Here is a 286,721-nt window from a genome sequence, read left to right on the forward strand (position 1 = left end):
ACGCGTTTTCTTTCTATGGTTTGACTTGTAGAAGCCTCGGCTCTAGTTTTGCGTCTACATGTCTGGGACGGATTTCATCCGAGGCGGTAACGGGAGCCTCCTCTTCTCCCTGCCCAACATCTGCGTGTAAGTTGACTAATGTGGAGTTGCGTTGGGAGCAAATACACAGAAACATTCCTCTTGGCTCGGAGCAACTGGACCCCCCTTGAGCTAAACAAAATAAATACTTTCCAATGAGATTTTCTTTTTTTTTTTTTTTTTTAACAGACCAACAAAGAAGCAATGTCCAGTTTTTATAGTTTACGACATACTTGTTAATGTTATCGTCATTACGCTACCTGTTAAAGGATTGTTTCAGGGCGAGGAGGTCAGAAAGACTCGGTGCTCGCCACGGCGTGTATTTCCAAATCCGTTTTCATGCCATTCCTAAGTGGACGTAGATAAACTTCCTTCTCTCCAGGAAGGGAGTTGGCGTTTGTTGACAATCGGAAGAAATGAAATCTGATAGAGAAATGGGCACATGAGGATGAAACGGGCGATGTTAGAGGAGCGGAAGACATTAGGTCGATGTTTATGTTTGACCCGTGCGTGCGTGCGTGTGCGTGTGTGTGTGTGTGCGTGCGTGCGTGTGTGTGTGTGTGAGAGAGAGAGAGAGAACTGAAAGTATAGACAAATCGCCCTTTAACAGGAACCAGACTTGCTGGATTACCCACAAAAAAGACCTCCTAGCAAGCTTTATCCAGCGATGGATTATTTATTGGCTGTTCGTGTTCAACTGATTTTCAATTTCTCTTTTTTCTTTTACTCCCATAATTGACTTCAGCTCGGCGTTCCTGCCGGACTGATTCTAAACGCGTCTTTTCTTTGCGGCACAGATCAGCGGTAACTTCTCATCAGCACATCTGTCTCACGTGGAGCTGAAGAACATGGGCCAGCAGGGCGAGAGCGGCCGCTACCCGGTCCACTTCCACATGTGTGGGGATGTGGACCAGAGGGGAGGCTACTGGGAGCCCACGTACGTGGACGGACTCGCCATCCACCATTCCTTCTCCCGCTGCCTCACCATCCACGCCACCGACGGCCTGCTGGTTAGTGGCGTTTGTGTGATGAGTGAGACGCCAGTAACGGCGTGCTTCCTCTATTTCTCTTCCTCTTTTGCTCAGTCTCTTTAAACCGTTGTCTCGTATCTTTTTTTTCCAATAAAGTAATTTGTCTGAAAGTCTCTTTGGACCGAGTTATAACTGGATCATTAGCCTTTGGACAGAGGCTTTTATTTATTTGTTAACTGAAATCATAACCCAGCAGTATCTTCATTCAATTGATCTTCTTAATCTGCTCCAGCGCGCCTTTGTTTGTGTCTTTTAGTCCTCTTGACGTCAAACGGCGACTGTTCCATTTGTCCCCGAGGCCGCCGTCTCGACTGTCCCGCGCTTTGGAAGACATCGTTTCACTCTGCTCTCGTTTTTCTCGTTTCCTTCTGTCACAATGTGATTATTGTTGACTTAATTTTCTACTTAGCTTCAGATGGGTTTGATTTAAAAACAAAAACAGTCTTAGTAGGAGATTCTTTCAGGAATTTCAAGCTTTAAGGAGGGGGGGGGGGGGGGCACGTCTAACGGTCGGATGATGATTCCAAGATGGACTCGCGACTATTTATCCTCGGTTCTCTTGCTTACTGGGATTCTTTTTGCTTTTAAACGCCTTTAAGTCCATCAGATGAGAAGTTCTTCCCGTTTTTGAGGCAGAATGTCGTCTTCTCAATGTGACCCAGGTGAAGAACACCGTAGGCTACGACACCTTGGGCCATTGCTTCTTCCTGGAGGACGGGATTGAGCGGCGGAACACGTTCTACCATAACCTCGGCCTGCTGACCCGACCCGGGACGCTGCTGCCCACCGACCGCAACGAGAGCCTCTGCACGGCCATCAAGGACAAGGTCAACGAGGGCTACACGCCTTCGCCCAGCACGGAGTGCAAGTAAGAACGGAGGGAACCGTCTCTGAACAGCCGTGGTAACAATTCACAACAGTTAAAAACAGGATTTTATGTCGTTGTCACATCCAATCCTGGAGCGGTTCTAGTCCTGAGCCACGACTGTCGACACATCAAGGCCCCTTTTTGATTTATGACACTTAAGACAAAGCTGCTATTTATTTAAGAATGCTTTTTAAAAATGATTCGCTGACACCATGAAGAAGCTTCCCAAACCCTGTGAGCTCTGAATTAGCCAATGTCTTGATTTTGAAGCAACTTCATATTCAGCCGGGGGGGGGGGGTACGGAGCGCGGAGCAACTACCTTTTATCATTAAAAATTAATTTGGTTCTTGGAGCTTCTTTTAAGTCCCCAAGTTGTCCCTGAAGTCTCTCAGCGGCAGGAAGCCCGGCGGGACGGTTCGGACGGTTCGGACGTGTCCTGACGGAAGCCAGAGGATCCGTGTCCGCGTGAAAGAGATACTGTCGTTGGTACCGGAGACCAGCAGAGATACCGGCAGGAAGGTTTTATCTGAGGAATAACACTCGCTGCTCTACACGGAATGTTTTTAAATCCAGAACAAGAAACAAGAAAAGTCCCACTTTGAGAGAAGCAGCAAGGCCTGTTTCCTCTGTGTGTGTGTGTGTGTGTGTGTGTGTGTGTGTGTGTGTGTGTGTGTGTGTGTGTGTGTGTGTGGCAGAGCGCTCCCTGTCCAGGGTTTATGCTGGAGAGGTGGATTATTAAGGGAGTTGGGTGAGATCACATCCCTCTCTGATCTCTGTCTTCTCCATGTTGCTGTTGTTGGTCTTTGTTAAGTCCAGGTAGTGCCTTTCATTTTTTCCCCTGTCTTCTAACGTCTTCGTGTACCCGTGTCCGTCTCTTCCAGGGCAGTTTCAACATTCTGGATCGCCAACCCCAACAACAATCTCATCGGCAACGCAGCCGCTGGTTCTCAGGTAATCAAAGCGGCGTTGCGTAAGGAAGCGTCCTCGCCTGACGCGTCTCGCGGAGCTCTGTCCCGATTGTGGCGGAAGACATATGCAGGTTGTCTCTTTACGTCTGTGGAAACGTCAACGTCAATGGGTTTGGTTTATTCTTTCCATGGGGTCTCGACTTCCTGCCGAGCTCCGTCTGTCTCTTCAACCCCCCCCCGATGGATGGAGACGCGTCCGGATAACAAAACTGCTGTTGTTGAACAACCCAGCGTCCTGCGAAGATGATTTGTCTCACCTCGTGTCTCTGCTGCTCCCTCCAGGATGCTGGCATCTGGTTTGTGTTCCACAGCTCGTCCACTGGAGACTCGCATGGCCTGGTACCAGAGACCAAAGCGGAGCTCACCCCACTCGGGATCTTTTACAACAACCGCGTGCACTCCAACTTTAAGGTTTGCTTATTGAGCCTTTTTCTTTTTTTATTGTAATGTCGTCTGAAGTCTGCTTCGTCTGTTTCTTATCCTCTTCGCTCTTCTTTCTGGCGCTTGCCAAGTGCTCTGTGATCCATTTTGACATCTCGTCCTTTGTGGCGCTAAGCGCTAACGACTAATGACAAGGACGCTAGCAGAAGATCCATCATCCATGCAGGACGAGGGAGGCTGTGTTGTGATGGCGGGCCCAACGCTCCGAGCCTAATCTAATAATAGTTCTTGTAGCGTTTCGACTTTCTATCCCATGCAGAGCGATATGTAATAACTCCGGCGTGGGGCTCGTAGGCTGTAACGCGATCTGAGCACACTTCTGAGAAACATGATACCTGCAGGTGTGTGTGAGGCCCAGAAACAAGAGAAACACAACATTCATGTTGTGTGAAAAACGATGACACATAATTCTCTGCATACTCGCTTGGTCCTTGCCAAAAAAAGAGGCATGAACACACACGCGCGCGCGCGCGCACACACACACACACACACACACGGCCGGCTCCACAATAGCGCTCTGTCGCGCAATGGCAGAAATCGTGCAGGTGAACTGTGGGCTCTTTGTTCGGACCGACCGCAGCGGCCTCTCTTACAGAGGAAGGAGCCCAGAGGTTCGAGACTATAAATCGCTTATACCGAGGTATAGACCCTGTACACACACACACACACACCCTGTACACACACACACACTACATGTTCATACGTCGTAAATTAATACACAGGGATTCTTTTCAACGCTCTTCCCGCCGTCTCCAGCGCAGCGCTGACTTGAAATTTTAATCTCACTCTGGAAACGACCCGTAGTTCTAACTTTGACTGTTTAAAAAAACGGCATCTTCTGAATCCGACTCGTCTCTGCAGGCGGGGCTGTTCATCGACAAAGGCGTGAAGACCACCAACGCCAGCGCCGCAGACCCCCGGGAATACCTGTGTCTCGATAACAGCGCCAGGTCTGTATAAACGTGTGTCCTCAGTTGAACGATTCTACACAAAGTGTCCGCTAGACGCCGGTCTGCAGCGACACGATGCAAATATTAAGGTATTGGTTGCTTTTCAAATGTATTTTTGATTTGCCACTGTCAGTAAAACGCTCCTGTGAATGAAGTTATTTATACCGGTAGTTGTATCTAGAAGGATAAAACCATGGAGCCGGGGATGGATGGACGGCCTTGTCCCTCTGCTGCCGCGTTTCAGTGGAAAAGCTGTCGGGTTTGTGTTGACAGAGAAAACAAGGTTTCAGAGATAGTTTCCTCTCCGGAGCTCCTTACCCAAACACTGAGACTGGTAGCCAAGGTGTGTGTGTGTGTGTGTGTGTGTGTGTGTGTGTGTGTGTGTGTGTGTGTGTGTAGTACTACTCTTAAAAGAGAGAAAAGGGTATCTGTGTTATCCAGAGAATCAGTCCTTTGTTTTCCTTTGACCACGTGAATATTTTACCTCGACCGAAGCGTCTTTCCTCGTAACCCTTAAATCCCCTTAAATGAACGACGTCACGCTGGTGCAGCGGGGAGGAAACGGTGAAAACCTGCAGGGAGATCATCGATCATCGCTCAGAACGGAAAGTCTGGAGTATGATGCTGGAAATGTGTGTGCGTTTTCCCAGATTCCGACCGCACCAGAATGCCGATCCGAGCCGCCCTCGAGTGGCGGCGGTCATCGACACCCTCATCTCCTTCAAGAACAACGACTTAGGGGCGTGGATAAGGGGCGGCGACATCGTCATCCAGAGCTCTGGGTGAGACGCTTTCCGTGTCTTCTGATGGTTGTGGGGAGGGGGGGGGGAATAAGGCCGTCATTAAGAAGGGAATGTGTTGCTGACATCTGCGCTGCCAGTGGGATGAAATCCCACCCCTCCCTGCGATGACATCATTCGCTGTTTGCGCCGTCGTTTAAATCATTTCACCCGGTGTTACGGTCAAACCCCGGATGGGATTCCGGTTGTTTTTCCAAAAGATACGAATTTATGAATAATTATCCTCATGAAGTACCAGAAATGATTTCGTCCATTAACTGCTGGCGCCGCTTCGTTTGACCACTTCTGTTCCTTTTTGAGGTTTTTGGCGAGATCTAACACGTGTCTCCTTTGAACAGCTTTGCAGACAATGGAGTGGGATTATCCTTCGCCAGGTGCGTGCGCATCTCCTCCGCTCTGCCAAGAGGCCTTCGGGATTAAGAACCGATCCAAAAGCAGCTTCTGTGCAGTCACAAGGAGTTCTTGAATTGTTCGGTCCTTTTTGAGCTTTGGGTTTGTCCGTCCAACCGTCCCGTCTCGTGAGACTCGTGTCGGCGGTGAATTTATTAGAATTAAAACATAAGATTTTGTCCAAGTTTGAGAATTCTACTCTGATTTTGAGAGAGTACGGTTACGACAGATGCGTCCGCCGCTGTTTCCAGGGAGAATTCAGAGCGATTGCAGATCAACACAGATAACTGAATTGAGTATTAGATTAAAAACTACAAATTGAGTTGGCTAAAAAACAACAACATGTAAACCTAATTTACATGGTTTATCCACCAAAGTAAAAATCTAGTTTAAAGAATGAAGTATATAGAAGGCGTTTTTAGTTTTCTTTCATGTTCAATATGTTTTTGTCAATGTTTCTTGTTCTCTTGGGGGGGGGGGGGGGGGGGGGGACAACCTTTCCCATCATTTTATGAAGATGAAAATATGCTGTCTTGTCCTCCAGCGATGGCAGCTACCCCAAAGACGAAGGCTCCAGCCAGGAGGTCACCCAGTCCCTGTTTGTGGGGGAAAGCCGAAACCGAGGGACCAACGCGGGACAGAATAAGTACTGGGGCCCGGGAGGGGCCGACGCCAGGATGAGGACGCTGCCTAGAAACAGGTGATGCTGAGGAAACGGCGGGTGGGGCGGCTACACAGATGTTTTTTACAGCTATCTGACCGCTGTGTGACATCTGGCTGGTCGGACTGTCGTTGTTGTCGTGGTTACTACCCCGCCAGAGCTTTTTGTTTTTGCCGAGCTGTACAGTAAATGAACGGATACCGGGTTCAGGAATGCCAATTCAAACTTTGCACGTGTGACGCCTGCTCCTCATCTCCCTCTCCAATCGTAGGACGTTCCCAATCAGAGGCTTCCAGATTTACGACGGCCCGGTGCGGCTTACTCGGAGCACATTTCGTGGATTCATCCCCACGCCGGAGCGCTACACCAGCGCGGTGGGATTCAGCCTGAAGAACACTTGGCAGCTCAACCCCCGGAACGACCTGTCCAAGCTCAGCTTTCAGCCCACTGTGAGTGAGCGTGTCGATCTGCCGGAGACGTCACGCCGTCGCTCCGCTCCGCTCCCTCCACAGCAGCTTATCTAACAGACGAGGACAACGCTGGAACCCGTCGACGCCGCAGAGCAGTGAAATAACCCAAGTCTGCTCAGAAATGGCTAAATCACTGGCGCCCTCTTCTGGTAGTGCATTGCAGTGCACGTTTGTAAATTTACTCGTCTTGCTACATTTCCGTATCCCGCCACAAAACTGTAGACGGACCAATAGGAGCAGGTCTGTTTGAAAAAAATGCTGTGATCTTTTGCACTGCTTTTAGACGACATCAAAAGAAATTGACTCCCTTGTGCATTGCTAATAAGCTTATTTGAAATGGTGCAATATGACTGGACCTTAATGCACGTAATACTCTCAGGTGGGCCTGCGCACATTCTTCGGTCGCCCTGGTCAGTGGTTCGAAGATAACGACCTCGATGGTGACAAAAACTCCATCTTCCATGACGTGGACGGGTCGGTGACGGGCTACACCGACACCTATATCGGCCGATCGGACAATTTCCTGATCCAACATCCCGGCTGTGTGAACATGTCCCAATGGAACGGCGTGATCTGCAGCGGTCGCTACTCTCAGGTACGTCTGGGGTTTTGGCACGCCTTGTTCTTGGGCGCACCTTCTTTTCCTAACTGCTATATGCATTCCTCTTCCTCTCCCTCAGGTGTATGTCCAGACCCAGGGAGCGTCCAGCCTCAGTTTGTCCATCAGCAGAGACGACTATCCTCACGCGTCTCTGGTACTTAGAGGGATAAACAGCCAGGGGGCGCTGTCGCAGCAGTACCAGCCCATCCTGATGATGAGCAAGAGCTACACGCTGCACTGGAGCGGCCCGGCGCCCCGAGAGGTCGTCCTGTCCCTCATCAACTTCGACCAGTGAGTGGGAGGCGTTTGAGGCATGTGTGGGACGACGCTCGATAGTAATTTACTGTTTTTATTCAATTCCAAGCTAAATTTCTCCCTCTTAGGGAGGACTGGGTGCTGGTAGGACTCTGTTACCCATCAGACACCACGTTTCAGATAATGGCTGACATCAATGACCGGCAAAGCAACACTTTTGATGACCTCACGGACTACGGCACCGCCTCCTCTCTGTCAGAGCTGGAGACGAAGCCGCTGGAAAGGAAGTACTACTTTGACCGCGCCGTCGGGTGAGACAACGGCGTCTAAATTTCCTTCTATGGTTGAGGTTTTTTCCCCCAGAGATTCCCTGTTTTCTGGATGCTTATTGAACTTTCTATTTGCCCCAGCTTGTTGTGGCTCTACCTTCGGGCGCGACATGGCCGGGACGGTCACAGCTACTGCTCAGTAAGAGGCTGTGAAAGAGTGAAGGTCGTGGCCACCACGGCCTCCAAACAGACCTGTGACTGCTCCGCCGAGGCCTACCCCAAGTACTCCAGGACGCCCTCTGCTGCGGTGCCGATGCCACCTCTCAACACCCGGCCGTGCAAAAGCTGCGGCGCCCATCAGGTTTGCGTTGCTATCTTTAACACGGTCTCTTAAGACGCCCCCCCCGCCGCTGACAGACGTGCTTCCGTCTCAGCTTGTGTTTTCCAGCGAGCCGTGGACCTCCTACCTCCAGACTCAAATCAAGTCTCTCTGCAGCCGAGAGCAGCAGAGAGGAGATAACGGCTCCTTTATCACTGTGAGCACGAGTCCAAAGACACCGTCTTACCTGCATAACCTTGATGTGGTTTTCATGAACTTCCTGTCACCTGCTAGGTGAACGAGGAGACCATGTCCTTCTTTCAGCCTGGGTACTTCCTGGTCTCGGTGGACGCCTGCTCTGGCAAAGTCATTAAGACGATTGCATTTGCCAAGATGGACGCCAAGATGGAGCAGTACTTAAAAACTGGAATACCAAAGAGGTGAGCCAGGCAGAGGTGAAGCTCTTAGGAGCATGTCCGTTTTGTGTCTGTGAAGATCAGTCCCTGCTTCCTCACGCGGTCCCGTGCAGGAGGTGTTCTTCACCACTAGGGATGGATTGCATATGCTTTATGATCAAACTCGCAGCGGAGTCGTGCACATTCTTCAAGTGCAGGCCCGTTTATTTGGCAGGTCGATAGTGCTGATGGCGACACGAGGTCGGCCCGAAGGCCTGGTTGACGTTGCGCCACATCTTGTCCCCTTCGGCGTGGCAAAAGCTGCCGACCTGCAGAGTAAAGGTCGGTGACGCGCTTTGAAAGTATCACACACACACACACGCGTGAGACGGTTCTCTCCCGTTCTCACGCCTTACCGCTGCCTCCCGCTTGCAGAGAGTCTGGCGCTTTGGGGCTTCCACGGCGGTTCTCCGCCACCTCCGTGGGTGTCGCTACAAGGCGGGCAGGGGAACGAGTTCCTGGGGCTGCAGGAGCGGTACCTGCCCCTGAGCCTGGAGGCTTACGGATGCTCTCCGCCTGCGCCTCATACGAGAAAAGACCTGCAGCTGCTCAAGAAGGCCACCGGCCAACAATGAACAATGTCGAACAGCTTAACATATCGGAACACTGTCGCACACAGATCCAAACACACACACACACACACACACACACGCAAGCAGCTGATGAATGTGAACTGCTGAACCTTTAATTTATTAACAATGGCAAAGATGTTTACCAGTTTCAGTTGGAGAAATTGTATTTTATTTTGATGGGGGTGAGTATTTGAATGTTTTTTTGCTCGTGTGTGTGTGCGTGTGCGTGTGTGTGTGTGTGTGTGTGTGTGTGTGTGTGTGAGTATGCCTCGGGGCTGTTGAGTCAATGCACTTTCCTTTTTTAAAGACACAACTCTCCTTATCAGCCAAAGCCATCAAAACGGCGCTCTATAAACTCGACCAGCATTTACCCACCAGTCCTGATATTTATATGACGTAGAAAAAACAAAACCCCATCAGAACAGAACGGATCAGATTTATGTCTGAAACCAGAACACGAGGAATTAGACACGCGCAGGCAAGGAGGAAATTACAGAAATAAATGGCATTGTCCCTGAAATGAAATAAGATTGATTAGATGAGCTTGATTAAAAATGAAAACGCATGCCAGTGCATTTGAGAATCAAACGGGATTATTGAGCCGGACTTTGACCTGCAGTGTAAAGACACAGCCGTCGGCTGTTAAGATTGGCTGATGGGAAACAGCCACAGGAGGTTGGATTCATGTCATATTTATGGTACCTCGCAGTAAAATTAATCTGAATTTTCCACATACAGGCGTGATATTAAATATATTACCATGTAGGTCCATTGCTCTCTTCTCAATGGAGGTCAGTAACGACTGATTGATTGACTGGAAAACCTCTGATCGTCGTGCAGCTTTACACCTGAAGACTTAAAAGCACCTTTCTTTTTATGGATTCCTACATGGACTTACTGGATCTTTATTCCATATTTGTATTTATCTCTTTGCAGTGATGATGGTGTCTCAAGTGCTGGTCACATGTGCACCAACACTTTTATACATTATAACATCTTGCTTTTCCTTTTTTTTTTTACTCAAGCAAATAGCAACTTGTCTACGGATTCATGTAGCGGCTGTAAGGTAAAAGGCTTTATGTTGAGAAAAAGGGTGTTTGGATGTGAGCGGGGCTCCCCCACTGAGCAACGACAAATGCCTGTCTGTGTGTGTGTGTGTGTGTGTGTGTGTTTGACTTTATGACTTACCATGTGAGATTGAGAGATCCTCTGGAGGACAATTTTCTTGTTGCCTTTTAACCACTTCGCTGTAAAAAACAAAACAAAATAAGCCAAGAGAACAAGAGAAATGTGATTCTATCCCCTGCTTTATGTTTGACCGACGCTTTGAAAATGCACAGCCAGAGAGTTCTTAATGTTTTATTGAGAAGTTCGATATTACAACTTGGAGGTGTACGGATAAAGGAACGTTTCAACCCGGCTGTCAAAAATAGTGCTGTGTTTTTATTAATTGAAAAAAAGAATTCTGATTTATTTCAAGGAAACGTTGTATTTGTTGTAGAATCGTCAATTAAATAAAGATTTTGCATTGTCGTGAAGTCTTATTTCTTTTCCCATTTGCTGAAGAGAAGTGTGAGTGAAGAGGAGAGTTTCCTGTTACATTCTGCTTTGCATTTATTCCACCACTAGGGAGCACCCTAGTATTTTTAAATGAGACGCACTTTAACGGAGACGCTGAAAATAGGACCAAGTGACTGGAAGTAAAATAATTAAAAAATGGTCGGTTTTGAATTGTAAGTCGTTTTGTAGAATGCTGGAATAATTATAAAATAGTTTTCCAGCTATCGCAGCTTTGAGTTTCATCATTGTTGCCAAAACGATGTTGTTTGTTGTTTGTTGTGTGTTGTTTTTAGACACCAGACTGAGCAGCACTCCTAATCTCATTGAGTAGCTACTATGCCATGACAATAAAGCCTTTCTGTTCTAAAACAGAGGGGCGTGGCCAGTGTAGCATCAAAGAGTTTGAGTGCTAGAAATCAATGTTTCTATCAAACTGACATTAGACTGAATTGTTCTTCTGCGTGTGCTAAAATGTGAAGCTCATTGACAGTGAAGAAATGTCCTTGTGTCCCGCCTCGTGTCCCGAGTAGCATCTTCATCTGACCATAAAGAATAGGAGCAGCAGCTCCCGCAGAAACCCCCGGGACGTCTAAAGGGGGGGGAAGCTTCAAAAGGGGACTTAAAATGTTTATCACATCGTGCAACAGATGTTTCACAAGCTTATTTTAATTCTTTGATGATGGTGTTTCTGTTGGAGGGCTGGACTGAGCGTTCTTTACTGCAGAGTTTTAATTATGTAAGGCGTGCTGAACAGTGCAAATACAATTAGAGAAATGTCAAGGCTAAAAATATGATCACACGTACGCGTGTGTGCTTGAGTGTGGGTAGCTGCCTTCAGCAAAGTATATATATATATAATGTTTAATAATTTATGAGTTGGGTATATTTGCACAAACGCTGTTTGCTTTTCATCTAGTGTTTAGTGTTTCGTGTTTTTAATAGTTTTTAACGTGGCCCAGCTGCATCCTGCATTTTATGCCTGTCCAGGCTTCCTTCTTAAAATCGAGCTGAACACCTTGAATGTGATGGAAGTCTTGTAGATGAAAGACTTTTAGCTCAGATTTGATGAATTAGGACTCCAAAATAGATCAAAACTAAAGTATTATAAATTGACTCTTCAGGAACAACGTGTAAAGGCAAGGTTTATCTGCGGCTAACTAAAAAGCTAACTTTAACTTGCTTGACCTTCTCCGTCTGACCCGTGTTGTTTGCGACAGGGGGCGCTACAGGACCTTCACCTCTGCTGGGACCCGGGCCTCCGTTTTCTTTTCTTTTTTTTTGCACTTGGAACACTAAAACGTCTACTTATACAACTATTTAATGGGATCTTGCTCTGGTCACATTTTGTTTTTTTAAATGAGCACTTAAGACCAACAGAACAGGACAGGAAAACAGAATAGCTTCCGGTCTGAATCAGATTAGAGGGTTACTGGTGGGCATGAAAACATTTGCATATAAATGAAGAGCGAGTGCAGAGCAGCAAATGCTCACTAGCTGAGTCCCACCCAGGAGCTTTTTAAGACTCCACTGTTCAGTTTGTTCAAGGTAAGTTCATCTGGATTCCCCAACTCACTCACCACCTTGTGTTCTCTTTTTTTTATCTCGCTGTTCTATCAGTTCGGCGGTTCCAGCTGATTCCCCGCTGACTCTCGGTGACGGTGGTCCTGAATAATTAAACGATTCTAGACAGCAATGTAGGGGGTCCGTTTCCATGACAACCCCTCTCCCAGTGTCCTCGCTGCCCCTCGGCGTTAATGTAAGTCCCCCGTCTGCTTAATGTCGTACAGCGACAGCAGCAAATTGGTTCACAAAGACAACCGCTTTGGGTCAATGGGAGCCTTTTGGCGATGCCGCGCGGTTGGAACGTGGCCGCGATCGAATCTCGGCAGGGAGTGAAATCGCCACAAACAGCTTCACGATGTCCTATCGAGTCGGCGGGGAGGTGGGTGTGATCGCTTTAAGGTCACCCAGGGAGCAGTTTAATGATAACCCTAATCTTTTCTGACAGTAAGTTGGCACATCAATGCTTCTGAGAGTGATACAAACACACACACAGACACACGCACACACACACACACACACCACTAGGCATATAGTCAATTACCTTTATACATCAAATGGCCCCTCGGCTCATTAGACAGTAAATTAACCTTATCTTGCTGTCGATGAAGAACTATTGGTGTGACGCTTATACCCTCGTCCCAGTCAGAGCTTTCACACAGAAATATGCCACGTATTTTCCACGCGGCAGGACCACCGGCTAATCAGGCCCCGGGAACCTCAATAAAAAAAGGATTACGATGCAACATTTCATCGCCTGTGTGCTTATTCCTTGTTTTAATCATCCTCCCCCAATAATATATGTGGCTACATGTCGCGTTTCAGGTCTCTAAAGGACTGCGAGATGTTGAAATGCTAGAGCCCAGCGTGGGATCTTTTGAAGGCCGACTTCCAAATTTGGCAAGTCTCACATGGCGGAACAGAACAAGTGTTTTCCACATTGACGTGGCGCTGGTTTTGTTGAGACACGACGAGAGCTCGGGGAGGCTGCGAGACTCACATGGTGTCACGACTGAGGACTTAGACTCATTCGAGTTTGGCCGTCATGCCAAGGATGAGAGGAATTATGATCATGATGGTAGAAATCTCTCCTGTTCTTGCCAGCCCTGAACTCTAACTAAAGTCATTCATGCTGCGAAACCCGTTGCCCGTGGCGATAAAGCAAGTCGAGGCATTAGACGAGAATCGCCGTTCCTCGGAACAGCGGCGCCAGATTTCAGTCTGCTCTGCTGCGAATCCTTTCGCCTGCTCTGAGCCGTCACCGATGCATCTGTCCCCCCCCCCTCCAGGTAATTTATTCTTCCATTTCAGATCGCTGGAGCTTTAATCATCCTGATCATCATGCTCCTCTCCGGCCTCCTCTTCATCGTCCGGCTCCTTTCCCACCATTATCATACCTGCCCAATAAGGAGCATTCATAATGACAAGTTTGCAGAAGAGAACTATACCCACCCCCTCGCTAACGCACCCCCTCCCTCACTCAGGTTACTGATTGCTAATTGCTCGGCTGTAATGTGAAGCCATTTTCCAAGATGCTACGTCTCACTTGATTGCTTTACCTTGGGTCTAACGCGCTTTTTGTAGGCCCCTCTGATTTGAATGTTCGGTTTCTTTCAGTGTGTGCAGCTCGTGTTTCTGCGAGTGCTTAAGCAGCAGGTGTGTGCAGCTTCGGGATGGAGCGGCAAGGACTTGAATGGCAGCCTAATCAGCAGCAGTTTGTGTACCTGATGTGACAGACGGAAATTGGATGAACCCCCCTTTGCAGATTCAGCTCTGAATTGGCAGCGACAGGTCATGACAGGAGAGGGGAGGAAGATGAGGAGGAGGAGGAGGATTGTGATGATGGATGGCAAACAGCAGGAAAACAAAAGAGAAGGTTTTTAGAAACACAATGAAAAAGAGTGAATTAAAATAAGCACAGTGGATATTTTTAGTGATAGCGGCGAGCCGGACGCGACGTCACGTCATGCTCGTGTTTCCAGACAACGGAGAAGCTTCTCGGGGCCCTAAATTGATCAGCAGCTTGACAGAGGCCCCTCGCCGTCGTCCCACAAGACATCTCGTCCCCTTTGTTGCCGTGGCATCCGAGTGATCTCATCACTAATTCATCGCGGAGCGCCAAACTAAATCGACACTCGTTAGCCTCCCGCTGTTTGCTTTTCTTTATTTGCTGTCATTAACAGTCGGCCCTTCAAACTGTGCAGTGTTTGTGGGAAAGGGGGGGGGTTAGGGGATTTGGGGTGGGCACCATACCAGCCTCACCGAGCAACCTGCCCCAGGGTGATGCTCAAAGGGTCTGGATCACTGGGGGTAACACACACACACACACACACACACGCCCACCCTGCAGCCCCCGGGAGTCACTGCGGCTCAGGTGCTTCTGCTGATGGAGTTCCATCTGCCGGGTTCTAATCAGGCCCGGCGAGGAGCCGGATCTGTGGGAACACGTCTTCCCTGCTCCTCAAGCTCTGTCGAAGCGCCGGAGGTCGGCGGCTCGCGCCAGGAAACGAGGCCGATCGGCCAGTGAGGAAGAGCGGAGAGGACGCGTGGAGAAAAAAGGGAAAGGGACGTCGTCACTTCATCACCTCTGAGAAGTGATTAATCGTCACGGCTGCCAGATGAGAGATCATCATCATCATCATCATCATCATCATCATCGCCAATGAGAATGTTGCTTCTCCCGTCAATTCAAGGACTCCAGCAAGATGATTGTGGGACGTCGAGATGCTCACCTTTGAGCTGGACTCCAATTCATGCTTGAACACCCCCCTCACACACACGCACACACACACACACACACACACACACACACACACACAGAGGGACGTCTTGCCCACCTGTGGCTTCTGACTCCGGGAGTCAGCCCATCTTCTCTCCTCGCTCCATCCAATCGTCTGGCTGTCTGATCTGCTCCATCATCTCAACCTGAAACCGACCCAGTTCCGCCACCGTCCTGTTTGAATTCCTTTCAAGAGGAAAGAAGGACTTTTTGCTCAGAGGAGGACACCTGAAGTTCTGGACACGAGTGAAGAGGAAAGCGATTCCCAAAGGAGACGCTGGGACGTTCAGTTTGGTGAGCTGATTTTCCAATTTGGGCTAAAACAAAGGTGATAAAATTCTCACGCAGAGAAAGTTTGATGAAATAATACTGTTTCCTAAGAAACAGTAATTGGCACATGGATATCGTGATCTGGGAGGGAACAGAAGTGTTATCCTGCCGATCACGGCTGGAATGGAGAGTTGAACTTCGGATGCGGATCCACACTCAGAAGCGTTCGGCTACCGTTGCGCTAAGCGAGCGAAGGTCCCCTCCCCACATTCCTTCTTTCCCTCCATCTGTTGGCCGTAGGACTCTGGAGCAGCCATATGCTCTCAATGCATAAATCATCTACAATAGCCTGCTCCCTGTTGGCCTGATAAAACATGGATAGAGAGCAGCTCTCCCAAACAAGCCTTTAAGGGATTCTCTGTCCCCTAAACAGTGATCGGCTTTTCATTTTCATCTTCCTCGAGGACAGTCGGCTTTCGTTTGGACCCTGAAAGCAGATTTTCCATCCCGTGTGGTGTTTAGTTTCCTTCCTCCTCACCTTTGAAGCCACGCTGTTAATCAAGGGCCAATCATTCAAGTCTCCCTTTCATTTTTCTTTCTTTTTTTAATGATGCAAGAAGTAGCTGAAGATTTCAGTTCTTCTCATCCAGAGATGTTTTTTACCAATCATCATCATCACTCAGTGACTAGTGATCCGTCTCCATGCGGGTTCATTGCTCATCTTTGTGGATCCGATCCAGATGATTTCTCCCTCGTTAGTCTATATGTGCGACTCGAATTGAAATACAACCAGTAGAGAGTCATTAAAACACACACACACACACACACACTCAGAAAAATTACAAGATGCATCATTTCAGCAGCATATTGATGATTTTCTGGCTGGCATTTAAACTGTTGTCAAACAGCTTGGGAGTTGTGTAGGAGTTTCAGCAGCAGCATCGACTGTTTCAGTGACAATTCTCAGCAGGAGGGCTGCGTTGGCTTTTTGGCTCGTCTGCTGCCAGGCCGTGACAGATAGCTGAGCCCCGTAGATGAATTACAGAGAACTCAAGCCAGGCTGAGAGAGGAAAGTTTCTCATCTTTTCATGTGCAAGTTTACAGTTTATATTAATTTTTTTCTGTTGCGGTACTTACTGCAGCTGCAGCGTTTTACGCTGTTGATTTCTCACACTGTGGTTCAGAAATGCTAATTAAATATGTACCTGATGCACAAAGCAAGCACAGTTAGGAGGAATTCTGGCCAACAGAAAACACAAATACTGTCTGCGGATGGGGACTGTGAATTATTGATGGCATCATCCTACTTAAAAATGCATCCCCAACCTTTCTGTCGCGCAGAGAGGAAGCAGTAATTAGTGTTAGGATGGGAGAGGAGACATGGGCTAATTATAAATGGGGTAAACATCACAGCGGTTCAGGATTCATTTTAAGTTCATTGGTCCAGCAGATTGGGTAGAAATTTTGAATTTGTAAAAAATCTGAAAGTTTTTATCCTATGAGGGAGAGTGAATGAGAATAAGAGCTGATGAGATTCGACTGTTCCTGTATACATCAATCTGCTCATTTGTGTAGGCTGGATGGATGGATGGATGGATGGATGGATGATCAAGGGCTTAGTCTCACTCTTTGAGCATTGAGTCACGTTTTTTGGGTAAAAATAGACTTAAATCCATATTCTGCAGTTTGCTTCCTGATGCCATCTCTCTCGGTCTCTTGGTAACTGGCTCAATTCGGAGGTTGGAATACTTTCATATCACCTAAACACACACACACACACACATACACACATACACACAGATCATATGAGGCAATATGAGAAAAAAGTGTTGAGGATGAGAATTTCAGTCCTGCTCGGGTGATGCTACGGCCTGAATGATTACAGGAAGACGCCAGATCAGTGTGAACGACCCAACGAGACCAGCCTTACACAGGGTGCATGTTTTCAGCAGATTGCATCATGCTTACAGTACGGAGCTGCTCTGTAGAAGAAGCATGTGACAATTGCTCTGGCAGAATGTCCTATCTGGGTCAGAAAATGGCAAATTAAAAATATTCCATTCCGATTCATGATGATATGTCTGGAATTTGACGTCTGCAGAATGTCAAAATGTGATGAATCTATAGATTTGAATTGCTATCGATCAGCTTTCTAATGTGTTCATTTACGTTGACATCACATATTTTCTCCTTCATCTCTCTCTCTCTCTGTTTTTTTTCCTTCAGAGGAAAAATGACGAGGAAATCTCACGCTAGAAGAGCGCTGACCCCACTGTGCACGGAAATCAAGGTAGGAAGCACGCTTCTCCTTCAGACTTTCAACGTAATGCAACGGATCACAGAGTGAGTGAAGATGAATATATTTAGATAGGTATTCTAAAGGATGTATGGAGATCATTGTTTATACATCTACATTTTCTAGATAAAGATCAATCAATTCCAATATTTCAAGGGTATAAAAGTCTAACTTTTAGAGTGTGTATAAAAATAAACCTGAGCTGAATATTTTGTTTGTGTGTTTAAATATTTGTATTTTAATTTACAGAAACACCAACAGAATCTCATATAATGCTGTTTTCTCCGGGCAGGTAAAATAAAAAGTGCATCACTTTGGGAAAGAGATGCACTTTCATAAAGATCAAAACATAATTTGCAATTAACAAGGGGTGAAAACATTGCATCTGTGTGGAGTGCAGAATCCGACTGAGCAATTTTCTCAAGTACTTTGTTATTCCTGTCGTTAACCGGGGCTCATTTCGCAAGGGCATGCTTCGTTTTTCTTTTTCGTTCTTTCTGTAACTTGTTAGAGTTGGAATTTGACACCAACACAATCCCGGACAAAAAATATTCAACTCAACCGACCCCGCCAATTAAAAAGCTGTAAAAAAAGAAAGTTACTCGCTTCATGAAATGAATATATTTTAATGAGAGTTGCAAATGTATCATTTTTTTAATTGGGCTGTTTGTGTCTTAAATCAGCTAAAACTGATTGTGTGACAATTCGATCAAAGGCCATCAATAACATTTGTCAGCAATCAGTGAGTGATCATGTGTATATTGGTTATGTATTTCTTATAGATGACGTGTGCTTTCTGCGGGTCAATCATTGCGCGTCTCCACCAGGTGTGGTGGAACGTGCATGCGTCTCCTCCGGGGATGTACTGATGTGAAAGTGTACACGAGCGTGCGTGATGGAGTGCTGATGATGCCACAAGTTTTCAGGTTAGAAACCATGGCAACAGGTGGATCTTTGATATTAGAGAAAAAGGGGTGCGGCTGAAGAAAGGAGTCTGTCACAGGAGTTTAAAATGGTTCCTCTCCTGAAAACATCCTAGCCCCCCTTTTCTGTTCCGGCGGTCGTGGTTGTTATTCCCTTTTAATATTTTTGTACAGTTTGGAGAATTTATTTTTGGAGTTTGGAGAATTTATTTTTTATTTTTATTTTTTATTTTTTATTTTTACCTTGAACTACTCTAAAGTAAAAAAATTTAAGCCTTCAATATCAAATCGACCCGGGCCGGATCTAGATCATACTCTGGTTCATGATCCAGGTCTGGGAGCCCAGCGCTGTGGTGCAGGCAAGTGATTAGTGATTAGTGACCGCGCTGCACACCTGGGTATTAATTAGGGGCGTGGCTGTGATAAACCAAATGTTTGTCCAAAATCAAACAGCCTCTGAAGCCCCTGAAGAAAAGCAGTCGTCTTCCGGCGTGAGACCGTCATGGATATCTTTCTGGTGCTGGTGGAAAATCAAACGAGAACATACGAGTGCGCGTGTGTGTTCTGACACGCGGCTCAAACCCCTCAGGTGCATCTTGAAGCGTGTCTTAATTTGGCGACCCCTAGCGGCCATTAGAGAAAGGACAGCATGAGAACTCATTTGGGCCTAAATACTGTCAGGTAAGATAATAAATATTTAAAGTAACTCTCTTGTACAGTCTAGTCATTTTAAACAAGTTGTTTATGACATTTATTTCCATGTTCATCATGAAGCTAGCAGTCAAGTGTTCCTTCCTTTGCTTAAAACTTTGAGCAAATAAGCTAAAATGTTCGCTTATTGCTAACATCACTTGCTGCATTTTGACATTAAATTGCATATTTCTTTTACTGTATTATGAAATTTACATTTAGATTCTAATTTTATAATTTTCACTATTGCATTCTATTTAAATCGGCAGGCAATATTGGATATCAGACAAAGGCTCTGTTGGGTCAGATCAATAGATTCTATCTAATTGCTTACTTGTAATGCAGACTACATGTACTTAGGATAGTCTGCAGTATTGTAAAGGACACAAGTCCTGCAGATAATTTTCATCTAAAATTATCTATTAAAATAATCTACCGAAGCCTGAAAGTTCTAATGTAGTAAATATGATTTCACAGAGCACAGCGGGTCATCTTTGAATGACCGAGAATACTTTTTCTAACTAACGCTTTGTAGTTTAAATTAAAAGCCTTTCTGATCAAATGTATTATAATTGCCAATTCTTCTAAGAATGATTAAAAACAGTAATGAAGGTTAACTTTGAAGTTCCCATGGTGATGTTCGGAAATTGTGTTTGAGTTCCTATTCTTGTGCCTCGCCTGCTCCCTTCCTCTAATCCTCAGGGGAATATGTGGCTTGCTTTTTTTCCACTTTACCTGTCTATGCCATGCGCGCGCACACACACACACACACACATATATAATTACACCCCTGTGTGTAGTTGTGTCAGTGTTTTGTTGAACGGTTGCCGGGAGCGATGACAATCTCCTTGTTGTTCATCCTTCATCCTTCCATCTTTCTCTCTGTATATATTTCAATTTATCTTGTCTTTTTTTCTTGACATTTTACATTTAGAAGCCTTTTGGTGTTGTAATAGAGAAACATGCCCCCCCCATCTGCCGCCTCCTTTCCAGCTCCTCCATATGAAATGCCTCTTAGCGCAGTTGAAGACTTTGAAGTTGAGAGCGAAAAAGGAGAAGATGACTGCAGAGAAGATTCAAACTGCCGGTTTTATTAAGCATCGTCTCTTGTTCTTCAATTGCAACAGACAGCCTGAGACTCTACTTTGCTTAACTCCCGAACCGTGAACCATGTGCATCAAAGACGAAGACGAGAGAGCCGAAGGAGAGGAGAGAGACTCGTGCCCTGCACAGAAAAGGAGGAGGGGGTCAAATTGGGAAATCTCAGGGTGCAAAGAGAGAGAGGGAGGAGATGGAGGTTTGAGGAGTGTTGACGGTGAGAGAGTGGCTTCCAGAACAGGGTGCCTGTCTCAGCCTCTCAGTCATCTTAAAGCAGCTCTGCTCGATGCTCAACAGGAGCCCGGCTCTCCAGAGACCTGCTTGTCTCCTCCTCCTTTCATTCTCCTCTCTCTGTCATGTGCTCCTTTTTCATGTCATTTCTCTGCCCAGTTTGTGAGCTCCTTGTCATTATTTCATCTCTGCCTTGAAGCCCCTTTTACCCGAATCTGAACACCGTACCCTCCAACACCCTCCTCCTCCTCCTCCTCTCCACCTTCCTCCCTCTCTTTCCATAGCCTTGTTTCCCTATCGCTCTCTCTCTCTCTTGCCTTCTCTGCAGAGGGAAAGCAACATCGGCGGCCGAGCCACAGTAACGGCACATGCAACAGGGTGCAGACTGCACCTTCTCTTTTGCCCTTCTCCTCCTCTTTCGCTCATCCTTCCAGGAGGAAGGCTACAGGGAACAAAAGAAGAACACAAAAGTACAGCCGCCCAGGTGAAGAGCTGCTGTCCTCTTCCTTTGATCGAGAGATCAGAAGGGGGGGGGAACTTAAGGCAACAGGGAGAGAGGGGTCTGGAATTTTCACGCTTTGGAAGTGAAAAGGGAGACTTGAAGAAAGAGAAGGCTGAACCGAACAGGCTAGTTCAGGAGGCATCAGGTGAAGTTGAGCAACCAGTGAAGATGCCACCTGTGGCACCAGTTTGATTCAAGAACAGTTGTCTCGACCCAGCTCCGGCGCCGTCCTCGCTTCCCACGCCTGTTTGACCAAATCTTCAACCACAATGGCGTCCAAGAAGAAGTGGGCCGAGCGGAGGGAGTTACGAAAGGACCGGACCTTCTCCTGCCGGGATGACTCGTCTGTTGCGTCCGGGACATCTGGGCCGGGGCGTCCCACCACCAGGGGGCGTTTCTCAGAGTCGTGGAAGAGACTCAGCTCCAGAGGGGGGTCCACCAAGAGGGGGGCACTCAACTCTCAGCAGCCAACGGTAAGACTAGGACATGCACAGCCCCCCTCGACACATTCCTCCAATGATTATCCAATGACTATTCAGTGCTGGGAGGGTAAATGGGATGAGAGAAGCTGCTGCAGATAGCACCTCACCTCAGAGGGAGTTCAGCAGTGGAGGGATTGGGAGGTGAATAGGGAGGGGAGGGGGGGGGGGGGGTTCTCTAATGTAATTATATCCGGGTTAAACGTTATGCATTTAAAGCTGCTCGACCAAATTCTGAAAAACATTCTGGTCTCGGCGATGCTCGTCACTGACTGGAGTCTTTTCTTAATTAGTCGTGATGATGGTGTCTGTGTCTAATAAATATGTTGACCTAAGGGCCAGTCTGTCAAACCCATTATTTCTACAGTATTTACTGGACATAACAGCAAAGACTTTACTTTAGACGCTGCCGAGGAGAAAGGCGTCCCACTTGCAAGTTTGCCATCTTTTCAAAGGTAGCTGGCTACGCTACAATCCCGTCCTTAATGAACGGTGCTTTGATGTCTCAGTAACAATGTTATAGAGGTTTGGCAGCCGGCTGAAGTTCCTGCCTTCTCCTGCCTTCACTGAATTCATAAAACATGCAATCGCCTAAATTAAAGGAGGCACATTTGTTTGTTTCTGCCAGCTGGTTTCAAGCGAGTGGAAACAATGAAATGCGCTTTAAGATGAAGATGAAGACGATGGCTCAAGAAAACTTGCATCCAATATCAAGAAATATTGGCTTCTCGCGGATGATTAAAAATGAAATTACCTGCTGGCAAGGACTGATTGAAGCACATAATGAAATATCAATACGCCAAATGACGACCGGAGGATATGAATGACTGTCTTATTCCTCCAGGCAGGCCTTTATGTGTAACACACCATCGGGAACGGAAGAGAAACACTTCACCGGAAAAACACGTGAATGATAAATATTTCTTTTATTTCAAGCTTTACTGTCAAAAACATTTGAAGGTTTTCTATTGTGAAAGATGTTGTGATTGTGATGATTTTGGCAGCTGACAGCGCACGCACACACACACACACTGCTGCTCTGTTGTCATTTAGTTCTATTTCCATCTTTTTTTTGCCTGCTTCCTGCACCTGCTTCAAGGCGCCCAGGTGACTGCGGCGCTCCAGGAGTGGTGTATATCGTTTTTATCCGGGGCAGCATCTGTCAGGTTTAGTGTGAGAAACGTCTCCAAAAAATCATCCAGGCGATGATGATTTTATTTTTGAAGTGGAGCTCGTGGATCTGGGCTCCTAGCTACTCTATTTTTGAAATGTGGAACGTCACTGATGTTTGTGGATCGAGGTCAGAATAACTGAAGCTGTCTCCTAGCCGCCGCTCATGGAGCCAATCTGAGAGGTGATATTTGGCAGTCAAATCTGAGCTGGGAGACAGAGATATGCTCGGTTGTGGTTTTCCATTTGTATCCCAGTAACCATTACTGTTTTGTATCACACACATATTCTGGTACCAAACTCTTTACTGCAAAAGTGTTTTTTTAAAAGCAAAGTATACCTCAAATTTACTTGTGTGTGTGTGTGTGTGTGTGTGTGTGTGTGTGTGTGTGTGTGTGTGTTCCAGCAAGGTTTCATTTGTGTCTTTGTGCACAAAGAGTAGCTGAGCTTTGTCTTTTGGGATTTGTGTTGCTTAGCTATGACCTGCAGAGCGATTCTACCACACCTCCGCTGCTACCCTCGAATCTCAAATTAGACACGTTGGATCATTAGTCGTCTATAAAGGCCGCGAGTGTTTCTGAGCATGTGTTCGAGAGAGAACGATCACTTCTATGTCTGCTTCGGCAGAAAAAGTTAGAGATGGAAATTGGAAGAGAATATGAATGAAAGATGGAGAATTACTCCATGAGCTGCTATGAGAATCTAATACTGGCCTATAATGCCGAATGGGAGGAAGATGAGGGTGGATTAAAGGCCAAGACGGATATGCAGGGTGAGGGGGAAGAACATTAAGATGATAGAGCTCCGTGGATTTACGTCGCTCTCTTTAAATCCTCTGTGGAAGTTTAAATCTAACCGTAGGTGTGCGTTTCCTTTTTGCGTAAATTCCCCAAACTAATTTAAAGCAAAACAGTTAATAAAATAAGACAAAGAAATGTGTGCCCTGCGAGTCAAATTGTAAATTGGACTTTGTCTTGAAGCAGCTTTTATAAACGCCTTGGAGAGTGAGTTATTCCTGTTAGAAGCTGTGCACGTACGTACGTGGGATAATACACATAATTATGGCATAGATGCACATTTTGACTTCGTGTGCTTAATTTTCAGGGTCAATATAATCCATTATTACCGTTCAGATGAAGAGGAGCCTCTCGGGGTGTCGGGGTCATATTAGCGATGGGGCTAAACGTTTTTAGCAGCAAATGTAAAACACTCTTATTTACCAAATATGTTGAAATATTAAAGTTAACTTTGCATTTAAACTATTAGCTGAGGTTGTTTCTATTGATTATGCTTCATCAAATGGAAATCAACACATTCCTAGGCGTTGCAAGGATGTCCTGTTGCGACAGTGATTGTTCTTCCTCTTCCCTCCTTCTCTTCCTCTTCCTCCTCAAACCAACCAGTTCGAGCAGATGGCCGGCCGCCCACCTAGAACTCGGGTCTGCACCGAGGTTTCCGCGTTCGCCTATGAGGGAATATTGGATCTGTGCAAATTAAAGAGCTCGATGTAGACGTGCTCCATTTGGAAAAGGAGATGAGTTTGTGGTGACTTTGCAGCGGACTCAGCTGGTCTTACGCCGCAATGCTGGGCGACTGTTGTCAAAGCTATCTGCTTCTAGAAGCAGGAAGTTAAAATGTTGCTTTCATCTAATTTGGGCAAATTTAAGTTTGAAAAGTTCTGGCAGCTTCATTTTTATTGCTCGTTTGAAGTTTGTTTGAAAGTGAACAATTTGAAGCCCCGCTGTTTATGTGCTTGAAAATCCTCACGTTGGGAATTCATAAAAATATCAACTACAATAAAATATTCTCGACAAATAAATGCCTGCAGAATTGTTTTCATATCCCACTTTCTTTTTTTTGACAGTATGGCTGTCAAATAGGTTCTAATTAATGTCCCGAAAAAGTCTTGGATGTATTTGTAACCTGCAGAAACCCTTTTTGTTTGAGTGTAATCCAAAAAAACTGGAAGAACTTTTAATCTCATTCTGGCCGGTATGTCTGGACATTTTACTGATATTTATTTCCAGTATTAGAAATCTACATCTGCTATCTGGTATTTTACATTTGCTTGCCTCCTCGTCTTTGCATACATGGGAGAGTTTATGAAAATGATAATCAGTGTGTGATACCGCCTTGCCTCTCGCTTTGTTTCGTCCATCCTTCTTTATTACCATGCAAATGCCCTGCAGTTCTTTAAGCCATCTGTGAATCAGAGTCCTTCTGCTCTGCGTCCAGAGAAATCTCCCGTCTCTTTTACATCAAAATGTTTTTCACGTTTAAACTGCTGCGCAGTGTGGTCTGGTCTGATGTGCTTTTTTAGTGGACGAGGATGCCATGAAGAGTCTCCCTAGGACAATATGGCAGTTTTAGATCAGATGGTGATGCAAGAGGCTTGCACTTCACACCATCATCCTGACGCTTTTGGCTGTAATGAGCCTCATTTCGTGTCAAAGTGGGCCCACAATAGTCTGGAGAACAGATTTCACCCGCTGTGATCACCCAGAGCATGACTTGAAAAGCCCTTACGATACATGTCCCTCTCCTTTGGCTGCCCTGATTGGAAAATGACCGGTCTTAACTATGCCATGTAAAGAAAAAGAAGTCAAAGACTATATATTAAAAGTAAAACATCATTATCTGTCACTGGTCAACGCTGTTCTTTGTTAAAAAACAGCTGTCAAAAGCGATGATGCTGACCCTAAAAGCGCACGCTGTAATCGCCATTATCAATAACCTATCAAATACATGTTATTTCTTACACCTTTATTACCGAACAGCATTTTAAATATTCTGCGGCACATTAGGCCTCTTTAGGATCTGTTCATAACAGCAGTTTTCAAGTTGTCTGAAAAAAGCCTGTTCATCCGGCAGTTCAAAACATTTTTAAAAACGGCAGCAGGCGGAGTGTCGAGGCGGCAGCCAGTCGGCCTAAGGTGTTGAACAGTTTCTGTCAAAATAGTTTCAACAGACAGACATCTTCAAGCCGACTCTGTGGAGCCTTATTTGTCATAACCGTTTTACCCCGAGATAGAGTTGATCGAAAGGATAGCCTCTGTGCAAAAAAGATGCAATCATCACACGGCTCGGCGCAGAGGGAACCTTCAACAATACTAAATAAGGTGCGAACATTATTGCATTTTATTCTTGATGATGATGCTCATTTTCAGAGTTTACATCTCTTTTATAGAAGCTATACATCTCGCTTACACAGCTCAGTACTTTTGAAAATAAATGTGAAACAAGCTGTTTGTACACAGTTCGAATTCACACACTTGTATAACAAGGATATTAAGTCCAATTAGCTTTCACTGCAAGACGAAAGTTCTAGTGTGGTTCCGTTCCAAAAGTAATTCAAGTCGTTCTTTTTGTATATGCTGCACCCAAGGGAAAGAAAACCGAAAATGTGTGAAAGCTCGTATCAGATGCTCATTATAACGGACCCGAGCGTGATATTACTTCATGAAGCGGAGTTCAGAAACAAGTATTTCCTTGGTTCCCATGGAAACAAAGCACGGTTCAGAGATTTGTGTCATCTGTAAGAAGGGATGATTGTGAGACAAAAGATCAGTGGCGTGCAACCTCAACAGGGGTTTCTGTCTAAATCTGCCTCTGTCTCTTTTGTTGCTTAGTAGCGCGATCAAGCGCGACAACTTTTCAACCCATTAAGTTACACAAAAAACCCTTAAGAACATTCCTCATCCTGTTGAGTGCCCGGAAACAATTTCACACACCGTTTGATCAGGACAGCGACACATTTCCAAAATTCAGGGATTCATGTTTATTTGTGTGCTCGCTGAAACATGGTGGAGCTTAAATGCGAGGCGGCTGCCGCCTGAGAGATAGCGGTGACGCAGCGTGAGCGGAGTGGGATGAGCACATCTCGCTGGTTCCTGCCTGTCGACAAGTTGGCCATTCATTCCGTTGAGGTAGTGTCATACTGGTTTGTTGTTTCACGCTGACTGCCTTTACACCTGATCCATTTGTATGCTGGTCGAGTGTTATGATAATCTCGCAGTGGGCGTGTCTCCATTAACCTGTGCTTGTGTGCAAATTTATTAAACAGTCGAACCGGGAATGGACGATAACAAATGAACATGAATCACTTGATTAAATACTATTTAATAGGCTTAGATTTTTCCAGTGTGATTTTTAAGTTTAAGTCTCATGGAAATTTGAACCAGGAGCAAACTGGAGTTTACCAAAGGAGAACACGCATCAGATGGATGCGTGTATTATGCACTTTAGAGTAATAGGTATTAAGTGTCTGCACTTGAAATAGAGCTACTGCCATTTCTTCAAGAGCTACGCTTGGCCAGAGACTTATTTTACATGTAATCTGATTTGGGTAGTATTTTTCAATAATGATGCCGAACCCTTATTCCCCTTCATTACGTGACGTTTATTAATGTCATCCAGTCTCCATTATCATTTGCCTGCATAAATTGAAGTAACTGTGACAAAGAGCCGGCTCATGCTCTGTATTCACTGTAGACGGTGCGCGCACATGAATAATGCTAATTAAATGCAAGTGAGACGATGGAAAATAGGAGAAATATTTAAACACTTTCCCACCAAGCATCTACTTCACATTACTTGACGTGTTTTTCTTTTTTTTGCCCAACCAAAATACATACAGCTGGTAACATTTCAGCTGCAGCTGCGCTTGCACCCAGTTTAATGTCTCTCACCTGCTCCAGCAGCAAAATTGAAACGTTTTGCCCACCTAATGGTGCTGAGTTCTCCAGGATGTGTCAGGCAACATGACAGAAGGGTTCCTTTGCACAGACTGCATGGTACGAGGATGAGAAACAGGCCTGCAGGGCTGAGGGCTCCTGTTAAGCGACTCCTTAGGGGAGGTTAAGTCGCTCTCTTGTCGTGTTACATCTTCTCTGCGCCGCTTCTATTATTTTTTGCTGCTGTGCTCATTTGGGACTTCGAGTGACTCCACTGTGAACTCAAAGAATATGACAGGCCAGTGAGGGCACAGCTATGATTCAAACATAAACATGAAGTTGTGTTCGAATCTCTTCTTTATTTGATAGGGGAGACTAACGATAGCTATCATTTTCCCGATATATGTGGGTGGGGTGGATAGCCGTTCCAAGGGAGTGTTGAAACGGCGTGTAAAGAAGGATTGACTGTACAGATGGTCGGGTAATGGCGTTTGCTCGAAGCCTAAAACAATATTATTGTCTCAGCAAAACTTTGTGTTGTTACTGTTCACTTTATTTTTATTAACTAATGTGTGTTTATCATTTTCTGGGGCCGCTAGCGCTCTCATTGTGTTGAATTTAAATCCTCGGTCAGCAGCTAATGATGGTCAATTCACGCTGTGCATTTAAAAAAACAACTCTTTTTAATAACCTTTTGGAGGACTTCATTGGAGAAGTGGCTTTAAAATATTATTAAATTGCAGACTCCCAGGGGTAGCATTAAAAACTCACTATTTTGTTATTGCCTGCCGTTAATCTGTTCATTTGGTTGCCCCTTGTTCTGCTCTGAATTCAGTTTGCCTTCAGGACCATTGAGTTTGCATCTCGTGATGCTGAACTTTTTGATGAGCATCTGTTGATGTGAACATCGTCGATCATTTAGTGGCAAAGCAAAAACATCACAGAACTGCCTTCAGAGCATTTTGGTTTTGAATGAAATCACTCGGATGAGGAGATTTCTCAAATTAGCAATGACAAAGTACCATTCGGAAACATTAATATCACGCAGACATGGGGAGAACATACAAAATCCACACAGAGAGCGTTCAAACCCGGTCCCTTCTTGCTGTGCGGGGACAGCGCTAACAACTACGCCACATACCGCCCTAATATCACAAACCTAACAAAATTATTATGACATTAATTACTTGATAGTTATTTGTGAGTCCAATATTTCGCATGGTAGCGCTTTGACTGTGAACTAGACACATGATGGGCTAACCACTGTGAAATGTTTTCCTGCTGCATACTAGGGAAGGTCAGGCTACATTTTGACCTGCTATTATACTTGAATCTTGTTTTGAGCAAAAATAAATAAATATATATGTTCATTTCATAAGAGGCATCCATAATAGAAGGTCCTGAGTGTGGGAGGATAGAACTCGCATCTTCTTTGTAAATCAGACTTTCGTAATATACCTCATACTAATTAAGGAGAAATTAAGTACCAGTGGGAAAGGAAGTGGAAAGATGACAGAGCCATCTGGAGAATGGGGAGTGGGTGGAAGACAGAAAGGGACAGATGTTTGGAACATGTGAACACATCAATCCCCTCACCGCCCTGAAACCAGAGCACCAAATATAACAGGGAATACCTGCAAGAACACAGCATGTGAGACATTACAGGCAGCCAATCCCATCAAACCTGCGAGTAGATGCCTAGCAATTAGTGGAATAGCCACAGCAGCCATTCAGGTTCAATTTACGACTCGAGTACAGCATAAGATAAGAATGCACCTGAATGCAACACAAGATGACAGTGCTGCTCTTCCATTGCGTATGTGAACCTTACAAGTTGATGCATTTTCCTGGACTTTCCTGGAGTACATGTGTGACCGGTGGACTTCTGCGTTGTGTAATTTCGTGCAGCGTGTGATGCAGGAAGGAGCCACGGCAGACAGCGGGAACTTTTGGAGGCACTCTCCATTTAATCTGGTTGACATATAAAATAAAACATCAATATGCGTCGCTAGCATACGATCCAGCCCAAACTAAAGGGGGAGAAGACATGCAACAGTTAGCATCTCCCCACACTTACTTCACACATACGAGTTATTAGGGACGACTGACCTCTTCCGCGATCACATACGAAAAGGGAAGAGGCAGCGGGAGAACTCAGTATTTATAACAGACACACAGACACACGAAGAAGAAATAAAACCATAGAAGAAGTAGTTGGAGGACCTGAAGTCTGCACGCATATGACACACCAGGTATAATAGAAACATGACACACAGACAATTTTGTGTAATTATAAACACTTATTAATGAACCGGTTACACATGCCAACTAGCCACAGGCATTAACTGGTTTGCAAATCCTTAGAGCAGACATTTCACTTCTGTGGTAATCGAGAACTACCGAAGATGCTCACTGGTTTTATTATTTACTTCTTGCTTGCTACCGTTTGTATTGTTGCATCTGTTGGTCCTGTTCACTTGCATCATGCTGCATTGGGTTTTTTAACCTTTATTTAACCAGGAAAAAGTCCGTTTGGCATTTAAACTTCTCATAAGAGCATCTTAGCCAAGACAGGCAGCAGAACCAAGTACGGGTTAGCATTTATCAACAACATTGCGCATCAAACGGGATCTACATGAGTCCTGCAAGACCTTTACGGTTCCGCTTGCTCATATTTCATTCAGATGCGTTGCTCAAAGTGAGTCCACTTCTCTGGTTGAGGCCATTCTGCAACTGACTCCAAATATCAGGAGCAGCATATCAATACGCTGTATAAGGAGTCTCAGGATGCAAAGTAAGAATACGTCCCTGGGCAATAAAGATAATATTTTCTTATTCAGTTTTTGACTGATGGCCTGTAAATACAAGTCTGACCGCTGCTGCGAGTGCCGGGTACCTAATTTGTCTTGAAAATCACTTAAGGCAGTTCTTATTGTGAAAAATGTTGCCACTTTTCCCTGGAAACCATCATCTCTGAGCGCCCCGTATTGAACTACTACACATGTAGGCTGCTCTAGAACTGTAAATGCAGTGGCACGTTTGATTTTCACTCCGGCAGAGGGGGAAAAACAATCCATTGCTAAGCCCTGGTATAGTAATTGTTCTCTCTCAGCCATGCCACACAGTTGACTTTCATTTCTCTCTCAGTGGGGCTGAGTCATGACAGCACCTTAGGCTGCCATGCTGCTAAATCCTCAGCATTTTAATCTGCTTTACCCACATTTCACTGGCAGATTGGTTGTACAAATAAGCCGGATATTTGATTGTAGTGATGATCGGAGTGTGTGTGTGTGTGTGTGGCGGGGGGGGGGGTGAACAACAGTTACTTTGAATCTGCCAGAAGTAGCATGTTGAGTTTTCTTAAGCATTGAAAGTGTTAGATAGGGGGAGCGCACATGAAGGAGACAAAGCATCTTCTGGGAGGATTAACGAGCTTATTTGTGTGTGTGTGTGTGTGTGTGTGTTGCGTGACACATAGATGGCGAGCACGTGTGTGAGGGTTGAGTGGGCACGGTGGTTTTCGTACATCTAAGGGTGTTAAGTCTTACAAATGAAAGTAGAACATTCTCTTTCTCTCTTTCACACTAAACCACTTGTTCCTTGCCGAAGCATAACTAAGGAGCTCGTTTCGCGAGATTCCTTTTCAGAGAGACGGCGTGGGCATGAACCTTTCCTGCTAGTGGGATAGAAAGTGCAAAATGGTTTGATGAGGGCAGATGGTGGACTTTTGTTCCTGTGACTCCTCAAGTTGCCTTTGCTGAGGCGACGACTGTAGCTGACCCGGCAGACATTTATCTGTGCGTGTGTGTGTGTGGAGAGGCGTTTTCAGACCTTGAACGCATCATCGCAGCCGCTTGACGCCAATCTGCTCTTGTTAGAAAGCCTGCCAAGTTCCACGGAACTATTAGCAAGTTTGCCGACACTGTCTGGTTAAATTTCAGAAAATAGCAAAAAACAAAAGATCTGACAGATTTCCTAAAATGAAATGCTACATCCTCTCTTCCTCTTCTTTTTTTTGTGTCTTAAAAATGCCATGTGGGAAAAAAACGCACAAATTGCTGTCAGAAAATATTTGATCCAGCCTCATCAGAATTCTAGATTTAATTGGGCTTTTGTGTATCAGCTCTTCGTCTGTTTCATCTCACCAATCTGCAGATCCATTCAACCCTCCCCCTGGTGATTAATGAAAGGGTAAGGCATTATGACAGCTCTGTAATCCTTTTTCTTTGCAAGGCTTTTGGATCATTTGCTGAAATGAGCTCTAAGAGACCACTGTCAGGGGCTAATGAATTAAATTCGGAGTCTCTCTTTCCATTACATCAGGCTGACTGAAGCGCGCTAGTGTTCTTAAGTTAGCCTTGTCGACACTTTGTGCTCCTTGCCCTCCAGGCCAGTGCACTAAGTCTAAGTGGCAGGAATGTCGAGGTGAAATAACATGCTTGTTCACATTTCTGTGCCAAAGTGAAATCCTGTGTGAAATCCTCTCCACCTGGAGTGAAGGATTAAAAACTAGCGTTTCACTGGATTATTTTGTATTGCCTGCCAACAAACAGTGAAACTTCAACATATAAAGACTTACAAGTCACAAGTCTCTAACAACTAAAATTAGAAAAGCACTTAGAGAGCGCTGACCTCCTCCAAGCAGCTCATTCCCCTCATAATTGCTGGCATCCTTTCTGATCACTGCGGTTTTTTTAAAAACAGCATCTCTCTGAATCCCTTTGTCTAATTTATCCTCATTCAGACAGCGGAGGAGGCGACAGAAACATTTCAGGGATGCGCCGTCATGCCTCGGCTGAAACGGCTTCCATTGAGGAGTTCACATTAGAATGCAGCTTGTTTTATTGGGGAAAAAAAGTAGAAGTCATGTTTTTGCAGAGCCCCCATTCCCTTCAGAAAGGCCTGTAGCTTTCAGTGATTTGACTTCTGGAACGAGGCTTTACTCATCTCTCCCGGTCACAAACTATAACTCAGATATTTTCTTCCTGTTTGTTTTTGCGCTGAACTTTTTTTTAACCTCTGTTACAGATACATTTATGTCCAATACTTCCACTTTATGTTTAAAACAAGTTCCACTTGCACTTACAGGAGAGCACTATTCCAGGTGAGGCAGCGTGTGTCCACTGGGGAATTCTGTGGGGAGTCTTGGTATTTTTAGCCTGCCAAAATTAGCAGTATTTTCCGAGTTGATGTCTCCCGCAGTTTAGAATCACTGCAATAGGGTGCTTTGTGTTTTTATGTATGTAAATCTAATCTACTCTCATTAATGTAAATTTAAGCATCTTTTAATATGGATCTATTGATCTGAAATGCCTCTTTGAATGCTGGCTTTGAAGCTCTCTTGTCTGAAGACATGAGCTCTGAGCTTTGAGACGAAGCATATCCTCCTCTGTGTTTCCCGGCACATTGGTGTGGCAGTAATGATTGCCATAAAAGCCATTACCAGGGGCCCTGGGGCCACTGGGCTGTGGGTCTAGCTTTATTACACCCACCAGCAAGATTGTTTTTACGCTATATGTTGCTAGGGTAACATAAATGTCCTCAACGAATGGTGCACAATTTGTCGGGGGGGGGGGGGGGGGGGGGGGGGGGGTTGCAATTTGTGCTGCAGTGTATTGTGTGTTTGTGCAGGCGCATCAGGTTTTGTGCATTTTTGTGCCACCTTCTCAACAGAAGCTCAAAGGCGACCCCTTCGTTAAACAGCCTGCTTTGCCTGACTGGTTTCCGACCGCTCAGCTGGTTCCTGCATAGCCTGGAAACACTCTTATGTACACACTACGGCCAAACGCACCGTAACCGTAAGCTCTCAGGCCAAAACTCACCTGAACCGGACTGAACCGAACATTGCGTTCTTCGACGGAACTCGATTAACTGAAAATCACGGCTCGTGATTGTCTTACAGAGGCTGATATTGGCCTGTCTTGGATTAGATAAATAAATTGGGATTTTTCTTCAGGTGAAAGTGTGATGAATAAAATTATAGTGTCCTTTACCCAAATCGTGAGGAATGAGACTTTAGGTTCAGGACTGTAGTCTACTCTCCTCTGGGTAAAATGAGTGGTTGTTCATTATAGTGGCTTCTGACACTGAGCCGCGGCTGCATTGCTCTGTTGACTCTGAAGATTAGATCTGTAAGCACTAAAGCTAATCTGGCATTTATAGATTTCTGTGTTTGTGTGTTTACTCTTTCCCCACATTGAGCAGTCTCCTGATGGGATCTTTGGGGGTTAGGTTTTACCACATGGGTGTAGCACTGATCTCCTGCCTTTAGAGAGACGCACTGCATTACATCTTATGCCATCTTTGCAGATGGATCAATCCCAATTCTCAAACTTTAATAGTTTGTTCCATAAAAGTAACTTCCATTCCATCTTTTGCTGATGTCAGCTCATTTCCCATCAAAAGAATTTCAAACAAATGAGATGAAACAAACAAAACAAAGAAATAATTGAACTATTGCAAAAATGACGTCTTTAGCATTCTATCAAAATTAGCTTTGGTTATTCTGCATCATTTCTAAATGTCAGCTTTGCATCGTGTGTAGGTAAAATAGTTTTATGATGCAGCTGGCAAAGTTATTCCAGCAGAATCCTGGAGCAGCAAGACAAATCCCCGCCATGGGATTCAGATTCTGGTGGTGGCGGCGGCTAATGACTCTGCTGACAGTAAATCTGACCATGTGTGAGAGGTGAGAATGAGGAATAATCTGTGGCCTGCGACGAGCCTCATTTTATTTTTGTTTTTTTTTCTTCATGCCAAAAATATAATCTCAACTGGCAACATTTTCTCCACCACATGTCTCGCAGTATAATCTCTCGAGTGCAGGCGATTTAAATTTCTTCGCCAATCTCATTTTCCCCCTGAGGCACATCACTGAGTTATATCTATAAGTCTCTACGCCCAACCAAGTCCAGAAACTTCCATCACCTGCCTTTATGAGTTAAATATCCAGTCCTGTAGATGTGACGGCGCCGAAAACTAAGTGTCTACTTATTATTTGCAATGCTGGATTGTGCTAATTCTAACTTTTAGTGTTCTCCAGCCGGACAAAAAACTGCATTAATCAGCTTTAAATTTGGAGACTATAGTTTTGGGTGGAACCCAGACACAGCGAAGTGAATTTCTATGATTGGTTACAACCTTATTGCTTCCTTCCGAGGTTTGATGATGACAGATTTTACTGTATATCTAATTAAATACTGGGGAAATGATCTAAAACTAGCCCGGGGGAGACTGACTGAAGCATATTTAGATGTGGTTTTGAAGCGCCCGGTGTATGCATCACTGCCAAAATCCTTCTTTTGCGCTCCTCCGTGTCGAGATGTGATCCTTCAATGATCCGTAATCGCTTGGGAACTGTCTGTGATCGCCACTGGGTATTAAGTTCGACTTAGTTTTTAAAATATGAATACATTTACATGTAATCTAAAATGCTTTGGAAGACAGTTAAAGCAGCCAAACACAAATAAAACACAATCCCTTTCTGCGCTTCATTTACTTTGGGAGATTTACTTCAGCTGTTTTAATGCGCCCAACACAATGCAGAAGAACAATGCGTTTGCTGGCACCCGCCAATGATGTCTTTTCTGTTCTTTGTTTCGCTATAATTCTGTCCCCAGTTGACTCCCCCCCCCCCCCCCCGCCATCTTTGCCTTCATCCCAGTCATCATCAGTCTGGTGCATCTCACAGCGTCTGCAGGGTTTTACTCTCGCCATGGTTCGTAGTCACACGCCTCTGCTTCTCTGGAGAGAAAATGGAAATGCAAAACTCCTCCCTAGATGTACTTCTTCAGAAACATTTTTAGAATTTTAACAGCAGATCTTTTAGACACGGACCATTTCCTTTTTAGTTTAGTAATTTAACTGTAAGGTGATGTTCAAATAAACACACACAAATGATGTCTCCAGGCTTAATTTGCCATTTTCTTTAGACTCCTACCTTTTCATTTATTCGGTAAACCATTTGTGTGTGCGTGTGGTGGTGGTGGGGGGGGCACGGAGATGTTTTGTTCTATACATGGAACATTTTTAATTTAAACAACATCATAGACTGGAACTTTGATTATACTGTACCTCCTTAGAAACTAAATAGATGCGATACAGGCCTCAAGTGTTTGAACACTGATGCTGCAAATTAGTCATTTTTATGAGAACATCAGTACCGCATGATTTAATTAGACATTTGTGAAGATAAGTTTACAGAATACCAGCATAATAATTATGCTGTTGCAGCGCTGTCGGAGGGCAATTTGCTGTGAGGTCTGCTCTGAGTTTCTTCCTCATTAAATGATCATAGAGAGTTTTTCCTTTTAAGAGCAGTTTGTCAGTTCAAATCACGGAACAATTTGCATTCAGTTCTGGTAGTTCAAAGATGCTTTTAAGCTTCCATTGGACAGACAGACAGACAGACAGACAGACGGGTACACTGTGAACAACCATGCACTTTGTTGTAACTGTCTAATCCCTTGTAAACAGAGTTTTGACCTTCACACATCTGAAATAGCTGCACTACTAAAAACGATTAGTTTGCTCCCTCTTGGTGTGTCAGTATGGAGCAGGACGTCCGAAGGGACGGCGTCACCTTTCTCTTGAGCGAGCAGACTGAGGAGAGGCCCTTGTTCCATCACTTCTGATGTGTTACGCATCTGTATCATGGTTTTTGTTGTAGTATAATTATAAATAATGCACTCTAGTTTGGCTTTGGCTGGGATGCAGCATCGTCCCTCTGTCTGCAGTTACCGGGACTTTTGATTGGATTAACGACGGGAATAAAATAAATAAATCAGAATCAATACCCTATGATCTAAATCTGTAACTAAGAACTTAAAGTTATCAAAAGATTTAGTAAAATCTGGACTGCTAGCAACTGAAGTGCAAGTAAATCTCTGTCGCCTTGAGATATTTGTGGTTTTGCTACTTTCTATTGCGGGGAATGCCAAATGCCACATAAATAATTTCTGCTGCAGAGAAAAGAGGATTGACTCTTGCTGTTCCTTTGTAAGAGCGGCTCACAGCTTGAAATGTTAAACTCAAAGGTTGAATTCATCGAGAGAGGATGGCCCGCCGCAGTATCACATCTTAGTTTTCTATTTTTGTTGCCGTGTCTCCCCCAAAAGTATTGTGTAACTGACGATAAAAAAAAAGAAAGAATACATTTTAACAAACTTTTACTACTCACACCTCATGTACTACTGATGTATATATTATTATTTTTCATTTATTACAGATATCGTTTCCTATGTATTACATTTTGTTACATTGTGTCATTCTCAGATGTTAAAATTAACCCCTGAGGGGAACCTGTTTGCTATCATAACCATGCTTTGTACAAATTTGTGGGGGGGGGGGGGACACCATCCCATGTAGACTCTTGTTAAAAGAAGAAGCAACCTATTTACTAGAAATAGAGCAATTAATGCATGCTTGCAGGTATTTTTTAGAGACGTGCTGTTCCCATCCTGCTGTGTGCATGCGTTCCCAGCACAGCATTGATAGAACACAGAAGCTAATATGGCAACACGTTAGCAGACTTCTTTCAGACTTTCACTTTGCATCACAATGGCTGCACAGTTGCTTAATATCCATTGAAAATGTACAGCCCCGATGTATGACAGAAGGCATTAATTGAATATTTTAATAAGAGATTTTTCGCTATGTTTTAGAAGGTATGGCACCTCTTGATGATGATAAATGAGGCCAGTGGCTCAGATAAATTGAATCTGGAAGGTGAATACAGTTTTGTCTCGAGGCTGAAGGCTCTAAATAGTAAAAGTAAAGCTTAACTGCTCAGAAATAACATTATATTAAGCAGCGATTGCTTCAGTACCTGTCAGGATGTATCCCGAGGGTCGTCATATTTAATTAGCACCATCCTCTGATCCTGCTACCTCCTAGTTTAACTGATAATGCTGCTGTTTGTCAACACTTGTTTACGCCCGCCAATGAAAAAGGTGAACTGGATTTTTAGAGATGTGAAGACAGATATGACAACTTGTGGGAAAAGTTCAAATAAGTTTATAATAGTAAAGGCTGAAGTATGAAACTGCCTCAGTGTATAGTCAGTTACCAGTAAAGAATGAATGATGTAAAAGGCCGAGGCAAAACATATTTTAAGAGTGTGTTTGTGTGTGTGTTTGTGTGTGTGTGTGTGTGTGTGTGTGTGTTTGTGTGTGTTTGTGTGGCTCCATCCCGCAGGTTTATAATCATTGCCTCTCTCCAGATGGAAGAATGTTCCCGACTCAGCGGAGGTCTTCCTGCTTCCTTAGGGCAAGAAACTTAGGGGGTAGTTGTGTGTGTGTGTTCATACGGAGGGAGCTGTTGAGCTGTCACTTATTGAGAATCCTCAGGGGATGAACATCACACAGGGACGAGGTAGAGGAAGCAAAATTAGGTAGACTTTCGGTGTCATCAATCCACAAGTGACGGCTTTGTTTTCATACCTTCAGTCACATCTTTGATGGGAGTAACTCCATCAGGTGGGTGGATGCAGTTTACAGCAGCACCTCAGACGAGGCACGGAGGAACCCTTCTACTGCGAGGAGTGGATGAGTTATAGAAGTGGCTGCTGTTCCAGGAGAAAGTGCCGTTCCAGATAGTATAAATGTCATTAATGTCAAACTCTACATTAACTGTGCCAGAGCTTTCTAACGGGAATTTAATGGTTGCCTTTCTGACACGCGACAGTTGCAGTTCAATCAAAACTTCCTGAGAAACGATATTGCGCCTCGGGGTCTGTAAATTATTCCGGAAACATTTTCCAGGCAGTCGTTTGTAAATCCTGGCAAGAGGAAGCATAATCGGACTTTCAAGCCGCTTCAGCAGCACCGTTCTGTTTCTATTTTCACTGTTTCACAGTTTGTCATTTGTCCATTCGGCCGATATCTATGAAACGTTATCCTCTGCGGCGCCGCGAGGGGCTGGAGCCAATCCATTAAATGTCTTTATATGCATTGTTGATGGTTTGGAGGAATGGAGTCTTGGGGGGGAAATGTCAGAAATGTCCCTGTTTTGTCTCAGCTGGCTGGAAGACCTGCAAATAATTGTCATATAACACATTGTTGGTGTTGAAGAGCGACGGCCACTGCATCTGACAGTCTGACATTTAACTTAAATGACATTTTCAGGAACATGCACATGCTCCCGATGACGTCATATCCTGTTTGGATACTCATTTTGAGCTCATGTTAGTGGACACCTGCTTAGTGTATCCCATGAAATGTGCCGGACGGGGACACTTTTATATAAAAAAATCTGAATGATGTCCAGTGCTTCATCCTTGCCGAAAGGACATGGCCGTTCTTTTATTTTGTACAATACAAACAAGTCTTTGTATTGATTTGGACACAATGACCTGGTTTGCTAGCTAGACTGTTTTTGCGTGTACTGTACTGTCACACTTCACGCCTCTGTGGTTTTCGTCCATTTCTCATACGACACAATTGTCAGTGATAAGCCGTGGCTAATTAGCTACTAGCTTCAATTCACACTGATGTTTAGCAAAGTAACGTCCTGGAAGCGGCACCCGTTCGCGTCTATGAGGTGAAAAAGGGGGAGATTTTATCTGTTAAATATTCTGTGGTTCGTTAATTGTTTTTGTTGTTAAAGCGTGGTTAAATTAAAGGGAGTGTTTGGGCCTGGTTTATTATAACAGTAACGTTCCCTCGGTCTGTCTTTCACCCAGGCAGGTAATTCTTTTCCGACATTCATCCCTTTCATGATCCTGCGAGAGCAGAGCAGCTCAGGAACTCTGCCTTCGCTTTGAATGACAGGTGGGAATGAGCTTCGCAGCGCAGATGTCGCAGCGTCCATCTTCAGCAGAGGAGTGTCTGAGAATAACCACTCAGTTTGATTACACTGTGATGACAAATAAATGTGCTCCAACACTCGCCCAGTCTTGCAGTAGATTATGAAATGCAGATTTCTCTTGTGGGCCATTTGCACATTCTTAGGTTTTCCAGGCACCAAGTGACTTGCTGGAACAAAAATCATGAGCGTAGAAAAGTGTCTGTTCAAATTAACGGGAGTGTACGTTTGCCATTTGCCTTAATCTCAATTTTAATAAATTATCACCCATTTTCCCACTTCATCCAAGTAAAAAAAAACAAAAAAAGAGGTGTTTTATGTCTTGTTTTGCCTCCACCATCTGAAACATGCTCCAAGCCTTGGAGCATTTTAGTGATTCAGAGTAAATTGTGTCCTTCATCCGCCAAGTTAAGCTCCCGTGGGAAGAGAGAAATTGCTGCGAGACTCAAATCTCATCTTGTCTGGTCTTGTTCTCTGCCACTGCTTTAATACCATTTAATGTTGTGCTAATTAGTACATTAGAATAGCCAAAGAAGAGTGAGAGGAGAGAAAGCAGAGACGTTCTGTCCTCTGCGGGCATGTTGAACTTCTGCCCCCTGGTGGTATAAACTTGCATTTTGTTTTTGTCTTTCGGCAGGAAGACAATACAGATGTGACTTTATCTTCCTGCTGTCCTGATGCCTGAAGGATCTTCCTCATCTTTCTCTATATGAGCAGCCATTCATTAATAGTGATTCAGAAGTGTTCCTACAGCATTATGCAGGGTTCAGGTTTGAATGATGGGCCCTCGGCTGGCAATGTGCATTAGAAGGATGCCATCTAGGGTCGGGATGCGGAATGTGCAGAAATGGATCGCCGGAGGTGGAGAAGTGTGAAACGAGCGAGTCACGAGGGGGGAGATGACTGACTCCCACCTCCTCCTCCCTCAGACACACCTCATATTTGCATCAAACTGACATTTCAGCAGAGGTCTTGGAGTATCTCTGGTGGTCAATGTGTTGGATATTCTTAATGTCATGTCCCCTGACGCTCAGGCTAAAACCCTTTCTTACTGTGCGGTGGTGAGTTCAGAGGGCAGTTGGTATATTTACCAGATATACTGTCCATGCTGTCATTGATGAAGTGCGTGCCATGAAGGTACAGTTGTAATCCCATTTCACCATATTCTATTGCTTTGCAGCATATCTTGCTTTAGATTTAATTTAAAAGCGGAAAAGGTTCAGTTTATTATTTATGACTCTCCTTTAAGTTTGAGCTTTATTTCTCCTCTTTCTAATAGCTCTAGTGTAAGACTTTGCACCTTTGGTGCTCTAATGAGCTTTCCATCCATCTGCACAGATGTAATGCCTTGCTACGATGATGCAAGAGCTGCACAGACATAATCGGGTAATGTGATGCTTAATGCAGCAACATTTATAATAAAAAAAATAATTCAGTGACAGTGTGTCTAATAAGAGGCATCATGAGCTGCCGTCATCACCCGTGAATCTTTTTTAATCTCTACACCAGAGAATCATATCCTCACTGATCGCTCCAAGGCCAGTCCTCACATGCTAAATATATAAAACAAAAAAAAACAGTTGTCGATTTGTGTTGTTCTTTTTATTCTGACAGGCATTTGGTCATTTGACTACTTTGAATCCGTGATTCGCTGCAGACAGACTGTCTGAACGGCCATAAATAGAAATAAAGGCAAGCCAAATTCAGAACACCAACAAAGATGAAGCCGGAATAGCTGGGCTACTTTACCTTTTGTTGTCTCAATGCGTCATAATTGAGCATTCAAGTCTTTGAGAGCTGTGGGGGCACTGATGAGGTTTGCCATTGTTCATGAACTCTTGCCTCATGCAGCTATGTGGATTAATGTGGCCAAAAAAACTCAATTCTCTGTTTGCCCCAAGACACTGAAAATATCGATCTGTACTTTAATCAAACCTACCGGTAGTAGTTTGTGTAGAAATTGGTGGAAAATATTACAGCCGTACGTGCAAACTTAAAGCTACATGGTTAAGTGCAGCCACGAGCAACTGAAAATATTCTTATTCTTATTTTCTCTTTGATTTAAAGTGCCCGCTTAAATGCATTTAACTAACAATAATGTACAATTCAGATTCTAGCTTAGCTCTAGTACTTACATTTTAATACTGTTGATTAACACCTAATTTTGAAGACAAATTGAATTAAAAAGTCGCCTAGAAGAGCTGAAGCCACAACCTTTTTTTAAATTATTGTGGATTGATGTCAGCCTTTTTTACGGTGTTGACTTTATGCATATAAGAGAGACGGGTTCACTTATGCAGATGCATTTAAAATGAGTTTGTGCAATATGAAAGTGGTCTGTGCTTCAGTGTTCTTGTTTTAACCACTTTTTACGCAGAACGGCTAACACGTGCCAGTCGCTAAGTAGGTCGTCCCGCTCCCCGCTGCCTCACTGCCAAGTTCTTTCATCTGCTTCCATCTTCCAGCTCCAACTCAATCCACTCTGTGAGACAGAATGCTGACTCCACTTCACCCATTTCCCTTCGGACCTCCATACGGCGCCTCATCATCGCTTCACCGCTCTCTCTCTCCAGCCCTCTCCATCCCTCGGTCCTTTTCTCTTGCATCCTATCCACACAGTTTCAATTTCAGGCTGGCCATCAATCGTGTTGGGTCTCATTTTTTTGTGTCACCATTCACTCTTCCTCTCCATCTCTCCTTCTCTCTCCCTTCCATCCTCATTCTCTCTCTCTTCCTCTCATCTTGGAGACAGTAGTGCGCACACAGCCACAAATCTAAGCCGCTGCCTGTCGGGCTGCTCCGTTTATGCGCTCTGCGCTACTCTCCTCTCCCTTATGCGCTATACTGCACTGCACTGCACTGCTCGTCTCTCCTCTCATCACACCTCCATCTCTCCTCCTTCTCTTCCCCTCTTATTTCTTCTTCTCCACCTGCATCCCTCTCACACTGCGCGCTCTTATCCCAGTTGTGCATTGCTGCGCTCTGCTCCATTGTTTGGGAAAATACTGTACAATCTGGCTTTCTTTGTGCCAAAGCTGAACCCGCGCCAGCCGCTGGATTCAGATGCTCCTGGCGCTCTGGGTTTGGATTTCCTCGTACTCTTTGGATCTGAAGAAGAGTGCGGCGAGGAAGGTGAGGGTGAGCAGAAGGCTGCCCAGCTGAGAGCTTCATCTGCTTGGGGAAGTAAAGGCTTCAAAGTGGTGGCAGAAGTGGCTGATGGTTTTCCATCGAGGGCCATGCCCTGGGACTTGCGTGCATTTCCGCAGTTGGAGTTGGAGACCCTCTCCCATTTTTGCCCCCTTAGTGGGGCAGCATTAAACCTGGTGCCGGGAAAAGCTGCCGGGCACCAGTGGCTCCACCGTGAAGAGTGGGCACCATGAACCAGCTGGATGCACCACGGCCACTCAACTGGACCATCAGAAAACTATGCCATGCAGCCTTCCTGCCATCTGTACGCCTGCTGAAGGTAAAGGAACACGGGGAAAGGGGAGAGTGGAGATGGGCTGAAAAATAAGTACCCAGAGAGATGTGTTGTAAAATATGTCAGCAGCGCATCTGCTGTCCTGCTACTTTACGGAAGAACAGGAAGAGGTGTTGGGATGGAAATTTGTGCTGGAAAGGCCGCTGTTCTGTATCCCTCCATGTACTTGGAGGGATATTGGAAATGGTGACAAGTGTGGATGAACTGCCAGGTGCAAGTAGGGAGATGCGCAAAGAGGATAAAAGATGGAGACGGAGGAAAAACAGGACCTTGTTAGAGCGATGCATGAAGAGTGGGATGGAGAGATGGAAGAAGTGATGACAAAGAAAGTGTCAAAAGAGGAAAAGCAAAATGAATTGGAAGCATATAAATGATTGGAAGCACAAAAAATAGAGGGGAAATGACTGAGAAGAAGAGAGGGAGAGAAACCGGCGGGTGAGAGAGTGGACGACAGCGGTCCCGTGTTGGAAATAGCAGGAGGATCGGTGAAGTGAAAGGAATGAGCGGAAAGGGAAGGAAAGAAAAAGGAAGGGGAGATGTGAATGGAAGAGGCAGAATATAAAAGTGGAGAGGATTTAGTAAGGATGGTTGAGCAGGAATGTTGAATCGGAGGTGACAGCGAGGACTGAGGAGGTTTACGGAAGAGGTGGATAAGCAATTCCAAATCCCAGCGGACAGGTGTTGAAATGAATTCAACAATGCAGCTCCGTGTAGAGCCTCATGGTGGCCTGTGTGTGTGTGTGTGTGTGTGTGTGTGTGTGTGTGTGTGTTTTGGGTTAAATCTTTCTCCACATCATCACCTGAGCTGAGTGTAATAACGTGTGCAAATGAGTCTATATTAATCTGTGTGTTTTAGCCTGTGTGGGTGCACTCGCATAAAATCTGATCTTCATTATTCATGTGCTTCCGCGTTACAAGCGCTCTTCTTTCTGTTCTTCCTCCTTTGATCTGGTTTTATCAAAGTGTCTCCCTGAACAGTGCGGCTGTGATTCTGAACCACACTAGCAGAGTGCCTGGACTCGCGTGGCGGGCATTTGCATTAGTATAGGCTTCTTAAATGAACATCATTGTAGTCCTTGATTGAATGTGCCTAGTGTGTGTGTGTGTGTGTGTGTGTGGATATTAACACTTATTCTGCCATGGAAGACCTCCGTGCATTGTAAGTAATAGAGTATATTCGTCGTATAATGTATTAATAAGATATTAAATAGACTTAAATAGCCTTAAAGTCAGGCTCCTGCAGAGTTTCAGTTGCAGAAGCTGCACGTTAATCCTGCTAGGGAGGCATCGGTGCAAAATTAATATAGGCTTATCATTATTGTTGAATATTTTTTTGCACAACAAGCACTTTCCTCCCATGTCTCTCTAACTTATTACTTTCCTGCTTCTGCCAAGTGTGAATGTGTGTGTGTGTGTGTGTGTGTGTATGACTACAATTCACAGGCTGTCAGGGAAATGTCCTGTCTTCTTCAGATGGATCAGATTGTGTATGCATGGCAGAGAGTTTGCATCTGTGCACAGACTTGTCTATGAGTGTGAGTATTTATAACGCAGCGCTGCAGGCAAGTGTGTACTCTTCTACCAATGACATGTGAGCATATGGCTGGTCAACAAGGGGTCATTGTGCATTCCCACTTGGCTGCAAATAGTATCCATTGGTGTCCTTATCACTTTCTATTTATTTATATTCACACCGAGCATCATAGCTTTGATTTACGCCAGGCTGTGTTTGTACTAAATCAGATAAATCGTAATGTCAGGAAATCCGATTACTGGTCACAGATTAATTAGATTTTTTAATTAATTTTTTTAAATAAGGATGACTGTTGAGTCCAACTGCCTTTAATTTAAGAAGATAATCACTGTTTCACTCTGTTTTCCACTTTCCCCTGATGAAGCTAGCTCGTTGCAGGATATTTAGCCACTTTGCTGAGGGGGCGTGTCCAATCTGGTGACCTAACCTTCTGATAATCCCTCATCCATTGATGTGATTCCATGCAATTAATTAAACTTTTTTTTTTGCCACTTTCAGTGCCTTAACTCACTGAGAAACACATGAATGGAGGTGTGTCTGCGTGTGTGTGTGTGTGTGTGTGTGTGTGTGTGTGCGTGCTCAGGTATTGATTACCTGAAGATCTAATTTCCACAGTGTTGACAGCCAAAGGCTAGAATTGTGCACAAACCCAGAGTAAATGTTTTATTTCTATTGTTTGTTTTTCTGTTTATGGGAACACCCCCATGTCCCAGATATAAATATGATAGGTCTGGGTCACTGAGAATGGATTTGAGTCTTTCATGGTGTTTGCAGAGGCGGCACCACATTTTATTGATGACTCCATACAGACAGCGAATGAAGTTTATGCTGTTACGAGCGTTAGACAGGAAGTTGAACTCATTACAACAGCGTTCGACTGACTTTTCAAGTAGCAATCAATTGATCAAGTGCCACTTGACAGAGGAGCTCCTGCAGAATTAGATGAAGGGTGGGGGGGGGGGGGGGGGGGACTCCTGAGGTTTTCCTCTTATTCATGAGGTCTCTTCCAGGAACAGACGATTCGTTCAGTTTGTGTTCACTGTCCCTTTGAAACCGTGTACCCTTTTATCGCAACCTTTATAATGAAGTTGAAGTTTTAACCGTGTCTGGTGATCAAAGAGTTTCCCCTGTCAGAGATTGACTTCTGTTCTTCAAATATACAACAGTGATGGATGGGATTTTGGTGTGTAAAATTCATCTTTCATCCTGCCTCTGCAGCTTCTTTTACTTTTAAATTCACCAACATCCAGCTCAGTCATTTTGTCGCTCTCTTTTCTGAAGCCTTTCAGCGTGGAGTGTGTCTTATATTCCACATTTTGATTGTTTGCTTTGTTTTGATTGCGATGCGACATTCATTTCTTCCTGATCAGTCAGAATCTGACAGTTAATTTCACATCTCCTCATCCTGACAGTGTTAATGCCTCCATAGTGCTGTGCAGTAATTGTGTAAAGTAAAAGCTCCATACAGGGAATACAGTAATAATCCTTTCGATAATCTTCATTCCTTCTCTGTCCTCCCTCCTTCGTCTTTACCTTCTCTTTTTGCCACCTCTTTCCTTTCCAGCGGTGCAGTGGCGCAGTGGTTGGGAGGGTCGTCCTACGGCCGAGGGGTTGGTGGTTCGATCCCTGGCTCAGGCGCATGTGTACGCTGTCGTTGTGTCCTTAGGCAAGACGTTTCACCCGCATTGCCCGGGCGCATGCGCACGCTGCGACCAGCAGCAGTTCAAACTGCTATAAACCAGATTGCCCTCCAAGGGACGGATTAATGAGGTGTTGTATTGGATTGTATCGGATATCCCCTGCAAACATAACACAAATATATCTCTCTAACGCAGGAAATAAAATTGCAGTGTTTTGAATCATGTGATTTAGTTATGAGGACAAAATACGTTATGTGCATAAAATGTGGTATAAAAATGTGAAATCGGACAGACGGTATAACCAGAGTACAGTTTGTCACCCATAGATGGTGCCACTCATTTTTGTATCTACTGTAGTTACAGTGAGGCAGGTGGATGCAGGTAAATCTGTTTAAATTGCTGTGAAAGTCACTGATCTCAGCAGACAGGTATGTCCCGCTTTAAAGTAACATGCGTGAGAGGAGGGCCAATCTGTGTCTTCTCTCTGCATGTGAGCCCTATGGGAGTGTGGGCGGGGCCTTCCAAAGGATAGCCATGCATGTGGTGCAGCGGTGATGATTGCTGCACTCAAGAGTTTGACAGGAAGAGTCTGTCTGATGATACATATAATACCCTCTTATTGTTTTGAACTGAATATGATGCATAATTGATTGTTGGAGCGGATAAAGACTTTTTTTTCCCTCTGAGTCGGATCTTTTATGTACAAATAATTTTCTGTGCTTCATCGACGCACCCTGATAAAGCATTACGGTTTGGACCGTAGCGATTGTACCAATTACCAACTGCTTATTGAATTAAATTTGTGGTGTGATGATAATAATAATAGCTATAGTATTTGCAGTAGCATTGCATGAATCAAAAATGCCTCAAATGAAACGATTCAGCACGATTATGGTGCATGTGCAAAGAAACTGAGCCCATGCACATTGTCGTGTGGGTCTGAGGTGTCCAACTCGACACAGATTCTAAACACCGCTGAGGAATTGCGATGTGTGATTTTTGGGCTTTGTAAATTAAATTTGCTCGACCCAACGCATCCCAAACGTGTCGAGAGCAAATGCCATGTGAGTGTTGAATGAAACGGAAGGATACTGTCACGCACACGCCTGCGGGAGGATCCTCCCCCGGTTCTTCTACGGCATGTTACCAAGTCTTAAACTCACAGGATGTGCCGGAAATGCTTGTTGACATCCTAATTAAATGGCAAAACTGCATTTATGAGGTTTCCATTAAATCGGCATTTGAATAACGAGCCAAAGCATAGGGAGCATAAACTGCCAATTAACACCTAATTCCTTTATTCTGCCAGACATAAATATATTCTTTTATATTTCTGATTTGGCACAGTTCCATGTAACATCATGGGACGTATTTCAAGCTGCTTGCACAATTGTTTTTCATGCTTTCCAGAATATCTGCAGCATTAAACAAGAAGCCGGCTCAGGGAAACAATGTGATGTCATCCTAAGGCTTTCGTTAATGCAGCAGATAGTACAGAATGACTTTACCCACCAGTCATCTGCTGAATCATTTATGAAAATCAATGTTGGAAGCGCCTTTAGTTTCAGAATAAATGTATAATCTGCAAACACTTCCAGCTTTCACTGTGGAAAATTCTCACTAACTTGCATTAGAGCATCATGGCCACACACAAAGGTGAAAGGCCACATCCATCCACACACAGCGTCACGCCTTGTCATCAGCGCAGCAGCAGCGGCATCCAGGAGTCATGATCTCGGAGCACTGACCTTTGACTTGCACACTGTCACAGGGAATTGGTGATGGACGGCTATCCAGTTATGTATAAGGAGAGTATGTCATGAATCCCCCTGAAGCTGTTCATGAATGCAACTAGATTGTGTGTTTCTCTATTCGCTGCTTGAGTTTTCTTGTGTACCGTATTTTCACACCCATAGGACGCACCCAAAAGTCTTAGATTTTTTTCAAAATGTGCCGCGCGTCCATTGGTCCGCGCGGCCTATTTGTTGTTGTAAGGCGGACTCAGTCAGGCGCCTCGCGGAGTGATATGCCGATGCGCTTCACCATGTTCCGTGTTGACGGAAGTGGCTGCCGAGGCTGTCGGTCCCGCAGCAGAACACGGGAATAGAGCAGCGGAGAGAGAATCCAGCATTAATGAATCCATGGAGGAAGAGGAGGAAGCAAGAAGAAGACCTGCAGCAACTCGGTTCTTGCGATCGGCGACTCCGTGCGCGGCGATCTCACCAATACGGTCTAAACCGGAGTGAAGCTAGCTAGCGCGCTAACGGGCTAACTAGCAAGCTAGTTTATCATCATCATCCCCGGTGGATTAACCAAAGAACTCCAACCGTTCAACGTTAAACTGCGGGCTGCGTGGGAGCGCTGGACGACAGAAGGAGAACACAGTTCCACTCAGAGTGGAAGGCAGCGCAGCGCCACAGTTTGACTGGATTGTAGCCGCTTCGGCTAACTGTCTGCTAGCATTGTTGTTCGCTTCATTTCCGAGGCGCCGCACGGCACAGAAAGAGACTCTGACAGTGAAGAAAGAGGCCGGCATGTTTGACGGAGATCTAGCGCAGCTGTTCACTACAGAAACAGAGGACGAGGGCTTTGATGGGTTTGATTAATGACTCTGTTTTGCTCCGGCTCTATTTTTGAAAACGCGTACTAGTATGCTTGTTTGATTGATGATGATTAAAGATGTGAGTACCAAACTCAGTTTTGCTCCTGCTTTATTTTGCGCACCTATCATGCCGGCGCCTTTTGATCCGCGCGCCCTTTGTATGTTTGAAATACCGAAAAATCAGCTGTTAATGAGACTGCGGCGAATCACCAGGTGCGTCATAAGGTCGTGAAAATACGGTAGTTTGCCGCTGGATTTTATGTCCAACTTTGATATATTGCATGTTTGTTTTGCTCCTTTACTTTTTGCTTTGCGAGCAGTCCTGCAGAACATTTTGAAGTATTTATATCGATCTTGTTTTCAACATAATGTCAGCTTGGCAATTTATTTGATTATTTTTTTCTTAGCCTTCTATATGACTAAATAATTTGCATTTTAATATTCAATGTTTAAAAGCACCTTGTGGCGTACTGAGTGTGGTGTGCTGCAAAGTAATAAAATAAAGTGGCTCAAAAATGCAAGGCACCTTCCGAGTATAAAAAGGTCAAGTAGGTTTAGATAAACAGTTTTTTCTTACGTTGAGAATGAATGCCGGGATATGCTGCAGCCCGCCCAACCCTGCACAGAATAGGAGGTGAAAAAGGATAGATGGACCCACTCCACAATGAAAACAACATTATGTACAAATAAGCTTAATTGGCATTATGCTAAATCGTTTCTTTGCAAGGATTTAGATGAAAGGCTTGATGCCCCTGGAGCCAGGTGGAAACGGCCACCCTGGCACCATCCCCATCTACGGTACACTTCACAAAGCTTTAATGCAAAATGTCAGGCTCTAAAATTAAAAGTCTGCATGCAAATCAAAGCATACAAGAAGCTGGACTACCCTTTTCATAACTTTGACTAATTAAATTGCTGCAGTAGGAGGGGGCGCCTAGAATCTGTAATTGGGCTATTATATGATGGACTGTAAATGTGGGCTAGCGCATTATGGCATATTTATATGTCCAATGATGCTTAGTAGTTGATTTAACGCTTATCAATAGGTCAGCAAGAAATCTGTAAAGACAGTAATCAAGGCCTTTCTATTCAGTTGCTCTCAAACCTGACTTGAAGATGCGTTTCTGACCGCAAGAGAGAAGTTAAAGTGCTTCTGGAATAAATCTCATCACAGAAACTCGTGACGGACCGCCCGGGGTACGACCCGCTCACCCTCACCCGGTGCAAATAAGGCAACGTCAGCGCGAGTTCCAATATCAGCACCACGGACAGCGACAAGCACGGCGTCAACATTTACAAGCCCAAGACGCCAATGAAGCCTTTACTTTCTCTGAAGGGTTTATTTAAGTATTGAAACATAAATGTACTTGTGTATATGTGTATATATATTCAGTTAATCAATAACTTAAGCATTCTTTTTGTAGCTTCCCCTCAACTCATCCCTGGTCTGAAAACAAATCTGCCTTCAAATCTTTTCGAGCGCCACCTGTTCGATCCTCATGGGACGGGGTGGTTAGGCACGCCCGTCTGTGGATGTCTGAACATGTGGTAGTCGGTAAATAATTGATGTGCTCTTGGTAATTGTAGATGAGGCTGAGTCATAATATCATTTCTCCATGTTGTAACATGCTATCAAAACTTGTGGTTAACTCCAGTAGATGAAGATGAATTGTTTGTTGACCTCGCTCAATTCAAGGTGCTTTTTTAAATACATAATACAAACAAGCCTTAAAGGAAAGAAAAGTGTTTTTGCTCTTTGCCGGTTTAATATTTTTCTGCAGCAGTAAAGGAGAGCAAATTGAACTGCACCTGAACTGCACCTGAACGGCATCTGAATAAAGAGTGTGGCCTTTATCATGTTAAGAAATCAAATAAGGACTCTCTTTTCTTTTTAGCTTTCATTCCTTCCCTGCACACGATGTGCAGGTACGCATTGTTGGAAATGCAGGTTTTCTTGTCGTTTTTGTCATTTTGCTGTATTGATGCATCAAATGAGTAACTGACTTATTTGTTTCACATGAATCATGTCTGAAGAAAATTGGATTATTGATGGCAGGAAAATAATGCTCTCTCACTCTGTCTCCTCCCATCATTCTCCTCTATCGCTCCTTCTCGCCGTTTTCCTCCCTGCTTCATCGTCCATGACCATCAACATCCCTCTGATAAATTTGCTCCTCTCTTCTGGCTCTTGTTCTCTCTATTGATCAAGACAAACCAGCCATCTGAATGTAATCTCAACGGGGAATCGATAAAGATCTACGTCGGTAACGATGATGAAGTTTTGCAGAACTTTCTCCTTAATGTGGATCGAGCTGGGTGCCGCTGTGCTCACGAAGACCGATGACTGTGCTCACGCTAAGCTAAACTAGCCCCCACTGACACTTCATTGATTCTAGTGTAAATTCAGTGCAGATGTTTTATCTCACCTGGTTTATGGACCTTAACTGTCGTCTGCTGCTCTGTTGTCCAGCTGGGCATCAACCTGCTGTTGATTCAATGTGCAGTCATTGAATTTTGTCATCATTGCACAAATTTGTTTCAGAACCCAAAAATAAAAACACACATGCTTTCCATTCGTAAGTGAATTTTGCTCTTCTCTCCGATCTGCTCGGGAAGTAATCCCCTCCTGGATGGTGACTATCCCTCCTCACGAGAAGTTTCTGCATCTCTTCCTGCTGTCTTTATGAACTATTACGCGTCTCTCTCTTTCCTTCTGTTGATTGTTGGCATCCGTCTCTCACTCTTTACCCGTCTCCCTCCAAAGACTGTTTTCTGCTGCTCACACAATTTGTTGTTTCAGTCGGAGTGATCTCATTTAGGTCATTAGCTGTGAGTGGTGGCGTCTTAAATCATGCCGGGACAGCTTTAAATATCTCGAATGCCTCCTCCCAACCGTTTCTCTGTGCTTGCACATTAGAACCCAAAAATAAAAATACACATGCTGCCAAACACCAGTCACGCACACACACACAGCTTCACTCTCATTTGTACACGTGTGCAGTATATTCTCTGAACACCCCTACAGGTGAGTCAGAGAGACATGCTGTTTTATTGCACACGTATGATTAACCTCCTCCCTTTTTCCCCTTAACGATACTTTTATTGGTGTTTTAAGTGTGTTCCCTATCCCGCACGAGGAAGAGGAGTCTGTACCCATTGACCTTTCTGCAGCTGAACTTGCGCACACACACACACACACATGTTTGTGTGACACTGTGGGCCTCACATGAATTAAGATGTGTACGAAGATGGTCTCATTTCTGTTTCCTCTGCACCTCCTCCCATCCTCTCCTCCATCACGCTAACTTTCATCCCCTCTAAATGCAAAGAGCGGCTTGAAGTCTCGGGGCTCAGCGATTGGACAGCGCCCAGTGAAGCTTCACTGGCTTTAGCCTGTGTGTGTGTGTGTGTGTGTGTGTGTGTGCTTGTGTATGCATAAGTGGTGGGTCTTCAATATGAATTTATTCACATGCGCATCACTGGATGAAAGACGGGACAGAGGACTGGGAGTCTTTCTAGACACATTGAGGGTCGCGTGATTTCCTAAGGGGACAATTTTAGGTTACCTGAGGAGGGCAATCATTTTCTCTCCAGTTATTACACTACACCATTTCTAATGAACATTAATATTATTAATTGGCATAATGTTGATATTTTTAATGACATGTTTTTATGTTAAGGATGTCTAAATACTGTGCAACACCATAAATTAATGATATTAAGGTTAAAGTGGGATTTGGCACAGCACACTCTTATCTGGTTCAGTAAAACCCCCAAGGTGTAAAAGAATCTGAGACTGGGTTGGTTTTAGCATGAAGTTAAGTGTGTGTGTGTGTGTGTGTCCGTGCGTGCATTTGTGTGAGTATAATTTGGGGAGACGTTGAGTGTGTGAGAGGCTTTAAAAAGTAATATGAGAAAACGCGTCCATACTCTGTGTCTGCATGTGCGCCTGTAAATTGGATATAAGGACATGGAACATGAAAAGTGACCAGCATGGCCACACGGGGCTATTTTTGTCCCTTCATCCATCTCTCAGTCGTTCTCACGCTCCGTCCTGGATTCTTCTCCCCCTCCTTCTTCCCACCTTCCTGTCATCTCTCCTCTGTCCAATACATCAAACATCTAATATCTCATATATAGAACTCAGTCAAACCGGTCTGTCCTGTCAGTAACAAAGATGGCTACAGCCCCCCCACCACCCTCCCCCACCCTGAAGGGATGACTGTCGTTTTACTTCTGAGAGGTTATTACAGCCGTGCTCTACTTTGGCTTCCACAGGCAGTCTAAAATTATCCAAGCAATTCTACCATGAATCATTTACACACTTTTAAATATCCCACACAATGCCGCTCCCAAAAGTTTGGTTTCCATCTAAGTCATATATATTGTATAAACTGCATAATATTAATTTGCGTAGCCCCTTTTTACCTTCGACAAGGAGGTTATGTTTCTGCCTGTTTGGCTGCCTGCCTGTATGACTGTTAAAATGTTGGGAATGTTACCAGGAACAGATTATCAAATGTTTGGTGATGATCCAGAAGAGATCCTGGATTCTGGATCACGTTAAAATTGTCATTAACATTGCTGTAAATGGAGCTTCAAAATTTGTTCCTCAATATCTCGGTTGATTATTGACCAATGTTTATGGAATACAATTGCATTTGTGTTTTCTTCCTACTGTGTATTTAATATTAGAGATAGAGATTTCTAACAAGCGTTGTCTTACAGCTGAGTCAATTCCACATCGGAGCATGTCAGCGGATTTGTTCTAGCTTTCATACCCAAGGAGACAGATCCAGTTGAAATCCAAGACCAAGACGCTGTGGAATTAGTAAAGGACAAATGGATTTGTTGTGTCTTCAAAAGCTGTGGATCAGGATCCAGAAGGATCCACCATTACTGAAAGTGAGCTTTTAGTGAATAACTTCTAAACTAATAGTGATATCAATGTGAATCCAGTTTATAAAGGTTTGTTTTCATCGTTAAGTAATAGAAACATAGAGAGAAAATAAATGTAAGGCCATTATTATTGGTTTAAATCACAATATAGGGCGACTGAGGAGCTTACCGGAGGTCTGCGCTCTCCGAGTGCTTTTCTAGTTCTTTAATCCCTCTGGCATATGATGCAGGGAGATAAACTGTCTATGGAGGAAGAGGAGTCTGTTACCACAAGTCTTTCTTGTAGGGATTTGCAGACAGCAGGAGGAAATAACATCTCCTACTTCTTCAAATCACCTCATTGCCCCGAAGTCTCACTTCTCTTTTTCTCCCTCGAGATGAAGTATGTGGAGATTTCTCCTTTTCTAATCCTGACCTGCTTGTGCAGTAGACAGATGAGTTCTGGTGCATCAATGCATTTTGTTTCTGCCAGAAAGAGGAGAACTGAGGGTCTAATTGGCCGACCAGATAGCGAGCATGCAGGCTGTGATTGGACAGGAATGTTCTTGCGGATATCTCAGAGATTAAAGGCGTTTTATTCCACCTCTACATCGACTGAGCTTAGAGCAGAAGCTGAGAGGCGAGAAGACAAATGTGAGCTGTGGCAGGACAGATGTTCAGCTTGTTCACCAGTAAAACCTTCACCTCTGCAAAATTAGCAGAACACAAAGCTAACGCTCTTTATGTAATTTGGTCCACTTCAGTATTCTGAAAAATGTCTCTGTGTTACATCACCCTGGCAGGTTGACTGAGAGAATTAGATCCTTTTGCAAATATTTTTTTTAGTATGGTCATTAAATCTTAAGTGCAATAAAGTTAAAAAAAATTGGTTGGAAATATCAGCTTCTTCCTCCTCAAGAGGAGGTTCTGGTTCTAACTCTTCTTTCCTGCAGAGTGGGCAACAACAGTGGCAGAACATCAAGAGGATTATGCGCTCCATGAGGACAACCAGAGACTGAGACAACACGGCACTCTGCTTGCCTTACAGCCCGATCCCTAAAGGAGGAAACGGGGATGCACCAGTTTCCCAGAAAGAAAGTGATTGAGTCAGAGAGACAGAGAGTTGAGGGGATTGACAGAAAAAAAAAACAGAGAAGGGAGGAAAATGAAGAGACAATTATGCAGGGAAAAGAAAGCAGCTAAGTGAGGAAACATGAACGAATGAACAGGCAGGCAGAAAAGGCTGCAGGAAATAGAATGGGGGGGGGGGGTTCCTCATGATGAATGTGTGCCCGGTAGTCGGAGGAATGGTTGGCAGGTATTTGCTTTAACTACTCATTGCCCCATGAACATATATCATTCAGTATGCTTCACGGCTTCTAACCATGACCTCAACCGTTCCGTACAATACTTTGTTTTTGGTCACATTACACATTTATATATTTTAAATACATGTCTGTCAGACTGTGCGTCTGCCAAAGAAGGTCAGGTATTTCATGGTGGCGAATGCCAAGGGAGGCGGACAAAGAAAGCCTGGACCAGAGAGAGGCTTGAAATGAGAGTATAGCTATTTGGGGAAACCTCACAACCCCCCCCCCCCCACACGAGCCATTTCATTGGCAGACACCGGCTCATGAGCACGTATCGGGATGCAAAGTACACATCCGCAGGGACACAGGCTCAGTGTGTGTGATGGAGGGAGAAATATATACTATGTATAAGATTAAATATATTATTTATGAACAGGATCACGTACACACAATCGCCCTCTATCATTCCCGTATTCACATGTTTGCATGGAGGCATGTTTCCCACTGGAACTGAATGGATTGATAGAATGGGACGGGTGACCGAGGTGGGAATAGAGGAAAGAAAAGCAATTAAATTGGCAGTTAAATGGTAGCAGCGCAGCAGAGCACCGGATAGTCAGTCGCTGGTTTAATAACGGAGAGCCCTCACGACTGGATGTGTCATCACGGCACATAGCCGAAGAGCCGGTGACATGTTAATCCGGGGGGGGGGGGGGGGGACTCCTCCGTCACCCATTTGGACTTGCAAGGAATGAAGGGAATCTGCCAGGATTTTAAAATGTCTGGTGTTACTAAGCCGTGGAACGGGAGGAGACTAAAAACAAACACTGAGGTGCTGACTCAGCAGTGTGAGGAACAGCTGGCTCACGGATGATCAATTTAACAGCTGATTTGTGCTGGTAAAGGGTGCCTTGAGATAACTTTCTGACGTTATAGAAATGAAAATGAATTGAATTGGTGCAGCCATTATTTTTTTAGTTATTCAAATCACCCATTTCATTGTAAAAAAAATTACAGAGATTAGAGAAAATTATAGTTTAATAAATAGCGAATCTGCATTGGTGTGTGAATGAACTTTCCAGTATACTCGATAGTGTGTTAAGCTTAAGGTTGCATGTCCTCTCGTGTCTTTGCGGAGTCCCTTTATTTAATATATATATATATATATATATATTTATTTCATGTTTTGTGAGTTTCATACAAAACAAAACTTTTCCTGCCGCCAGTAGGTGGCGCTGTAACTGAAAATTCGCAACAATTTGACGAATTTTACACCTGCGGACGAAAGGAATGGGTACTTTTGCTGGATAATTTTTCACCCCTTCTCAAAAATGTACAATTGAATAAAGCTCCAGAAACATAATAAGAACGATTCCTCACATTGTCATCATACGCCCTTTCACAGGTTAACCCTAATCTTTGTTCGCCTGTGTGTGCGCGTTATCCGGGTTCGGATGCACCGACAAATAATTACACTTCTGCATCCCGAACCAAATGAATTGTGAGTTTCCTCAAACATTTCCATCCTCCGTTCATGCCCTCCATTCCCAGTCATATTCCTCATTTGTCCCTACTTCTCGGTGTTTTCTTACAGGAACAAGTCTGTGGGCTGACAGTCTGACAGCTAGAAAAGAGTGGAAAAAGGAAGCCAAACAAAGGAAGAGGATAGGAGGCGATGAAGTGCTTCAAGGGAGGAAAGAGAGGACAAATACTATTTTCTGCGAGGTAGAGAAACAGAGAAAAGTCGAGGGTTGAAGGCAGTAATGAGTTGCGGAGACAGTGAGACAATAAGGAGGGGGTAAGGGGTGCAGAGGTTCATAATAATGCAATGAGAAGCAGGACTGAAATCGTGGAACAGACGTGATTAGTGACGGAGCCTGAGAGAACGGGGCAGAAAATGAGACGGGGAAAACCTGGTAGTGAATTAGGATGTGAGAAAGAGAGGTTTCCCTCGCCTGATCCCGAGCCAGCTCTTTTTGCCTTATCGGGCTAACCCAGACATGAGAGAAAAACATGTACCCATGATGCACTGGGGCTCTTACCCATACACTTGGAATGAACCCCCAACCCTGTCCTATCAGCTCAGAGGTCGGCTGCCAGCGCCAGCGGCTCTTCATCTCTGGCTTCAGGGAGAGATTTGTATCCAGGTCTCAAACACACACTCACACACATAATGATTCTTTGTCCAAACATGAAGTGTACAAACAAATAAACACAAACAGAAATCCAGACAGAATTTCATTTCCAACATTTGTCATCCAGACTTGGGCTCTCTGGAGTCTCAACCGTTCGGTAAATGAATTGTTTGCTTCTCTATGTGGTCAACCCTGGAATCAACTGGCGACATGTCCAGGGTGTACCCGATTCTTAGGGCTCCATGGGATAGAAACCCTGACTGCTGCCTCGTCCTGTGATGGACGAGCAGTAAAAAAAGAACAGATGAATGTATGTGAATACTGTACTTTGAACTTGTACTTCCTCCGAGTTTCATGGTAATAATTGTTCGGGCTGCACAGTATCTTTTTTTTTTTTTTAACTGATACAGATGAGTGGTTGAAAGAAGTTTAACCTAATTGGCTCTGTGAACTAAACTTTAATAATCAGATATATTTGAAATCTTGACTTTATCAGTTTAATAATTTATCGGTCCCATGTATGAGCCACAATACTAATAACACATCTGCTCCAGTTAGCACGAAAGAGCACTCGGCTGCTTTTAGCTGCAGCGCCTTGCAATATTCATTCATAAGTGCGCTGTCTGAATGCACGCAGGGCCACTGCATTTATCACACAGCTTGCTTGACATTTAATCTGCAATAAAATATTCTCACTTCTCATTCTTGTGTCCATGCATGCTGTGAGTATGTGCGCATATGTTTACCCCCGATGTCCACGAAGCTTGTTTGTGTGTGATCCAGGCAGGTGTTAGTGAGAGTGGCTGTCACTGACAGACACTGACGAGGCAGCTGATGAGTTCATGAAAGCATTTCCGTAGCGCTGGGGCCAAAGCCAGCAGACCACGTGGTGCCATTTCGACTTGACTCGGGCGTGAAAAGTCGACATCAAAGCCTCTTGAAACATTCTTCATTCCATTTGAAATGACAGCGAGGAACGGAAAGAGAGGGAGCCGGGTGGAGATTCTGACTCCTGCACTGTGTGTGTGCAAGGGTGGGAATGACGTTCGGATGAGAGTGACAATCTGGAAACGTGACTCTTTGCTTCTGCGGATAGAATAGAATAAAATAGAAATAGAAAGCCTTTATTGTCATTGCATAGTGGATACACAATGAAATTAGGATTAGGATGCATCATCCATCTGTATGTGCATGCATTAGATAGATAGAGGTTACCAAAGCATTTGTTCAGGGTGACATTGTGTGGCGTTTGACCACGTGTGTGTCCGTCTGCTGTGTGTTAACCTCGTGGTCCCGAGCGTTCCCGAGGCGCTGAGCGACGCACGCCTGTTTCATACAGCGCTACGTGACAAATGGAGATCAACTGATGCACAGAGCAAAGGTTAAGCGCTGCAGATAAGTAGATGGATGAATAATTTCAATTCATTGGCTGTTTCATAGTGAACGGCTGGTGATTCCTGAGGAACATTGCTTTAGAGATGTGCACATGTGGAATGTTTCCAATATCTTTATTGATATAAACACTTTGCCCGGGTACAAATGTGTTATGAAAGTACATTTACCATTTCTAAAATGCCTATCCCGTTGAAGAAAAGGACAAACTAGCTCTGATAGTTTGATTATAGATTTTGGACATTTTCTCTGTAGATTAAGGGATATCACAACATTCTGAGTGATAATGTTATTCGATCTGTTGAACTATATCCACACAATATTACCTAAATACATATTTTGCATTATTTCAATTGAATCTCTTTGGTGTCAGGATGAGTGTTGCCTTGTCACCCTGCAGACTTTCCGCTTCACTCTACTGACAATTAGCTTCGCCGCGAGCTGATCACTTGCATAATTATGGATTTGCTGACTTAAGATGTAAAGCAAAGTCATTTATTGTGAAATCTATGACATGCAGCCGCTTTTTGACACAAAGTAAGTGAGGTAAGCGAGAGAAAGATGAAGCGAGCGTGTCCGCTAACACCTCTGCTGCCCTGTGATTGCTATGCTGAGAGCGTCTGTCTGCACCTGATTGGCTGTCGGGCTGATTGGCTCATTATGTTGGCGATAGGGTGTCCTTTGACACGCGGCACGCTTTGGCGTTTCATTTCACTGGACAAAGTTAACCTGACATTAATCCCTGCAAAGGAAGGCTAGAATACTGCACAAAAAAAACGTCATGCTGATAAAGTAATACTTCTTTCTGCTTCCATATTTGTCTGCACTGCAGCATATCAGCCTTATTGATCTTTGGAGTTGGAGATTGGGCCTAAACAGCAATGTCAGCTTTATTGGTTTTCGGAGTTGGAGATTGGGCCTAAACAGCAATGTATCCTTAAGAAAATCACGTATCAGTGATGCTAACCACAAAGAAAGACTTCAAATGGCTAAGGGGCATAAAGATTGGACTCTGCAGTGATGGAAAAGGGTCGTGTGGTCTGATGAGTCTGTTCCCGTACAGCCTGAGGGGGGGGGGTCATGATCTGCCGGTTGGTCCAGGTGGTCGGGTCAAGGTTTAGCAGTTTTGGGTGCATAAAGGATCAACTGAAGTTTGGATGCTACTTGGTATGGGGTCATTGAGTATTTAGCACCTTATTCTCTAGTTCATGCTATAGCTCTTGCTGTCTCTCCATCTCTGCTCGCTAATTCATATCCATTTGTATGTTTTCATGGCCAGAGCTTTTTCTCGCTGATGTAATGACGTGTAAACACGGGCCATTTACTGAACCGCCTACTTCGTCTTTGTCCAATTAGGCGACATGGCACAAATCCCTGCTGAGCAATGACAAACACCGATTAAATTATCTGCGAACCAGGCCAAAATGCTGCCAGCTGAGATGTCACGATTGTTTGACGAAGACTGAAATCAAGCTGGATAACAGATGTCAGAACGACGGGACCTGCATGACGTGTGTCCAGGTGTGTGCGCCATGATGTGCCGCAGACAAGGTCATTCTGTGCCAGGGATTTTGCCGTTATCATCCTGTCATGTCTGTGGTTAAACAAGCCATCGCCCGCGCCCATCCAATTAGAGTCTGTTACAAACGGCACGCGATCAGTGACAGATGAACAGAGACTCCATTAACGGCGATAGAAATGAGGGACGAAGCAAAGACAGGAGAAAGGATGGACATTCGTCCTTCCTCTAGCTTTTTTCCAACAGGCATAATTAGCAGACAAAAAGTTCTTTCTTGTGAATTCGCTGAGGGCAAGGATCTGGACTTCAGCACGGCGCTTTAATCGAGGCCTGCACGCCATTTACATAATGATTCATGTCTCATTTGACGGGTTATATTTGCTTCTAATAACTGGCCTGCAGGAGCCGAAGAGCAATAATCAGCACACAAACATGCGTCCCCTTTCATGTTCGCGCTCTCACAAACACACAAACAGCCAATAATGATTCATAATGCGGATAATGAATTCTATTTGCGGTGCAATTATGAGTCTGTCATCTGCTTAGATCCGGCTGATACTGGAGCTGCTGTTACAAGTCTGCTTGCGAGGTTGAATTGAACACCTATTCAAATTAACACGATGCTGTACAGGCAAAGGTTGACATGACAACAGCCTCATAATGACGGTCTGATGGAGTTCTTTTATCGTGTTTGTTGGCATGATTATTAGGGACGTCCCGATCAGGGTTTTTTTTGCCCACAAGTCCGAGCCATTTGATTTTGAACCGATACCGAGTCCCAATCCAATACTGCTATAATACGTTTTTTTTTAATTAAAGAAGAGTGAATAAATAGCTCCAGGATGTCCCTTATTTTTTTATTTTATTCATCTTATTTCAACATTTAACTCTGAAACAAAGCACTTCTGTGGTTTGAGTAGAGAGGGCTCACTCTGTGCCACCGTGTAACTCCAGATCTGATAAAAAGTCATGAATATAAGGATTAATATATCCGAGTCGGATTCCGATCGAGTCTGCAAGCACGCGATCGGGCCCGATTTCCAATCACGTGATGGGATCGGGAAATCCCGAATTATTATTTTTAAGTGTTGATCTATATTCATTTGAAAATCTGCTCTGCCACATTGTTTTGGATCCAGTTTTGTTTGCTGTAATTCTAAATGAATTTGACTTTATGCATGTGAGAGCTGGTGAATTATTTTTATTAGGAAACGGCAAATTGTCTTTGCCGGCATGAAAGATAGGAGGCAGGATTTTCTAAGACTGGAAGGACCTTCGATCCGCTCAGGGATTCTGGGCTTTGTTCCCCTGTAAGGATTTGTTTTGCATATTTTAAAGTTAAATCTGCAGTATTTTCATGGCAAGAAATTGTGTAATATTTAAATAACAAAACATAACACTGAGTTTTAGCTCTGCCGCATGATGATTAGTGCCACTGCATTGGCTTCAGATATACAATGCAAACATGCGGATATGAGCTAGATGCTGTGGCACCCTGGGATGCCAAAAAAAAATCATCTGTTGTTGCTGACATCATAGGTTAATTCATTATCTGACTTAAAAGTCTGCATAGGAGCTACAGATCTTTTTCGAGTTTGCTGTTCCACCTCTTACTTCTAAGCCCTTCTTTAAGAGTGTCGGGGGTTAGGGCTAGGGTTAGATTATAACATTTAACAGTGGCGCTGATCTTTAATGAAAAATATGTCCAAACAAAGAGAAAGGGATGCTAAAATGAACCAGAATCTACACAGAGGACGTGCTATAATGAACATTACAGTGTGATAGGACTTCATTTAGAACTACTGCATGGTGCTGTATTGCATTAATTTGTGCCTGAAGATGTCTTTCAAGCTTGTATTTACTCCCACCCTCCAAACATCTTTGGAACTTCCTTTGCTGTGGTGTTACTTATGGGCGTGTTGCTTTTGCCCTTTGTTGTCGTGATGGCCGTTTGACACACTATGTATGTGTTTCCACGTGCTTCAAAACAGTGCCATCATAGGGGACATCAGCTTCCCCCCCAATGAGTATTCTGCATCTGAGTAAGAACACATTTGCCCCACATGCTTACTACACTTCACGCACACGTATGTTGAGTCACTTCTGTCTTTGCCTCACATTTTCACTAAATGGGGGGAGGGGAGGGGGGTCTCCCGTGAGAGCTCATCAGCTCATCCACACTCCCCACCTCTCACCCATCTAGAGTGTTATCAGAAATGTAGGGTTTTAACATCCTTCGCTGCAAACTTAGACCCAAAAAGCTTGACTACAGACACCAGCGGCTTATGATTGGTGGAGACAGAATCGGAAAGCAGGTGAGGTCAAAACTGGGAGGGCGATGAAATGCAGGTGACGCCAATAAAGAAAGGCAGACAGTTGTGGGGATGGGAGTACACAAGCCTGAAAGAAGAGGTGAGTTGGTGACTTGATAAAGCAGCTTGACGAGTGTTTAGCACCGCTATCGTTCAACGGGAACCCCCCCCCCCGGTAAGTACTGGCTCCTAAAAGTAACAGTTTGCTGTCAGCGAAAAGACTAACAGGAAAAAGGTTAGGACACTTCAGACAGCTGTTTCTGTTCTTGCTGCACCAACAAGATTTATTGAAGTGGACAAGTTAATGTCTGAAAGAAGACTTTATGTCACCAGAGGTTGGTGGAGCCCTTTGGGAAATCGGAGCTTTCGCTAAAGTCGAGCTGAAGACAGGGAAGAAAGAGCATTCACACTGGGTGGTGCCTGAGAGATCTCATTAGTCAGTACGGCAGCCTTGTGCAAGTGATGCAACTTTTGAGTTCATTTAAATACGGCATAAATGTTTCCCAGCAGGACTTCCTGAAGAACTGCTTTATAAAATCCACCTGAAGAATTACCTTTTTGCAGATGCTCTTAAACCTCCACATGTTGCATATCTGGTTGCAAGTTTTGTTGTCGTTGCAATTTTAGAATTTTTGCCACAGCCCCTATTATTAATCCACAGTACATATTGCATTACCCAAAATACGAAAATAAATTATATCTTATTTATAATTAGATATTATTCATTCATTCATCTTCTTGAAGACGAGATGATCGTAAGAGTTATTTAGAAAAGAACAGATTTATGGCATCTTTATTGACTCCTGTTCGTCAGTCCTTTCTTTTTGTCTGATAATTGAACGTGAAGGTTTTACTGCTTGAGTCAGAAACCTGGACCTTTCTCTCCGGGTCGATGGCGCTTAACTGAACTCCCACAGTGACAAACCCTTGCGTAAAGCCAGCTGTGTGCCGTCATTGATGTCTTCACTGAAAGTCCACCTTTTTCTGGGTTAGATCCAGGAGGGATGCAGCGTCACCTGAAGGTAGATGAGACACAGGGCAACCGAGCCCTTAATTATGACAGCTCGGAGAATAGGTGCTTCTGTTCTGTCCCCGGTTCCTTATTCTCCACATCGTAGAGACTCGTCTCCCTGAACTCGGCGTTAACCCTGTCACTCCCAGCTCAGCTGTGCTTATCCGCTCCTACTTCCTCCTCGTTAGACACAACGGTGGTGACACAGGTGTGAAGTGGGCCTGAACATGGGATGCTCACACAACCACCCTTCCTCTATATATATATATATACACACACACACACACACACAATTATGAAAATATCATGACTGGGTAATACTTTTCCTTTTTCTTTCAATTTCACGTTTTTTTTCTAAGCAGGCACCAAGGAGACGGTGATTTCTCCATCATAACATGAAAATAAAAATTCTGAATTGTGTCAGAAATGTTCATCCTCTTGCTCTTCCATCCTTCCCATCATTAAGCAGTCCTTCCTATCCCTCCATTGGTATTCTTGATTTCCTCTTCCAGCCCCCACCGGCCTCCTTTCATGTGCCCTCCTCTGAATGTTGCTCTTGGACCATCTGCTTTTCGGTTTAATCGCATCTAATAAAAACTTGATTTAACCCCGAGTGTCTTCCAGAGAGCTGATTGGGCTCCACCTAATTTCTAATGGGCTGAAACCCATGTCAGACTCCAGTCGCTGTCTGCTGAGGGTGAGGCCGGTTCTTCCTCAATATCATTAGCGGTGGCCTTGTAAGCAAAGACCGGGGACATTGCCGCAGTTCTTTTCACCCCGCCCGGTGTCAAAGACATCCTCGGTTGTAGCTCTGCTTTCAGGCACGTACAACAGCCGTCGGCAGAATAACGATTTATCCGGTCCAGTACGAAGGCATTCGGAGCCGCCGCGCAGGATCCAGAATTACAGACACGCTCAGGACAATGTGGATGGACAGAGAAAGATATTTTGGGATGGTTGTTATCAGCATTGCTTTTGGGAGATTCCACCTCAGACTTTGTATAATGGTGAGGTTATACTGCGTAAAGTTTTTAGGTAAAACTTTGGCAGCTAGAAGCACAGTTGGACTCTTTTTGGAGTTCCTGTAGAACTCTTTTTCAGAAGGAAAAATAAATATGCAATGAGAGAGAATAGTTTTCTTTTTGTGTGCACTGAGAATGAAGTGTTTGCTATATTTCCATTTGTCTGTTTGTATTATGCCCAACCCAGTGACTCGTGTGTCTTGACGTGTTTTGCCGGTGGACTTTGCGGTGTAGTAGGAACACCTGCATCATGCGCTACCGTGAGCATCAGAGGGAATGAAGCGGGCAACGCCACAAGCAAACCGCTAACGCGTTGCTTAGTCCTCATTTCACGTGCCTGATTAATTGGCGTTTTAATAGAACAAGCCATTCTGTGTTAGTAAATTACTCAATTTACCCCCCGCAGTCTTCACCACCGCTCTCGCAGAACATTGGGCTGCATGCATATTTAATTTAAGATATATGGGTTGTGTGTCCACAAGCGCTCACGTACACAAGATGCAGAGGTTGTGCAAGGGGTAATGCACACTCAGGGCGATATAAAGCGATTGGGGGGGGGGGGCAATAGGATTAAGGCTCAGGTCCCAGTAAAGAGTTTTGTGTGGCTTTCACCACAAATACATTACTGAGTCTGCAAACTCAGACAAAGTAGCCAATTCATGCAGACAAGTTCCCTCTGTGGGACGATGCTTCACTGTCTCCACGCTCCAAAATAACATGCATTATTGGAAATCTAAGTTCCTGTAACACGGATCACATCCATCCCTCTGCTTTCGGTTTTTTGCAACGCATATTAGGGCTGGATCAACAGATCCAGGAGCTGTTTAGTCAGTTTTCTTCTGATAGAATAGCCAATAATAAGACTGTGAGTTTCCAAAAAGTAGCCGCACTGCAACGTGACTATTAGAAACGTTAATGCATAAACAGTAGATTTGTGCGGCCCTTTGCAATGTGCAATAGTTTATGAAAATATACGGCGCAGCTATATTGTCTCCGTAGTCAGGATTGTCATTACGCTGCACTTTTTACGGTGTGAGTACGACGATAACAAAAAGAGAATAATTGGATATGCTTAGTACGTTTATCGGTCCTGCGTGTATAGTTAGGCTCGGGAAGCCTCTACACAACTTCAGCAAATCTATCCTGCGTAATTAATCTGAATATTCAATGGAAGAACAAGAAAATGAACTCCAGTGGACAGTTTCAGCCGACAGCTGTCAGTCCAGGAGCAGGACCGTCAGCAGATTCATGGGTTCCCGAGATATCTGGTGTGGGTTAAATGTTTTAGCCTTTTGCTTTAGAGCAGCTCCCCAGACGCCAATCACTGTGCGACGCAGGAACGCAGCGTGACGGTGCGCTGTCCCTCCAGGGCTCGCCAGATATCGCCTGACATACAGAATACAATTTGATGGACAGGAGAACGGATGAAGAGGAAAGGCCTCATACATTGTCCCAGTTGCTTATTTCCTCTCATTAATATTTTTTCTCCATGATTCATGACGATCCATAATCGCTGTCACAGAAATATGTCTAATGAAATATTTACATTTTTCTTTGTTACCTTTTTCCTTCCTGCGTGTGTGTTCGTTGTTGCACGCTGTCAATCCACTGACAAACAAGGGTATGCTCCGGAGATCAACATGCAAGCTCTCCAGCATGCCAGAGGGGGGGGGGGGGGGCGAGTTGGGGGGGCAAGGGAAGGCACCGGTGGGAGGCAGTGGTGGGGGGTATTCACTTCTAGTTTTCAGTATCCATGGTAACACCACCCTGCCCTGCCAGCATTTGTGTCAGCGATGCTGAGATGAGGTACAGAGAGACTTGACAGGAGTTGAAGGGAAGGAGAGGAGGAGGTTTCCAATTCAATGCAGACCGGAGGATTTTATTCCCACCTGGCAGGAGGAGGAATTTCTGCTGATGCAATAGAAAGGCGATTTGAACTTTCATACACATGTGCTACTTTTATGTAAAGGCATGGTTTGTAGTTTTTCCTCTTTAAATGCACTGACAGGAATGAAGACGATGGACACAATGAGTGTGTGTGTGCGTGTGTGTGTGTGTGTGTGTTCTCTCGGCATAATGCTTTCACCTGTAAGAATAATTAATTGCTTTCACTCTTCACGTCCGCTCCAGCTCACTAACCATAAAAACCAGTCCTGCTACGTCGGACTCAGATCTATATCCGGCTTGTGCAGCCAAAATGAGACGTTGAATGGATGAAATAATGTCTCTCTTTTCGGATGGATAGACACAGACGCAATCTGCTGCTCCGAAGAGGCGATTTGTCCTCTTATTTCCGAACAGAACACCTTTTCTTTCTTTTCTATTTTGTACTCCATTTATTCCAATTGCATTCCCATTTGTCAACGTAAGTACTGATCATGAATCCATGCACTATTAGATTTAAACGGAGGGGCAAAGTTTCTGTGTGTCACAATGCATCAGAAAGAACTGGACATATATGATGGCTGCCTCGACGTCGGACTTCATCACAGCGGGGGGGTTGAGCTGCGCTAATATCCGTCAGAAAAAGATGACACAAACAGTGAGCTGTGGAAGAGAACAGGCCAGGTAAAGAGCAGCTGATACAAGTCGTCTCCTTTTGGCTTTTTCCAGAACCGAAGGAAAGCCCTTTTTTCTTTTCGCCTATCATCCCATCTCTATTTTCCTCCTAAACACACATTCGCTGCTACGTGAAAGTGTGGCGGTCACACGTGAGGCAATTTCACGGCCCTTGGCCTGAACCACCTCAGCAGCTGGAACTTTGATTGCTTTACGCCGGCATCGGTCTGATCTCCTCACGCAGACACCGCAGAAGCTGCGGCCTCCCGTTGGTGGCAACGTGTCAAAGGGCCGAGTCGTATTGCCAGCTGTCTGGTAGGCAGCTAATCATGTTGTGGAACGGCAAAAAGCCAGCAAAAATAATGAGTACAGCGGCGCTGGGCAGGTGGAGATACCGTTCAAAGCTAAAAAGCACACAGGAAGTCGACACCTGAGTGTAACCGGTCCGCTGTTCCCGTTAATGGCTGCTTCAGGAGAACCGGCACGAATCACAGGTGTGACCTGACATGGCCACAGCTGGAGGGAACTGCAGCTTCCTCTGCAGCTGGGTCTAAATCTACATGTGCTTCTGCCCCCAGACGTGGTTTAAACCGATCGATCTTCACATCAGAATACAACCAACACACCTCACAGGTGTCAATCAAGCCGTGGTTAACGGCGTTCCGGGGCCCATTGTTCTGCCGGTCATTAACCAGAGCTCAACGGTTCTCTCTCTCATCTCTCCTGCTTCCTTGCTGTTTTCTCATCTCTTTTGAGGGACGTTTCTCAATGCTCTGCCCTCATCTTGACACAGACGGAGTGATACAGCTTATCTCTCCTCGAAGTCAGACGGCTTCTTGCTTTCCTTTCTCCTCTCTCTTTGCTGCTGTCCTATTACTGGGTGCTTTTTTCACAATTCCCAATCTCCTTTGGATCTGGAGCCTGATTTAAAACGGATGGTTCCCTCTTCATTTTCTCCTTTTTCCTCTCCCCTGCCGTATCCACTTCATGCTGGATTCAGATGTTCTCTCTGTTCCCTCTGCTCTCTCCTGCCATTAATTCCGTTCCCCTCCTCTGCACCGTCTTTTTCCTGACATGTCATGTTGACCCTCGTCTCTCTGAAACAAAGTCAGGGACGTGTCACATTTTCCCACTTCCTTTCTTACTTCTCTTCATTAGCCTCACATATCTTCACCTCTCCCTCACCTCTCATCTCCCCCGTTCACCTGACTCTTCCTCCTCCGTCCACACTCTTCTCCAAGCCCTCTTCCTAGTCGTGTCTCATGTTGACACTGGCCCACAACCGCCCCCCCTCAAAGTGTGAAGCCATCCCGCCCCCCACCCTCTGTCACAGACAGAATGGCCATGCCAGTGTTGATTAGATTCTGCATGGCCAGATGCTCAGCTAGGCTTAGCGGAGGCCTGTGGGAAAGAGAGCTGCTTATTCTAGCCCCGGGAGTTGGATTGAAAATGACGGGGAGTAAAACATGCAAGCATTCTCTCATTACACTCACACATTGCACACAGCCGCACATGCGCACTATAGTGCACAAGCGAGCGCGTCACAACCGTCTGCACAACAACGTGCTTTGTAAAAAGAAATGAAAATAAAATCTTAAACAACTCGGGCATTCTGCATTACATTATAAAGCAGTTTAGCCGCTGGGTCATTCAAGGTTTGGTCTCGATTGAAGATTTATTGGCTATTTATAGGTAAAATAATATCATGCTGTGTCGTAATGTCATTCAGGCCATTAAAGCTTTCGCTACCTGTTTTAAAAACTCAACATATCTGTGGTGCAGGGGTTTCTAAAAGTGAGGGATGCCCACTTTTTCTCTGATACAAATACAAATCACTACGCCCCCGCTGCATTGAACTCATCAGGATAAGTTTAATAATTAATAGTTTAATAAGGTCAGTATCAGCAGCGATATTGATCATGAGGATGAGAGCGATGGATCCCTAACTGCGGCTGATACAAAAAATCAGCAATAAATGCCTCTAAATCCCTGCCCTTTTTTTTCCTGTCTTTCATTTTCTCTGCCGTTTGATTTCTGCACTTTCTCGTCTTTATATTGAGCTCTGATTTACATTTTCTGAAGACTCAGAGCCGCAAAGTGCACTTACTGTCTATTTTAAATAAAGCCATCAATATACGAGGTTTTGAAGTGGAAGATTTGAGTTTGAGGGCTATTTAGAACTCTCCTAAATTTTCATTGGAATCAAAACAAGAGAGGGGAATGAAATCAAGAAGCTACTGAAGTGCCTTGACTGGATCTGCCCTCTGTTGATGCAGAATTTTGTTCTATGGAGGAGATTCGAAATGCTGCGCACCGTAGACCTGAATGCAACCTGCCACAAAGGCCATCGAGATAGCACAAATCTCATTCCAGATCATATCTGGGAGGATCTCAAGGTTGCCGAGTTTAATGATCAGGTCTCCTTAAGTCTGCCGCACGAGATTCTTTGAAAGTAGGCGCCAAAGGAGAAAGAAGAACCCGTCGTCTCAGCTTTAATGCTGATTTTGCAGGTGGATCCGTTCTTGTTATCCAGCAGCTTAAATTTGCACAGGGTAAACACCTTAACTGTGCCAGATTAAAAATGAAGAATCCCAGTGACAACTTACAAATTTCAGCATTTAAATGTTCTGTGTGTCGTTAGTGTTTAGAATTTAATCAAGCTGTTTGTTTTAAATGTGGTTATAACATGGTTCTAAATGAATTTTCTAAATGATGAAACAGAGGGAAATTTACTCAGGAGGGCCAAGTCTTCACATGTGATTCTGAGTAAAAAAAATAAATACTGCTTGACATTTGGGAATTTTAGGATTGAGAGAGGTTTATTTGGGGGGGCTGAGTTGTTTTGTTTGTTGTCTAATTTGCTGGTCTGAAGAGGTTCTGAACGCTCAGTGCACTGACACAGAGCCTAAAATCTGCAGTTAGGTGTTAATAAACATCCTTACGCACTCAAACACACACTCTCACACACACTCAAACACACACGGGTTCGTTGTTGCTGTTACTCTTTAGCTGCAGGATGCTGAGTCCAGGGGAAAACTCAATTTGAGTGTGTTTGTGCGTGGCTTGGTGTGTTATACTCTTGCATGGCAGCAACCCTGCGTGAAGATAAACTCTGTTTGCCCGTGTGTTCAGGTCAGTGAGGGCTATTTCCCCTTCCGTAAGTGGTTCCCTCTCCTTGACAAGATGCCATTTAAAAGCAGTGACCTCATCTTTAATGCTAGCAGTAACTACAGCATGCTGGTATCGGCCTTTTGTGGGTCTTGACGGAGTGGCGTTTACCGATGCACTTACCTGCCTGAGATGGCTGCCTTGTGAAGGTCATTGGGGTAACGTTGCCCCTCTCAGGGCCATTGTGTGCGTCGCTCGCTTCTGACCGGGCCGTGGAGGCGCTTGACTGAGGACAGCGTCTGGGATGGGAGACGGGATGAACACAGGGAGACGTCAGAGTGGCATTAAAGAGACGGGTGTGATATGAGACGATGCCGGTTGCATCTTAAATGCAGTTTGTTTCAAGTCTTCAGGTGGGGGTTGGTTGCATCTTGGTGCATCGCTGACCAATAAAAACGTAAAGTTAATGGTGCGGTGGAAAGAAACACTAGCAAACAGACAAGTTCACAATGATTGTGTGCTGCGCTTGTTAAACTCAAGGACCCGCTTCTCCCACTCAATTTGATGCTGCTTCATTTACTTAGATACAGTCTAAGTAAATGAAGAGGAGCTGATGGGACTGTGCAGGAGCAGATCCATTTTGTGCACAACTAAATCAGTTTCTTCTGCAGAAAACCCTCTTCTCCAACTTTTCCATTTTGCCATTGAACCAGTAATGCACCAACTATAGGCGGCTGGATTTCAAACAGGCAGTGTTCTTTTAGTCTTGCTCCGTCTATCTTTGGAGGAGCCTAATTTCCATGTCGTTTCCGGGTCTATATCAGCCCTTGTCTTTCATTCGCTGCCTGAAGAAACGATTGTGCGTATAAACTTTATGAAATCCGACATGTTGGATGTGAACAGAGATTGATGGACAATTACAAATATTGTTTGCAAGCTTTGCTTTGGTATTTTATATAGAAATTCGACTTGGTGGATTTGCTGTGGCGACCCCTGATAGGACAAGCTGAGAGAACAGTAGTAGTTTAAAGGTCGACTGCATGCTGCTAAATGGCATAATGTATGGCAATTAAGGTTAAAAAACCCATTTGGTACAAGGGTGCTGTGTTCAATAAAAACTGGATATATGAAGAGAATATTCTGATTACTATTACCCTCAAAAAAACACATCTATATTAATATTAGAGGCGGAAGACTTTGTTTGTGCTTGCCGCATGCGTTTTCTTGTGTCCGTAAGCAGAGTTCTATGACCTTAAACATCATCACTGCTTCCTCATTTGAGTTAATGTGCACACACACACACACACACTGTGGTGCCTTGCAGCATCTGGACTGTCTAGTCCCAGGTGCACTCCTTTCAGCGCTCTGTCTGTGAGGACACAGAATATATTACGCTTTCATTTACACCAAATCCACTGGAGCATTTTCTTTTCTGATAATTTTCACAAATTCAAGTTTCTTTGGTGTGTGTGTGTGTGTGTGTGTTATTGGTTGAGATTACAGCATCATGTGCCCAGTTTCCCCCGCTGCTCCGGCTAAACCTGCTCCGTGTTGTGTAAAAGTCCAGTAACCCAGTAACAGCAAAGGCAATGGCAGAACCTTAAATATGTAAATGTTTGTGTGTGTGTGTCATTTAAGACAATGTAGGGACGGAGAGTAGGCTAAATTAATGCCGCATTGCATCACCTAATAGGCTCCGCTTTGGTCTTGATACCTGAGCAATTTGGCTGAGGGAGATGACACATGATCTCTCTTCTCCCACACACACACACACACACACATTTGAATCTAAAACAGGTGCTTAAACAATGTGGAGGGCATCAATTCTTTAAAAACATGTTTATGGAAAGGCCTGCTGGATAAGGAACTTATATAATGCACAGATCATGTTGTGAGATTTTCTTTTTCATGTATCGAGAGAGAGATCGGTAGAATCCACTCTTGGAGTTCTTCTGGGCATTCTCTCTCTTCGGCATCATGAACACACCCACACACACACACACATTCCAGCAGTGCTCGTAGTCCCAGAGGAGACCAGTCCTCCGTGGACTGAAAGGTGTCCTGATTGGTTCCGTTCAGTCATCTTTGTTTTAAGGTAGAATAATTCCCATTGCCTTCAACCAGGAGGGAGCGACCACAACAGTGTCACCTCCCACATAATAAAGGTAAGTCTTCATAATCAATGTGTTGTCATTTCATTTTGCTTTTGCAAAAGAAAACATCTGTTATCTTTTTCTTTTTGCTATGACTGTTATCTTTCATTGATAAATCTTGTTGAGTGTAGTATCTGTTTGGGGGTAGTACAGCCATAGTCTCATGTATTTCACATAGATGCTCCCTCTGATATCAATTTTCAAACCTCGCATTATCACCTAATTGACCCTCGGGGATAAATAAAGGTTTTTCTGATTCTGATTAGCTTATGAATATATATTTTTTTATATTCAAGGTGCATTAGATCTGACACAAATGTGCCATTAGATGATTCTTTGTCATACTTATCTCCTTATTTTGGAAAATGTTTGACACGGTGACTTGATGACATAATTTATCATGTTTTTTGTTTGTTTTTTTAATCATCTCCATTGCCCGATCACAGAAAACAAAAAGAAGAGCTTGAGATGCATTTCAGGGAGGAATTCGCTGTGTCTTATTTTGCTTTCATCACTAAGATGGCAGTTTGCCAAAGTCATTGTAAAGGAAATGAGGAGTTGTAGGAAGAGGGAAAAATATGAAGACATTCATGCCGCACAAGAGCAGAAGTGATGATGTTCACTTTAATTAGTCTTTGGAGCCTTTTTGTGGCAGATGAAATATGCTCTTTGTACAAATTATGCTGGGAATAGAGGGATATATTTGCACATGTACAGTAAAAGCTGAGTCACGCAGGCTTTTTAAAGGGAGAGAGAGAGAAATGTGTTTGTTGATTGGATTGGATAGCTTCCCAACCCCCCCACCGCCACCAATAAGAAAGTGAAGGGACAGCGAGGACAGGGAGGAGAGGGTGGAGGTGCAGTCTGAGGTGTAATGGAGTCAAGACCCTTAACAGGTTGTCGGATGCTGCTCGCTTGCAATGCAGAGACACAGCTGGTGTGTTGTGAGTGTGCCCCCCCACCCCCCAGTGATAACTCTTAATTACACAAAGGAGGCCAGCCCATGTGTCATCTCATCACACTGTGCCAAATCTCATAAGCAACATCATCAGCATGAGAGGAGGCACGATTAAGAACATTCAACGGTACCAAAGAGTAGAAAAAAATTATGTTCATGCAAAATCTGTGCAGGGAGGAAGGAAAAGCGTTTTTTATTTCAAAGGGAGTAGAAGTAGAAAGAGGCGCGGCGCATCAGCACTGGGACGCCTTTGTGTGCCATCCACCCGGACAGTGCTGAGCGAATGCAGAAGCCCCTGTTGGTACTGCTGGATCTAGTTTGTCCTGGGTCTGCGCTGGCGGATGAATACACGGTTCTAGCATGCCAGAGAAAGAATGGGGCTGGGGGGGGGGGGGGGGGCGTTGTTGTGGCCTGCCGCTGATTCATCGTGGCCAGGGTGATCTCTAAAAAAGCAGCCCCCCCCCCCAGCCCCCCAGAGTAATGGTCAATCATGGGAAGTCTGGCGTTAGGGTAAGTGTGCCCGTGTGTATAGGCCGAGCCTGTTTGTGCCCGGTTGCCGTGGTGTGACAGGGCAAGTCAGGCGGATGAGGCGTGTGTTGTTGTAACCGTGACAGCGGGGAAAGCCCTGTACAAGCAGCCCCCAGCCCTGCTGGCTGGGAGACAAGCCGAGGCAGCTCTCCCAGAATAAAAAAAAAAAGCTCCATCCTTTTGTTTTCATGGCCGCCGTGCTCCCTCTGCTCCGGGTTTGGGGCTCTGGTTTGTGTGTCTTTCGGGTGTGTCTGTAGCATCACTGCTGTTGCACTCAACAGTCAACAAAAACTGCTTTCGTTGAATTAGGTTTTATTTCCACAGGGAATAAATGCTAAATAACATATTTATTCTAGAGAGGAGGGGGGAAAAAGCGAGAATCTCTCAGGGCAGAGACGCACCTAAACGTTTGATGGATTTTTAATGTGGATAGTGATGCCAGGAGTAACGAGAGAGGAGGTCGTCTCGTGCTTGTCGTCCCGTGCTAGCAGAATGACACAGACACTGCTTAACATATTTTAATGAAACCTGGTGGATCTTTCTTTTCTTTCGCTATCCTCTATCCATCTTTCTGGCTTTTATGACGATGAAAATGTGTGAATGTTGGGGTAGAAGCGCTGCCGTTCCACCCGTTTGTGGAACATGTGTCTCTGTACATCAAACGGGATGCTTCTAATTTCTTACAGGGAACTTCCAGGCAAAAACCAAGTCCACTCATCTGTCACTCCTCCGGGCCACGCTCTTTGACGTGACAGAGATTGATGAGACTTCTCCGTGTTCTTTGTTTCTGCAGGCACAGAAGTCATGGATAGAAAGAGCATTCAGCAAGAGAGAATGTGTCCGTATCATAGTGAGCGCCAAAGACCCCCACAGGTGAGTATGACGACGTGTGAGGGGAATAAGAAGTTAAATCACTCTGTCAATTATCCTACAATTAAAGAAAGTCATTTTTTATTCAGTACCCAGCTGCTTGATTGTTTGCCATAAAAGCAACAAGTCTCCGCTGAGCGATTTAGCTCATTCTAAGCCCAACACACACTCGGCAGATGATTTCACCGCTGACCTTTTAAAACATGCCTGAGATTAATATCACGCTGGCCTCTATTTGCATCGCTGGTTGATGCGCCATGCTAATGAGCCAAATGCTGACATTATAGATGTTTGAAACACGAGCAGGGAATTCAGGGTCATAAAGACAATAAAGTGTCATTTTTAGTGGGCTATTAATTTAAGATGACAGGAAGGGACCTATCAGCAGATTTATTACCAAAATCTGAGCGGATAATCCCGAAAATTCCTGTTCTATTTTCTCATGTGTAGAAAAACGTAAGACTGACTCAACTGTTTTTAATTTTTTAATGCAAAAAAAAAAAAAGACTTCCTACATTGGCAGAGAGACGCAAAATGCCCCTTGGTAAGAGATGACACAAGCACAGCGGGAGAAACTCCTGCCTCCCTTTCATCCCAGGGCTCCCGCTCCATCCTGGAAGGAATATGAAGCAGCAACTGAAGATGCGTGGATTCATGTCGCGGCGTAACAATTTATATAGCTGTCACTCTCCTAACTCCTGCAACCGCTGAGAGGGAGAAGTGGAAAGGGAAGAAATACAGACGTTTGTGAAGAGCGGAGAACAAAAAGAAACAGAGCCAGTAATAAAACAAATAAATAGGATGAGCCTGCATATCCTTTTCCTACCAATCAAAAGATGAAAGTCAGATGACACGCCGTCACTTCAGCCTCCTGCTGGATGTTTAACTCTCACGCTGGCGCCATCCCTTCCTCCCACCCTCTTATTTATACAGCCGTACCTCTTGGGGTTTCACTGTCTCTTTGTTAAAGACTCTGTAATATATCAATCTAACATTTGCTTTCCCCCCCTAGGTGCTGTTGCGGTCGTCTGATAGGTCAACATGTGGGTCTGCCCCCGGGAATCTCATCCAGTCAGAACGATAAGGCCGAGCGCTTGGCTAAGAATGACAGCCTGTCGGAGAAGTGGTCGATCAGCAAGCACACGCAGCTCAGTCCCACCGATGCCTTCGGCACCATTGAGTTCCAGGGAGGAGGACACTCCAACAAAGCCATGGTAGCGCCGATAATAAATCTGCTTTGTCGTTTCTTTCTCGGTGCGCCGCCTCGTGATGAAGACAACATCCCGAGGGAAACAAAAGCTGAGCAACCGTATGGTTGTGGATGTCCAAAAATACACATCCAAAGAGCACAAAGCGGGCGCGGACGTGTGACAGCCGACTTCCACTTCTGATGTAGAAAACGCTAAATAATATAACTGTGATGCATCGTTCTCTTCTGTCAAGAATCAAGAATCAAGAATCACAGTGTGTTTTACGGAAAATGGCTGCATGGAGATTTATACCAAGATGTCAAGTAGACAAATAACGTTTGATTGACATGTATTGACAGATGCTGTCGAAGGCAAAGTAGGTTAAGTTGCCCTTGTTTACTATGCTGATAGAAAAGGATTGTAAAATCTGAAAGGCCGTAATAACTGAATGTGATTTATGCTCCGTGGCAGCAGTGAACTGATGCAGAATGACAGCGCACAGGTAGAGAGGAGGAAAGTGTTAGATGTTGTATTGGTGCTGTGAAATAACACAAAGATACAAAACGACATGGAGCATCCTCCTGCACCTTCTTTAATCCAGCTTCTCTTTAAAATGCATTATAGCTGGCTAGCTAGTCCAATTTAAAGGTATAAAAACCAACAGAACAATCAATCGAGGTGAGAGAATCATACCAACTGCAGCAAGCAGGAATCTTGCATGATTTATTCCCAGCCATAAATTACTAATCCAGACACATCACGCCGGCTGTGTGAGAGCGAATCAGGTAGATTAACAGATTTGCTATAATGCACGAGACTCAATCACAGTGAGCAGCTAATCGATATCGTGGTAGCTTGAAAAGGTTACAGGTTTCTTTGATGTTGAATGCTTCTTATTGCATGTATTTAAGGATAGATTTCTCTATCTGTGAATGATGACTGTCCTAACAAACCTTTAAGGTTTTTCTAAATATTCCATGAATCCATACATTTATATGCATTGTGTTTGACACAAAGTGAAAGTGTTAGAACTGCAGCAGCCTTTCTTCTGATAAATCCTGAACTCGCAGATGTAACCCGGCGCTGCCGCACGCCCCTCTGTTTTCAGTACGTGCGAGTGTCTTATGATACAAAGCCTGACCTTCTGCTTCACCTGATGACCAAGGAGTGGCAGCTGGAACTGCCCAAGCTGCTCATCTCGGTCCACGGGGGCCTGCAGAACTTTGAGCTACAGCCCAAGCTCAAACAGGTCTTCGGAAAAGGGCTCATCAAGGCTGCCATGACGACGGGAGCCTGGATCTTCACCGGAGGCGTCAACACAGGTGAAGTTTATAAGTCATTCGATCTCCTGTATTGATAAGAAGCCGTGCCTGCGCGAAGGGTGAGATGAGTCTCTCTCCTGAGTTAGCTGCTGTTAAACAGCCATTCATCAAGCTCCTCCGGGCTCCTCTAAGTGTGCTGAACAACCAGGATGCCGTGAAAGGATCTTTTATGTATATTATGAGCACTCAGAGTCAGGCCAGACAGGTAAAGTGATGGCTCTTCATTGATGTTTGATTCATTTGATTCGGATTGATTTTATGGTCTTAAAAGAGGGATTGTTCTGAAAACGAGACAGGAATTTCTCCACTGGCTTTAGAAGATTCGACGTTAGAATGATGGGCTCAAGACTTTTGGAGATACTGAGTAGCTGAATGGATTTGGTCTGGATTCATGAAGAGGTCAGTGGACTGGATTGTGAACATAGAACAGAAATATGTTTCCTTCTGAAGGACAAAGGTGATAAAGCGGTCCAGCGGGACGGTAAGAGAGGCTTTTTAAAATCTTGACTTGATCCAGAAAGCCCAGGAAGAAGAGAGTCAATGGGACCTTCCTGGTTAAATAGATGGGTGAATAAAATAAAAAAAGTAAATGAAATGAATTTGCTGTCAGGCCTCTGTGTGAGCTAGATATTTATTGCGTTCATGAAGAGTAAGCACACAAACTGCGGGTTCCGATTGGAGTTGACACTGACTAATGTTCAATCATCTTAAATTCTCATTGAGGCACATCAAGCTGAAATAAAACACTTCCTTTTAAGACATAAAGTGTCTCCTGAGAAGCTTCGGCTCATAGGTGGAGGGTTTGAAGCGTCGAAGCAATCGGGAAGGAAAACATTTAAAAGTCTGACAGCAACGAGGTGATTGGGAGTTTATCAGAAAATAAGATCTCATCATTGGGCTTGAAATAAAAAATACAGGGAAATGCCAGCTGACATTAATTATTCATGACCACGGAGCAAAGGCAGCTTCAGCTCAGCTACCATTCTGGTAAGTATGTAAAGTTATTGAATGTGTTCTTAACGTTGGCATGAACTGGAGTACAGCAAAAAAAAAATGTAAATACTGTGTTTATTTTTTAGCATTTTTATTCTTAATTAACAGCATGAAAATATGTGTGACATTGGTGTATTCTTTTTTTTGCGTTGTCTGTCCTCGGAACTTTTAATGCATCAATTCCAAAATAGCAAGTTTCAGCTGACACAGGAATAAATATGCAAATAAACACAATTTAACCGGCCTGTGAAACAACATAGAGCACATATTGTATCACCACATTTTTTTTATCATGTTTGCCATCTGTTAAAACCTAACCCGTAGAGGTAATTCTTCTCAGTGCTGTTTCGCTTCTTTTTAACGAAGGAGTCCACTGTTTCTTTTTGTCGCTTCCAAATGCATAAAAAGGAAAGTATTTTTAGCAGCTTGGATTATATTTAGCCTGCTTCAAGGGGGGGCACCGATTAAAACGAGAGATAAGAGCAGATGGAAAGAAGTGATACAGCGTTGGATGCTACAGAGTGAATACAGAAACAAAAAAAAGAACATTTACTGACGGAATGAGTGCAAAGGCAAGAAGGAGGGAAGGAGGCACCTGAAAAATGGATGGAGGGATATGTTGAGGTGGAGAAAGAATGATTGTCAGGAGGAGAGATCAGATCAGATGGCCTCCAGGGGCCATCAGCCAGAAGCTTGGAGCTACAACCTGTCTGTTTAAACAATGTTTCCTGCACTTAAAAGATTACCCTTATCTTTCACAGCGGAGTGCATCATATCAAAGTTTGGCCCACATATTGATTTTGTTATCCCCTTCTCTCAAATACATACAGGGGTCATTCGCCACGTGGGTGATGCGCTGAAAGATCACGCCTCCAAGTCGAGGGGAAAGATCTGCACCATCGGCATCGCTCCATGGGGCATCGTAGAAAATCAAGAGGACCTTGTTGGCAAAGATGTACGTCCCACAGAACAATAGGAAACAGTGGCCGAGTGCATCCTTAAACCCGATTTATATACAGTCATGTTATGCATGGCATGTGCGGTCTGCAGTTGGCCAATCCTGCAAATTGCAGTTGACAGTGTATTAACCGGGATGCTGAGTAAGCCAATCCAATCAGGAATAAACAGGCCTTCAAACTGAATTGGACAGCTGGTAGAACCACACGAGACCGTGGAGCACAAGCTGACTCGTTCATATCTCTGGAATCAATGTCATGTTAAAGTAAAAGAAAATCATCAGTACGTCCTTGTGAACAAGTGATGCAGAGACGATTAATGTTGGTGGCTGAAATTAGATTATTAAGTGCTGGAGCGCTTTCCTCACGCTCGACTGGCCTCAACTGTGCTTCTAACGACCAGATGAGTTTACTTCAATTTGCCTCCGGTCCAAATCTGAGCACTTTAAGAATGTGTGTCTTTAACATTGTGCAAACATTTGATGCCTTAAAGAAGAAGCTGTGATGGAGAAGACAGAATCTAAAGTACGCAGGAAGAAACAGAGGCAGATGTTACACTTTTTTTTTGGTCGTTATTTATTAATTAACCAGCATTTTTTACCTTCAGCCTGTCAAAGAGCTGTGCGCTGATGTTGTATTCACTGTTTATGAGGGGCGATGGGGTTATTTATTTATGCGCTTTTATAGACTTGGATGACTCACAAGACAGTTTCAAAGCAGTTATCAACATTTCTGCAGCAGAAGTGGAGTAATCCTGATTTATAAATTCCTACTTAGGAGGGCCAGCTGATGAAAATGCTGGACAAAAGTTTTAGGATGGCTTGTCATCGAACATCAAAGGCATCACCTGATAAAGGCTCTTGTGATCTCTTGGCCAGGTGGTGCGACCATACCAGACCATGTCCAACCCCATGAGCAAGTTGACTGTTCTCAACAGCCTCCACTCCCACTTCATCCTGGCAGACAACGGCACCACAGGAAAGTATGGAGCCGAGGTCAAACTGCGACGTCAGCTGGAGAAGCACATCTCCTTGCAGAAGATCAACACGCGTGAGTGGAGTTTTCCTTATGCAGCCTATGTTCTGCCCTTCCCTTGCATAGAGGAGGCATTTTGACATGACGCAGCATAATGAAACCCACTGTGGGTGAATTCATTTCATATGTCACAGCTGCAGGCAAAGGAGAATCATGATTACGAGGTTTGCACCAAACACCCGCTGTCAGATTGTGTATTTGTGGTTGGCTGTGAGACGATTAGCCTTCCTTCAGAACAGGTTCATTTTTAATTTCAGAGCTTTGCGACAGCTCAGATGAACAGATGGATTCAGCCTGTTTGGTGATGGTGGTGCATATGTAGTTTTGCATGCACAAAAATGAAAGAAAGCTACCTCAGATATGTTAGGTTGGTTTTCTTTCTGGATATTTATACAGTACCTTCTGTTTGATGCTTGTTATTTGGTGGTGGTGAAATTTCCATCTCCTTAAAAAAAAAAAGAAACAAAAACCCCCGACATCCTCATGCCAGAGCAGCAAGAGTGTATTTCAATAGTACATCTAAAGTCCTAGTGTGCGTATTAGTATGTTTATGTGAACAAGTAATGTGCATATTAGCCATTTTGTGGCGCTTTCATCCACCATTGAGCCCCTGACATGTTGTCTTTGCGTCTCAATTTGCATATTATACCTTCTCTCGAACCCACATGTATTGACATGAATACAAAATGCATTTCTCTGTCTTTTTCTCTCTGTTCTGTTTCTTTATCTCTCACATATTAGAAACAAAGACATGAGTGCACCCAAACCTCGCTGATACCCTTTAAATACATTCCTCTATCGCCTCTCAGAGCATTGTTTTAGTTTGCCAGCGCTTGGGGAAGTTGTTTTTAGCCGTGATTTATTTCTTATTAGCTTTTGTTGCCAACATAAAACCAATTTATGATCATTTCCTCGGGGTTTCGGGTGAAATTCTTACGTTATTGCTTATTTAGAAAATGAGGGTGTCCGGAGGTAGATCCTTGAAAATGTAGACATGGCTGAGAAAGCCGATAGCGATAAACTTCCTTCCTGTTCGTCATCCAGTCATGTGACCTATGGACTTCCCTTTGTCATCCTATGCCTGGATTCATACAAAAGGGGCTGGGAAGGCAAAGGGACGCCCACTCGTCATAAGAGCATCTGACCATTCGTATGATGGTAATGTAGTGTACCCTTCTTAAATTCTGCATCATGTGACTAGCTTTAGGATGGGGATGGGATGGGACAGAAGAGAATGGTGCAGGATAGGATAGGATGGGGATAAGGTAGGGTAGGATCACATGAGAATGGGATGAGATAAGATAGGATGGGATGAAATGGGATGAGAGAGGACCTATAGACTCTCAGGACGCCCGGCAGTGACCTTGTCCAGGTTTCTGACAGCCTGATGGATGTGGCTCCTCTTGATTTTTTTTTTTACACTGAACGTAACATTCTCTGCAGGACCGGCAATCTTATTGCATTGATATTTCTAAAGATTTTACTAGAGAGGGCGCATGTGTGTCCGTGGGGACATCCCGAGTGTCTCCAGCTGTTGGAGGCACTGCAATAGCTTCTTGATCAGGATGTTAGTGTGGACAGACTCCTTGTACTCCGCTGTGGTCTCATTGATCCTGAGGTGGTTGAAGTTCCTCTCCTGCTGCTGCTGCCCAAAACCCCACAATCATTCCTCTCGCTTATTTCCAGCGACAGGCAGTTTTCCTGAAACTGCGTTGTAAGAAAATCTCCGTGGAGTTCAATGTTGTTAACCATCGTTGATTTAATAGTCTGACACTCAGGATGCCAATGTCCCCTCTGCTAATTGATTTTTTGTAATACGAAGTCACAATCTTGCAGCTTTTCGTCCACACATTCTTGCTTCATGTCCTTTGTCCTGCATGAATGTTGCTGCAGTCCATATTTCGCCATAAATGTGCAACGGCTACGTGCGATACTTGTATAGCTACATGTCTGTTTGACATACTAGGCCTCTCTGTGCATGTCTGGTGCGTCAGCTTGCACAGCTGTGGGGTTGGCAGACAAGCACCATTTCTTTATTTGATTACCTGTCCATGTTCATTCAAGGAGTGAATCAATTTTCTTCATACCGGGGGGGCTCCTAAGGGATCCAAGTATATCCTGAGGTCCTGTCAAAGAATGGAGAATAAAGAAAGCAAAGAGGAGTAAAGGTGTTAGTTTCAGTGGCCGAACATGGACCGCACCTAACGACGAGCCCTTTTCTTTCTTTTTTCGTTCAGCTAACGGTCACACATAAAGCGTAAAATGTTCGATGATAGAAATGTGGTGCTTAGATACCCATAATCTCCCCTGTGGTGTTTTGTGATGTCTGTGCCATCCTGTAGATAATCCTACTGTGTCTGGCTTGAAATTTTTCACGCAGCGGCTGTCGCCAAGTGACTGACAGAGATGCTGTGTGTGTTTGGCTCCAGAACGCGGTGTCTTTGCCGCCGCACCTGTGACAGCTGTTGCTGTTTTTGGTTTGTCCGTCGGCTGGGCAGGAGCAACTTGGATGAACTTATTTAGATTTTGGCCCACCCATTTGGATCCGAGGACAAATCGATTAGAATCTGGAGGTCAAAGCTCGAGGTCACTGTGACCTCTTGAGAATGTGATTTCTCCAAAATGACTGGAGGGAATTTAATTTTCATCTGGCAGAGGGGGGGGGGGGATTGAAATACTTATTCAGAGAACCGGCAGTAGTCCACCTCAAAGCTTCTTGCTTCTGCTCTTGTTTAGCTTCAGGTCCATTTTATTCTTGTGTAAGAATGATGCCAACGGGAAGACAGCACAGTTCTTAATGGAAATTGTCCACTGGATTCTAGACATGTTACAAAAATATGTAAATGAGCTGGTTTGTTAGCAGACACACAAACCAGGCTTGGGCACCAAGGTCCATAGCTGCTTCTGCAACCCTGGTGAAATAGAGTCAGGGGCAGAGCTGGAGAACGGTCAGGGCAACGCGTTGCTTCCAGCCGCCACATTTACACGTGTGCAATTTTACCTGCACCAGAAGTTAGCAGTCAGCGTCCAAACATTCAGCACAGTTTGCTCAACTGTTTCACAGCGGTTCTGACATGCCCCCCAGCAGCGGACCATAATGTATTTTAATCCCATACCTGCCTCAGAGAGATGACGAGTTAATGAGGAAGGGAGAAGAGTGAGAAAATGAACACAGCGGAAAGGGATTGAGGGTGAGGAGAGGGAAGAGAATTATAGAGCAAAAGGTGCACAAAGCGTCTGAAGAGGGCGCAGGCGGTGAGACGAGTTATTACCTCGAGGCGTCTTCACCAATGGAAATGCTGCAAGAGAGAATACATATGAAGGCGGCTTCACCCAAGAATGTTTTCTTATTTTCTCTCTTTAAATTGAACAAGGAAAACCTTAAATTGGATGCACATGCGCGGCCCCCGGAGAGGAATAAAAGAGTCTGAGATTCTTTGAATATTGAATGTATGCATTTCCAGCACACGTGTGTCAGGTGCGACCTTCACTGTCCTGCTATAGCAGCGGTTCCATTTATCTCAGTACAGGTAAAAGATGAAGTAGCCGACCTGGGGTAATTGAATCCAGTAGCCATCGGGCCTCGCGTTGCAGATTAGCAGTGACGCCGTGACCTCCATCATGGAGCAGCTCATACCAAGGAGATTATAGTTAAACCGTGGTACATGGGAAGTTAAGAGAGCTGTAGGACTATTCTTTCAAGTGCACGAACGAACTCCTGATGATTTTAGATACTGCTAAGGATATTGCGCCCCTTCTCGGTGTTGATTTTATTTTTGGATGCGCGTGTCACCTAACTGCAGAGTGAACCTGCTTATAAATGTCACCCCCTGTTGAGTGGGGCTCTATCGAAGGCAGCACAAATAGCAGGAAGATAATATGGAATAAATGTTGAAACTGTGTGCAAAGATCTAAAGATGAGCAGTAATTCTAATAATAACACATTTTTTGTTCAGATCTAAAGATGAGCTGTAATTCTAATAATAACATCTCATTTTTTTAGATGTCAGTTTTTCCTGAACTGGCTCGTCACCAGTTATGCTCCTTGTGGTGGTTCGTACATTCATTGCTGGTTAAATCAGCGGCGCCAAATTCGGGCTGATCGGTACAGAACATATTTGCAAGCACATGAGAGTAAGTGAAAAGAGACAGTGTGCGGGGACAGTCTGGTGTGTTTATACACAAACAAATACAATAAACATGCCAAAATGATAAGCAGCAACTGCCAGAGAGTTCAACTCTGTGGTGGGGAGATAAGAGCCAGTGGTGGGTACGCTTGAATCTCTAACTTCCTCCAGGTATTGTCCCAGGCAGTGACGTTGTATTGTACAAATATATAATGTACTGCACAGCAGTGTGGGCATATATGTTCCTACCGTTAGTTGTGAATTCAAAAACTCAATGACTTTGCTGCAGAAGTTGTCCTTATCTTCTCTGAGTTTCAAAAGTCGGCCAGTCCGATTCCGACTGTATGTTTTCGGTCTTTTCAAAGCGCAGAATGGCCTCTCAGCAGACACTGTTGTAGTCGGCATAGTGAGCACCAGCTGAAGTAACTTTGTCCCCTCAGGAACAGTTTGCCTCAGATCCTTCTGGGCCAAAAAGCTGAGAAGCCATCCAGGAGATTTACTTTCATTGCTCACAGTTTGCGAGCTGTACAGTCCAAATGAGATCAGCCTTTAGCCTGACAAAGTCAAAGAGCCCAGCGTGTTTGGTCAGACTCTGTAGCTTGAGTCGTCTCCTCGTGTCTCTGACAGGCTGTTTGCTTCAGAGATTATCTGTCAGGCCAAGTGTGGTGCATTTCTGCTCAAGCCGCTCATAGCATCTGTCAAACGTCTGACTCAATTGTGTCACGGATTCGTGCACAACAAAATTCAATGTCCATGAGTTTGAAGCAAAGGTTTGAAGCAAACCTTTTAACTCCGGCATAGGTCTTCCACAGTGACGTGCAGTCAGGGGAGGCAGGCAGCAGCAACCCAGGCAGGTGAGGCACAGCCTCACCTGCCTGGGTTGCTGCTGGGGTAAGACCGGATAATACTCATCATCTCCATCATCCTCCTCTTCAGACTCCTCAGCATCCTGAACTTCCTCCACACTCCTTTTCTTTGCTCGTGGTTGCACCGATGTTTCCGATGTTTCCAGTGGCAAGGAGTCACATGGGAGAAGAAGATTACGATGTAAAATCCTGGGTCTCCCTTTCCCGTTCTCCGGTCTGAGTTCGTACACTGGAATGTCTTTACTCACTTGGCGCACAACTGTGTGAATAATATCCCCCCAGTAGCTTCTCAGTTTACCAGGGCCACCCCGTGGTGTCAGGTTCCTGACTAAAACACGATCGCCAGGTTGTAACACTGAGCATTTCACCTTACTGTCATAATGTCTTTTACTCCTCGTGGCAGCCCTGTGAGCATTTTCTCGCGTGATCTCATACGCTTCCTCCATGCCTTGTTTCCACCTTTCCATTTGTTTGTGATGATTTCCCTCCCCATGTCCTGGAGTCAGGTTGAACACCATGTCAACTGGCAACCGTGGAGAGCGCCCAAACAGCAAATGGAAGGGGGAGAAACCTGTAACTTCAGAACGAGTACAGTTATATGAAAAAATCAGCTTGTTCAGTGACTCTTTCCAGTTACTTTTCTGTCTCGCTGTGAGTGTCCTTAACATCTGAAGTAGAGTCCGGTTAAATCGTTCAACCTGCCCGTTCCCTTGGGGATGGTAGGGAGTGGTCCTTGACCCAACAACTCCACAGTATTCTTTCAGTTGTTTGAACAGTTGATTTTCAAATTCACCACCCTGATCATGGTGGATTCTTGTCGGGAAGCCAAATTTCAGTGCATAGTCGTTGAAGATTTTATCTGCAGCTGTTTTGCCTGACTTGGAAGTTGTGGCGTATGCCTGAGCAAAACGTGTGAAATGGTCAATGATAACCAGAATATACTCATAACCCCCCTTGCACTTGTCAAGATGCAAAAAATCAACAGAGACAAGTTCAAATGGTTGGCTGGTCACAATGTTCGTTAGCGGTGCTCTTGTTACAGAACTGGGCTGTTTGTTTTTCAGACACACACATTTTTGTGTGACATAATCCTCTATCTCTCGTTGCATATGGGGCCAGTAAAACCGTTCCCGAATCAGTGATGCAGTCCTATCCACCCCCTGATGGCCCATATTATCATGAAGTTCCTTCAACACTGTACTTTTATGCTTTTCTGGAAGCACCAACTGTTTCTTGGTCATCGTTTTCCTGTGCATTACTCCACTCTCATCAATCTCAAGTTTGTTCCACTCCCGAAGGATACATGTGACCTGTGGACTGAGTTGTTTTAGTTCTGGGGCCAATGGTTTCGTTCCTCTCAGTTTGTACTGAACCACTAGTCCAATGGTGGGATCATTTCTTTGATCATTTTTGATCTGATCTATTGTCAGAGGAGTCAGGGGTGTGCATTCTTTTACTGTTGCACATTGGACTGAGACACCCATGGACCAAGACACACTGAATTCATCCTGATTTTCCACTGCTTGTGTAGCTGCTCCAATGACATCATATGAAACTTCCTCTGAACATTCTTTCATATATGTTTCCATGTCTAACGGCATTCGGGACAAGCTGTCTGCATCAATATTTTCCTTGCCAGGGCGGTATTTAATTGTGAACTGGAAATCTGCAAGTTCGGCTACCCATCGGTACCCTGTAGCATTAAGTTTGGCAGTAGACAGTACATAAGTCAGTGGGTTATTGTCACTGTACACTGTGAAGAATGGGGCGTAGAAAAGGTAATCTCGGAATTTCTCTGTGATTGCCCATTTGAGGGCCAAGAACTCCAACTTGCCTGAATGTAGATGATAATTCTTCTCTGCTGCCGTTAAAGTTCGGGAACCATATGCAATCACACGGAGCTTTCCATTCTGCTTCTGGTATAGAACAGCACCCAATCCCTGGTTAGATGCATCCGTATGGAGAACAAATGGTTGAGAAAACTCCGGGAAGCCTAGGACGGGAGGCTGAGAGAGACAATTTATCAGCTGTTCCAAGGTTACTTGATGCACATCCTTCCATTCTATGGGCGTGCGAGACGGAACCCCTCGGGTGTTTCGTATATAAAAATCATGTATTTATATTATTAAAAATAATATAAAATATAATATAACATCAGTGATATTATATGATATATTTTATGATTGTTTCATTTTTAATAATACAATTAGTGCGTCACGTATTCTTGTGCTCAGTGGCATTAAAATACTGCAGAATGAGGCCACATGTAATACGGCCTTCAGCCCATAGGAGACCAGTGAGTGATTCAGCGCACTCATCAGCTGATCCGCTCGTTCGAGACGGGCTTGTAAACACGGAAGCGCTGGCTGTCTGGATGTCTGGACGTCAAGCAAGAACCCGTGTTTTCTGCTTTTCTTGCCTTCTTTTCTCAACTTCTGACGATGTCTGGACTCGGATGGGATATTGCGACATGAAGAATTTACCGAGAAGCCTCCAAACACGAGCAGCGACCGCGCGTATTCATGGTCAAAGTGCGGGACCGATTCGAGCAGAACCGCGGCAGACTGGGCCTGACAGAGTCCATTGGATGTGAACGAGTGTTCTGTAACATTCTGGAGAACATAAGCTGTCAAATGAAGCCCAGCTTTTCCTCCATCGCTGGCATAACTCTGCCATTCCGTTCCGTTCTCTCTCTCTCTCTCTCTCTCTCTCTCCGCAGCCCCAGCTGGACGGCGACACACCCCCTCACCCACACAGACGCGTCTCAGAACATATGTTTAACAGTTAAACATCAGTTAAACTTTAACTGATCAACACACGCATCCACACACATCCAACGCTGCACAGATACTGATACGCAGAGTTGAATAATTTCATTAAATCTTTTGTAGATACGCAGATTATGTGTGGTCTCCCCTTTTTGTTATAAACTGATGAGCCAGGTTTGTGACAATATGTAAAAAATTCTGGTACGAATTTTTAAACAAAACACGTTAAATGTTGCCAATCAAATGATGAATAAGCTGTAGGTTCATTTATTTGTAAATCTGACTGTGCCTCACCAGACACGAACCTCACCGCACGTCACTGGTCTTCCATTATTTATGATTTCTTGTTTTGACTGAAAGTCCAGTTTTGAGATTTAAAAAAAAAAATCTTTGATAAAAGGTATGCATCTGCATTGTCCATTGAAAGGTTGAAGATGAATGACAGCATATTATGTGGTGTGGAAAGAATGTGAGCAGCTTATCGGCGGTGTGACCTGCGGTAAATGTCGTCTGGAAGAGTCAGCGTGCCAGGAAGGTGAAAAATGTCCCGATAGGTGAGTTATGTACGCATCCATCCATTTCTATGGCATCTTATCCTTCCCAAGGTTGCAGGTAGGGCTGCAGACTAATGTCATCGGGTGGGTGACAGGGTGTAAATGTGTAGACGGTGGAAATCTGGTGCAACTCGAAGGATCAAGAGTGGCTGGTTTTGGGGAGGACGATGCAAAGGACAGGGTGAAGTGGAGAAGGTTGATTTGCTGTGGCGACCCCTCATGGGACAAGCCGAAAGTACAGTAGTAGTAGATTGGACGGGTGCATTGTGTCCAATTCTGAGGTGCTAAAATAAAAAGTTAGTAGATTACGTGATGCATAACTGTGATTAGTATTTTTAATTGCTTTTTGAATGTTTACTTCCCTTCGGTAATGTTTTCTTAATCTACTTTTCCTATTCAAATTTTCTGTTTGTGTTTTTGGAAAATGTTTCCCAGCCCACTTGCCTGGCTGGGTGTTCTGAACGCTGTTTACTCAACATTATTCAGAACACCCATACTCTTGTAAGTAGCTTCTGGCTCACAAGCATCAGAGCCAAACTGTTCAAATCCAACTTTGGTTGCTTGGGTAGACTGGATTGAATAGTTTAAGATGTGTGTGTGTGTGTGTGTGTGGGTTTCTTTCATTTCACCACCATAAGGATTGTTTGTTCGTAAACTATAATATCAGGAGAATCGGCTGCTGTTAAAACTAATTCATGAGTAATGAGACAATTTGAATTTCAGTGCCAGTAATTGCAATTACCGGTACTTTTTTTTTTTTTTTTAGAATGTAATTACGTGCCCTCCAAAGACAGTAGCATCACTTTGCTCATTAGTAGCTGATTGCTAGTGTGCGTCCAAAGCAAAAAAGTCCAACACATTTCTTCTGAAGTCACATAGAACAGCTGACGTAACATCATCGCTTTTTAACGCACTGTAGCTCTGACCTTACGCGGCCTGTCGTCTCGCGTCGCCGTCACACGCGTGACGTTTTCTGTCTGCGTGAGTTGTTACCATCCTTTGTGTCTGTGAGCATTTTGTGTAGGGTTTGAAGACACCAACACACATACTGTATCCCACCTCCTACAGTCATGCCGATTCTAATTCCATGACACTCACAAAACACGTACACAGACTGAGTCACTCACTGCCAGATCCTAAACTGGGACCGTTAAGGCATGTAATGTGTGTCTCGCTTACACGTTCATCTTCCCCCGCAATTCCTTCTACTCCTCGTTCTTCCTCGTCTCCGAGGCTGGATAAATATAGACGGTTGTCTTAAAGATCATCTCGTTCCTGAGAGGGAGTCGGCTCTGGGTTTGAGTATTATTGTTTAATTATTTCTTTGCATTCGTTCCAAACATTTAGTTTGTTCTTGTCCATAAATTCAGCAGATTGACACTGGTGTGAATTATATTTATTAAACAGCTACTTGCCGTGCAAAGTCAAACATTCATATCCATTAAAATTGAAACACATGCACACACACACCTTTCCTCACACCTCTGTGCAGTGAGCTGGTAAACAAAGTACTCCTTGGATGGGCAAATCAAATTTCAAGGTCTGGAAGCTCTTAGAGTTCTGGTGGCACTGGTTGTGGCGCCGCTTTGAACAGGAACTCGGAATTATTCAATAACATGAAAAACCAAGCATAAAAATCAATCTGAATTTCTATAGAACAAAACAGATGGAGACAAAACCACAAACAGCAACTCAACGTCTTGGAGATATTTCACAGCAACGCTACCATGGCAAACGTACGCCTGCTCAGGTATTCTACAGTATCATATCGGCGAGGGAAGACGTCCAGCAAAGGACGCATTTTCTGGTTTCATTAAATGCATTTATTAGACTTCATTAACGGAGATCAGAGTCCCAAATCAACTCCTAATTGGCAAATATACAGAAACAGCGGGGGAGTAAACAATTTTCCCATCAGCACCAAATAATCAATGGCTCCAGGATTGGGTCTACGAATCTACGTCCTGTCTAGAACCACAGGATTCTTTTGAAAGTGATGACTCGTGTGATTATTTGGAGTAAAGGCTGAGCGCTGACTGCAAAAATCCACCCCACAGATACAATAATTCAAAGGCACTTCTCTAAAAATAAAGCCACGAGATAGAATTGAAAACCTGTGAAATTGCAAGTTCAGTCAAAGCAGAGCTTTAACATCTTAAGTTCACACTCAGCACTTCAGAAACATCACTGTGACCGCGCCTTTCATGAGCCGGCCCGGTTCTAAATTCAGGTCAGGAGCCATCTGTGGATCCATAAAAGCAGGGGTGGGCAAACGTTTTGACTCGCGGGCCACAATGGGTCCTGGGCCGGGCCAGGATAGACGGATGGAGTGTTTGTGTGAACTAATATAAATGACATGTAAAAGTCATTACATGAAAGGATTTGGCCTTTTACAGGTAGCATTACAGGGAAAATGTAAGATAAATGAGGTTTAATTATAATAAACTTTAATTTAATGATATAATTTGGACATGTTCGGCGGGCCGGATAAAAAAGACCTTAGCTTGCCTATGCCTGCATAAAAGCCTTTCATACACAACTGATATAAACAACATTTCCCAGGCATCCCACACAGAGGAATTACACACAAAAAACTTTCAGATACAATAAATATATTTTAAGATATTAGAAATCTGGTTTATTTTTTTTGGCACCCACATTGAGAAACAGGAGAAACGTTGTTTTGGCATGTTGGCTGGGACGACAGCTTTAATTAGACACATCGTCGGACTTCCTCATTCATATTTAATGAGTTTCCGTTTCCAGAGCAAAAACTGCAGTTCAAGCTCTAGATAATTAGAAAATCTAACTGTTAATGGGAGGTCAAAATCCATCCTAAAATGCAACTGCTGTTTTGGAGTACGCATAGTTACGTTAAGCCTCTATTTGTAATGTGTATTCGTGCACAGGCGGGCGTTTTATTCTACCAATTAGTTATGACACAGCTGTGCTTTCACGCTTTTCATTTGCTCCTCGCTGGGTTTCACTTGGACAATAATCTGCTTTAGATACCGCCGCATTGCCTCCAAAGGTCACTAGTCATCAATAGCAATTCTGGGTTCCGGCGCAACCGCAACCTCGTGTATACATGAACACTTGCAGGTCATGCAAAAAAAATATATAGTTTCCATCAGCATCCAGCAAAAGGAAGAATTCATATAGAGCTTATGAGACTGCCTCTGCGTCTCTTTCGGCTCTGGTGATGTATGGTCGTGTGACGTTTTACCTCTTTGAAGTAGACGAGGCCCCGAAAATACTCTCCTTATGTAACTGTCCCGGTTGCAAGGCCACATGAGGCTGTGTGAGTCAAGGCGTAATGGTGGCGGGGATGCTTCTGGATGTGTGCGCTTGCTTTTGTGTGTCTGTGTGTACAGTATGTAAGCACTTATCATGTGCTCGTCTGGCTGCGTGCTCAGGAGACAGACGGCACTTTTCTTCTCTATGAATTATGCAAACCGGGATGAGGGTGCGGGGCGGGGGGGGGAGATCCGGCAGTTACACGGCTTTTGAATTAGAAGAGTTGAAACACCTGGCGGAAAACACAGCGGTCGGATGGGAGGGGGGTGGAGTTGCTCAGGGAAAGGGCAGGATGAGGCAAGGGGGGGTTGAAGGATTACATTGAGATCACTAAAAGGGGTTTTTACAGAGTTCTTGGTGTCTTAAAGATGATATTCATGGGTATAATTAGAAAGAGAGTGTGGAAAGTAAACTAGAAATAGGAGCAAGAACAAGGCAGGAAATCCCTTTCTTATCTGCATTACCTTCTTCTGTACATAGTCACACCATGCGCCAGAAATCCCTCCGGATAATTATGCATAATTGTCCTGAATAGCTTGTGATTATGAAGCGAGGAGCCAGGTTTAACTGTGAAATGCTCCTGGTGCAGGACCAGAGCACAAAGCATCACCAACACATATTCGGTATGGGCTCTTTAAAAAACGTTCTTAATTAGAAGGCATGCAGTGTTTTGCTGTATATAAATTGTGATTTTGCTTTCCTCAACATCCTTCACTTTTCTGTCCCCTTCTTATGTCCCCTTTGTCTTGCGCTCCCTTCTGTTTTCTTCAACAGGTATTGGCCAGGGGGTGCCGGTGGTGGCTCTTATTGTGGAAGGCGGCCCTAATGTCATCTCCATCGTGCTGGAGTACCTCAGGGACACGCCTCCGGTCCCTGTGGTGGTGTGCGATGGCAGCGGCAGGGCTTCAGACATCTTGGCCTTTGGACACAAATACTCTGAGGAGGGAGGGTATGCACTCACTGACTCGTGCACCTTATGCTGTAATCCAAGGGAAAACTTTATTAATATCAGTTTTATCCTGCATGGAAAATCAGTTACGCAATGGAAAATTCAAGTGATGCAACGGCTTTTTCAGAATGTGCTGATGCTTTTGCTTTAATAACACCCTGTAAACATTTTAGGTTATATTCCTGGTGAGTCTTAAATTTATCTCTGAGTTGTTTCTATGGCTTTTTATATATCCGGTTGCAGGTTAAGGAAGAGAACGACAGTCACCATTGATTTTAAAATTCAAAATGTTTCCTTACAGTCGTCCTTTCTGGAGCTCATTTCATTTTCATTGCCTCTGCAGCATAATTAACGAGTCTCTAAGAGACCAGTTGCTGGTGACCATCCAGAAGACGTTCACCTACAGCCGCACACAGGCCCAACATCTGTTCATCATTCTTATGGAGTGCATGAAAAAGAAGGAGCTGGTAAGTGTGGCTTTCATGCACACACACACACACCCCAGTTAACCACTAATAGCACTGATATCGCGGCTCACTTACGCTTTGAAGACTCTGCTGTGGAAAGAATCCTAAATATGAAGCAAGGAAGGGACCAAATGTCTTCATCGAGTGAAGCTTTCTCATCGTGAAATGTTTAGTGGATGTTAATGTATTCAGATGACGTTCAGGGCCGATTGACCCCCCACCTTGGCAGTTTGTATTCCTTTGGCGGCGTTGAAGTCCACGTCTCGTTGAGTGAGGCTGTCACACAGATTCCTCTCTTCTGGGAGAGGAATCCTGGTGTCTAATTGATGCATACAACATTCACGATCACAGAAAGCAGAGTGCAGCAGGAGGTCGATCTAACAGTGGGGTAGGTATTCATCTCATTGTGCTGTACTTCATGGTGTATGTATGAATGGGAAAATAAATCTGTGGCTTATAACCTTAACAATGCCATTCAACATTTAGCACTTGCATAAAACTTTGATAGAACGCCCTCTGTATTCAAAGAAGAAGTTCTAATATGACAGAAAGTCTTCCATAAGCAGCACGTCCTCCAAACATTGTGTGGTGTTGTTTGGAAATAAGGAGACAGTAGTAGTTCCAACCACTCAACTTTATCAGCACGTCCTTATGACAACTTCAGTACATCGCTCGAACATCCACGCTACCTTCTTCTTCTCTCCTACTTATTCTGTCCTCTCTCTTCTTCTGCCGTTCCTATTTCTGAGCATCCGAGTACATGCGCCATCTTGTGGCGAAAGCATAGAACACAACATTTCCTTTCTTGTAGAAAAAGTAATTTCTCCATATCTAAGAATTGCACAGTAAACACATTACATTAGCTGTAGGTTAATCACATTTGTAATTGTACTCTGTAACCAGTAAATTGCTATGTAATAACAAAACACATTTTGAGTAAAACAGATTATTACTTGTACTTATATAACCATCTGTAAGAACCAAGTTACTTTATCTTAAACCAGAAAGTACAGGTAAATCAACATCTTAAGGCATAACATAGTCCTTGTGCCAATTGGGTATGTATTTAGTACGTTGTTCTTTTGGAGACGTTTTCGTGGCACCTTTCTCAGGAAGACTACTACTGTTAGAGTCATTTTCAGTGAACGGAGGGCAGTGGGCAAGGTGAGTAGCATTCCAAACTTTTCCATCACTCAGCAAGAATGAGTGTGTACCCACATTTTTCTCGACAGTCACTGGAGGAGTGAACCTGGGGTGTGCTTTTGGAACGTGTTGAGGTTTCCTTACCCTCACTCTCTCACCAGGTCGAAAAGAAGGTTTCCGTGCACTACGTTTGGCATCAGTGTAGTGTCGCATTTTGTCTTGACGCTTGCGTACAGTCTCTCGAGCAAAGTCATCCATGGCAGATGTGGAAGTTGGCAAGGATAAAATGTCCAATTTAGTACGCATTTTACGTCCGTACATAAGTTCATAAGGAGAAGTAGCAGTAGTTGCATGAGGTGTCGCACGGTAGATTTGAAGCCAGTTAGTAACAGCTTCTTTCCATGGTTTGGACTGTTGAATGACAGTTTGAATGCAGGATCTGAGAGCACGATGAAATCTTTCAATGGCACCATTTGCAGCTGGATAGTAGACAGATGTCTTGCTGTGGGATATGCCTCGTGACTGGAGGAAGGAGGCAAAAGCTGCAGAGGTGAATTGTGTACCATTGTCCATTACTATGTTCTCAGGATCTCCATGTCGACTGAAAACTGAAGACAGGAAGCAAACGACATCCTCTGTAGTTGCAGTACGAGAAAAAGCAAGTTCAGGCCACTTTGAATAATAATCAGTGAGTGTGATTATGAAGCGGCAGTCGTATGTTGCAGTTTCGAAAGGTCCAACTATGTCAAGTCCAAGTTTCTTCCATGGACCATCTGGCAGTGGTATGGGTTGAAGAGGAGCAGGGCGTGTACAAGCAGTTTTATCATTGGACTGACAGAGGACACATGAAGCAACAGCAACCTGTACTTGTGAATCCATTCCAGGCCACCAGTAGAGGTCTCTCAGGCGTTGTTTTGTGCGAACAATTCCTTGGTGACTCTCGTGAGCGAGTAGGATCAAGGTGTGACGTAAAGAGAGTGGCACAATCAACCTGGAGCCACGCAGAATGTAGTTGTCTTTACTTGCAAGTTCATCTCTGATCTTGTAGTAGGGTGCAAGCATTTCATTAAGCGATTTAATAGAAGCTGGCCAACCTTTATCAATTTGCGCACGCAGGGCAGAAAGTTCGGGGCACGTAGCACAAGCAGAATCAAACTCTGTCACTGGCAGTGATGACAGCGCAGCAGATATGTGTGCAACCATCTCAGGTTCAGCATCAGTTGTAATATCTGCAGACAGTGGTAAAGGAAGGCGTGAAAGACAGTCAGCAGTATAGTTTTGTGTACCAGGTCTGTAAACAACACCATAATCGAAACAGAGCAAGCGTGCAGACCAGCGGGCAATGCGCATTCCAGCACGTCCTATTCCTTTGGTGCTGAGAAGAGTTGTCAAGGCTTGGTGGTCTGTACGGAGTGTAAAGTGTCTTCCCCATAAGTATGTTCTCCATTTCTCTGTTGCCCACACACATGCAAGCGCTTCTTTCTCAACTGTGGAGTATTTGTGTTCAGTACTGGTAAGTGTACGCGAGGCAAAAGCAACAGGTTTCTCTGTACCATCTTGTTGAACCTGTGCGAAAACAGCTCCCAGTCCATAGTCACTAGCATCAGTTGAAATTATTATTTGTAAAGCAGGGTCAAGTAGGACAAGTGCAGGACTGTTTACAAGGAGTTCTTTTACCTTCTCAAAGCTGTTTTGTGCCTCAGATGTCCATATGAAGGAGTCTTTGTTATTGGCGCAGTCTCTCATGGGTGCAATAACTGTGGCAAAGTTGGGAAGGAATTTAGAGTACCATGAGACAAGTCCAAGGAATGACCTTAGAGTAACAGCATCTGATGGGGATGGAGCTTTTGTCACCGCATCAATATGATCTTGGTCAGGGAGGATGCCACCTGCAGTAATGACATGTCCCAAAAAGCGTAAGCATGGTTTTCTGAAATGACACTTGTTGTCATTTAACACCAGTCCAGCTTCTTTCAATTTGCGGAGGACTGTGTACAGGTTTTGGTCATGTTCTTGTAGATTGTTACCGTAAACAATGAGATCATCCAAGTAGTTTTGAACACCAGGGATGTCTTTGAGAATTTCAGCCATCATCTTTTGAAAGGCCGAAGGAGCAGATGCAAGTCCGTAAGGCACTCTACAAAATCTGAATAATCCATCATGTGTAATGAATGCAGTGAGATCCCTGCAATCTTCATGAAGTGGAAGTTGGTAGTATGCATTAGCCAGGTCTATTGAAGAGAAGACTTTGGCACCATGTAGGTTTGTGAATAGCTCGTCTATATGAGGGAGTGGATAGCAATCTGTAATCACAGCTTTGTTTGGTTCACGGAGATCTGCACACATCCTTATTCCACCTGTTTTGCGTCCTGTAACGACGATAGGTGAAACCCAGGGTGATGCATCAATCCTCTCAATCACGCCAGCTTTCAGTAGGCGATCAAGCTCAGCTGAAACAGAAGATCTGACAGCAAAGGGTAAACGTCTCAGTTTTTGTCTCACAGGCTTGACAGTGGTGTCAATTTTAACCTTATGAACAAAGTTTTTCACGCAGCCTATGTCAGGTGAAGTACTGTTTTGAGTAGCTGCAGATTCAGTAGTCATCACAGAGGATTCTGGAGGCAGAACAGTGTTACCTTTGATGCATATGTTCAGTGCTTTCATTAGATCTCTTCCCAGTATAGATGTTCCTTTGTTCACTACAAAGAAAGTTTCTGTGGCGGACACGGTTCCTCTGCTCACTTTAACACTGAGGCAACCCAGCACTGGAATCTTCCTCTTTGTATAAGTAACAAGCTGCATTTCAGGGGTCTGTAGTGCTGTATCACTGAAGCATTTCTTGTATGTATAGTACGGCAAGATAGACACAGCAGATCCTGAATCTACCACAAGGCTCAAATCCACCTTTGGAGAAGCAGAAGTACATACAGTAACATCGCAGTGAATTTTCTTCGGTGCATGGCTAGCATCTCTTAGGTACAGTACAGTCACTTTTGGTAACTGTATCTCATGCACATCACTTGTCTTAGCAGAGCGGCAAACGCGAGCAAAATGGCCAAGCCTGGAACAGGACTTACATTTTGCCTTAGCAGCTGGGCACTGTGGATAGTTTGCCAGGTGTCGATCTGAACCACACCTGAAACAGGTCTGAGCGGGTGAAGCAGTAGCATTTGAAGGCTTACTTGGACGTCTGATTTGTTGACTCGTTTTCTTGTATGGACGCTGTTGTACGGCCTGTACTGGGGCAGTGTGGTCTGTCGCCATTGTTTTAGCTTGATGGGCAGCAGATTCCAACTGTGTAGCAATTGTAATGGATTTATCCAGAGTCAAATCAGGTTCAAGCAAAAGTCTTTCTCGAATGCGAGAGGTAGTGACGTGTTCAATCAACTGGTCACGTATCATCTCATCCATTTTATCCTCAAAATTGCATTTTGAAGCAAGATCACGTAAAGCAGCCACATATTGCAAGATAGTTTCATGAGATGCTTGTTTCCTCTTTCTGAAAGCATGCCTTTCCACAACAACATTTACTTTTGGAGTAAAGTGTTTTTCCAAAGCCGCAACCGCTGACGCCATTGTATCACCTGTCTCTGGTAACGAGTAGAACAGACGTTGTCCCTCAGTCCCCAGACAGTGAAGCAAAGTAGCTCTCTTGCGCACTTCTTCATGCCAGGAATTTGCATTTATTACCAGCAAGTAGTTGTTGAACATCCTCATCCACATCGCGAACGGCATAGTCGGCTCTCCCGGACTCGGCAAAAATGGAGGCGGTGGTGGCACGTTAGCAGCCATAGCAAAAGCCACAAAGCAAAAACAGGAAAAACTCACGCAGGTTCCCTCGTCGCCAATTTGTGGTGTTGTTTGGAAATAAGGAGACAGTAGTAGTTCCAACCACTCAACTTTATCAGCACGTCCTTATGACAACTTCAGTACATCGCTCGAACATCCACGCTACCTTCTTCTTCTCTCCTACTTATTCTGTCCTCTCTCTTCTTCTGCCGTTCCTATTTCTGAGCATCCGAGTACATGCGCCATCTTGTGGCGAAAGCATAGAACACAACACATTGGTACCACAAAAAAGTCAAAGTTGATCATGTTTGCTCGAAAGAGCAAAAGATAGATATCTCACCTTTCTTCATTCTGGTACATCTGCTATTTATCAGGCTGTTAAGCATCACAGGGGTTCTCTCCTAATGATGCTCCACAATCAGCCAGGGATTGGAGTGTGTGTCTGTGTGTGGGTGAGGGGAAGGGTGTAACTGCGTGTGGAGGTGGGGGGGATGAGAATGCGCTAAAGAGAGCGCCCATTTTCCATGCAAAGCCTGAAATGCTGCAGTCATGACTCAGCTGAAGGCCCGAAATAAACGTGGAACAAGAAGTGTACAGTAGTTGACTGATCTTTTTTTTTGTATTTGTTTGTTCGACATCCTCATAAAAAAATTGTGTTAAAGGACCAAGATTTAGTGCTATTTCACACTGATCCTGGGTCAGTTTGGTTCATACTCCTTTTCTACACATGTAGGAGAACCTCTGTGACCACGACAGCGTTTGGTTTTTCATTTTAGCTACTGTAGAAAATGGTGATGCATAATTTTGCATCCTCTCACCATGTCTAAAAAAACAACAAAAAAAAACATGTGCTATAGGTGAGTTGGTGTGAACAGTTGTTTAAATTTCCACATGGCCCTGCTGGTGAACTGTTGTATATTCCATCACCATATGAAAAGTGAATGAAGCTGTTGAGATTATTATGTCACAGATTTTCATATGGCAACCAGCAAAGGTCAAACCCATGAAGCAGTCGGGTCAGGAGCAGGTCCGTGAAACCATCATGTTTACTGATTCAAAGATGGCAGCAAATGTTGGTTTAGTGCTGAAATCTGAAAGGAGGAATTGTGTGTGAGAGAGCAGGCCAGGATGACGGCGTGTTTGTCTGCGTGCCAGTACGCCCATGCTTTAATTTTTATGGCTCTGCAGCAGGAAAGCCGTAGAGTGATAATGTGGCTGGCTGGGAGTGTGTGTGTGCGTGTGTGTGTGTGTGTGTGTGTGTTTGCTTCAGAGGGCACATGAAGAGGAGGAAGACTAAAGAAAGGCTGTGCCTTGCTTTTTCCTAATTTTATCTTGTTGGTTTATTCATGTAGACATTGTGTGCTTCCGTTATTCCCCTGTTGCCTCTGCTTTGTTTATCATTCTAAGGACTGCTTACGTCTTATGTCAAGACAAGCCTGCGGTCTTTAATGCGTGAACGTTTTCACCTCTGTGTTTTTAATCTTTGTGTTATCAAATAGGAATAAACCTCATTATCCTTTAAAGATGTCCGGTTAATCATTTTAATCATTAATATATCGCTGTTGATTTAGATACTCTTCGGAGCTGCGAACCCGAGTCTGCGTTTTTGTGATATGGTTTGGTCTAATTTAAGAGCGTTGGCTTATTTCCCAGTGTTAAAAAAAAACACAAAAGGTTTTGATGCACGATAGATGATTCAATAACAAAGAAACAGGAGGAGGAATAATTGTGTGGCTAGCCTATTAAGCTATTTTCTTTAGAGATGTGAAGTACATAGATGAGGTGTTATGTAAGTGCAGTGAAAGGAAGTAGTCACAGAAAGCATATTCCACATTTGTATGGTTTTGTCTGGATGATAAGGCTAATTATCTCCTAGATGTGTGACACTTATCTTGATTCTTTCATCGCTCCTGCTCAAAGATGGAGAAACTTTGTAGATGTCAAGCAAGCGCCCTGAAAAGACCGGCGGCTACAAGAGAACCGCCGCTTTTAAATATTATTAAGACCTGTTGTCACGTATCTCTGTTAGGCTAAATTTGCTTGATATTTCCATCTTAGACTGAGTGACTCTTTCATCCTCTTCCTCCTCTGTGAAAGATGACTGTCATCGGTATCCTCCAGCAATGGTATGAATAATTGAGAGCAGAATAGTCCTTATATGTTTAATTCGGATTAAATATGCAGGAGGATCCACCAACATGCAATTTCCCTCTGCCTCCCCGACAAGACGGGCTGAGATGTGGGAGGAAGAGGAGGCGGGCAAAAGAGTGTATTAGATGGCCCACATTAGAGTGGTTGTGAAGGACAGATGGAGGGCGGCTGGAACAATCCATTGATCCATCATCTGCCGTTGATCAATTGAAGTTATTTCCCTCTTTCCTTTCTTTTACAGTCATCCCGAAGACGTTTGGTTTGTGGTAAAACACCAGAAAGTATTAGAGATACGTAAATAAATATTCAGCGCTCATAGTCACACAGATGAAACCATTAGTGCGGTCAGACATGAGCTGCTGCCGTTGTTATCACCTGCTTCAGAAGCCTCTGTAGATTGCACGTTTATGTATGTGTGTGTGTGTGTTTGCCTTCCGTGTTTCCAGTATGTACTTGTACACACATCGGTACAGTGTTTGCCTGTTTAATGAAGATGAATGTTTTCCAATTAGTCCGGCTCACTGCAGCATGAAGAGCGGCCGTTTGATCCTGCACGTGGCTGAAGATGCTGGGATCCAAATAGAACCCGTTCACACTGGGATGGATTTCACCCCCCCCCTTTTTCCCCCCACATCTTCCCCATCTTGAAATTGTCAACGCTAAACCACCCTCCCTCTGTTTTTCATTGCTTTATGCATGCCTCCTCTTCCTGCCATCTCCCGTCTGCCCCCCCTTATCTGTCTTAAATTAGAAACCTTCTGTTACCCAAAAATGTATTCGAGGTGATGATAGCAGGTAGCGCATATCCACAGGGTCACCTTGAGGGTGTGATTGGAGGAAAGGATGCATATGTAATGGTAAAAGTTGATGTTGGGTGGGGCTAGTATGCCAGGTTAGTGGCTGTGGGTGGGGGGCGGGCATTGAAGATGAAGTGTGGAGGAAAGTGTAGTGGAACTACTGGTGGAGAGGCCTGGAGGGAGAGAGGAGAACAGAAACAATGGAGAACATTTTGGGTAATCGTCAGCGCTCCTCCGGCACGCTTGCATCAATCTTTACTCCTGAAGGCAGTGGAGCTTTGAGCGCCTCCCTTCTCTCGATAACGATGATTACAGGATATGAAGAACACGAGGCCTGAGTAGGAAGCTGCAATGAAATTAGGCTTTCACACGAGCGCACTCTTAGCAATCATAGATATTTATAATCTCTCGTGTCGTTGATCTTGTTCGAAGGCTTTGCATACACGCGCTTTGAGTGGACAGTGTGTGTACAACAGATGGTTCCCTAAATGGTTTGTTAATGCTTATTGTGTGAAGACTTGGGGCTCTGCCTGGATACCGCACTTACCTTAAAGACAACTATTGTACAAACTGAGGATTTGGAATTTACTTTTTGTGTAGAAACGTGTTTTTTCTCCTGCGAGTCACACGACCGTTCCGCAATCTGGATTTTTTTGTGCGCAACTTATGGTCATTTTGGATTATATGCACTTTATATGCAAAATCACAGGAGGCAGAGCTGGAGGTGTCGGAGATTAAGTGAAGGTTAGACATTTTGGCGATAAGGTTTTGAGGTCGACCCAGGAGAAGATGCATGGACGTAGTGAGGGAGGACATGAGAGTGGCTGGTGTTGGGGAGGACGATGCAGAGGACAGGGTGAAGTGGAGAAGGCTGATTTGCTGTGGCGACCCCTCAAGGGACAATACGAAAGTACAGTAGTAGTAGTTGCATTATATGCCTGCATCTCTCTAAGCACCAAAGACTCCGTTTATCACAGGTGGCACATCCCTCCACCGTGCACTATATCAGTTAACCGTCGGGGGGGGTCCTCTTTACAGACAGGAGGGAGCAGCGCATTGCGTGTTGTTTATTTATGAGGCCCTGCTACTACACAAGCTTCAGACCTACCTCTGTTCTCTGCTTGAATTAAATTGCAGCACACACAATGTTAACAACACATTTTAACATCAGCCGTGCCTCCTGTTCACACACAGCTTGGCAGAAGTGGGTTCAAATGCTGCTCTGCATCCTGATGGAACGAGCTTTTGGACAATTTAAAAGATCTTACATGTGTTACATTTACAACTTACACATACTCACGTATGTCAGAACTGAAAGAAGGAAGCATGTGAAAATACACACAGCATCAGAGAGTCATTGGAAGTCCCAATCAACGGCTTCACATCTCATTGTGCTGCTTTTTCACCTGGAAACAAACCCATCTGATGACACAGGCCGACAGGGAACTCCACACACACACACACACACACACACATGCACACATCCTTCCCTTATTAGTGATTAAATTAGCGATGCAAGGCACAGGTCTGAGGCATTACATGAGGTATCAGCCTCATTTCTCTCTCTAGGAGGAGCCAACGTGTCATCAGGATGTGGTGTACAATTGATGAATGAGCCGACATAAGAGATCCTGTAAATGATCAATGTGAATTTAATTACGTTTGCGCATTTACGATTGTGCGCAAAGAAATTGAGAGAGATTGAATGAGGGACAGAGAAAGACAGAGAGAGACGGGAGACATTATGGCATTGCCCCAAGGAGGAGCGGCAGAAACAGCAGCAGCAAGGCTAGCACATTCCCGGAGCTCCCTGAAAATGAAGCCATTTAGAGGGGGGGGGGGGGCTTCAGGGAGGAGAGAGCGGTGGGAGGGAATGGATGAGAGGATTAGAGAAATAGCTCATCAGGAATTCGGAGCACGCTCCCACAAGGTGCCCTTCACACATGCACATGTACCAGCATGTCTGCCCGGACACACATCACTTTGTGGTGACTTTGGTATAATTCACGAGAAAAGAGTCGGCCCATGAGTTCCCACTAAGTACATTTTGGCTTCCGTCCATTACACCATTCGTTTATCTCACGTGTGAAACGACTCAAAAAGAAAACACTAAACTCTGTTTCAAAGGCTTTATGCACCACAAGAACAAGAACAAAAACTATTCTCCTTCGTTCATAGTCCTGCTCTGTCGTATATTTTTGCTCTTGTTCTTCATCAGTCCCTCCTCACAGACAGTAAGCACAGTGCATGTGAGAGTTCTGTGGCGTTCTCTGCACAAATAAATGAGAGAACACCAGGCAGAATGGAGGGGGGGGCAGTATGGTGCATCAGGGGAACACCGCTCCTCTGCTCTCCGTCCTGAGAGTCCAGCAAGTTAGAGCGCTGTCAGATTATTATTCCCTTTCACCCTCGGTGCCTTCAATCAATTAAGAATAGAAGTAATGACATCACATTCAAACAGCTTGCTTGTGTGTTTTCACACCTTTCTCTCATCCTTTTTTCTTTGTGTCTCATCGTTTCTCAGATAACGGTTTTCCGGATGGGGTCAGAAGGTCATCAGGATATAGACCTTGCCATCCTCACTGCTTTACTCAAAGGTTGGTCTATGCATTTCCGTGTGTGTGTGTGTGTGTGTTGATGCGTGAATGTACAGTAAGTGCCTTCCATTTCACCCCCCCCCCCCCCCCCCAGGGATGTTATTTAGAAGTTTTTGAACATGAAAGGGCGATGATATCATTTCACAAAGCGTTCCTCACACTGTCACAGTTTAGGTGTACAGTATGTTCACAGCGTAAGTATGTTTTTTATTTTTGCGGTTCATTGCTCAAATGTAAGAAAAAAAGAAAGAAGATATCTTTGTGTGTTTGTTTATTCTCTCAAAGTTCCCCTTAAGCAATTTTTGATCACTGCAGGGCAGGAAGACTCAAACGTAATTATACAACTTTGGCTTATCAAGTGTTTTCATTCATTTTCTTTAATGTTGCGTGCATTTTGGTCCTCTTATCTCTGCCTGTCCTTCATAATTCAGTATTATTTTTCCACTTTTTTTCCATATAGATGAAGTAAGAGGTCTTGCTATACAATTAGTATTAAGTAAGTATTTTTAGAACTATGCAATTGCATATGTAATATTTATAATTTAATTAAGTATGTAGTAGTAAATACAGTTATTTAGCAGCATGTTAAGGAGTAGTTACATTTTATTTACATTGCATTACATTTAGTTACATTTACACGATGTTACATTTACAACTGGCCCTTTGAAGGCAGCCATAATGCTGATGTGGCCCTTGGAGAAAATGAGTTTGACACCCCTGCTTTATGCTCTTGACTCTACAAGGAATATGACGCTAACAGGGCCCAGTGGACTTTGGAAGCACTAAACACACACTTGTGCACCTATGCATGTGAAAGCTGAACTCCTGTGGGACGGCACAGCATCTCAGAGCGAATGATTGACTGTCTCATCTTATTCCACAGACAAACTCAAGACCATTGGGTTTGGGGAAGAAGGGAGGAACATGCCTGATTTATGTGCAGCGTTTAAGATGCATGATTTCTTTGGACCATCCGCTGCTCTCTGATCTTTGTCTTCATCTCAAACTCCTGTTCTCTCGGCCTATTCATTTCCTTCTGCCTCACTGATGTATTCTGTCGATGCCATCTGTCGCCTTGCTTCCGTTTCTGATCATTTTTTACCCGCGGGCCTTTTCTGTTCATTTTTATTTCACACTGCGGGAGGAATGACGTGTCGATAAACGAGCGAACAGAGGGCTTGAAATCAAAGAAAGGGAAGACAACATAAGAAATGAAGGAAGATATCGCTGAACTGAAAGTGAAAAGAGAAGCCTTATGGTAAACAGCATGAGGATAATTTTATATGCAAGTCTCGTTCTGCGGGCTAAGTGAATGAGACGCGTTAAGGCTTTCAGTGTAAAATGAAATCAGTCACATATCTGCCGGAGAGCTTTTTAAAACACTGGATTAGACTTCTATGCTGAAGTACTAAGCTACTACCTGAAGCTCAGCAAAGTGCTGCACAGTCGGGGATGCAAGGTGAAAGGAGACGAGAGCGAGAGCAAGGAAGGAAAAAAAAGAATAAAAGGATTAAGTCTGGGCCCATGTGAGGGGAAAGAGAGAGAGACCTAAAGAAGTGGCAAAAAAAAAAGAGAGAAGGAAGGAATTTGGTGCAGCTGAGGGTCGTTGGGCGGAATTGATGGTCTGCTGAGCGATTTAATCGATATCAGTCGGCTGCAGTCCAGCAGCACTGCGGCCAGTCGGAGGCAAACCACGGGCCTTTGGTACTGCAAGGCCACCCTGCCTTTTTAAGTGCACGTGTCTCCCCGCTAAATCTCCCATTAAAAGCCATTGCATCTTGTTAGAAGGGTTCTGTCGGAACATTAAGCTCCATCGATGCTGTACAAGCCTTAAAGATAAAGAGAGAGCGCTGTGCAAAGCGATGATGCTGTGCGCTTATTAAAAATGTCCCAGTCTTGTCTTCATAGAGGGGGTTATTATTTTGACTTCATTTGCAGTGGGTTCTTCTAAAAGGCTGAGATGAATTGTTGCTCTCTACCCCCCCCCCCCCACCCCATTGGGAAACTTCCCTATACTGTTCAGGTGAATTATTCATGTGAACACCAGACTGTGATTTGTTTTTTTGATCTCACTGGTCAGCGGCGTTTGAAGCGTGTCTGTGCAGAAGATATATAGTGATGTGTAGAAGATGTGTGTCTGAGTATCGAGGCAGGTTTACATTGGCCGGTTTGTCCTTTACCAAACAGCAACGGCACCCAACAAAGCCACTTTTGTTGGTGCTTTCAGAAATAAGACATCGTCTCCTGTGTCCTCTTTCAGGTGCCAACGCTTCAGCGCCGGACCAGCTGAGTTTGGCTCTGGCGTGGAACAGAGTGGACATCGCCCGCAGTCAGATCTTCATCTACGGACAGCAATGGCCTGTAAGAGCCGCAACCTGAATGAACAAATGTTCCCGCATCAGGTGCAGATGGAAATATTGATTGCTTTGTGACGAATGGACCGCAAAGAGAAAGATGAGATCAAGTATATTTCCAGCTCCGCGGGACGATTTGCATGCAGAAGGCATGTGCGAAGGTCTCAGCAACTGGCTGATGGATCAATAATCGTTATCATTCATCAACAGCATTTCATTTTGAATTTGACAGGTGTGACGCATGCTTTCACTTCATCAGGCCAAAAGAGGAGACACATTCTGATTCGTCGGTGGTGGTCATTCAGAAGTAAGGGTAGTCAGATGGACAAAAACCCGAAGCGATGGTGCTGCCGCCAGACCATTTCAGGCACTGGCTCAAACAGACATTAAATGTCTTATATCATATTAAAGCAGCTTCAGGGAGCGACGTGGCTTCTCATTAGTGTTGCTGTGCATGCCATGGTCAGAATGCATATTTCCCTTCCCATGAACAGGTCGGTTCCCTGGAGCAGGCGATGCTGGATGCCTTAGTTCTGGACAGAGTGGACTTTGTCAAACTGCTGATTGAAAATGGAGTCAGTATGCACCGTTTCCTCACGCTTTCCAGGCTGGAGGAGCTCTACAACACGGTAAGAAAGGGTCACACACACACACACACACGTCTTTCAAAGGAAAATGATGCCCGAGAGATTTTTGCACCAGAGAGCGTGTCGCAGGAGGTGGACACTGCCTCAGACAGGATCCGCTTGAATGAACTTTCTAATAACGTCCCCCTGCGTTTGCTCGTCTTTCCGACAGAGACACGGACCGTCCAACACGCTGTACCACCTTGTCAGAGATGTCAAAAAGGTATGAGCATCGCTGCCGTCCCTTTCAGCTTCGTGGCTGTTCAGGCACACTGTGTGGGAATGCTGGCTTGAATGTGTGTTTTAAAGGAGAAGTTTAACTAGCTAGAGTTTCAGTTGCATTTTGTTTTGTTCATTAGCCGTTTGTGTCATTTTTTGGGGGTAACCCTCGTCGCAGTTCGATGCACATACAGTAGAGGCTGGCTTTTCTCTTTCAGCTGGAGTTGCAGGCTGCAGTGTCTGTGTAGAGCTATGCACGACGTCCATCCCCCCCTCATGACTTCTCAGTGATTTACTGTTATTTCTCTCAGGCACATATTACTACTGCTACTGGCAAACAATACGCGGCATGCATTAAACACTGCTTTATCCGTAGAATTTGAGCAAACTGGTGTCGCAGTGGAATTCCGGTGAGGCTGAGATGCAAGAATGTATTTATTTAATTTGCATAATTAGCAACAGTTATTTTTTAATAATAGTAGATCTCCCCTAGAAGCATGTCTGTTCATATCCTCTTCCTACCTTTTATGGTTTTATGTATGGAGTAATTCTACAGTTGTGAAGGACACTGTTGCAATAATATTTAATCTTTGGATCTCCAGAAAGCATTTCTACACTGAAAAAAATCACCCCAATTTTTCATCGGCTTTCATGTGTCGATGATAAAACTCTTATTTTTTGGGGGGGCGTGAACTGTATTTTCAAACCATTCATTGATTTTTGTATCACATCTATAAATCCTTAATGATGAATGTAATAAAAGCTAGACCCCAGAATCAGTTTATGCATGCCTATTAGCGGTGATCCCACTGAGCAGAGGTGATGAAGAGGTCAGCAATCCCAGCGTTAGCCTTTAGAGGTGTTCATTAATTAAAGTGTTGCTCAACACAGTAATGCTACATGCTCCTCTGGGAGTCGCTGAAAGGGCTCCGTGTTGTAATCCTTTAACTCCTCTGTCTGTAAACACAACTCTGATCTCAAGTTGGTGCAGAGAGAATGTGCAGGTTCTCCACACCACCTCACTGTGCCTCTTCACACACGTGTACAGCAAACACTGTAGTGCATGGCCGAGCATCCCCATCGCCGTTTTGCTGAGCTGTGTCTAATTGCCGCAGTGTAGTGTCTGTGTGTTGCTGTGTATCATAGTAGGATGCTAATTAACTACGATCCCTCGGGTGTAGTTAGTCACTATGTCATTGCTGTTGTCTTTATTTCTCATTCTTCTCTGTAGATTTGTTTGGTCATGCCGTTAGCAGTTTTGAATCAGATGTCACGCTAGCCAACCGCAGGTTGTTTGCTCTCAGAGTCGGCGAGTCCTAAGAGTAGCAGATATTGGCTTTTGAGCTGCAGCCGCCAAAGCACAAATCGGTTTTCCTGCAAAGTAAATGAACAATGGAGTTTTGTGGAGGGTGATAGCGATGTTGCTCATGTCCTTGAGAGCCCTCAGATTTCAGAAAAGGTTGCTGAGAGGTGTTACTTCTTATTTCTATGTGAGCTAAAAGTAAAAAAACTACATATATTGCATTATATATTTTAATATTCAAATTATTATGGAAGCCATATGAGCTTCTACGTTTGGATCAAATAGCACCTAAACTAAAGCCGCTCTTAAACATTCAATAGAGCCTGATCCTAATTAAAACCTTAAGCACTGTTGGTGTTAGCAAAAGGTGATTAGTTTTAAGTTTTAAACACCACAGGGAATTAAAGCGGCTCGACTGACCTCTAATTGCTGTATTTGAACCTCGTGTGTGTAGCATGAGGCGAAGCTTCTCATTCTCACTTTGAAGCTTTATCTGTGTCACCTTCACAGTCCATCGGTCGGCCTGCCGTGGTTCGCCGGGATTTGCTGGCAATAAAATGTATTCTTTGGCAGAAATGAGTGGTGAATAATGATCATAATGGTATCCACATGCAAATATAATAATACAATATAAAAAAAACTTCTATCTGTGTTCACAAAGGGAGCGGCGTGGTGAATTATGTATTAATCAAATCGAAAATATCCTCAGTCTAAGTGAAAAAAGTAATGAAGGTGTAAGCATATTATGGAATAGTTCAGCCATTAATCGGTCCAAAAGAAGAGACATAAAGTGTCAGATAGTCCTGAGAATGGATTTTATAGGGATTATATATTTTACTGGACATAAATAAGCATCACTTTTGGAATTAGATGAATCGATGAAAGTGCCCCTTCTATTACAAGACAAAATAACAGATGCCATACGGACCAGCATGAAGTAAATCTGACTGGAGGGGCCGATGTTTAAGATCACAGGAAGGAGTGGGTTCTGAAATCACAAACAGGCGTAATGAGGAACTGGTGCCGATCCGATTAAAATAACTTTAAGATGCCTACATAAGGGTTTTAGATGATCATTGGTATCTTTAGGATGAGAGGCGGAGCAACTGAGGAGAGACTCGGGTTTATTACAGGCCGCTTTGTACACGGCTGTCTGTCTGTCTTTAAGCTTGTTGCTTTGGAGTCAGGATAACGACTGCAGGACCTCGGGTTGATGATGAGGAGCAGAAGGCGATGATAGCTTCGTGGTCCTCACGTGAACGGGCATTAATGATTCTTCCCTCCAGCATTAAGCCTGTTTTTACATGCTATTGCCCCCCTCTCTCCCAAGCTAATGAGACATCACCACTTCTTCCTTTTCCTCTTTTCAATGCCTCGTTTAACCTCGCCGAGAGGATTCTCATTTATTCCCTAAATGCAAATTATGAGAAATCAATTTCTCACATCCTTTGTAAATCATCCTCTGACGGCACATTCTCTCTGTGGATCACACCCCACCTGAGTTTTCATGCTCTCCTCATTTTCAGCTGCTCTGGAGTCGCATCTGAAACTCCCAGCTGTCTTTGCTTCAATCAGTCGTGTTATTAGAGGAATAGTCGGGTTTACGAAGCAAAAGTTCAAAATAACTAGAAATAGATAACAAATGTTGTAAAGAGGCTGGAGGAGAGCTCATCCCTGAGAGTTTCTGTCTATCTCATTTCCCCTGGCCTTGCTTATCGTGATGTTGACTCACTGACATTGTGTGTTCTTTCCAAGCGAGAATATCCAGGGTTCAGTTGGATCTACTTCAAGGTGAATCCGATAATCCCGTTTTCTCTAATAGCCACAAACAGTTGTTATGGATTTTGTGACGTGAGTGTGTATGCCTGTGTGTTGCTTTATACCCTTGTTGCCCTCCTTTATTAATCAGTTGGTGTGTGTGATGCTGCCTGTTTACACTGTCTGCTTTTCCAGGGAAATCTGCCCCCAGACTACCGCATCAGCCTCATTGACATTGGACTGGTCATTGAATACCTCATGGGCGGGGCATATCGGTGTAACTACACCAGGAAGAGGTTCCGAACGCTGTACCACAACCTCTTTGGACCGAAGAGGGTGAGTGAATAATTCTTACCTGCAGCTTCCCACTTAATACAAATGTTAAATCCTAATGCGATTAATCTGATGATCAATATCAGTAAAATGATCATCGTGACCCAATTAGTCCTGGATGTATAACATGAGCAAATTATTATTTTTATTTGAAATGCTAATGCTAATTATGTTCTCAAGGGCAAACGTCACCTGCTGGAAATGAGCATTTACCGATACTCGTAGATGCCATCAGTCGAGACCTCGGCAATTGTTTAAAGCACAGATGCCAGTAATAATTCACAGTTTTTTTTTATTCTGAAATTGGCTTCTGGGTTGTTGTTTTTTTGCTTAGATGATGATGATGATGTGGAATAATGTTTTAATAAAACACAGAAATAGCTTCTCTGGGAATAAATGGAAATCGACCGACCTCTATTTTTGTTCCTTTAATCTCCAAACCCTGACCAGTGGGTGTGAAATGTTTGTCACTGCGGTATTACTGCTCTGGAATAAGAATATCCCAGCCCGACAGGCCATTAGAATAAGACTTCACTAAATCCACACAAAATATGCCCTCCTGCAGTCAGAGGTTAAACACAAGAGCTGTCATTCTTCCTTTCCACTTCAAATGGAGACGGCTAGCTCGATGGGAGGAGTCATCTATCTTCAGCAGCGGCTTTTCATCGTGTGCCATCATAACCCCAGGGGTGCTCAATTCACACGTCCCCGATTGGTTCGCCCTCAGTCCAAGAGGAGAACTGATCGTTGACGTCATGTGCCGTTGTTTGCTTTTTGTGTTGCGTACACATGTCGGGGTGTGTGTTCATCCTCTGTTGCTCTAATTCTAATGCTCTACATAGTAAATGCCTCACACAGCGCCACAGGTGTGATGAAAATAGAAGCACCTACAGCTGCATCTGAAGCAACACGTTTATGCTTGATTGCTCACCTTTTGCGTTTGTAATGTTTTAGGACGTTTGTGTGTGTGTGTGTGTGTGTTTATCACATTTTTCTACCGCTGCAGTAGTAAAGCAGCTGGAAAGTCTCAGATAAAGCTGAAGCAAAGAAACAGTCCAGAGAGTATGAAATGAGGCAAAATGTGAGCGTTAGTCAGTTCCACTTTAACTTTGTTTCACGATGAAGTGAATGCATGATCTCACAAGCACACGTTAACTATGAACAAGGCCTCAAAACAGATGCAGATATCAAAATTCCCACAGGAGATGTGGACTATTTTTTATCCACTCAGATGATGGCTCATGACTGCATAATTCAAATATGCCCTGCTTTAATACAGATACAAGGAACTGTAGCAGATGCATAAATACTCCCTGCTTTAATACATGCAAACATACATCTGCAGCACACTGTTGCTGCACGTACTGTCAATCAAACCCCTACAAAACGCCATTCTTCAACAAAAGCATGAAATTGAAAGTGGCTTTGCATATTGAAGAGTATTTCTCGTTTCATGTGAGCGTGTCAGTCTGTGCCGTGTTGTGCTTTCAGGGTACATTACGCTTTAAAATACATCCAACAAGGTCTCGTTCTGTGCTTCTTGTGTTTGTGTTGCTTCTCTAGCCCAAAGCCCTGAAGCTGCTGGGGATGGAGGTGAGTGCTGATTTCATCAAGGTTGTTATTGAGTCATCCTTTCACTGTTCCTCTGTCTCCGGCAAGGGACTTCTCTCCTCGTAAAGCGTTGGTGTAACATCATTCTCCTGAGTCTCAAAGCGAACTCTTCTTCAGGCCTTTCAAAGTGAGCCCTCGAGGCGCGTTTAATTAACTTTTGGTGATCTGTACAAGCCTATCAACGAGTCGCAGGCGAGGTGTCAAAAATAACCAGTGGAAGATTTCTCACTACCTCGTACAAAGTTATGTTCTCATAATGAAATAGAAAAAAAAAATGATTATGTGAGTGTTTCAAATGCAAATTATGTAAAATGCCTATAATATATATTAGAGTAGCTTATTTACATTTAACAAAACAGGCAAGGACTAGCCTGACAGTATTACATAATACATGACGTGTACTTGTACACACCATTCAGTATCCACTACCATAATGCTTTTATCACAGCACTTGTCTTCAGTTTTATCAGAGGTAAATAAAGATAAATACAAATGTAAATAGATAGATACAGTTTATATTGCTACCTCTATACAAAGCTGTCTAAAGTTTTATTAGATCTATGCAAATAGCTGTTGCTCTCTCTCCACCCCGCTCGCTCTCTGTGGATCCCAACCAGGATGACATGCCCATCCGCAGAGGCCGCCAGAAGACCACGCGCAAACGAGAGGAGGAGGTGGACATCGATCTGGATGACCCCGAAATCAACCACTTCCCTTTCCCCTTCCATGAGCTTATGGTGTGGGCCGTGCTCATGAAACGGCAGAAGATGGCGCTGTTCTTTTGGCAGCACGGGGAGGAGGCCATGGCCAAGGCCTTGGTAGCATGTAAGCTGTGTAAAGCCATGGCGCACGAGGCCTCGGAGAACGACATGGTGGATGACATCTCCCAGGAACTTAACCACAACTCCAGGTGGGTGGGAGGAAACGTGAGAGTACGTTCTCTGCATCCTGCTCTTTCACTTTTGCCAAATAAAGATAAAGCCAGAGGGCCGCCCACCGAGAGTCCAGGGGTCCACTCCAAGGTTCCTTTCCTAGCGACTGTTGCCGAGTGCATGCCCATGGGAGGAGTGGTTTGTTCTTTGTAAGATAAAGACTGCAGTCTAGAATTGCCCTTTCGGGAACGTACCAAAACTTTTGATGTGATTTGGCACCATCTAAATAGAATTAACTCAACTTGACTTGAATCACGCACACACGCTCTGCTTGTGTGTGTTTTAAACACGATATTTCAATCAAATGCTATTCTGTAGTCCTGAGCGCGACTTCCCTGGAAATGTTCCTGCTCTAAATGATTAATGCAAACTTGAGTGGTGAGTCTCGACAGGAACGGTGCAGCATATATGCACAGATACACGCTCCGCTATGATTTCCTCTCACACATCCTCAGAGACACAATTGTATAGGAATCTAATGAACTCGCATCATTGTTATTTAAGGCTGTGCAAATGAGATGAAGGCAATCACCTCGAGAAGACAATGCTGGCCTTGGAAATGACTGTTAATTAGAGGAAAAATGGTCAGATAATACAAATGGAGCAGAGAAAGGCTGACCCCAAATCCCCACGCATCTCAACGGGCATCATCACAAAGCCGTGGACCCGACGTGCATCATGTTTACTTTCCCGACAAAGCAGAGTCGGCTGCATTCCAATATTCAGATGTTGTTTTCGTGTTGTAGTCTCATGTGTCATAATGGCTCTGTCGTTCTGTAATCATAACTTTGAATATCATTCGTGTTCAGCATGCAGCGCACACACACACACACACATGAATAGCAAAATGCATGCATGAATCTGCTACAGGTGTTAGATGTAAGATCTATCTGTGTGTGTGTGTGCAAATTGAATCTCCTTCAGACTTTCACCAGATGGAGATTGATTTCCTGAGCTGTGTATTTATGTTTTCTCTGTTTCACTACTTCCTTTTTCCTGTTTATACGTTTACGTTCCTGTATACATCCTGCGTATCGTTTCTCAGAGAGTTTGGCCAGCTGGCAGTGGAACTCCTAGACCAGTCCTACAAGCAGGACGAGCAGATGGCCATGAAGCTCCTGACATACGAACTGAAGAACTGGAGCAACGCCACCTGCCTGCAGCTGGCAGTAGCAGCCAAGCACAGAGATTTCATCGCTCACACCTGCAGTCAGATGCTGCTGACCGACATGTGGATGGGACGCCTGCGTATGCGCAAGAACTCAGGCCTGAAGGTAAAAGAAGTGGGACAGATGCTTGGGATAACCTGGGGGGGGTTAAGAAAAGTGTGTTTGCATGAAACTAAAATGTATACTGAACTTTGATTGGGCTCAGGAAAGGTGAAAAAGGAACAGGAATGCATGGTTTAGCATATATCGGCAGGTAAAGTAATAAAAAACAGCCCTGTCTAGAAAGTAATGAATGCTGGGGTGAGGATCTGAGAGAAACACCGAATACTATGCTGCAGAAAATGCCCCCCTCCTCCCCCCCCCCCCACACACACTCTTTTGAGCCAGAAGAGCTGACCTTAATTATATAAAACCTTGAAGTTGTGTCTGTCATAATTTATATTGAGGCTCAAGTGGCCGATATTCTTTTTGTCGAGGGGAGAACTTTCATTTAAAGGCTTGCGATTGTTTTGTTTTTTTTGCCCAGTTTTGCTCATGTGGGTTTCCCAGATGTGTGGTGGCGGGTTGATAGGAGGCAGCTGCACAGATTAGAGAGGTTAGAGTTATTTATAATGAAGATTCGCTCAAGGGACGACTGGGTTCACATCTATTCAGGCGCAGAGCGAGACAGGATGACGGGCCCGGCTAGCTAGCTCCGCGGAGCCGGCCAGGCTACGAGTTTGGCCTTTGAAGGAGGGAGAGAAGGCAAACGCCTCAGCAAGCTCACTGGAGCAGAAAGACGGAAAGGAAACCACAAGTGGAACAAACAAGATTCGCTGCCCCCCCCCCCAGGAGTTTTTGATACACAGCAAATAACATTGTCAAATTAATATGCGTGCACAGTGTTGAGTCGCTGTAGTTGTGAGGGAACTCGGCTTCGACCCACTTCAGCTCGTAATAGAATGTGGTTATGAATGTGAGGATGACTTTATTGATTTCTTCACAAATGAATCAATCAGAGAAACTGCTGACATCATGGCTTCCATCCCCTCATCATGACCGATGAGAAGAGATGCTGAGACGCTGCTTTCTGAGGTCGTGTTTCGCCGCTGCCGCTGTTCTCTCCATTCACTTTCTAAATTTAGCCATTCTAAGCAATCTGGCTTCACCGAAAGCTTTAGATTATAAAATGCATAGAATCTGAACAGAAATGAATGTAAACTTTCACTGGAGTAGCTATCGGTTCAGTTTTGTACCGACAACCGTGGTGATTATCTCCTCAAACAGACATGCGACAGCTGTTTTCGTGCTGCGCTGGTTTAGGTGTAATTCCGGCACAGAACTGGTGAGGAGTATAAAAGATGGTGAACTCTGTCAAAGCAGAGGAAACGCTGATGGAGGCCTGCAGCAATTCTCATGTGCAAATTGCCCATCTGACCTTTGTATACAAACAAAAGACTAATGGAGCCATGTAGTAGTAATCGGCCCCCTCCAAAGTGTCCCTCGCACAGAAATGTTATAATTATAACCTGAAGTCTCGGGGGGGGGGGGTAAAAACTAAAATGTCTCCTTTCATTGACAAAAAATTGACTGAAACACTCATTTATACTCTTTTTTACATGACAATATTAATTGCAGCCTCTAACCTATAATTACACTCTCTGACGAAGGTGCACAAACTCAAATGCCCATTCATAAGGACTCAGCAACTCGCACTCTCTTCACACCTCAGCGGCTGTTGATACAGAAGGGGCGTAGCGCTGTGTGTGTGTGTGTGAGTGTGTGTGTGTGAAGATGTCGGAGTGAAGAGGTAATTGATTGAATTTTCATTCTTGGCTAAACTGTAAACTTTGGAATTGGTTAGAGCGACTGCTCCTGGAGATGAGATTACGCTCCTCTCCTTCACCTTCCCTCGTCCTTCACCTCGCCGCGCTCGTTGAGGTCTCGTCTGATGGTTTTGACTTTGAGTGTTTGCAGCTCCCCTCCTTTATCCGCTGGGTATCCCCTCCATCCACTGTTGCAGCGCAGGACTCTTGCAGACTGTCTGGACTTCCGATATCAGAACCCCTTCCTTTGTTGCAGCGAATACCAAAACCTTCCATTCTGCAAAGTTCAGGCATTCTGGGGAGGAATTTCTATCTCATGACGATTATAATAAAGATTCGTTTGTCCTGCTGCTTCCTCCCCACCCAGGTGATCTTAGGGCTGCTTCTCCCGCCGTCCATCCTGAGCCTGGAGTTCAAGAACAAGGATGAGATGTCCTACATGCCCCAGCATCAGGAGGCCTACCTGCAGGAGAAAGAGGAGGAGGAGCCTGAGAAGCCGGTCAAGGAGAAGGAGGAGGAAGACATGGAGTTCACAGTAAGATCTTACTGTGAGACGCAGTACAACTCCGTGGTGAGAGAACCCACCTCAGCCCCGCATCTCTGACCCAATACACACAGCCCAATTTAGACACTTGCTTTGTTCAGATTTTGAAGCTGGTTGTTCAACACATAGTCCAGATTCTGAGTAGACCAATTGTATGAAGTTGTTTGTGTCCTCATGAGATGTCGACATGCACGCACACACTTACAGTTTTACACACACACATACTTGTTTCTCTATTCCGGCCGGCTGGATACTTCCCGCCTAATCGGCCTTTCCTGTTTCTCATCGTCTTCAACAAAGACATGTTCTTGGAGTTGTAGCGTCTCAGTCTGTCGCCGCCTGTGGGTTCCTTCGTGTATGTTTCTTCCTCCATCTATCTCCTCTCCCGCTCTTTGGTTTTCCTTTGTCTCCAGACCCTTCTCCCTCTCTCCTTCTTGCTTCTTTTGCTTCTGTGTTTGTGTTGCTGCCCTCTCTCTTTGCCTCTACTCTCTCTTCTAGCTCAGTTCCAATTGAGGTACAGTACTGTATGCGAGCCGATTGCTGCCCCTCACTCTCTTCCATCGTGACGGTGGCTACCACTCAGCATGTCGGCTGCTGAGCATGGGATGCCCAGGCTCTTGCGTTATATAACCCTGTCCGCCTGCTGCTGCAGCGCTTAAATCACGCAGAGTCTGAGCACCTTCTCCCGGCTCACAGTGCAAGAGTTGGTCCATCTACGTAGACGTGGATGTACAGCAGGATTAGGACGCATTCCGTTTCAATCCAATCATTTCCGGAGATGCCGTTAAGTGATTGGACCGAAATTGGACGCCTTTCAGCACCACTGTACATACTCTCCATCTGCATTGAGCACAGCCAGGAAGCCAGAAGAAAGCTTCAGAAAATGGGACTATTTTTGCTGATGCAGTTCTTGAGGCGCCGACGTGTTCAACAAAGAGCACGGCTACCTAAGGATGCCTTTGCAATAAGTCCTTCCTGTTGTCCTGGCTTCTGACTGTACGAATGCACCCTCAGATAGTTATGAATCATGCAGAGATTCATACAGATAATACCCAGACTGCTTCACCACGGAGGGAGGTTGTATTGTCCTATCCTCAGACGCTTACTGATCGGACAGCGTGCATGTTCGTTGCAGCTGAGGCACGGTGGGATTTAAACCCAGGCCTCTGATCCTTGTAGAGAGCCTCGGACAAAACTTTGTTTCACATAATTGAAAAAGGAATAGAAATCCTCTTATTACTTTTTTTAGTGAATGTTTCATCATTACAGTTCCAATACAGACAGATTGAACATTATATCTTTGCGCAGGGCCGCTGTGTTGCCCAACAGAGACTGAACGCAGTAATTACACGAGCATGAAAATATTTCAGGCTCAAACTTAAGCTATAAAACAACTTTAATTATTCTAGATTCATTTATTATTATGATATCCACTACCATTTCCTAAAGTTTTGCACAAAATACTGAACCGAAAGTTGATATTTTGTGAGGTTTGGTAGGAGTCAGGCACGATTGATTAAGTTATGGTGTAGCCTTTTTTTATAACGTTCTCAAACAATTCAAGAACATTTTCTGGACATTTTCTCTTACTTGGCAAAGCAAAAACAAAATTGAATTCATAAAAAAAACGAAGCAGCCGTGTTTGACTGAGATTTCAGTCTCCATTCTGACACGGTGTTAAAGCTTCCATTACTGTGTTTTGCTTTGTAGGGTAGCACACGTGATAACATACAATACAATCCCGTGGCTGACCTCCCTCAGAGGTCTGGTGTTGCTTCGACATTAAGACCATGACCCATAAAAGCAGTGGCCGCCCAGCCCTCTCATGGATTGAAATGAGATATCTCTGTCTTATCTTTACCCTCTTTTTCCTGTCTCCTGTCTGTCGTTATCTCGTCTCTCTCCTGCCTCTTAATTGTTGTCTGAGACACAATCCATGAGTGTCCCTGTCTGCATCATACTCTGACCAGCATTCACCCAACACCCCACCTCAAACACACATTTCACATTTTGGAATGATAACATTGCTTGTGCTTGCTTCTTTTGACGATGATATTGAAGATATTCAGTACCCATATTGTAACCCTCTCCTCCCCCCCCCCCCCCCCCCCTTCCCGTTTTTCCTTGTTATTCAAATCATCCATCATTCCACCTCACACACCTTCATCGACATCGCCCCATCTCCTCCTCCTCCTCTGCCGTCTTCCCCATTCCTCACACTTCCCTCATCGTACTCTCACCATCCTTTTATCCCTCACATATTTCACTTCCTCCATCGCTCCGTGTGGGGTTCGCTTTGCCCCCTCCCCCAGGCGATGCTGGGTAAGGTAACCACAGAGGCATCCAGAAAGAAGGCTGTGGAGGAGGTTCAGAATCGCCACCGCCTCATTCCCATGGGCCGCAAGATATACGAGTTCTACAATGCACCGATTGTCAAGTTCTGGTTCCATACGGTGAGTGGAAGCTTCAGCGCCGCCACCTACATGCTTCTCCTCCCGCTGGCACTGTCGGCGCTGACTGTGTTTCTGCAGGATCATCAATTTCCAGCTCCCTGCCGTTAGTCTCTACTAACACAGTGCGGATATTGCCATTAACCTGCTGTTCCACCCTGTCATTTCCCAGCTTCACTGGGGCGGGAAAGGTTTTGCTCAAATAAGATGCAATGGTGAGACAAAGAACAAAGAAAGAGATGACAAATCAAACAAGGAGGCTTTATGTTATCCGTGTAAACACGCACTGAAACCTGTGAGTGGAGGACTATTACAATAAATAAATATTATTCTGTTTGGAAGGCTTACTTTTGGAGTGTTTGCACACAGTGTGTTTAGTCCGTCTCGTTTCTGCTAATGCTTACGTGTGTGTGTGTGTGTGTGTGTGTGTGTGGTATTCGATATGAACACCTCGTCTCAGCTCTTTCAATTTGCTTGCCCCGTGAAATCATCTAAAGTCACCAGAAGGGATTTTGCTGTTCATTTATGCTGAGGATATTTTTTCCCCATCATGTTTTCTCCTTCCCGTCCCTCAAGAAAAATATTACGAGTTTCTGTATTACACTTAGATGCGGCGTTTTCTTCTTGAATTCATTCACTAATCGCTGAAATAAAATAATCAAAAACCTGATTCATATCGAGGACATTCAGGCCGGTTAATCTTAGATGGTTGAACTCACACTGTGGGGGGGGGAATAAAGAAGCGTTAGCAAGCCTTTATCACGATGAGCAGTCGAAGAACTGCAGGCAGAGACGGTTAAGATGTTTTTAAATAGCCACAATCAAAGTAACTGTACTTGAGGGATATTTGTATTCCAAGTGTGAAAGTGCAGCAGTCGAGTGTCCTGACATCAATTATCAGATCTGAAAGACTGCATGAACGTGAGCTGGAGCAAGGGTCAGTTGGAGCAGTAGCTCATTGCAAAGTGGTTCCCCCAGAAGCCGTTTGTACCAACTGAACTCTGCCCCCCCATGATGAGCATCTGCTGTGTGTTTCCTACACAGATGGCGTACGTCGGCTATCTGATGCTGTTCAACTACATCGTCCTGGTCAAGATGGACCTGTGGCCTTCTTCTCAAGAGTGGATCGTCATCGCTTACATCTTCACCAACGGCATTGAGAAGATGAGAGAGGTATACCGTCAATCCCAAAGCTCTCTCGAACAAACCGTGAATCGATTCTTTACCGCTTCTCGGTGAACTGAAGATGCAAACATCCCGCTCATCATCATCAAGCAGCTCACGAGCGAGATAGAAAGCAGTCATCACTGAAGGAGAGGCGAGGTAAAGGGAGAGAGGAAGCTGCAAGAGGTTTGTGAAAATGAAGGCAAGGCGATAGAGATGGAAAGAAACACAACAGGAGAACATTTACTTTGCCCTTGATGTATTTGAAGTGTGACGCGCGCTAATCATTGGGTTGGCCTGCAAAACCATGTCAAACAGCCCATAAATGCCCCGATTGGTGAGCTCGTACTGCCCCCGAGTGGTGGTCTGCATACAGTGCGTTTATTTTTCACATCCTTCCGTAACTCGTTCCATCCAACCGTCCTCCAGATCCTGATGTCAGAGCCGGGGAAGTTGTTACAGAAGGTGAAGGTGTGGCTCCAGGAGTACTGGAACATCACGGACCTCATGGCCATCCTGATATTCTCCGTGGGAATGATCCTGCGCCTCCAAGAGCCGCCGCTCATGAGCTACGGGCGGGTCATCTACTGCGTCAACATCATCTACTGGTACATCCGGCTGCTGGACATCTTCGGGGTCAACAAATATCTGGGTCCCTATGTGATGATGATTGGCAAGATGGTGAGAAAAGGCAGGGGTGGTGTGTTTGTGTGTGTGTGGGGGGGGGGGGGTGTTTTATTGTTCCCTGCCATGAATGAAGCAATTGCGTTGCAGAAATGGGGTTTGTTTCTTATGTTTTTTTGAATATTTTATATGAAACTTTCTACCCACAACAACCAAACACTGGAACACTTTTGCAATTTGGTGTCGTTAATTGTGATTTTTCTTTTTCTACATTTCCATGGTTACAGGTTGAACTCGATGTTAACATCCTCCATGTCCAGGAGAGGAATTTTAATTATCTTGGATTTGAACTTTGGACTTTTTCTCAGATGTGCAATTATCAAGGACAACTTAAATATCGTATTTTTTCTTCAATGAAATTCACGCCTGCGGGGATCCTTAGTTTATCGTGCTTGTCCTTTCCTATCGATGGCATCACTCATAATTTCGATTTAATTTTTTCCTCACCTTTATGTTCCAGCCAGTGTGATCCAGACTGATGGCAAGAGTTGGTCAAATTTGATCAGTCTGTGGTGTTCAAGCTCGCTCCTAATGAAGCCTCATGATCTGATCTCAAAGAGCACAAGATCAGAGCCTCCGACACACACATGAAAGTAACCCGGAGACGGGTTCAGAAGCCCAAATCTGTGCGTCTGACGCAGGCAGTGGACGGATAGAGACAAACTGTCTGTTTGATATGAAAATCAACAATTGCACAGAGAGAAAAAGCGAGTTTAAAATAAGACCATTTCTGAGGTGTGCTTCAGCTTTATGAGGCCTGAATTAGTCGGAGATTAAATGGTTTTAAACAATGAATGGAAATTTGACACAGAATAGACGTAGAAATATAAGGAATAGACATAAATAGGGTAGAGGACTTCAGGTACCTCGGGTCAACAGTGCAGAGTGATGGAGAATGTGGAACGGAAGTGAAGAACCGTGTGCAGGCAGGCTGGAATGGGTGGAGGAAAGTATCAGGTGTGCTCTGTGATAGGACGAAGGGACAGGTCTACAAGACAGTGGTGAGGACAGCCATGATGGACGGCTTAGAGACAGCGGCTCTGAGGAAAAGACAGGAGGCGGAGCTAGAAGTGGAGGAGATGTAGATGCTGAGGTTCTCCTTGGGAGTGACCAGGTTGGATAGGATTAGGAATGAGGCAATGACAATAATCATTATCCATCTGGAAAGTCGGTGGTTGGAAGGAGGAAAGAAAGAGGGTTAGAACAAAGACACATATTCACACAGACAAACAACAACATTAAGCAACAACAGACACAAACAACACGGAGAGCAAAGCGGCTGTTTGGGTTTAGGCCGTCATCTGACCACCGTTCATCAGAGCTGCAGCTCGTAGCGACCCCCCCCCATTCTTGCTTTGTCCCTCATCCACGCTTCATCCCTTCCTTTGTTATTTTATCTTTGTTATTCTGTAAATATCCAACAACTCTTCTGTTTTCTTCTCGCTCACCCTCCCCTCCCCTCTTTGACCATCCTCCTTCAGATGATCGACATGATGTATTTTGTGATCATCATGTTGGTGGTGCTGATGAGTTTCGGGGTGGCGCGTCAGGCCATCCTCAACCCCAACGAAGACGCGTCCTGGATGCTAGCCAGGAACATCTTCTTCATGCCTTACTGGATGATCTACGGCGAGGTGTTTGCTGACCAGATCGACCGTAAGTCAAGGGCCAGAGTTTCAGAGCTTTGAAGGACATTTGTATGTTTAAATTCTACAAAATACATTCCTCTTCAGATTTAACATTGTAAAACAACTTCTTTAGAATGCCTATTAAAAACACTCCACCACAAGATGAGTTGCATTGTAGGAGGGAAACTCGTCTTTTGGTGTCGTCATATACTTGCATAAACTTTCTGTCAAGTTAATCAGTCTGTCCGGAATCTGTTTTGTCTCTACGTTATTTCTTTACGTCATGTAGAAGAAGTTACTCAATAAATCCGACTGCGAGTGAGAAAATGTCTTTGCGCGTGAGAGTGCATTTGTGTACTGTCCTGTTGGTGGAGCATATGACGGTGTGCACCAGGATGTGAGCAGTGGCCCAAAGAGAAGAGATCTGAAATAATGTTTCTCATTCTTTGTTTCAGATATGCATAGTAGGAAGTTACAGCAAAGGCTGAATGAAAAACTCTGGCTGGCCGAAAATAACTTTCGAACTCATGGAAGCTGGCGTAGTAGTGGTCCATCCCACTTTTCCCAGTGCAGTCAAAATCCCAGTAAATCCATAGATAACAGACTTAACCACCTATCCCACCTCTCCTTCATCATCTTTGCATTGCCACCATGTCATGCCCACTCCTACCGCGAGAAGCCACTCGAGAGGTGTGCATGCGGCTCTAAGGCTAAAGTTGCCTGTTTGGTATCTTGGGTTAGCTGCTACATCGGAAAAGCATTTGATTTAAAGAGTACGACGGCCTCGTATCACGACAATCGATTATCCAGTGGCTTTACCTAAAGCTCTATCTTCTAAGCAACTTTACTCTTACAAACTTTGACGCTGGCTGGCAAATGGCGCCGTTACATGGCAGCAAGCGCTTTTCAAATGTTCAGATTTCTTTTTTTTCCGGTCAGTCGCCGCCGCATCAAGAGAAACTATCAAAGTTTAACAGTTTGATATTCCCTTGATGACTCTTCCCCGAGTTGCTCCATGGTTAGCTTCATTTGAAAAGGTGATCCTGCCATGCTAACACCATCTGGCACAGAAAACATATCACCCTCCCCCCCTTAACGTCAGCTCGGCTTCTCATTGGAGCAACGTTGCCGAAATATTTACTGCTGATATGGCCAAAAACATTTTAGCATCAGGAAGTATTTATCTTAATCACACTATGCTGGAATAAAAACAAACATGCACACAGAATATATTTATCAGCCACCTTTCATCATCTGCTACCTGTTTTTTCACGTGGTTCAGTTGTCAGAGTTTTTAATCCAAATTCTTACAAAGGTAAAACTTAAAAAAAAAAAGAACCCAGAAAGAATTACTTCAGTTCTCTGTCTTTGGGCTGCATCGTGTGAAACAATTGAACATGGAGCATTGTCGAGCATGACTAGAATGAATCTCAAAGGCAAACAAACCAAGAACAAATGCTGAATGTTCCCCAGATAAGCAGTAGCAACTGAACCATCACAGATGGAAAAAACATTATGTTTCCGAATTGCATTCCAGATAGACCAAAGCAATCAACCATTGCTGAATGAAGCTATGGCGCACATATGTGACAATATATTTCAAACATCAGCCGCATGTTTAAATATATTGGGAACACAAGCTGTGATGAGATGTGATGATTGCATTTTCTCGTCTTTTATTTCCAGGTGCACATTTCCAAACATGATCCCCAACCATTCTAGAGCCCCCTCTTTAAGAAGCATAAAACACAAATTATGCTTCTTTGTTTGTTTGCAGAATATGCTGTAATGTTTTTGTTTGTTTGTCGTGTCGTCTTGTGTACCTCGGTGTGCAGAATGTGGTTGAATATTTCGTGCGTTCTCCGTTTTAATTTGCTCAGGTTTTATTTCATTGTAGATTTATATAAATATTTTATCCTCTACGTGTTTGCATGATTTTCTGGATTGTTTTGCATCAATTAATGGTGAATTCTAAGCTCTATCTGCAGACACGTGCAACTTGGCGTTAACTTGTGTGTGTGTGTTTGTTTTGTGGCGCTGTGCAGCCCCCTGCGGGCAGAACATCACCACAGATGATGGCGTGGTGGCCCTGGCCCCCTGTAAGACCGGTGCCTGGATCGTCCCGGCCATCATGGCCTGCTATCTACTGGTGGCCAACATTCTGCTGGTCAACTTACTCATAGCTGTGTTCAAGTATGTAAGCTTTACACCTGATAGAATATGGTCATTAGTATTTGGATATTGCAGTGCTATTTTTTTGTGGAATGCAAGTATTCCAAAATTACTGTTTTTACATTACCTGCACAACCGGAAATGCATCACATAAAGTCCACGTGTCCGTATGTTAGACAAAAAAAAAACAGAATGCAGATGTGTCTTCCACAGAGACGTCGTCATGCTAATGATCTGTTATTACACCTGTTATTACACCTGTTATCACATTTCGTATTTACAGTATATTTTAATTGAGTTGACTGTCCTTCGTCACAGTAACACATTCTTCGAGGTGAAGTCCATCTCCAACCAGGTGTGGAAGTTCCAGCGCTACCAGCTCATCATGACCTTCCACGAGCGGCCGGTCCTTCCTCCGCCCCTCATCATCTTCAGTCACATAACCATGGTCCTCAAGCATCTGTGTTGTCGCTGGCGTAAGCACGACGATGACGAGAGGGACTACGGACTGAGTGAGTGGCAGACGAATGTGATGCACTCTCCACGCACACACACACACACACACACACAGCGCCGCTCGCTTTACAAGGGTTAGAATCTTCATGTAGGAAATGGGGTGCCACTCTTCACGTCATCAGTAGATAAGTTATATCACGTTTAAGATATTATCACTATACATTTATAACACAACCACACAGCTGGAAATCAGTCTCATTTAAGATGCCTCTGTTTGCAAAGAATTCTAGAATTCTCTGCCAAACCATTTTGAGCCTACGTCTGAAAATGCTTTTGATCGAAAGGCCGTCCAGAGTGCTAGGTGCCATTAACCACTTCATCCCCTGAAGAAACGGAACACATTAGGGGGGCAAATGCTAGTGCTAAAGGGAGAGCTGGGATTGGCCCGTCTCGTCCTGTCAGTCAAATGGTTAAACATAAAACTTATCGGTGTCCTCCGACTCTTTGATCCGTAGAACTTTTTATCACAGAGGACGAGCTGAAGAAGGTTCACGACTTTGAGGAGCAGTGCATCGAGGAGTACTTCAGGGAGAAGGACGACCGGTTCCACTCCTCTAATGACGAGAGGATCAGAGTCACCTCAGAAAGGTCAGACGCAGCTGTGAGGAAGACTTCTGTCTGCATTGGATCTCAAGTCGTGAGCCTGAGGAAGACTGTAGTCTGAATACGTCCAGGGTCTGTCTCCCAGATAGAGGGAGGAAGAGGCTTAATATCAAACATTGATGATATTCTCCTCTCTTTGGGGTTTCATTGTTGTGGTTTTGAGTTATTCTTTCAGTTTGTTGCTCTCTCTTTTTACCTCCGCCATTGCCCTCCGTTAATCTCTCCTTTCCTCTCCATCAGGGTGGAGAATATGGCGATGCGTCTGGAGGAAGTCAATGAAAGGGAACACTTCATGAAGGCCTCGCTGCAAACTGTCGACATCCGTCTGGCTCAAATGGAGGAGCTGATTGGACGGATTGCCGTGGCGCTGGAGCGCGTGACGGGCATCGAGCGCGGGGAGGTCAACAAAGTGCGTTCCCGGACTTCATCCGATTGCACAGACTCCGCGTACGTACTCCGCCAGGGTGAGTGTGCAGAGGCGGCATACATCCTGCGTCAAAGCAGCTTCAACAGCACGGAAGGCAATGCGTACCGCCTGCAGGAGGCTCTGGAAGGAGCCGCGGAGGGCTCCATGTCTCCTCCTTCTCCTACTGGCATGGCCACGCGGACGAGAAGCCACTCGTTCTACGTTGGACTGCGGGGCGTCGAGCGCACAAGCGGACCCGAGCGGGCCGAGAGCTTCTTCAAGGAACGCTCGCTCAGCCTCCACAGAGCCAACAGCTCGCAATCAGTGTCTTCAGGCGCCGCCGCCAAGGAGTCTAAGCCCCTCCCTTTGGCGACACTAGCGGTCTCGCAGCAGCACCGTCCGTCGTCGTGCATTGATATCTATGTCTCCACTTCTGAGGAGGTGGGGCCTGCAGAGGTCTTCCTGGATCCTCTCCGTGTGGTGCCGCCACTGCAAAGAGACTGCTCGCTGCAGTCAGACATCTTGGAGACGGTGCTGCAGGGAGGCCAGGACTTCTGCAGCGTGGGCGACAAACGCTCGGAGGGCGGCGCGGGCAGCAGCGGAACGGCCGGAGCCATGTTTGACGACAGTGCGGCTGCCGATTTGTCGCTGTGCTCGGCCCACCTCTTCCCGGACACAACTTTACCTCCTTGGGACACAGAACCTTCCCCGCCTCCATCAGCGGGGATCCTGGAACGCTCCAAGAGCAGCCGGTACCTGTCTACGGCTGGCACGTCCTTCCTGGACGAGCCTCCTCTGGTCAAATCGCACAGCCTCGTGTTCACGCCGAGAGGCTGCTACAGCGGCGTGGGGGCGGGAGTCCAGGTCAAAGCCGCGGAGTACACCAGCATCACTGACTGCATTGACACGCGCTACGTTTCGGCTCCATACACTCCCCTAGAACGCTCAAACTCCCCAGGAGGATCCACTTCGTTCCCCTTCGATAAGCCGCCAGATGTTGCTTTGTCTCACCCGGAGCGAGAGGCGGAGCTTAGTCACACAGAGTCTGATCCAGAGGACCCCGAGGACCCTGATACCCCTCATCTAGGGGGCCTTAGTGGACCCAGTGGGGCCCCTTTCTGCTCCCCCCTCTCCAGGATGGAGCGAGCTAACAGCTGCTCCTCAGACGACTCCCATCCTTCCCTCACGCTGGCCCCTCCGCACCGGAAGAGCCTGTCAGTGAGTGAGAGGATGGAGAGGGGACCGGGTCTGGGGGCAGACAGGGGGCCTGGTCCAGGGGGGCGGGTTCTGGCAGGAACCAGAAACCCCTTTCTCAGGAGCAAGTCCGGAGCACGGCCTGAAACGGCCAAGACTGATAGCCTCTCCATGAGGAAACTGGCTACTCCGTCGGCGTTCCGCAGCTTTGAAAGACAGAATTACACGTGACAAGAACACCGGTCGGCACATTCACACGCCGATAGGCCCGGAGAGGAAAACTGAAACGAAAGCAGGGTGAGGTTGACTGTAGATTCCGATCCGGAACTGATCTATAGTTTTTCACTTAAGTTCAAAAAAGGTGATACAAATTTTGTTCCGTTTGCGACCGGAGGGCAGCTTTACCCTGGATCAGGAGTCAGGCGGAGACGGATGGGGGGTGGGGGTGAGAATGGTGTAGGGGTCCTATACTGTACACCAGTCGAAAACAAAGAGCTATGAATCTCGAGTCGTTTTTAACCTCCTCTTGTAGCTAAAGTAACTCTCGGCTCTCTGGGAGCTGTGTTAAGGTGTGTTTTTATTTTACGTCTTCCGCCCACCACTTTGGCATCGAGTAGGCAACTGTCACTGTGTTACATCACATACCAATCACACTAGTCAGGGAAAGTATGCCGTTGCTCCTGTTTGGTAGAAAAACTGTCCAGTTTGTGAGACAAAGAGAGCGGAGAAAGAGGCGGCCACTTCATTTTGTCATTTCGAACCGGGCATAAAATCATCACCGTTTGCAAAAACCCGTGTTTCAAATACGATTTACAATCCTAATTACACTCCTTCAGGCCCCAGCATTTCCTGCTCCCTCACATAGGAATCAACCAAATGATGATTGCAGCACCACGGCAACAACTTACCTCTGGTTACATCAAACAATCAATAGCTCCTTTTCAAAGGAATATCGAATTTGCCTTTAATTGTCTCTGCATTTTCTTTTATTTTTTAGCATTGCTTATCTACAAAGCTGTTTCTATTTTGACTATTTCAGCTAGAAAAAGTAAGCAGCGACTCCCGTTGTGGATTTTAAATGGCCCGGTGGGGAAAAAAATGGGTTTAATGATCAGCTATTGGTAACGAGCGATAAAGTAAAAGAGGCAATGTCTGAGGTTCGTGTTAGCGCTGGAGTTGAGCCGTGAATCTACAACAAGCACCATGGAAAGGGTTGAATCAAGTGCATGTTGACATCACATGCATGTTTTCATGTTTGCACACACACAGCGATTTCATTTAATGCTACATCTTAACTCTTCTTTCAGACCTCATCCCTGAGAGCTTTAATAAGTGCGGTTAGAAAAGCCCGGGGAACAGGAGGGTGCCGTGAATCTGCCGCCGAGGCGATGCTTGCTGAGTGAACTTAACGTGAACCTATGCCTGCACCTTACGCTCCAGGATGCATCGCTCCCACGTAGCCCCGCTCTCCTCCCTTGGTTTTTTTTTGCAGTCGCTTTATCTTTGCAATGCTTTTTTACATCCAGCTACACCAAAATGGATCCGTCCTTTATCTGTTCCATGTCATTCATTTGCTTTTATTGCGTTCAAAGCCAGCCACTGCAAAAAGATTTTACCCAGCGATTAAGCCCATTAAAGAAAAGTTCCTAAAGAAGGAGATATGAATTTATGTCATTTAAAAAAGAATTAAAAAAAAAAGCCTGTCGGGTATATGCAGTCTCACTTTTAGACTGGTATGCATTCAAAGCGACCGGGATGAGGAAACGACAAAAGCCAGATCAGTGTTTTTAAATCGCTCTTTTTTTATTGTCACGGAGTCTGGCGGAGGAGCCCACTCTTTTCTGATAGCTTTGTAAAGATGACATGAAATTAATATATAATGACAAATACAATTCTTACTGATTTTTTTTATATTTGTTTTATATTTCCTCACATTTCAGTTTTAATCATGTTGCATTTTTTTTAGATTGATTCTATTTATTGACATTTTCTTTCTCACTATTGATAATTACAGTAAATGCCTGTTTGAATTACAAAATCAATATTTATATCTTCTCAGTGATATTTTTGTCGAACTTTAAGTATTTTCTAATTAAGCTTTTAAATTTAATAAACGATGACCATTGACATGCACTAAAATGCTGATGTATTATTTATTAAATAATAGGATTGTCTGATATACTGTACATTTCAATCACATTTAAAGTATTTAAAATAGTTTTTAATTGTATGTTTTATCAAGATGCTCATGAGAATTTTCTACTGTAAGGTTGACATGCAATACACAGTGGCCAGAATACCAAACGTTGGGTGCCTTTCGGGCATGCATGGAGTGTGCCAGGACTAAGTGATCCAGAAATCTGTGAATTTTCTCTTTATTTTTTGCGTCTCTCCACGAATCATTGAGCCTAAATATTTGTGATTACTTTCTGCTTGTATCTTAATTCATCCTCTGATCCTCTGGATGAATTAAGAGTACTAGTTTAAGAGTACTAGTTTGCCCGATACTGAGATCAGCTTGATGGATGACATCACCATTGGATTGACACAAACTCAGAAGCAGTATTGATTTAGTTTTATATTGTTCATGTCACAACCCCCTGACCTGAACCCTGAACCTTAAAGGGGGGGCTCTGGTGATTTAGTTCAGCACCTTCACATGTCTAGTCCCTTCTATGGACAGATTTAGAGAGGAGTGGTCAGCTTGAAGGACTGGAGGCTGAGATGGCCTGACTTTCAGTCGCCTGCATGGGTCGAGCTTCAACAACAGCTGATCTAGGAATTCCCGTAATGGATCTTGTGGCAGATCTACCCTGACTGTTACATGCTCTCGCCTTCGAGACATCTTTCTGTTAAGTATTAATGAGAAAGAAAAACCTGATCGCGTCATCATTTCAAAAAGCTCCCTCGGAGAATATGTACGACTGTGCTGAATGGCTGAGGAGAAAAGTTTATTTATAAAGTCATTGAATTTGTCCTTGAGATTGTCCATAAATGGCGACTGGGCTGCTGCAGCCTGTCGATACTTGCGGAGGATGGGATGTGACATTTATTTATTTGCACATGTGAAGGAAAGGTTTAACCCAAAGTGCTCAGGGACAGCGTTGGCACAGATGCAAGGCAGTAAGAGTAAACAAAGATAGAAATATACAAACAAATATTATATATATATGAGTTTGTCTTCAGTGGAAGGCTTCCAATATGATCACTGTGCTTTGAGTTGATTCCAGAGTCTATGGGGATCATAGGGAAATGATATATTTTGTGCTTTATGTGTCCAGAACTGGCGTAGGATATAAATGAATGTCTTCATAGCTTATCAGCCAATGACGTGACGCCGTGCAGAACCAAAGCGAACTTCACCACACCAGACGGAAACCAGTTGACTTGTGCTCTGCTGTCAGAGAGGGAGGGCTAACTGAGCTAATGTTAATTGGACTGAAAGTTTAGTCCCTCCTAATCGACCTGGAATAAGGAGTCGTTTTATATGTCTTTATCTTTACAGTAAGTGTGGGATGACATTCATAAACTCGTATGAACATGGCTGTAAGAATGGGTGACGGGGCTGTCGATCTGTCTGTGCGTTCCTTCAACTGCGCGTGACACAAATAACAAACCCCAACACCAATTAGGTAGTGCAGTATCCATAATCTAACATTTTAGTGAAAAGATGATCATAAATTGGCGATCAACAGATCTGCTTCCCTCTAATGATGAAATTTACCCTAAAGAGAATTCCATGCACCTTTTTTTTTTTTTTAGAAACTGCTGACGTTGCACTTCTGCAACTAAAAGGGTCTCAGCCACACTTCGTCTAACGTCCTTCAAGATGCATGCAGATCTTCCACTCCAGAGTGTACAGAGATGACCTGTCAGAGTCTGAAAGAGCGAGAGGGAGAGAGAGAGAGAAAGAGATTATAATCTGAAATCAAAGTAGTGAGTGTTTGGATGCAAACACGAACCTGTATTCTTCAATGTGAATAGGAACATGTCTGGCATGCATTGTTAAATAAAACCTTCAATAGATTGGTGCTCTGTGTGTCGCCTGTTTACTCACAAATGAACGTGAAGCGTTTCATTAGTTGGTTGCACAAGCAGGAGGAATAACCTGGTGTCGTTTGTGTATGAACGTTTTCAGGACATTTACTCGTTGTGGAAGGAATACTTAGACATTTTATACTTAAAACCCTTCACATGCGTAAAGGCCTGTAATTCATCGAGACGTTTATATTTAGACGTAAATCAATCGTTTGTGCTGTAATTTTTATTTGTTTGTTTGTTTGTTTGTGCTGGTATAGTTTTAATCTCAATAACGTTATTGACCTTCTGCTCGACGGTGGCGCGCCTGCTCGTACTCCGCGCGAGGAAGGGAACGTTTTGTACCGACTTTACGCACGTGCCTCCTCCACCGCCCACGCTCTCTGCCTTGGCGCGCGCACGCGCGCGCGCTCGCACGATTCAACGCAATTTATTTTGGGCACAATAGCCGTATCGCTCCAACAGCGTGACAGACACGCGCGGCGCGGGCGCACTCCTGAACTCCGGCTAAGGAGGGAAGCGACGCGGCGCTGGAGCAGCGACCGACAGGAGCGCCTCCTCTTACGTGGAAATGTTTACCGCTCCGCTGAAGGAGGAGCGGAGCGGGGCGAGGGGGGGGGGGGTGGATTGGGGGGGGCAGCTTCAGGCGTCCGGCCAAGAATCGCGTTTACTATTTTTTTATTTGTTATTCCTGGAAACTTTTGGATTCTGCCAAAGGTAAACGAGAAGTTCCAGTTTTGTAAACAGGATGTCCCTTCTCCTTCCGTTGCTTCTTGGACATGTCCTCCTGGACGCGTTGCTTCTTGGACATGTCCTCCTGGACGTGTTGCTTCGTGACTAGAGGACATACAAATGAGAGAATCTGTCACAACAAGCCTGTCGGGCGGTGCGTCACGGAAGCGCAAACAGATTTTAGTCTCCGGTTGCTCAAGAGAGGCGCTGCGCCCTTCTCTAATAAAACGTTGTCACGTCATCTCACACCGTGACGCGTCATCAAAGATCAGCGTGATGTCAAGACTTGCATTAATGTAGGTCATATGCTGCACAAACAGAACCCCCCCCCCGCGGTGCCGCACTGTTTGCCTGGGTCAAGGCCACAGGCCGCGTTGCTCAATCCTGCCTAGGATTTTCTAGGAACTCTGTCCTTGAACGAACCAGTTTAGAGGACCTGGCTGGCTGCATTGTGCTTTATTGTACCATGTTGGATTCGAGCAGCTATGAGAAGCTTCTGCTTTAACTAAAGTACATGTGAACGTCCAAAACGTGATGATGTGTCATTCAGAAAAGACAGCTAAAGAAAGGACAGAAGGAACGAGTTTACTGCTGCATTATCAGGAGCGATAATTACTGTTCCTGTGGGTCAAGGCATTAACCTGCAGATATGTGTTTGAATCTCCCACATCAGTATTAGGATCCCAATTTGACTGCAGATAGACGTGGAGCGTCATCTTTATTATGAACATGAAAAAGGGTCACGCAATCTGTACCATCTGAGTCGACGTTGAGTCATCTCAAATATTCATCAAATCCTTTGCTAATATCAAGCAAGGAATTAAAAACAAGCGTGGGCGATCACAGAGACTCCTCCAGCTCTTGTTGATGGAGGTAATTAAAAGATTAGAAATACTGACAGGGATTATTGCATAATGCTGGGATGTCTCATCGCAAAATAAAACGGCGTGAGTCACTGCTGAACTCCTCATTCCGCCTTTCTGTCTCAGGAAACAAAGGGTTCGACTCTTAATATTCCCTTAAAGTATGACTCACTCATTTTGAACATTTGGCTTCACCTGGAGCAGATGCTGTTCAGTCATAAAGGCATTATGGAAAGCAATAAAACACGCTTTAATCCACATTATAGTCCCAACAGGGCGCTGATAGAACCTCATAAACCTTCATGTGTTGTAGATGTGATGCCCTATTATAGTCATCATAAAACATCATGCTTTTTTCAAGAGGATGCAGGTATTATAATTTATTATGAAAGTATACATTAGCTTCTACAAATAATGATTTTTTTTTTCTTATTTTAAAAAATGATATTGAAAAGTGTGACTCTGGCAGCTTTGAACAGAAGCTGCCAGAGTTAAATATGTGTTAAATATCTATTCCTATAATGCAGACACTCACTCTTGCCTAACGCGTGGTGTCAGTTCAGGTTGCATTGGCACTGCCGTGTGGATTTGTTAAGGTACTGTGCTAATTTAGGATCCGAGCATGACGGTGAAACTGGGATGGTGAAACTTGTACATAACAGTTTGCATTATGGGTCACAGTGAAGGAAGAATATTGAAATAAAAAAAAATCGGAATTTACTCTATTGTAATCATAAACGCTATATATACTATGTTTATTTTATATTTAAGTTATAAATTCGTATATTTATTTCATAAATTATCATCTTTTTTTTTTTACTGCGACAAAAATATCGCCTTTGAATGTGCCCATTTTTCCGAGTCACTTATAAATTCATGAATGCAGCATTACTTTAATCCCGCCTTCTGCTAATCAATTCTCGCTCGTGATTGGTCCAGTTCCCCCATCACTCGTTCTTGTGAAAAGGCAATTCCAAAAACCGAGTCACGTTTCTTCCCAGCCAATCACAGGCCTGGTTTCTTATGACACCGTGGGATTCCGCGAAATTGTTTCTTGGGGTTGAGAGATGTGTTGCTCGCAGTAAAATAGGACAAGTTGACGCAAGCGTGAGCGCGCACGAGGGGCAGAACAAGCGCGCACAATAGCGGAGACGGGCAGATCTGTTATTTGACTGACCAGGCAGTTAGAAGAAAGAAACTCGAGGGAGAGAGAAGGACACGTTTGATCTGTTTTCCTCCGTGCGGGGAGCTTTATTCGCGCGCCCCGCACCTTCCAACAAAACGCAGACTTTACGCATTGAAGACGGCACGTGTGGATGCTTTCCCACGCGGATTCCTTTATCAAACACTCGACGGATCTTTCTTCTTTTTTTTTTTTTTAAACCCTTCTTCTTCTCTCCATCCGGTTTTGCTGCTGTGATGTCGGAGATGGACGTGTCCCCGGAATGCGTCTCCAGCCGCCCACCGGCTCGGACACAGGACGTGTTGAAAGAGAGCCCGGAAAACAGGACTTTACTGATGGTGGCGATGATTCTACTGGACTTGAACAAATGCAGCCCCAACGGCGGCAGAAGTGTGGCGGGCAGCGACGTCGCTGCGCAGGAGAAGGTGGGAGTTCAGCGGGGGGGTTACCGGCCGAACGCCGGGGACAGTCGGGGCAAGGCTGCGCCCAGGCGGTCCCGGAATAAGAGGACGGCGGCGGAGGGACAGGAGTGTCCAGAGAAGAGACACTGCTGTCCTTTCACGGGCTGTGAGAAGATGTACGGGAAGTCCTCCCACCTGAAAGCCCACCTGAGGGTCCACACCGGTAAGGGGGGGGGGGGGGGATTCCTGACGCGCCACCGAAACTAATCTACGTGTCACTTCTTCAATCGTGTTTTTCTACTTTGATATTACAATCTAAACTCACACGGCTGTTTCGTTTTTGGGTTTTAGGGCCTGTGGATAAATATATATATATATATGTCAAAATATCCCACGCGTAATAACGCAATCACGTTTTGATTCTAAATGTGGTCTTTATAACGCCACATCTTCCTGTAAATGAATAACCGATTATTAGAAAGGCGTTCGTGTCCTGTTGGGGGTGTGTGCGTGCGTGCGTGTGCGCGCGCGTGACGGGGAGTGTTTTAATGTTCTGCTGACACGCACCCACAGTGATCTGGGAACACCGTGTGCCGCCGCCCATAGTAGACCGGTTGGGTGTGATGCGTAATCTGGGAACATCGTGATACGCGATGGAGTCCAAATAAAAAGGAAGTTATATAATATGAAGCCTTTTAATGAGCAATTAAATGTGAACCGGAGTGGAGACGCGTCATGACGGTGAGGAACGGAACGGCCCGTTTCACATGCAGGTCACCGCGACACGACTTCGTCCACATGTTCTCGGCCGCTCCCCGCATTTCCTCATACGTCACCAACCACGCCCCTCGCGCCTGGTTGTAAACAAGGGCGAGCACGTGGTTTGGAGGAGCACGTGTTTGAGGACGAGGGAACAGCCAAGACTGTTTTATCTTTGTTTTTTTTAATGACTCATTGTGTCTGACTCGAGTTCAGCTCCCGTTCTGATCACCTTGTCATCCGATTGATTAATTTGGTATCCGTTCTTTTTTTGTTGCCAGATAATAAGACCCGCTGACGTGATTTATGGGCAATAAATGACATTTATTTATATGTCCTCACTTCCCTGTCGTATGCCAACAGTTCCATAGAAACATTGACTCTTTCACAGAGGTAGTAGTAGCACTAATTATACTACTACTACTTATAATAATAATACTAATAATCAGCCAGGAATACAGCTGCAGGTCCGAACACACAAGATAAGCATAAAGACGATGGGGGGAAACGAAGTTAATAAAAAGTAAATGTTTATTTGTGTTTGTCACGCGACCAGAGTCGCGTTTAAAGTGACGTCAAACATGTGCGTCATTTTCGTTTCTGCCTCTCTTTTTTTCCTTTGTTAGCTAGCTGCTAACCGCCACGCCCACTAGCTGCTTATCTTTTCCGGTTTGGACGTCACGCACCACACAATGTCAAACGTCACAGTCCTGTTCCGCCTTTACAGCTCGCCCCCCCCCCCCCCCCCGAAAAAAATGAGAAGACACCACTTTCAAGAATATTATCTTAATAAATAAATACGGAACGTCTGTAATGATGCACTTTGTGTGGTTGCTTCCTCAGGTGAGCGGCCGTTCGAGTGTACCTGGCCGGACTGTGGCAAGAAGTTCTCGCGATCAGACGAGCTGACGCGTCACTACCGCACGCACACGGGCGAGAAGCGCTTCAACTGCCCCTTGTGCGACAAGTGCTTCATGAGGAGCGACCACCTGACGAAGCATGCCCGGCGGCACGCGGGCTTCCATCCCAGCATGCTCCAGGGCGCCGGCGCGACAAAGAGACGCCGCTGCTCCGTGTCCCTGTCGTCCTCTGACTCCGGGGACCAAAGCCCTGTTGGGGTGTGAGGCACCCGCATTCTTGTACGTATACATAAAGGTACATATAGAGGCGTTCACGTGTATGAGCGCTTACATATGTGAAGTATGTACTTGTACAAAAATCCTGTCAAGACCACACGTTTAATCGTGTTTGTATCAGCAAGACAGACATCTTTGACGCCGACAGTAATAACTGGCGCTTCCCGGCTTCTTCCCTGAGATGATTAGTTTTTATTATTCAGGGTTATTCAGGGTCTGTCAGACTATTTGATATTTTGTCATGATATACTTTGTGCTGTGTGATTCTTCTTTTTCTTTTCTGGAACAGGTGTAACATTTGTGTACACATGTATAGTTTTCATAAACAGCACAGACAACAGGAAAATAAGTCATGACTTAAATATTCCTGATGGGTTATGATAGTTTTTTCATTAAATATTGTTGCACACTCATATCTGTAGTTTTTTTTTTTAGTTTTTTACCCTGTTAAGGGTAAAGTGAATGTACAGTATACCAGTATTATCATGTAAATAAAATAAACAGACTAGTTTTTTCAGATGGATATACTCATTGAACCTTAGTTATGAATTATAGTAGAGTATTAAAACTATAATTGAGAATATAGATATTTTGTATTTAATTTCATATATTTAGCTTATGTAAATCAGATCAGTACATTGTGTTTACTGTATATGGAAATTATTTATGACGCGTGTGCAAAATACAGAGCACAAGCAAACCTAACGGGAAGGTTATTTTCAACATTTGCGTTGCTTTTATAGGCTTGGATTCTGTCAGTTGTGCAGGAAAACTTAACAGGGTCATTTATTTTTACAAGGTGGAAATGCAGATTTTCAGCTATAAGATCCTAATGAGTCACACTTAGCATTTAAATCGGGATCTATGTGCCTTTCAGTGATTTTGTAACAGATGGATTTCTTCAACCTTTGGAAATACTACCGTAATAAACATTGGCATATTATTTGCGTTGATTTTTAAGCGTTCTTTGAATACCAAACCTTGCCATTTGCTGGATATTGAAACTAACATTTATATCTGGATGCCATTTTTTTTATGCACGGTTAATTTACGCAATACTGCACCCCCCAGTGGTGGTAAGGGTGGACAACATTTTACGTAACAGACAGCGGCCAGTTCTTATTTAATTTTCTGTCTTGAACACTTTGAAGCACGCTCGTGTTGATTTCTTTGACTTTGAATGTATGAATTTCGTACATCATGTAGCATGTTCATATGTATTTGCTTGGTACAGTGTATTTTGTAATTGTCTGGTGATCTTTTAATGATTAATGGGATGTTTGGCCACTGCCTTCCTTTTATACTTGCCACTTGATGATTTAAAACGTCCAGATAGTGTAACGTTAACCTAATTTAACACAAACTATGCTGTTTTTTTTTCCCTTTGGCATTTTGAGGACTAATTTGTGCCTTCCAGATTAATGTCCTTATTTCTGATGCTACTGTACTGAATCAGGGACTGTCAGTGTGGATGTCAAGATATTGCAATATATATAACTGTAATAATTACTGACGAACAGTTTTAACATTAAAATTATTTTTCTTTCCAAAGATTTACTTTTTTCCTGCTTGACATCAAGAGGTTCTCTTCAAACTACAAAAACAGTAAAGTAGAACAGGGACTGCTCCATTAGCTCTCTGTTTATTTAATATTTTCTTCCACTGCACATAACAGTAACTTTGTTAAATACTGTAATGGGAGTGTTTACAATACAAGAAAATCATTTTAAAAAAATAAACCCAAAGAAAAATGTATCACCTGTGTCTAAATGTAAAAAAAACACAATTCATAAACTAAAATTATCAAGATGACAATAAATACACATTTTAAAACTTCTCTTAAGGCATACTCTTAATTTCAAATAGTTAAAGAAGTGCTCCGTGTCAGCAACTGATGCCCTTTGGCCTTGCTACTATATCAATCATGTGTTAGCAGGTTGGCACAACAATATGCTATCGTCCCTTTTCAGACAAGACACTGTCGCTGCTACGCAGGAAAGAATAAAGGATAAAGTTAGCATTCAGAAGAACCGAAGGCGAGCTACTGTCACAACGTTAGCATGAGTGCACAACAGAGAGCGGTGCAAAAATCCAATCCGCATCAATTTTCTTTTTCCCCATTGTTTTCCATTTAGACTCTTCATGCAATTTGTTCTTCGGAGATTCATGTCGAAGGCGGTGTTAGCGGGTTCCGTCACCGTGACCCTGCAGCGTACGATGAATAGAGAACCAGAGATCCTCTGTTTGTGGTTCCAAAGCCACGGTTCAAGCTTTGAAAAGAAACAAGTAAGCGTTTAAAAAAACAAAAGCAACACATAATGTAAGCAGCTGAGTCAGCAGTCACGGTGCCATTTATTCCTGTTCAGGGGAGACGGATATCGCTTTACGTCATCAGCCGGCCTCTCGCGTTCGGTTTGCTTACATCGGGAGAAGGGCGCTCGAGCACAAGTGCACGTCCTGCCATAGGAGGAAACCAACCAACTTATATCTCAAACACGTATTGTGCATTTTAACGTTTCGCAGTCCCCTAGATATTAAAGCAAACTCTCTATACATTAACGTAATAATTTATTTTTGTCATTATTAACCTAGCGTTTAAATTTCATGACATTACTCTACCAATGCTTCACCGTTGCCACTCTGGCGGCGAAGTGAACTCACAGCTGATGAAGATTATATTGTTTTGAATGGGGTGGCAGGAAGTCGGGGGGAAGGGGGGGGGGGGGGGTTACTGTATTTGACAGGTGGTGGAGGGAGTAGCCTGGCAGCACATGCAGGTAGGGTTGACTGATTTGGGAGGGATCAGATCCAGGTCCTCGTCATCCGGGATCTCGTCTAGGCGGTAGCCATCTTTCAATAACTGGATGTTAAGATCCTGATTGATTTGCTGGGAAAAAAGGGAGGAAGACGTGAGAAGATTTGTTAGTGGTGCAAAAACAAAAACTGATTTCTCGCGATAATCATTTTAATTGGCGTCATAGATTCCACTTTAATGTCGTACGTCTCACCTCAGCGGAGGAGTATCCTGATGATGAGTATCTGGACACGTCAAAGTCATCATCACTGCAACAAACCAAAACATAAAATTAAAATTAAAAGCACAAGTTAGCCTATTAATTGGTGCATTTATGCGGCGTGAATTTGTGTTTGTGCTCACCTGTCTGTGTCGAGGGCCACCAAAGGCTTCTCATCTGGGCTCTGGTCTAAAGAGGAATAGCCTTTATTGGGCACTACCAACCTGTGGGGGGGGAGGGGGAAGAAGTAAAGGGTCTTAAAACAGCATGACAGGATGAAGGTTCACCAATAGGAAGAGGAGGATGAACACCTCAGGCATGTTAGCAGAAGATGAAGGTGGCAGCATCACAACAGAACTCCAGTAACAAGAGAAGCTTGAAAGCAATCTCATTTCTACCTGAGACATCATCAAGTCCCAGATCAATAACGCTATTCCCCCTCCAGCCTCACCGGCTGAGACACAAAACAGGAGTGCGTCAAGCCCTCCCGAAAGCATCTGTCTGATCCTTCAATGAGAAAAATGTCAAGAAAGAATATTCCCTAGCCTGCTCTTTTATTCACAGCCAGGCTCTTCCCTACATTTATCACAGCACAATTACCAGAACGTGTCATCTAAAACAAACAATTATGGATAATGCTCAATATATTATGTTGGAATGTGATAATGGTTAAAAATAAAAAAGTATTTTTGAGTTTCATTCAACTAGAAAAGCACTCTGAGCGCGCAGATCTCCACTGAGCTCCTCGGTTCCCTCTATATTGTGACTTAAACCAAAAATCATTGCCCTACATTTATTTGATCTGTATTTTTAGATTCTTTAACCATGAAAACAAACCTTTATTAGCTGGAGTCACGTTGATATCATCATTAGAAGTTATTCACAAAAAAGCACACTTTCTTCTGGATCTAGATCCAGAACAAATCCGTTTGTCCACTACTAATTCCACCTGAAAGGCCAGCAAAAAAACAGAACCTCCTTTGCTGGCGGCGGTAAAAACCCTTTAATTGCTTGAATCGATCAGAAGAGACTGACCCGACTCGGGACACCTGATTCTTACCGTGTTCTCGCCATGACATTGTTCTTCTTGGGCTGCTGGTTGACTGGACTTCCTACAGTGTTGTTGTTCTTCAATGAGCCCTTCCTGGCTCGCTCCCTCTGTTTCTCTGCTCGACACACACGCACACGCACACACGCACACACACACACACACACAGGGACGACAGACATGATGATAATTTAATTTGTGACATTAATGAATTACTCCAGAGAAGTTCTAAAGGTTTGCATCCTCTTTTCATCACAGGGTCAAGTTTAACAGCCGTATAATTAAAGCAGTAGAGAATGTATCTCCCCCAAGGGTAAACGCTTCACACACTCTACTATGGCGACTCCATGACCCGCCCTATCATCGAGTCGCCATAGTAGGATTTGTAAAAAACAAGACAAAAACAACTTGGAGGTATTCCTCAAATCGAATCACCTTCGTCCTTCACCAAGACAGAATTCCATTTAAATCCACTCACTTGAAATGTTTGGATTTTTCTTTCTTACAAATACAAGAAAAAAAAAATTAGACTAGAAAGCCTCCTCAATGATGGACAGAGGAGAGTAAAAAAGAAATAAAAGAAACTCTGGACTCTGTCCAAGGTGCTGAAATGTTATTTATGCAATTTCCCAAACAAAATACCCATCATAGTGGTTAATCTCATTTGCAATGGATACCTATAAACCAACCAATGAAAAATGGCTGAGGTTAAATAATTGTTACTATTAATAATTAATCGACCTATTAATTGATTACTTAAAAAAAATACCAAACAGACAATTTAATGATCAGTGACTTAGATTTACAAAGATTTTCCACACCCTCTGCATCCGGATTCCTCTCATATACTCGTAGAGGTTATGGCACATCCATAAAACATGTTGACATCCAAAAACTTTAGCCGATAAACAATGCAGGTCTTCCTCACCTATTTTCATCTGCAAGGGCGAGGGCTTGTAGTTGATGGCTACAGGATCCCCCTCCCGGGGGTCCGAATCCGCCTCGGAGGCGGTGGATGAAGCCGGGTCCTGGAGAACAAATAAAACAGCAGAAACGTTCATCCCGGAGGAAGGGTAGCATTCTAAGATTAGAAACGTGGAGCTCCGGATAAACTTCACAGGCAAATGATGTTTAATGCATTTTAAACCGGTACAAAATGTTGCACTTTGGATGCGTGATTTCCTCAAGTCGCTTTGAAGGATTCCCCAAGTGGACTGGAGGTCTGATGACGTCAGCTGCCGTGGGGTCTGCTGTGACACTCTGGCGGCAGAGGCCGCCCCCCCCCCCCCCCGCAGGCTTCAGCAAGCCAGGGCCCCGCCGCAGGCCAGAGCGCACCGCCAAATCGTGCGCGCTGATTCTTTTTTTTAATGAAAACGCACGCTTTGGCGGAAAAACACGCACATTTTTTATTTTATTTTATATTACAGGCCACGTCAAGGCGCCCTGAGTGGTGACGAAGCCGGAGCAACCCTCTGCGTGGATGCTGAGGACGACGCGTCAACGCCGGGATGATGAAGATGATGATGATGATGCTTGTTTTTCCCAGACATGACGGACGCGCGCAGACCCCCCCCCCCCCCCCCCCCCCCAATAAATCAATAATCCGCTGGCATTTTAACATTTTACTGAAGCCGGAGAAATAAACTTGCTGTATCGGTGCATCAGCCAATCCGACGCCTGGACAGGAGACGCGTCGGCCAGCGTGCGTGATGCATGAAAGGCCAGAGACACGGAGCGTCCCGGTAAAGTAACGATATCTGAGGCGTGATTGATTACGATCCCGTTCATGCCCTACCAGCGGCTGCATCTCCGCCTCCTGCGCGGCGCTCGGGACCTGGAATCGGTCCATTTCTTCCATCATTTTCGCCGCGCGCGCCTCCGTCCTCCTCTCTGCGGGAAAATGAGCGTCGGGCTGCGGGTCGCTCGTGGCGGCTTCTCGGCGTGGCCGTGCGGGGATCTCAGATCTGTAACGAGCTCTGTGTTTGTTCTCCGTTGGCGAGCTTCATCCCAGCAGACGAGCATCCATCACCGGTGGCGTGATCAATTCGGTGACGGTGACGGTGACTCCACCACCCACTTCCGGGTAGGGCATCCCGAAACATGGTCCGGGGACCTTAAACGGCCCTTTGAAGAGGACCGACGACCCACAGCAAAATGAGCAGATTAACGCGCCTGGAATTACCCCCGAGATTATCCATGTTTGCTTGTCCTGAAACTCATAATCTGAGGAAATTATGTGTAAAGATGGTTCTCGGGCAAAGGAAGATTTTTTTTTTTAAATACATTTTATTTATATTTAAAGTCAAAAACAGATATAGAGACTTTAATCCGCCTTCATTTGTATTTTTTTGCATTATTAGCGGATGTCTCCTAAACAGACGATATGAACACGTGATCAAAAGGGTGCAGTACCACCGGAAACCATAAGGGGGCAGTTTGGCATGAGAAATGTTTTTGTTTTGTTTATTGCAATCAATGGAGTTTCAAAATGTGTTCCTCAATATTTCGGATGATTATTGATCGATGTTTATGGTATTTGACACAATCATGCAGGGAGGGGATCTCTGTTTTACCACCGAATTTAATCTGGATTTATTATTAACTCCTCTTAATAATAAACGTAAAGGATTAATAATTAAAATAAAAGAATGAAAACAAAATAATAATAATCGGGTTATTAAAACTATAAACAATTTGGATTAACATCTGGATTCTAATCTGTTGCTGAGAGATGAAGATATATTTAGTTTAGAGTGCAGCAATGTGAATAATGTGCACAGTTACAAGATGTTATTTGATTTTGTTTTAATTATTTAGGTCTTAGTAGCATTAAGGGAAGTTCTCTTCATCATTTTTTGGTCTTCCTCCCTTGGTGATCTACTTCCTGCTTGGGTCTGATACCAAAATCGTCTTTTCACAATAAATTAATTTTACATAACTCTTATAATCTAAATATTATTGCTTCTCTTAATACTCTCTGCATGTGACTGAACTTGACACTTGCCCCAAAAATGAACTGAAATGTTCACGCTTATACTTAACTTGAATATTTTAAGCAGAAATTGAATTTGCACTTTAAATTTATAAATAACTTACAGTGCATGACAAAAATAGACTTCTCGGCAGCTCAGAGGCAAAGTACTTAACAACCCATCACCCGAGAATTCAATTAAGTGTTGTCTATAGCCAGGACTTTTAATTAAAATGTACTTAATTAATCAAATGAACAGCTTGGAACCTATTAATTATAATGCCAGAAATGAGCTGTTCACGGACAAAACCCGAGTTTATTAATGAGGCTCAGACTCTCTGGTTTCCTCCTCAGCAATTAGGATCACTTTAAACGTAATAAACTGCCGTCACCAGTCGTGGAACTACAGTACATGACAGCTTTCTAATCGATGGCATCAATCAGCATCATGCGCGTTACGTAACAGTCGTTCGAATCAACAGCGTGCATTTACTCCAGCACTTTCCCCGTGTCATTTCTAGCTCCATATTCTCTTCTCGAGTATATTTACCTCTGCATATAGAGATGTAGTTCATTGTCTTTATTTGGCATGTAGGCCGTTACACAGATACAACATGTCACATAAAACAATGGGAAAGGTAATGAAAGAGCTGTAAAATAAATGGCTTTAAACTCAAAAGAATACTTTTTACCAGTATTCTTATAATATGATTTATATGATAATAAAGCACTGGGAGAGTGGTCATTGTGCATTATGAAAGCTTTTATTGACATCTTACATAAATATTATGTGATTTTATTTAACAGCTATAGTTACTTGTTACCTTGCAGATTTCTATTTATGCACGTTGACTAAATAAGCAAACAACATAATTCTGAGCTGGACTTTTCTGCTGCATGATGAGCACTTTAATTAAACTTTAAAACACTGGTGGACTTTTGCTCATATGCGGTTCTGAAGCAGGACTTTGACTTCCACAGAGAATTAAGAAAAGGGCTGGACTATTTCTGAGTGGCTGAACTGCAGCAAGGCCTGCTAAAACCACACTACGGGGCTATTATTATCTATATTATCGCTCTGTAAACCGAATACATGAATGCAACTATAAAACGAATCAAGCTGCCTTATGCCTTATTGTGCACAATGTTCCTCTGATCATTATTCCATGACCGTACATTTAATCTGGCGTGAAGAAAGAGCATTACATCATCATCATCACGACTTAAAACAAACACTTCATGTTGCAGTGAAACAGCCATCAAGGAGTTCATTAGTTAAACATTTCGAGACGATGCCATCTGGCTGATGCTGGTAGAGCATCCGCGACTCGTTGTCATTGAAAGTCACTGACACGTCTGACTGCACAACGTCCTTACCTGGAAGCACCAGCAGGGAGCAGCAAACAGCATGCACCGCTGCACAGTGATGGGAGGCGAGCAGGCGCTGCTGCAGCCGTACAGGTGTCCGCCGGCAGGTGGCAGTATAACCCCACAGGAGAGGAGGGGAGGATGAACGGCAATCAGATCCAGGCAGGGTCAAGCAGGTCGTTGTGTTTCAGTGGGGAAACATACAGTAGGTACAACATCATCAGCATACCCGGAGGACGGCGTTCTTTATTCCACGACTTGCAGCACAAATAAAAGTTCATTTCCTGTTCCATATATGTAACGCACAATCAATTATCCTGCATACTGATGCTTCTCCTCTCACCACCCTTGTTGCAACTCGTTTCCTGCTATAATTGGACCTCTGTTGACACAATAAACATTCGTACCGGCGACATTATTCCGAATTTTAATGATCCACAACATCAGAGCCGTGTCGTCGTCAAAATTGATTTAATGACTGTCTGTTCGAGTGCGTGCAGTTGTTATGAAAGCTCATGAATCTTTAGGGCTCCTGTTATGAAGAGCTGATTAAGTGTGGTTAGGGTCCTTCCATTAATTCATCGTACCTTATGCATGGACAGAGAGACATCAGCACACGAGCAAAGATACCTGCACAGAACTCAGTATGCTGCATGAACTCAAACTTATCCTCAGGCTGCCTTACAACATTAGATTCACTTGGTGTCTCTGATTCAAATGCACACACACACGCACACACACACACACACACGCACACTCACACACACACACACACACACACACACACACACGCATGCACACTTGAAATGCTTCATTTTACAGCCACAAAATTAGATTAACTATAGATTGCTTAAAATTTAAATATTCTAGAATAAACTCCCACTTTTTTTGGGGCCATGTGCCCCATGATGATCACACATGCACGCACACACGCACACACACACACACTGGCCATGACTCAGTCTGGGCTGATGTGGGTTATGCAACCTCTCCAGCAGTGCAGATGGAGCTGCAGATTACTGGCCTCTCGCATGTTTATTAGTAATCTCCCCGTCTCTAATATTTGTTCTGATCATTATACAACAACATATTGAGTTCACTGACCCTCTTCCTTCTCGATCACAACAGGAAGACCCAGAAAACTGCCTTTCTTCCGGTAACGCATTCCCCGAGACGAGTGGAAGGAGCGACCGATGTTGAGCTGAGCCACCATGTCTAATTACAGATGGACGAACCCACGGAAAACATCAAATCCGAGACGGCGGGATCAATGGAAGTGTGATAGGCGGGAGAACAGATGGACGCTGGATGCTTACTCAATGTTTTCTTTCACCAGTCGCTCGCCGGATGGAGCAGAAGAGCTGACTTGAAAAACAGGGGTCAGCGCAGCGGTTCAACAAAATGTGAGTCGCATCACAGGGGCCAGTAAATCCAAGGGCCCGCCGCGGCGTAGATTGCTCACATGCTGGCCGGTTTGCGTGGGTTTGGCACTGGTCTGGTTGGATGGGAATAGAGAAACGAGTAAGAGAATGGGCAGCCAAACAGAGAAAGAGCGAGAGACAGAGAGAGAAACTGGCAGGCGGGTAAATAGAAGAGAAGCAGATAAACACTAGACAGCTGAAGAGCCGCCTTTCTGCTCACCGGCCCTCAAAAGGCCCAACCATCTGCCTCGTGTGTGTGCTACAAGCCCGTTTCCACACGTGCGTATGCATGTATTCACGCCATCTGCGTCTGTCACACACGCAATAATTAGACGCGCAGCTCGTTTATGCCAACTTTATGTAAATCTTTATGGTGTCTTATAAGACGTGATGAATCCCCCCCCCCCCCCCGACTTTAAGCGTCGTTACAATCGCGCACCACGAACGGAACGCAAACCGAGCCTCCAAATCCTATAAAGTATGAATGGACTGATAGTAGATCATTTGTATGTAATCATTATTTGATTATGTAATGTTACTATGGAGAAGTGCAGCAGTTCACAGTTTTATGATCACACCAGACACAGTTGATTGGTTGAGTAGGATGTGGGTCAATGTTCAGATCAATACGTTTCCTGCACTGATAACGTCAGAGCCAGAAGCTCAAACCAAGTGTTAATTTAATTCCAGCTCTTATCTTTCAATAATTTGGAAGGCCATTAACGCTAAAACACATCAAAGGGGCACGGTAGTATTGATCGCGGCTCACGTTGCTTATCCGGGGGGGGGGGGGGGTGACGACACAGGGAGAGTAATTTATATCGTGAAAAGTATTTTAAAGTGTGTCACAAATTATTGTTTCACGTTAGTTGTTTTCCATTATTATGTACAATAATATATGACGTTTTCGCCGGCGTTGGTTTGTTGGTTTGTCTATTTGTCTGCTTGTCTCTTAGCAACATAACTCAAATAGTTATTGACGGATGTTGACGACATTTTCAGGGAACGTTGGGAATGCTACCAGGAACAGATGAGAGCTTCAAAATGTGCTTCTCAATATCTCAGTTGATTATTGAGCGATATTTATGGGATTTGATACAGTCGTGTAGGGTGGGGGCCTCTATCTCCCCACCAAATTTAATCCGGATCGGATCCAGATTGGAGTCATTCAAAAATATTATTTACGGATTGAAAAATCAGTTGAAAATACACATTAACTCTGATTCACTTTCACGGTTGGTGTATAAAGATACCAAGAACAATTTATATACGTTTTGATGAAGATCCAGATCACCATGTGGACGGTGTAAATCCAATTACGAGGGGAATGAGCTGCTTGGCGGAGGTCTGCGGTCTCTCTGAGCGCTTTTCTAGTTCATCATATAATCACTAAATTGTGACCACAGCACGTTTTAGTGCCCGTCACCAAACAGAAGGGCTCTCCAGCGGAGCAAATGCCCAGGAGTCCACTTAAATTCAATTAAACTTCAATCTGAATTCCAGCAGCGCATCTGCACCGTGAAACGTCTGCCCTCTGGGTTAAAGGGAGGCGAGAACAAATCTGGATCCACTTCAAAACTGAACAGGTTCACCCCACCGACTTAGCTGCATGAAACGCTTTTGTGTAATCCTGCTGACAGATAGGAGTAGAAACCTGGAGCCGCCACAGCGGCTCAGTTCCCACCGTGATGTCAGCAGCACCGGGAAGCAGTCAGAATCCACTCGTATAATTCAGAGTCACACTGGTTTCATTATGAGTCGATAGGTTCATTAACAAAAAGCCAAGGAGCCGTTCCAGCAACGACTGCCGTTCATCACCACGGAACACAAAGTGCTGCACAGAAAATCAAATCAGCAGAATGTATTTATTTCTTTTCGTCCTTTCTGGAGCAAAAGTCTAAAACAGTTCCCTCACACCTGAGATTAGATTTCAATTGATTTTTCCTCACACACACACAACGTAATGCATATCTCTGCACGGAGCCCTTTCGTCGCTAAAAAAATAAATAAAACTACTGTAGAAGATGAAACTGGTGTGTAGCACATTGCGCTCTGCTGACGTGGCGATCACTCCAGCGGGTCCCGTTATTTATATCACAATACATTCACAGCAATTAATACAATATTTGCCTGTTACTGAGACGCGGCGAGCTCAGTCTGCCGTTTCCGCTGAAGGCGATCTATAAATATCTCATCGAGTCCTTACAGGAGTTCACAAAATGAAAGGGCTGCTTTTAATCCCGCGAGAGTCTGATTGGTGGAAGCGGAGGCTCGTGTCAAATAACGAGGACGACTGTCAAACAGCGGCCTCGAGGCGGCCTCGCCGAAAACAACACATCAAAGCACATTCTTCTCCAGCTCCTTATCATCCCCAACAAATATCTGCCCTTTATGTCCTCTGGCCTTCCTCGACTCTCACGCTCTTCCTCCTGCAGCATCACTCGGCCAGGCGTCTGGCTCGTCTGCAGCTCTGCGCCTGGATTCGCTAACGGCGAGCTGCTTTACCTTAAACGCCTTTTCTTGTCTTACAAGCATCGCTCTAAACATTCCTGCTACACTGCCCCGGGTTGTTGTTGCTTTTCCTCCCCTTGGCTTTTCGCTTGTCTCGTATGGAGGGATGGGAAAAGACGAGTGGAGATCGTGGTCTGTCTGTGCAGAGCAAAGCAAACAGACTGACAGATGGGCAGTCCCAGAGACGCAGAGCGGAGATAAGAGGATTGGGGCCTGCTTGTTGTTGCTGCTGGTCTCGCCACAACTCTTAGCTCACTCTGAGCGCCATTGGGTGGAAGACAAAACGGCAAGAAGGTGTAAAACAAAAGGATAGCTGAGTGGAATAGAAACGCAGAAGGGTCCGGCTGCTCATCTCAGGCTCTGTGGCTCAAATCAGGGCGGAGTCAGCAGGTACTTCTGCTCGGCGTCCTTCAGCCGCGGTACCGCTGTGAAGCCGGGCGCTTTCTCCTGTTGTGAAGGCACCTTGCAGGCCTTGCAGAGGATGACAAAGAGGATGAGGATGAGGAAGGCCACCGCCGAGTTACAGACGATGGCTGCGATGGCCCACACGGAGAGACCCATCCTCATTTCATGCTCCATGCTCGAGAGGACGGTCTGACAGCAGGCTTAACAGACGAGTCCGACATCTGCAGCGGTCTGAAAAGAAGGAGATGCATCATTTAAACATACTGAATTTATACGCATAGACACACACACACACACACACACCTGTCACACAGGCCTGCCGAGTCCTTTAAGTGAGGTCAGCGGGGTAAAGATTACTTTCTCCCAGACGAGCTTGTCGCTGAGCCGAGCTGGTTTTATCCCTGCTGATGCTATATATATGGAACAACCCGAGAATGTCCATATCCAATATCCAACAGGGATTTTATTCTGAAGTGCTGTCCTTGTGTCAAATACAGAATAGAACAAGTGTTCTGATCAAGCAACAAAAGCCAAGTGTAACTACAATAGCTCAGTGTGCCGGATAGGATGGGTGCAAATTCAGAGGCGGGACTTTGTTGTGTACGATAATCCCGGATGATAGGGGGGGGGGGCATTACGGAGCAGGGACGTGCCTCGCAGCTCGCTGTTGAAACATCTCGTCTTCCTCACGCAGGCAGCGAGTGATGAAGTTATTAAACTGATAAAGAAGAAAGAAGCTGCCAGGAAGCACTTCTCCTTTCTGAATTCTTCTGGATGAGTTTCACCACTAACGTATGTTCAGGTGGATCGAGTGGGAATGTAGCTACCCGTTTTCTAACTGACAGAAAGTGGGTCACTGTGTGTGTGTGTGAGAGGGGGGGTCAAGCATGAGTTTGAGAGAGTGAATATTTTCCCGCTCAGTCTTTAATGGATTAAAAACTTAAGCTCTTCTCCTCTTTTCTGTCCATCTCTCCTCCCTCTAATGAATTTCGAAGAGGGCCACCCATTTCCTCCTCTCTCAAACCGGAGGGGAAAAACGCTGCCGCAGCCCAGGATCGCTGTTTAGAACGCATTTCAAAGCTTCCCTTTCCCTTTATAGTCCTTTTATGACCAAGACAAATAAAGATGGATAGCGCCAATCAAAGTCGTTGGCATTGATGCATTTGAGCTGCTTTCCAAAGCATGAAGTTGGTCCCTGTTTGCACCAGATGGGTCCCTCTCAGGATGCTGGGGGCATCACCGTGGGGACAATTACCCTCATAATAACAATCGATTACTGTCAAAAAAAAGAAAGAAAGAAGGGGAATAAAACCCTCACTGCTTTGCAGAATATTTCTGAAGTACCTTGAGGAACTTTCTCTCAGGTGACACTGAATGCATCGTATCCCGGTTATGATCTCAATTAGAGCGAAAGGAAGGAATGTGTCAGGGAAGAGTTGTGAAATGTGTGATGAGGGTGTCATGTCATGATAATGGCCCTACGCTGACTCATGACGCAGTGACATCACGCGGTTCTGCTCATAGGATTGAATTAAAACGTAAAAATAAAACCAAAACAACTCCTGTGTGTGTGCGCGTGTGTGTGTGTGTGACTTAACATAGACCTACACGTGTATGTTGCAGTGAAAGTTTCATCAAAGATCTTCCCAAATGTGGATGTTGGTTTAAGAAGGGATATCTCAACAGCTTCATAAACCTGAGTCACACTGAAACAACCACGACTGGAGTAGAAAAAAAAAGCAAGCTGACTGGAACAGAAAACTTATTTCACCACCTCAAACCGAACGGCTTCTTCTTACATCAACGGGAAATATCTCCATATCACCGAGCGCTGGCTCCTGTATGCAGAGCAATCAAATCAGTGTGAGCAAAGTATTGGAACAGAGGAACGCGTGCTCGTATTGATTTCAGACAATCAGTGGGGCATACAACAAGAAAACATGCAGCAGTCAAGCTAGTTAGTCATTAAACCCAATTATATCACATTTTCATATCTCGGGCTTCCAAAAGCGGAAGACGGCAATTTGTTTTTGTGGTTTTTTTAGACTGCACGGATAATTTGTTCTTAGTTACAAGCTCAAGATTGTTCTGCTATTACTCATCCTCGTACAGGAAGAAAACAAACGTATTAGAACGGAATAGAAATAACGTGAATTATAAGTCTGTTATTCGGACATACATTTCAACTTTGTGAGACAGATTCTAAAAAAAGATCCACAAAATGCCTACTATCCCCAGAGTGCGTGTCTTTTCGTGATGCGTTAAAGGCGTTTGATGAGGCACGGCAGGCCTAAACTAAAACTTCACTGTTTCAGAAGTTTACCTGAACAAATGGTTGCTGTTGTGGCTTTAACGGTTCGTAGATCAGACATGCCCGACACGCCACAAACACACATGCATGTAAACACCCTGCATCCAGACACAGATAACAGCAGTTCACTCTATAGTCACACAACAGCAAAACACAGCAATGGAGCGCGCTTGTTATTTCATTTGTGTGTTTAATAAATGATGCCCTTTTCTGATTTGAAAGCCGTTTAAACGCAGATCCAATCGAATTCCTTATTTCCGGCACGGCAAGCGTTGCGCTTGTTGTATCATTTATGTCATGCTTTTAATTTAAGTGTGTTTTATTTTCTCTTATGCTGCTTTTATGCCTTCCTCTTAATTCCTGTCGTATTTTATTCAACGCGCTTTGAATCACCTCATTGTTAAAACGTTCTCTACAAACAAAGCCGGTCGAGCCCATCATGTAAATGGATGCAAATATTCACCTGCATGGAGACGAACGACGCAGGCTGCTTGCTGGCGCGGGGCCACGCCCACACCTGCAGTGACGTCATAGCAGATAAGGTATCCCATCACCCAAAGCATGAGGCGTCGCGCTTCCCAACAGACTCCCAGTTTATTTTGCAGCCACAAGTTAACAGTTGAAGGCACGTCTTACTATTTAAGGCTCATATATATACACAAATATTTGTTGATGTGAGACACTGCATCTAATTATAAAAGCATCTTAATGATGAGGGTAGTTAATAATGAATTGTTGCGAGGTTCGTGACGCGCAACAACAAACTCAAAGTGATTTATAAAAGCTGAGAAAAACTCGAAATGACATTCTATTAAAACGTTTTAGTTTTTTCTTGCTGCTTATATGAAGGCTTGAACGCTCATAAATATTTCACGCTGGACATCCTACCTAATTCTCCCCTCGTGTCCGGTTTCCACGCAAACTCCTCCGCGCGCGCGCTTCAGTTGAATAAAACGCGCACCGACTTTCCTCAACTTTCGGTTACGAGGCGAGAAGTAGGTCAGCAAACCGTGCACGCCCGTCGTGCAACAACGGACGGGCTGTTTAACGAGTCCCGGCCGGTCCCCCGTGACTGATGACGGGCGCAAGGCGACAGGGCGGAGAAGTCGGTGTCGGTGTGGAAACGGCTCCTCGTCCCACCTCCTCCACCAATCCCGCTCTGCTCCGGAGTTATTTATATAGGAGATCCTAGGACGTCCCATCGACGGGCTTTTACTCCCATCTCAGAGGAGATCCCGTGACAAAGGTCATCTGCAACCCAAACGGTAAACGCGCAGCACGGAGAGAGGAGAGGTGACGTCACTGAAAGAAAGGAAAGGAATGAAAGAAAAGTTGTATTTGATGCAAATAATCTACTCAAATGCTGAAGGGCTGATTTTTAAAAGCGCACTAGTGCAGCTGCACAAACTTATTGCCCCCACTTTTCCCCCCATTGGTATTCAATCCAACAGCAGGGTGTCCCTTGGGGGAATTCAGCTCAGCTCTCAACCCCCCCCCCTCATTTGTGTGCAAGTGTGTGTGTGTGTGTGTGTGATGAGAGCGAGCTACCCTGACCCACAGAGTTCAACGCGGACACAAAGCCTTCCTTTGAGGCCCCATTCGCTCCAGAAAGAAAGAAGGAACGTTTTTGCACCGGATCCAAAGAAGCAGCAGCAGTTTCTGTGAACGAGCTGCTCTGGTGCACGTCGTTAGGCGATGCTGTATTCAAATGAGACACGTATGGGAGAGAGCTGGCGATGCAGTGACTGCCAGATGATGTAGTTGCGTGATAAATGGAGTTAATTTCAGCTCGAGATAGATGAGACATAGATAGTAATTAATGGATCCTGTTACCTGCTCGTGGAGTTTAACAAATCCTTGGTCTAAGTGAAGGTCGGCGGGAGGTAAAATGTGTCACGCTTCACTTCTCTGTCGTAGACGGAATGATTTCGTCACATTTCCCTAATTATTCTATTACATTTTGACAGATTGCCGATGCTGCAGCCTGCCTGAGAGCTGGGATAGTTACCACTGATCATATAGGATGGAACTCCAGGAAAGGCTGCTCCAGGTTGTTCCATCAGTGAGAGGCAATTCAATATAGTGTGAAAGAATCACAGACAAATACCTGCAGTCCTTGTGTGCTCCTGCGTACACACACACAAACACACACACACACACACTCATTATTCCCCGCAGGATGTGTCATGTCCGATCATCACCTTTCATGTCAGCGAAAAATACTCGCACACCTCCGTTACCACGTCAAAACTTATCAGTGTGTGTCCGCTCGAGTCTCGCAAAGATGACAGAGAAAAAGGAGAAAGAGTGAGATTTAAAAAAAAGAATGAAGTGAGAGGCAATTACATTTTTTTTCTTTACTTAATTCCCTTCATCTCATTGCATCAGGATGACAGAAGTATTCATCTCAATTTGGCTGCTCCATTCTTCAGTTTCAGAGCTCTGTGATATGGAGAGATGCCCCCCCCCCCCCTCCCCCCCCCAGATATGTATTATGATCTTCATAAAGCCCTCCTGCAGCGAAGGCACGAGGGCAAGCTATTAGATTCCTATTTTACATGAGGGGTCTATTTTGTAACGGCACACTCCATCCCCTCCGACCATCCACTATGCAGCGGCGCTGTTTGATGCTGTTTGATGATGGATCATTCGTCTGAATCACCTGCTTGTGTTTTGTGGGCTATTTGTCAGAGTATTACATCTGTTTATTGGTGTCTTCCAGACAGAAGCATTGCTCATTGTGCACAGCATCTCCATTCGGAGCCAAATATCCTATCTTGAGTGAATGAGGACACCTGCTGGTCATTTGTTTTTTGCTCTATTACGTTTCTAAACAGCCTGAGATGAAGAGCATGCAATAAATCGAATGCATGGTAAAATGGTTCAGGGCGTAATATTTGTCCGGATGTGTGCGTCTCTTACGTGAAACACATTACGCGTGAGACAAATGCAGGCTGCGGAGTCCTTTTATTGACACTCCAAACGGCACACCGGCTTCTTCAGTTTGTCATCATGACCTGAAACACGAATAACAAGTCAGCGTCTGAACATTAAGACGAAGAAGCAGCGTTTGCTTACCTTATCCATCCAGTCGTTGAAAGCCGACACCCTGGTGAAAACAGTGGGCTTCTTCTCGTAGTTGCATCCGAGGCCGGAGACGAAGCTGGCGATGCCGTGAACCTCCCAGACGCCTTTGCTGTTCTTGCAATTCAGAGGGCCGCCGGAGTCGCCCTTGGACAGAGAGACAGAGAGGAGGACGGCTGATGCGTTATTCATTTTAGGACCCGACCGGCGAGGTGCGACTGCGAGACTCGCAATCAGAAGCGTAATGAGGACGCAAGACACATTTGTCACGTTGCTGGACAGCTGGTCGACACATGAGCGTGATGAGAACAACGTTCCTCCCCTCAGATTCCTTCGTATTTTTTTTTTTTATGCATTGAAATTGGATTCAGTGGCATGATTATTAAAATGATGCTGTAAGGAGGCGGTGCAAGTGTAAAATATGAAGTAAAATTACCGGGTCACTGTGGCTGGGGTAGCTTTAGGGACCCCACTCACACAGTGGGAGAACATGCAAGCTGATAGGCTGGATCCGAACCCACAACCTCCGTGCTGTGAAGCATCAACCGAGACCTAACCCAAACTAAGGCTTCACCGTTAAACACAATGATTTACGCCATCAGGACTTGTGTCCTCTAAAAAGAAGGCGTGTCCTCACAATGTGACTCTTTAAACAGATTTATATCATCACAAACCGAGTAAAACACACGCAGGCACACACAAAGGAGAAGCTTACATTGCATCCAGCCACGATTCCATCCCCACCGGCGCACACCATGGAGGTCCTGACAGCAAAACCCCACCAGTCAGGCTTGGAGCAGGTGGCATGGTCAACCAGAGGCATCAAAGCCTGCTGCAGCTTATCAGCTATGGGGCCTCCGGCTAAAACACACAGAGGCCATTACCATCATCCGCATACTAGCCGTCTGTCAGATGAGCTTTACAGCATTCCCCCCAAGCGTCAAATTCCCCCAACTTTTCAATTTAGAAGTCATTTCCCCCTAAAAAGTTTCAGCTAAAATCATGCGTTTTCAACCCTCGGCGACACACGCTCACTCATGCACAGCTTAATCACCGTGCAAAGCTGAAAAACATGACTCTAACACACACATAAAGACCCAGCACGCCTCAAACAGCACTTACTGGACATCCTGCCCCATCCAGTGATGTAGCAGGGGTAACCGTTGGGCAGTAAGGCGCCAGCTGGGGGGACGCATCCCAGCTGCACTTGGTCACTTAAAGTCACAGGCTCTGACAGCTTGATCAAAGCGATGTCGTTCCTGAAGGGCCGTAAAAAAAAAAGAGAGCAAGGCTTGTGGAGGTGGTTGCACTGAAAGCAATTTTAATCGTCCCCTCGATCCAGAAAGATGGAGAGGGAGAAAAAAGCCGGACAACATAATGAGAATCGGAATTTTTTTGCATTCTTTCTCATTTTTGTCATTTCTGGACATGCAATCATCCTGACCGCTAATCTTATCGGGCTTATTTATCCAGCTGGAGGAACAGGTAGTAATATTCTTCGCAGTGCTTGGGACTTTGTCTAAGGTGCACTGGCTTGACAGAAGAATTAATGGATTTCAATTCTCGGCCCCCCTTTTTTTTCTTCCTCCCGTTGAAAAACGATTATGATTCACTGCATATCGCAGGAAGGGACTCGGACTGTAATGCTTGTCTTACCCGAGGGCCACAAACAAGGAGTTCCATTTCTCATGGACAACAATCTTCTCGGGCAGCAGGGCCTTGGAGCCAACCTCTTCCTCGATCAGGTTGTATTTGCCGACGAACACCCTGTAGGAGAACTTGGCACTGGGGGGGGACAGACCAATGGTAAACCAGACAATCCACTGAGCGGACAGCTGAATATTAGATGAGCATAGGAGATGTAAGCAGGTAATGTGGTGCAGTGAGTTCGACACTTGGCGTGCGACTTGCACACTGCAGTGCTTTGTGTACTCTGCTGCTCCTACTTGATGCAGTGAGCGGCTGTCATGACCCAGTTGGCAGCAATCAGAGACCCCCCACAAGTGTGCCTCCACACACCGTTCCTCTCATACTGCAGGGAGATCTGAAGACGAAAAACAGACAATGCATGAAGAAGCAGATTGCTGATGCATAGTTGGATGCTATATTTATCTGATTTAATCCCAAGGCGACGATATCATTGTGGATTCAATCGAGCCGGTGTTGGATCTGTATGGTTTTTTTTTTGTTTGTTTGTTTTACCTGCCAGGGCCAGCTGTGGGGCTTGGCATCTACCCCGTTGACCACGCGGGACGTCAGGGGCTCGATGGGTGGGGTTCCGCACCCGAAGGCTGGAATGGGACGAGGAAGAAGAAATAACAATTTGTGAGATGGACAGTGAGACAAATGTTTGTCGATAAGGAGTAAAAAGGAAATTGATTCTGATACAGATGTCATTTTTCTGTTCCAATAAAGCGTTTGCTCCCCGTGTGCACACTTCCCTAACATAAACTTGGAAACAGACAGAGACATTAGGCAGGGAATTAGACAATGCCAGATGTTCTTACCGCTAGCAATGAGCACTGAGGCCAGCACGATGGGGATCATGGTGATTGATGCTTCTGCTGAGGGATGCAGGACACACACACACAGTCCTTTTAAACTTTCCACCACCAGCAACACCCACACTGAACGTGCTAACACACACTCCCATTGGCTTGCTGTGGCCTCCAGGGTTAGAGGCGGACCAATGGCAACCGATGCGACCACATGGATGATGTGTCCTACAGGTGCGCTGCCTGGGAGATTTCTCATGACCTTGATGTCGGGATGCGAAGCTGCATAGGGTATGACATGCATTCACATCACCTATGTGTGCATGTGTACGTGCGTGAACGCTGTTGAATGAAGCCTCGCACAACGTCCAGCAGTTTAACTCACATTTACTCCCTTCCTACGACAAAGTCTCTTCCCTGAAACCTGCAGCGTTAAACGCTTGCGTAACGGCATGGGAAGCCAACATCTGGATTACTGGTGCCTGCCACGGAAAGGTGAGACAAAAATCAAACTTAGAGGCATTAACAAGACAAATAACCGGGACAAAGAGAAACAGATGGTGTCAGTGGTGCAGAAAACATAGACAGGCACTCGCTAATTCTTTTGACGTCCCACAACGTACACAGCTTTTCCAGGGAATTCTGCAATGATCGGAGCGGGAGGACAGCACAATAGCTGCTAAACGCATCCCTCGGAGTATTTCAATTGCAAATATACTTGGAATTATTACACGCCACATAATTTACCTACTCTGGTTGCCTTGTTGTTACATTGACTTGACCAAGCAGAAATGTTTATGACTCAGAGGACACAGCTCCTGGTGGGGACCTGTCGGTGTGGGGAGACCTGAGGTGACTCCGCTTTCAGGAGCTGAAAGTCTGCTCAAGGATAAAATTACATGATGAAGTAAGACGACATCACGGAGTTAAGTGGCTGAAGTCATTAGAAAAGGCAAAAAGAGGAATAAACAATCACATTCCAGGTGTTTCCTCCTGATGTCAGCTTTGATAAATGTTGTTTAGGTTTTTTTTTTTTTTGCAGCCCCCCCCCCCGGCCTGCGACCGTTTTAAATAAACACTGTGGATTGCGCAACGCTAAATATTTTACAAATAGCATCAACATCCTTGAACAGACTGGTCGTGGTGCTCGTGACGCATTTACTCTTCCAGTTCACCACTAGATGGGACAATTTGTCAGCTCAGGAACAAAACGGAGGCGCGTCGTTTCACAAAAAGAAACAGTCACTTCAGTTCTGCGTCGAAGCGAGACCCTCTGTTTAATAAAACGAGCCATTAAGGAAAACCGGTGACTCTCGGTGGGGTTCGGCATCTGAGGAGGAGGAGGATGAGAGGAAGATGCTTTAATGCGCCACTTTTCAGCGCGTAACAGCCGAATCTCCAAAAACGGTGTTTTTTTTAAACAATTTTGCGTCAAAGTTCAAGTTTGACCCATCCAGAGCGCAATGCCTGGAAAGCGAACCACTATCTTATATTCGTCATGTGTGCGTGCGTGTGTGTGCGTGTATTTGCGTCTCCGCCGCCGCGCCACGCAATTAATTGAAAGCTAATTAAAATTACTCCTCAAATCTGCCAGCCATTGTTAAACCTATTACAGCGCAGTGTCCACAATAGAAGCCTCACTTTCCCATTTTCTGATTAAACCTCTTGTATTCATTAATATACGGCGGCGGCCAGATGACACCGCGCCGATAATAAACGCGAGGCGCGCGCGCGCGGAATCGGTGTGACTGCATTACGCAGAAGGGAATCCAAAGAGATGGCGGAGCATGATCTCTAACGCGGCTTCTTCTGCTGCAGGACGCGCCAATCACGCCCGAGCAGTCAGGAGCGCGTTCTCCTGAGCCCACAATGCGCTCCTCGTCGCTCAAATGTGTTGGAGGGAGAGGGAGTCCACCGCGTCCCTCAGGTGGGGGGGAGGGGGGGTCAGGCAAGGTTTAGGATCAGGTTATTCCACTTCAGGCCTATATAAATACCGGCGCTCTTCTATTGCTCCTGGTGCCAAGGGCAAGGATTGCGTAATAAGGATTTAATTATGTCATATTATTTTATATCACATTATATAACATCAGTTGGCTTTCTTTGTACCTGTATATCCCACAACATGGCTCCCTTTGCTGTGTTGCAGCACTCGTGTTTATCCCATTTGGAGCATGCAAACATCCACATTTTGAAGCCGATAAACCTGCAGCCATATTTTCCACGAGCTTACCTTATTTGCCACAGACGGCGTGTTTTTGCGCTGGAGGGCTGCAGTAAATCCAAACATCAGCTGTCTGCCGCTGATTTGCTTTTATCATTATCCTCCCCACTGATGTTAACAGAAGGCTTTCCCTGCCTTCCCTCTGTCGATTGTAGATGCATGTTGATTTATTTTTTTCCTCTGCGGTTGTCTTCACTGTTTCCCCAAACATTGTTTTTGGCTTATCGCCCCTCAGTTAATCACTAGTTGGGAGAAACTGATTTGATGAAGCTCATCGTGACCCGACTGGTCTTCCTACAGATCGTGTACGTACTTGCCAGCCTTCCATTTCTTTCCACGCTGAGTGGGAGTAGGAACCGTGTTACACTGTTACAACATATTAGTGATTAGGATTGGTCCTTTATGGCTCACACGTCTCATGTTACAACATGTTACAGTCGCTCTGCTTCTATTCCCACTGAATAAAATCATTTCTGCCATTTTCCGTGACAAATAAATTCACTGTTAATTATACCTGCATTATAGGATGGTTTGCATTTCCAGACTGGAAAGCTCTTCCTACTAGATCCACGGAAGCGAGGGCGGGAGCCAATCAGATTAGTCCCTGGTTCATTAACTCCTTTACTTTTCCTGCTAGATAAAAAAAAAAAAGAGAAATATCTCGGCTACAGCAGAGATGAAAGTTTGAATTAATTACTTATAGGATGTGTGAGTGTTAAGTCTTTTGGTGTGTGTGCTTAATTTCCCAGACGACAACGTGCACGCGTAAAGCGACGCACCGGCGGGATGCTGAACGGCCTCCGATTGAATCGCACCAAAACCTCACATTTATAAAACACACCTTGTTGCCTTTATTTGATTGTTTTCTACACGTGACAGTTTCTCTCATTGAATCTTGTCTTACAGCCGGGATACTTTCTTTACCCATCCACTCCGAGTTTCCCATATAAAGTTGCACTCGGCTCCTTGAGAAGTCTGAATCAAGGCACTTTAAAGTAGCGCTTCTCAGAAGTGGAGACACTTCCTGAATGTTACCCGGCCAATTCTCATTAGCATTGTTGACGTTTATACATATTTTAATAGCAGTTAAGTTTTTCCAAACCTTTCTTGGGATCGCTCAACCTCAATCTGGAAATTAATTTCCAGACTGCACGGGGCTGATGCTGCATCTGGCTCAAAGACAGAGCGCTACTTTGGAATAGCTATTTGGCTCCTACATGTGTTATATAGAGGTTTTTTTTTTTTTTAAATGGCTGTTTTTAATAATTTGATTCGGTGATAATGAGATTAGACGAAGAAGCAAAAATGTCCTCACTGAGTTGACTGAGATAAGAAGATTTAATTTTATGTATAGCCCATATCAACGAGGCTCCACTCACTTACATACAGATAGATAAACTGGCAACTTGTCCAGGGTGTACCTTTGCCTCCACCTGTAGTCGCTCTGCAGCTGGACATTCCTGTTTGGCATTATCAGAATGGGAATCCATCAATATATAAAATCAATTTACAGGAAAGATAGAAAAAGGCACATCGATGTGTTAAAACGGTGGAAAAATAAGGTTTATACACAAATACGTAGAATACATAAAGACCATATAGTATGTATTTACATGCATTAGCTGATCATACAACACAAGTATACGTTTATATTTATAAAAACAACAACAGGATATTGCAGCAAATTTAGGTAATGAAGAAGCATGGCTTCAAATGACACAGAGATGTCCAACTGGCTTCTACATCGATCTGATCGATTCCCTGTCCTGGAATCTGCAATGGATAAAATTAACATACATGAGAATGTGTGCTAGCTTAATGAGCACTTGTTAGCTTCAACTTAGTGAACAGTTACCAGACTGTTAGCACATCAATATAAAACACTGCTATACAAGTAATGCTATCTTATATTAGCGCCGAAATTATGTGCTTCATGTGCATATCAAATGAAGTAATAAGTAATTACAACCAACCTTCGATCACAGACGCAAACAGGCAGCAACGCAGAATGAACTAGCATGTTATTGATTTCCCAAAGGACCCCTTTAGCTGCCCAACAAGGTGCCTGATGCAAAACACTAAATTCAGCACTGAACCATTCCTGTACAAAAACACTAAAGTCATAATAGGGAATTTACAACACTAATGCAAAAAATATAATTCTTGTTCACCTTCGTTGCTGTTTTAAGGATAAAGTCAATACTGCAGCGGCAAGCCCGGAGCCAAGGGTTCAAAGGTTGTCCTCTCGGCCTCCATATAAGGCCTCTGAATGTTTGGCCTCTGCAGACAGAGTGACTGGTGGTGATGTCTCAGGTCACGGAGTCCCAGACGCAGACCGGTGAGTAGACGTGAGAATCCAAAAGGATTCGAGATGTTTGTAGTGACTTCCTCGCCGAGATGTCAGGGTTTTATTTTGTTTATGTCTGCAGTTAGAGAATGTTCTATTTTTGTCTTACAGTGTCTCATTAGCAGCTTTTAGTCATTCTGAGGTGTTAACTAAAAGTAGACAACTGTCTTACAGGTCCTCGCTGTGTAAAACTCAACAGAATATACAGAACTTAAAAAAATAAAGAAATAAACACACGCCTTGATATGACAGCTGTAATTCCCACAACTTAATTTGTTTGTGCGTTGGCATAACGGGAGGAAAAACAATTTGTTGGAGTAATAGCTGCTACAAATAAGCTCCTGCTACCTGGAGCTTCTATCCACAACAACAACTCTGGGCTTGTCACTGTCGCGGTTACGTTTTCAAGAGCCTCGATTTTGAATACAGTGGTGGGTGCTGCATGAAAGCACCCGCGAAAAACACACTCCAAAACACATTCGGGCATCATTTTCAGCGCTACAATCAAAACTCAGTGTCAATGTTGTAAGGGATTCTGAAAGCCTTGCGCTGTTATCTCTCTATTGCACATTCTCGTCTTTTTATTGTCTGTTGTCCTGGTGACATGGGAATGGACAGAATTCTTCCTCCGCCGATCGGTTGCAATAACAATTCCCACTGTATCCTGAACTCAGCGTGGTGGGAGCGAGCGGCGCACTGAATCACAGCGAGTCGCTTTAATAATCGCACGCCTGTCATACATGGTTCACAGTCTCTACGGTGTGCAGAGATGTGAGGTAATGAGACAGAGTTGGTTATTGGGTAAACAGATAAGACGGTAGATAACGGGTTGCCAATGTTATTCACAGTGCATGACCCCGGAGTCATAAGTTTGCACAGTGAGGAGCTACTGTGGCGTTAAGTTTTTTTTTTGTCTGGTATGCAATATCTTGCATCTCTTCACGCTTGTTCAAAGTTCCACAGCCATAACTATTTCACAACAGGACTTATCTTGTGCCGTGTGAAGCAGCAATGGGTGTGTGAGTGAGGCGGGGAGTGTGAGGGAAAGGTGTGAACCGCGTTATCGACCTTCGGACTGTGTGGTTGGCGTGAATTAAGTTGTCTTCTCTTCCTCTCCCAGTACCCAGCAGACAGCGATGTCCGCGGGCCGAAGGGTTGGAGAGCGTCGCGCCTCTGGTGCGCACCGCTGAGGAAACCCCCGATCCCATCCCCACCAGCGTCAGCGGAAATATTCCAACCTGGATTAAGGGGAGCTTCCTGAGGAATGGGCCTGCGAAGTTCGAATTCGGGGAGGACAGGTATTTGGAACAAATTGAAACTTCACTTAAAATGTTTAAATCCAGGTGCGATGCATGGACAAAAAAAAAACCCTTCATCTCAGGATTGACTGCGTTCAGATATTCAGAGAATAAATCAAACAGATGGGAAAACTTTCACCCATGATAATGTTTACTTGATCCACTCTGTCTTCAACAAGATGGAAATCTGTTTTCTTTTCAGATACAACCACTGGTTTGATGGCATGGCCATGATGCACCGGTTCCACATCTGCGACGGAAAAGTCAGCTACAGCAGCCGGTTCCTGCGAAGCGACTCGTACGTGTCCAACTCCGAGAAGAACCGCATCGTGATTTCAGAGTTCGGGACGCTGGCCATGCCCGATCCCTGCAAGAACATCTTCTCACGCTTCTTTTCCCGCTTCACGTTTCCCAGTATGCCGCTTCCTCTTTGCATATATTAAATGCACCCATGAGCAATCTGCTTCAGGGCACGATAATGAAGCGGCAGAGGTTCCAAATGCATTCTAAAACTATTCACTTCAGTTGTGCATGCAGGCCGGTAACAAGGCAGCTGTGTCAGATTACCAGAGGCAAAAATCACACGAATAGCCGTAGAGAAAAACATTTTGATTCAACCTTCATTCCCTTGACTGCCCATGCTCTATTGCCCATTGCATTTGCAGCCTAATGAGGGTTACGTTATATTGTGCTTTTCTTGATGTAAAAATGAACACAAGTCAATATTTTGTGTGTCAGAAACCCTGTGGTGGTGTGGAGGAATTAATTTATGGAAAACTGAGGAAGATGCGTTTCGCTGATGTTTCCTTGTGTGAACAGAGACCACGGACAACGGCAACGTGAACTTTGTCAAGTACAGGGGAGACTATTACGTCAGCACGGAGACCAACTTCATGCGGCGAATCGATCCGCGGAGCTTGGAGACCAAGGAGAAGGTGAGGCGGCGTTACCAGTGTCAATGGCAGTCATTGGCTGAAGACGAGGAAGACTGACACGGTTGATGATCCGTTTAAGGTGGACTGGAGTCAATACATAGCTGTCAACTCGGCTACAGCCCATCCACACTATGACCGTAACGGGGCCTCGTACAACATGGGCAACTCCTACAGCAGCGGTGGTAAACGTCCTTCGCCTTGTTCCGTGTAGAACTCGTAACCACGTCTGTATTCGTCTTCTACGCCATCGCAGTACGCCATCCTTTCGCTTTCTTGCATCCTCAGGCTTCTTCTACAACATCATCCGTGTGCCTCCTCGGGAGGAGGCGCAGGGAGCGAGGAGCTCTGCAGACCTGACGGGAGCTGAAGTCATCTGCTCCATTCCTGCATCTGAACCCAGATATCCTTCCTATTATCACAGCTTCGGTGAGATGCGCGCTACGTTATAAAAGACGGGCTACAGCTTTCTCCCGCGGTCTGCAAGGCGGACGTATACTAAAGTGGAATTGATTCAGCTCAGAGAGACTTTCTTCTTTCTTTCTGCTGCACCGTAATTGTTTTTGTGCTTTTTATTAATTACTCATTTGTATTCTAGCCTGGTCCTGCTTCTTTTTTGTCAATCACAGCTCCTTTTGTCTTTCTCCTCAGCTTTCGCTATCTCTCTCTGTGCACAACTCTGCCTTTGACTTTCTCAGAAGTGCTCACTGTTTTCCTGCGCTTGTTTAAAAGACACTAGAACTTCTCCCACTGCTCGGCTCTGAAAACCCACCAAAGCACCATGTTTGCTGTTTGCTCATAAATCAAAGTTCAATGTTGCGTTGCATCCAGTCAGAAAAGCACAGGTCAGGATCAAATAGGACGCAGAATGTTAAAGATAACGTGCAAATGACCCAAAGTAGAAGAAACAATAATAAAAAAAAACTACAGTGGAATGAAGAGAAATAATCACGGCAGAAAAATGAGAAATCAAAAGGCAAGAAGAGAATAATAATGTCTATGAAAAAGGCGTTTCATTTGTGGCAGGGCTCATCGATGACGGTGGCACGGCAGGATTGGGTGAGATATGCTCCCGTCTTTGAGGGAGCTCTTAATGAACCACTTTTCCCTTGAAGTGTACTTAAGCTTGTCCCTGCTGGAAGAACTAATCCATCTAATGAGGAAATACATAAATATTAGATCCAAGTAAAGTCAACAGTGGCAAAAGGTTAGCACATAATGTGGAAGCCGGGTCGGCTTTAAGGAGCCGCAGTGATGTAATTAGAGGATTAAAGCAGATCGACGCAGGCAGGCATGATCACGATTGGATGCTCCTCGTCAGAAGATCGGCCAATCAGGCATTGATGATGATACATGACTTCAAATCTCACCAGTGACGGAGGGGAATACCGGCACCACTTAATTTCTTCTGTCAGTAGGTTACAGCAGATGCTGCTTTAGCTTCTGTTTCACGTTTCTACGGTGGATGTGGCCCCCATCAAGCAGGCGGCTGGAGGGAGCCGCTTGCATGTGCCTTTCTCTGCTTGCATGAGCCTTTCTCTGCTTGCATGAGCCTTTCTCTGCTTGCATGTGCCTTTCTCTGCTTGCATGCGCCTTTCTCTGCTCGCATGAGCCTTTCTCTGCTTGCATGAGCCTTTCTCTGCTTGCATGCGCCTTTCTCTGCTCGCATGAGCCTTTCTCTGCTTGCATGAGCCTTTCTCTGCTGGCGTGCACACGTAGTGAAACGTCACTGTTTATGTCATCTAAATTTGGTTCACACCCGAGTCGCCACTGAAATCACGTTGACATGTTTTTGCATGGCCTCACCATAATTAGCGTTTGACCTATTTTGAGCATGTATATTAAAATATTTATGAGGTGTATCAGTGAGGCGTTGCGTAAAACTGGAGCCCAGTGTATTATCTCATCGTGGCGCAGCAGGCCTACAGCATGTGAGTTTAACATGAGGATGGGGGGGTGCACCCCCCCCCCCCCCCCCCCCGTGTAAAAGGATGCAGTCCTCACTCACTGGAAATGAAATGACGTGCACCATCTCCCTGCAGTCATGTCGGAGAACTACATCGTGTTCATCGAGCAGCCGATCAAGCTCAACTTGCTGAGGTTCATGCTGTACAGAATGCTGGGACTAGGCTTCAGTAAAGTCATGACCTGGGCCCCCCAGTACGGAACCATCTTCCACCTGGTCAACAGGCACAACGGGAAGGTGGGTTCAGAAGGGTTCGCAGCATAGCAGCAGATTTTTTTCCACGTGAAGCAGAAGACACACACACACACCCGCGACAAGAGAAAAAAAAAAAGGAAAACTGGAAGCTAATCCGTTCACGCATGGCACATTTTTCTCCTTATTTATTTTGATGAAGTCACACTCCGATGGCTGCGGTGCTTTCTCATACGCTGTTGCTCTCATGCTCTCAATCCCCCCCCCCCCCCCCCCATCTCATTACACAGCATACCTATTAAGCGTGCAATATCAGACTCGTAATGTGAAGGTAGGATGCAATGACGGCAGGGAGCTTGTCCTCCAACGTTCAAGCCAACGCAGACTCTCCTCCCTTGTTGGTCCTGAAGGCTTCAGTAACCTTTCTGTTATCTTGTGAATGTTTTCCTGTCCGGTTGCTACGGCTGTTGTGACAGCGGAGTGACGTGAAGTACTATGCGGCGCCCATGTTCACGCTGCATCAGATCAATGCCTTTGAAGACAACGGGTTCTTGGTTATGGACATGTGCTGCGGGGACGACGGAGCGGTCATCGCGGATTATTCGCTGGAGAATCTCCGCAGAGCCTCGGGAGAGGAGATGGATGAGGTGAAAACACACAGGTTGACCCAGAAACATGACTGGAGTACATTTTGTGTACTGGGATTTGTTTTGACAAGGCCGTTAATCCACGCCTGTTTTTTAATTCACTTCAAACTTGAATTTGAAACATGCATCAGAAGGATTCTTGAGGGCTGTTTTTCTCATCTGCCTCTCGTGCACATATTCAATTTAAATATCTGCTAAATCAAAGCAGGATTACCTAGAAAAAAAAAAGGCATATAAATACTTCGAAACAGCATGACTGCCACATGAGCCGTGTCAGCGTTTTGCATCTTCCTGCGGTTGCTTTTTTGCGTCTTTCAGTCGCAAGAGTCACGCTCGCTATTTTCCTATCTGATTTGTTTTGACAGTTTTACAACTCGCTGTGCAGAAACCTCCCGAGGAGATACGTCCTGCCCCTGACTGTGGACGAACAAACTCCTCTGGATCAAAACCTTGTCACTCTGCGTAATTATAAAGCCACAGCAAAGCAGACAAAACCAGGAGAGGTAGGACTAAACGTGGCGTAGTCGGCTCGTGAAGTAGCGCGTCGAGCCGTACGTTACGGCCAATCCGGTTTCACTGCAAACACCGAGACGTGTAATTATGTGAGCCAGTTTAGTCCCACACACACTTGACACAATTATCCTGCATTATGAGACATTAAAGGTGGTAATTTCACTAAAGGTGGCAATAAAAAACAACGGTTGCCAAAGGTCAGGAAGGTAATGCATGAAAAGGTGATGTCATCTTTCCTTAGTCTGCCTGAGTCCTCGTTCTCTGCTGGAGCCGTTTCAACAGCTGAAAAATACACATTCCCAACTTTTTCATTTGTAAATAGAATTGGAAATGAATTGATCTGGTGCCAGTATCCATTTACCTGTCTCGTACAATAATGCAGTATTGATCCAAAGTCCAACAGCGAACTGCAAATCAGGTCTGCTGATGCGCGTTCACTTTGACTAAAATGCAAAAGTTGCATTGATCTAAGGAAGATCCTGACCCTTCCAGGTTTACATGACCCACGAGGATCTCCATGACGACGAGCTGCTGCAGTACGGTGGCTTGGAGTTTCCTCACATCAACTATGACAAGTACAACGGCAGACCCTACCGCTACGTCTACTGCTGTGGGTTTGGACACGTCGTCTCCGATTCGCTGCTCAAGATGGACGTTCGCACCAAGGAGCTTAAGGTGTCTGTCCTTGAAAAACCGCGAGGAGACCTCGCTCTATCGCATCGCATCATCGTTACCCGAGATGCTCTTTCCCTACCGCTTAGGGCGGCAGTTCGGGTGTTGGTCTTTACAACATGAAACGGCTCGGGGTTAAAGGGACGTTTATGTAATCTGTCATCCATGTCTAGGTGTGGCGTTTTCCCGGCCTGTACCCGTCTGAGCCTGTCTTCGTTGCTTCGCCCGGAGCGACTGAGGAAGACGACGGAGTGGTCCTGTCAGTCATCATCACACCCAGAAAAGTCAGTTGATGATGATGAAAAACAAACTCGCTGAAATCATTTGCAAGAGAAGTAACAAACGCTCTTAGTTGGTTTGACCGATATTAACATTAAGCGGCAAGAATATGAGAAGCAAAGATGCATTTTCACAATCGGTCGTAAAGATTGGAAAGCTGGCTTCACCATATCAGTAACCGTGCGTAGAGATGACCAATAGTTTCATGCTTTGATTATCATCAAGGATGAAAGAGCCCTTTTTCTTTCTGCACCACATTTCACCTGTGTTTCTTTGTCAGGAGAAAAGTACTTTTCTCCTTGTTCTCGATGCCAAGACCTTCAGCGAGCTGGGCCGGGCGGAGGTCCCCGTCGATGTCCCTTACGGGACCCATGGAGTGTTTAACGAGATGGGCTAGACGTGCCACTGTTTGCAGCTCTGAGGTGAATCGCTGAAACTGAACCGGCAACCGGCCACTTTGTCCAGACGAAGTGACATCTCTGTTGGTGTCACTGCCTGGAAAAATAAAAACCTGAAACGGAGGAAAAATAAACAAGATCTGAAGAGAAAAACTGCAGCGTGGTGCTATTTGTTTGAGGCCCCTTGATGGGGAATAGGTGCACGACCTCGCTGTGTGCTGCCGTTACGGTCAGACTGATGGGAATCTTTTGGAGGCTAACAAGACAGAAAGCCCAGCATGGCATCAGCACGCCGCTAAAGTCTGTCCTCTGTGTGTTCTTAAGCGCGCTTGATATGAAGCCTACAGATAACGGCCATGTGGAGTACGCTTACTTGCAGCTTCTTATAATCTATATTATAACATTTTTTAAAAACCATGAAAGGTAATGCATGCATTAAATCCAAATCCATATCCCCCCTTTGTGTGTTTAAACCCTAGCGGCCACTGGAGATGGAATACTCCCAGTGAGAACAGAACCGCACTTAGAATGCACCAAAATGCATCAAAGGAAATTCAATTTCTGTCAAAGTAATGTGATAGAAATGGACAATGTCTGAAACGCCTGGAAAACAAATGGATCTAACTGGTCAGTAGCCTCCAGAGAGTCTAGCAGGAGGGTCAAGTCACAGATGTGAGCGCCAAATGACCCAAAGCAAAGTTGGCGTACGTTAACGCTGACATGTGGGGCCTTGTGTGCAAACAAGAGCAAGCCTGGCGGTCTGTGGTCTACAGCTGTGAAGCTGAAGGGCGCAGCGTAGAAAGCGATGTAGCCTGCAGCGCTGCTTGCCTCTCCACTGCCCCAACAACTCACCCCACTGATTCTTATTTGCCACTCGCTTTGATTTGGACTGACTCTGGGCTCTATCTTTAAATATGACCCATATTTTGTTTTTTTGTATATTTCAAAATTGACTTTTAGTCCAGAGTTACTCTGGTAGACGTTTTAAAGATGTGTTGCAACAGTGATTTATGACTGTACAGTGCACACAGGCAAGAGGTTTCATGTTTGGCTTCTCTTATTCCAGCCAACAGGATCAAACAGCACAATGTATAGTCTATTTAGATTTAGCTAATATCACCAATTAACAACACGGATGCTTTTTCATGCTCTCATCTCGGGCCCTGCCTCCTAATAAGCATGCTGCATGCATCCCAAGATGCACATTAATTAGCCCATGATTCCTAATCTAGTCAGCCATGCTTGACTTGGGTGTGCGTCTGTGTGCGTCTGTGTGCGTCTGTGTGCGTCCGTGTGCGTCTCTGTGTGCGTCCGTGTGCGTCTCTGTGTGCGTGTCTGCTCAGGTTCATTAGTACGCTCTCCAACGAGCGTGACCCATCGCCGAGACTGACGGCGACTTTTGCCCTCAGATAAACCCCCGAGCTAAAATCTGTGTTTGCAAAGCAAAAGCCTTATCAATGTTTGCCCAACAACATTTTTTAAATTTAAGAAAAATAAACAACTCATGATGGTTTGTTCAAGGTATGGATCTAGATAGTGAACGAATTGATGGCTGGAAGTGTCTGATTCTCCTGGAGTTTGAGTGACGGCCACGTGGCCCGCCACTGACGGCGGCCATGCTGGAAATGTACTCACGTACGCAGGCGCCTCTACGCTCTGAAGGGACAAAGAAAGGGCGACACAACATTTGTATGCAAGTTTGTCCGTCCTGCTGTTCAAGGTGACAGCTTCAGACTGTCTAAGCTCTTATTTGACCCTTGAGAGTGAGACGCTCAGCCCCCCCCCCCCCTTCCTGTCACACTAAGCCCAATTTATTACAGCGAACCTTAACTTTGACTGTTATCTGTATAATTTCGTATGAATTGGTAATGATGTCATCTATATTCGCCGTGATAGACACACTCCTGTGAGGCGGTGACAGATTTTCTCAATGGTGGGAACAATGTCGTCTACATATCCCCAGCGTTGCTGGCCATTACGCCGGAGCTCGGTTTATCTGACGTGTGGATTGCGTGCATTCGAGTGCATGTGCACCTGCAGACGAATTTTCTCTTGCGCACACACAGAGCCGTGCGTGTGTGTGTGCGTGCATGTGGGTCTCTCTGTTGGTTGCAAATGCTTTATGAAGTCAGAAGGAAACAATTAAATACACCATGGAGGGCGGAAATGGGGTGCATGGGGGTGGGTGGTGCAGTGTCAACAAGAATTAACTCCCACCACGGACCTGACAGACCAGGCTCGAGAGGAAAAAAGGATTGGATTTATCCATACTGCACTATCATGGACGGAAATAATGGAAAGCACAATGCTGATTTAGCTTCTTTTCTTTTTTCGCTGCATTTGCGGCTTATGTTTCCTGTCTTTTTTGTGTCATTAGAAATGTATTTTTCCTCATTGCTGCCGCTAAATCAACCGTAAACTTTATGCGATTTATACAAACTGGCCTTCGGTGAACAAATGAGTTCAACAGCTGAATGCTTTTTGTGCTATCTGCTAAAATACGAGAGAAAATAAGTTTGGGAAAGGGATGATCAATCGGCACAAGGTTGCTAAACGCAGTTTGAAATGTATTCGGGATTAAAAGCAAACAGAAGAACAGCTTGTGGCGGCTGCTGCGCCGCTTCTGCACAGGACGGATGCAGGATGCATTCATTTTGTTGGTCGATGCTTTTCGGTGTCCTCATAATGACAGAGACATCAAACTCCCGGGGGAGGAGGGAATAAGCCCCGACCAATATAGGCAGAATGAGGCTGATTTTGGCATTATAACGCCGAGCTCTTTTCCCTCTTGGATGTGAGCCTGGGTTGACAGTCAAACATCATTACGAAGCTAGTGGCCTTGCAGTTTGTCACTGTCAGAGCCTCTAAAAAGAGACTTTGTTTTCAAGATTTCTAAAGATTTATGACATTCCAGGCACTATTTAAGCGATGATGCACAACAAAGTCATTTTGTTTAATATGAAGTCACTTTGAAAAATGACAGATTCTGTGGGTTGTGGACTTATTTCCTCTGAGCACAGATACAATATGAGGCATTGTGCTGGTTTTTTTCCACATCTTTCTTTCAACCAAGAGGAAACACAGATGTCGTGCGAAGTGTGTGGGGGGGGGGGGGGGGGGGGGTATTGCTGCGATGAACGATGGCCTTTTCACCATGATTTTTGGCTTGACCAATGAACCTTGTCCCTTAAAAACATTTGAATTTTCAGCAAGAATTTTCAGTTAGCGTTCCTAGAAGTTTGGCTAGATGCTGGACTAAAGGTTTGCTGTGCGCTCGATGCCCAGATAGTCTTAATGTCGGTGCAAACATCCATTTTCATCCTCTGTGATCCCTTCCTTGCGCTGCAGATGTGGATCACTCCTACCACTGTGTTTTACTCGCCCATGAAAGAGATGCTAATCGTGTAAGTGGGAAAACATGAATCACATAAATGGTTTTCACATGTGAGAAAGCGTTCCAAGGAAATCCCACACCCACTGCCCCTGAAGATCAAATAAATACCGAGCAAGGTCCAAGTTGAGGTCACTAATTTCCCTGCTGGGAATCCTCCTCAGCTCACAGAGGGGAAATAATAAGAGGAACATCGCGTTTATTTTCCTTTTAAAGTGATATTTATTATTGGGCCTGGGATGTGATGGGGTCTCTTTGGTTTTCCATTGAGAGCGTCCCTCGGTAGCGCCCTCTGGCGGCTGGCAGAACCTCCTCGTTTATAAAGCGCTGCGAAGCCCCGACTCTCCTGCAGTTCAAGCCCTTCCAGAGGAGCGCGCAGCCTCATTCGCGGGAGCCGGTGGTGGGAATAGAACCCAGTCAGCGTTTTGTAACTCTTTCGTATCAATTCGTCGGCGTCTTTAGAGACATTTTTTTGTTTGGCATAGCTGGAAGGTCATTTTTACGTCAGTTTGCGGGATGTTTTAGGAGTAAATTTGTCTCCAAGGGGCGATTTGAGCGGTCGATCCGAGCCCTTATGATGCGGAGAGATCAAGTCTCAGTAGTTTGTCGGTATGAGCGCAACACAGACGGACCCTGAGAAACCTGCTTACGTGGATTGATTGATTGACATTTGATTTTTTGGACCCCCACCCCCCCAAAAAAAATTAAAAAAAATTAGAGGATTTGTCCTGCGTCACGGTTAGTCTAAAATTCCCATAAAAGACTTGGATTATTATTTGGTGTCCAGGATTTTTTTTTTCTCTCTCTCTCTCTCTCGGAGTCTTTAATGAGGATATTGATCTCTAACAGTTAGTCTACGCCTGGGTCAAGGAGCTGGAGAGAGGAATTAACCTTTCACAAGGTGGAACTATCAAACATTTTTGGACCCTATAACTCGTTTCTACAGCCGCCGCGTCCAACATGAAGTCCGACACTGTGTGGATGTGCGTCTACATCTTTCTTCTGCTCTTAGGTGAGAAGTGAAACGTGGAAATTACGTGCATTTGTGCGCGCATTTTCAGTCTTGCAGACGAATTCTGACCCGCGCAATTAATGCCATGCAGGGGGAATGTTCTGTTACGCTCCCACTTTTCTCACGCTGGAGTTGTCAGAGATTATTGTGCTTCTTTATTGTATCTAGTAAAACGCTGGTTGGCTTTAATGCTGTAGCCGAATGGTTCGATTCCATTATGTTTAACTGCCATCCATATAGCTGCAGTACAAAACGGATCATTTACATATATGAATAGGAGTCATATCACAGCACCTCATACATATAAGAAATTATTTAAACAGCGCAGTTTAGTTTTCTGTTTTAAAAAAAAAAAAGACAAATCTTAGTTAATTTTAGTCTGGTTGAGAAAACCCATCATCATCGTCATTAACTGCACCTTCATCATCCTCATCACGTTTTTGAGCATATGCAGAATCATTATCGCTGTAATTGACCGTGATTGCTGGTGTTTCAGTCGTAATCCGATTGATAAATATCAGTACAGTTAACTTCACTTCTTCCCGACCCGGTTCTCCCAGATTCTGATGCAGTCCTGTTCTACCAAGTGCAGTTCTCGATATCGCCACAAGGGGTCTCTCTTGTCACGTTTGACCCCTTTTGCAAAATTCTCCTACGCGAACCTTCTCTGTGGATTACTGTTGACTCATTTTAAACACATTTTCTGTTAAGCCAAATGTAAGTTATATGTGGTTCACTCCTTTTAATACGAGATAATTGCATATTTAGCAATAAACTGGTCTCCCTCTTGATTAGATTGAACAGGAAACAGGAAGTAGGAGTTGTTTTTGGAGGCTTGTGAATGGGATCACTGTGTATAAAGTAATGACACAGCAAGCTCCCATGTAGGAACGTTTGAAATCGTGTTGTTCATGAGAAACATTTAACTGTCTTGGGGAAAAAATGCTTCGACGTGTTTAGGCAGGTTAGTGGAATCAAACCTGTTTATGGGTCCCACATTCAGCCTGTTGCACGAACAAAACAAAATGCAAGCAGTTTTATGATATGTGCTTGTACTTGCACACCCAGTTAAGCACACACGTCTCCAAAGACCAAATCCATCACACCTAATTAACTATTTCTGAGCCCCCGTTATTGTCACCTCCACTTCTGTCTCCTGATTCTCCACCTTAGATGAGGCAGCCACCACCTGGTATGGTCCCTCAGCTTTGTCCGTGTCCTCGGACATCGGTTCTCCAGGATCTCCGGACAGCCGGTCTGGGCCCGGAGCTCAGCCGGAATGGGTGGACTGCATCCAGGCAAGTGACATGTGCAACCAGAACCCTCACTGCAGCTCTCGGTACCGAGTGATGCGCCAGTGCCTTGTGGGCAAGGAGAAGGAAGCCATGCTGGACAACAACAGGGAGTGCCAGGCTGCCTTGGAAGTGCTGCTTGTTAGTCCTCTGTATGACTGCCGCTGCAAGAGGGGCATGAAGAAGGAGCTGCAGTGTCTGCAGAACTACTGGACCATTCACATGGGACTGACTGAAGGTAGGAGTTCATTAGTTTTAGCATTCCTTTCCCCACAAAGTTCATAACACATCAATTAGAAGTTGCAATATAATAACACCTCCGGCTTCTCTCTCAAAATTGCAAATGTATTTGTGTAAAATTGTCGCCTGTTTTTTCATGCTGTTCACATTCTGTTTATTATAGAGGTCATTTGTTTTCTTGCCTTTATGGTTGTGAATTTAGCTCATTGTTCTCCGTTTTATTTTCTGTGTGCATCACAGTCATGTACAAAAATCACATCTATACGAGCAGACACTTGTGAATAGCTCTGCAGTAGTGATCGTCTGCTGACGTGCAACACACTTCTATTGATGTTGAAGTGTGGCATTGTGCAGCGTTTTTAACACTGGTTTTAAATGAATCTCACAAATCTCATGCACCGGTGCAAACACAAGAAGGATGCACACCACACCCATCATCATCGATGCCATAGTCCCTGATGTCCTCTTATTGTGATACGCAGAAGCTCCTGATGAAAAATATATGCTTTCCTACTTCCCTCTCCCTCTCAAAGGTAATGGACCCGTAATAGGATTACATTACGTGGACCTGTTATGGTAGACTTATTGGTTTTCACCTAAAGTGTTCCATATTACTGTGTAATTAGGTTGCAGTCGTATAACTCCGTGGCCCTTATGTGTCCACTTATGCTGGACATCAAACAGCACTCATGTTGCAACACTGGAACCTACCGGTTTTCCACACTGCAGTGCATTTAGAGAACCGGGTTGTGGACTGACACCACTCCAGGTCCGTCCTTAAGGGTCAAGAGCAAACAGTGTTTCACATTAAGACGAGCCTGACTGGATCAGACCTGCCCTGGGATCAGGTTAAAGGGGGGCCGCAACCCAAGAGTGACATTTCCAGCACGCTCGTACACGTGGCCAAATACTGTGTGACTGATGTCACGCAGAGTAAACATGCAGGAGATGGTGTCCCCAGATGTTTTGACACGTGGGATGAGGGTCACCAGCTTTGTTGCATTCCCACAGTCTTTCTTTTCACATCAGCCAAAGCGTTTGTGTTTGACTTGCATCACACAAGGTGTCTGGCTGTCAATGATGTAGACCTCCTATGCCAGCAGAGCTCTATTCACAGAGGTCACGCTACTTTCCGAACAAATGACCCAGAGCGTCGTCCCATTTTGGCCTCGTCACCCTTGCAGATAAAAACCTGCCTCAACACAAACAAAAAGCTCCTACAGTGCAGCCTTAATCTAATCACGATCCATTGTGCAGTCAAGCAGCCTTTTGTTAACTGGAAGCAATCTATGTACAACATCCATCTATGGAAACAAACGGGAAACGCCGAATCCCGGCAGACCTCCTCGAAACGATGCTAATCCAAATTTTCCACTTCCAAAATAATCTGAGCAAGGCTGGATTTTTACTCATTTTCATGAGATGAAGAGAGCTGGATATGTGTGAGAGAAAGATAAGAAAGGAGAGGAACTAGGGATGTAGAGCTAGAGAAGATGATAGGAGGATGGCAGCGGAGGGAGGGGATGGTTAAAAACATGGGAATTTTTGATAAACTCCAAACGACAAGTAAAATATGATGCCTTAAGGAGAACCTTTGAAGACAGCCTCAGGACATCGGCATAGACGTAAGGCTGCAGCAATGAGTTGGTTTGTTTCTTTGGACCCATGTCGACTTGGAACAGGATGTTGATCCGTAGAGCTCGAGGGTTAAACCAGTAAAGAGAGAACTGGATGGACTGGGAATGAATCAGAGGCCTGCAGTGATTCCACACCAGTCCTACACACACATATACCTCAGTGCCTCAGGTAGGGCTATTATGCAACTATATTATGTGCATATTCTTATACCATTCATTTCAAGTACAGAAAGAAGAGCAGGAAAAAAAATAATAATAATCTTAAATTTACATAGTTTGAAATACGTAGCACTTTTTCCCACAATTAGCCTTCATTTGACAAAAAACTACTCTGTGATTTTAATGGTGCATAATTCAAATAATTGATGAATGCATTTGAAATCTGAACATTATTTCATAATTTATCAAAACGAATTGTATTTGATAGATGAAAAGGAAATGTGGCTCATAACAGACATGAAAGTACGGACCATGTGATTCGGTTTCACGGCCTGTAGTCCAAGTGATGAAGAGTCCAAACAACCCCTGGGAAGATTTGCTTCAGATTTCTTAGTTCACTGCTTTGTCTGTTTTTCCATCCATCAAGGTTTTTCCTGTCAGCTGCAAAATAGTATGAAAACCTTTTCATACGCCAGAGACGAGACAAAACAAGGCTAAAGCAAGGCTTGTTGGTTTAATTCAAGATATGACATGAAGCATTATTTTAACGACTTCGCCCTCACAGTAAAAAAAAATATATTAACGACCATCAGCAAAACAGAATTCATCACCTGGTTGTCAGGACGGCTCGGACGCCTACAGAGCCGTAAATAAATCAAGTTTGTCCTTATTTGGTCCGGGAGCTGCAGAACTCCTCGTGAGGAATTCTTTTTATTCCTTTGCAAACATCCAAAAAATATCCTTCCTTACAGGCACTCAGCTAGCGGTTAGCAAACCATGCCCTTTGGTTCAGTAGGCCAGCTATTTTGGAATGAATTAGCATAACATAAGTACTGGTAGCAACGCCATTTGTCCAGGAGCTTCATTGATTCTAGTACTTACTAGCGGCATATTTGGAGCCGGATATCAAACATTTGAAAGTCATACTTTAATTGCAGCTTTTATCTTTGTGTGTCGACTTTCATTCTGTTTGAGCCAACGGCCTGAATGCTCTAAGGATGATGAGCAATGGTTGGAAATGATAAAGGAGAGAAGGGAGTAAATGATATCACCTTGTATGTGACATGCGTGCTAATTGTTGCTAAACCAGAGCGCCATCAGCTCACCCCCCCCCCCGACTAAGTCGCTGTGACATCGGCATGTGTGACGGTTGGCTTCTGCCCACCGGTTCTCTGTAATGAAAAACAATTTCAGATTGAAGCAGATATTGTACTCGCGCAGGTATTTGTGCCAGACTAAGCAACATGCAGAGTTCACAGCTCCAGGAGTCTGATAACTGAAAATGTAATTTCCTAACAAACTACCCTGAGAATAAAAAGTAGCCTGAACTTCGGCTTTTAGCCAAGACAAATCTGACCCGCCATAAAATGGCCTGGTGGAGCGGCCCTCAGGCTGCAGTGCGTTCAGCATCCATCAGGCATAACTGTAAATTACCCAGGTTATAGAAAACAAGGCCCAGACACTTACTGCTGGAGCTAGTCTCGTCTCTCCAGCAGCACAAGGACAGCGAGAAGCCTGAATGTATAAAAGATGTTACGACCTTGGACTATACAAGTCATGAAAAGGAAAATGATCAACACATAAATAAAGGAACAGCTTTCCTGAAAACATAAATCCTTTTAAACACAATAAGACATTTTCTAAGCTAAATGATGACAAGAAATTAATATTTAGAGCTACAGTAATACCTTGACATACAAGAATAATTCATCATGGACCGAGCTCATAACTCAAATCGCTCCTATATGTCAAAATCAATTCTGCTTCTGTACTTTCGGCTTGTCCCGTCTGGGGTCGCCACAGCAAACCAACCTTCGCCACTTCACCCTGTCCATCTTGGCTGGCCTCTCCACTGTCTTGTAGACCTTTCCCTTCATCCTCGCTGACACTCTCCATTCACAGAGCACACCTGATACACCGTTCCAGCCTGCCTGCACACGATTCTTCACCTCCTTTCCACATTCTCTCCATCACTCTGCACTGTTGACCCGAGGTACCTGAAGTCCTCTCCCTTCTTTACGTCTGGTCCTTGTAACCTCACCGTTTCCCCTGGGACCTTCTCATTTACACACATGTACTCTGTTTTACTCCTGCTCACCTTCATCCCTCTCTTTTCTAGAGCAGACCTCCACTTCTCTAAACTCTCCTCTACCTCCTCCCTGCTCTCATTGAAGATCACAATGTCATCTGCAAACATCATATTCCCAGAGGCTTCCTGTCTCACCTCATCTGTTAGTCTATCCATCACCATGGCAAACAAAAAGGGGCTCAGAGGTGATCCCTGGTGCATCCCACCTCTACACTAAACTCCTCTGTTACACCTACTGCTCACCACTATATTTTTTCCAACTGGAAGAAGTTTAAAGGTAAAGTGGCCAAAACACTTGTATTGAAAAATACAGAAATATTTAATTAATGCAAGAAATTATTATAATTGGCATTATTATTATAATAATGCTTGATTAAAAGTAAATTGAAGCTGAAGAAATTCATCTAAAAGAGCCCAGGGAGTGTTTCCGACATGCTGTAATGGTGAAAAAAAACCAACTTGTTAAAGCATGTTAATAAATGACAATGGTGGGGCTGTGATTGGTTCTTGAGGACTTCTGGTAAGTAACATTAGAGTCGGTGATTTTAATATCCATGCATGGTTGGACGCTACGTGTGAAACTCACCTGAGAAAATACATTACGGAGTGTCTCAGTATGACAAAGTGACTCAGTGATGACAAGCGTTGCCCGATGTGTCCCGGTGAAGGAGGAACCATTCTGACACCTTTCAGCAGGTGTTGTCGGCGAGTTTCCTGCAGCTTCCCTTCACACGTTTGATGCCGGCCTTTGGGCGACCGCGCTGCCCTGAAAGGCTAAACCGTGTCACGAGGCCATCTTTGAGCTGTCGCGGGGGTGGGGGTGGGGTGGGGGGGGGGGCTAATGATGAAATGTTAATCGTGCTTCCTAACGGAAAATGGCAGCTGAATTCAATGTGTCAATACCACCATCCTTGATGGATAATGGGTGGTTTCTCCTCTGAATGGCTCTGTGTTGGTGTAAGCCAATGAGGTCTAGGAGTTTGAATCCATAAAAGAAGTAATTACTAAGAAAGATATATTGGCTGCTACACACAGGGATATTGTATAAGGCCGCTGTGGTTCTCTTTCAATTGTGCCCCGGGCCTCAAGTTCATTGAGGCTTGTATAGGTTTGCAGCAGAATTGGTCATTTAAGCGATACGTTTCACACCTCCAACATATATTATTTCACAGCCTTGGCTATGAAACCATAGCCTGGGTTTCAAAGTAGGAATCGAAGACCTTTTTAAGGACCTTTCTGAGCGGTTTAATTATCCGAGCCAGCTTTCACTGCAGCTCCACACCAGTCTGTTAACGCTCGAGAGAGGAGACCATCTTCACAGCAAATTATGAGAATATCAGATGCTTTTGCAGAATTATTTATTTTCTCCGCATTCACCAACGTCAGCACCACAAAGGTCGTCCTGCGAATGTGTTACTGCATCATGCTAATGCCACAAGTTTCCCCCCCCCCCCCCATCCCACCCCACCGGAATCCTGTGGGAAGTTCTCACAGTGTGGCTGGGATAAGAGTGCTGCGCTCATCGTGATGGACTTAGGCAAGGATGAAGAGAAATATAGAGCAAGATAGAGAAGAAGCTGAAGACGGGGCGTTAAATAGACACCAAGGGAGGAGACGCAGAAAACCCGAGACAATGAAAAGCAAGGGGAGGAAAGGGAAAGTCATGGGGGGGAAACCATGACATACATACACCATACACAGCATTCCTGGGTGAAAGCATCATTACTATGAGCAATGGTAGCAGTCACCGGCCATTACCTTAGCTATCCACTGTCATAAGCAGAACATTTTCTTTCCAGGCGCCCCCCCCCCCCGATGTCAGGGGGGTAAGGGAAGCTGGCTCCTGCATGCTGAATATGTCCTCATTGCTTTCTTCATTCCCACACCGGAGACCCATTTGTCGCTCGTTGGGTGGCCACTTCATCATCGGGGGGGGGGCGGGGGGGGGGGGGGGGTAAGGACCTGCCGATGGCTCCCGAATGTGATCAATAAGGTCATTCAGAGCCTTGCCCTCGCCTGTCCTCTTCATGCTTCCTTCCTTCCTTCTCTGCTTTCATCTTTCATCCCAAAATGTGAAAAGCGTCATTGAAATACGACGACGAAACAGTCGCTGCTTTCGCCCATAAATCTGTCTAACGATTTCCCATATTGCGAGGCGGACTTGCCCGAGATGACTCCCATTCGCCGAGGCCTGGACAGAGTGTGACAACGCGGCTGAACTGAGGGCCAGGTAGCGGGCTTTAGATTGGCCTTTTATGGCAGAGCGAGTTCTCAGGCTCTCTCTCGGACAGTGGAGTGAGTGACGGGCCATTCTGCTCAGTGAATACTGTCATCACGCGGGCATTACGGCTCACTCCTGGCAGAAAGGTTCACAGTGGGGTTGAATGAGTGTGCACCGGGGAAGTCAACTACCAGACCCGGCGGCTATCATCACAGTATGGTTGCTTCTCTTTCTCCGTCTCTCCGTCTCTCCGTCTCTTTCTCTCTCTCTCTCTCTCTCTGTGCATGTCAGCCCTTTTTCAGCTCCCTCTGCATCACTAATTGAAAAGGCTGCTTGATGGGGGAAAAAAACTATGGTGGAATTAAATGCATAGCTATGAGAAAGCACAGCGGCAGATTCATAATTTTGGTTCTTATCCCTTATTTTATATGTGCAGCAACATCATTTATTTAAAGGTTACATTTGAGACACTCCACGCACTAAGGGTCGATCTCGAGCACCGGCGTTAACGTGCATAGTTTAGGAACGTTGGGAAATAATTGTTGCCACTGCTCGGATGAGGTAGTGTCGATTAAATATGAGTCAAGCTTTGCCAGTTATATACCGTTTGCCATATATATACATATATCATATATTACATGTATTAGAATATTTACATAATTGAAAAATAAGTATAAACGTATGCCAACCCGTTTCCATCAATCCCAGCCAGTTGTCTTTTCGTATATATATACAGTATATGGGATAAATTAACAATGGCCGGCAAATTAAATATGTCATCTTTCATTATGCATCTAAAATACAAACATATTTCAGAACAAAACTGATTTCATCTCATTAATTACTCACGTCTCAGGTAAAACTGTTAAACCAGAGAACGCTGCTCAAGTATAAACCAAGATTATTTACTTTCATTGTCTGCCTCTCGAGTCCAGTGTTTTAAGAATTTGCGCTAATGAGACGTGTCACAACCGAGATGCTCGGATTATGCTCGACATCATCCTCGGCTCAGGACGCCATCGCCGCATCACTTCATTACATTGGAAATATTTGCTTTGCTGCTACTTTAATTCTCCAGATCTCATATTTAACATGAATAAAAAAATGTGAAACTGATGAAGATATAACATCCACTATTTTGTGTTTTCCTCTCCATTTATACAGCTATGAAATGTAAACTAGTGAGGAGAGGCTGATATATATTGGGCTGCACTGGTGCTGCCTGCCTTTAATGCCCTCTCCGATGTGTTGCACTGTCATAAAGATGATAGCTGTTGTTGATCAAGTTTTGCAGGATTCGCACCGTACCCCACATTTAATACCTGATACCAGGCAATAAAATAAGCGAGTGTGTAACTACTAATATTAACATTACAGTCACGTAGCCGAAGGGAAGGCTGTGAATTTCTGGACTCATTTTCTCAGCTGTTTGCCCACCATGCCACACCGGATTGGAATTGTAAGTTGAAATATTATTCTGAACTAATCCAATATTCTATTTGTATGGTTTGAAATTGAGTTAAAAATGTCAATATCACTTCAAAAGCTGAGCCATTAACCGAATTTATGCTTCGAGCTTGTGTTCGGCGAAGTACAATTCAAAGGAAGATGCATTTGTGGCATCACTCTCGCTTCTCTTTGTTGATGTGATCACATTATGGGGGGGGGGGGGGGGGGGTGGAGTGTGTGTGTGTGGGGTGGGGAGAGATTAATGCATTTCACCTAATGTAATAAAAATATGAATTCCCATATGCCAATGTTTCCTCTGATGCATTTCTATTGAATGCGAGTGCTTTGAGGAATGGCCTTATCTCCGCTGACAGCACAAACTTTGGGAGCTGCGACGGCATCGGCTCGTTCACCTTTTTGTTAGCAGGACCTCCAACTGAGCTCCAGCCTGCTCAGGCTGTGCTGGTCTTTCCCTGCACATGATTAATATACGAATCACGGGCGTTCTGTAACACACAGTGTTGTTAGCATCCAAAAAAGAAGCCGTTTGTAATGCGTGTTTTCCAACACCGCCTGCAGCAAAAAATAAAATAAAAAATAGGAAAGAATATAAAATCAATATTAAAACGGGAACCAACCCAGTAAAAGGGCACATTTAAAAAAATGAAAAAATAAAACAAGGTGAGTGGCATTTATTAAAATCGTTTTTGCTTCCAGGCGTTTTACGCTTTGTCAAAAATGTCACTAAGAAATCCATAGGACAGGAGTTTAGTTACACTGATAACCCATCTGAAAAGCATGAGCGACGGTGTCCAACGGCTTTATGAGATGCCTCATGGCAAAAAAGCAGGGGCTGTGAATCCCCTTAAAGGCAGCATTCGTCTCGTCTCATGTTGTTACTGGGGAAAGGCCTGATGCCGTGCCGGTCATGCTCCGTACTGTCAGAGCAAATGGAGTCAAACGGAGGCTTAATTACTGCGATAAGCTGTTGCCCTGTGGCGAACAACATCTTATCCCTAAACAGCTGGGAAGAATTTCCTATTATGAATCCATAATTGGGTCCAGGGTGACTGTCAAAGAGCAGTGAGTTTGTTTTTTAAAGCACAACAAGACTCCCCACCCCGCTGCGGTGCTTCTTTTTTTTTTCTTTCATCCTGAGGGTGCGCATGTGATTAGAGTGTGTTCTGCAATTTCACGATTTACCACGGATTGTAGCATCAATGTAAATAAGCTATTTAATTAAAATTCATTAACTACATCTGCTGTTGTGGCGGGACGTTGTTATTTTACATGATCTCAACAGCGCTCAACGAACAGTTTGTGAAACGTAATGCGCCTTAAGACCGTCCGATTCCTGCTGTGAATTGTCTCTGCGCTGTAAATAAGATGCTTCGTCTTTCCATAGGAGACAGGGTGACTTTTATTTGTGTAATACAACGTGATCTCCAATATATTTTCCAGCGGAATTCTTTTTTTCTTACTAAATACCAATAAATATATATGTCTTCCGCTGAAATAGACAAGAAAGGAGCGCGAAGGGTGTTGTTTGCTAAGTGGTAGCCTTGAACTTTTCAGAGGCTTCTAACTCGCTGTAGATTCTTCTCTCTCAACGGGCTAACTTGATCGTAGATTCAGTGATGAAAATGGAAATAAATAGGACCTTCATGCGCATGCAAAGTCAGAACGTTAGTAATTATGACTGCTACATTTGCTTGAATATGCAGATTTGAGAGTTATAGTCTTCACTTTTTGAGAGGGTCGTTCAACAAAATGATTGATTTGTGTGGTGCCGAAGTTAGCGTAACAGTCCTCTTTATCGTGGCATGGAATTAAATGCTGACGGAATCGCCTCCTTAAATTTAGCTGCGGCACAATCGGACAGCTTGTCGAGGAGTGTGCGCTCAGGTCGTACAAATCCTAAACTTATTAAATAATGTTCCGATAAAAGAGGATTGTGAGGGAATGCAGTATTAAAAGCTCGGTGTCGCAGCTATAAGTCAGATCAAGGTCGAGGGTGTGATTAAAACACTGAGCCAGTTTATGTACACACTGACAGAAGTTAATGGACTCTAGTAATGAGATAGACGTAGGACAAAGACTTTTTTTTTTTAAATCTGTGTCTACATGAATATTAAAATCATACAATAAGTGCTTCACCTGTTTTAAGGACTGAATAATTAAAATTCTCGCTAGAGGATGCAGACGATGATCCGCTTTATTAAACCCAGGCTGGGTGTGACCGAGGCAGAACGAGCCTTCTGGATGATTTACATATCAGTTTCAGATTAATTAATCCAACTATAGTCTCCATGCAGGAAGCAATCTGATGGGTTTTCTTTCTATTGCAGTGGCGGCTCTAATTTGTATCAGCCGTTTATGTAAATCTCTCTTCATTCCTGATTTCATTCATTGAAGTGGTTGGCGAACAGACACGGCCTAACATGCTCTAATGCCTGCGGGACGGCGAGCCTGCTTCCCGGTTTCGGCTCTGGGTCGTCATGGTTTTCCTTCCCCAACGATCCTTCGTCACATACGAGAGCAGCTCCATTCAAAGCGGGAATGCCGTCGCTCCTAATCAGGCCAGGTTTTCCAAAGAAAGTCAATCAATTTGCCTCAAAGCCGCCTCAGCAGCCAGAGGTTGCATGATAAGATGAGGCGATGGGCGTGGCTCTGTGAGGAGGAGGAACGCAGGCGGTTTTCCATCGGCTTACATGAAGGGCTACCCTTTCTTCTGGCAAGAACCGAGCATTCCCAGTTCCTGGTCCATAAGATGGACCATAACGAAGCAGCAGATCAGAACTATATTTTTGGCCATCATAAGTGGAACCATCATGAAAGATTGGAATCGATCCTTTGAGAGAGAAGAAGGCGGCCTCCACAGAAGTTGAGTCTATTGAAGATAAACACACAAACATCTTTTTGTAATCATTGCGGTCTGAATTTCGCTGTTGAAACCCAGATCCGTCACCGCACCCATCCCGAACCGACTGATGCTCAAACGTTCCCTTTTTATTCATATTTTTCTCAGCGACGAAAATTCTGGCACACCCAACTGTTGATTTATTCAACGTGCTTCCTCCGAGCTATGGAATAAACAAAAGTTTCCTGCATGTCCTGGGAGGCGGCACAGGAATGAACGAACAGCTGACACTCGAGGGAAAGCTGCAAAGGGAGGGGAGAAGCCATCTCTAGCCGATGAAGCGAGGTCGCCGGGGCAAATGAATAGTGTTTAACTAAACAACTGTGGGATTAGCGGGAACGTCTGTAAAAAGAAAAAAAAAGAAGAGTGCTCGGGCGGGACGTAATCCTCTACAACACCAGAAGTCAATAGTTGCTTGTGCTCAGGGATCGGCCAGCTGAGCCGCTCCATCTTGTTATGACTGGGAGATGTCAAACCAGAGCCGCAGCAGACCGATGCAGATTTCTGTTCGTTTTCGCTTGCCGGACGAATTCTAAATTCTAAATTCCTTATAGCGGTTCCTTTTCCCTTCTTTTTTTTTTTGCTAGTTGTTCCTTTCTCCCCCGGTGGAGGATGCATGCACGTGTCCTCCAGCACATTTGATTAGCCTTACTGGGGCGGGGGAAAATTGCACAACTTGCAATTCCTTTTTAAGTAAAGTATTAATATAATATGTAGCAAGATATGCTCACAGGAGACGCCGAAAACAAGCGGATGCACAAATACTCCTTCCACTAAAGCTTTATCTATTATCGGAGCAGCAACAACACAACGGTTTATCAGCTCACATCATCTTCTTTCCCGCAAACGTCTGAGGAGGATGTTGATTAACGAAACGCGCTCCATCTATTGATTGCATCTGCTCATTATTTGCCCGGGTCTTGTGCCAACAGGTTTTGGATTTTCTCATTTGCAGCGGGGGGGGGCTTCAGAGCCGTCCTCCTCACAAGACCCTCGCTGTGTTTCTGTTGGGATCAGAATGCAAAGCTATTACACACTGGAGGGTTTGTCTCAATCACTCGGAATGGCTATGAATTTTAAATGCAGGATTAGGCCCGACAGAGAAGCAGGCGGATGGGGGGAGACTCAGTCAGTTGTGCGCTAATTTGATTTTTTTTTTGTGTGTGTGTGTGTTACACACAGTTCTGGAAACACAGTGTTAACAGGAAAGATGCATTGCTTGTGCTTCGGTCCTTCAGCCGCTTTGCCAAATCAAACCGCAGCAGGAACAAATAGCGTCTCCAAAAGGAAAAACGAATTGAACTCAATGAACACGCAATTCTTCATATGAGGAAAAATAACTAACTGGCGATGATGGGTTGCTTCAGTTGTTGGTCAGCTGTTCCCCTTGTTGGAAAATGGCATCATTACAGTATGGCATTGCATTTAAATCACTCCTCATGTCAAACCATTAAACGGTATAAAGCGCCCTTATTACCGGTACGCCGTTTCCAAAATGAACTCCTGAACTCGGTTTCCTCTCTGTTGTTCTGGTGACTGCGGCTAACTCGCATACCTCCGTGTTTATCAGTGATGACCCGTTTCTGCTCCGACGCTCCAGTGCAGCTCACGGCTGACGACTCTTTGACTCATCTCGCTGTTGTTTCAGGTGGAGACATGGATGACTCATCCCCGTACGAGCCCGTGACGCCAAACCGACACCCCGACGCGTTCCGCCTGGCCTCCATCTCCTCAGGTATCCACAGGTTTGATCGTAAATGAACACTGTTAATCGTTTTAGTGGGACTGTTTGTTCTGGAGAAGGAAAAGCAGAGGCTCCTTTGAGAAACAGAAATACGGCCCGTGTTGCCCTTTCCTCGCTTGCATTCCAGCAGCCGCCCGTCCTTGGCCTTTTAATAAATTATGTAGCTATCGTCTGATCTTGAGACATACGCAGTTGTTTTCGGGTTGGCCGGGGTAAATTATATTCTCTCAGTCTACTTCCCTACTATTTTCCCCAGCTATTGATTTGGTTTCAGTTTGATTTCCTCTTTGCTTTACTTATTATCAGCGCAGCAATCGGCAGCGGAGTCGCTGCCAGCTCTTTAATTTACTGTTTATTACCGTCACGGTTTCACTAATCAATGAAGATCTTATTATGAGACACGGCTACAATTGTTAACGCAGTGCAGAAAAATGAGTTGTAGTCCATAATAGGTGCAATCGGACAGGCGCCGGCCCCCATTCCAAGAGCTGGAGGCTAAGTTCAGATGTTTTCTTTCATCCACTTCTTGCAGACCTTTCCAGTCAATGTGTTCGGGTTTTTTTTCCCGCCTAGTTTATTTTGCCAAAAGCGATTGACAAACACTGAAGGCAGTCCTTTTCCTTTGGCTGCTGTATCTTGCTTTGTTTTATAGCTCCGGGGTACGAGAAAGGCACACCGACTGCATAATCCCCTTAGCTTGAAATCAGCAGTGGACACTTGTTTCTGGCTTTGGACAATTCTCTTGTTTTATTTATAAGTACATATATTTACTACCTATAATCTATTTTCAGTGCCCTTTTTTAGCATATGTAAGTCCTAGGAACTGTATAAGATATGCAAGTACATACTTTACTGCGACATTACTCATGAGACTTATTACGATATCCATTCTGCTTCAGCTATTTTTGCATTCAAGGAGAAATATTAGATTTACTCTGAATTGTGTTTAGCCCAGAGCTTTCCTCATTATTTATCATTCCTGAGGACAGAGTAATTGATTGTGGTGCTGAGAGAAAACCACAGGTAAAATAGATAAGTAATTACTCACCTGTTTTATAGAACTACATTTCAATTACTAAACTGCACAGAACTGTTCATAATCATGTCCATAAATGTTAAACCGAGTACAGACCGAGGGAATAAAAGATAACCAGTCGGTTGATGAGACCGGGGGAATGCGGACTCTCCAAGAGGAAAGCTGGGAAATTGAAAAACAATCTCCAGTATTTTAAAAGTTTTGGTCTGAGATAAGAAGAAACAGAAGTTGCGATAAAAATGAAATTGAATTCCATACTACTGAATGTACTAACACTGAACACAAGCCATATGGAGGACTTGGTTCCTGTGTCGCCCCCAGTGATACCTGCAAAGCTATTCCGCCCCACCGTCTCCATTTAATGGAACGGGGCAGTATTTTCCAGGGGTTCGTTCACGTGGCAACGGTTTTTATAATCGTAAACCACAAATTGGCAGGCGATACGAGGACGTCTCAAATGTTAAGGTTACACTGTTTTCAATCCGTTGTGTGGATCCTTGGCGTGCAGGGCTCATTTTTAAAATGTTGCTGTGTGAACAGAGAACATTTAAATAAAAATGCAAAGAAAGAACTTTTCCATCGTCGGTAAAAGCAGAGTAACTTTAAGAATCTATTAGAAATAGATGAGCGAAGAAACCAGGAAGTTACCAGGCTGCCTAAAGAAACACACACTGACGTGTTTCTGCGCTTGTTTTACTTAGGAAACATTATTTTGTACGGAATTCTCTATATTGCTTATGATGTACATGCAAACCCAGTTGTTGCCTGGCACAGTAGGGCGAGACGCTGCCATCTGGAAGAAATGTATTCCATCATGCTGTCCAGGAAGTGCAGTGAGAGATAGACTCTGTCACATTTTTAGCTGATTGTCATGTTAGGATCCTGTACACCTGCCCAACTCTGCATTCTGCTGAGGCAGACTGGTCATTGCCAGGAGTTGTTAATACTGTGGGAACTGTGACACTTTACACAACACTAAGTTAAGCTGTCATTACCAGGGCAGAGGGAGCAGTTATCTGATGACGGTGATGATAGACAGGCAGCAGAGGTTATGAGGTTGCAAACCTCCCTCCAGGGAAGAGGATGCGGCGAGTTGCTGACAGCGAGTGAGGATGCTCTTGAAAACATCGGCGTTCTCCTTTGGGAGTGCTCTTGACAGCTCTATTGTGCACGGCATAATCATCACCCGCAATTCATAACAGCTAAGCCCGAGTGTGAAATATGGTGATGGGTACATAAACTTGTAGTTCGCCTGGCAAGGGAAGGAGGAGTTTGTCACAAGTCCGCTTTGTGAGGACCTAAAGCTGCAGTGATAATGTTCTGATACCAGCAACACCCTGGAAAACAGGTTTTAGTTTCACTTTGAACATGTTACTTACGTCACATTCAGTAATATGTCTGACAGAATGACTGAGCACGAGAGAAAGAGCTTCAAGCCACTTTGGCTCTGGATTATAAGTGCCTTAACTTTTAGCAGAAGGCTGAGAAAACCACTAAAACAAAAATATTACGGGAAACTTAGAATCTCCTTCATTTAAAAGCATGTTTTTCTTATTATTCACAAACAGTTAAGATTCTGAGCCCGGCGTCAAGTGTTTATTTTATCCAATGCATCGAGGTGGCAGGTGAGAACATATTCATATTGTACTTCTGTGTATTTATTTAAACCTTCTGTCATCTGTCGCTATAACTTCTATATTGAGTTAATTAGTTCTAATTAAAACCAGCTGGTAATTATCCAATTAGGTGTTTTCAAAAATATGACAAATGTCACAACTTTTATCTAAAACTAAAAATTCAAGGCAATCTTCAAATTAGCGAAGCTGGTAAATAAAAATGTTGCTTGCATCCAAAGCCCCATCAGAGGATCCCATATTCATAGAACTAAAGTTACGATGCATAACCGCTCAGTCGCCGTGTGAGCCAATAGTCATATATGTACTCAAATAAGTAAAACTTCTTGTTTTATGCGAACAAAAATACTTTCTCCACAATGTAGCGGGACACTTATCACAGCCCAAATTGCCACATTACATATGGCATATCTTTGGCCGTAGTTGCTAATGTGCTCCATGTGTAATGTGCTCTGCTCTCTTGACGCAGCGCTGGGCTAATTATTAGGAGCACAGGGCGGCGCGGAATCCAGCTCGCTCCCTCCAGGAATAAAGTTTAGCGTCCCTTTGTTAGACCCTCTAACTCTCGCCGCTAAGCCTCTCACCTCGCCGCTCAGTGTGCCCACTATCCAATTAAATCCAGAAAGCTGCTCCTACATCTGGGAGGGAAGGACCGGTGCACTGGCCGTGCTCAGCATGCGATTGAAATGTTTGACATTTTCACATTTTCCTGATAACAATTACCTCCACTTAGGCAAACACTGGGGGGGGGGGGTTATTAGTGGATCTTTGCATATGTTTGCTTTCTTGTGATTGTGCCTGTGTGTATTTACATTCTCTTGTTTATACCCTTTGTTATTCTGCACAGAGCTTCTAATCAGTTTACCCCCCCCCCCCCCCCCGTTCCAGCCTCAGCTCATCTCCGTCTGTGGGTCAGTAATGAGAGTTCTCGTTTGAAACCCACTCAGAGAGACTTTTGCATCTTTGTTGATATCGCATGCTTACTTACTCCATGCTTGCATGGTGCTAATGAACAATAAAGGCGATTGTTGATGCAGTATTGTGCATCACAACCAGCGACGGTTGAACGAGCCAACCAGCATGAATAGCGAGGCTGAAGAAACCGCCGAGTACCGCGAGGACGCTCGCTCATAAACACCGAAAGCATTTAGAAGTGTGTTTACAATGATTTTACATTCCTTTAGTTGCCCCTTTCCATCCTCTGCCGGCACACACTTATCTCTCGTGCATAAACAGCCGTCTCTCATCACGTCGGGTCATTTTGAGCTACGACTTCCTGCTTAAAGTTGACATTCCTTCGCTCTGCGAGTGCAGGAGAATTCACTAACTCTACTGGCTGGCGCCTGTGCATTGCAACAAGACTTAGGGAGGTGATGTTCGAGATCCAGTGCTCCCGCTTCCTGCCCTTTGGAAGCCCTGTTGCAACACGGAGCGCAGAGCTAATGGCTGATGAGCCCTTTGACATGGAAATGCTTGACATGCTCCTTGGGGTCTAGACTAAAGACTTCCCTAACAAGCTCTTGCACACTCGCTCTGGGCCATATTAAATCCAAACTTTGGCACCTTTCCTAATTACTGAGAACATACCCGGAGCTAAAAGCCCTTTCTTAACCTGGACTGAACTTCCCTCAGCTGCGCGGCGTCCCTCGAGTATGGGATGATATATGAAATGCAGAATTCAAATTAGGCTGACAGAGAGCAATTACTGGCAAAGATAGAACTGTTACTCTTTGGGGAAAAAAGAAACATCACAATCCTGATATAGTGCACATGAACATGTTATCCACTTCTCTTTCATGCATGTCCTGTCCACCCCGTTCACCTCCCCCTCTCTTTATCATCCCTATTTCCTCATTTCTCAGTGGAACACAGGTCTTGGGTAATTTTAATTTTCTTTCCATCTGTCTCCTATCTTACCTCTTATCTCTCTTCCCTTTTTTTCTCTCTCCCTGGTTGCTCTATGCATGCAGAAAGGATAGATGTTTATTTCCACCGCACTGCCATCAGTGGGGTCTAATTCATGGCGCCCATAGAATGGAGGGGCCTATTAAAAGCCTATTTACAGTTAAGTGTCGAGATCACCGAAAGCAATGTCGATACTTTAACTGCTGTTGGCATAAATATCATGAGGTCACATTTTCCAATGCATAAGAAGCAGCTGTGATCAAATAATATAAGACAACTCGATATACTTGTTATGAACGTGTTTTTAATACACATTGTGCTTTTTGCACGCGTAAAATATCCCTGCACACGTTTATTCTGCAGCCAATACTGAGACATAATAGAGGGGGGGAAAACATTATAATTTTCATTCTCTCAATGGCACTGATGGTTCTGTTTATTACTTTAATTAATCAGAAAATGCTCTGTCTGCTCATTCAATCGGTGTCTCGCTCATTAATGTATAGTGCGGTCGGCTGTGTGTGTGTGTTAATAGATATGCCTTAAAGTATTGTGATCCTGAGAGCTGCTGATTGCACCACTGATGCCCTGGGTTAATTATTCCAAGCACTAGAGATGCGCATCTCTTCGGAATTAGGTTGGATTAATTGAAAACCCTCAACAAGTCTCTGAAAGCGGCTGTCCAATCCTTGTCCTCTCCCCTCACCCCTCTAACAGCCGCGATCAGCTCCAGCAATCAGCTGTTCTCCCCTCTTAAAGCGTTTTCCATTTTCGTACATCGCGAATCATTAGCTCATCAACCCCTCTCTCCTCCCGCCACAGCAGAATGTTTGCTGAAACCCGTCATTGTAATGCGCTTGGAAAATCAATTATTACTCTGTAACAATATCCCGCATTTCCCCTCCCATCTCCACTTCGCTTCGCTTCCTTCGTCCCCCACTCTTGCCATCGTCCTGTGGAAGCACGTACGAGTGTTATGCTTGCCCCAGGACATCTTCTGGGGTTGAGAACCGAATTCAATCTCAGCTCCCCAATCAGAGGTATAAAAATTGTCCATCGCTGCAGTCTCAAAGGTGGCTTCAGCTCTGCTTGATCAGATAAATCTTAGAGCTCATCCTTCTCCTATACTCTTCTCATCCTGGACCCCCCCCCCAGTGGCCCACATTAGAGTCTGCAGATGGCCAGGGGAGATTTAGGTGCTGCAATCCATCAATGTAATGCGGCCTGAACCACCGGACAGCCGCCCCACTAACCTTTCCTCCAGCCGGACCGGACCACCCTCCTTCAGGCCTGCGTCAGACAAGCTTAGCCCACTTTAGCGACGCTATGGCCCTAATTCGGCCTGTTCTCACCCAGAGCAAAATTGCCCAGCTCTGCTTTTGATTCTATTTGAGGTCCTCCATCGAGCTGCTTCTCCTGGACAAGGTCAGTTAATTGTCTGATCCTGCATAGAAGGTTTGATTTAGGGAAATGATAAGAGCACAATCTTGTCTGCCATTTTTCGGTCGGCTACACCAGCCAGTCTGACAATCTTTTTTTATTCTCTTACTAAACAGAATGCACGGTTTTGTTTCATTTGATGATGCAGTGATGTCTTAGAGTAAGAAGAAACATTTTATTGAAGCAAAGCACTGATGCTGAATAAAACACCAAAAATCAATCATTTGAACTCAAACAGCCCGAACTCAGAACATGTCTCATATCTATCAGAACGACTGCAGCATTTAACCTTGATGTATCAAAATGAAAGTGTTGCTTAACAGAAAGTTAGACTAAGTGTGCATCTTTGCTTTCTGTCATGAACACCTGATGTGATGCTCAGTGCCGGTTGGCTTTTTTCTCATTTATTTGATCAGAATCCTTTAGTCCTGAGGGTTTTTTTTTTTTTTTTCCCCCCAGTACTGATTTGCTCCATTTTTTAGTATTGAAGTTCAATGCCCTACTTGGAAGCAATACAACCCCCCCCCCCACCCCCTCTTCCTGCTCCGGTCCTTCTGATAGACACAGAGAGAGATTGGTTCTGTTGAATACGGGATGAATCTCTCCGGTTGTCGCCATGCTGCTACGACCTCTGAAATATCATTATCTACAGGGGAGGGAGGGTAACTTCTTCTAATATCGCCTGAATACGAGAGACGGGCTCCACTAGTGAACATGATCCCGCTTTATTACCAGTATTTGTCAGGCGTGTTTCATGCATTTCATAAAGACACACACACACCGTGAGAAATGCTTTCCACAGATATAAGTGCAAAGGTTCTGCCCTTTGAGTCTTCGCCGTATCCTTGAGCATAGCCACGCCCATTTATTACCAATGACCCTGGACCCTTTGCCAGGTCTCGAGGGGTGTGTTGAGTGAGGCAGGGTACAAATTGTACATGTCGCCGGTTTGTCTCAAGGCCGACACAGAAAGACAACCGCTCACCACATCTAACCGTCACCTGTTCGCCCGATGTTTCGGGACTACAGGAGGAAGTCGGATCGGGGAAAGGAAGTCCCAACACATTCAGAGATCACATCAGCGGGATGTCGTGTCAATATTTCCCAAGGACTGCTGTTTGATTTACATTACAAACGGATACAAATGCATTGTTTACTTCATTTGAAGTCAAATAAATGCATCTAGATAAATATTAATTCTATCAAATTAATGTACCTTGATAATGGACTAATATTATAACAATCGTGCCGCAAATTTACGTGGAAATGAATAATTTATTAACATCCAATTTGAAGTCACACCTTAATTAATTCATATTTCACTCAAGGTCTGAAGCAGAATGGATCAATAATTCAGGATGGCTGTGGGCTGGCTGGTCGGAGAAACCGAGAAACACAGTGGATATTGGAGAGTCTCCTCCAGCTCTAAAAGTCGAACATTCCTAATGAACTCTCAGGCGGGTGGAGACGCAAGGATTATTTGTATTTGTTGATCGCGCCCTTCAGCTGAGCCCACTGCAAACCTTATCAAACTGATGATGTTGAGTCTCGGGATCAGGGGGGAGAGAGCTCCATATTTCTTGTGTGGTTCTATTTGATCCGTGTTGTGAGTAAATCAATAATAACAATGGCAAGAAACCCAGAGATATAAATTCAAGTATGCATCCGTCTTTTTAAATACATGTAATCAAAAGACTCTTTCAAGTGACCCAGTTACATTGAATCTGTTTTTAACCACGACTGAATTTCCCTAAAGCGTTTTTTCCTTCTTTTTTTTAAACCCCCCCAACATTAGGAATGCTGACAGTGGCCCCGAAAGGTTTCCAATGCCTCGACCCTGAGAAAAACTGCAACCCCTGTCTGGACGCGGCCAAAGCCTGCAACCTAAACGGCAGCTGCAAGAGGCAACGCTCTTCCTACATCGCCACCTGCCACAAGGAGGACCCCAACAAGGGCGAGACCTGCAGCAGGAAGCGATGCCACAAAGCCCTGAGGCTGTTCCTGGACCGCGTTCCACACGAGTTCAGCCACCGGGTGCTCTTCTGCCCCTGCCAGACTGAGGGTTGTGCAGAACGGCGCAGGCAGACCATCGTGCCCGACTGCTCCTACAACGATAAGGAGAAGCCCAACTGTCTGGAGCTACGGAGGGTGTGCCGCCAAGACCCTCTCTGCAGGTGAAGGGACATGGTTTTAGCGAGGGAACCTTTGATCCTCTAAAGGTTTATTTTAATGAGTTTAAATTCATGATTTTGTTGGCCTTTGAAAGCAAAATTAAGACGCTAGACATCAGAAGAAAATTTTGGGATTCAATTTTTTTTAATCTTGATATGAGAGCAAAAAGAGCCGCACCTTAGTAAAATACATATTTATTAGTGACCGTTAAACGTAATTATGAAGCGTGTGCAGCCAGATCGAGACAAGGAAGGGAAAATGACAGGAAGAACTTGCCAGCCGATGTTATCTAACTTTACCCATGTTAATTTCCAATATCAATGGTAATCTCCGGAGTAACATTCGAGGTCCTCTGCTGTATATTGATTCTGAGAAATTTGTGTTAATAATGAGGGACTGTGTGTGTGTAGGGGGGGCGGGGGCAGATTGAGAGTGAGGGATGATTTTTCTGAAAGGAAACACGACAAGATATCTTTTATGTTATAGCGGGAAGTGAAAAACTACGCTTCCATTAAACTGTGACGGGACAAATTAGAACGCTACGGGCCGCCACAGTCCAGGAAATTAATTGGAAAGATCGATGTGCAAGCGTGACCAAGAGTTTGTGATGGACAGATCTTAGCGAGAATGCCCACGTGACAGAAATATCTCTCCGACATCATCCTTAAGTTTTATATTACTCCGGTGTAACTTTGCCATGGAGGTAATTAGTGTTCCAGAGAAGCTGTGGCTATTAGACAGAGAATGAAGACGTGAGGCTAAGTTGAAGGGACAACGCTCAATTACGTTGAGCACAACATTAGTGGATCGCGTTGGCTGCATCGGGGGGCCCATATTGGATTCGAGCAGCTGGATTCAATTCCCGCGTTCTCAGCCGTGACGTGTTTCCTCGTGTTAGTGCTGCTGAGAGCAGGTGAAACCAGGCGGTTGTTCTGTCAGCCGATCCTGCTGGGACCATGTGCTCCGTTTTGGCCATCGATGGCTGGCACGTCCCGCCGGTCGAAGGATGCGCCGAGCTCATCGGATTTAATTGCATAATGAATGCGGAACATTTGTGTCACAAGTATTTAAAAGCTCATTTACGAGCTTAATGAAGTTTGACAAAGTGTTAAGAACCTCAGAACTAAAAACAATATTCTTGACGTGAGAATTATCGGAGCGAGGAACTTTAGACTTTCTCGTCTCGGTGTCGGGAAGAAGCAGCTGATCCGATCGGTCGTGAATCTTAATGGGTATTCTTGGTATAATAATCCAAGTGGCTGTCTGACCTCTATCATCAGGAAGATGATGTCACCTCTTGTGGTGCAATGATTGCAGCAGCAGACTGCAAATCAGACACCAATCGCTTCTTTATTCATTATTGAGAAATAATTCTTTAATGTGAACAGTTCTGATGTTGTTTGTTGCAAACAGCGAATCCAGTTTGTTTCAAAAACACCGCCTGAAGCAAATGCAGAGTATCATTGCATTTTTTTCCCCACACACTATTAATAGCCTGTTGCACAATACGAATGAGCTAAAGGCCTAATCGAAATGTGAATATTTATTTTGTCACATTTGTGCTGGTAGTTTTTACCTTTTACCGGTAGATAAAAAAAGAAAGAAGTAAAACTGATTTACAGCCACATGGAATTCCAATTAGTAGTGCTAGCCATGTGCAATAATTTCTTTTGGGGAATTATATCCTCCGCGCGTCACATTTATTTCGTTTCCATTGAGGTTAGCAGCTGTCAACGCCGAGTGTTAATGGCCAAATCAAATTCCTCTCCATAAAATCATAAACTCAACCACCATGCTGCTACGGGAGGAAGGCCTCATCGCCTCGTCTCTGGTTTATGATTGTCCCAATAATTACTTGCTTGCCTGCATTGCGTAATCTGTTTTCAGGTTGAGTGGCTTTCGCTGACCTTCAGGACCTCAGGTGTCTGTGTGTGCACCTCCTTACTGAGAAAGATGAAATGGAATGTTAAAGCTCATTATCTGTGGCTGCGGAATGTCCTGCTAAGGTCAACGGCTCGATGGAGGCGCACACACTCGTACAACACACGTTGGGTGACAGGATGGCTATTTGGCAGTCACGCACACACACACACACACACACGCACACACACACACAGAGCTGCTGGCTCACACGCAACCACTTTGAGCGCGAACGTGACTTTAATAATCTTCGGCATTCTGCTGTGGTGAATATGTGCTGCCATGCAAGAGGTTCTCGTGATTCAATTACTCTGAGATGTCATTGGTCAGCGCTGCACTGACACTGCGCTCTGATTGGTGGATCTATTCTGCCTTGAGGTATCCACAATCAACGCCTTCCTGTGAGATATTCTTAACGTGTCCTCTGTCTGTCTGGGTGTCCTCTGTCTCTTCCTCATCGGCCCTCGAAGACCTTGACATTTTTTTGATTTTGATTATTCATCAATCTCACGCATTAACACACCTGCTATGTTTTTCATTTGTTACGTCACCAACATGAATTTAACGTTTATAATCAATCGACAGATCATTTGTTTCTTTTGCGCTGCCATGACGATACTGAACAACCTGAAATCACAAGGCAATAAAGCAGGGAAAAAAGAAAACTTTCCCTCCCCTCTCAGAGATGTGGTGATAAAAGCATCGGGGAAGATCATTCCACGACAGGCCCATCTCCCCTGGGGACACCTGTCCGACTCCAGAGAAACGGAACACCGCTAGGCCAAGCCTTCATTTTAACGCAAGGGATGGATCAGGAGGGACGGGGAGGATGGGAAGACAAAGTGAGGCGTATGGCGATAATGAGAGAGCGAGGGAGGCGAGGAGGGAGGGAGGTTGGCGGAATCGATCTGCACCGTGAAGCTACTGCAGCGGGTTGAAGGTCAGCGGGTTGGCCGCACCGCTATGGATCTCAGAGACGAGCATTCCACTCCACATGGCGCTCCGATGAAGGAATGGTCACCGCTCAAAACACGGCCAAGTCAAAATGCACTTAAAAGTGTCTAGTTTAGTATTTATTGCAAACTCTGAAAAGACTGAAAAAGGCCTTCAGATACCTTTTTTTAGTTCTACATTAAGCCCACTGAGTGCCAGATTGGCTGGGATTTCACCTTCGGAGGCTGCTGTTGCAGATTGTTCCAGGTGGAGCCCGGAGCTCAATCAAACAAAAAAAAAAATCAACATTTGAATGGATTTCAAATATATAATTTTGGCTTTGGCTGAGGAGGCATACTGCGCCGGAAGATTTTGTTCTCCTACTGGTCTCTGAGGAGGCAATTGTTGACATACTGTGGAGATCCAGGGACCGTAGATGGACAGAGAACAAGCATTAAATGGAGCAGCTCTTGTTTCTTACACCCGCTTGTACTCCTGTTATTTTGTTATCGCTTCTCATAATCCCACGCAAACGGACAAAAACGGACACACTTGTAGTCTCCTGTGTTTTCACAGCCCCTCCAGTGACTTCAGAATCCCCTTCAATCGGGACAAATCGGCTATATTTGGCTGGAGGAAGCGCCGTGTGCCCATGTTCACACAACATTACCATGACGAAAAACCCAAAGCGCGTGAGTTCTCTATAGATTGCGTTAGAAATCAATGCGACAAGTCTTTGATTTATATCCCAGCGGTCTATTTGTGTCTTGATTGACTTCTTCGGCCGCCAGTTATCAAAGTGCGAAGCTGAGAGACAATCGATCGCTGTACATGTAATCTGGCCCACATTGGGTCTTTGCAGAAAACTCAAAGGACACCTTGTTTTCTCTGCTTCACACACAACCACAAACTCACTGCCCTAAATCAACAGCGTCCTGTGTGATCTGACAAAGCCCTCCACCGAGGGGGGGCGGCGGGGAAGAGACTGGCCCCGACGTGACATTTCTCTGAGACCAACTTGAAAGAACTCAGGATGTTCTGGCACTTTCATCACCGGGGGTCTGTCATTTCTTCTCTCGCACACATTCGCATTCTGTGTGCTCGAGTGCTAGAGCGGACCTTCTGTGTTTTTCCCCGGCTACATTTCCTTCGATGACATTGCAAGACTCGCAAACACGATTTGACTCGGATGAAGCAGATTTGTCAAATTAACTTCTTCAGTGCGTGCGGCTGCAGCTGCAGCAGAGCTATGAGCAGTAATTGAATAACGGAGAGCTAAGTACACAAATTACATGTTCAACCCGGATAAAAACAGCCTGTCGGTTAAGCTCTGCATGTCTAAACAAGGCATTAGCCAGCTCAACTATGGGTCTAAACGACTGTCGGCAAATTTTGCACAGAAACGGGTTCAGTTACTGGCGGGGCAACGGTGGCGCAGTGGTTGAGAGGGTCGTCCCATGATCGAGAGGTTGGCGGTTCGATCCCTGGCTCAGGCACATGTGTACACTGTCGTTGTGTCCTTAGGCAAGACACTTCACCCACATTGCCCGGGCGGCAGCAGAGTGTAACTGCTGTAAACCAAATCTACCTTCGGGTACAAATAAAGTCACCTCACGCCCTTACCTCGTTGTAGACGAGAGTACTGACATTGCAGATGTACTCCATTTCGAGAAATCAAACTCAGCTGTTCCTCTCAGGAAAAAGTACAAAAGCATGCACTTATAAATTATGTTTCCCTTAGCTGGATCAGAGCTGATAAAACTGGAACTGTTTCTATCTCCTCCTGAAAGCACGCTGCAAATTCAAAAGATTTAAAATCTTAGATGGAAAACACGAGATAAATGTTTCTAGTTTTAAAAGCTATTTACTGTTTGTCTTTTTGATATCTTTGCCTATTTATTTCTAGGCTTCAAATGGCATATTGTAAGTAGAATTATCCTGCTGCATGGACAGATAAAATGGGCTCACATGTGTGTTTATTTCTTGTATTTTTAGCTTCTCTGTTTTGCAGCGTTGAAGGACCAGCATGGAAATAACAACTACGTATACTGTGGCGGTCAAATATTTTGAAAGGTGAAAACCTAAGGAGAAAATGTCTCGTGAAATTATCTGCCAATGCAGCCAGATACTTTAATTTGTTGAGAAATCTTAAAATGCCTTAAAATCCAAACAAACGAATAAATAGATAATTAATCTCATGTTTGAAGATAAAAGATTCAGAATCTTGACAAGTACAGAACAATTTGCAGTGCAATAGCGTGACTCCGTACAAATAAATCCTGTGTCCCTTAATGCTAAAGCGTAGTTTGCTGCACGGTGTGGCTTTAATCACGGCCCAGCTACACGTTGTATTTTCCTGCCACACATGAGAAAAGAAAATACAGGGAGAAGAAAGAGGGCGAGCGCAGTAACGAGTGGGATGGAGTGGGGGCTGGAAAGAAAGAGTTGTGTGCGTTTAATTCCAATGCATGGATTAGTATATGCACATTTACTTTCCCAGCTGTAATCTCCAAGGGAACACGGTACAGTGGAAACCTGCGGTAATTACTGACTGCGCCTCATCCTTTCCTTCACAGTCTCTTCCTCCACTGGTAATGTATCTATTATTAATGCAAGCATTATCAATAGGACTTCAGACGCATCTACAGAACGGTCGATATGTGGTTTTCAGTATGTCAATTAGGGCCTCCTCTTTCGCTCTAAATCATTTCGGTGTCTTTGTAGCTGAGGAGTCCCCCTGATTGCTGCAGGTATACTATCCGGGCTTGGGACCGGCTCAGGGGAGACACTGGCTGGGCTACGCTAGCGCCCGCTAACCGTGCTGGCAAACGTTCCCTCACGGGGACAAATAAGATAAACGGATTTCTGTTTTGACGGACCGTCTCTCCACATTGGCCTTTTAGACAATCAACTGGGAATCGCAAACGAGTACATTGCTGCCACAAAATGCCTGAGCGCATTCGGGAGTAAACCGGTGTGGATAAAAAGGACAATCACCACCAACTTGGAGCAATAAAGAGACCATCTTGGGGGTCACAGAAAATAGTGAAAGCCTCAATTTCTTTGGTTTGGCATTAAATGCCAACCGTAAAAAAGGATGCACTTAAGGCTGCAATGATAATCAGTTTATACGAACTTGACAACGAGAAGCGGTAAGGTTTAGGGGAACAAAAAAAAACGCTTGATCCAAAGATGAGACCAAGCTAAACCAGGCAAAGCATCTTTTGTTTTCCTTGTGCGTTTCTTGTTGCTGCTATTATGTTGGCAGCTGTTGTGTCGCGGCCGTTGCTCTGCTTTACACAAGTGAGAGATATGGGTTTTAAAGCCTCTTTAGGATGCAGACTGAGGGGAGAGATAAGAACTAAGAGCCATAATTTCACATTGAGCAGAAATTATCTGTGGGTGAACTCATATTTGTCAGCAGAGCACAGATGTGAGGTCTCTAAACCGGATAGAGCTCAATAAATTGTTTTATATATACATATATAAATGAAGTTATTAGAGGACTTTGGAGTTTCAGAGCTCTTTTTCTACCTTCCTCTCCCCTTCTTGGGGAAATGGTTTCCAAGACTGACACTGATTCAAGTCGCATTGTTTTTCACAGGCATCAGGTAATAGGAATAAGAATCCATATAAAAACCCATTAGTTTTCTATTACTGCCAAGTTGGATGGGCAGGCACTCAGCACTCGGCCCAATCACTGTGTTTAAAGTGTCAGGTTGGGTGAAAGAAGTCTACCTCATTGGGGGCTCCCCTGCCACTACCCTGGGGGTCTGAGTGGCTGAAATGACCATGAAACTCTTTTGAGCTCGACAGCCTGTAATTTCAGCAGCGAGTGGCGCTTTTTCCGAGGTATAATGGAAAGCCTGTGGAAGCCATGAAATTTGCTGCATCCCTATGTTGTAACACCATTGTCTGAACACTCAGGACGCCGCTCTAAACTTTAAATTACTGTTTTTAAGCCATCATTGTCTGAAAGTGCTTTGCATCTAAAAAGAAACACAGTGTTTGTCGAGTTTCTTTATTCTGCTGTGGTCTGAGCTGTTCCTGGATGAAGCCAACATTCGCATTCTCAGAGAGCACACGGCCTTTGACTACGAGACAAAAACGCGGGTCTCAAGGTTGCTTTGTGCGACCATGGTGGAGTTGCGTCACTCTATTCTCCGCCTGTTGTGTCTTTTATGGGCGGCTGTGGCTCAGTTGGTAGAGTTGGGTCGTCCAGTAAGCGGTAGGTCAGTGGTTCAAATCCTGGCTCTGACTATCCACGTGTCGAACTGGCCGTGGGAAAGACACTGAACCCCAAATTGCTCCAAGTGGGTCTGGAAGCCCCTTGCATGGCAGAAGTCGCCCAGCGGAGCGTGAGAGAGCATTTGAATGGGTGAGTGTGAGGCCTATTTGTAAAGCGCTATACAAGTGCAGTCTATTTACCATTTTTTTGTCATCTGTGGCATGACTACGGTGCCGTCTTTCAAGCAAAAGCAGCAAATAGATGAGAGCAGAATGGAGGAGAGATTTTGTATTTGCTTGCCCTTTTCCTGTGTGAATTAGCATTATGAAGTGCGCCGCCCTTTCGCGGTTTGTGCACTCGTAGGTATGCACTCGCATGCCAGTCTTTGCAGCCATGTTGGAGAAGCTGTATGCTCGGTTTTCCGAAGCGTGGCCTCAGATGCGATGTTAGCAGCATGCCGCATTGAGAGGCTCTCCGGGGGGATTTGATGTGAGGGTGGATGGCGATGGAGTCAGAGTAATGAAGTGAGTCTGAGTGGGGTTTTGCTGCTGGGGGCCCCCCAAGCCCATCTCATCGACTGGCTGCATCTCCACCGTGGTGAAAGGCATACAGAGTGGAGGGACAGATAGATAGCGACCTCATCTCGCCAGACACCAAATCAGTTCGCCGTTAAGCTGCGACATAATAAGTAGATTTGAGTTGACTTGCTGCAGGGTCATATCGCTGCAGGTATCTCTGAGGCGCCAACCAAAAGCATCGCGGTGACTGTGCATGGATGCGCAGGCAGGTAGAGGCTCAGCATCGCCACACTTTATCTCATCTAATCCAAGTACTTAACAGACTTATGAGGAAGATAGAAAATGATGATTAAGAGATCAAGCAGAGTCCCTGCACGAAGTGGAAGTGATGCAGCTGCAACGCATATTTACAGACAAAGCAGTGACTTTTATCTAAATGTTATTTACATTCTACCGAACACTAAACCCCGACTCTCGGGAATCAAACCGGTTGTTTTTCATTCAAGGAATTCAAAAACAGAAAGTAGCCTATATATGCTGAATAAATCATTTTTCGATAATCAAAGGACATTTTGGCTAAAACTATTCACAAGAAGGACACAAAGTGAGTTTAGGCGTTTCCTAATATTTCAAACTAGTCCTTCCGGTGGTACGAAACGGAAGACATTAACGCCGCTGGCTGCCTGGCATCCAGGCCAGCGATGCATTCAATGACAAGCCTACGTTTGTGTGTGTGTGTGTGTTTGTGTGCATGTTTGTTTTTACACTGCAAACAAGACAGCTTTCACCTTTGACCTTAAAGCTGCACAAAGGGTCTCGATCAGGTCAGAGGGAGTGAATCACATCAGAGAGACGGAGGGTTACAGAGGGAGGGATGTGCAATGGCTTGTGATTCACTTAGTGGGCAGCTGTGATGTGAACAGTACAGACAGAGCAACTTTGCACACGCTACTCCCAATAAACCTACTTAAGTGGATTAGCAATGCCACCCTGGGGGCCTCCGCAGACTTTAAGCTCAGCACAAACACACACTGAAACTAAATATACTATTTTTAACTGCTCCCCTCGATTCACGGGAGACGGTTTGGATACAGCGGAGATGTCCTGGATAAGCATTGGACGTTAAGGCCAAAAGGCGACATCTCTTTCATTCTAATGCAGATGCACAACCACTGGGTTTATGTTGCATGCGCCGATGAGTGCGAATAGAACGTTGGCACCGCGACTCGAGCGAGACCTGTGGTGGATATTCAGGGCACCCGTTAGAAGTCCGGAAAACAGATGCTGCATCTACTTTCCCGGTTTGATGTCGGTCACAATTGGCAGGTGCCGGAGAGAAGAAACCGTGCCAAAAAACACAAACTAGGCCCTCGCTTTGAATTTGTGTATGATTATGCATGCTCGTCCCTCACATGATCATGACTGAGCCCACGCCTGTCCGTTTTCTGTCTGTGCCCGTCTGTCATGCAGGTCCAGGCTGGCTGATTACATGATGAACTGCTGGGTGACGCCGAACGCAGTCAGCACCTGCCCCAACCAAGACAATCACCAAGCCTGCTTGGCCTCCTACGCAAGGCTGATCGGTCAGTGCAGATGGGCTGTGAGCGACACTGTGATGGTGTGTGTGTGTGTGTGTGTGTGTGAGGGGGAAAAGCGACATTGGAGGTGGCGAAGTGCACATTTACGTCCTAGTGCTGCAATGATTCCCTGTAATTTTCGGTAGAAGGTAAGATACAGTCTGTTATAGACAAGGAGAAAGGAGAGTCCCAGTTTGCTCTCTCCTGTCCTCCAGCATAGTGGACATCAGCCTACTACTAGAAGTAGAGGCAGAGATAGTGTTAACTTAATTAACACTCTTAATGGCCATCTGTTGACTCAAACTAAATGTTGCTTGAACAACGTGCACAGCCTTGCACGCGCCGACTTTTTCAACCCCAGCCAACATTTGATAACAGCACCTCAGCGACCCTGCAGCGGCGGCACAGAGCCGACGAGTTCCAAATGCAAATTTGCGTGAAAAAAACATTTATTTTCTAGCACAGCGCTCGGTGAAGTGTCCATATTTCAAGATCAACCAGTGCCTCCCCACCATGTGTCATAAATTATGTAATATGAAGTGATAAAATGTCATGGCGCTTCCTGGATTTCACACACAGTCTACATAACCGCTCTGACTTTGGCTGAAAGCAGCGACACAGATGTTCGAAAGGGAAAATATTTTGTTTGCAGCACCAACTTCGCAAAAATATTCATTACATAATGGCCTCTTTACATCTAAAATAAAGCATTATAGACCACCTCACCTTGTTGATGTTGTCCTAAAATGGACAACATCTTGTTGTCCATTTTAGAGATTGTTTGCAATAAATGTAGTCGATTATTTTCCATTAGTGACCCTTGTCCTCCATGTGTGTTTGAGCGTGGTTTTTTTTGTGTGTGGCTGCCCTCACAGGGACGGACATGACTCCAAACTACGTAGACAACAGCTTCTCCGACTGGACCATCTCCCCGTGGTGCACCTGTAAGGGCAGCGGAAACCAAGAGGAGGAATGCACCAACTTCCTGCGATACTTCACGGACAACACGTGCTTAAGTGAGCCGTACCGACGCACGGATACTCCGCATGCATCCGAAATGTGTTTTGTCACTGATAGCAGTAGTCATGCAATATTGATAAGAGCACAAGTGAGTGATGCGGCAGTTGCTCTTGCCGCCATATAAGAGTGGAGTGAGCCATGAAGTTTGATGTAATGCAACTTTAATGGTTTTGTGTCAGATTGTGATTTTCAATGTCATAGAGCTCTTCAGTGAGATGGCTGCATATGTGATGTTGTTGTGGAGAGGATGCTAAAGCTGCCGAGTGTCCAAATATTGACAGATGGGGCGGTAAAATGTTGACATTGCCTCACAGCAAGGAGGTTCTGGGCTCCAAACCCAACCTGGGGGTTTATTGTGTGAAATTAGCATGTTCTACATGGGTTCCCTAACGGTGCTCCAGCTTCCTCCAAAAATATTTCACAGGAACGGCTAACTCTGAATTTACCTGCAGGTCTGAAAGGTCCCATGTAATGGGGGTGCACAGGTTTACCTCCAGCCCAGTGTCAGCTGGGATAGGCTTCAGCATTCAGCACCACACAAGGAACGAAGGAAGTCTATTCTAATGAGCACCTTCTTAAGTAACACAGTTTATCCGTGGACAGTCCTTTACCCACTGATTACATTAGAACTAAATGTTCTTAGTTTCTCAGGAACTTGTCATTTCTTAGAATCCCTCGTCTTTATCTGCCAGATTTGAATACAAAAGAAACCGTAAGAATTTAATTTTCCCCTCTAATCTGGGAGAGCAAAAGCACTCATCTCTTACGCGGAGAGAAAAGTCATGAAAAGAAACAGAAGCAGGCATTGAACGAACGGCAGAAGCTAAAACACACGTGTAGCACAGCGTGACCGAGCGCCAACCTCAAACAGCTCTTTTCTCGCTATGGCGGAACGAGCGGTGTCATCAGCGCTACATGACACCGTTGCCTTTACCATGTTCCATTGTGTGGGTAATGCTTTCAGACTATTTCAATAGATTGCTGCTCCCGTTTTAGCTGAGTGTGCAGGATGAGGGATGAAGCTGGGAGCTGAGGAGGCGTCTAGAAAAATAACACAAAATGCAGCATCTCCTCTGCAGTCAAGGGAAACCGGCGATAAACTTAAACTCACCAGGGAGAATATGCACAAAACTACATGCTATATGGTAAGTAAACACGATATAGAGTAGACAGATTAGCTTTCTGCTCCCCACGAGCCCCCATCACCCCCCACGGTCTCACCCCTATTTTCTATTTCACAGTTTTTGTCTGTTTCTGCAGAGTATAGACTTTGTTCTTTACAATGCCTGACAAAGGAAAGCGCTTTGCAATCGTAAACCATTTTAGAAGAAGACATTTATTACCTCTGCTCTCTCTTTACAAGATCAAGCGAAGGAGCAGAAGAACGGTTTCAATATTTATTTGCAAATGTGCGGAGGCCAACATTCCTTTAAAAGAACGTTATAATTGTAGTCCAAATATAGTCCGAGTCCTTATTCTCCTCCAAACTCTGTCCCCGCTCATCTCATCCTCGATTATCTCCTCCTCCATCTGTCCCTCCAGGTAGGGCAACGCATGTTATACCCAGGGGTTAAAGGGAAAAATATCCAGAGTCATTATTAAATTGAATTGCTATTGGCAATGAGCTTAATCACCGAGTGGAACATTTGGGTGCAGTTAAGCATTCTGTGTGGATGCCCTGCAGCAAACTAGTTTGATTTATGACTTTGTTCCTACATCTTACAACATATAGCTGGCTATAAGCGTCGTCGAGAAAGGAGACGCGTGACATTGCGCTGCTCAGGAGCACTTCAGCAGCTCCTCACCACGAGCATTAAAGTATATTAGGTGAGCTCTTGTGCTTTCATGTTGCGGCAGCAGCTCAACAGAATAAAAAACAGTATGGCTGCTTACGTGTGTATGTGTGTGTGAGAGAGAGATTGTGCAGGTGGGCGTGGGCGTGGGCGTGGGCGTGGGCGTGGGCGTGGGCGTGGGCGGGTGTAGGTGGGCTGACTGGGGGGGGTAACGTTATCCTGTCCTTTGCGTGATGTTGCTAAAATGCCATTTCTCCTTTGTTTGGCAATGTTTTGAATTTGATCAGTCACATAAATCTATTCAAAGTCATCTCTGCATGCTGACCTTATAATGGAGGTAGTTGCCAAGCAATTACATGCCTCGCATTCTCCCCGGCTGAACAAAGAGAAACAGGCCTCGCGTTTTAAACGAATGAACAGTGAAAAGGTGTTCCAGCCCCTGTTTTACCATATCTGGCCGAAAAGCTGACTGAACAGGGATTTATCACATTTTTGCAGCGGCTCCACACACGCACTTAGATGCAGAATCACACGCGTGTGCGCGGCGCATCGGCAGGCCAATGCACGGCCACTCGGGTTGCTGCTCTCGGTTTTGAACCGATAGATTCGCTGCCTTTAAAAGATCTCATTTCTGAATACACAGTTACTACTGGCAAACGAATTGGGGTTCATCATCACATTAAGTGCCGCGTTTCATTGGCTTGTTTCAATCCGAGGACGGGCTTTCGTAATGGGCTGAAGACAAGAGCCAAAGCTGTTTCTATTTGACAAATGCCTTCATTGAGCATCACCAGAATTCCTTATAGAAAGATAATTAGGAGCTTAATTGATTGTAAAAAGGATGTTAATAAGGCACAGTTTAAAATATGAAACACAAGGCCGAAATGAGTATTTTGTGAGACTATAAAACCCCCAGTGATGCGTCGTATAGCCGATAGCTGTTTCACGTAAGACTCCCAAACTCACTGATGGACCAAAAAGACTCTCCGAACCCTTTTTACTCAACCCTACTCCAGTCCCACTCCACCCTCACGCATTCCCTCGGTTGCCAACGATTGGGCAGAGGACCAAGAAGCTGACTTAGAGCCGTCTGCCTGCTAGCAGCCTCCTTGCTGGAACGCCATTCGAAAACAAATGACTCTATATCTCTGTTCCTGCAGGAAACGCCATCCAGGCCTTCGGTTACGGCATAGACAACATGCAAAACAAAACTGTGTCCGTCCAAGCCCCCTCAGTGACAACGAAGGCGGGATCCGATTGGCCGACAGGCACCTCAGAACCTCCCTTTGTCACCATCCCAAAGGTAACGGATTTGCATTAGTTGTTTCATTCCTTGGGATATTACAAATGTTTCACATATTTAGATTTAAGTCGTAGCATATTTAAAACCTGCTTGTCAATCGGGTAGTTTTTTGTTTTTTTTTGAATCAATATGATATTCCTGGAGTCTGTCACATGGCATATTTTAAAAAAATGTTTTTTTTATTTATGTCGAAAGACAAATCGACATATTTCCAGCAGCTGCTTTGCATAAAGTAGTAAAAGTGGACCTATTACGAGAAAACAAGAAAACAAAAAAAAAAACACTTCACTTTGCTGCCATGAAAAGAGGATTTTGTGCAGAGCCGTAATCACAAAGCCCAACACATTGCACCATTCGCATTCACATCACATTCGATCTCTATGCTTGTTAAAGCAATTGGCGCATCAGACCAGACGCTTGTGATAAGATATTTTGCGCTACACCCAAGATGACGACATTTGGTTGAAATGATATATTTCTCTCACACACAATGAAGTCATGAAAGAAATGAGAGGTAGGGGTTTTAATCTGGATTAGCGGTTCTGAGACGCTGGCCTCGGGCCTGTTCTCTGCTGAATGGCGTCTACAGAGGAGGAGTGCAGTCAACCCAGCTCTAACCGAGTTCTCCGTCTGGAGCAGGAAAACATCCGTCTTTGCCGTGCTGTACGTGCATTTGTCTTCCGATAGGACTGTACTTCATTTTCTCTTCAAATAAAATGTGAAAATGACAGAAGAATATTGCCGGCCAAATCCTCCTTCCCTCCTCCCTCCTTTTGTCTTTCTGCACAGAGCAGGAACATTTCATTGCACTTTGGGCCAAATCTTTTTCTTTGCCAGTCTTTAATCTGGCCGTTGAGTTTTATTAGTTTTCACGATGAAATATCGCTCAGTTTTACAGATGTATTTTAGATGTGCGGCGCAAGCCTTGTGCTGTAAGACTAATGATGTTTCTCACCTTTGCAGGAGACCCAGTTGCTCAGCGCGGCTGCATTAGACATTGCAGTCTGTAAAACCTTCTGCAGCTGTTGCAGACGTTGACGTTATTGTTCATGACAATTCCTGGGACTTTTTTTTTTTCCCGACACAAAATCCAAGCCGCGTGCAGCGTTTATGCACGAATATTTGGGTGCTAAATGAATGACTCCCATTAAGACATCTATTTTGGGTAATTCCAGAGGCTTTCGCAGCCATTAAACGGCCACGCTGCACCGGAGTCATGCAGGATTACCCTTTACGCAGAAATCCCCATTGTTGCGAAGACAGTGAATTAAAACCTTTAAAATGTCCCGAAGTGGAGAAATAATGAACGAGTGGCAGGATAATGTAATGTTTTGGGAAAAGGTGGGCTGGACAGGAAGAGGAAGAGAGAGGATGGCGGCGATGTAATGGTCGGTGGGATCGTACTCGCCAAAGGTTTTGTGTGGACGTAACGTCAGTATTGATGCACCTCTCTGCTTCCGTCTCACTGCAGCAGGGTGTTTAATTTATTGTAAAAATGGTAATTAGGGAACAATAAGACGTGTGATTACTCAAGCAGGAAGTTTATAATTAGAGAGGGAGCTAGTAGGGACATTTTGGGCGGCCTTGCATTCAGAGAAAACTATGCCTGGCAATTAAAACTTGTCAAACTTCCCCAACAGATAAATTAGCGGAGTGTTGTTGTAGTATGATTCCGTTTGGCAGGAGACTGACTGGCCAGTCCTCTAAATCTCACCGTGGCCACACATGCTTGCACACACACACACACACACACACACACGAGAGTCCGAGCGATAGAATTCATTAGGTTTGTGATGGATGGATGGGCAAACAAAGGCCGTGACACTGACGCACAGTTGGAGAAGAGTGAGTATAGGGGAGACTGCGTCTGTGACTAAGCCTGTTAATGTCAGTCATAGTTCGTAGCACAGTCAGCTAATTTAGATGCATAATTATTCAAAATGTCACTGGCAACGGTTGTGGCCTTTATCCTATGCTCAGTAAGTAAACATGCGGGCTGAAGCGGGGTCCTTTGAGTCTAGGCTAGGCGCCGCGGTAGCCATCACAAGTCCTGCTTTGTTTATATGGATAAACATGGGTCTCGGAGACAAGATGGATTTTGTGCCTAAAATGTATAATCCTGATTTACAAGTTAGCGTTTAAAGACAACAAAAAAAACCAGGAGCCTCGCTTAGCTCCCGAGCAAATAATTCGTCTTATTTTATTGCGTTTGTAGTAATATTTAATAAGTGACAGTGCCAGCTGACTATTATCACGAGACGCCGTCCTGTGTCGATTCCCAGCTCAGTTGGATCCTCGGTTTCCTGATAACCTTGGGAGGCGCGGCTCTCATTGTGCCAACTGATAGCGAGATCAGGGTCTATTTACATGTGTAATAACCTGCACGGCTACAAGTGGGCTATCAGTTGATCAACCGTTTAAATGAACACTCAGAAATGTTTTCCATCCCCTCCAGCTCCATTTTAGTTTTCACGAGATGAGTTTATGTTTTGACATTATTTGCATTCCATTGTGGTTTCAAGCACGAACACTCACGCACACACACACACACATACACACGCACGTGTGTGTGTTTGTGCTTGAAACCGCATGAGGTGTTTTTGTCTGAGCATCTTATCACCAGCTTGAATGCGTGTGTGTGTGTGTGTGTGTGTGTGTGTGTGTGTGTGTGTGCGCGTGTGCATGGATATTGGCTACAGCCAGAGATCTGGACTCGTGTCAACAGGCTGCCGCCACACATCACTGCCCTTGCTAATTAATTGGCTAGTTGTGAGTTTGTTTGGTGCATTGTCAAGCTACCCATAGGTTGTTTTTTTTAACCAATTTCTTTGTGTAGCGTGGATTATGCACAGGACATGCAGGTACTGAGATAACTGTAGCTATTTTTGATCCCCTCCCTTCTTTCTATCCCTCATTTTTCCCTTTATAGGAATAAAAAAAAGCATGCCTTTCCTGTGGATATAATTCAACCCTCTTTCCTGCCTCATTATTTATTTCCCCATTTATATGTTGCCTTGTTCTGTTGGGAGATGAGGTGCCGGTAGATAACATCTGAGTAGATGTTTTATTTTTCAGCGTACAGAGAAATGGACCAAAGTGCAATCTCTGCAGAAGTTGCATTGGTGAAGCTGAGTTGAGAGGATGGGGGGGGGTTAGAAGGAGGAGAGAATGTTTCATGTTCCTTATGATGTGCCTTGGTATTGCTGTTCCGGACTGGAAATGGTGCCTCCGTAAATCGCGGCGTGAACGAGGCTACTTTTACTTGGAGGCAAATGGTTATGCTTTGTGTTACGAGAATCCCAGAAAATTGAAAAAGTATTCAAAATGCTAACAGTTATGGAAAAGCACATAATAAGGCCATTGTAGTGTGGGTATAAGAGCGGAGTTTAATATCTGCACTGACGCGCAAACTAAGAGAAAGCCTTCTCTTAGTTGGCTCATATGTTTTTATTATTTTTCTCTTCTAGCCGAGAACAAACATTGCGGCGTCTTGATGGGCAGTCAAACTGCATATAGGGGGTCTCGCGAGTGCTTTGTTCGGCCTCTACTTGCTGTAAGTTATGCCTAATGAAATATTGAAAGAGTCACAGCTGCTACTGGCTTCTGTGCCGTGGATTTGGCTGTGCGGCGTGTTTTTCTTGTAAATAAAGTCTGTAATGATAGCTTTTAAAAAGTGTTTAGAGACTTGCTGGCACAACCTAAAAGAGTTGGGCGGGGGGAGGGGGGGGGGGGGAGTTCTCAGAAGAAGCTTTCCTTTGTTGCCAAGAAGCGGGGACCATTCTGAGCAGTGGGGGGGCTTTAAAAATACTTCACATATCAAAACATTTGGTGGATCAAACATCCAACGTTTGTGCCAAAGTGGGTCTGCCATGGATGCATGTCGTCTCTCACTCTCAGGCTGACTCTCTGTCTTCCTCCCCAACTGTCCTCCCCTCTTATTTACCCTCATCAAATGCCAGAACAAGAAAAGAGCAGGAGCGACTGAGTCATCTCTAACCTTTACATGTCTCCCCTCCCTCTGTGTGCCCCTCTATCTGACCAGTATCCTGAACCGAGAGACGGTGGCTTGGGCCGAACCCCGGGCCTGTCAGAGGATCACGCTACCTGTGTGTGTGCCAACGTCCGGGCTCTGGTTCTCAGCCTGGCTTTGGCTCTGGTCCTGGCCCAGCATGCCTTATAGAAGAACCAGGAGGCGAGGCAAAGAGGTCACCCAACCCACAAGCTGATCCCAAAAGCAGAAGGTGTTATTTATGAGACTGGTATAGAGATGGGTGACTCTCTGGGCAGTTTGCATAAAAGGCGTTTGTGAAAGAAGATTTAAAAAAAAAGAAGAAGAAAGAAAGAAAGGATGGAAATACTGGAATCATACAATTGTGAATTTGTCGTTAATTTGATGTATTGTTAGGGTGGACCGCAACTGTGATGAAGCACATGGCTTTTAAAAAACGGACCCCTTAGCGGGAGCGCCGATGGACGCTGGGAACGATTCTCCGGGAACGACTCTCCTCTCTGTCTGAGGCGCAAAAAAAAAAAAAAAAAAGATGGAGGACTGGAGCCGGTCCTGTCAAAAGACTCTCACAGGGAGCGAGGGAACAAACAACATCATTAAAAGAAGACAGAATCGGCCGTTAAAGAAACTGTTGCAGAAAGAAAAGGAATGAGTAAGAGGTAAATGGGGCAGAGTGGGAGAGGAAAAAGGAAAGAGAGGGAGACATATTCCTGCTGTCAGTCACACTTTCTTTGTCTCGAATTGGTTCTCGACTTAATCTTCTCTTGGATGAACAGGCCTCAAATTTAGAGGCGGGGCTAGGGGGATGGTAATATTCTGTCTCTTCAACACAAGTGTAAACTCTAAACTGTAAAGCCTACTCAGTGTTCTACATGTTGGTATAAGTATCCGTGACCATAACCAAGCTACCGTTTAGCCCGTTCATTTGGCTTCTGCCCTAAAAGAAGAAGAACTACCGATGGCGACGTCACCAGTGAGCGGCTCCGCGGTGTTGTTGTTGATGACTGTGGGTGTGCTTCATACATCCACCTGCACATGTGTATATTTCTATCTCTATGTATATAAACAACACGTTTCTTTAATTCAACTCAAAGAATTGTTCAGTACCTCGAACGGACTTTACTGTACGCTGATATGACTGTATTGATTACCGTTACTAATGGAAGCCCTTCATTACCTGCATTTATATTTGTCTATAAAGGTTTGATCACAGCGAATGTATACAGAGATGCGATTAAATGAGCTCAACCTGCTTGGGAAGCCAGAACCTGTGTGAGCATCATGCTGTGTCCACTGGCAGTTATTACACAGTGCACACACTTCTATGTTTAGGAATTTGAATAGCCGATGTGGGAGTTCTTCCTGCCCCCTCAGAGAGCAGAGGTTATGATGCATCGCACTATTAACTGCAGGGTTTTGGGTTTTCTTCAGGTTAAAGACCAGATTTGGACACTTCTCCTGCCCCAGGATTTAAATCGCATCGCTGCAGAACAAGACTGCACATCGTCAGCATGCAAAAGCATTCTTTACTGACAAATGTAATCAGAACTTCGTTTAAAAAGTGTAATTCAGAAAGTGTCATTGCATCCTGAGTTTATTCAACATGAATTTAGTTGTGCCAATAAAATTCAGTATCTTGGAAAATGTGCTGATACCCGATTCCTATAGATCTGTGCAGTGAATACGGAGCTAGCAGTCAGTTATCTTAGCATAGCATAACGACTCAACACAGCAGATTTGACCATTTGGAACAGGAGGAGCCAATCAGTGTCCCTAAATGAAACATATTTATTCTACACAATAGTGTATCTACAAACAAAAACAGGCAGGCTGAAAGACGATTAGTTCTTTAGTTTAGACATGTCAGAGTGTTTATAGACAAAGAATATTACTTCGCGATGACGTATTGATTTTCTGCCCGAGCCTAAATCCTTGAAACTGACAGCCACATTTTTGTTTGTTTATGTTTACATTTCTTTTTCCTTTTAGCGAATGAGCGTCGACAGCTACAGATTCGCCGTGGGTGTTTTCCAGCAAAATGTTTGTCTTCGGACGGAACGCCAAGTATAACGCAGCCGTACTGGCGAGGCAGAAATCCTAATGTTACCGTGAGATTCAGAGAGAGGCTCAGAATGAAACTCTCCTCGATGCGATGCTGCTCCACCTTCTACCGTGGTCAGCGGTCGGGTCTGGCAGAAATTACACCGATTTCCCCAAATGGGTGGGTTTAATGCTCCGGGCGTCAGAGAATATAAAATATCAAACATTTGAACATGATAGGAATAATGTTATATTGTTAACTCAACAGTTGGACTGCATTGTGCTCTGTGTTTTTGTTTCTGAGGTTAGATTGCACAAAAATATGGCGACTGAGGGAAAAAAAATAAAAAAGAAACAAAGAAAGTAGCAGCGCAAAATCCCACTTCATGGATTTTTCATCTGTTTTCCAACAAGCAGCCACACATTTGTATCATCAGGCATCATTTCAGACTACTAAAGTATTTGTAAAGATAAAATGATAGAGAATACATAAGTGGGCTTGCTGTTTACGACCCACTCGAATCTCAAGCATCTTTACTTTTTCATCGGATATGGTTGGTAAGGCAGCAGCACTCCTGAATTATAATGCATTTCTGCAAAAAGGTTTTTGTAGCCGCACCAATTTAATCTTGTAGAATTCATGATTCATAGCGGAGGGTTTTCAAAGTTGGAGACTATGGATCCCTCCTTGGATATTTCTTTATTTCTGCTCATTTCCTGCTTTGAATCACGAATGTTCCCGTTTGGCAGAGCCTGAAAAAATGTCGGCCACGAAATAATAGAGAATTTCTGACTCTGGAAATATAGTTGGAAACAGTCAAGCGCCCCGAAAGCCTATCGCCAACTTTCACTACATCACACTCTTTTGGGGCTTTTCTGTGTGATTTCCCATATTGTGCTGTAATATTACGTCACTTACATTCACCGAACAAACTCTGAACCTGCTCTTATGAACTCCAAGAGATGTGGATGTTTAAGGAAAACTGAATTAAAAGAATCAGATGGGCTGAGGGATGAGAATCAGAAATCATCTTGCATCAACATTAAACATTAAATTCAGCAGGAGAAATCCATCAAAGACGAAGCAGCGCTGCCAATTCTCCAGCAGCACCGGTAGCCCATAATGTAATACATCCATAATACGGAGCAGACCCCCATCGCAGACACAACCCAGCTCATTTCTTCAAAACAGACATGGGGGGGTGGGGGGGGGGGGGGGTTATAGACTATTATTCTTCTATTCTTACACTTTCCTATCAAATTAAAAAATACAGCAGTTGCACTTGAAGCAGAATGTGTTTGTCCGGTTTGACGCATGGGCCCATCTTCACCTGCAGTCACACACACACACACACACACACACATCTATTTCTGCATTGTCTGAATAATTGAGAATTCAGAGCCTACAGCAGGATTAATACCAGGGGAAGGTGCAAGCAAACACACCGCAACATATGTGCCGTGATGATAAGGAGAGCGTGCTGATGTTTTTGGGTTATATTACAGCAAGAAGTCACTGACTGACACTTCATGTTCAACCCTTTTGACAACCTAAAATGTTCTTTTTGGGGTTTCAATTTAAGTGAAGCCAAATTGAGTTCTTCATGCTGCAAATCTAAAACCACAATTTTAGGAACATACTCTCTTCCGTAAATGCAACATGAAAGTGAACTTCTGCACCCGCTGCATGTATTTTAGAATCTGCTCAACAGCTAAAAGCTCTCCGGGCTCCGTGTTTATGCAGCTGTCACTGGCACAATGGCGCCTGTACCTTCCTGCTAATTAATCAAACTTTCATTTGGTCAGTTTGTTGCTTACTTTACAGAAGAATTGATGATGCAGTGAGAGTGATTGTGCAGTCAGCTTCCCATAAAGACAATCAAACCCGTCAAATAAATTAAAGGGTTTTGATGCAGAAAATGCAAATAAACTCATCAAAATTCCAACCTCCGCGGAATGGGTCTCAGTTTGATAAAAAAGACAGCCGATCAACAGTTCTGACGCCGCCGAACAGAATGTATATGCAGCACACCTACGCAGGATCACTTTAGAACCGTATCAGGGATTTTATGGCTGGTATTACAGAGGGGGGAGGAAACGCTGCTAGAGGAGATGAAAAGTGTGGCAGCTAATGTTTGCCGTTTTAAAGTGATGGTTTACCTGCGTGCACGATCACATCTGAAGCTGCACGGACAGGGGACATTTCCCAGACGTGTGCCTCAAACGAGCAGGAAACAGTTGCAGAGTCATGGATGCTCTATGCATTTGCATTCCAGGCGTTGGTGAGCACACGAGCCTGCATGCATAGGATTGGGAAGGTGGGGTTTTTGTTTTTCCTTAACCTCAAATCAGGAGATTTGCTCGGATAGCATTTTATTAGGGAATCCTTGCGGAGTCCAGTTTGTTTTTTCTCTCCGCATGAGGCTACAGGGAGAAGCGGTGGGATTTGGGGTCTCGGGAATAAGAAAGCGGCAGGTAGCTGTACATTTCACAGTTGATTAATGAGTCAGTGGGATGATGTCTCTTATCAACTCTCTGCACATGGCAAAGAAAGAAGAAAGGTTTACTTGCACCAGGAGCGCTCCAATCACAGGCGATTCCTATTGCCTTCCCGTGATGCCTTTCTGTGCTGTTTTTGTGGGGCCCGCTTCTGAACGCCACAGCGGTTGTTTGTAGTTGATGCAACTGGAGGCTTTATCTCGTGTTCGGTGAAGCGCCAAAGAGTTTCGTCGGATTAATATCTGAGTACGGGTCTTTGTCCGGAGATTACCACGGAAACTGATGCAAACACCGGTAAGAAGTTGGGAGCCAAAAAAATATCTTCCTGTAAAACTTTCGGTAACTTTCAGACGTGCTTAGTAAAAATATGTCTTTTAGAAGATCATATCACACATCAAAAAAAGACATGTCTTTTTTGACATTTTCAGCAACTGCTTCCTGAAAAATATTTTTTTAAAGAAAAAAAAGACCAAAGTAAGAAATCATGATGGATTTGAACCCAAGTGCAGGATGTACGCAGAATTCTGCCTTTCCAGAGAATTTTAAAGACATAGCAAATCAATAAGAGAGATAAATATCTATAAATATATTGATAATGTAACAGGAAATAATAACATTGAAGACATTAATATATGACGCTGTACATTTCCTGTCCGTTTTTGTATATGAAAATTGATTGTTAGTTCAAAAGTAATGAAAAGTTCCTCTTTAATCTGGGCCTGTGAATTAATTGAAACTCCTCTGAAAGAAAAGTTGGAATCCTTAAAATGCTTCAAGTCTGAAAAATGTAAAATGTGTGATGCATGAAAAAAAAAATGACATTTTAAATGGGCTTGAAAAACTGAAAAGTTCTTCAGACTTTTGTGTCCCTTTATCAAGCTGCTGAAACAAAAAGGACCCGAGAGCGACGGCGACTCTTCCAGACAGTGGTGTCCTTTCTGCTCGATGAGCGTCCAGTGAAGTCGGTTCAAACTTTGTAAAGCCTTTGTAAAAAATAAACTCAATGGATTGCAGTGTTTTGAGTGTGCAAAGCAAAATGACTCAGTTATCTGTCAGCACGGGCCACAGTGAGAATTCAACGGATGTGGGAGATTGCCAATTCTTGCATACAGTATGTTATTGGAAAACAGCCAATCGGGCTGCATCTGCTGTGTGAATAACGTATGCATATTGATTTTTAAAAGATATAAAGGCTTTCTTTTGTCATTAAATGAAGTTGTTATTCTGATCCATTGTTAACCCACCTAAGTGAGAAACTACATCCTATGCTGTTTGACAAGTGGAAGTTATTTCGGCGAAGAGGAGCGAAACCCGCCGACAGAGGGGAAGAAAAACTGTAATTGGAAATCAAAACTAGGGCCATACATCTTTTTAGGCAAAAGCACCTCCGCCGTTCTGGCGAGGGAGTGGACAGCAATATTGAACCGGACCACTTGAGATGTAATTCCTTGCTCCATTGAAGAAAGACTGAATGTTTCTATTGGAAAAAAAAATGTGAAGGTGAAACCAAGAGAAGGGGGACAGAGAGAATGAAAGAGAGGCATTTGGAGACAATGAGGACTCAAGACAGCGGAACTGTGAGACAATCCGATTCTGCCGTGGCTGCCCGGCTTTGGTCTACGTCATGTTCATCCCTCTGCCACTCACATGTGGGTTTGGGGGGTTATTGATGGAGCCATCATATCCAGCCTGAACATCTGTAATGAAATTCTACTCTTCTTATTGAATTTGGCGATGGGATCGCTGTCTCCCTCACAGCTGTAGTCTGGACCTGATTGTACAGACACAGCTGTCCTGTGGAGATCACACACACACACACACACACACACACACACACACACGCGAAATTGTAAAGGGCTAATATTGCTGCACCCTCTGCGGATTGGTCCGTCAACAAAGTATTTTAATATTGGTTTTCATTCTACAGAGGAGAGGTAAGGATTGAATCTGGAGTTACATTTTGTTAGCACTGAAAACACACTCCTACGAAAAGAAGAAGGGGAAGCATAACGGACGCCGGCTCCCAAAGGAGCATGAGTGGAAACTCCAACTGCATCAACAGTTGCCGTGTTCAACAAATGGAGGAAACCGGGAGGAGTTCAGAAGGGGGGAATTATGGGGGGGGGGCTCAAACCGAAAGGATGAAAATAAATTGTATACTGTAATTCATGCAGTGGGCTCCAGTGGAATCTAAGTAATTACGGCGGCCATCGATGGAGGTTTCATCCAGATTTCCAAGAGAAGGAAAATGGAAAGGCGAGAGAGCAAGAAGGAAGGACAGCACAAACGCAGCGAGGAGACGGTATAAAATTCACATGACAGGCCTCTTTTATCTAGAATGCAAGTGCTGGCTGTGTGTTTGCTGGAGTGACACATTGGTTCTCTTATTGATAAATTGTGGCCCGCTGCGCTATAACGCTACCAATATGCTTTGCGGGGACCCCGGTAAAAGGATGCGCTCTAAAGGCGTAGATGATGACAGAATGGTTTCGACCGCCTCTCATTACTCCAGCACCGAGCCGGCCGGCGGCATTGCATGTTTATGACATGCACACGGAGAAAGATTCATTATTCCTGATGCTTGTGGTTATTTAAAATGGCACAGGTGGATTTCTCTGCACCGAAATATTTGATTTTAGAGGAGCTGACCCATCAAGATGACTCCTGCCGATACCATTTTTTTTCCCATTTGGATTTACGTTATTTTCAGACTTTTGTTTAGATGAGTATGGGGGAGGAAGGACTTGCTGCTTCACTGATAGAAATTCATGTTGCACCAACAACACCAAACATCTATATGTTCTTGACCTAATCCATCGCATTTGATGTCTAAACCATCGCTCATGGGAGAGAAAGCAAGGGTGTGAGAAAATATTATACAAATTTATTCAAACCGTGTTCAAGGGGGCCGATGTGGGAGTCTCTGTGCGTGTTCTCTCCGTGGACACGCTGCATCAACCTGATGTGCTTGTCTTCCACAATTGTAGTCATATTTACACAAGCTGTAGATCGCTGCAGGAGCGCCGCACTGGGAAAAGACTTTGAAGGCCATCCTCACTACAGCATCATTATCATGAAGTGGAAAACACGCAGCAAGCAATCCAGCAGTCAACAAGTACTCTTTAAAAAAAACCAAAAGATTCCCAATTCATCACATTTCTTTCTCTCTCTTTTGATGAGCGAGTGCTTCTTCTTGCCGGGGGCACCCACAGGGCTGAACAAAAACTTCCTACCTCTGGACCAATTAGAAAATTACTCAGCGTATGAAATACTGTGCGCCACTGCTTCATCAATTACCATAAAACAGATTTTCTTTTTCTTTATTTTTTTGCTGCTCTAGCAAATCTGCAGCAACTGTGGCGGTGGGCTTTATTTATATCCTGGTGTTAACAGTCGTATCATAACCAACTGCCAATGATATTGATGAATTAAAAACATTTAAGCGTGGCACACGAGTGAAAGCGGGGAACAAAAATGAAAGGCCTGGGCTCAGCACGACTCAGATGACAGGTAGATTTATTGAACTCTATTGACAAAAACGTTAGACTGCATAATGAATATTAGATTCGTCAGCATCGGCGTGTATAAATGATAACTTTAGTCATGCGTTAATTAAGCCAAGAACGGAAATATGTTTACAGAAACTTTAACGTCCTATTTGTAGTCCAGCTAGCAACACAACGGAGATCAGCTCAAAAACTACAGTGAGTGCGGAGTGTGATTTATTTACTGCAAAGAGGATCAGAGTAAAGGTGGACATCATACAAAGCTCAGTGCGATGCAGGAGTGGCTCCAGGAATCTCTGAGCGATAACACAAGTGTGTGTGAATGGGTGTGAGCATGAGTGTGTGTTGCAAGCTTGTATTTTAGGTCTTTGCCCACGGCCATTGTGCTGCCCTGAGTCTGTGTGCTTTATGCATTCATTGAGGCATAGAGGGGAGGGGGGGGGAGATGGATGAGAGGAACAGCTGAAAGGATGCAAGAAGAGGTGGTGTTGAACTTCCTGCTCGTCCGTGTACCTGCCCCCCCCCCCCCTCAGTGGCGAGCTCCAGGTTTGTATTCTGAATGAGGGTATTGACTGGAGATCTGCACTCCACAATCCAATCCCCCCCGACCCCACAGGGCCTGCAGCAGCTGTGGATGGACGTGCTGAACAAACCCAATGTCATGTCAAAACACCTCCTCTTACAACCACACACATAAGGCAAAGCCCAGATATATGAGGGAGGGAGAGGGAGGGGGGAGCGATAAGAAACAAGAGAAAGGAGAAGGAGGGTGTTCGGGGAGGAGAGGAGGTGGGGAAGGTGAAAAATAATGAGAGTCGGGGAAACAGAGGGAAAATGAGGGGGGGGGGGTTACAGATAGTGGATGTGTGTGGTTGTGGTGTACAGTATTGTTGAGTGTGAGATAGCGAGGCGAGTAAAGACCAGGAAAAAAAAAGACACAAAAAAGTGAGAAATCACAAACCAAGCTGAAGATTTTTTTTTTTTCCTCCTCAGTCAGTTTTCTGTGCTCCCCGCCTCCCTGTACAGCAGTTTTTTGGCGAGTACTGGTAAGACTCGGACATATACCGACGCTGCACTTTGTAGTTATACGACTGACAATAAAGTTCAGAAGATGAGGCTAAATTATAAGTCATGATTACTCCTTTCCCAGGGAAGTGCTGCAAACCATACAGCAGGGTGGATGAAAGCACCAAATAGCATTCAAAGTCAAACATGGATGACTGCATACGAGGACGAAGCCTCCGCTGTAATATATCTCTGTGCCTAAAGTGGGCTTTGTGTATTAGTATAAATTACTTTGGAACTACATGTCGTCACTTCCTCGCAGAACATTTACTGAAAAGAGTCATGTCCGTCTATTAAATGCGGCTCTCGAGTCAGGAAGTGGTTAGCGTAGCCTAAAGCACAGAGACAGGCCATGGCTTCATTTGCTGGTTTAAACTTTACACCATGACCTTTAAAATCCGCTAATCAATGATATCATCGCTTTGTTTAACCCAAACCAAACAATAAAACTGATCAATTACTTTTCTACAGCTGGCAATGAAATATTTCCTCCGAGAAGAAGTAAGTTATTTTGTAGGCAAGTTGCGTCATATCAAGACCAAGATAAAAAAAAGAGCAGAAAAGTGTTGGCAGAAAAGAAGAGTTGGGGGGGGGGGGGGGGTTGCATTTGTCTAAAGTATTCATTCAGCTTTTCTTCTCAGTGTTTTTCCTTTATACATTTACTGCCCGTTTTCTATTAATCTCTTAAACCAAGAGAATGTCTTTCCTAAAATCATAAAACTAGTTTTTAAATTTACGGCTGCACAACTGGGGGGGGGGGGGGGGAGCTGCATTCATAATGAGCGTGACCCAAGACATTTAAAAGCCTTCATCATAAATGAATTCAGCCTCTCCATCACCGGCATGATGGCTGTTCCATCTTTCACACAGACATCACTGAAGACTCCGTGAGATGGAGAGAAATGATAGAGAGACGGAGAGCCGGCGAGAGACGGGAAGACAATAAACATTTCATGGAAAAGGCAGGGAGGCGGGGTGATTTATTGAGGAAGTAAAGTACGCTGAAAGGGAAGAAGGCTGCTTGTTGATGCTCACAGCTAATAGGGGAAGACAATAATGGACAAATACAAAGCTGATGATTTGCTCTCGTAGAAATGGTTCCTCCAAATGCTTCCCGTCAAGAGATGGGATGCTCGGATTTTAAGAGGAGATAGCAGCATTAAGACTCCTTCTGTTTAACAGCCAGACATTTTCTGCAGCTAAAACACTGCAGACCACCCAAGGCAACGGCATTCAGAAACCTTTCAGACTCCTTGTTGGCCTTCTGATCGAAGTGATTCATTTAGGTGATTAAATAGCCTTTAGAAATGTGGCTACATTCAAATATATTCTAAGGAGGGGGGAGGTGGGGGGGGGGGGCAGCAATGCAACACTATAGCTGCTATATTTTGATGATAAATGTTTCGGTATGAACCATATATGCATAATCAGATTGCAAAACTGTGGGCTGGATTTTCTTTTTATGGTGGGCATCTTTACTTTAATCTTCAGACAACTGGGATACATCTTTGAGAAAGGGATTGAAACTTTGAGTAGGTGAAGTAAGGAGGGGGGTGGGGGGGGAATCCCCCAAATCCCAAACTATGTTATTCAAGTGACAGTGACAGGTTTGGCACGACAGAGCCTTGAAATTTATTCTGATATTTATTCTCTTCTTGTTTATTCTCTCAACACCCACGTCTGCGAGTCACACAAAGGCGACCGTAAAGTTTAACTATTTTCATTTCAAATCTTACAGATCCCCCCCCAACCCCAACGGCCAAGCAGCACGCCGGTCTGATGAGTTGCAATGGGGACATAAAAAAGAAGACCAACTGCTGGCATTAGCGGCTGAGCATCAGCTCGAACCAGACCCCGTGCAGACCCACTTATCTGGGAATCACCTGTGTTCTGCAGACCGGAAGGCCAATTATACTGAGCTAAACCAGCACACCAGACGGAGAACCGAGCTCCGTGTTGTCATTTACCTTTTTACAGATCGAGAGAGAATTCCTCTTATTTTATTGAAACATTATCGCTTCGTTTCGCTGGCTGGATGAGGTCGATCACCGCTGCCTCAGGGAAGTAGGAATTATGTGTATGAAGTCTTTAGTGAAGTTCTTTTTTTCTGATGTGACAGTTTATTTGGGTTAATTTGTGAGTAGAGTCACAGAACAGTCGCAAATCAATGATTTGAGGACATTTACATCAAGCCGCAGCGAGAGCAGCTTTTGAAAATCCATGCATTTTCTTCTTAAATGTAGGGTCACAGTCTGAGATCTGGGATCCGTTTAAACGTCTTTCAGCCAATCTTTAGTTTTAATCGTTTCAAGGGAGTACCCTCTGACGCTAAGACATTGACCACAGTATTGATCCACATGTACGAGGCTGAGATAGCATTGGCATGGCATTATGTGGAGTCATTTATCTTTTCACTGGCGATAAAATGATCGACAGCAGAAGAGGATTCTCGTCAGGGTCAAGTTGCCTCCCTATTCATAAGAATTATAAGTCGGTGCGTGAAAATGAGAGTGGCTGATGAAGGGATTCTTTCAGGGAGCGTTTGATGTTGGACCGCTTGCATTCTCGCCAAAGTCTAACAAATCTAAAGCAACCCCCCCCCTCCAAAACAGCCGCCTTTGAAACAAAAGTAATTACTCCTCTCAACAAAACGTGAGTGAAACGTTTGCAAAAGCTTCAGCTACCATTTCATTTTATTTGTGCGTATGCATGCGTGCACCTGTGTTTACCGATGTGGACTTATTGGTGTTTGTGTCCAGCCCTCGTACTTCCATCTATTGGTCCACTAAAAATTACACACTCCATTATCAGGCCGTTCCAGCCAGGGAGGCTCGTTCTGGAAATGAGAGTCAAAACAGCAATGAATACGGAACTGAGGCAAGGGGGGGGATGAGAGTGATGTTAAAACCGTTCTGTTCGAAGTTGGTCCAAATCACAACTGGGCGTTTGTTGAAAGAGAAAGAAAGAAAGAAAAAGGCGGATAGAAAAGGCGTAAGGGTATAGTGGCTAACTGCTCGCCAGTGTTTTTGTGCATTCAGCCCCCCCCTTGCTGAAACCAGTATTTTCTCCACAGTTTGAAATCCCTTTCCCAGGATAATTTTCCATTGTAGATGCCCATCCTCAGATAATGACTGCCTCACCACTGAGATGGGAAATTAACATGGACCCCAGTGTGCAGCAAGCATAATGACGCCGCCCCCCCCCCCCCCCCCCCCCCCCTGGATCTTCCAGCTAATTGTAACCGAGGACAGAATTTTGTAAGTTATTCTTAATACCTCCTCCTGCATATGAGTAGTAACGTAATTTTTTTGTTCACGTATAATTTAATCTAGAGGAAGATAAACCAAAATATAAATGTCAGCAGAGGCCCTCGTGAAGTGAATGGCAACAGTGCCCCCTTGTGAAACAGGCCCGCAACAGTCAGTCAGTCACAGTCAGAGGTTCCACGGGCTCCACATTATTCTTTACTTTCACACACTAAAGAAGCTGATTTGTGCCGTTTAGCCTCATACTGTCAACACACCTTACTTTACTTGAGCCATGCTAAAAACGATTAAGCGATGCGGGGAGATCAGACCTGACTGAGAGGTGTGTGTGTGTGGGGGGGGGGGGTGTTGTGTGATGTTGGGTTATTTTAAAGCTGAAGCTCAAGACAGAATAAAAAAAGACAGACATAATAGCAGCGTGAATTAAGAATTAAGAGCAGCCACAAGCTGGCATCGGGTCGCTTCTATAAGCGCGTTAGTGCAGCGGGGCCTGACTTTAATTAGCGCAGCAAGTAGTTTAGTGTTTAGTGTTCACAATGGCTTCGTGATATCATAGTTTAGGTTTTAGTTTTTTTCCGTCAGTGTGGTCTGGTCTCTTTGTAAAGCAATAACTCCTGGCTTACAGACCACTTGTTGGGAGCCGGCTCATTTACATAAATGACACCATGAATCTTTAAGACGAAGGCGCAAATAAACTCATTCGAATGTGCATGAGTGCGCACTGGAGCGCGTTCTGGAGGGGAGGAGGAGTCTATCCTGCCATTCTGTTCACGCGTCATGGCTGCAGCGCATCTTGCTGCAATTTATGTCTTAGTTACACTCCATATAATCTCTATTACCAGATGCTTAAGACTTCTCAAGGCAGTTAACCGTTGTTAGCCCGTGTGTGTTAACCACAGGGAGAGATGGATGGCTTAATTTGTGCAATTTATATTATTCACATAACACCTGGGGGGGGGGGGCTGGATCAGGGTGACTTTGGCTGCGATCCATCTTTAACTGCAAATAGGTGCCGTCACCTCGCGCCTCTGTGCCCCTGAATCATGAGCCGCAATCATCGGGAGCGGTTCCTTTATCAACCCGCATTAGGATTACATGCTAATCTAATTTGAACCAGAGGCGTCCCTGTCCTGCCGTACACGTCTCACACCCAGAGGCGTCCCTGTCCTGGCGTACACGTCTCACACCCGTACACGTCTCACACCCAGAGGCGTCCCCTGTCCTGACGTACACGTCTCACACCCAGAGGTGTCCCTGTCCTGACGTACACGTCCCACACCCAGAGGCGTCCCTGTCCTGACGTACACGTCTCACACCCAGAGGCGTCCCTGTCCTGGCGTACACGTCTCACACCCAGAGGCGTCCCTGTCCTGACGTACACGTCTCACACCCAGAGGCGTCCCCTGTCCTGACGTACACGTCTCACACCCAGAGGCGTCCCCTGTCCTGACGTACACGTCTCACACCCAGAGGCGTCCCCTGTCCTGACGTACACGTCTCACACCCAGAGGAGTCCCCTGTCCTGGCGTACACGTCTCACACCCAGAGGCGTCCCTGTCCTGACGTACACGTCTCACACCCAGAGGCGTCCCTGTCCTGACGTACACGTCTCACACCCAGAGGCGTCCCTGTCCTGACGTACACGTCCCACACCCAGAGGCCGGGGTCTATACTGGATGAAGGCCTGTACGTGTTCGGCCCTCTCCTGTCTCCTGAAGTCAGTTCATCCTTCTTCATCTGTGAAGACAATGTTCGCCCCCCCTGGCCGTGGGCCCAGCGCCTTCAACAAGTCCCTCGATGAACTAAAGCCTCATCAGGCCTGGGCTTAACGGAGTCGAGCGAGGCGTGCTGAATCAATACCGATAACTCCTGCGTGTGATTGTGTGTGTTTGTGCGTGTCTTAACTCGTGCTCATCAGGTGTGCGAGGCAGGCGGGACAACTTTATCGTCCTCATCTAACCTGACTGGCTGTTACTGTGCACTCTGACCGCTCGGTGCCAGGCTTATTTATATGCTGCCAGCGAGAGAGAGATCTTGGGGAGAGCAAATTGCCTTGCACAGGCAGAGGCAGCCATCTCTGCTTTGAAGTGTGAGCATCTCTGTGTGTGTGTGTGTGTGTGTGTGTGTGTGTGTGTGTGTGTGCGTGCAGGCTTACCTCAGCTCTTTCAACGCACACGAGGCGAGTTGTACATATTGATGCAGAGTGAAATCAGATCTGAGCATGGATTTTACTTATTGATGACAAGTTCTTGTTGTCTGTTGACTGCTGCAGACATTCAATGTTAGGTTGCTAAAGGTCAACAAGCAGGTGATGCTCTTCCTGCTTCCCGCCAGCTCTGACTGGACTTTTGATGTAGCGTATGGGGCTTAGGGGGGCTTCCCTCTCCCTGCTGTACCGGCGGCGTAAGGCTCCGAAATGCCCCGTGTCCCTCGCTGAGAGAGAATACAGCAGCCATACATCGTCGGCCAACCGCGTCCTCTGAGGCGGTGACAGACAAATCCAGCAGAATCAATAAAGTCTTAGCTCAAGCCTCAATTCTGGGCACTCAGACCTCCTCTTGGCCTCCTTAGCTCCTTTTCTTACTCAAATTCCATCCCTTTCTCGCTCCTCCTTACATCCGTCGCGCTCTTTCCCCATCCCCTCCCTCGTTTTCCATCTTTTCCAGAGCGATATCGTTTATCTGCGTCGGACTACAACCTCTGTCAATATTATCTCTACCTGGCCTTCTGCCCGGCCCCAGGTGAACATGCTGATACACACTAGAACAGTCAGCCTTGACAGCGGGTGGGGGAGAAGAAAGAGGCATCAGAAAGAAAGGATGGAGCATTACTGAAGGCCATTCAGCTTGTTAGTGCAGCAGCACCGACATCAGACAAATGCATACCTAATTTTTTCAAAGGGGCCGAGTGATTCAAGCTCCGGAAATGTGAATGTTTCCCAAATAGACAGTTTAAATGATGGAGGGCCTTCTGTAGTACCCACAAACCATTTTAGACAGCAGTGGAATTGCTATTAGAGAGATAGAGGGAGCGCTGGGGAGTAGTTCACGGTAATTAAACTGGAGCGTCAATGTCACTGCTACCTGTTTACGACCCAAAGAGTAGCAGTTTCCTGCGGTGAGGAGCTTTGGTTTTCATTTATTACTGTCGATTACCATTATGAAGTCCTCCCAAAAAGGACTTCTGCTTTATCTCAGGAGACGGTGCTCTCATCTCTGCTGGAAGTATTTGCCCACGGAATGATTCTTCGGAGATAACGGCTGCGTCGAAGTTTTGCAGATAAACTGTCTGAATTTAAAATGCAATGAGTATCTGCCGGACTCATTCCAACCTCGATATCGAGCATGTTAATTTTAAACCTAAATAAAAGGCGTGTGAGCATGTAAGACGGCTTCAGTGGCGCGGCTTTGCTTTATTTTACTCATTTGGCACCAGATGAAGAAGCTCAAACTGGATTAGAGTGATAACAAATATAACAGAGGTGCACTGCTTCCTGCAAAAAAACACTTGAATTTTAATGCTTCGGTCCAGCTGAGGCTTTATGACAGAATAACACGGCAGCGTTTCAATAATGTAATGGCTGCAGTTGTGAATCATACAGCTACCACACGTGTCGGTGATACCTTTGTGACTCGACAGTGTCATTTTAATCTCCGGTGTAATATGGTTTCACATTCAGCTGCCTACATCCACCAGTCTGCCAAAAAAAGCATATGTGCAAACAGAGCAGGCTTACATAAGAAATTGGATTTTGAGTCGTTTGTGTGTGTGTGTGTGTGTGCGCGTGCGTTGTTTGTTTGTTCAGCTCAGCTGTGTCCAGCTCCATTGACTGGGGTCACTTTCTTGGGCCAGCTGGGTCAATAACATTATGCAGGGTCTTTCTATTCAACAAGGTATTGATCCTCCTCCATGTGCTATTTGAGGCGTGTGCCTGCGGGGGCCGAGGGAAGATAAGCAGGGAAATGGGTCGGGGCCAAAAAAAGAAGGGAGAAAAAAAAAAAGGAGGCTCGTTCTGGAAGAGAGAATTTGGCATAAAATCCAATCAATGGCTGCAGCCCGTTCCAGACCTGACAGCCTGAGCGGCTCCTTCAACTACTGAGAACACAAAACTCACATGAGGAATTGCCCCTCATTAGATTTGGCAAAAAAAACAAAAACATCACAAACACATCTTAATAGTTTCCCCATGATGCAATCTTCAGAGACACCCAACTAGCTTTATACAACAGCAAGTGCAAATACGAACCCATTATTGAGCATGCATGCCGCTCTCGTGTCCAACAAGGTGCTGAGCTCACATGAATAACTAATAACTACTTTTTACAACCTCGCTCTGCGTCATAGTTCCCTTTGGATGGAGGTAAAAGAAAAGCATGCCACCTTTAGAAATGAAATCCTGGCGTTAAGGGTCACTTGCACACACAATCCCAAACATTATTTCAGGCACACACACACACACAGGAAAGAGTTTATGTCAGAGACGCACACAAATAACCTGAATACAGTCCATAATAGCAACGACAACACCAGCGAAAGCAAGGGTTAAAAGATGCAGTTCTGCATGAAAAATTCAGTAATTCAAATACATGTCTGATACAACTAAGATAAAATGCATTTTCCAACCCCCCCAAACACACAGCCAAAGGCATTTTTGGCACCTCCTGAGTGGAAAAGCGATCTGCGTTCCGACGTGATTGCCTAAGACAGGAATAACATTTCAAGACAAACTGGCACACCGGGAAAAACGAAGGAAGTATGCAACAGTCCGCCAAACATGCCCAGACAGCAAACAGGAATGATTTATTGCTTGTTCCCATCCAGCAAAAAGGAATTCACTAATTTCGCTTTATGATATTAACTGCACAAGAGGTTGGGGGGGGGGGGCTTGGCATTGATGTGTGGTTGTGTATGTGTGTGTGTGTGTGTGTGTGTGTGTGTGCACAAATACAGCCAGTTGGAGCAGTGAAGCAGGTTAACTCAAGAGCGTCAGAGCATGATGGGCAACAGCATGAAAGAGTCATCAGGCCAGAAGCCACTTAAGGGATATTTGCATAGACGCACACCTACTGCATAGATTTGAATATAGCCACACATGGATGCAATGATAAGGACGCACACACACATGCACACAAATATTTAGACCACTTACAGACACTTAGTGTGGCTTAGAAGTGTGGGCAGGAAGGATTTGCCGTTTGCAGGCATGCCCAGGCAGCCACTGAAAATGAATAGCAGCGCTGCTGGGCATCATGCCAGGTAAAGATGAAAAGAGACTGAGAAGGCAGGTAGAGAGAGGTGGAAGCAGGGAACAAGGGATGAAGAGTGAAAATACCAAGGAAATAGTGCACGACTAAAGAGAGACGTAGGCGGATGAGGCAGGCGGCAGTGGGAGGGAGTTCAGAAGGGAGGTAAACGAGGATACACTGGAAGGAGAGGGAGGGGAGGGAGTGCATGTTTATGGAGGAATGTGACATTGTTCAGAGATGGGGCGGGCTGATTGCATCACCCCAGGTGTCTAGGACGGGTTCGAGGGAGACCTGGAGAGATCTGCAGACTCCTCATTCACTCCAACGAAGCTACTCCGAGGAGGAGCAGCAGCGACAGGGACTGTAACCGTGAGGGCAGGAGGTGCAGAATGGAGGTAAGTCACCTCCAGACTGACTTGAAGGAACGTTGCGCCTGTTTGACAGTGTACAGATTGTTGAGTGGAGCTTTTCTGGATGAGACTTTCATGTATTTCTTCTTTTTTTATCATCTGGTACCAAAACTTAAGCCGAGTTACTTTTTAGTACCACACTGAAGTATCTGTCTTTTTCATGCTCCCACATTCAGGCTGTACCAAAGCTTCCCAGCGCGGAAGCAGTCCAAGTCTTCTTCTACTTAGAAAAATAAAACTGAATTTCAAAGTAAAAGCATCTGTGTTTGAGGACATGCCAGCTCTGAATTATATATCTGCTTTCAACTTTTTTCCCCCTCTATTTGGAGAAAACTGCCAGTGGTGTACTTTACTGAAAACAAAAATGATTTTTAGAGCGGTGAAATAACAGGTGTGGCGTGTGGCTTTGCTTAAATGTTAGACTGTATGCAGCAATTAAGGGGAAATAGATGTCATTGGGACACAAAGCTGGTTGTTACAGGTATTTTAAGCATGAATTCAATGTGTTCCTTTCTGTATGTCTCACCCTATTATTCTCTAAAGTAAGTCTTCCTAAATAGTTGTATAGTTTTGCTGTATAATTAATCACAGCACGAGGACGATGTGTGTCCAGTTTGGGCACAATCACACCTGTGTCCAGTGACGCATGAGCAAAGACCTGGATTGCAGTGCATTATGCAGGTGACAAGGTGAATGGGGAAGTGTGAAGTGCATGTTCAGGCATGTTTGTAAATTGCACTACCCAAAAGAGAGACAAAATCCCAAGGATAGGGCGTGGAGGCTGGAAGTTGCAAAGCCAGATTTGTTTTGGTTGAACTATTGTTTTCATTGGTGGAAATATCTTGACTCCACACGTCGTTTTCAATCTATTCAGCATTTCTGTGTGGGAATATTTCTCCGTAGCGTGTGAGAAACCCTCGGAGCTGTCGTGCCCGGCCAACGAAGACGTCTCTCAAAATAACTGTCCCAGATACCCACACGCAGCATCCTTTCATGAGTGAAGGGTCCGTTTTGGACAAGTGTGGCATCCCAACATCCAATGATGTTCCGGAATGACAGAAATGTTCATAAAATCCAATCATTTTATGATGGTATGCGAGTCAGATAAGAAACTGTGCACAGCGGGGGAATATCAGCTGTTACTTCTCTAAATTCTGACACTTCAGATGGTTCAGAGAACCACGCAGAGCTCCCCTACAATGCACAAATTAGCTTCACAAGGTCGGGGGGGGGGGTTTATTTTGGCACATGCTGCACATATTTCCAGCTGCTTCCAGAAGGATATAGACCCCTGAAAGTGAGCTCATTGTGTTGTGTTAACACACACACACACACACACACACTCAGAGGATGGGAGGATGCTCCAGAATGACAACCTTATCACTGAGATTTCAGCCTGCAGGGTCAATGGACTCCTGTATCGTGAAAGGCCTCATTCTTTTCCTCCTACCTATGTGTGTCATTCCACTGTGATGCTGTATTTATTTATTTATTTTTAAAGCATAAGATAATTTAAAAATTGGTGCAGTGACTGTTCGAATGTAAGTTTTTCCCTGCCGTTTAAAAGCACCAAAACGAAAACATTGCATCGGAAAATTCAGCCTGAACGACCCAACCATTAACTTTCATATTCATGAGGATGTCATATCATGCATAAATGACGAATTCTTTTAAGGTACGGTAATGGAAAAGGTAAATATTCAGAGTTAATGGATGCCTAAAGACGCTTCCACTTGTTATAATACATTTCCACTTCTTTTTATAGAGTGTGATAAAAGCATGGGATGTAAATATTTCATGACTGTGGAGCCGGGTCGGTTATCTCCGGTATCTAAGCAAGCACGTGTTCAACTCTTTAAAACCGTTTTTGGACAGATTCCAGAGCTCCACAATCGTTGGGAATACTGTGGGGGGGAAATACTGTTGAGTGACACTGCAACTTATCAATCTTGCACAGATGGAAGCAGCTCAATAAAGAAATTTAAAAAGGACTTTCCAGATATTTAATTTGGAGACTCCTTAAAATTCACGAGCGTCGTTTCCCATCCTCGTCTCAGTACTTAAAGCTCCCCATTTAGGCTCAATTAAAAATACATTTTGCGCTATAATCCAGCTGCCAAGGTTATGCAAATGCATGGACTACAGCAGCAGTAGCTGGCCGGCCATGCAAGCCCGATGAGTAGCGCAGACTGGCTCCTTATCTCTTTGAACCAAAGGAGGGTTGATTGTTTGGGTGACCTAATGCCTCGTTTGGATGCACATAATAGCATCCGAATGCAATCTAATTTCAACAGGGGGTGTTGTGCTTAAAAAAAAGGGCCTTGAGTCAGGGATGTGAACACATGGCTGCCAAACGAAGGACGGCGAGGATGAATTAATGAGCGATAAACATTGTGCTCGCACGGTTTGAGTAAACACATGGCTCTGAAGCCTGTCTCTGACTTTAATAGACGCTGATTGTCTGCTGGACGATGTTTAATGCACCATCAGCTCCACAGAATATAAATCTCTCACATCCACACCGTCTTTCCATGGGGGGGGGTCTCTGCCTGACCGTCCACTGTCTCTCTCTCTCTCTCTCTCTGTGCCTGGTACTCCATCTCTAACTCTGGAGCTGTAATGAGTGTCTGCTATTCGGCTCTTCAGCATTGAAGCCTTATTCATGCCCAATCGCCTTTACAATTCACTAAAAGGATTACCCAATTAGCTGCTATTGGCTGCCATTGTATACGTGTGCCTGACATTGTATGTGCTGGCTTGGTTAGTAGATAGATGAGTTCGCAGTGAATGTGAAAGACGGAAGGCCGTCTGCACCCCACATTTTATTCTCAGCTGGTGTCCTGCTGAAGGCCAGATTACTCATCCCACAATTCATCCACAACGTGTAAAACACAGGATGTGGAAATGTGTGCGTCTGAGTTTGTGTGACGGGAGGGCCCCTCGACGAGCCGCAGACAAAGACAGAGGAAGAGACCGAGTATTACTTCGTGACAATTCAACGTACCGGGTTTGCCCTCAGACGTCAGCCGCTTCTTCTCCAACTCGCTTTAATTTGCGAGTTTAATTCCCACGCCTGCGATAATGGGGAATGCCGGCTTCATTACATGGGAACCATCACTTACTTTGGGCGAACCGCAGATCGATTCCAGTTACCTGGCGTGTTGCTTCACACTGGGACCAATACGTTAGGCTTGCATTTAGAGGATCGAAGTGTGGCAGGGACTGATTTAAACTGGCGTTTCCTTTGTGGGTTCTTTGACAGTTTTAAATTACTTTGTAGTCCACGTGGTTCTAAATCTGGCACTTTGTACAACGTCCTAAAACAGAATTAATATGCATACAGGAAAATATTTACACGCTCACGAGAAGTTCTGCTAAGGCTGAAAGCAGTCAGGATGAGACAGCATGGATGCTGCGGAAATGATGAGATCAGTTTTTATCATTTTGTACTTGAAGGCTTGAAGCTGCACTGACATTAGTCAAACGTGCCCTCTGCCTGTCAAATACGACAAACATATTCAAAATCTTACATCCGTGAAAATAAAAATGTTTGAAAAATGAATGGGAGCAATGTTGGCAGGCAACTTCACGGAATTTACACATCAAAATCAGTTGCCTTTCAGTGGGGAATACTCTGGAATACTGGATGGAGCATGCTTAAATTGGAAAGGGGAAAAAACAAATCTGGATTATGTGATGGTGAAGCCGTCTTGGGCACTGAGAGTCTTTCAATTTTGAATAAAAAAAAAATCCTAGAGGCGTGTAGTTTAAAAAAAGCAACATGGAAGGGCTGAAGAAAAAGATTCTTATGAGTTGCATTGTGGGAAATGCACTTCTGATTTCACATGGGTGAGGAACTTTAACAACTCCTCAGCCTTTATGCTTACATGGCAGTAGAATGGGGTAAAAGTTTAAAGGCTAAAATCATGCATGCGCTTTAGAAAGTGCCCAAACAAAGAACAATAAGCTCTCTGATACTGACCTAAAAAGAAGCAGACACACTGAACTCAATGGATTACATGTGCGTCTGTTGGAAATTACCATAAGGACAGTGAGAATTAAAGTGCAGCCATCTGTGCAGCGCGGCGTTGTTGGGGTACAGTCAGAAGAGAGCAGAGTTTCATGGTCATTGTGGCACAGGTATAAATCCTGGACTCTTTTTATGGCACGCTGCTGCCTTCCACTGGCTGCGGTAATGGATTGGCCATGCCTTCGCCCGTGTCTGCTTGTGTATGTGGGCGTATTGTCAACCGGTTTTGTGCAGGACGAGGCTTTGTGTCAGGCAGGTCAGCTGGGCCTCCAAAGGCTAGGATGACACCCCAACACCCCCTGATGGGCCAGCGCACACGCTCCTTTGTGCCGCCAGGAAACATGCAGCCAATCAGATATGAGATTAGATGCGTGCATACACACACACACACACACACACACACACCCCACTACTACTCCCATCTCACCAAAGGTCTTAAACCACAGTTGTCTCAAAAAAGCCTCGTGTCAAAACATTTGTGCTGCTTATTGAAATTCCCGATTGAATGTTTCCAATTCACTTCTATATTTGCATCAAATAGAAGCAAGATTGGCCAATTATATATTTCAAGAGAGTGAGAAATGAAGTAGAGGATCTCTGTTCAGGCAAAAAAGAAAGAAGAAATGGCTTGGGGGGAGGGGAGGGCGAATGGGAATACTCCAGGAACAATGACACTGAAGTGAAAGGATGAGTGAGCAGGGCTGCTGAGAAAGATCTGCAGAGATACTGCAAATTATTTCATTAGTGGGCGAAAAGTTTCCCCGAGTGTGATTCTGTCCACGCAGCGTCGTACCGCCGACGGTTTATTATTCCCATTTCAGCGATTATACGATTTTATTGATTTTTACGTGACGCCATCGATGAATCAGTGGCGTTAACGGCGTCTGTTTTCTTCACATTAAGAGAATGTATTCTTTCACCTGCGACAGAAATGGGGTGGGAGATTTACACGGGTTTCGGCGGCAGAGAGCAGGGGCCGACTTTCCTGCCGTTGCCGTTAATTCATTTGGAACACGGCGCCATTTATATTTTCCTGTCCTGATGCGTGATTGTGTTTCATCCGCGAGGTGTTTTGTCCACAGCGTGTACTCTGTGGGACGCCGAATGCTCCGCTGTCGGAGAGAGAGAGCGAGAGACTCTCACTCCAGCAATGAGCCATGTGAAAGTGTGGGTTTTGTGTGTCTCTGAACAAACAGCATAAAAGGCAGGATGGTGGTAAATCACCACCAAACTGAGGCTCTCCAGCCCTCTCATTGTGAGGACTAGTCATTTATTTAACACTCAAATATGGTCCTTGGATGTTGGGGTGAGAATACATCAACCGGCACACTGGAGTCCAAACAAAGAGCTGCAACACTTCAACAGACAAAGAGCAGAGAGAGAGACCGAGCGCCCTTCTTTCCTCCTTTAAATGAAGTGTTGTTAGTTCAGGGTGGGTGCAGGGCACTGAGTGGGACGGGTGGATGAGGGGAGGGTCCGATGGGGGGAGTTGGATGGTTATTACACAGTCAGTTGATGCACAAATGGAGGGTGTCTCTGGGTGATAGTGGAGGAACATGGCAGGGGGGGTGAAAGATCTTTTGTGCAGGCTGGGAGTTAATCACTTGAGCGGCACACGCCGGTTCTATGGGAGCACATGTTGGACACTGGCTCCCCTGGGAGGTCACGCACGCGCGCACACACACACACACACACACACACGCACGGCTGAATTTACATGTCAGTTATAATGCAAAGCCGGGTATAAAAGCAGCAGATCCACCCCTTTCACTGTTTGCAGACCCTCCTGGCCCTGAGGACGGTGCTGCTGTTCATTCAGGGGCCGTAAACACACAGCACACACTCTCTTCTGCCGGTTTAGTTGGACGGGCTGGAGGTGGATGCGTAGGTCAACCTGGCAGTAAGTAAAATCTATCGTTTATTAGCTCAGTCTCGCGTTAAGTGAGGAATGCAAATCCGGCAAGAGTGAAGGCTGGAAGGAACATCGTCATGTCAGAGAGGGAAGTTGGGTTGATTGCTATGAGCTTTGCACTGTGGTGGGCACAAATGTAACGCGGCATTAACATCGAGTCAAGAGTCTCAATGGCTTTATTCATTTGTAGAGAATATTTTGAATTTTAAATCTGAACCTGTGGCCGACTGGGGTTCCATCACGATTAATCCTTAAATGTCTTTCCTGTCTTCTGTTCACCTTTAAAAGCTTCCTTTCATCCTCCCGTGTGGCTGCTACTCCGTCTTCCTCCGGCGCTCCCGTTATCTTCACTGTGTAGCATCTATTTTGTGCGTGTCCCATGTAGCCCGTTTTGTGTCGCCCGCGTGATCAAAAGTGACAGCTTAAATTGGCGCTGGCGCCTTCGTTCAGCGCTTTCCTTTTCAAACATGCCCATTGAATACCTCAGGAAAACGACAGTGACAGCTAAGTGTACCCCTCACAAACACCCCCGTGGAACCAATAATTATGGATTAGCCTCCAACTAAATGCAATGTAAACCAATAAGCAACTTCTGGCAAGCAATTAGTCTCATGCTTTGTTGGTGTAACTGTTCTAAAATGCTTTAAAGCTGGGGACCAGCTGGTGAGGGGAGCTCAAGGGCCTGATCATCCATGGATGGATTCAGAGTGACTACCGGGGGGGGGGATCAGGACTTGCTTACATCTGGAGCCTGACTTTCTTTCAAATGGATCCGAATAGAGAGCATCACTGACAACTCTGTGAATGATTCGGTCTTCATTTTATAATTTCCGTTAATAGCAATGCCATATCAAACACGCATTTATGGTGGAGGATGGTCAGATAGCAGCAGCAGCCAAGTGCCGAGGGCGGTGAGTTGCTTAATAGTCAGTTTGCTGAGAGGAAGGGCATCCGAGAGTTATTTGTCAAATCCAACGGCCAAGCCATAAATCGAGGCGTACGGAGCCAGGCAAGGAGCCAAGGCAGATTTTTTTTTGTTTCGCTTTCTTTGTTTATCGAATGTTAACACCTGCTTCAGTGCTGCACCTCTGGACCGGACAGGAAACAATCACATTAAACCACATTGATACCATGGCTTTGTCCTTTGGTGAAACAACCCCGAGTTTAATTTGTCCGTTTCCTGTGTTGCAGGCAAAGCTGCTGAGCGAACGTCTCTGGGGACATGAGTTGCGTCTTCCCTTCGCTGGAGTGTAACTTAACCGCCTGGACTTCTGCTCGGCGCTCTGCTCACCTATGCCTGCAGGACCATGGGTAGCGTCAGCAGCCTCGTCAACGGAAACAGCCTGGACAGCAAACACTGCAAGGCGTCGGAGCACAGGTTGAAACCGGGAGCGAACCCTCATAGGAAGAGTGGAGGCTGCAGCCTCGACGCGTTGCTGAAGTGTGGTTTCACTCAGGGCTCCTCATCGGCCACTCACCCCAGTAAAGGTTTGTCTCACTCCCAGTCGGGGCGAAGCGAAGACTTCTTTTATATCAAGGTGAGCTCCCGTGCTGTCGGACAACATGGCTGCGATTCCTAGTGGATATAATGTAATTACTGATTTGACTGTTTCATCCCGTTCCATGCAAGGTAAGCCAAAAGCAAAGGCTGGTGTCCCACAGGGGGGGATCAATGGAAGATCACGCCGGCGGAAAGGAAAGAGATGAAGAATCAAATGGGCGGCCGCAACCAAAGTTGCTGCTCATGTCGGCCAAAGTAAGTGAGAGGGTGAGAAAAAAATGCCATTAATGCTTCTTCCAGAAAAGACCATTAGATTTAAAATAAATATTTCTACATTAATGGCAAATAAATTTCCTTTTTCAGTGGGGAAACGGCTGCAAAGTTTGTGCTCCCAACCGAGTCAGGATCTCAGTTAATCTCTCAGATTATTGCTGCTACACTTTGAAAGTCCATTAGTTTAAATAGCCTAGTTAAATTTGCATAATGCAGAAGTACCTGGAATACCTTCCAATCTTTGCTCCAAACACGCTGCTTGTGGTAGCCGTCATATTGGGTGGACAGTCAGTCATCAAATACACTCTTTGCAATAAAGAGAATACAAGCACCCATTCTGAGTCCATGCTCACAGCCTCGTGCTGCACTGTACATCTCTGGAGGGGTTGCCATGGTTATTCAAGCATTTAGAAGAAGAAGCAGAAGCTACAGACTTTGGAAGGCTCACAGCTAAACTCAGGGAAAAACTGACACGGCAGGTAATTATAATGGGTAGCAGACATTCCTTCTAACCTGTGTTGAACCTTCCCAGTTTATTAATCACCCCCCTCCCAGATTAATGACCCAAGAATGCTTTGATCGTCCCTGAGACATCGTTTCTGTGCCAAGAATACGTAGGCAAACCCAGTATCATTCAATAGGTCTTTATTCCTCCAGGGCAAGAGGGGCGAAAGGAGAGAAATAGGAAGCTGCTTTAAAGAGACAGAGCAGGGATTAAGAAAGAAATGAAAGAAAGATAGAGGGTCGGAGAGAGTTTGAGGGAAAGAAAGAAAGGAGGGGAAGAAACGAGGAACGCCGTCCCAATCGTGAAGTCAGTGAGCAGGAATGCTGAGCTCACAAGCTTTACCATTTACACTTCAGCAGTAGCTCATATTATTAATACCACAGAAAAAGGCTATTCATCTTCCCCCAGACAGTGCATGGGGGGGGGGGGGGGGGGGCAGAAAGGGAGGTATGGAACCGCTCGTGACGTTCCTGGACAGCTCAGATGGAGCATGTGGAATACAAGTTCACATTTGAAATGAGTTTTCCTTCCCCGACACGAGATAATTTTACTTGCAACAAACTAATGTGTTGATTTTCATACTTCCGGCTTGCGGCAAAGCTATTTTGCACACTTCAGTGATTTTAATTCTAATATGAAAAGACATGATGGGGAAAAGAAATCTCCCTTTCATTTGCACGAGCGCCGGCATGTGACAATATTTATCTCTATGAAAGCCAGTCATTCTGATTATAAAGAACACGGCCGTCATTGGCGCTTTGTTCTCTCCCTAACTGCGAAGACAACTTGCTCTTTAGCAGGCTGCCAGCTACGATTAGCCGCTGAATACAAGTCAAAGTTTCCTTCATTGTCAACTGAAAGGCAAAACTGCAAAAGACCGTCCTCGTTTTTGTGTCGTTCGCTCTTCCAGACCTCTGCTGAGAAGTCGCTGATCCGGTCAGCTCTCTTCAAGCCTATGATTCCAAAGAACTCGTCGTCCGGAGACGCAGGCCACAGCAGCCTGGACCGTATCCTCTGTCCTCTGGGTAAAGCAAGGAGTCCGGACAACAGACACAAGAACCACGACTTCTCAGGTCTGCGTCTATAAAAATAAGACTACTCTGCGTGAATAAAAACTTAAAAGACGACATAAACTACCGTCTATTTTCCTTTCAGGGACGCTTTCAGATTCCGGTCGTAACTCCATGTCCAGCCTGCCCACCCACAGCACTAGCGGCAGCCTAAGTGCTTCCACAGCCCCCACCAGTCACAGCGACGGCAGCTCAGCTCCATCAAACGGCCTCGGCAAGGGAGTGACGCCCAATTTCCCTCCATGGGTCAACAGGAATAGCGCCGACCTTGACCGTAGCCACAGGACTGCTTTTAAAAGCGGGGGGTTGTCGCCTAAGGTAAATGGTGATGATGTCTCCCCACTTCGTACGGCCGAGTCGAGTCCTCTCTGCGAAACATCGGGCGGGATCCGATCCCCTCTCACCACAGACGAGTCGGTGATTGAGCGTTTGGAACAAAGGCTGCTGGAGAGAGAGACTGACCTGCAGGAGCTACAGGTACTGAGCTTTTACAAGTTCAATACACTTAAGAGAAGTTTAAATGCATGAGCGACTTGACAAATTCTTGCAACAGGTGAGCTGTGAGGAGAAGGAAGTGGACGCACGCCACGCGTTTGATGACCCGCAGCGGTGCCGTGCAGAGGAGACGGAGGGGCTGAAGCAGCGATGCGCCACAAAGCTACAGCAAGTGTCACAAATTGCCGCAAACACCCAGCATGCACTGCAGCAGCAGGTCAAGCGACTCCAGGTCAGCCCGCCAGCTCTTTTCATTTCATTCACGATCAGTCATAAGAAAACCTGCACTATTCACTGAGAGGAAACGATGCAGATGCTAAGAATTGAAACTCCTTGCACGAATAAGAAGGAAGCAACCTTTTGTGTAGGCAGAGAAGGAGGAGCTCCAGGAGGATATCGCTAAGGTCACCCGAGAGAAGGAGCTTCTTGAGCTCAGACTGAGCTCTTGTGAGACCGCGAACACACAGCTCGCCCCTACACTGGAGGAAACCCAGTGGGAGGTGAGTAATGACCGGGAATCGGTGGGGCTTGAGAACCATTCAGCGAATCTGTAGCACGCAGACCCAAATCTCTAGCTGGAAATGTGCAGCTATATGGCTCAGAGAAACTCAAATGCAGTCCACATATATTTAATCTTCAAAAAAGAAAACTTACCGAATCCAGGAAAACATCAAGGAACAGGAAAAACAGAGACTGAACACAGTTAACGGGAGGAGACAGGGAACAGGTGGTGCAGAGAGGAGGCGCTAATGACGGGCAGGTGGAAACAATAAGACAATCAATCAGGGGGAAACCAAAGACCGGAAGTGTGGAGTAAAAACTTAAGGAAAACAGGATTTTCAAAATAAAATAGGAATAGTAGATGTCAATTATTAACACTTCTTGACTCGTATGACAACATTTTGGGAACCTGACCATATGTGGTCCAGCCATAAAGCGAATATTGGTTTTTAAGTGGGCCTCATTTAGCACTCCTTTATTTTTTAACTGTTTCAGACTTTTTCTTTGTTGTTATTTTAAATCTTGTATTTTGTAAAATTGTCATTTTGTCTGAATAAAGTACACTAATTTACAATTTACAAGTCACATGATTTCAACTTCTATTACTTGAAAACTGCAGACAAAATTAGCAACTATATGATGAGGGAAGAAGCGCAACGACGGCGCAAAAAAGAAAGTCAGAACAATTCTGAGATAAAAAGTGTTGTGTTTAAAGACAGAAGGGCTGAATGCAGGGGGGGGGGTGCATATTTTCTTTTCTTATATAATCCTAACTATGTCTGGCGCTGGGCAGATAGAAATATATCAAAATGAAAAGAATTCCTGGACAGCCTTGAACCACAACGTTTACTCCGGCTGTTTCATCTCCTCAATCGTGTCCAAATATACGTAGGTGTGCCAGAAGACAGGGGAGATCTCGCTGTTGAAGCAGCAACTGAGAGATTGCCAGGCAGACGTCAGCCTCAAGCGGAACGAGATCGTCAGCCTCAGGGCGTCGCTGAAGGAAAACGCAGCAAAGATGGAGCTGCTGGAGAAACAGAGCCGAGACCACGAGCACAAACTCCATTCTCGAACCATAGAGGTCGAGGTCAGTGCGCCGATGATGCCACGGTCATGCTTTAGCATGATTATGTCATTGCTTACTGAGTGAGAATACGAATTTGGTGCTTCACATTATTATTTTTATTGCATCCGCAATGAAATACTGTCTGGATATTTTACATTTTTGAATCCAGGTGTGCCAAAATGAACTGCAGCGTAAGAAGAATGAGGCCGATTTGCTGAGAGAGAAAGTGGGCAAGCTGGAGACGGACATCCAGGGGATGAAACAGGATGTCGGTGGTGCCAAAGACCAGCGGCTGCAGCACACTGTCAAACCTGACGCCCATGCCCAGACTCAGGCCTTGGACAGACTAATCCAAGGCTCAGACTGGCCTGCCCAGAACCGGGAGGAGATGAACGGCGCACACGTCTCTGCAGACTCACTCCAGGGGGAAGTGGAGAGACTGAGGCGGCAGCTCCTTGAAGAGAAGGCCACACAAGAAAAGCTGGCCGGCGGCTTTGAGCAGGAGAGGCAGACGTGGAACAAGGAGAAAGGCAGGGTCATCAAGTACCAGAAGCAGCTCCAGCTCAACTACCTGCAGATGCACAAGAAGAACCAAGACCTGGAGAGGATCCTCAAGGAGGTGACGGCCGAGCTGGAGAGCCGGACGGAGCTCGCCGTGGACGTCAACTACAGCGCGGGGCTGCAAACGTACGACGACGTTATCGCCACAGAGATTTGATGAACACACACACACACACACACACACACAGCGTGTAAAAGTGAACTGGGCACTGGAGTGTTTTTATATTTATGACACCTGATGTTCACACACTGCTAGTTAGTGTTTAACAAGGGTTATTTAATAGACTACAAAAATCTTTTTCTGTGTCCGAGTCACACAAAAACTGAGAACTCCTCTTTTGGGTGACATTGTTAGCACTTGTTTCAAAGTAAATACAATATATAAGTTATTTAACATTCAAATGAGAATGTTGGGTTTTTTTATATATATATATTTTTACAATACTGTTGAACAGGATCCTTCAAATCTGACAGTTCTTGTCATTTAAACACCACTTGTTATTTGTTAATTGATGCAGGCAGGCATGATAAACACGGTTATGCTATTCTAACGGCTGTCGCTTCCGTCGCCAGTGATTGCTCATCTGTTGTGAGTTCCTAAAGCTTGTTTTACTTGTGGAATGAATGTTGTATTTGTTACGTGTGTTTTATACTTCAAGTTTGTTGAAATCATTGTCAGTTGTCGTGGATTTTCTCCCCTTGAGTTGAATTCAACGGAGGGAATGATTGTTGGATTGCAAACCAGCGCAGCACCGCAGTCGATTTGTTTCATTTCATCACCTGAGAAATTTTGCAATTCTCCAAATTCAACGTTTCTGTCCTTAAGACCATTTCAGTAATCAATGCATTCACGTTGCAGCGCCACGCGACTTGACACTCGGCAGATTTAATTAGCATATTGTAGTCGGGGAAAGTGTGCTTGTGGAGATCGTACGGGTGGAGTCAGATTTCATTTTCAGTGACTTCTTCTGCAAACGTGGATGCAGTCTGATTGATTTTATTTATATGGCACCAAATCACAACACAAGGATGTATCGAGGCAGGTGCAGATTGTAGCCTTTGTTCCACAGAAACCCAATGATGCCCATCGAGCAACATGACGAACACCGTGGATAGATAAAACCGGGGCTTTATTAAGACAGAGTGATCTCTGAACCATACAAAGAATGGAACATTAATTACGCCCAGGTTTAATTTTGTGTCGTTTTGGGTGAGAAGAGTCTGGATGAGTCACGATTAAAGCAAAACGCTCAGAGAAAAACACCAGGAAACTGGTTGAACAGCGATATCTCTCTCTCCCTCTCTCTCTCTCTCTTCCACTGTTCATCAAGCTTTGCAAGGGTTAGCATCAGCTGGAAAACAATCCGTTCTGCCAGCAGCTATTTGGCTATTCCACTTCCCCCGAGAGCAGAGTAGTTTACGAAGCAAAAGTAGAGCTACTTCTCTCACTCAGGAGCTCACATAGACAATCAGAAGCGGGAATTTATTGTGCACACCAGTCAGGAATGTGTGCCAATCTCTGTAATGAGGCGGCTTGAGCTCGCTCAACTCGGCACCGTTACATCACATCACCGCAGCGGGTCAGGAGAGACTTGGAGGCGGACTAAGTGGAACTCTTGAAGCGAGGTGCTTTAACGAGAGGCGCTCAAACTGAAGTGACTGATAAGTGATTTAGGGCCCCTCCTTTGGAACTTGACACACACAAGTGTTTAAAAGGTCAATATGATAGTGCATCTTCTAATCTCTATGGTACTAATGAAAATCTATTGGAATATATTAGATTTACAAAAGGCCAGTGTCTCAAGTGAATGTGTTTATGCTAAGGGGGAACTGGAGACGGGTACAAATTAACAAGCTAGACTGTTAAGGGTGCAAATCAAATTTTATCAATGTGTAGTGTAACGTTCAATGGCAAATAAAGCTTGTTTTTTGTTTTGTTTGCTTGCTAAAACATTCCATTTATCCACCTCATGTTGAAAGGTGTATGGTGGAACACATCTGAATACACCGATACTCTGCATGGAGGCTTTTGTCAAACATTTTAAATTATTACATTGCCCTCAGGAAATTCTTAATTAAGAAATACATTTCACTTCTCTTGATATATACTTTCAGCAAACTTGTGGTTTTTTTTTTTTTTTTGCTCCAATCTTTCACAGTTTGAAGTATTCATATAAAACACACGTTTTAAGTGCAGACGGTCTCTGATCTGACATCTGTCATTTTCCTCCTGTAGATAAAACCAGGAAGAACTCCATCTGAAGATGAGCGCTTAGCCACTAAAGTTGGGTAAAGGGCAAATGAGCTGGTTTCAGTGAGTGCAAAAGTTATCTGGTTGGGCATCATCGGCCCGGGTGGCTAGAGACAATAAAGTATAGGCACCAAAAAACGAATGCTAATGGTCTGAGTGTGGCTTATGTTGCACAATTCCTGTGCAACGTAAGTCTGAGGCACACATGCAATAATTCCGTTTCTTTAATATGTTCAGATGCTGTCAGGTGGATAGATTGTCACTTTAAAGGATAAACGCTAATTAGGCTTTTGAATCTGAGAAAAACAAACTCTACTCTAGAGTCCCCAGCGAGTAATGTGTGAACAAAAGTGTAGCATTAATATTTATATTGAGTGTACAACATATTAAAAGTCATCAAAATGCACTCCATGCCAACCCCTCATTATCATTCGCCATTGTCTTTGAACATAAATAATGAGAAGATTGTTTTCCTCCCACGGCTAATCATCTCATTTCGTCCTTTATTAGTGTTTCCATTCTCATGCAGACGCTCCCCTCAGCTCCGCAATGACTGAGCCGATTGGGCCAAATCAAAACCGAAATCAAATTAAAGCCCATTGTCAATGCGTGCGGCTCCGTCACCGACATGAAAGGACGACCACACAGAACAGATAAGAAGAAATCCAAAGAAGCTGGTTTGACATGGAGGGAAATAAAAGATTTGGGTGGGTGATGGGGAATTGGTACTTAAAATAGACACAGAACAATCGCTTGCATGATTCAGTGTCATACATCTAGACTTACTTTTGGGTTTGAATGGACTAAGCCAAACATAAAATAAGATGAGATAGAACTTTATTAATCCCAAAGGGAATTCTGATTCCTGGTTGCTCCAAAGAATTGCAGAAAATGACAAATAGAAACATTCAAAATAAAAATATAAGCACTGAACAGAATAAAGATCATAACACATATATAAAATGGTGAAAGAACACAAAATAGGTTCAAATAGAAATATAAAATGTCAAGGGGTAAAAGTACATAAAGTGACTCCAGATGATATGACAGGATGTAATAGAAAAATGATTGCGCCTGATAGCGACAACAATAAAGTCCATGCAGAACATGCAGAGTTTTAGTCCACCAGATGTCTCGGGGTGATTGGACAGCAGTTAGGCGGCCATCAGGAGACACTGGGCCGTAATTTAGCCCGGCCCAGCAGTGACATGCAGGGAATAACGCTCTCATATCCCGCTGTGATTCTCCTGATCGGCTGTCAGTCGACCACAAAAGAGCCTGAATTCATTAGCGCCGGGGACGTGCATTTGCATGTCCATCCAACCTGGGGAAACAGAGGGATCTCTGATTTAATATTCACAGCACAGCAAAGGTGATAAATTCACAAGCTAAACTATAGTCGGGGGGGATTTCCACTTTAGTCTTATGAGAATTTGCACTTCATTTCACACACCGACCCTTTAACATTATGATAAATATTCTATATAGGTAAATAATAGATGAATCAATAACACTGTATCAGCTCCTACGTTGCCCTCATTACTCATTGTGCGCTCACATACTCAAATGCACTGTATTCCATTCATACCCCCCGAGCAATTAGTTGCTCTAAAATATCAGGGGGGCAGTTATCCAAGCATGCATTTCATATTTGTGGTGGTTTATTCCAAGTCCCGCATGCAGACCGAGTCACGGCAAATATGGGTTCAGAATCCCCGAGCTCCTCGGCTGTCGACAAAGTAATTGGGGAGGGAGTCCCACAGGGTCCCTGCACACTGCTGAGCCCTTTTGCTGCAGACACGTTGAAATGGCAATGGTGGCAGGTAGGAGTCAGTGTTCTGTGGAAATGCAAGTGTGGAGGATGCAAGTCCAGGAGGTGGCTTGGATGCGTCGCTCAGAGACCCGCGGGTTGGCTGGGAAACCATCTGCTTCCAAACCCGCACCTCCCACTGCAGGATTCCCATTTCCATGGAGATGGGAAATTCTACCCATGGGGGGATGGGTTAATGCAGATTTTTCAAAAGTAGTCAATTACTACTAGTATGTGTATATGCTTCTTTCAAATATATATATACACACACAAAGGTCCCACTAGAGAACGCCGGACCCTCATGGCGTTTGTTTCTGACAGACTGCTCCATCGTCCACAACAATTTCCCATGAATCTCCAGACGGCCATTTCACCTGTATGACCAGTGCTGAGCTAGCATAGCAATTATTAGACTAAACTTGCTCCCAGACCCGACAGCTCCTCCTACCTATTTTGTAAGGGACCCACAGCACAAAGGTGACACCCACCTGCCCCCCCCTCGTCGACTGGCCTCTAATGAAGCATCGCTCTGTGCATTGAAATGAAGGCATCATATCCTGCTGTGACTGTTAATCGCAGGTGCGTCGCGCTGCTTCCCTTCAGCTGAAACAGAAAAATTAATTCGTTCAGCGTTCATTCTTCATTCTTTTCATTCCCCACAATTCATTTCAAACGTACCAAAATACTGTTCGACTGCAGGTGTCCCTCTGTGCGTTCAAATTCTGAAAGACAATTATCTTGTTTATACCAAAATCTTCACCAATCAAAGCATAAGCAGACACAGTAGGCCCGCCCCCATTTACCTTTATCTGTGACATGTTGAAAATTAGAAGGATTTCCTGCGGTACACTCTTCAATCTTCAGGTGCTTGACTGCAAAAGAAATCAGAGAGGATGAATCAGCATCCACAAATGTACCGGTATGCATCATCCGTGGTAGAATATTATGATCTGATCACACATATGGGCAGAGGATGTAATTTATTTAACCATATAAAGCAGGTTAAAATGGAGTACCTTTTTATTTTACAGTTGTTAACCACTCTTTTAAATATATCTGTAACATGAAGTTTATGAAGACATTAATGGTCTTCGTATGTTTTGTTTTCTTGTTCTCTAGTCACCACGACGTTTGTGGTCTTCAGCGAAATGTCTGAACAGCCTTTAAGATCGACTGCCGTTAAATTTATGACACACATTCAAGCTCCCCTGAGGATAAACCCACTTTCCACGCAGCAGTTTCATTCCGATTTTTCCAATACTTTGATTTATGACCAAATACTTGTAAAATAATAAATAAAGAGAGAGAGAGAGAGAAATACATGTGAAATGCAGAAAACAGGAGGAGAGAAGGATGGAGTGAGTCCAACCCAGTGTCTCAAAACTATTTTCTATATTATGAGAGACACCCAAATCAGGAGGAAATTACATTTTGTAGTATAATAGTTTGATGTAAATTAATTTAAATGAAATTTAATTTACATTTAAATGAAAACTAAAGGCACTGCGGTTCTTCACAGAGAGGCTGAGCAGTGTCTGGTGGAATAACATTCAATGACTGCTTCTCGTCTTCGATGAACTATAACTCAACAAGTTAGTTAATCCATAACGATTTTAAATAAATCTCCAGACAGAACAATAGGACTAGCATAGCGATTGCCAATACAAATACGAATTTGTGCTCCTCTGTCCAACAATGCTTGTCCACTGAGAGAGTTTGCTGTTACTTAGTGACCCCAAAGCACAAAGGTGACACGTACTGGACCAAATAATCTAATATAAACTAAACTGTGTCTACAAATGTACATTTGTGCTGAAAAATATAATAGTAGGATAAAGATATTTTGAGTTCGCACTTTAACTCCAGTATAAACTCAAATTATAAACTAGAATGCAAGAATGTGAAATTATCATTTGTTCTTTTCAGTACCAGCCAGGACAAATTTTAACCACGTTTTTGGTCATCAATCTGTTCATTTAAATGAAAGTAAAATTAGGTCATTAACGCGGCTAACGCACCGTTGTAGCTCTCCACCGTCAATTCCGTGAGCGTCACCGATTTCTCAAAACGAATCGTGACTTGTTGGGGAAACATCCCGGTCGACATCCAAAATGTCTCCGTGTCTCTGTGCGAGAAGAAATAAACATATAATATCGTTCGAATCTAACACAAATCCATCCCACAGCATTAACTTTGACTGACTTTTAATCGAACCGCCATTGTTGTTTACAGCTAGCTGAAGTTAGCTCGCACTCACCCGTCGATGACGTTTGCGGGCGGATGGCTGTGATCGCTGGACGTGGCGAAGACCACCGTTCCGCCTAAAGCGCTCGGTGAAGAGGAAACCATATTTATTAAGTTCGGTAAACGACACGCGAGAAATGCCTTCTTGTCATAAACAACTAGGAGCGACTCCTGTTGCCAGGTCAACCAATGCGCGTCGCGAGATATAGACGTCATCGCCTGACTACGTAACAGTTTTCGACGCATGTTGTTGAGTACTTAGCCGTTTAGCAGTTAGCAGGTAAAGCTACACGTCTATACATGGCGAACGGCTGCGGAGACGCGCTGTTTACTCGCGGAGCCGGACAGGTGAGTCAAAAATACACTTTTGGGGCATAAAGGTGGCGAAGCCCGATGTTTAGAGGCAGCTTTATATTTAGTTTAACTGTTTAGCTCGAAGCTAGGCTAATATAGAAAGTCGTGCTCCACTGAAATGGGTAACAAAGGGCTGCGAAAACAAGCTAACATGTCAAATTAGATCAGTAGCAAGGACTTTATTAGGAATGAATATTTTCTCCACCGAACATTAAAGCCGTTTGTCTTTTTCAGAGTGATGATTCGGATATATGGGATGACACGGCTTTAATAAAGGCGTATGACAAAGCGGTCGCTTCATTCAAGGTAAAGCGGGTGCTTGTCGTGTCACGCGCGCGCGTGTGAGGAGCTCGTACTTTTAACTTTGCTCTGTTTTGTGTGCCAGACTGCGTTAAAAGGAGAAGATGGGTCACAGTCCTCCAAAAAAAGCCATCCGGGGAAAAAACGCAAGAACAACAAGAAGAACCAAAGCAGGAAAAGACCCAATGCCCCCCCGGATAAAGAAGTGTGTAACTTCAGATTTAAGATTTTCGGCTTTGCCTTCTCGAGTGGCATGGGTTGTGTGTTTGATGTCATGTATTACCGTCACAGTGGCAGGTTGGGGACTCATGCAGCGCCTACTGGTCAGAGGACGGCCAGCTCTACTCGGCAACCGTCTCCTCCATCGACGAGGAAAGGGCCACCTGCGTTGTAGTTTACGCGGGTTACGGCAACGAGGAGGAGCAGAAACTCGATGACTTGCTTTCAGAGATATCTGAGGCTGATGAGGAAAGATGTACTGAGGTAGATTGCAATTTTTATTCTATTGGCATTCGAGGTATACCAAAGTGAGAACTCTGAACTAAATAAATTTGTCCCTGCAATCAAGGTAAAAGATGCAGAATCATCAACAGAAGAGAGCGACAGGTCGGCCACACCGACCCAACACAAACAGCCCCACAGTAAACAGCAGAGGGCCCAGGCCTACAACGATCCCCCTCCTCCTCCTCCGTGGGCTTCAGGGTTCCCTCCATTTCCTCCAGGACCACCGCCCAGGCACTCTGCCAGACCGGTAAGAGGGGATGACTCGAAAATGTAGCGTCGTGAGCGTTCTTTGCAGTTTAAGCGTGACGTTTATGGAAAGTGCTGAGAGCGGCAGGAAACGTTTATCTCATGCTGTGCTTATTTTACGAAACTTATCGAATGCGGCTCTTGTGCTCTCAGAAGGGAAACAGACGATCTGATGGCCGTGGGCCTGCACCCCCTTCCTGGCCCCCCATGATGCCTTTTGGTCCACCGGTGAGTTGAGACACGTGGAGCCAAGTTCAAATAGATTTAAAACAACTTGAGCAATCTTAGTGGTGTGTGAGGAATTAAAAGGCCACATGTTGCTGATGTCTCTGCCTCAGATGATCCCTCCACCTCCACCAATGAGCCCCGACATGGTGGATGACGAAGCCTTGGGCAGTGTGCTCATCTCCTGGTACATGAGCGGATACCACACAGGGTTCTACCTGGTGCGTACGCAGAAGCCGACCGATCTGTAGCAATGAGCATCTGCAGCTTCTATGCGAATCGTGTAGATTTATTTAATACTCGTGGGTTTGTGGAATATGGGGTCATGTGGATGCTTATTTGGTGAATATTCAGCAGCTTTTTCATCAAATGTTTTAAGCTCTAAGAAGTGGGAGAGTTTTTAAACGGGAGCCATTTTAACATTCTTCTTTCTTTTTTTTTTTTACAGGGGTTGAAACAAGGACGCAAAGAAGCTGCCAACTGGACGAAGCTGAACCACAAATGATCAAATCAGGATTTCATAGATTCACTTTCTTTGGACATTGATGAGAATGTTCAACAAGGTTTTATATTCTTTGTAAATATAAATAAAAGGTATCTGGGCACAGTTGATCTCTTGCTCTGTTGAAAAATGACAAAATAATAGACCGTAGATGTACCGTTATTGCCATTTGTAATTTCTCAATCATACCTTCTTCCCACCCCCAAGAACCTAAATCGATGGGTTGGAGAGGGTTCAACATGTAATCTCGGCCAAACCTCAACTGCAGAGGGGGGGGGGGGGGGTTTGTAATATCTCCTCTGAGCTCAACCAGTTGCAGCTGTAAACTCAAATGGATTTTAATGGGGTTGTATTTAATTAGGAGAGACTCACCTTCAAATTTATTTACAAGTTGAGGGCATGTATTTGCCTCCTGCAATGTAAAGGTCTGGTGCACCCAGTTGCCTCCAGAAGTTGCATAATTAGTTAAATAAATCATAAATAAAGGTCAACTTTGTGCAATTTTGATCTTGCTATAAATTAATGTCATTAATTCCAAGAACATTGCCAAAAAAAATATCTTAAATGCCAAGGGGGGGATGCCAAAGAGGACAAGGTTGTGGAGAATCAAGTTTATAAGTAATAGGATTTCCAGGCCCACGTCTTAGGAGCAGGACAAGTATTAGTCCGGCGCTCTGCAAACCTTCCCTTTATGGAGGACGGGGGAAGAGAACGCTTGTCTAGAGTTTGCTAAAAGGCGTGAGAGAGAAGTCGTGTAAAAGAAGTTCATCTTATCAGACGAGACCATCTGCTGACGTGCTTTGTGTGGAAGCTCATTGCTGCATCATCAACATCACGCTGTGGGGATGCTTCTGATCAGCAAGTACCAGGAGACGGGTCGGGATAGAGGGCAGGGGCGGATGCAGCCAAAAACACAGGAAGTCCTATAGAAAAGGTTCTTCAGTTTGCAAGAGACTCGAGTGAAATGTACCCTCCAGCAGGACACCGACCCCACGCACACAGCCAGAGCTGCTTTAAGGCAAAATGGCAATGTAGCTCCTCATCCGACATCGAAAAAAACTGCTTTCTGTCGGAAGCACAGACCCAAGAAGGTTTGCCTACCCACAAGGGACTCGACAATGTGTGCTTGCAATGGCAAGCATTGCCCAGCAGAAGTCAGGCTCCTCTAATGCGTCCAAAACAAATGTGGCCTGAATACTCAATGAGTCGACCTGAAACCTGTGCAGAAACTCAGCCACAAATAGAGGGAAAAGCCCTCCAGTTCTAATCCTGTGTCTGCTACGCTTGTATCTCCTTGTACGCTAAGAATACGACCGTGAGCCGGGCTCAAGCCTCGCGTCGGTCCCTCCGGTGCCTTTCACACCGTTCATTCAGAAGATTGTTCCACTGTATGCCTCGCATTCAAGCGCTCCATTTTCCCCTGAAGCGCTCCCTCGTCGCACCACCCAGCATAAGATCACATCCGTCGTAATGTTTTTGAACTGTGTGTTTCAGGACCCTGCAAGGCAAAGGATCCGACTATAGACTGAGATGCATTGAGCCGGTTGAGACGATAAGGATAGGTTACTGAGGTACTAAGATAATTGAAAATACATTCATTTAAGTCTCAAGCAGACCTTTGTTTTCATAGTAATATATGGTAAATGTCTGTGGTATAAAAGTCCTTATTAACTTTGCATCTGCACAACTGTAATTTAATATACGTTTTCTTTATTGTGCTCAAAACCGACCCTTGAATGTTTGAGGTTTAATATTGTAAGAGCAGGAGACGAAGCATGGGAAATGCCGCTTTGCAAGTGTATATTTAGAATATAGAAAAACACATGTAATTACAGTGGGAACGGCCGCAATCATTCCCCTTCAGCCTGTAGCTCTTTCATTCCATGAAGAAGAGGCCAAACTGATTTCCCATACTTCCTGTCCCACTGATGTGCTGCCTGCTTACAGTCATTCCTCTGGTCTAAACTGCTGGGGAACTGATCACATAAAGTAGTTTGTACGATGTTGTACGTAACAGAATATTTTTCATCTGTTGTTGTGGGGGGGGGTTGTGCCATGTGATCTGCCTCCAGCTGCTCCGTAGCCGCTGCTTTCCGGGTGAAGAGCAGTCCCTTTGTTTGTGTTCTGTCTGTGGTCGGCAGTTTTATAGCCCACTGCAAGCGAGCCAACGTTGACTCCGGTATTTGATTCTCACTGCACCGGTTCCCTTTTGTCTTTGCCTATTTGTGTGGGCATAAAGAGATGGAAAAGAATTGGACAGCAACGGGAGGGAATGTGCAGTTTGTAGGATTTAAACAAACGGGAGAATGCTCTGAAGGAGCGGCGATAAACCAGAACCATCTTTCCCTGGCAGACTGGGTCGAAAATCTTCCGCAGACAAGCCTGCTTGGAGCACAGCGTGGTTCAAAAAGGGGGCCAAGCCTTCTGTCTGACCCTCCCCACACACCACCATCCCCCCTCCCTGCTGACCAGAGCATGTAAACCTAATATGCATTTCACATAGACCCTTCTAGGAAGAACAGACAGATATCCAAGTGAGAACAGACTTCGCTGCATGAGCTACAGCTCCTCCAGCTATTTACCCAGACTCCTGACATCAACAAACATCCTGCGTTTAAATAACTTGGGTGGGGGGGTATAGTTGAAGAGGGGGCTGCACAAGTCCCCTTTTACTTATTCCGCAGAGACCCAGCACAGCATTTCAAAACTGCAGTCGTCATTACTTGTTTAAGATTGCAGTGCAAACGGCGTTAACTTCAGCTGAGGTGAGGAAGAGGTCCCCAAAGCAGGAAATGATGAATCGGGACTATTAGACTTAATTGGAAAGAGAGTGTTTGTGCTAAATCACCAGACTAAAGTGTGTCCGAGACAAAATGTGGTATGCAGGATGGTGTTTCAAATTGTTCAGTCATGTGGCTGAAGAATAGCACGTGGGAAAAGCAACACGATGTTTTTGTCTTTTGTTCCAAAGAACAAAGTCGTTCTTCTGCCACCGGTAGGAAATCACATGCTTTTTCTCTCTCTCTCTATTGATGGATTGATTTAAATTGCCGGTATGTCATCTGACACAGTTTGGGGTTGCACGGTATCAGAATGTACCTCAGAATGTTCTTGCAATAAATACCGAACTGCTTACTGAAATCCAAATGAGAGGATGATCACTTGAAACTGAATCGGATGCAAGTCCCGCTATCTGGTTCAAACCATTCTTCTTCTTCTGGGATTGAATAAGCATCTCTCTCTCTCTCTCTCTCTCTCTCTCTCTCTGCATGGACGTGACCTCCTGACCTCCGGGCTTCCCCTCACAACACAACCCGGTATCACGGGAAATATACTCACTCACACTCACAAGTAACCTAAAATATTTAAAACTAAAGCCAATAATACATTTTCAAATATATAAATCAGAGGCACAACGTCAAACTGACACGGTCGACGCGGATGACCGGCGTGTATATTTCCCAGTTTGCCCGTGATACTGGGGCCTCAGCAAAGCCCTGGTGCCGTACCAGTTTGTGATTCACATTCCTGGCTGCAGATGCTTTTAAATAAAACGGTGTACCCTGAAGGTGAAGCCCTTACCGCTTCGCTTTACGGCCCTCTAAGCACGGAGCATCGCTGGTAACAATTGAAATACAGGAATTCTTCGAGGCGGAGGATCAAGGAAAGCATCGTCTGATCCCAGCAGGATCCAACCCGAGTCCCGCTGGTGGATTCATCATTCGGAGGCTCATTAGTTGGTCAAACGTCTTTATTTTCCAACAACGTTTCAGCAGCAAAAATTGTCTTAAAAATACTTCAAGAAAATTATGAAATTATTATTTTCATTTGATGCAGATAATATGTTTTATTCATGACGTTCACTTTAGCTTATTTATATCAAAATTGACTGTAAATACAGTTTGTTTGTTTTTTGTTTTTTACTATTAATTGGAGTTGAAGAATGACACCTAAAAAACTCTCTCCATTTAAGATATATCGTCTACATTTCGGACATATTTCGTATCTGACTTTTAATCCATCGTGTGGTTTTACTGGATAACTTTCACCAAATGGCCAACAACACAACAACAACCACCGGTAGAGGTCTCTGGATGCGGGACCGGGCAAAGTTAAAGTCTCAGCCGCGCCACATGGGGTGCGATCCTGACACGCCTGGACGCACAGGGGGAGGGGGGGGGGGCAATGTTCGGGTAAAAAGTGAAAAGTCATCAGTGGAGCCCGTGGAGCCGTTGTCTCCGCTTCTATCGGGGTCCCAACCCTCGGGAGGAAACCGCAAGGTTCTGCGTCAGGGTTTGCGCAAAAGCCCTCCCGGGAGCTTTTCTCCGGCGCGGCTGCGTCTTTTGCCGTCTGTCTTTTCGGCACTTTTCGAAGCGATTTCTCCTCCTCTCGAACTATTACGCTCCGAATTGGAATATCCGTGAAGTTGCCAGGAAGCCGAGACGATGTTTTGCCGAAATCAAACAGCGAGAGCCACCGTGGCCCGCGGCTCTGCGCTCGAGATGGAGATCCGGCGAGGGAGGTTCAGAAAGAGCGTCTTCCTGGACACATCACAGGTACAGCGTTGATTGTCCGTCAGTGAGCAGCGCGCGCGCGCGCGCGCACGCACACACACACACACACACACACACACTGGCGAGAACGCGCTATGGGGCATTGTGTGTTTACAACTTTGTCTGATCTTCCTCTGAAGACTTAAGGCATCTGACTGCGTTTCTTTTTTTTTTTTGCTCAGTGCGACATTTTAATTACTTTGCACTTGGGGGGGGGGGGGGGGGGGGGGGGGTTGTTGTTGATTTCAGGTCCTCAAATTAAAGCTCGTAATTGCTGCATTTTTAAAACTGCTTTGCATTTTGCTCGACTTTTAAACAAAACAAACAGAAGAAAGAAAATCCTGCAGAGAATTAAAAGCCTCCCTGCGGCTGGCTGCCCAGCCGGTGGTTGTTCTAGTCCTGTTGGGATGTTTGCATCCTCTCATGTTTGGTTTTCACAGGATTCGTCGTAAATTGTGAGAGAAAACGTGACGTTTTTATGTTTCTTGTCTCAATAGGTGACTTCCTTCTTAATATTCACGGTTCCTTTGCTTAAAACTCTTTTTGACCTCTCTGCGACCTTTTTTTTTTTTTTTTAATTAAACAGTAGCAGTAAAAGTTTATCTTTGGACTTCAGCCTTACAGGAAAAATAAAAACCGCATTTGAAGTTAATAACCTTTTAGAATGTACATTGCATCGTTCCAAATGCCTTTCACAATACGAACCAATCCTGATCTGATTTCCTCTAACTTCTTGCAACCCCCCGAGTAATTGAAATAAAGGACTTTGCCATGGGTAACACGCATGCCGCCCCTCAGACGAGGCCTTCTGGGTCCACTTCCTGGTCCCGTCCAAAGGTTTTAGTCAAATATTTCCTGTCAAACACACCCAAAGGAGGACATATTCTTGTTTCTTTGATTGTCACCTGCAAGGGGAAATAAAAAAAAAACCTGCATCCTCTCATCTGTCCATCTTTGTAATAGAACGGTGCATGTTCTCCTTCATCTCTGTGCCCCCCCCCCCCCACGTGTTAACATCTGCTTCACATTATTCAGCGATTGTTAGGAGAGCAGACGGGCGCAGGAGCAGCTTCCAAGCCGAACCTCTAATTATTTTCACTTTAATACATCCGCTGATCTCCCCTCTCTTCCTTGATCACTCCGTCGCTCACACACAAACACAAAGTCTGAGGAGCACTTGCTGTTAAATTATGACTAAACCCACGTTTTCGATGTGAACCGTTGGGAATACTGAGAATTTCTATTAAAAACAATTAAAGGAAAGAGGGATGTGTGTGGAAGGATGTGAAAGAGAGGGATTCTTTGTGGTAAGAGGATACTTGCGGAATGTTAACGGTGCTGATCATATCACCTTCCTTTCCCCTCTGATGCCTTTCCTTTATTAGCCTGTGTGTGTGTGTGTGTGTGTGTGTGTGCGTGTGTGTGTTCCAGCATGCATGTTGTTTGTGTGTGTGTGTTTGTTGCTTATAATTCCCGTCACAAGAAGACCCGTCTAAACCCAGAGGAGCTGGTCGCTTCTCCGCTGCATCACTCTGCTGTCTGAGTTCATACGACGCTTCCTGGGGGGGGGGGGGGGGATGTGTTTGTCAGTTTTTGTGTTGAGGTAATAACAACAGCTGGCGGCTCAGTCGGGTCAGGGTTTGATGATGAGGAGGCACGGAAGTTGAAAGAGGGCGACCGTTCTTCCGCTGAAATGAAATGGAAATGAAAACGGATTGAACTGAAGCATCAGCGTCATCGCCGGGCCAAGCGTCACCCCTCGCTCGTATTACCGTCGGTATTAGTTATTAATCAGGGTAAAGACTTCCTCTCCTTCCACATCAACAACAATAAGAGCTTCCTGAACTCTCGGCGCCGGTTCTCATGCAGGATCCATTTGGGTCTCTCGGCCCTTGTTGCCAATGCTAATGACCCTTTTTTTTTTGCAGAGACTGGGACTCTCCTCCTGGCTCTGTGTGTTTGGACTCTCTCATTGCCACAGAGGAACCGGGTCTGTGGCATTTCAATAAGCCAGAATTAAAGCCGCCGCTCTTCCCCCGAGCCAAGGGATGTCACATTTGAGGTGTTTTTTCCCCCCCCGGAATGTCTGATCAGAAAATCAAACGTGCTAATGCTCCAAACAGCTTGACAAAGAGAAAAGCTCCCTTGTTGAGCCGAACCCAAAGTGAGTCTGAGTTTGGTCTCAGCATTGCCATGAATGGGGATTGTAAAGCGGCTAGAGAAGAGACCGCAAGTTAGAACTCCTTGAAATGCCAAACATGCCTTGAAATATAGAATGTACCCTTTGAATACACTTTAGCTGTTGGAAAGGTAACCGTAGCATCCTGTCAATGACGCGAAACGGCATCAATGAGCACCTACGAGTGTCTTTATGTGTGTCTTAACACGCCTGGAGGCAAATGCCAAAACCGTGATTCTGTGAGACGAAGTGATTCGTGCGGCTCCGACTTCAGGGAGTGCCTGATTATAATCGGTTATGTGAAGATTAAAATGTTAGAAATATTATCAGGCATTCGGCCTGAATAGAAACGCATCATTTTTTTTGTGTGTGTGATGCTTCTTGCTGAAGGCCCTGCGCCCCCCCCCCCCCCGAGGATCGAGCTCAGCCCTCATCGGTCCCTTCGACGCTATAGGCAGGTGAAGATATATAAAGGATGTCCTCCCCAGTGCTCTGAGTCTGATCCCCATCCGTCCCCACTGCCATGGCGACCACCAGCAGTTAGACGTGTGTGCGTGTGTGTGTGTGTGTGTGACTGTGATGGCACACCCATCCACCCACGCTCCCTCCCCCGTCGGCCTGCGGGACTGTATGGCTGCCGTTGGTGTGGAGTCGATATAGCCTTTAACAGTTTTTGGGATGCGGTCGGGTGCTCTGCCCTCCTCCACCCTTCAGATCCACACACTCGCTCACCAAAGTGAACATACTAGTGGCTTTAGGGAAATCGTGGGTGTTCCCTTTGCACAGCATGTGCTGGATTCTCCCACCCTGTGAAGATCACACCAGAAGAAGAGTCATGCATTTGCAGAAGATTTTTTATCAGAGCTTGTTTCAGCTAGCTTGAAAAAGTTTTTTTTTTTTTTTTTTATCCCCTTTTTTTGTTTGGTTCTTATGCTTTGAGGTGCCGCTCCTCCCAAACCTGAGCTACTGTGTTGGTGGGATGTAAGCCTCTTTATGTCTGCCTCCTCACACACGGAGAGAAAGATGTCATATAGCTACTCCCAAGGATGGAAGAGAGGAAGCACCGCGGACCACGAGACCAATGAGAAAAGAGTTGTTTTTAAGGAACGCTTTACTTCCCTCTGGGTCTGCCTCTCAGGGCGGCCGTCACTGCACCGTAGCCCAAAAATAGGCCTTGTGCAGGGGCTTGAAATACCAGGGCGAAGGGCCTCAGGGGCCCCGCGGGTTCTTGAGAGTGGATACATGCTATTGGGTCTGAACTGTGCTCCAACTGGTCTGCATAGACGCCTGTTAAAGAGCTATGATGGGAGACTTTCAGCCCCATCTGTGTGTGTGTGTGTGTGTGTGGGCACCCTGAGGGTTTTCTGGCATATTGAACGCTGCAGGGGTGCCAGATGAATGCCAGGGAAAAGGTTCACCCTTCCTCTCAAACAAAGGCCGCCCTCCGGAACGTTCTGCTCGGAGGCTCAGAGTCGATTTAACTAGCAAATGTTTAACTTTCGTCATTCCCCAGTCTTTGTGCGAGCATCGTGGCGGAACGCCGTTCCCCACTCAGCCCGAGCGCTCGGACAAATGAAAAATGTTTTAATCTCAGTTCCTCGAGGAAGAATTCTTCCCGTGTTCCGCTATCGTTCCCACGGTAACGACCGGCGTGTTCGTCGAAAGAGAGACGAAAGCTTTGTAGTTCAAATAAAACGTTGAATAAAAATTCACTTGTTCCTCTCGGCGCAGTTTATCTTTTCGTACCAAGTGTAGTTCATTAATTTAACACAATAGACTTGGAAGTCAAATGGACTCCAGAGCTGTTGTGTGTGTGTGTGTGGCTCTAGAGTTCCTGCTTTGTGACATCACTCTGATGTCACACTGCCTCGGTGTGAGGGCCATACGTGCTTTCAGCCGGGCGTGTCCTGGCCTCGCCGTGCGCTTCAACGCCATGTGTTCCTGTGTGATAAGCCGGTGTCAGGGTGCAGTCTAACAGCTGGGCATCTCGCTGACGTTGCAACCAATCCCCACCCAATGGCTGCATGTTGTCTCGTTTCCCGTGGCGACAGATGCCGACCATACACGCCGACGTGTTTATAAAGCCTCCCCAGTTTTCACACACACCTTCAGACGGTGACTAAGCAGCGTAAGGCCTGTTCCCACCTCATGGCACAGGTGGAGGTGGTGTAATGAACAGATTGTATCCCCCCCCCCTCAGGTGGGACGCTTCCTCCATGCATCATCAGCCCTGTCCCGGTGACTACATAAGTCAGCGAGACGGGTGTGACTTTTGATTCTGACTCACCCAGAAGAGTTTTCCGTCCCGTTCCGTCTCTCCTGTTGTAACTGTTATTCTCTAATGGACCAGAAGGTGATTCTGAGATTTCCCAGACAACCTGAACGCCACAGCGGCGGAGCGACAGATGCATGAGAGACAATAGACAGTAAATGAAGTCACGTGTTGTTTCCCACCAGATAAATGATCACGAAAATGACTTCAGAGAAACGCAACACCTCCGGCTCCTTCCCCGCCTCCTGTCCTTCTATTGTTTCAGACACCTCCATCTATCAAGCCGAACACCTCCCCTCCTCAAGGAGACCCACGTTATGTGGGCCACACCACACGTTTGAGGCTCAGCCCCCCCCCCCCCCCCCGACATCAGGGAAATCAGTCTTTTTCTGGTGTTTAACCCACTTTCTCGATCCAGATCACACAGACGAAGCCTTCCGCTGTCTCCTTTAGGTAGCCTCAGGGGACAGCTATTGGTTTTAGGTCCCTATTTATATGTATGCCCCCCCCCCCTCCACCAGGGACCCTAAACATAACCTGCGTAGGGCAGCCGGCGCTAGCAGACTGTAAAACAGAGCTGCCTCATTCCAGAAGTATCCTCTTCCTCCAAGCACAACACCCCTCTGTGCCTTGCTCTGTTAAACATCGACGAACAGACACACACACACACACACACACACACACACACACACAGACGCTCACGGATTCCAGCGTGGGCTTTCATTTACAGTCCGGGACACTTGTCGTCAGCCCCCTTTGACAAATCACTGGGGGGGCTTGGAAACACGAGAGGCTTTGTCTACATGAGGGGGAAACGCCATTCTCTGACAAAACTGATGCTGGTTACTTTGAGAAACGGTGATAAAATGCTTCACGTTTTTGTAAATCTTATGGGATTTTCAAAATAAAAGAGGCTGGGTCGCTTTTCTTTTAGCCCCTTGTTTATTAAAGTTGTTTAGAAAGTGAGCTGAAATGGAAACAGGGTCTGGTTTCTGTTAGGTTTTATATGAACATGCAGCCCAAACAGGTCAACAGTGAGGGGGGGGGCTCCCTCTCCTTCAACGACATGTGAAAGGATTCAATAACGAGGAATGTTCATACGGGCTGGCCTGTTGCTGCACCGATTCAGACTCTTGTTTTCATTTTGTGCAATCGAAACGAGTTCAGGCCAAGTCGTTCTTGCACGCCGTCTGCGACCGCCGTGTGATAACCGACCGGTGCAGGCCTGCTCTCCCCCGGCCAGGAGATCAAAGGAGGTCAGAGGGCAGGAGGGCGAATCCTCCAGGGATGCTGAGCAGGTGTCGGACTCGGTGAGAGCATATGGGTCTATTAGGCATGTCTTTCTTCCCCGCATGCCCGTGTTTTAATGTGATTGCTTACCGGGCCCGGTGGCAGATGGCGTGGCATTAGATCTTGTCGTTTCGCCGTGTTGTTTCTGCCCTTTCAGCAATTCTTTTTTATCGCGCCTGTCGCCAGCCTTCCATGATTGCCAACCGCAAGGAAAAGGCAGAGGTCAGAGGTCACCTGAGTGAACAGACACACAGAGGTCAGCGTGTCTGTTCACTCAGGTGGACGTGGACGTTTTTGATCACCTGTGCGGACGGTGAGGAGACCTCAAATGTGAGGATTCGCGTCCTTCCTCTGTTTTTGACTGTTTTTACATTTTTGGACTGCTTGGATAAAATAAAACATCCGAAATGCTACCTTGAGATCAACGGCCACTTTTTTATTTATGTATTGACATTTAAGAGACGATGAGATGAATCAGTGGGTAAAAATAAACTGAAAATTGACCAGATGTCTTTTTCTTTCAAATTGTTGTGCGTTAATATGTAAATCCAGGCTCGGGTCCAACTAGGCAGCGTTCCATAATCGTAACAAGCCAGACAGCTGGCTGGGTAAGAGATGTTTGCAGCAGATGATATGTGTGGAGGAACATTTAAAACGTGCTCTTAAAAACAAAAAAAAGGCCAAGATTTGCATTTTGGGGTTTTTTTTGTAGATAAATTCAGTTCATCTGGAGAAAATCCACAACCGGATTGGTCCGTGCATGATGACATCATCGTGTTCCTCGCCTTGTTCTGTGAAATACCTCGCCTGAGTCCTCCTCGCTCTCAGCTGACCAGAGATCAGTAACAGCCACAGGATGCTCTGCTTGTCAGTTTGAGATATGTTCTCTCCCCAGGTTCTATAATTGTTTCTGCAGATGTTTACACATGTGGCTTTTTTTTCTCTCTCTCTCTTTTTTTTTAACCCAGACAGACTTCACAGTTGTCTCATGGTGTGAAGTCTATTAAAATGTTTATTATGGTCTGGCAGAAGTGACTTCATGGCAAATAATAGGGCAGAATTTCAAGGCAGACCCTTTTATACGTAAGACTCTTGCGTCTCTCTCGCTCTCTGCCTTTCTCATCATTCTTCACACTTAATTCTGCAGAGAAAAGGATTTGAATGCCGACATTTAGTCTAAGTTCACCTTTCACTGCGCGCCTTCGTTCTTGCTGCTTTTGCCCTGCAGAGGGCGCCATTGCTCCATTTCAGATTTACGCATCCAAGACGCGCCTTCCTCTCCTCTTATCCTGCTCTCCTTTGACTTTGACAGCCAGACGGTGCGCTCCGTGCGCCCCTGACGTTAAACCCTACCTGTGGCTGCGTGGGGTCCAGCACTAACACCTGGCGCTTTAACCAGGTGTTAAAAAAGACCCCGCGTTCTGTTCATCCAAGACGCACGACGTCATCGCCGCGTCAGCGCGCCTGAGTTACGGCCACGTAGCTGTCAGCGCGGCTTTTTCCACGCTGCATAACCGGGAACTGACCTCCGTGGAGGTGGGTGGGAGGAGGGGGAGTTCTCTCACGTCTGGTTTCACACTTCATCACATGCTGCTGTCATCAGGTGGAACAGATGTGACCCCGGAAACCGTCGTGACGCAGCGTGGACTTGAAGTCCTGTGATAATGAAATCTGTTGAGGCTGATTATTATTATTTTTATTATTATTATTAACTGTTGCTGGTTTGTTTTTCAAACCCTTGATTGATGACTGCAGAACAACTTTCTTTTCTATTTCGTGATGGACGTTTTCCATAAACTGATTTGGGACATTCCGATTCCAGCGTGACAATAAATCAGTGGGAAGGTGTCGCATTTCACAATCCGTGTCCGATCGGTTGTCAGACGGTGTTAAAACACGCTGAGGTCGTTTAAAGTGACCTCTGGGAGGTTTGGACTTCAATCAGACAAACTTCAATCAGACAAACAAACCTTGATGGGCTGCGTCCTGTTTGTATTTTGAGACATGCCGCAGTCTAATTGTGTGTGTGTGTGTGTGTGTGTGTGTGTGTGTGTGTTTGTTTATGTCTGTTTATGCCTGGGTGTGTATTTGTGAGATGCATGTATGGGTGCACGTGTCCCAGTTGGTGCGTGGGAGTCGGCCTGTGGGTGGAGTTCCGGTTCCAGATTGGGTTTAGGTTACAGTCTGGCTCTTTGTTGTGGTTTTCGGGGGCCCAGCTGGTCCGGGGGGGGGGGGGGGGGGGGGGGGGACACGACTCTCCTGTTCCCCCTCTGCCATCACGCTGCATAGTAACCACAGGCGGCAGCCTCCAAGCATCACCGTGACCCTCTCAGAGTTTCTCTGCAATCTGAAGCAGATGAGATGCTGAAAGTGTGATATTTCCATCCAGGTACTGACGGTGCGATTTAACGCCTCTCCTTGGGGGGGGGGGGGGGGGCTCATCACCTCCTCTCCGTGGATATCAAAGGTCTTTCAGGAGTGTGTCGCGGCTTTTCAAACCACACTAGCTTCTATCGTTTCTTCTTTGAAGAAGATAAAGAAGAAGGTTGGTTCCTCGGTTCTTTTTCTTTGGCGGTCCCAAACACTAGCCTGGTTCTCCTCCTGACAGCGACCCCCCCACCCCCCCCACTGTAGGGATTTTAGACTAGAGTGACCCCCCAGATCCGTCTCTTGTGTGCTTCCTTCAACTGATTAGGTGTACGGAAAGGAAGTTTTACATATTCCTCCTCACATCCGTTCAGAAACAAGAATTCCACCGGGTATTGTGTCGGTGTGTGTGTGTGTGTGTGTGTGTGTGTGTGTGTGTGTGTGTGTGCGTGTGTGTGTGTGTGAGTTTGTAGAGGAACTTTATCCATATGTTCTCATCTTTTTCATGGAGCGAGTGATTTTGTTCTACTTACCTAATCCTTCCTGTTATGAACCCGGTGATGGATTTACGGAATTCTTTAACTCCTGCCTGGTGAAGCCGGTTTCTGCACCTCACCCTGTCCAAGTTTCTCTTTCAGTCCCCTCCACAAACTGTTATTCTACTCTCCTGTCTCTGTGTTATTCTACTCTACTGTCTCTGTGTCCCTCATGTTGCCTCCTCCTCCTCCTCTTCCTCCTCCTCAGTGGCCTCCGGCCAGGGCGTTTGAGCTTGTCGCCCGCCTGCCTTCCCGTCAGCATGCCCCGTCACGGAGGTAAAAGCTGCGTTCTGCCTGGAGGCTTTTGTCAGAAGGTGTCAGCCTGTGACTTTTACCCTGGGGGGGCCGCGGGGAGGTTCACCTGGATCGTGTTCCGGCTCGTGGAACAGCTGCTGGAGTATTCCAGGAAGTAAAGTACGACTTTATGCGTTTTATTTGTTCATCTTTACGGAAACGGCCGCATCACCCTCCACTCCTTTACTCCTTCCACCTGAAGAACAACAAATCTCTGTTCCTGCCGTGTGTCGGCGCCTCAGAAATATTAGCCTCCTCGAGGGTGGAGGCTCTTCTTGGGGCCCTGTCTCCGCTCCTCTCCGCTCCTCTGAGGAGGTGAAAGGGCTTTTCACAGCTCCTTTGTTTGCATGCGTAAAATGAGAGCGTGCCTGAAGTGACGGCGACATTTGTGTTCGGAGGAGCAATCCCAAAAAGGTTGGGATTCTTCTGTGATGAAGTTGGTTGGCGCTAAAAGAGGGCACCCGGCGTTTGACGTTAAATTGGGAATACTTCCCGAGCCGGCGTAACAAACGATAAGAATCCCCAGGAGAGACTTTAATGGCTTCTTAAAAGGCTCAACGATAAAAGATGAAAGCGAACCGTGAGACTGGAAATCCCAGCCGTGAAATACAAGCATTTGGGTTTTTCCCCAAATGCTTGTGACCCCGTGACCCCAGAAACGCCTTCAAATATCTTTTTTTTTTTTTAACAAAGCTCAAATTTGCATCAGAATATGTGTTTTTTTCAGTCTTTTAAACAACAAGTTTAAAAAGTATCACCAACAGTGCAGCCACGCGGTTGTAGCTTCATTTATTATCAAGCCAGTAAAACGGAATAAAGCTCCCCACCCGCTTCATGCTTTTTATATATGTGTGCTTGTTTAGAAGGGCGTTTCCACCCTTCTTCATTGAAGCTCATTGCCATCACCGCGCTGCGTCGCAGGGGTTAATTTAGCGCACAGTTGGAGCGCACAGTGGACTCGTTGTGCCGATCAGTCCCGCAGAGGCGCGATGCCCTTTTGGAGAGAGGTCTCTTGTCACGCAGAGGACAGACGGCATTCACAGTTTGGGACGCGAGGACACAGCGAGAAGAGCTGCGTTCTCAAAGGCTCCATTCTCTCCCCGCGTGGACTGTGGGTGTGCGCGGAGAAAAGTGGAGAAGAGGAACACGCTCCGTGAGGGGGGGGGGTATGGACAGGGGGCTACAGCGCAGCCGATGCTGTCATCCACACCACCTTTTCCCTCTTTTCCCGGAGCGTCTATTGATTTGGATGAGGAGCAGGACTTTTACGCACGGTTTTTACGCACCGATTGTCGAGATTGTCATGGTGAACTTTCTCTCCTTGGTACCTGCTGGGTAGCGGGTTTGAGACAGATGATCAACCCCCCCGAGTGCAGATAGTTTTGTGGATTTTACGTCTCATGATGCCGGTTGATAAATTAGCAAACATGGAGGAAAAACTGTGGATACTGGAGGACCTGAATATGATGTACATCCGCCAGATTGCGCTCAGTCTGCAGGTGAGACTTTAATCTGATTTACACTTTTTGTGCAGTTGTTTCTAGTTTTTCAGTCACAAAAAGCGACGAGGAGTATCTGTATCATGTTTACTCATGGACCCCCCCCCCCCCCCCCCCCTGATCCTTTCCCGAGTCATGTTAAACTGAATCTCTGTGTTAACAGACTGCGCCTGCAGCTGTGCGCAGCATGTTGTAAAGTTTACAGAGGGGTTGTTTGACAAGTCTTTGTACGTGACAAACAATTCCAGCTGACACTGGTTCCCCCCCCCATTACAGATGGCAAAACTCTCACTGACACCAAACAAAACAACAGGTCATGCAATTCAATCTCTTCCTTGGTGTCTCCCCTTCCAACTGGGGGGGGGGGGGTCACACAGCTGCAGACCTCATACATGCACTTGTGTGTCTATGAGAGACAAAAAAAAAAAAAAGGTAGTAATTCCATTATTTTATCACTAATGTACCGAATATCCACCTTTTATTTGGCAAATGATCTTTTATCAGTTTTGTAGATAAACAGCAGAGGTATGTGTCTTTTTTCAATCCCAGCAGAGTAGAAAGGGGACACACGGACATTTGTAATGTCTCTGGAATTTCAAAGGGAAAACAGAATTTATTTCCTGACTCCATAATTTACAGATATTGGGGCTGCGTGCGCTGCAGCTGCTCAAGGTGTAAAATTACGCTTCTTTCTTCTGCTGAGATCCAAACGAGCCTTTCAGCTGTAGAAGAGTGTTTTCTCTCACTCGGGGTGTTTTGTACCTGCCGGCTGTTTGGCATCATCTGTGATCATATTTGTCAAAATGTGGCAGGCAAAGTTTCATCACTTTGGAGGAGATAAACGATGAAGAAACGACACATCCAGTTGTGCGGATAAGATTCTGTTCTCTTTCTAGGATGTTACGGTTGGCTAAATACTGATCCGAGTTTGAAGCCCTCATTGAGCCACTTCTGCTTGAGCGTACAGAACTTAAGGGTTTCCCCTGATGATCGTATCGTTCCTGCGGTCTGAAACGCGCCTTTCTTTATCGAGAGTTGTTTGGTCTTTGTTTGAACATTAAATCTAGGGCATTATGACGGAATGCAGATAGCAGGTATTTCTGACTGAATTTGATTTTCTCGGTTCAGTCATTTCTGTAAATGCAAATTCCAATTCCGACAAAGTGAAGAGGCCCTAATTTCCCTCCTTTGACTTTTGCATTTATTTTTCAGGAGGGAAAGTCAAATTCGTTTTTGGTGGTCAACATTCACATGCTCTCTCGCCCCCTTCCCCCCCTCCCTCCCTCCATGTCTCCTCAGCCGGTTTGAGTCTATGAGACAGGAATTCTTTGTGTGTTGCTGAGCCTACTTGCAAATTATTATTTTTTTGCTCTAGAATCTTTCACAACTGCAACGATGGGTCATCCTCACAAACTCTTCCTCGCAGCAACATGTAAAACCTCTGAAATCACACCCATCTCATGCTCACACTTACGCGTGTGCGTCTGCAACTTATACAGAAATGCACTTTATTTCTTCCTGGTTTATTTCTCCCTGGTCTTCCAAGAGGATAAGTGCATGATGGTGCACGTCTGGAGGTTCATTCCTCAGGCTTGTATAATTGCTGCGTCAGGAAGGGAGAGGGGGCAGCCGTTGTGTTATTTTTGAGCGCAGTAGGAAGCAAAGTTTCTGCTTCTCAGGTTTTGACAAGTCTGTTGCAATAGGAACGGCTCTGATGCGCTGTTTTGTTTTGAGTCCCCCTCCTTCCCGGCGAGGCCTGCGACTCTTCTGTTTGTTTAATTTGTTTCTTGTCACAGTCCGTGTGTTAAAGGTATGTTGCCTTCCCTCGGGGAGCAGAATGCGGCCTGAGGTGGCCGATGGGAAACAGGAAATAGTCTCGTGTAATTGTCGTTTCCCAACGGGAGCAACAACATGATGTCACCGAACACACAGCCATTAATAGCCTCAGACTTGTCATTTTCTGTCACCAAAAACTGGATGCACACTGATATTTGTTTGCTTTCTTCTTCTTCTCTTGTGTCATTCAAACCCCCCCCCCCCCCCCGCCCCCCTTTGGCCCATTGATGGCGAGAAGGCCGTAGTTGGACACTCACCCCAGTCTATAATTAGCCTGCAGACTGCCCTTGAATGCACGGATCACGACTTTGCCAGATTTAAATGCGGACTGTTGATAAAATTGTGTCTGAGGTCAGTCGGTTTTGCACGAGATATAAAGCGAGCTTTGTCTGGAGCATTCCATTCGATAAGTAGAACCACACTTTCTCTATATGAGTGTGTTTGTGCGTTGACCTCCAGGGTTCATAGCGCTGGTCTGGGACTCATCCGATCATACCAGTGAGATCATCTGATTTCTGATGAAGGGATTCTCTATTTTTGTGCTGCTGCTGTATTTCTCTCCTGGCGTTAGGACCCAGAAGTGAGCCAGCACTATTTGTTGAAAGTAAGGAAAACACAAGGAATGCAAGGCAGATGAAACCTTACCTTACACTCAAGTCTTCATTCCATCGGTATTTTAGTTTATCGCAAAGCATTTCCTTTCATTTTTGATCCTTGCTGATTATATTCTACTCAACAGACTGACTGGATATGATTTCCAAAATTTTGAAAGTTCCATATTTGTTGTTCAGTGTAATGAAAGAGGATCATTGACCCTGAAATGTTGCAGTCAGGAAGACCCAACCTCTGACCCTCGTCGACGAGGTTGAGCTCATGTGGGGTCAGGTGGGAGTTTTTGCTGCCTCACCAGGGACTCATATTTGACCTCTCACACGCTCCCAAACCCTAAACTTAGCCGTGGCCATGCCTCAGATAGCTTAGCAGGTTCTAATGACCACAGACGGGCCTCAAATATCCATTGGCTGTGCTTCATACAGCCTCTCTACGTCTCGTCTCTGATCCGATAAAGCTGGTTTGACCAATTGTGAGTGAGCGGAGACGGGAGGTAATCCTTCCACCCAGATCCTTGTAGCGTCTGTATGTTGCCGTTTGAATCCGGGATGCTGCAGTTGCAGAAAGCTTGTTTTATAAAGCTAGCTATCTTCTTAAGATCCTGGAATGCAAAAGCGAGGTTGATCCCCTCCTGCTGGTGTACCTCAGGGACTATCAACGAGCATCTTCCAGTTGGCTCTGGCTGGAGTTTTAAAACTCAAACCTTCATTTATTCTTTTTTGGGTTTTTTTAATCATTATCATCAATACACCATTCCACAAAGAGGCGTCTGCATCAGTATAGATGCGCGTGTGTTGGTTCAGCTGCGGCGTTGTTTAGCTAGTCTAATTTACACCAGAGCGGCTTGCTGCAGTGGAAGGTGTGCTAAAGCTAACAGCGCTCGCTCCCCTTGAGATACAGGATACGTAGCATATCTGAGACGAAGCACATTCCTCCACAACGGCCCGCTTCATCGTACAACCCCCCCCTCGCCTGTGTGTGTGTGTACGAGTAAATATTTGCAAAGAGTTAACGAACCAAATCTGCAAGCTGTGCAATCAAATGAAGTGTTTTGATATCGTTTGGAGCATTTAGATTTATTGGCCTGGATTTGACTGGAAATGTGTTTTTTTAGGGACTTTGGGCATTTGTTTTGAATTAGATGCAATTTTCCGACAGCAGCTCCACTGCCGGGTTTGTTCATTGCTCAGTGTTGTGTACATTGGTTGGAGACTGTTTGCTATGTGTGCATATTGTGTATGAGTGCGTGCGTCTTTGGCACCTGTATCGTGGATAGCTACAGTAGCTTCCAGTTCTTCCAGTGCCGTTTGCCAAAAGCAGGCATGGCATGTGCAAAAGAGGAGAAAGGGGGCTTTGTGTCGCATCACGCACACCCTTCACTCCCTTCCAAGACCTCCTCTTCTTCTTGGGAGCACAAATCGAGATCCTAACCCCCTCAGCCATCTCTTCCAAGCCTTCCCGCTTCATCTGGATCCTGGCCCCTCACCTCCCCATACCGCATCGTGCCGTTCTGTCCGCCCCCTTGCGCCTCCTTCGTTGCTGCAGCCGTCATCCTTGCAGCAGTTAGGAGGAGCAGCGCAGGTATGAATAGGAGCTCTGTCCGATCAGGATCCCGTTAGATGCTGCGGCGAGAGCCAGCTTCCTTTGGAAAACAGCGAGCAGGAGCCGAGGGATGAGGAGGAGAAAACGCCATCGGCATCAAGCCTGACCTCCTGCACCTCTTCGGGCTGTTTACTTCTGTTACTCGCCTCCCTCTCCAAGCTATCTCTGCCAGAATCAGTTTAATAATTCCTGCCTCCATCTCAGCCCGTATTCCCTCACCCTTTTTCGCCTCTCTTTAATCCTCCCTCTGCTTTCACCTGCTCACGTACTTCACAAGAAAATTTGTATTTTAGTCTTTAAATCATTTTTTTTCATTTCGTCTTTGCAAAGAAAATTGGAGCCAGTTAAGCTGTTTGAATTCAGACTGCAGGCATTATTCAAATAAGCACAGATTAGATTCAAAGCCGTGCTTAATTTATTATATTATGGGCTCATGAGATGCTGTTTTCAAGTGGCGATATTAAAATGTTGTATTTCTTTGGAATTCATGTTATTAAAAACACCTGAACATGCTCTGGAGACGTGCGAGAGCATGCATTGTGTTCAAAAGCACATTTGTTAATTCTCGTAAGTGGGCCAGTAGATTGTCCGTATTACATTTTTATGATTTATCTCCCACCTCTGCTTCCCAGTTTGTGAGATAATCTCTTACAAAGCACATGTGATTGTAGGTTTATGGCTCGCACATTAACTTTATTGGGTTCTGTGTCTTTGATGAGGACTGTGGGAGTGAATTTATAAATAAATGCACCTTGTTTGTGCGTGTTTATGGCCCTCAACGGTTACCATAAGTAGTTCAGCATTTGGATGGCTGCTCTCCGACCAGCTTAGAGTCTTCTACTTCTGTCATCGGGTTGATTTTTGACAGCGACTATGAGAGACTCCATTGTCATCCTGACCAGCAGTTTGGGCCCAGAGCCCATTGATAGCCCACCAGCATGCTGTAAGAAAGCATTGTTATTACTTTTACAAGAAACGAGCTTGCCTTCCAGGATACATTTTTCAGTTCATTGCTTTGCGTCCGGATGATGGATGGCTGTGTTGTGCAGGAAAACCTAAATGCCAGTATCAGATTGTCAAGGGGGGAATTCCAGGGAATGGCGGCGGGTCGGGAGGAGCTGGTTGCTTAAGGTAGATCAGACGGCCAGGACTGCTGCTGAAAGGGGCCTCTTGTTGTGGTATGGGGTGTTAATGGGCATGGATGTTGTTGTTCCACCACCACCACCCCCAAAACAAGAGCCCCCTCCCCCCAAAATCAGCCTCTCTGCCTCAGCATGATGAGATCAGTGGAACAAACGCCTCAGCTCGATGATGTCATGTTTGGGACATGAGGTCAGAGCTCAGGGTCACGTTGGTTGTGTGTGTGTCTGTGAGTGTGTATGGGTGGGACTGGTGTGTGCAATAGCCTATGAGAGTTAGATGAATTTCACACAAGCTACTGGGCTATACTCAGATACACATCTGGCTCATTTATTCTACGTTTAACCATTTCTCTTGCGTCCAATAGATGGCAGCGAGGAGTCAAACTGTAGGAGGAAGAGGTTGGAATAATGCGCCTCGTAGGGATGAATGAATATTCAAATCATAATGAATAAAATAAAGAAATAAATCCTTAAAATATTGTCTCTTGGTTTTTAAACTTCGCCTGGTTGTAATGCAGTTCTACTGCCAGAAGGGGCAGTAATACACCTACAGGTTGTTTGAATCCGCTGTTGTCAAAGAAGAACCAACTACAAGCCCAGTGTGAATTAACTATAAATGTTGCAGGACCCTGTTATGAACACTAGGGGTGCTGTTGAGCTCTTAGAGTGTTCTATCTTCCTTTGTCTCTCATAAAAACACGAGATGCTTTTCATTTATAGGTAAGAAAATTAGCAAAACAATCAATAATAATTAGATTTATACTGTTGGTACGGTTTATTTGCCCCGACAGTGTCCTGACGAGGTTGCACTGCATGGTACAGCTAAATAAATGCAAGGATTTTCTCTTGTGAGTCGCCATAAAATAAACCACCGCTCTTAAAGCTATGGTGGTATCTAGAGAAGAAAGATTCAATGGTCTCGTGCATTCACTTTCATTCGCAAGTAAGCAATAAGGAAAAAAGGCCCCTGTGTGGGTCAGTCCTTCCTTTGGGTTGCTTTTATGTGAGCTGGCCCGGAGACTTAATTCAAACCAATGGCTGTGAAAAAGAGGCTAAACTATGTGAAAGAGAACACAGGCCCGTCCCTCGACCCGTCCCTCGATGACTGCTGTCAACAGAGGCACCAGATTCAGATCTACACAAGCCCCACAGCGTGAACCTTTTTTTTTTTTTTGCTAAAGTTTATTTATCGTGCTGTCACTGCTCCAGACTGTGATCGTAATTAAGATTTCATTACTGTTCAAAGCTGATGAAAGATTACAAGTCAATGCTTTGTGCAGATATGCAATAATTAGACCCCTGACTACACCGAGCTTCCTTTCCTCGGTGGGAAGGAGGGAGGGGTTCCTGAGGAAGAATAGTAGCGGTGGAAAAGGGAGAGGAATGCTTGCTTGAGGGGAAAACACTCACCCAGAGAGTCAAAAGGAAGTCCTTGAGTCTGAGAATGAGAGGGACATCGTCTAAGTTAAAGACAGGAGGCGGAGCTAGAAGTGGTGGAGATGAAGACGCTGAGGTTCTCCTTGGGAGTGACCAGGTTGGACAGGATTAGAAATGAGACAATAAGAGGGACAGTGAAGGTTAGACATTTTGGAGACAAGGTCAGAGAGGACAGACTTGGTTTGGACATGTCCAGAGGAGAGAAAGGGACTATATCGGTAGAAGGATGCTGAGGATGGAGCTGCCAGGGAACAGGGCTAGAGGTCGACCCAGGAGACGATACATGGACGTAGTGAGGGAGGACAGGAGTGGCTGATGGGGAGGACGGTGCAAAGGACAGGGCGAAGTGGAGAACTTTGGTTTGCTGTGGCGACCCCTGATGGGACAAGGAGAAAGAAGAAGATCAGATTGCATTTATTCTGCAAAGAGTGGGAAATGAAATCAACATTTAGCACCAACAGCGAGGTGCTTGACCTCTTAGTGGCTGCCGTGGGCAAAACGTAGAGCGCAAAGATACGGGCCGTGGATTTTGTGGAAAGGTGTTCGTGCGTTTCCTGAATCCCTCCCCGCTGACAGCGCTCGTCTGTCCGTCTCCTCGGCAGGGCGAGCAGCCGATGAAACCTTAATCTGATTAACCGTGGGATATTTACGGCCCTTAAGTCCCGAGTTATCGAGGCTCATCTTGTTTTTGTGGCACGCTTCCAGCCGCACAGAGATGAACGAACACTGAGGAGAGTGAGAGAAGGTACATGCTGCGTGACTTCAGACGTTCTCGTTGGTGGCTGATGACAGAGCCACATTCATCCGGCACAGATTTGCGCCGCCGAGATGGACTTTGTCCGCTCCCTTGCCATTGGCCGACTCTGCCCACAGACCGACTGTCTCCTCCTCCATTCTGATCCTCCCACACGTCGTCTGCCGCATCTCTGGCCCGCCGATCCGATTCCACTCGCCCGCAAGCAACACAACAAAACAAGAGTTGATTTTCCTCCTTCGCTCGGTGCAATTTTCTCTGACACATAAATGCCGAAGCTGTATAATCTCTGATTTGCAGGTATATTTCCAGAACTTTTTCCAGAGTGGATTTTGCTGCTCGCTGATTCTCCCATAACCCCCCCAGTTAAATCCCAAGCGTCATTCCAGACGGGCTCTCTTCTGTGTTTTTCATTTTCACCTGCCCACAAATCTCTCCGATACATCATGCAGGGGTCGACAAGCTGATGCACTCTGCTGCACACGAAGTTCCCGGTGTGCCCACAGGCACAAAGAGGAGATAGAGGATGTGTATCTTCCCCAGGATGAAGCTGTTGTTTCGGGGTAGCCAGAGCTTTTGTGGTAACTTTAGGCTTCTGGTCTCTTTTTGTATATTTATGGTGTGTAACTCAGGTGTTATTCATTTCTATCGTTGAATTATACTTGTTTGGTGAGATAGATAAGAACTTTAACTATAGAAATCCTGATTGACACTTGAGAATTCTAAACATTTGACTCATTTTTAGAGTCAAACATTTTCTCAGACTGCACTTAACAAGAACGGCACCTGTCTGTTTTAATACACCTGTATTACGTGCTTATGCCTTGATAAACACACACACACACACACACACACACACACACCACACGTTAGACTCTACAAACTCTACAAACAAATGCAGAAATGATTCGGTTTTTTTAAATCCGAGGATTTCAGCTGCATTTGTTTTAGTCATAAGCGAAGGATGACATGTGGAGGAGAAGTTGTTGAGTCACAACTTAAAAAAAGATCGACGTCCCTTTCCACTGAAGGCGGTGTTGGCAAAAACTTGGACTATAAGCACATATTTCTAATCGATCCCAAACCGCCAAATCCTTCTTATGCCTCCAAATAGTCCCTGTTCCGTTTTCTAAGTGGGGGGGGGGTAAACCTGAACACATTTCTGCTTGTCCCTCAGTGGACTGACAGCCACACTTCAGGGGGATGTCCTTGGAGTCGGTTCCGGCGCCCTTGGGGACCCCCCCCCCCCCCCCCGCCTTTGGGGAAACCGAGGTTTTTTTAGTGACAGCCATGCGACAGTGCACAGATTACACGCACACACACACACACACGCTCCTCGCGCGCACACGCCTCCTCAGACGCGGCTCTCGGTTGGTCCGTCACTCGGTCCGTCTTTATCCTCCCTTGCGCTGGTGTTGCTGTGTGTGTGTGTTTGGGTCCAGCCCGCAGCTCTGGAGCTCCTGGGACGTCGACGGAAATGATGATGATGATGATGATGAAGGATACAACGCAGAGAGAGACTCAAACGCATGACCGCGACGTTTTCCGCGCGGATCCGTAACAACTTCTCAGCTGTTCTCGGGTCGCCCGTGGATGTTTCTATTTATGCCTTTAAATGGAGGTGCCTCGAAGGGGAAATCTGCGTGAAGGTATTTCACGGTGTGCGTGGGGCGCTTAACGGCCCCTCGGTTTTTTGCGTAACGCGCCCGGGCCGCCGGTTTTTGGAGAGTTGGGACGCGGAGCGCTCTGTGAACAGGATGAACAACTCAAAGAATGAAAAGGTAGGAAAAGGGTTGTTTTATATCCGAAATGTGTGTTTCCTTCAGATTTTAAGTTTTGCGCGAAATGGAAAACCGTCAAACCGAAATTCACGTGACACTTTGGGTTCTTGTCACGGCCGGATCACGCGAGGATTAGGAGACAGCTCCTCCTATTGATCACCGATTCCTCTCTGATAAGGTGCTGCTTTTTTTTTTTTGCCAGCTATGATTTTTTTTTTCTTATTTCTTCCTTATCTTGAAATATGCAGATAAAGAAATTCAATTGTTAAAAAAAAACAAGATATCTAATAATTTGTGAAATATTTCCACGATGCTGCAGGATTGACTAAAATAATTTAAAGTGTATTCGAAGTCGCAGCATCTACGAGTTTGTTCCAGTTGACCAGTGAGTCATAGGTGAGCCTTTTGTGTCTGTATAACGACCCATTCAATAGTAATAGTGGCTTTTTTTTTCTTTCCTTTCTGCGGGTTCCATTAGGAAGGATATACTCTCAATGTGATGTCATGATTGTGCTGTGACGGGTCGCCCGGGCTCTGCGAGCTGGAACTGTACGACCATCAGCCTCTCCTCCCTGTTGTGAATAACTCTTTCCGTATAGCTCTGAGTTGGCAGCTCCAAAGACTGCCACACTGGGATTGGATACTGGAGCATAAACGATCCCTACGGATAATTCTGCTTTTCCCACAGCAAGAAAATAACAAAACACATAAAGCTGTTTGGCTTTTGCCGGTCGTGTCTGTCATGCATTCATAATTCTATTTCAGGAAGTTGTTCGTCATGGTTTCCCCACATCTGAACCGCAGAGAAGAGCTAAAAAAAAAAGAAACGGCAGCGACCAAAAGTGTCCACCAGAGTCGGTGTGAAAGCCAGCCGCCCTGCCCTCCTAGGGCTTGTGTGCACGTTTGATTGGCGGGCTGGTAGCTCTGGCCATTTCCTTCACTCAAACGTTTCTGTCGCCGCAGCAACTCCATCTCCGTGTAGCAGACCGACCGAACGACCGACTCCGTCTGTGTCCGTTGATTTTGCTTCGCTAAACTTTAATGACAGGTTGCTTCAGATTTTGGGGGAAGAGCTGGCGTTTGGATCTGAGACTCATGTTGTCTTAAAAGGGTCACATAAATCGAAGTCGGTTTTGGGACAGAGGTGATATTTTCCTTCCTGGAATACGTCTTGTGTGTGTAGAGAGAGAGCGTGTGTTCATTCTGTCTCTACCGCAGCCGTCCCCGATCATTAGTGGTTGAAAAGGTCATTCTCGTGCCAGAGCTCACCACCAGCCGTGCAGCATCCTCCATGCACTGTCCTCCTGATGCTCCTTTTGCGATGCTTTCACTGTCTTTACTTGTCGTATGCATTTGTTTCCAGTGCATCTGCGGTTTCACAAGAGGGTAAGTCGGCATCCCGTCGGTGGCAGTTCACTGGCGACGGGACCTTTCAGCGCTCCACTGAGGATCAATAACCATTTACTGCAGAGCAGCTTTCTGCAGCCGGGTCTCTCCATCCTCTCGCCTCCGCCTGATCCGTATCTCCAACGCCCCCCCCCCCCCCAGCATGCATTCACCTCTGCAGTCACGTGATTGTGCGTTTCTGTCTCCTGCTGCCTCATCTGTTCCGCTTTGTGCACAGTAGAGGTTGTTCTGGCTTCTATACTGATGTTGCTCATGGCTTCCCCCCCCCACACCTGAGATGGGTAACACTGGGGCGGGGGGGGGGGGGGGGGGGGTCTTCAACCCATTCCTGAACATACTGTACTGTCTAATAAATTCGCTGCATTGGATTAATAAAAACACAAAGCCACTTCCTCGACAGCCCCTGACATGCCGCGACAGAGCCCCCCCCCCGGTTGTGTTGCATCATCCAATATTTCTTCCTCCTCTCAGAAGTAGTTGGTTTTCACAGAACCCTTGATGGATTTGTCTTATCATAATAATAATACATTTTATTTATATCGCGCTTTTCTAAAAACTCAGTCGCTTGACACGAGAACCTCGAAAAGGAAAAGTGGGGAGACATGCACGACACGGGACAGCATGTGCGCAACGGATAAGCAATTAGGGAGGAGTGATGACCTGGAGATGCAGAGGATAATCAGACACGCAGCTAATGTGGAGCCGCAGGCGGAGGGCGGTTATCCAGCCGGATTACGTCTGTCTGGGGAAGCGGATGCTGAGCTGTCAGTCAGTTGTGACAGGCTGCTTAATGCATGCTCGCTGAGTGTGTCTGTGTTTGTGTGTTTGTGTGTCTCTAAGCTGTAGTTTTCCCTCCTGCCATGATTAGGTTATGTTCACACACACACACACACACACACACGATCTTTGGAGGTCCAACCTAATCATCCAGGCTGACTCTTTTCCCGCTCCCATGGCCCTCTGATGAAATGCTGGCATCGCCATAGAGACTCGATAATGATAATATCAGAGATAACGTTACACTCTCTCTCTCTCTCTCTCGCTCACACACACACATGGATCTATGCACATCGGTTACATGATACCTCGCTGTGGATTGGGGTTTGCATGCTGCAGACAGAGAGGATTGTGTGCTGAGCATGTGCGACACTGCTACTGAACAACAGTGAACACAATTTGTGTGTGTGTGTGTGTGTGTGTGTGGACTGGGCAGAGCCTCCATAAATACCACTACACTCAACAGTCAGTGATTGTCGGACCTCTGTTCTCTATTTGCTCCACGCTGGAAACATTTGACCCCTACCGGCCACTTTGGATATTTTTAGAGCCATCTGTCCATTAGCCGGTAATTTAAAAGCATTTTAACTTCATTCAAAGGAACTCATTATTTTTCAAATGAAATGTTTGGCCCTGCTTTTTTATCTTTTTGTTCCTGCCTTAGAGCGTTTATGAGGTTTTTTGGGTCTTTTTTTGCATTTCTAGACGGATTCGTTCCTTTGGAGCACGGAGAAGCAGGAAAAGGGGTTCGCTTTGAAGCCCGTGTGAAACCATGTGGGAGCCAAATGGTGCATTCACACGTCAACGGATTCTTCTTCTGCAGTTGAACAAATGTTACGCAAAAATAAGTCGTCCAGTAAATGAAGGCGTTTTCTTTTTTTGTATGTAAATGTTGATTCTGCAGTTAGTTTAAGCCAGACATGGGCAAACCACGGCCCGCGGGCCGTATACGGCCCGTTATGCCTTTCAATACGGCCCGCCGAACTTGTCCAATTACCAAAAAATTAAAAATCATAACTTTCATTTTGTCCCTGCAATACCCGTGTTTCACCAGCAGATGGCGCACTGACAACCGCGGTGGCGTGTAGCGAATTACTCTTTGCATTATTTTTTTTTCCCCATTACTCTCTGACCCCGTCTGTAGAAATGAGCGGATCAAAGAAAAGCAAAGTAGACGGTGAGGGCCGAGTGTTTAATAAAGAGCGCACAACAAGATTTCTTTTCACCGAAATCCGATCTACGGCTGCATGTCTGATATGCGAAGAAGCCGTTGCGGGTTTTAAAGAATATAATATCAGCCGTCACTTTGCCACAAAGCATGCAAACTACGCCAGCAAGCAATCAATGCAAGAACGGGAGTTCTGCCGTCGCTTCTCTGATTTAAAGAAAATTGACGCATCACTTCAGCTGGTGTCCCGTCCCGTCACAAGACCCTGAAACCGCACCGCAGGAGCTGCAGTCCGACTCCGCCTCAAAGGATAAGTTCAAGTCTCTTAACCTGAATGACTTTCATGCCTCACTTAACGAAGCAACGTTTCCAAACGTCCGGAGGACGGCACAGAATATGCTGCTGTTTGGCTCGACCTACGTGTGTGAGCAGACGTTCAGCGTCATGATCAATAAATCCCGTTCTTTTAATGAAGTGCGCATTTACGCACAGCAGTGGAACAACAATGAGTGCAGCAGAAATGATTGAGATTTAGTATTTCGTGTTTTGATATGTTTTGAATGTTGAAAGTGATCATCTTTTTTCAATAAATGTTAATTTATTTACGTGTTCAAGTAAAATTTATTAAAAACAGATGCAATCACCAGGTTTGACAGATCAGTGTCATTGCTATTTTAATCTATTTACATTTCTCCTCACACCGTTGTGCCAAAATATGTGTAAATGCTGCATCTTGCATATTCATTGAGACAAACGTACTACCTGGATAAAGGCTATTTTGCACATTTGAAAGACGCAGTCCTTCGTACACACTGTTAGTAAAGCGGGTTGTACATTTATCTGTGTGTGTTTACTGTGCTATGAGGTTTGCACACTACACGCAGCGCTTTAGTATATCTGGGCCAAACACTCATCCAAATGCTCCTGGCCCGGCCCCTCGGTCAAAATTTCAAACCCAATGTGGCCCGCACGTCAAAAAGTTTGCCCACCCCTGGTTTAAGCGGTTCCTGAGTTTAGAGATAGCACACGCGCACACACACACACACAATACTCCAAGGGCTAATGTGGACCATTAGTAACCAGAGCAGGCTATAAGGAGGCAGAAGGACGGAGCCAGGAGTGACTGGAGGAACGTGGCTTCTTCTCACCTTACATGTGCTCCCGATCACATTAATCAAGACGGCGAAACGAAATCTTGCTTCATCGTCCCTTGATAGCGGCGTACGTTGAATCATGGCTCAACTATTGATTAACTGCGTACCGCGAAAGACTGCGAAGCTTCCCTCGTGTGTCGTACATCCCCGGCTGAGCTGTGCTCAGTTTAGCGTTTCATTATTTCCTGCAAAACCAAATAATAATGCAAATGAATGAATTGTGAAATATTTACACTTTCCCACAAAGCGTGCATATTCTCATGCACCTCTTCCTGCCTTCTTTCCCAACTATTGACCTGTTTGGCCTCCAGGGCGAGAGGCAGATGGGGTCAAATCCGGCGGTGCTTTGGCTCTGTCGCCCAGCAGCTTCGTGAATATCGTGATTTACATCAGAGATCAGGATCAGGAGCGATTCAAGGGTGCGCGCAGTTGTTGTACGTTTCTGTCCACACCTCACCTCACCTCCGACTGTTCTCACGTGGGCGCAGCACATGGATTTATAAATACACACATGTGGTCATGTGTTCTAAATATGGCAAAGGTGATGAATAATAGAGAGAGTGATAAAAGCAAGCGCTCATGGCTGGAAACTGGGCAGAAGTCTGAATCTAAGATGAGACGGCTGCATGCATATCCCAGGATGGGTGAGAGCAGCAGATAAGAGCTTTGTCTGTTTGCTTTTACCCATACAGAAGTTGTAATAAGCATAATTGAATTGTGGAGTATTCTGGCGTAGCGGAAAGAAGAGCAGAGCATAAATGAGTGTGGACCATCTGTGTGCTGCAGGGAATAAATACCTTTCTGGTGAAGCTGCCAGTCCAACTCTTGGCTTGACAAACTATGTCTGCATACGAGCCAGTTTTGAATAAGTGCTGCTGTTTGAGAAGGAGAACGCATTTTACACTCGAGCTTGAGGTTGTTGTTGTGAAATTCAAAATGCCAAAGTAAGACAAACCAACATAAATCTTCAATCTCATCCTCTTCCTACTTGCCTCAAGTTAATTTGATCGCTGGCGGAATCCTATGGCCAGAAAGCGAGACTGTTGACATGATTTATAATCAGATTATACGCATTTTATAAAAGCTGCTTTTTCCCATGCAGGCTGTGAGACGTGTGTGTGTGCGTGTGTGTGTGTGTGCTTGAGTACCCTGCATAAAGAAAGAAAGGGTTAAGGACATCAGTGACGAGGGTTTGGCAGGCTTCGTTAGCCCTGCAGAGCTAATAAACCACAATTTTCTCATGCTGATTGAGACGTGGAAGAAAGCCTGGGATTACTAAATTGACCTGTGTGTGTGTGTGTGTCGCTGCTGTGGTGTCAGTTTGTTTCGACTGCTCATCAACTGCAGAAGGAGGCGGGCGGCTTTTGTTTATTTGCAGAAGTCAGCTAATGACAGAGTGTCGCGTGGCGAGCGTAAGGAGGGTGGCGGTGAGATGAGGACACGCCCCTCGCCCCACTGAGGATTAGAGGGAGCTTAACGGTACACGGCCCAGCAGGGGCTCTCCTGTGAAAACCGTGGCCGGGTGACCTCTTGCCCCCCCCCCCCCTTGCCCTCCCACCTTTTGACCCCATGGCTCTTCCTCGTTCGCCATGTGCCCGTCCTCGCTGCAGCAGAAACCTGCCGCTTCCTCTCTTTATAGGAGAAATAATCTGCCCAGACTCTTGAATGGAAGGCGCCGTTATAATGAGAGCTGCCGGTCACCGTGGCATTTAGATATCGACTGAGGTTCACGGGGAGGCGAGTGAAGCATTTTGTCTTTTGTTTATTTGCGTTGCGCTGAATCGTTGCAGCAGAGCAGCAGCGACGTCCATCCGTGTCATAAAAATCCTCTCATGCTAATTGATGAGCAAGATTTCGGCGTGGCGGCGATTGCATCCTTTCCAATGTGCATCTTCTTATGTGATTAAAGCCCCTTTGCTCCAACGACCACCGATCACAGCAGCCTTTGATCTGGAGCTCAGAAAGCTGCTGTTACTCAGAATAAACTACCCTTCAGGTTATATTTGCACCTCTTTCCACACAATTCATGAGTCTGGTCTGCAGCTTCTCCACATACACCCACAAACCTGCGCTCGCCGGGCATGTTGGTTGCAGGCCACACACGCCGACACACACTTCCTGTTGTTATCACAAGGCATTGCCTTCAGATGATTCCCTACTTTCCTCTGCCTGCCTGCTGCTTCCCGCAGCTCCTATTTTCACCATAATGCCGACCCAGCGCATTCGGCCGTAAGAGCCATCACGCTGTAGTGTGTCTATAAATTGTAAGCAGTGATCAGTGCTTGGCAGACCGAGCTCCCCGTGCTCTCTTGCACTGCAGCTCCAGACGATTTGTTTTATAGCATTGAATTCGCTCGGCTCTTGCTCCCCTTAAGGCCGGCAGCCAAGAATCAAATGTACTCCGGTCCACTCCCGGGTGTAAATGCCAACGGCAATCCGAGCCCAGACACGTGGATGTCGCCCCCCCCCCCCCCCCCCGGGGGGGGGCTGGGATGCAGCTATGTTCAAACGCCGCTGCCTTTGTGCGAGAACAGCTGGCTGCAAAGTCATTTGGACGCATCGTCGCATGTAGGACGAGCGCTCGGCGATGCACACACAGTTTCCCAGGCAGGCGGAGCTGAAACTCTATTGTCAGGGAGAATGCATAAGCCGTCTGGGGGGGGGGGGGGGGGGGTCGGTCTGTAGAAACTCTTATGCAGTCGGTCTCAATCACGACATCTGCATGCTGGCACATTTTGCCAACATTTTCCGGGAGTGTGTGTGTGGGTGTGTGTGTGTGTGGGTGGGTGTGTGGGTGTGGGTGTGTGTGCTGGGAATGAACAAGCCCTGGCAGCAAATGCCAAACCCTCCACCCTGTTACTGTTCTCTCACCCCCTCCTCCCCATCTTCCATGACCAGCACCCAAGCAGTAAACGTCCACTGTTGTCCCCCGGCCCCCAGCTGCAGCTGGAGCCCGAGATTCTGCAGGGACGTTGCTGAGTGAATTGGGTCTTTGTTTTGCAGCGGTTTGGGTTGGGCTAGTTTTCTGTTTTCTCCCATTGTAATTCCAAACTAACTCACATGTGTGTTTAGGCATGTCTCAGATCCATGTGTGTGTTACTGTCATCCATTTCCCCCTCCTGCATCTTCCGACCCTCCCTCATCTGATTTACCATCGATTGCATTTTCTTTTTGGTCTTGCTCGCTCTCTCTCTCTCTTTGTTTTTCATTTACTCCTTCTTGCACTCGACCGCCCTGAGCTGAAATTGCACCCCCGGGTGTGGGGAGAGGGTGAAGACGGAGGTGAGGGGGGGCAGCGGAAGAGGGTGGAGTGGAGAGCAAGGCGAGGCTCGTAGTTGTGGCCGGCTAATTGAAAGCCGGCAGTTCGGCCAGTTAAGGCTCGATTTATGGGAGTGGTCAGGAATGTGTAAGTCTCTGTGCTCCTCGAGCGTTTGGAATCCAGACGGAGCACGTTTGTGCCGCCGTTCACGTCCGTGGTCGTGCAGATCGGCAGATTATGCTGGTTCTTTTGCTCTTCGGTGAGCTTTGCCTTTTTCATTTGCTTATTTTACTGTAAATGTTTCTTATAGCGGCTAAAGACCCAAAATTGGTGGGTGTAGATTTTACCTCCAGTCGCGGCCTTCAACCTCCTTGTGGAGGAAGACCGGATGCTCATCTACATGCTCGCAAAGCCACATTGATGTTTCTTATATACTGTGTAATGATTACCATGGTGACCAGCTGCCAGTCAGTGCTGGGGGGGGGCCGCATCCCTCAAAGGCTGTATTTGAAGTCCAGATGCCTCGCGAGGCCGTCCCGTTCCGGAGGCCCCTTCAAATGCAGGGTGGATCCTTCGTGGTCCCAACATTCAGTGGTGACGTTTCGGTTTCTGTCCACCGAAACGGAGACGAGCTGAAGCATCCCTAACCCTAAAGGCTGCTAATCAGCTGATCAAGTCCAGATGTTTTCTTTTTTGCCGCAGACAAATCTCTTTGAACACTCTCTCGCCGTGCTGCGACACCATTGCAGAGGTCAGAGGTCAGCGCTCTGCGACCTGAACAGGAACGCTTCCTCGTGCAGAACAGATCGTACACAACCGACCAACACATCGTAAGCAAACCATTGCAGACCATCTGCGACGGGGTCAAATCCCTAAGCGACATGCGTCGAATCAACACACACACACAAACACTGTAGAATCAACACACACACCCAGAGGTGTGAAGTGACCATCTGGTTTCTACTGAGGCATCAAATTACCTGCTGAAAGTTTATGTTGGCATTCAGCAGACACCGTGTTGTACAAATATCTATAATTACTGTTTTAATGTTTACATCGATTCCAGATATTTATCTGGAATTAATTTGAATCCTAATAATAATGCTGAATAATTCCATTAGTGTCTGCATTTCCTGATTACCTCCTCCGTCCTCCCAACACCCTTTCCCCCGTCGTTCTCACCTTGCCGCTCCAGCAGCTCCATCAAATTCCCTCCTTTTCCCCGTCGCCTTGCTTGTCAGTTCACATCCGACGTTTTCTTTTTCTTTTTCTTACCTCTTCCTCCTCTAAACCGCCTCTCACACCCCAGCCCAGATCGTTCTCCCCGTCAGCCCATTTCCTCTCCTTTCATCCTTTCCTTTCTTCTTCCTATTTCTCCCTTCCTATTACTGCTTGATACTCCAAAGGAACACCTCCTCCCCGTCAGCCTGACCCCCCCTCCATCTGGCGTATCCCACCGGTCCTACACCTGTCACTCCAAATCCGCCTTTTGACGGAATCGCTGGGTGCAGACTGTTTGAACGGTTGAATGTTTTTTTTATTTATTTTCAGAGTGCCTGTTAGCATTTGCAGACTGTAAATAAAAAGAGCTTTTGCTTCCTGTTTGTCGTCGGATGCGTTTAATCCCTCGCCTTTCGGTGTGTTTATCTTTTACTTCCACGTCTGTGAATGTTTATTCCTCCGTTGGCCGACGCAGAGCCAGACACACGGATTAGACTCAGATCCAGGCTGCTTGTCTTCTATTCTGCGATAGCCCGGAGGAGAAGGCTGTTCATTTTTAGCTGGCTATAAATACAGGAGCTCCTCCTGCGGGTCACTCAGAGACCCGGTGCACGAAGCTGGACGGTGGTGCCACCTCCTTCCTGAGTGCATTCCTTCAGAGCTGGAGCATGGATGATGGTTTGTGGCGGCACCACAGACAGACTTTAGGGAGTTTAGCTTCCCTTCTTTATCATTGATTCACATTTCTCTTTCTAATCATCACTTGTGACGTTTAAGATGAGCAATTACCTTTATTCCGACGTCAGTTTCCAATCATTCCCCTGGCCGATCATCAACAAATCCTCTGCGAGTCATTGGCTGCTACCTGTTGCTGTGAGTCAGTCTCCTTCCTTTAGCGGTCAGGTGTACTATAATTGCATTTATTTAATCACAGGCATATTCTTGTAGCTAAAACATCCACAGTAAAGCTTTTACCAGACGCCTGACTGATCATTTTCTCCCTCAGTATAAATGTACTCAATCGCGCTCTTGTTTTATCTGATTGTTTTTCACTCTGGCAGCTTTTCTGAGAAGGAATCAGGCCGTGTCTAACTGTAATAAATGACAATGTAATGCATGTAAGAGTGTTTGCCTCTCAGGTTTGTGGATAGAATAGTAAGATTATATTTGTTAAAGTGCAGTTTTCACCCCGATGCAGAGCGTACGTGAGTAATATTCCAAGAAGCAACTTTGTTTTTCCAGTACGGCTGAAAGGCCGAGACGTGGAGTGTCCACATGTGGATTTTTTTACGTCCAAACTGGATCCGTTACTGTCCCGCCGCGCCGGCCAAGGAAAAGTGTTTCAGGTCTCACGCTGGGGCAGGGCCAGGTAAGGAGAGAAGGAGAAGGAGAAGGAGAAGGAGAAGGAGAAGCCTGACTGAGGACGCTGGACATCTGGAGTGTGAAAGAAGCCCGAGGAAAGGGAGCGGCAAAAGAGCTTAAATGAAAGTAATAAAATATTCATAGGAATCAGGCAGTGTGGGCGGTGTGGGGGTGGATAAATGAGAGAAATATCCGAGTAGAGGAGAGGGAGGTGCATTTATCAAGCAGGGCTAAGGGTGAGGCAAAACAAGGGCAAATGGGGCAGACAGATAACTCTTCTTCTTCAAAGACCAACTTGCTGTTCGATATTCCAAAGATGCAGATAAATCCGAAGGTGTTTTATCTTAACAAGGAGCAGCCGTCAAAGTCAGCCTTCCCCTCGCTCTGCTGACACGGCAAAGAGAGGCTCGGGGATCCGTTCAGAACCCGGGACAGGAACCTTTCCCATCTGCACGTATTGAGGATCTTCTTTTTTATGCACGGGGCTCGATATAGATGACTCTGCTGCCCCAGATAAGCCAGGTTGAATAGCCATTCGAATAGCGTCCACCGCTGAGAGGAGTGCTTCCAAAAACACAAAAAAACACCAGATATTATATCCAATATTTACCTCCCCCCCCTCTTTTGTCTCCATCTCCGATCCCTGCAGGACAGCAACATCCAGAAGAAGATCGACCACGAGATCCGGATGCGCGACGGCGCCTGCAAGCTGCTGGCCGCCTGCTCCCAGAAGGATCAGGCGCTGGAGGCGGCGAAGAGCCTGCAGACATGCAGCACTCGCATCTTGGCGTACATGTCGGAGCTGCAGCGGATGAAGGAGGCTCAGGTCATGCAGAAGGTCACGCGGAGGTCGTCGGACGCCGGCCCGATGGACGACAGACATCCATGCAAAGGAAAAGTGGCCATTTCAGGTGGTGAATTAAGGGATGAAAGGAAAACGTCAGAAAGGAGCATTCGATAGGGAATTCTAAGGAATATCTCCAAAAGCGTTCCCTCTCAATTAGAGGATGCGTCTTTCGCTCTGTCGTGTCTGTAAACACTTCAGATGAGTGACACACACACATTCAGTAATGAAGGCGTTTTAGTCGGAAGCGCACACACAGCAGATTGACGGGAAATGTGATTAAAAAAAATTGTGGACTAATCCCCCACACCCCGTCTGTTGGTGTTACAGATCTTCGGATCCCTCTCATGTGGAAAGATACGGAGTACTTCAAGAATAAAGGAGGTGAGGAGGTGCTCCTTTTACGCCATCATTGATGGGTTATTAACGATTTATGCCGGCGGGATTTATTGAAGAATGATTCTTCACACGGTTGAGGTGGCTAATTTAAAAACGTTAAATGAGAGCAAAAGCTGCGTATCGCCACCCAAGGAAAAAAAAAAAATCACCTTTTATTATGAGTTGGAGGGAAACTAGGCAGTAAGCCAGCCAGAAAGGCATTCTTTTCTCCTCTGTGTTTCCGTCTGTTGCAGCTTTAGACGAACTCCTGGCAGCACAGCCCGACCCAGTGTTCAGTCCTGCTGGCCTTATCGCCCGGCGATAAGAAGCAGCAGCGAGGAAGCGCTCAACCGGGTCATTGTTAGCAGGGTTCGGGAATGCTGCCCTACTAATCTGGGAAAAGCTAATGGAATCTGTCAATGAACTTAAAAATCGACCTCCCCCTCCTCTTCACAGAGCCCCGTGTGGCCTAATCCCTGTGTGGGCTCATGCTCACTCTATAAATGGAATTGATTTGCATGAGACAGGTAGGAGAATCTTAATGATCGAGTTAGTCAAGGTCATTAAGGCCGCTGAACCCAGGAGGCGAGGAGGAGTCGGCACGCTCCTCCTCCATGCGTCCGGTCGTGCTTTTAGATCATGTTGGGAAGTTTGCATATTAGCTGCGCGTAAATATGCCGTAACTAAAGTCGGAGTCGATTGATGTGCAGCAGCAGAATAAAGACAGTAGATTAAAGCTCGCCGTTAGGATTCACCCAACCCACAAATGGATTTCCGAGCACAGCTGGATGTTGAGGCTGCTCGCCTGGAACTAATAGCAGTGGAAGTGCTCCTCGGTCAAAATGGACGTGCTGCTCTGTAATGGCTCGGCTCCGGTCTCAAGCCTCGACCCTTCTCCCCAGAGCTCCACCGGTGTGCAGTGTTCTGCCTCCTGCAGCTCGGCGGGGAGATCTTCGACACGGACATGGTGATAGTGGACCGGACGCTCACCGATATCTGCTTCGACAACGCCATTGTATTGTAGGTCCTTCTCTCAGACATGTCCCAGCCGGGCGGTGATGCTGACAGGGCCGCGTTCACCGTACCCGCGTGTCTTTTGTTTTTTTTGCAGCGATGAAGCC

At 45.1% G+C, this 286,721-nt stretch overlaps 11 protein-coding genes across 13 annotated transcripts in view; 8 read left to right on the forward strand and 3 right to left on the reverse strand.

Moving 5' to 3' along the window:
- Positions 1-9,132, forward strand: part of cemip2 (cell migration inducing hyaluronidase 2) — a 15,404-nt gene extending 6,272 nt beyond the window's left edge. The window contains exons 7-23 of the mRNA XM_068738376.1: positions 876-1,088; positions 1,772-1,977; positions 2,860-2,929; positions 3,229-3,357; positions 4,249-4,337; positions 4,988-5,119; positions 5,476-5,511; positions 6,072-6,227; positions 6,460-6,637; positions 7,038-7,253; positions 7,339-7,550; positions 7,643-7,825; positions 7,925-8,144; positions 8,218-8,319; positions 8,397-8,542; positions 8,733-8,839; positions 8,933-9,132. Of these exons, the coding sequence (XP_068594477.1) occupies positions 876-1,088; positions 1,772-1,977; positions 2,860-2,929; positions 3,229-3,357; positions 4,249-4,337; positions 4,988-5,119; positions 5,476-5,511; positions 6,072-6,227; positions 6,460-6,637; positions 7,038-7,253; positions 7,339-7,550; positions 7,643-7,825; positions 7,925-8,144; positions 8,218-8,319; positions 8,397-8,542; positions 8,733-8,839; positions 8,933-9,132 (2,595 nt within the window). The remainder of the gene's footprint in view (positions 1-875; positions 1,089-1,771; positions 1,978-2,859; positions 2,930-3,228; positions 3,358-4,248; positions 4,338-4,987; positions 5,120-5,475; positions 5,512-6,071; positions 6,228-6,459; positions 6,638-7,037; positions 7,254-7,338; positions 7,551-7,642; positions 7,826-7,924; positions 8,145-8,217; positions 8,320-8,396; positions 8,543-8,732; positions 8,840-8,932) is intronic.
- A 12,175-nt stretch (positions 9,133-21,307) lies between these two features.
- On the forward strand, positions 21,308-126,878 carry trpm3 (transient receptor potential cation channel, subfamily M, member 3). 2 transcript variants are annotated; one of them, XM_068738792.1, is made up of 27 exons: positions 21,308-21,511; positions 74,099-74,178; positions 75,188-75,389; positions 76,474-76,687; positions 78,511-78,635; positions 79,515-79,686; positions 92,058-92,232; positions 92,576-92,699; positions 103,104-103,176; positions 105,437-105,537; positions 106,025-106,159; positions 106,329-106,379; positions 109,434-109,469; positions 109,632-109,772; positions 111,333-111,362; positions 111,998-112,290; positions 113,358-113,586; positions 115,654-115,857; positions 118,143-118,283; positions 119,325-119,453; positions 119,874-120,125; positions 121,610-121,784; positions 122,212-122,340; positions 123,802-123,949; positions 124,247-124,440; positions 124,900-125,032; positions 125,288-126,878. In XM_068738792.1, exons 1-27 carry the CDS (start codon positions 21,308-21,310, stop codon positions 126,876-126,878), a joined length of 5,481 nt encoding a protein of 1,826 aa, XP_068594893.1. The 2 variants fall into 2 exon arrangements, with proteins under 2 accessions (XP_068594893.1, XP_068594894.1); XM_068738793.1 differs by lacking the exons at positions 21,308-21,511; positions 109,434-109,469; positions 122,212-122,340 and adding an exon at positions 42,539-42,628.
- Positions 126,879-133,359: 6,481 nt separating this feature from the next.
- Positions 133,360-137,310, forward strand: klf9 (Kruppel like factor 9). Of its 2 annotated transcripts, XR_011105443.1 has the most exons (3): positions 133,360-134,087; positions 135,467-136,142; positions 136,182-137,310. XR_011105443.1 is itself a non-coding variant. In XM_068738796.1 (2 exons), the coding sequence occupies exons 1-2, from the start codon at positions 133,700-133,702 to the stop codon at positions 135,745-135,747; spliced, it is 669 nt and encodes a 222-aa protein (XP_068594897.1). In that variant the 5' UTR covers positions 133,360-133,699; the 3' UTR covers positions 135,748-137,310. The 2 variants fall into 2 exon arrangements, 1 of the variants encoding a protein (XP_068594897.1); XM_068738796.1 differs by having other exon boundaries at positions 135,467-137,310.
- fam219ab (family with sequence similarity 219 member Ab) lies at positions 137,078-143,880 on the reverse strand. Its single transcript, XM_068738798.1, has 6 exons — positions 141,617-143,880; positions 140,750-140,849; positions 139,834-139,939; positions 138,917-138,997; positions 138,768-138,822; positions 137,078-138,646 (listed from the first exon to the last, which is right to left on the reverse strand). The coding sequence occupies exons 1-6, from the start codon at positions 141,680-141,682 to the stop codon at positions 138,488-138,490; spliced, it is 567 nt and encodes a 188-aa protein (XP_068594899.1). The 5' UTR covers positions 141,683-143,880; the 3' UTR covers positions 137,078-138,487.
- Positions 143,881-153,807: 9,927 nt separating this feature from the next.
- On the reverse strand, positions 153,808-156,439 carry ela3l (elastase 3 like). The gene is made up of 8 exons (XM_068738795.1): positions 156,400-156,439; positions 156,095-156,183; positions 155,839-155,936; positions 155,549-155,677; positions 155,015-155,151; positions 154,608-154,753; positions 153,887-154,039; positions 153,808-153,825 (listed from the first exon to the last, which is right to left on the reverse strand). The coding sequence occupies exons 1-8, from the start codon at positions 156,437-156,439 to the stop codon at positions 153,808-153,810; spliced, it is 810 nt and encodes a 269-aa protein (XP_068594896.1).
- Positions 156,440-160,912: 4,473 nt separating this feature from the next.
- bco2l (beta-carotene 15, 15-dioxygenase 2, like) lies at positions 160,913-167,985 on the forward strand. Its single transcript, XM_068738794.1, has 12 exons — positions 160,913-160,946; positions 162,076-162,253; positions 162,456-162,667; positions 163,073-163,188; positions 163,268-163,370; positions 163,474-163,614; positions 165,228-165,388; positions 165,820-165,990; positions 166,356-166,493; positions 166,996-167,178; positions 167,349-167,459; positions 167,735-167,985. The coding sequence occupies exons 1-12, from the start codon at positions 160,913-160,915 to the stop codon at positions 167,849-167,851; spliced, it is 1,665 nt and encodes a 554-aa protein (XP_068594895.1). The 3' UTR covers positions 167,852-167,985.
- Positions 167,986-172,203: 4,218 nt separating this feature from the next.
- Positions 172,204-213,061, forward strand: LOC137892934 (GDNF family receptor alpha-2-like). The gene is made up of 8 exons (XM_068738350.1): positions 172,204-172,255; positions 173,429-173,785; positions 185,911-185,997; positions 193,817-194,195; positions 203,263-203,375; positions 204,245-204,385; positions 207,343-207,485; positions 211,528-213,061. The coding sequence occupies exons 1-8, from the start codon at positions 172,204-172,206 to the stop codon at positions 211,663-211,665; spliced, it is 1,410 nt and encodes a 469-aa protein (XP_068594451.1). The 3' UTR covers positions 211,666-213,061.
- A 23,714-nt stretch (positions 213,062-236,775) lies between these two features.
- lzts1 (leucine zipper, putative tumor suppressor 1) lies at positions 236,776-241,725 on the forward strand. The gene is made up of 8 exons (XM_068760679.1): positions 236,776-237,006; positions 237,099-237,236; positions 238,658-238,820; positions 238,903-239,294; positions 239,371-239,544; positions 239,681-239,812; positions 240,706-240,900; positions 241,049-241,725. The coding sequence occupies exons 1-8, from the start codon at positions 236,776-236,778 to the stop codon at positions 241,595-241,597; spliced, it is 1,974 nt and encodes a 657-aa protein (XP_068616780.1). The 3' UTR covers positions 241,598-241,725.
- A 94-nt stretch (positions 241,726-241,819) lies between these two features.
- hspb11 (heat shock protein, alpha-crystallin-related, b11) lies at positions 241,820-247,989 on the reverse strand. Its single transcript, XM_068760681.1, has 6 exons — positions 247,759-247,989; positions 247,520-247,626; positions 246,305-246,373; positions 246,180-246,223; positions 245,990-246,104; positions 241,820-245,015 (listed from the first exon to the last, which is right to left on the reverse strand). The coding sequence occupies exons 1-5, from the start codon at positions 247,959-247,961 to the stop codon at positions 246,015-246,017; spliced, it is 513 nt and encodes a 170-aa protein (XP_068616782.1). The 5' UTR covers positions 247,962-247,989; the 3' UTR covers positions 241,820-245,015; positions 245,990-246,014.
- On the forward strand, positions 247,978-249,976 carry smn1 (survival of motor neuron 1, telomeric). Its single transcript, XM_068760680.1, has 8 exons — positions 247,978-248,093; positions 248,334-248,405; positions 248,485-248,604; positions 248,691-248,882; positions 248,968-249,150; positions 249,303-249,377; positions 249,488-249,595; positions 249,823-249,976. The coding sequence occupies exons 1-8, from the start codon at positions 248,046-248,048 to the stop codon at positions 249,877-249,879; spliced, it is 855 nt and encodes a 284-aa protein (XP_068616781.1). The 5' UTR covers positions 247,978-248,045; the 3' UTR covers positions 249,880-249,976.
- Positions 249,977-254,133: 4,157 nt separating this feature from the next.
- Positions 254,134-286,721, forward strand: part of rtkna (rhotekin a) — a 38,232-nt gene continuing 5,644 nt past the window's right edge. Inside the window, exons 1-5 of the mRNA XM_068760649.1 lie at positions 254,134-254,432; positions 285,028-285,289; positions 285,553-285,606; positions 286,503-286,620; positions 286,712-286,721. The exon at positions 286,712-286,721 is cut by the window's right edge and continues 215 nt beyond it. Coding sequence (XP_068616750.1) covers positions 254,322-254,432; positions 285,028-285,289; positions 285,553-285,606; positions 286,503-286,620; positions 286,712-286,721 — 555 coding nt within the window. The 5' untranslated portion in view covers positions 254,134-254,321. The remainder of the gene's footprint in view (positions 254,433-285,027; positions 285,290-285,552; positions 285,607-286,502; positions 286,621-286,711) is intronic.

This window comes from Brachionichthys hirsutus, chromosome 4 (genome assembly GCF_040956055.1).
Source record: "Brachionichthys hirsutus isolate HB-005 chromosome 4, CSIRO-AGI_Bhir_v1, whole genome shotgun sequence".
NCBI lineage: Eukaryota > Metazoa > Chordata > Actinopteri > Lophiiformes > Brachionichthyidae > Brachionichthys > Brachionichthys hirsutus.

Excerpts from the sequence above, each read along its gene's own strand:
- trpm3 (XM_068738792.1), top strand. The coding sequence starts at position 21,308 with ATGGCGTCCAAGAAGAAGTGGGCCGAGCGGAGGGAGTTACGAAAGGAC. Across the intron at positions 119,454-119,873 it reads GCATTGAGAAGATGAGAGAG|ATCCTGATGTCAGAGCCGGG; the intron begins GTATACCGTCAA and ends ACCGTCCTCCAG. Across the intron at positions 123,950-124,246 it reads TTACTCATAGCTGTGTTCAA|TAACACATTCTTCGAGGTGA; the intron begins GTATGTAAGCTT and ends CCTTCGTCACAG.
- klf9 (XM_068738796.1), top strand. The coding sequence starts at position 133,700 with ATGTCGGAGATGGACGTGTCCCCGGAATGCGTCTCCAGCCGCCCACCG. Across the intron at positions 134,088-135,466 it reads CCACCTGAGGGTCCACACCG|GTGAGCGGCCGTTCGAGTGT; the intron begins GTAAGGGGGGGG and ends TTGCTTCCTCAG.
- fam219ab (XM_068738798.1), bottom strand. The coding sequence starts at position 141,682 with ATGATGGAAGAAATGGACCGATTCCAGGTCCCGAGCGCCGCGCAGGAG. Across the intron at positions 140,850-141,616 it reads AGGCGGAGATGCAGCCGCTG|GACCCGGCTTCATCCACCGC; the intron begins GTAGGGCATGAA and ends TTTGTTCTCCAG. Across the intron at positions 139,940-140,749 it reads GCCCTTGCAGATGAAAATAG|AGAAACAGAGGGAGCGAGCC; the intron begins GTGAGGAAGACC and ends TGTGTCGAGCAG.
- ela3l (XM_068738795.1), bottom strand. The coding sequence starts at position 156,439 with ATGATCCCCATCGTGCTGGCCTCAGTGCTCATTGCTAGCG. Across the intron at positions 156,184-156,399 it reads CTCAGTGCTCATTGCTAGCG|CCTTCGGGTGCGGAACCCCA; the intron begins GTAAGAACATCT and ends GTCCCATTCCAG. Across the intron at positions 155,152-155,548 it reads TCCTTGTTTGTGGCCCTCGG|GAACGACATCGCTTTGATCA; the intron begins GTAAGACAAGCA and ends ACGGCCCTTCAG.
- bco2l (XM_068738794.1), top strand. The coding sequence starts at position 160,913 with ATGTCTCAGGTCACGGAGTCCCAGACGCAGACCG. Across the intron at positions 160,947-162,075 it reads GGAGTCCCAGACGCAGACCG|TACCCAGCAGACAGCGATGT; the intron begins GTGAGTAGACGT and ends TTCCTCTCCCAG. Across the intron at positions 163,615-165,227 it reads TTCCTATTATCACAGCTTCG|TCATGTCGGAGAACTACATC; the intron begins GTGAGATGCGCG and ends ATCTCCCTGCAG.
- LOC137892934 (XM_068738350.1), top strand. The coding sequence starts at position 172,204 with ATGAAGTCCGACACTGTGTGGATGTGCGTCTACATCTTTCTTCTGCTC. Across the intron at positions 172,256-173,428 it reads CATCTTTCTTCTGCTCTTAG|ATGAGGCAGCCACCACCTGG; the intron begins GTGAGAAGTGAA and ends TCTCCACCTTAG. Across the intron at positions 185,998-193,816 it reads CCTGGCCTCCATCTCCTCAG|GAATGCTGACAGTGGCCCCG; the intron begins GTATCCACAGGT and ends CCCCAACATTAG.
- lzts1 (XM_068760679.1), top strand. The coding sequence starts at position 236,776 with ATGGGTAGCGTCAGCAGCCTCGTCAACGGAAACAGCCTGGACAGCAAA. Across the intron at positions 239,545-239,680 it reads AGCAGGTCAAGCGACTCCAG|GCAGAGAAGGAGGAGCTCCA; the intron begins GTCAGCCCGCCA and ends CCTTTTGTGTAG. Across the intron at positions 240,901-241,048 it reads CTCGAACCATAGAGGTCGAG|GTGTGCCAAAATGAACTGCA; the intron begins GTCAGTGCGCCG and ends TTTTGAATCCAG.
- hspb11 (XM_068760681.1), bottom strand. The coding sequence starts at position 247,961 with ATGACGTCTATATCTCGCGACGCGCATTGGTTGACCTGGCAACAGGAG. Across the intron at positions 246,374-247,519 it reads GACGGTGGAGAGCTACAACG|TCAAGCACCTGAAGATTGAA; the intron begins GTGCGTTAGCCG and ends TTTCTTTTGCAG. Across the intron at positions 246,105-246,179 it reads TGCAGTCGAACAGTATTTTG|CTGAAGGGAAGCAGCGCGAC; the intron begins GTACGTTTGAAA and ends TTTCTGTTTCAG.
- smn1 (XM_068760680.1), top strand. The coding sequence starts at position 248,046 with ATGGCGAACGGCTGCGGAGACGCGCTGTTTACTCGCGGAGCCGGACAG. Across the intron at positions 248,605-248,690 it reads ATGCCCCCCCGGATAAAGAA|TGGCAGGTTGGGGACTCATG; the intron begins GTGTGTAACTTC and ends TTACCGTCACAG. Across the intron at positions 248,883-248,967 it reads ATGAGGAAAGATGTACTGAG|GTAAAAGATGCAGAATCATC; the intron begins GTAGATTGCAAT and ends CCTGCAATCAAG.